At 39.0% G+C, this 233,487-nt stretch overlaps 6 protein-coding genes and 2 long non-coding RNA genes across 9 annotated transcripts; 2 read left to right on the forward strand and 6 right to left on the reverse strand.

Annotated features, from left to right (window-relative positions):
- The first annotated feature begins 1,805 nt into the window (after nucleotides 1-1,805).
- Nucleotides 1,806-5,167, forward strand: LOC124268997. The gene is made up of 2 exons (XR_006896397.1): nucleotides 1,806-3,496; nucleotides 5,061-5,167. It is a non-coding gene; the product is annotated as an uncharacterized LOC124268997 (long non-coding RNA).
- A 16,406-nt stretch (nucleotides 5,168-21,573) lies between these two features.
- LOC124269007 (interleukin 17-like protein) lies at nucleotides 21,574-24,074 on the reverse strand. The gene is made up of 2 exons (XM_046704036.1): nucleotides 23,998-24,074; nucleotides 21,574-22,341 (listed from the first exon to the last, which is right to left on the reverse strand). The coding sequence occupies exons 1-2, from the start codon at nucleotides 24,052-24,054 to the stop codon at nucleotides 21,865-21,867; spliced, it is 534 nt and encodes a 177-aa protein (XP_046559992.1). The 5' UTR covers nucleotides 24,055-24,074; the 3' UTR covers nucleotides 21,574-21,864.
- Nucleotides 24,075-36,234: 12,160 nt separating this feature from the next.
- On the reverse strand, nucleotides 36,235-38,956 carry LOC124268998 (interleukin 17-like protein). The gene is made up of 2 exons (XM_046704028.1): nucleotides 38,803-38,956; nucleotides 36,235-36,830 (listed from the first exon to the last, which is right to left on the reverse strand). The coding sequence occupies exons 1-2, from the start codon at nucleotides 38,842-38,844 to the stop codon at nucleotides 36,369-36,371; spliced, it is 504 nt and encodes a 167-aa protein (XP_046559984.1). The 5' UTR covers nucleotides 38,845-38,956; the 3' UTR covers nucleotides 36,235-36,368.
- Nucleotides 38,957-54,634: 15,678 nt separating this feature from the next.
- LOC124268999 (serum response factor-binding protein 1-like) lies at nucleotides 54,635-67,448 on the reverse strand. Of its 2 annotated transcripts, none has more exons than XM_046704030.1 (7): nucleotides 67,268-67,448; nucleotides 66,576-66,664; nucleotides 65,206-65,278; nucleotides 64,500-64,568; nucleotides 62,502-64,125; nucleotides 61,160-61,224; nucleotides 54,635-54,824 (listed from the first exon to the last, which is right to left on the reverse strand). In XM_046704030.1, the coding sequence occupies exons 1-6, from the start codon at nucleotides 67,340-67,342 to the stop codon at nucleotides 61,181-61,183; spliced, it is 1,974 nt and encodes a 657-aa protein (XP_046559986.1). In that variant the 5' UTR covers nucleotides 67,343-67,448; the 3' UTR covers nucleotides 54,635-54,824; nucleotides 61,160-61,180. The 2 variants fall into 2 exon arrangements, with proteins under 2 accessions (XP_046559986.1, XP_046559987.1); XM_046704031.1 differs by lacking the exon at nucleotides 54,635-54,824 and adding an exon at nucleotides 58,073-58,086 and having other exon boundaries at nucleotides 61,180-61,224.
- Nucleotides 67,449-69,109: 1,661 nt separating this feature from the next.
- LOC124269000 (HCLS1-associated protein X-1-like) lies at nucleotides 69,110-77,609 on the reverse strand. The gene is made up of 7 exons (XM_046704032.1): nucleotides 77,422-77,609; nucleotides 75,005-75,168; nucleotides 73,840-73,973; nucleotides 72,273-72,336; nucleotides 71,619-71,764; nucleotides 70,729-70,882; nucleotides 69,110-70,257 (listed from the first exon to the last, which is right to left on the reverse strand). The coding sequence occupies exons 1-7, from the start codon at nucleotides 77,502-77,504 to the stop codon at nucleotides 70,103-70,105; spliced, it is 900 nt and encodes a 299-aa protein (XP_046559988.1). The 5' UTR covers nucleotides 77,505-77,609; the 3' UTR covers nucleotides 69,110-70,102.
- Nucleotides 77,610-77,839: 230 nt separating this feature from the next.
- LOC124269002 (stAR-related lipid transfer protein 5-like) lies at nucleotides 77,840-176,242 on the forward strand. The gene is made up of 6 exons (XM_046704034.1): nucleotides 77,840-78,068; nucleotides 134,800-134,849; nucleotides 167,275-167,410; nucleotides 169,598-169,712; nucleotides 170,661-170,757; nucleotides 171,696-176,242. The coding sequence occupies exons 1-6, from the start codon at nucleotides 77,955-77,957 to the stop codon at nucleotides 171,850-171,852; spliced, it is 669 nt and encodes a 222-aa protein (XP_046559990.1). The 5' UTR covers nucleotides 77,840-77,954; the 3' UTR covers nucleotides 171,853-176,242.
- A 3,956-nt stretch (nucleotides 176,243-180,198) lies between these two features.
- On the reverse strand, nucleotides 180,199-184,076 carry LOC124269001. The gene is made up of 2 exons (XM_046704033.1): nucleotides 183,920-184,076; nucleotides 180,199-182,356 (listed from the first exon to the last, which is right to left on the reverse strand). Exon 2 carries the CDS (start codon nucleotides 182,313-182,315, stop codon nucleotides 181,275-181,277), a length of 1,041 nt encoding a protein of 346 aa, XP_046559989.1. The 5' UTR covers nucleotides 182,316-182,356; nucleotides 183,920-184,076; the 3' UTR covers nucleotides 180,199-181,274.
- A 45,242-nt stretch (nucleotides 184,077-229,318) lies between these two features.
- Nucleotides 229,319-230,156, reverse strand: LOC124269003. The gene is made up of 3 exons (XR_006896398.1): nucleotides 230,080-230,156; nucleotides 229,632-229,733; nucleotides 229,319-229,414 (listed from the first exon to the last, which is right to left on the reverse strand). It is a non-coding gene; the product is annotated as an uncharacterized LOC124269003 (long non-coding RNA).
- Between the last annotated feature and the right edge of the window lie 3,331 nt (nucleotides 230,157-233,487).

Raw genomic sequence — 233,487 nt, forward strand, 5'->3', positions numbered from 1 at the left:
AACCTGTTGTTTTTTGGTCAATGGACGGGTGCACAGACCATACACCTTGGGCATCAAGAGTATGTTGAAGGGAGGTGTGTGCGTGTGTGTGCATGTATGTGTGTGTGTGTGTGTGTGTGTGTTGGGGGGTGCAGAATGGCCATAACCTGAGTGTCTTTTGATAATTCCTTTCTCTCTCATTCATCAAGAAAGAATATTTCCAAATCATTTTTTAGATAACTAGCACTCATTACATCCAGGATGTACCTATTAGGTTCGCTATCAATACTTGCCGCCAATTATCGAGACACACGTTTATTTCTTGGTTATATGTATTGTTTGATATCTGTTGGAGATATTACAACTATATGATATGACAAAACATTATTTCATGAGGAATGATGAACAATATGTCACAAGGCAGCGTTATTATTGTCTGCACAACAATGTTTCGCCTGTTATGTTTTGTACCTGTACAGTCAGTGAGGGCAGTGTGTGCAATGGTCTGGAGAGCCAACTCTTGAAGCTCTGGAATTTTCTCCTTCTTTTTAGTGAGTGTATAAGGGGGGAGTTGTTGCTTCTCATCTCACATATCATGTTTCCGTCCAATTTTGATAAATAGCCTGGATCCACTGACTAATTTAATCAGCCCAGCGACAACAGCTGCAGTGGACTGTTCGGATAGTTATACATGGAACATTTTTACCACAGACACTGTATGATTTATGTATTATAATCAAAACCAGATAACCACTAGAAGTAAGGTAAGTAAGTAATTTATGTAGCCAATTATTATTGCATCTATTTACATTTCAAGTGACGATTAAGTTAATGTGCGCCAATCCAAATGCACTTGTACAAAAGAAAAAGAAATCTTATGATGCGCTACCTTCCACTTAACACGGCTTCTCAAAGTGCTAGCAGTACAAATATAACAACAGTAGGTCTGAGAAGTTAGATTGTCCCAAAAAATTGTTTTTAACAATCGACTCAACCTTAAAATAACTGGGATTACAACTGGAAAAGCATTTAATCTTGCAGCAGTTTCTACAGAGGTTCTGTGTGGCGTATGTATGCATTTGTTTCCTCCAGAACGCAAACCGTTCTCAAAGTATTGGGGAGAAATACCATCATCGTATGGGAAACTTACAAGTTCTGTAGTCGATATTGAACCCATAAAAAAAACTTAAGTATGAAATATGTTTTATCACTATCAGTGTCACAGCGTAACATTTTCCTTCAAAAGAGGTTGATTTGAGATAAATGGAGTTTAACAACATGCATGCCCGCGTGTGTCTCTGCTTGCACTAGCCCTGACGTAACCTAGGCTTTATAGTTTCTCTGTGAAATGAACTAATCTCTGAAGCAATAAATCCTAATAATGAAGTTATGTCTCTTTCATTCTGTTTAACATCGTACCCAGCACTTATCCGACACCGTGATGTCATTCTGTAAATGATCGAGTCTGGAACAGACAGTCCAGTGACTTACACCATGAGCATCCATCTACGCAGTTGGAATGCAATGGTATGCATCATCCCAATCAGCGAGGCTTACCACTCTCTCGGGGATGTCGACCCTTACAACAAGCATGGGTTGCTGAAGATCAGTTTAACATGTAGATTTTCGTAAACTTCCGAAAAAGGATGTTCCCGGATCCAAGGGGTCCGGCCTAGCAAAGTTTTACTGTACCCAGTAATCTAGGCGGTGGATGGCCTAGTGGTTAAAGTGTCTGCTCGTCATGCCGAAGACCCGGGTTCGATTCCCCACATTGGTACAATGGGTACAATGTGTGAAGCCCATTTCTCGTGTCCCCCGCTGTGATATTGCTGGAATATTGCTAAAAGCGACGTAAAACTGAACTCACTAACTGACTCACCCTGTACTCTGATGTGTTCATTTACGAGCCACTATCGGGTTAGTGCATTCATAACCAAGTTAGCGGACCTGACCCAGTGATCCATAACGTCGCTTCTTATACAACGAGCACTGGTTGTAGGAGACACTTTCTAGCTCGAGTGACATCGTGGTCGTGTTGCTTATATACAGCAGATATATGTGTGGAACGTTTAAGCCACAGATACTCACACAAACCAAGGTTTTTTTTAAAAACAAATGTTTTATTTAATGTGGCCTGACAATGAATGTTCATGGGTCCAGGGATACAGTCTCGGTCCCACGGGGCACTGGCTGAGAATGGTTCCCAGGAATCAACGCTGGTCGTAAGAGGCAGGTCAATTCATACTGTGATCATGGTCCGGTGACTGGTCTTAAAGTCTTCTATTTTCTATATTATCTTTAAATTTATTAATGTCGAATACAGCAAGGGTACAGTGGCGATACGGCAATACAGTATTGTATCGCGTCACGAAGCACACGGCACAATACATCGATTTACAACACTTGTATCGCAATACATCCAATACATTACACAGCAAATTATATTGATGTAGAAACATGGGAACAGTATCAGAAGCTGTTCAAGAACCAGTCTATGCCGATTCTCTAGTACTTCCTGGTTGGCTATTAATAGCAAATCTTCATACTGACCCAGGCTTATACGTATATCCATCCCTTCAATACCCCATCTTCGCTGTCTTAGATTTAAAATCAAATGAATCAGGACTGTGAGTATACCTGCAGAAAGGTTGATAATATGACTATTTGAAATATATCGTTGGGTTCTTCATACGACTAGTAGCAAAGATAAAGATAGAACTGAAACATGTTTGAGGAAAATTCGTGTTTGTGTCATTATTATGTGGGATTCTTGTATATACCTATATATACTCAACAAAACGTTAAGGACCACCCCAATATTCAATATTTAAGTATTATATGGATCATAACATGAACTATTTAATACTTTATATTGAAAATTGGGGTGGTCCTTAACTTTCTTTGCTGAGTATATATAAATCTATTGCTACCTGATTCAGAACAAATGTTTGATCTGTATGATCATCAAACTACTTGAAGCGTCATGATATCTCCTTCTTTGCACCTGTCACCGAATGGTGAAATCTGGCTAAGCGAGTCTGCTTGATGACGCTAAAATAGGGTAAGTGTACCAAAATCGAGCAGACGCTGTTAGTGTCTCGTCGACGGCCGCATCGTTATCGGAAGGACAGGTATTTTCAGACGGTGCGCAGTATTAATTATCAGGTGTCAGTTTACAATAATTATTTAGATGGTGCATCATGTATTATCAGGTGTAAAAACAATGTCAGTTTTAGCAGACCCCCACGGTCACCGAACAGGATATGGTAATCTGTTTGGCTCGATACGACATTTAAAGATAACGTTATACCGAGGATATTTCGTGTGTTTCTAATGCTGTTGTGTAGCACAGTGCATTTCCTCATCACGCTGAAGTACACATGTCATCACGATGTGGAGGGAATCCCTAATAGAACTTATGTTATAGGTTATGTAATAGGTTATGACGGCCCGGTTTATACAGATATGGTCTGGATTTATGACGTTGTGGATTTCATTTCATTCACGATATGACCAGGTCAGAGAAATGTTCAATGACCAGTGTGTTAATAATATTAGTGAAGTATGCTGCATGTGTGTATGATGTTTACATGTACAATCAATAAAGTACTATTACAACTTTATCATTAAACTAACCCAAATTGGGGAAAGGGAATCCGGATTTGCAAGACTTTACTTATAACGAATTACAACTTAGTTGATATGTGTTTATTTCGTAAAGGGGCCACAGGCCCATGATACAGATATTGTGGTACATATATGTGTTGTAGACAGAAAGCTTAAAAATGATGGCTCGCAATTATAATAGATGTATTTATACATGAGTAACAGCTTTTACAAAATAAATGCATTGAAATTGTTTATCTAAGAGGGACATCTTTAAAGAACATTTGTCTTTTCTTGGCTGCTAAAAAAAGAAATTTACAGAGATTTCTCAAGAGTACACCTTTTGAGAGAAATAATGCTGGCATCTTATCCGAAGTTGGATATTCCCAATAATATTTTGGAAGAAGTGTATATCTTAAGTTATGATAAAATGGGCACGTTAAACAAAAACGGTACTCGGATTCAATGTTTGGGACAATACAGAATGGACCTAATCTTTCTGATCTGGGAATATTCCACCTCCTGCCCAATTCAATTAATAACTCATGATTTGAACGACAAAATCTGATGAAATCTGCAATGATTACAACTTAGTAAAAACTGGGTCTTTAGTCCCAGACCGCATTGCCATTCTTTCATTCATTCTGGACTAGGGGCGGTGGGGTAGCCTAGTGGTTAAAGCGTTCGCTCGTCACGCCGAAGACCAGGGTTCGATTCCCCTCATGGGTACAATGTGTGAAACACATTTCCGGTGTCCCCCGCTGTGATATTACTGGAATATTGCTAAAAAGCGGTGTAAAACTAAACTCACTCACTCATTCTGGATTGATCTGTTTTTTGTGTTTTCGCAGATATCCCTGTGTTTTTCTTTAACGTCGCATATTCCACCTATGTATGTCGGCCTGTAGATTTAGGATTGGACGAACCTATGGAATTTGAGTGTGTATACCCAACCTGACCTACATAGCCATTTAGTCGCATCGTTCGACGTTATGGATGTAACCCGGAATTCTGGCCGGAGTTATTGTACACGTGTTTGTGAAAATAACTTTAAAATGGACAGGATATATTGGAGGGTATGGGGTACAAAACTGAACGTTTTTTGTGAAATATTATCAGACTTTTAGGTTATGGTAAATGTGATGACACCTAACATTTTAAGGACTATCAAGAGTAATAGATGCAATTCGACAAAAAAGAACATGCGATGGGTGTACTTGACAATGAAGAACGTAAGCTGTGTAGGGTCAGAAAGACATAGAAAGAAATATCAGATGCTGCAAACAATGTCCATACATACATGTCTACATATCAGAAACACTTTGAAATCGCAACATTTACCTGTAGATACTGAAACCACAAATATGTGATCCTTAAAATGTGATTTTTTAAAGTGTATATTTAAAGTTACAAGATCGCTTTGAGGTCATCAGTTACGAAGCACAAGGACTACTATCAGCTTCTTAATGTTCCAGGTTTGACAAAGGTAATCACAGAAATGTCTGTCAAAGAGCCCTGAACCAAAACAAATGACAACAGCTATATTGTATAAAGTATAAAATGTACAAATATCTCTATGTAACATACTGTGTTGTTTTGTGTCTACCATAGGGTTACTTTACTTTAGTGAGTGAGTGAGTTGAGTTTCACGCCACACTCAGCAATATTCTAGCTTTATGGCGGCGGTCTGTAAATAATCGAGTCTGCTCCAGACAATCCAGTGATCAACAGTATGAGCATCGATCTTCGCAATTGGGAACCGATGGCATGTGTCAACCAAGTCAGTGAGCCTGACCACCTGATCCCGTTAGTCGCCTCTTACGACAAGCAGGGGTCACTGAAGATCAATATTCTAACCCGGACCTTCACGGGTATACTTTACTTAAGACACGCATTGATGTTTTTCGCCACAGTTTATTCACTCACAGTATATTCAGTTCAGTGATGTTATTCTTGCTTCCAAATACTGCGGAAACTGTAACCTGTGCGTCTGAGTCAGCGCGTCACGGCCGTCCAGTTGAACGAACCAACCACACCTGACAAACTGATGGTCTTGATTCATCGCGCCCCTTTGTTCAAAATTGCCTTCAAGCTTAACTACGACAATTTATTTTCACTGGATCTTTCTGAACCAAGCCTATACCACATTCAACGCCCAGCCCCTAAAAGGGTCATTGAAACCCTTCAAAGTTTCTCGAGAGAATGATTCACTTGTAAAATAGTGTATGGGTGTAATTTATGCTCCTTGACAAAAGGATATGCATACCTAGCTTGCCTCGATACCCTTCTAGGATACGGAACAGTGCAGTTGAACCAAACGTGAAGTTTGTTAACGTGAAAAGAGGATGTAACACTTCTTTCATGAATGAAATCAAGTTCCCTTGTGTATACGTCATCACGATTTTTAAATTACCAAGTACGAGTCACAGCGAGGTGTTTTCAAGGTATTACCGTGTTGACGTCACGAACCCCTCACGTCATAGTGGACTGTTGAAACACGCGTTTCTATCCGGGAACCAAAACTATTTTTACTAAATTTCTTACAAATTTCATAATCTCCGAGTCAGGCATCTAATATCCTATTTTCCCAATATTTTGGTTGACATGGAATCACACTTTTCAGGGATTCCCCACACTGCGGCATAGATATGACTTACTATAACATCACTGCCGCAGGGTATTCGTTCGTTCGTTCATTTTTTCACGCTTGTTGTTCGATGACAGCATGTCAGGGCCGTAGTTAACTTTTCTTAATAGGGTGGAAGCAATTAACAAATTGGATAGACATTGAAACTGGCACACAATTAGAAGTGAACGTAAAACACATTTTTTGGAAATACAGAAAGAAGAAACAACGTCTCAAATATAAATTTTAATGTCCACAAAACAATTCATCTATGCAAACGGATGTTTAAAATCTATCCCAACCATTAACAGACTAAAGCGCCATCTACATACAGTATCTTATATGGGGTAACTGAATGTGCAGCATACTCAAGATGTCAATACACGAGTTTTGGGTCTTTTTGGTCTTCATGCCATAATCTCTTCATATGATAAATTTGAGCTACTCATCAATCCTTGGCTGCCATGTGAACTCCCCTTAACATTAAAGAAAATACTTAATATTCTGTTTTCATTCGACATTCGCCAAATGTACAAATGAAAATATATCATATACTTACTTAATACTACCCGAGAAGCTCCAGAAGATCTAGGGTGTCCGGGGGCAAGCTCCCCCAGGAAGAGTTTTAAATTAGATGCTCCCAGATACAATTTCCTGTTTTCTGAAGGCAAAATGACTCCATTTACGTAATCTCCAATTTTGTATAAAATATTATTTTTTCCTGCTACGTTTGACCAAAACTTTTCATGTTTTTAAAAAAAGTTTCTTTGTTCAAAATTGTAGCATCCGTACATAATGTTCAGAACTAAACCCCGCCGTGATGTTGCTGGAATATTGCTAAAAGCGGCGTAAACCCAAACTCAGTCAGTCAGAACTAAACTAAATATGCCTAGTTCTAAGATGCTTCGGTGAAAGATCAAAGGCGCCGACAGTACTTTATCAGACGATAATGTGCGCTTTTTGCAATACGTCACAATGTATTGGCGTCACTGCGCCATTCTAGTCTGCCCCCTCGTAATCGAACAATTTTGCATTACGTCACAATGTAAGCGACGTCACGATGCATGTCAGTTGTCATCGCCTCGTACAGCCCCCTACAGTAAACTACTCCGTTGCATCCCGTTTCTTGGTTTGCAGTTGCTTCTCACAGCTAACATTTGGTGGAAATATTACGTTTATGATTTACGACGGTTAACATGTCTCAATTCGACTCACAAGTTTTCAGCGACACGGTAACGTTTGCAATGTTTACATTCCCACAATGCAATCGTGGAATGTCGCTTGACAAGTCAGCTTTAATACTTTCTAACGATAACTACGAGTAATGATAAAGGACTGTCGGCGCCTTTGATCTTTCACCGAAGCATCTTAGAAGTATTAATATACAATAGTTGTATCATTAAATTCAGTTGACAGTCCAGAAATTGCATGTGGAATTTACATCATATACATGATGTCTTCAGGTTTGTTCAATATTTTGGAGACATGTGGATTGAATGCAATCCTATTCCTAATTAAGTCTTTTGTTCGTTAACATGTCTAGGTTCCGGGTAGTCTATGTCATTCACGCACTCACTCACTCATGTAAATCTAAAGAAAAGCGAAAAAGAGCGACCGATAATGAACGTTTTACATGAAAAGTAGGATTCTTTAAATTGATAGATGCCATGTTTGAGCTTATGATACAGAGATAATCAATTTTATGAAGTCCTCGCTTCATAGGTTGCTGTCAATCATCGGCATTTTCGTTTGGGTTTGTTTCGATTTACCTTCGTCTCGAACTTACAGTCCCGTTATATGAACTTCCAAATGTATTGAAGAATTATTTGCTCTCATTGTGCATCGGAGGGTAATGTTTAATTAGCAACAATTAAAGCAAGCGCCAGTTATACTCATAAAATGTAGAGGAGCATAAAATGTTTGTGACCCGTCGCCAGAAGACGGATCAACCGCGTATAATGAGGCAGAACAGTGTCGGATCCCTAGCTGAACTGAAACATATTTCACTCGGGCTACAAACTGTATCATAAGAGGTACATAAACAATGTTAACATTTATACAACATACAACCTAATCGTTATATACAAACGGTATGATAGGTGCAATGTACGTCTATCGTCACATAAGCTCCGCCCACTCATGTTTATTTATGATTAATGTGCACTTAAGACCATTGTAGGTTTTAGGGCACCACATACGTCGACCAAGTTACGTATTAAGGCATTGAGGTTATTTCTTAAGTAAAACCATAATTATTTTACAAAAATTGAAAGTTTTCTTAAAGTTCCTAGCTTATTGGTGTTAAATAGGATATTCATTTTGTACATATTTGGTCTAATCAATTCTTGTGAATATATTTTTCTCTTTCTAACTCTGATTTGGGACAGATAAATAAATACTGAGATTCGTCACCAGTATCATTTATCAAGGGTGCAATGTGCCGCATCTATGATTTGCACACCTAGAAATGTGGTTGAACTAAAGCTGATGCAATGTTCCATTTTGACACACTAACTCACTAAGCTTCACGGTCGACTACATGAACACGTTCCAACCAGACGCCAATTATTCGTTATTTGCAGCTACCCAGTACTGTGTTTGGAGAAGCATTGAATAATACGAGTAGCTTAACTCAAATGAGGCAGGCAGACAAAGGTTAACTGCGTTTACAGACAGGAACGACATAACCCTTTCGATTGTACAGTTCTGACCATATCATGAGTATTTGTTTGGTCGACGTCGCATTCAGCAGTTTTATAGCTGTACGACTGGACCAGACAATCCAGTAATTGACGCCATGCGATACGATGACAGAGCATGTGTAATGAATCACTATAAGAAAGTGATGGTACCAGGTTTTCGCGGAAATGGGAGTGTATCCCGCCTCAAGGACTAGTCAACTGTTCACTTGAACACAATCACGAACGTATGGTACAAGTCAAAATAGGGAATTGCATCGGACATCATTTTTGTCACCATGCATCAAATCTTGAAAAGTCTTCCACAAACAAATTTGGGAACTCAGGTCAGATGGTTCGCCAATCAGGAAGCAAACAAAATCAAACGTGGTTGTTACATAATATTGCACATATTTTCACGTTTTAAGAAAGTTAATTAATTTCCCTGAAAACTATTCGTTTTAATTAGGGTTTTTCATACCTGCTCTACCATTCTTGGACTGTTAGTTCTTCTCGTCAGTCGTAGGGAAGAAACATCACTATGTGCCAATTGTTGATGGTTAGCAAGCTACTGTAGTGAAGAATTGGTCTTCAGGAGTCCATGTTTCACTTGATTAATACATAACTTACTCCAACTGCGTAGATCGATACCTGTGATATCAGTCACGGGATTGTTTGGCTCAGATTCGGTTATTTACATGCCGCTGCCATATAGCTAGAATATTGCTGAGTGAAGCGTTGAACACAAACAAACAGCCGTGAAGGCCTGAGAAACCGTAGCAATCTATGTCCTGTAGCAATACAGTGTCTGACGGTTAATAGGTGTAGATAAAGAGATGTATGCCAAATACTCATACAGACTCATTGTAATATTAATTTACTGGTACATTTTATGATAATGTAAAATCGATCACATGAAATGAAAGTTAAGAAAAATGAAAATTACGCATTTAAAACGCCTTCTTCCCTATTTCAATAAAATGATTGTACTCAATATCTGTTTATCAATAACATTTAAAAACAGCGTTGTGGTATCTTGCTATATCGTCAGTTACTCGCTCTTGAGTTATCAGGTATCAGCTATCACCAGATAGAGGTTTGACAGAGGACATGTAAGCAATATGTGATGAGTCTTCAGAAAGCGTGCGTTATATCGCATACAGCTTCTCTGTTTAAAACAAACACTTATACAAACTACCTGGTATATTATAATGTAAAATGACAATTGTCAATACAGATTATCTTGTTTAATCGACCCGACCCGGACGCTTGACGCATGTTTACCACTTGCGATGTGCGGGTGACAGCTATACTGGACCAGGAAGGGCACTGTCTGGGTGCAATTGTGGATTGAGCATTCAGAATCAATCGAGGAAAAGCTTGCCGTCATAGTTCACCTTGCCTGATCTTGTCTCCACAATGCAAAATCTCATTTTGTCCTCTCCGCTAAATGCCGAATAAAACCTTTAGAAACGTAAAATACGGAAGTGTATGAGGAAAGGCGCACGTTTAATTACGCCCCGTTCCTTGCATCGATAAAATATGAGGTCAGATTTGTCATTGTGCCGAGACCTCCCTCACCCCCATGTGATTACACAGATCAAAATGGATTACTTTGGAGTTTGCCAATGCACGTACGATCGAACACAAATGCGAATAAATTTACGAAAAATACCCTATCCTTCTTTGAATATTTGTTCTAGGTGTAAATGAAGTACAGCAGGGCACATGCCCACTCCTCCTTAACTTGGGACTTGATACGCTAAAACCTCCACTACCACCCACTCCCACCCCCAATCCGGCTGTCCCACTGTCTAGTGCGTCCAGTTTCATGTCATACCGTTACTAGTACACTTGTTTACTCTGAGTATAAGCGTGTCCTACATGCCCAAGTCAATGAGCATCGAAACTATTCTACAAGAAAACAAAGCATATCTCCTCACGCTCAGGATCGTGTACAATAATAACTTCTCGCCGATGGAGGTATGTGACTACAACCTCTCCATCTTCACCGTCCGGTATTCTGGAGTACGTCATGGGCAGATTATCGGTCACATCCCTCTCATCAGATGCCTCAGTTGATGGACAGTAGAGTAGAGATGGGTTTATGCAAAATATAAATGACTGCGTTTAATTAAAGGACTTAACTTTGAACTACTAATTTCCAAAATGCGAAGCAGAATCAACCAGCAAAATATCATATGATCATTAAAATGTGATATGATATATCCTAATCGTTGCGTTGAATTGCAGAAGTGAAATTCCTGTCTAAAACAAGATAATTGCATGGTTTAAATAGAATGTATTTATGAGGGTTTTCAAAAGTGGGTAGTCCTTTGCACTGTCGTTTTATTTATTTAGTCATTGGCAGTTATCATTAGTCTTGTATTCGTAGGAGGTACTGTAAGATTGGGACATTTATATGAACAGATCAGAAGAGAACTGCGAATAGCATACAGAGAAACCATCCATCATTTCCTGACATGACGGCAAAATGCACAATAGTTGTTCTATTTAAATGTATAAAGCATTTGTTGGCAGACATATCCCAGTTTCCTCGCAGTAGGTATGTTTTACACTGATGTAACGCAGTCATTGTGAAAGGTTATGATCGCTTACTGTAATAAGGAAACACGAAGCTCTTCTTGTTTAATAGAAATACACACATTGAAGAAATATTAGTATTCAAGTTATTATTTGAGGGACATGATGCACATTTTCTTTCCTAAAAAAGGACTGGTCTGGCCTCTACCTGTGTCAGCGGCAGACGGTGACAAGAATGCATGAAAATAGTTTTATATCTATTTGAGATATTTTGTAGAAATTATAATTCAATGATATTATTTCATTAATAGTCTTGTACATACTGCTGTTGCAGGAAGTGCCTTGGTCAATGTCAGTGAGTTCAATGTTTGAATACATACGTCTGTACGAGTATTCATTATGTTCTGATGAACCAATTACTGTTTGACTATGACTCGATAGTGGAAATACTAGTATTGCCTGTGGTAAATGCAACATGAGAGCCTGCGCCCAGTCAACGGACTTGGCGCTACTCTGCATGAAGAATGGCAAGGAATAAACCAAGTTAACATTGGACGTTTAATTTGGAGTATGCCTCGTCTAATCCATCCGCGATTGTCTTGAGAGAGTATTGAATATCCGCAACGTTTTTGATCTTATTAATTGAATAATTCTGAAGCATTTACCTGTAATTTCACAATTATTTAACTTAGGTAACAATCATTGATTTATGAGAGACCTTACCCTTGGCCTTGGTGATTTAATGATGTTTGACCAATGGGGTTAAACCATATTATCCTCGTGTGTACACATCCTTCTCTGTACATATTCTCTACAAATACTAGGGGTATTCAGATCGTGCATGTACAGTTTTCACTTCGTGTGTACACATCACTCCTCTACAAAGTCGCTACAAATAGAGTTATTGTGATCGTGTATTTACAGGTATCAGGTACAAGGGTAATGAGGACATGTTCACACCACACTCGACAGAATTTCTGCTGCATCACGGCGTCCGAATCTGTGGTAGACAGGCCGGTTGTTGGCATTACGACTTGCATAACAAAGCTAACAGGTGTTAGTTTACGATAGATGTAAATATCATTGGCGGATCCAAGAGGGGAGTAGGGGGTTGGGGGCTTCAGCAGGGGGCTCGAACAAAAAAAACCACCCCCTTTGGAAAATTACTAAAGACCACATTGAGGCTAATGTTTTGCTTTGGGGATCCGCCTATGAATATCGTTCTGGTACACGGATGGTTGGAGTAAAAGGGTACATGATGATAATCTATACAATCTTCCAGTACAAGGATGGTTGGAGTACAAGTGGTACATGATATCGGCATATACAAGCTTTCAGTACAGGGATGGTTGGAGTACAAGTGGTACATGATATCGGCATATACATGCTTTCAGTACAAGGATGGTTGGAGTATAACTGGTACATGATATCGGCATATACAAGCTTTCAGTACAAGGACGGTTGGAGTACAAGTGGTACATGATATCGGCATGTACAAGCTTTCAGTACAAGGATGGTTGGAGTACAACTGGTACATGATATCGGCATATACAAGCTTCCAATAAAAGGATGGTTTGAGTATAACTGGTACATGATATCGGCATATACAAGCTTCCAATACAAGGATGGTTGGAGTACAACTGGTACATGATATCGGCATATACAAGCTTCCAATACAAGGATGGTTGGAGTACAACTGGTACATGATATCGGCATAAACAATCTTCCAATACAAGGATGGTTTGAGTACAAGTGGTACATGATATCGGCATATACAAGCTTCCAATGCAAGGATGGTTGGAGTACAACTGGTACATGATATCGGCATAAACAATCTTCCAATACAAGGATGGTTTGAGTACTACTGGTACATGATATCGGCATATACAAGCTTCCAATGCAAGGATGGTTTGAGTACAAGTGGTGCTTGATATCGGCATATACAAGCTTCCAATGCAAGGATGGTTTGAGTACAAGTGGTGCATGATATCGGCATATACAAGCTTCCAATGCAAGGATGGTTTGAGTACAAGTGGTGCATGATATCGGCATATACAAGCTTTCAGTACAAGGGCGGTTTGGGCACTTGGTTAAAATCTACACGGGCTTCTAATGCACAGGTTGATTGGTGGACAAGGGGTAGAGAATCTTGATCTACACCAGCTTCTGATCGAGTACAACTGCAGCAGAAGCATACTACTAGTATACACAAACTTCTAATACATTTGCGATTGGGGTATTTGATCAGTGTGAGAAATAGCCACTGGCCCGCTAGCCCGTGCCTAGTAAAAATCCAGTCGGGCCAGTAAATCTTCAAAGTCACTGGCCCAAATGGCCAGTGGAATTTCATGGGGTTATTTTGTAAATATACTCTCCAGAAAAAGAAACGCATCATGAAAATAGCAATTTCATGTAGCAATGAATTAAAACGTGATTCATTTTACAAAAGGTTTTGCTCTGTTTATGAGTCCTATGTAGTCCTATGGTGCCAGAAGACCTTATTTTGGCCCTGTCCTTCGACAACAACATCGTCGACATCGAGTTCAATGGTGCACCAACGTTCAGGCCTGGAACCTACCGAATTGGCGTAGAATCTGGTTCAGTGATGAATCACGATTTCTATTGGAACGACGCGATGGAAGAATGCGGGTGTACAGACGTCGACGTGAACGTTTCGTCGACGCTTGCGTTCCCCAGGTGGACAGATTCGGCCGGGACAGTGTTATGATGTGGGGGAGATCACCTGCCGTAGGAGAAGTGATTTGGTGATGATCCAGGGCAACCTGACAGCTCAACGGTACTGTGACGAATTCCTACGCCCACACCTCCTTCCAATCATTGATCGCCAGAGGGAGTTGTTTCAACAGGACAATGCCAGGCCCCACACAGCACGTCACACTAGAGACTTCCTCCAGAACCACAACTTCAATGTGCTCCCCTGGCCCTCAAGATCACCGGACTTAAACCCGATCGAACATCTGTGGGATGCCCTGGACAGACGGGTGCGACGCCGTAACCCTCGGCCCCAGACACTTCAGCAACTCGCACAGGCACTACAGGCAGAGTGGGCTGCGATTGGGCAACACGAGATTCTGAGTATTATTCGTTCGATGCCGAGGCGATGCCGTGCAGTTCTGGATGCCCATGGTGTTCACACGAGGTATTGACTTCCGCGCCACCACACGTATCCATGTGACACTCAAACTGAATTTCCTCGAGTTGGTGCCAAAGACGGATAAGTCTGCATTCCCAGTGTGCAATTTTGCTATATTTCATTGACTCATAAAGCCTACAAGATGTTTCAAAATAAATATAAAAATACAGTTGAAATTCCTATATGCGTTTCTTTTTTGATAGAGTATATATCACTCTATAACACACTTTTAAATCATGCAAGATTATGGCCTGATAAAAATGTTCATTATTTTAGCAACTTAATGATGAAATCGTGTCTACATTCAAATTTCGGCAAGCTAATTATTTTGTGGGCTAGTAACTTTCAGGCATAGCTATCCCTACTGGCTAGCAAAATTTGGAAACTATTTCGCACACTGTATTTGATACAGATTCATACCTGAATGTCCTCACCTCTGTATACCAGGGTATGGTTAGAGACACTGTGTCAGGAAACTGGACTCTCGTCAACTTCCAAGATGTAGTGGTGGCCCAGTGGGCACACACCACGCCACAGACCCGGGTTCGAGGCTCTACATTGATACATTATGTAAATCCTATTAACAGTAAAGCAATGTTGTAAATATAAAAAACAATAAATATTCTTTGGCTCAGTCAAACTGCTCACAAATAATAATTAGTTTTGTTTGTTTCTTAACAGCTGTATGGCGACACAAAGTGTAAAGTATTGTCTGTTTGTTTAATGCTGCACTCAGCAATATCCCATCTATATGGCGGCGGTCTGTAAATAATTGAGTCTGGACCAGACAATCAAGTGATCAACAGCATGAGCATCGATTTACGCAATGTGCCAACCAAGTCAGCGAGCCTGGCCACCCGACCCCGTTAGCATGGGATGCTGAAGACCAATTCTAACCCGGATCTCCACGGGTATTGATACGTATGTGGTTATATGCGAGGTTAACAGTGAATCCTCAGCACAGCAATCCCCTCCTAGCTTAGGAAATACTATTCAACCAATAAAATTCAAGAAGAGAATTGCTGCTCGTACAATGCAACCAATCAGCGACAAGGATGTGCTTTTCCAAATTGCAAAAGGGGAGACACCCGGCGTTACAATCCGACGTCGTGTATGTTTCAGGTGAAACGATACGTGAATGTCAGCGGAGACCTTACAAGGAAGATGAAATTTTGACCCACATAGATTCACAATGCGTCAAGGAAGTCACGTCCCCTCAATATATCATATGTCATGTCTGTCATTGAAAACCAGCAGAGGGAATACCCATTGTAAACAAAACACACAAGCGCCGCGAATTTACTTTTTATATTCAGTCAAAAATACTGGTTTAAATATCGTCAACAACTCTTAAGGGAACAGATATTTGCTGACAAACACTTTTCTCGATTCTCTCTTGAGAGAACATTGCTACGCCTTTCAGTATATCAAATCAAGGGTGTCAAACAATGCTCTAGTTAAACGTTATCAAACAGTTCTCTGGTTTGAAACGACATGTAACGGGTGGGTTTATTTCGTAGGAGCCCAGTATATAACGCGGTACTCTGAAATCAAAGGTGTCGAATGGTTGGGCAAAACTGTGGAAACCAATTATCTTGATGGAACAACGTATTGCTAAAAGTTCCCGATATGGTTCAAGAGTGTCAAATGGCTTTCTAGATAGAACCATGGCTGTCAAATAGTTTTCTGAAGAGAATCAATCAAACTGTTGCAGTGATAGAACCAGCACTTTCAAATGTTTCTCTGTGTGTCAAGCGATTCTCTTGACAGAACCAATCATTCCAAACATTTTTGTTTTCTAAATAGTCAAACAGTTAGAAATAATACGAGTATGCAGTTCAACAAAATGTCAAATAATGACTATGCATAACAAGTCCCATGATAGATAGGTAGGCAGGTAAGTCTAGTCTGGTAGGTAGGTATTAGGTTGGTAGGTACATAGGTATTAGGTTGGTAGGTAGGTAGGTAGGTAGATAGGGTAGGTAGGTAGGTGGGTGGTGGGTAGGTGGTGATGGGTGGTAGGTAGGTGGGTGTAGGTGATAGGCAGGTGGTGGGTTGGTAGGTGGAGTCTGGTAGGTAGGTAGGTAGATGGGTTGGTGGTAGGTTACAGGTTGGTGGAGGTAGGTCTGGTAGGTAGGTAGGTAGGTAGGATGGGTGGTGGTAGGTAGGTAGGTGGGTAAGTAGGTAGGCATCAAGTTTGGTAGGTCTGGTAGGTAGGTGGTAGGTTGGTAGGTAGGTAGGGTATGCAGCTATTAGGCTGGTGGTAGGTAAGTCTGAGAAAGGTATTTTTGGTTGGTAGGTAGGTATAAGTTGGTAGGTAGTGAAGGTGAATTAGGTTGGGGATAAGTAGGTAAGTAGGTAGGTAGAGTATTGGGTAGGTAGGCAGGTATAGGTAGTCTATTATAGGCAGGTGGTATGGGGTAGGCAGGTCTTGTAAGTAGGTATTAGTTGGTAGGAAGGCAGCTATTAGGTTGGTAGGTAGGTAGGGTGGTAAGGTTGGTTGGTAGGTAGGTAGGTATACGGTTGGTAGGTAGGTAGGCAGGCATTAGGTTGTTAGGTAAGTCGGTAGGTAGGTCTGGTAGGTAGGTAGGTAGGCATTAGGTAGGTAGGTAGGCAGTCATTTGGTTGGTAGGTAAGTAGGTAGGTAGGTCAGGTAGGTAGGTATTATGTTGGTACGTTGGTAGGCAGGTATTAGGTTGGTAGGTGGGCAGGCAGGCATTAGGTTGGTAGGTAAGTAGGTAGGTAGGTCAGGTAGGTAGGTAATATGTTGGTAGGTAAGTAGGCAGGTATTAGGTTGGCAGGTAGGTAGGAAGGTAGGTAGGTATTAGGTTGGTAGGTAGGTAGGTAGGGAGGTAGGTAGGCATTAGGGTGGTAGGTAAGTAGGTAGGTAGGTAGGTAGTAGGTTGGTAGGCAGGTATTAGGTTGGTAGGTAGGTAGGTATTAGGTTGGTAGGTAGGAAGGTTGATAGGTAGGTATTAGGTTGATAGGTATGTAGGTAGGTAGGTTGGTAGGTAGGGATGTAGGTAGGGGGTAGGTAGGCATTAGGTAGGTAGGTAGGCAGTCATTTGGTTGGTAGGTAAGTAGGTAGGTAGGTCAGGTAGGTAGGTATTATGTTGGTACGTTGGTAGGCAGGTATTAGGTTGGTAGGTGGGCAGGCAGGCATTAGGTTGGTAGGTAAGTAGGTAGGTAGGTCAGGTAGGTAGGTAATATGTTGGTAGGTAAGTAGGCAGGTATTAGGTGGGTAGGTAGGTAGGAATGGGTAGGAAAGGTAGGTAGGTAATGGGTTGGTAGGTAGGTAGGTAGGTAGGTAGGCATTAGGGTGGTAGGTAGTAGGTAGGTGAGTAGGTAGGTACGTGTAGGTTGGTAGGCAGGTATTGGGTTGGTAGGTAGGTAGGTAGTAGGTTGGTGGGTGTGAGTAGGTAGGAAAGGTTGATAGGTGGGTAGGTAGGTTGATAGGTGATGTAGGTAGGTAGGTTGGTGGAGGTAGGGATGTAGGTAGGGGTAGGTAGGCATTAGGTAGGTGGTCATTTGGTAGGCAGGTAGTTTGGTTGGTAGGTAGGTAGGAAAAGGTAGGTGTAGGTGGGTAGGCAGGTGGGTAGGTAGGGTAGGTGGGGTAGGCATTAGTAGTTGGTAGGTAGGTAGGTGGGTGGAAGGTAGGTTGGTAGGTAGAAAGGTAGGTAGGTAGGTAGGTTGGTAGGCAGGTATTAGGTTGGTAGGTAGGTAGGTAGGTAGGTTGGTAGGTAGGAAGGTTGAGGTAGGTAGGTAGGTAGGTTGATAGGTATGTAGGTAGGTAGGTTGGTAGGTAGGGATGTGGGTAGGGGGTGGTAGGCATTGGGGTTGGTAGGTAGGCAGGTATTAGGTTGGTAGGTAGGTAGGTATTAGGTTGGTAGGTAGGTATGTAGGTTGGGAGGTAGGTAAGGTGAGGTATTAGGTTGGTAGGTAGGTGGTAGGTAGGTAAGTAGGTAGGGGTAGGTAGGTATTAGGTTGGTAGGTAGGTGGGTAGGTATTAGGTTGGTAGGTAGGTAGGTAGTGTAGGTAGTAGGTAGGTAGGTAGGCATTAGGCTGGGTAGGTAGGTAGGTAGATGTGGGTTGGTAGGTAGGTAGGTAGGTATTACAGTAGGTAGGTAGGCAGGCATTACGTTGGGGAGGGAAAGTAGGTAGAAGTAGGGTCCTGGTAGGCAGGTATTAGGTTGGTAGGTAGGTAGGCGTAGGTCAGTAGGTAGGCAGTCATTTAGGTTGGTAGGTAAGTAGGTAGGTAAGGTCAGGTAGGCAGGTATTAGGTTGGTAGGTAAGAGTAAGCGTGGGTCAGTAGGTAGTTATATTCAGTCAAAAATACTGGTTTAAATATCGTCAACAACCCCATGGAACAGATATTTGCTGACAAACACCTTTCTCGATTCCTTGAGAGAACATTGCTACGCCTTCAGGCATATCAAACTCATGGGTGTCAAACAATGCTCTAGTTAAACGTTATCAAACAAAGTTCTGGTTTGAAACCACAACGGGTGGCTTTATTCTTGCAGGAGCCCAGTACATAACGCGGCACCTGGAAGCAAGCAGTCATTTGGTTGGCAGGTGGAAAGTAGGATGTATGGTAGGTAGGCAGGTAGGTTGGTAGGTAGGTAGGCGTTAGGTCAGGTAGGTAAGGCAGTCATTTGGTTTTGGTTGAGTAGGTAAGTAGGTAGGTAGGTCAAATGTTGGTAGGTAGGTGATCCTTGGTGATGAACCAATTATTATGTTGGTAGGTAGGCAGGCAGACAGTCAGGATGGTGAGTGGGCAGTCAGGCATTAGGTGAGTAGGTAGCAGCAGGCAGGCAGACAGGCAGGTAGGCAAGTCCAGGTAGGTAGGCAGGCAGGTCTGGACAGGTAGGTATTAGGTTGGTAGGCAGGCAGGCAGGTCCAGGTTGGTAGGCAGGCACAGGCATTGGCAGGTAGGTAGGAGGTAGGTAGGCAGGCACAGGTAGGTAGGTAGGTAGAAGCAGGTTGATAGGTAGGTAGGTGGCAAGCTTGGTAGGCAGGTGGGTAGGTTGGTAGGTAGACACAGTAGGTTGGTAGGTAGGTAGGTAGGCACACAAGCCCAAGCAAGGCACAAGGAGGTAGGCACACAGGTACACAGGTACAGCACACAGGCACAGGTAGGTACAGGCACAGGTAGGTGGTAGGTACATATATACATATATTGTTGTTTGTAGAAATAAGACAAGGTGTTTAGTGTTGAGCCTCGACGTCAACACTTAGCTACGATGACCCAGATATACAGGGAAGATTGAAATATAGAACGTAGGTCTTAGTTAAGTCTTAGGACGTTCAGCCCTCCTCCAATATTAGTAATGGGGTCTTCCGGGTGTGTCGGGGGTATCGCGTTTGTGGTATGGGGATGGAAACTTAAAACAGAGAGTAAGATTGATAATAAATGTTGTTGGACAAAGAGAACAACAACAAGTGCGCGAAACAAAACTTACAAATTCCGGAGCGATATGAGATTTCATATTCATAAGTGTTCTCAAACACATCGTTGTTCGTGTGTAAAATACGTAGAATAAACTAGCTGTGAAAAACGGGTTGATAGCAGAAATCTGACATTCAACATTTTGTACATTTGAAACCATTTATTAACAACAATGTGTGACATGAGTATTGTAACAAAACATTGGGCAACAAGATTCATAAGTTGAATGAGAATATTCATACATCACGAGAGAAAAATTCTCTAAACACTTCTGTGAATATCACATACATAGTTTATAGTGCCATGAGCACGCTCATTGGCTAACATTGGACCTTAAGCACAGATCACGACCGACATCAAAGTTGATGTAATCGTAATGTACTAACGATTAAGGCTAAGTGCATGGAATAAAAACGAGACAAACAAACCAAAAAAACACTCAATAAATACAATACCATCACGGCAATAGCGGGCGGTGGGGTAGCCTAGTGGTTAAAGCGTTCGCTCGTCACGCCGAAGACCCGGGTTCGATTCCCCATATGGTTACAATGTGTGAAGCCCATTTCTGGTGTCCCCCGCCGTGATATAGCTGGAATATGGTTAAAAGCGGCGTAAAACTGAACTCACTCACTCACTCACTCACTCTGATTATGTCTAAAGGTACGAGGTGCCAGGGTAGGGCAGTAGCTGAGTGTTCCGCCGTAGTCCGGTCTTCAGTGCCGTATTTTCGTACAATGACATTATGATAAGACCCGATATGACCTGAATATCGTTATAAGTTGTGTAAAACCATTTTCACTCACTAAGCTGAAGCCACACATCCACAGATCCACCCACTCAATCTCTCACTCACAGCCTCACCCGAAAACACCTACCCAAACATTTGTTTATCCACTCTCCACTTACTCACTTATACACTCAGTCCAACAAACACCCATCAACCCGATCACGCACTCTGGCGTCAATAGGCAACTACAACATATCGAGTTTCGCATTATAAACGAATATATAAATACAGAGTTGAATAAATAAATGCATACAATTTGCTTCTGAGTAATTTTTCACTTAAACAGTGGCAAAAACAAAATCTGACAGTGCTTAGAATAGCCTTATCCCGTAAACACAAACAGTTCCCATTGCAAATGAATAAAGTAAGAACCAGCTTATATATTTTGAAAGTACAAATCTCATTTGGTTCTACGTTTGTGTTAACGGAAAATGCTTTGCATAAAGTGGAACCCCGTTAAGCCAGTACCAAAAACTGGTGACGAAGATATGTATTGTATGATGACAGAAATCGCCCGGATAACGGGGTTTTACAATGTTACCAACTAAACAACAAAATATGTACACAAGCATTCAGAGACAAGTGTCCAAACACAATGCAAATATAAGGCAGTGTCGTTTGATATCAGTCGAATTCGACACTTTGGATCGACATCGCTATATAGTCAACCAAGACTATCAGTATCAGTCAACCAATACAATCAGTATCAGTCAACCAAGACTATCGGTATCAGTCAAGCAAGACTATCAGTCAACCAATACAATCAGTATCAGTCAACCAATACAATCAGTATCAGTCAACCAAGACTATCGGTATCAGTCAACCAAGACAATCAGTATCAGTCAACCAAGACAATCAGAATCAGTCAACCAAGACTATCAGTATCACAATAACTTAATATCACATTATACACATGATTTAAAAGTTCGTAAGGATTTTCAATAAAATATTACAAATGATTGCAGTTCATTTGGAGTTCAGCACCATACAAAGTGAAAGTTGGAAATAATGATATCATCTTAGTCTACAGACATGATCGCATCACCGGGGTGTTTTCGGAGAGTCTGGTTGTACGTTGTAACCAATACAATGACATCCCACGCTGAAGGCTTTCACTTTTCGAAAATAACATTCTTTTGCCTTATTGGTGTCTTTTTGAAGAACGTGCCTATAGTAATACACAGGCTTGCATTGACCCTTAGAACTGCCCGTCTCGGTTAGACATGTTTTGCAGCGACATCTAGCCTCGAACACCAGCTGAGGGATTCGGTTAGGGTCATAGTTCAAGACGGTATAGTGCGGGCACGTGCTCAGCGGAGGGGTACCGCCGAAACCGTTACCTGGACACCTTGAATCTTCCTGGGTGGAGGTAGTTTTCTCGGTGTCTGTTCTATTGAAGGGCATGGAGTGTTTGGGTGGTTGGAGCAGGAGGTTCATGGTTTCGTCAACTGAGAATTCCGGGGAATCTTTGCATATTGTTGGTTCACTTCGTTTTTTGCAGACGCCGACAGTGAACAGCTGGAAGAGAGAAGATCTGTGTTACGAATGTGTCTTGTGATATTGTTTCACTCGTTTTCTCAACAAAGTGTTTTCAATATTTCGTGCAGTCTTTGCGTATGTGTGGTAACAACATCCACACTCATGTCCAGGATTTATCAATATTTCTTGCAGTCATTGCGTAGATTTGACAATGTTTCTTGCTGTCTTTACATAGATTTGTCAATATTTCTTGCAGTCTTTGTGTGGATTTGTCAATATAACCAGCTGTCACTGCCTCTATTTGTCAATATGTCTTGCAGTCTTTGTGTGGATTTGTCAATATAACCAGCTGTCACTGCCTCTATTTGTCAATATGTCTTGCAGTCTTTGTGAGGATTTGTCAATATAACCAGCTGTCACTGCCTCTATTTGTCAATATGTCTTGCAGTCTTTGTGTGGATTTGTCAATATAACCAGCTGTCACTGCCTCTATTTGTCAATACCAGTATTTTGTGTGGAGTCTTTGTGAGGATTTGTATAACCAGCTGTCACTGCCTCTATTTGTCAATATGCCTTGCAGCTGTCTTTGTGTGGATTTGTCAATATAACCAGCTGTCACTGCCTCTATTTGTCAATATGTCTTGCAGTCTTTGTGAGGATTTGTCAATATAACCTGCTGTCACTGCCTCTATTTGTCAATATGTCTTGCAGTCTTTGTGTGGATTTGTCAATATAACCAGCTGTCACTGCCTCTATTTGTCAATATGTCTTGCAGTCTTTGTGAGGATTTGTCAATATAACCTGCTGTCACTGCCTCTATTTGTCAATATGTCTTGCAGTCTTTGTGAGGATTTGTCAATATAACCTGCTGGCACCGCCACCAGATACTGACAGGACCCGGATCTAGACCCAGTCTATGTCTAGAAGTTGTCTAATCATTACCAGGCATGGACAGACACATGTCTCTGTATCAATCACCGCTTTCAAACCAAACATGATACGACTGTCAAATTGTCCGAATCCATTCATATGGTATGCTTAAACTCATACTACCCATGAAGATCCGGGTCAGTATTGGTCTTCAGCAAAACATGCTTGTCATAAGAGGCGACTAACGGGATCGGATGGTCAGGCTCGCTGACTCGCCGCCATATTGCTGGAATACTGCTGAGCGAGGCGTTAAACATACAAACATACCGCGTTAAACACCAAACAATCAAAGCTTAAAGTCATACTGTCAGTTTACAGCAGTACTTAAAGCGTTACTTAAATCATATCATCACCTTCAGATAATGATGATATGGCAAATCAATAAAGATATCGAATGCATTGCAGGTAATGAATTTCTTAGCCTCATCAGTATTCTGTTTTCAATAATGTCTACAAATATATATTTATAATATATATAATAATAGCAACAACCCAAATAATCAAAACAAGTTATACATTTTAGGAATTATACAAATGATAAACGTTTTTGGCATTTTTGTTGTTGTTCTCTAAGAATCTAATTATAGTAATATTAAATAATTTGGTTATTTTAACTTTGTTTAAGCAATGTATATTACCCACACACTTTTATCATTACCTAAAACAGAAAATAAAAAATTGCTTCTTTTTCGAGTCCCAAAAATTACATTTGCATGATTCGACCTTGTGAAAAGGTTCAGATGAGTGTAAAGCTCAGATATTTACCATATACAAACAGAAACTCGCCAACATCAGCATTGGGTATCCAGGATGGTGACACATTCTCAGACCTATGTGATGAGTTGGAGGCTTTGACAGAAATGAGGCAGGAATGTGGCATTATCTCTATATATACACCAGAACACGGAACAGGGGTCATTCTTGTCAAGAACTTCCATTAACAAAGCTTCGGTTGATAATAATAAGTATTACGTCAAACTTCCTACTCTAAAATTTAACACGTTCTATTCAGTGTGAACAGGCTGAGAAATCACTTCGAGCGGGCCACGGTCGTTATAAGCAATTTGATTGGTTACATCCGATCTTCCTACGGTCTATTTTTAGATGCACCCGCTTCGTGACGGGAAATCCCCGTTTACCCCCGATACGATGGATATCTGAATACCGTTGCGTGTGCCTATTTTATCATTTACTGCCAGTAACCGCGATAATACGATCACACTCCCGCCCGCAACAGTTTAAAGATATGTAGGAAATTGCAATTGATTATATCCGTAAGGTGAGATCGTGATCATTTGAATACGTGCATCAAATTAAAATTATGCAGATTTCATATCACCCACGAAGAGCGAGATGGTATTTTAAATCCGGTTCTTTCAATACGATCAGCGCATCTACCCACTGTGAGCGTCCTACGTCAGAGTGTAGTTTGGCTCAGGCGTGTTGGACATTAATGATTTATCACCGGGCTGTATAGTAGGTGGGTCGGCTCTCAGTGAGTAACGCTGTAAATAGGTCCTGTCTAATTTTGTTAAATAATTGGCTGCTCCAAAGCAAGTATAGCAATAAAAACGTTCTGTATTTGAGCACGAAGAAATGTTCTCGACATTTTACAACTAACTAAAACTTCATTAAAAATTCAGAATAAACTACGAGGATAAGATGTCTGTTCACGTGAAAGGCATTATACACACATATTTGTTTGTGCTTGGTCGTGCACAACAAATAAAGTAAACTACGATTGTAACGAATTTAAAGGGACCACTAATTTCAGTTTCGTTATAACCGTAGATCGTTATATGCCTTTCGAGTAAAACATGAAGCAAGTGATCCAGACCAAAGACATTTCGTTATAACCGACAGTTCGTTATATGCCTTTCGAGTAAAACATGAAGCAAGTGACCCAGACCAAAGACATTTCGTTATAACCGACAGATCGTTATATGCCTTTCGAGTAAAACATGAAGCAAGTGACCCAGACCAAAGACATTTCGTTATAACCGACAGTTCGTTATAAACATAGTTTAGTCTATGTACAATTATATTTTACGATATAATTTTCTTAATAACCAGAGGAAGACCTGTTATGAATAATGTTTTGATTATATATCACGTTCTGGCTTGATACACATGCAGATAAGTGGGGATGAAAAGCACTGGTAGCCATCACCCTAAAACGTAATAATTCACAATATTTGTTTGCTTCAAACACTGTTGAAAAATTCACTAAAATCTTTCGATTTAAATTCAATGGTACAAACATCTATTTGCTATTTCGCACAGTAAAGGACAGTCGTGGAAGCTTTCTTACTGCAGTTAGGCCAGGATATGTGATACGCGAATACCAAATGGCATCACGGGTATGTAGTGATCTATTCATATCATTTTCACCACTTCGACGTTTAAGCATTTATGTAGAAATATTATTCACCTACATTTTCGATGAACTTATGTCGTATAATTGATTTTCCCATTTTTTTCATCGCTATATGGTCCATGCATATGGTCAACCATTTATGGGGGTATGTAAAAAAGAACATCTGAACTAATAAAAGTTTTATTCTTATCGAATACGAAATAAGATGGTTACACGATGTTATACTGTATGCATTCTTGAGTATACCTCGCATGGATGTTAACAATGACGTCATATTCATTTATTTTTTAAATAGAACTCTGCATCGTGGTCCTATTAGCCGATTGGTCATGAATATGTCATGTCAACCAACCGGGGTATTCACCCTGGTCATGTACACGTTGTCATCTCTCTAGGCTTATAATCTTCCGTAATCTACAGCCCTCCGTCACGTAGGAGAACTCTGGTGTGTTGCTTGACATCAAACTCCAGCGTGTATGATCCCATCACGTACATTCTGTCACGTAACTGTCTACGGGTATGGTGGTTGTCTTGTAGATAAGGGAAACTTGATGATATTAATAGTAACTGGACTTTCCATTGGAGTTATAGTTTCCTTTCACGACCACAAGATTCAGCTGCTCTGGAAAGTAGAATGAGTGTTTCATGAACATGGTGTTTTTTTCTCACACTTCACTCCTTTGCTCTCGGTGTTGTATTCATTACACATTGTGCATTGCTTTTATTCTTTGTATTTTACTGGTGATAATGGACACTGTTGTGTTCGCTACAAATTGTGAATGACTTTCATACTTTGTATTTTACTTTTCATTATGGACATTGGTGTTATCAATACAAATTGTGAATGGCTTTTATACTTTATATTTTACTGGTGAAGATGTGGGCACTTTTATTTTCGAAATACTAATAACATTAAAACTAATATCAAGATTCAACGCCCTTGGTGTTAATCTGTACTGCTGGTGAGCGGGACACAGGCTGTGCGGGGAAGTACATGTATCCGGTATGGAACACACACTGGCCTTAGTATAGCGTAGCTGGGGTGTACGGAGTTTGTAGTCTGTGTTGACCAGGCACTGACAGGACCACGAACAAATGTCTAGAAGAGATTGCCCTTGTGGCATTAATTTAATCAAACTACGGTTTACAGGGAGTGAATGCTAGGGTGAATGGAACATATTTCCTGTATGACATCTTTGTGCCAAATGTAGGTTGTGTGGACAACACAGCACTCTGATATTGATATAATAGAATTAGAATGGTGTGTATGACATCCATGTGTAGATAATTGTGTTGTAAGGAGAATATAGGTATGACATCACTACAAAAATTCTGGAAAATTAACTGTGTGAATGACAGCATGTGCGACATCACTATAACAATGCTGGGAGAATAAAAGTCTGTATGACATCCATGTGTAGAGAACTAGGCTGTACGGAGAATATTGCAGGTATGACAGCACTATAACAATGCTGGGAGAATGATAGTGTGTATGACATCCATGTGTAGAGAACTAGGTTGTACGGAGAATATAGCAGGTATGACATCAATATAACAATGCTGGGAGAATAATAGTGTGTATGACATGCATGTGTAGAGAACTAGGCTGTACGGAGAATATAACAGGTATGACATCACTGTAACAATGTTGGGAGAATGATAGTGTGTATGACATCCTTGTGTAGAGAGGTATTTTGTATGGAGAATATAGCAGGTATGACATCACTATAACAATGTTGGGAGAATAATAGTGTGTATGACATCCATGTGTAGAGAGCTAGGCTGTACGGAGATTATAGCAGGTATGACATCACTATAACAATGTTGGGAGCATGATAGTGTGTATGACATCAATGTTTAGAAAACAAGGTTGTACGGAGAATATTGCAGGTATGACAGCACTATAATAATGTTGGGCGAATGATAGTGTGTATGACATCCATGTGTAAAGAGCTAGGTTGTGCGGAGAATATAGCAGGTATGACATCACTATAACAATTCTGGGAAAATGTTAGTGTGTATGACATCTATGTGTAGAGAACTAGGTTCTACGGAGATTATAGCAGGTATGACATCACTATAACAATGTTGGGAGAATGATAGTGTGTATGACATCCATGTGTAGAGAGCTAGGCTGTACGGAGAATATAGCATGTATGACATCACTATAACAATGCTGGGAGAATGTTAGTGTGTATGACATCCATGTGTAGAGAGCTAGGCTGTACGGAGAATATAGCAGGTATGACATCACTATAACAATGTTTGGAGAATGATAGTGTGTATGACATCCATGTGTAGAGAGCTAGGTTGTACGGAGAATATAGCAGGTATGACATCACTATAACAATGATGGGAGAATGATAGTGTGTATGACATCCATGTGTAGAGAGCTAGGTTGTACAGAGAATATAGCAGGTATGACATCACTATAATAATGATTGGAAAATGATAGTGTGTATGACATCCATGTGTAGAGAGCTAGGTTGTACGGAGAATATAGCAGGTATGACATCACTATAACAATGATGGGAGAATGATAGTGTGTATGACATCCATGTGTAGAGCTAGGTTGTACGGAGAATATAGCAGGTATGACATCACTATAACAATGTTGGGAGAATGTTAGTGTGTATGACATCCATGTGTACATCTAGGTTGTACGGAGAATATAGCAGGTATGACATCACTGTAACAATGTTGGGAGCATGATAGTGTGTATGACATCCATGTGTAGAGAGCTAGGTTGTGAATATAGCAGGAGAATATAGCAGTGTATGACATCACTAGGTTGTACGGAGAATATAGCAGGTATGACATCACTGTAACAATGTTGGGAGCATGATAGTGTGTATGACATCCATGTGTAGAGAGCTAGGTTGTACGGAGAATATAGCAGGTATGACATCACTATAACAATGTTGGGAGCATGATAGTGTATGACATCCATGTGTAGAAACTAGGTTGTAGAGAACTAGCAGGTTGTAACGGAGAATATAGCAGGTATGACATCACTATAACAATGTTTGGAGAATGATAGTGTGTATGACATCCATGTGTAGAGAACTAGGCTGTACGGATAATATAGCAGGTATGACATCACATAACAATGTTTGGAGCATGATAGTGTGTATGACATCCATGTGTAGAGAACTAGGTTGTACGGAGAATATAGCAGGTATGACATCACTGTAACAATGTTGGGAGCATGATAGTGTGTATGACATCCATGTGTAGAGAGCTAGGTTGTACGGAGAATATAGCAGGTATGACATCACTGTAACAATGTTGGGAGCATGATAGTGTGTATGACATCCATGTGTAGAGAGCTAGGTTGTACGGAGAATATAGCAGGTATGACATCACTATAACAATGTTGGGAGACATGATAGTGTGTATGACATCCATGTGTGTGAGACCTAGGTTGTACGGAGAATATAGCAGGTATGACATCACTATAACAATGTTGGGAGAATGATAGTGTGTATGACATCCATGTGAGAACATCCACGGAGTTATAGCAGGTATGACATCACTATAACAATGTTGGGAGAATGAGAGTGTGTATGACATCCATGTTTAGAAAACAAGGTTGTACGGAGATAATAGTTATGACATCACTATAATAATGTTGGGCGAATGATAGTGTGTATGACATCCATGTGTAGAGAACTAGGTTGTACGGAGAATATAGCAGGTATGACATCACTATAACAATGCTGGGAAAATGTTAGTGTGTATGACATCTATGTGTAGAGAACTAGGTTGTACGGAGATTATAGCAGGTATGACATCACTATAACAATGTTGGGAGAATGATATGTGTGTATGACATCCATGTGTAGAGAACTAGGTTGTACGGAGAATATAGCAGGTATGACATCACTATAACAATGATGGGAGAATGATAGTGTATGACATCCATGTGTAGAGAGCTAGGTTGTACAGAGAATATAGCAGGTATGACATCACTATAACAATGATGGGAGAATGATAGTAGTGTATGACATCCATGTGTAGAAGACTAGGTTGTACGGAGAATATAGCAGGTATGACATCACTATAACAATGATGGGAGAATGATAGTGTGTATGACATCCATGTGTAGAGAGCTAGGTTGTACGGAGAATATAGCAGGTATGACATCACTATAACAATGTTTGGAGAATGATAGTGTGTATGACATCCATGTGTAGAGAACTAGGCTGTACGGAGAATATAGCAGGTATGACATCACTGTAACAATGTTGGGAGCATGATAGTGTGTGTATGACATCCATGTGTAGAGAGCTAGGTTGTACGGAGAATATAGCAGGTATGACATCACTGTAACAATGTTGGGAGCATGATAGTGTGTATGACATCCATGTGTAGAGAACTAGGTTGTACGGAGATTATAGCAGGTATGACATCACTGTAACAAATTGGGAGCATGATGGTGTGTATGACATCCATGTGTAGAGAGCTAGGTTGTACGGAGAATATAGCAGGTATGACATCACTATAACAATGTTTGGAGAATGATAGTGTGTATGACATCCATGTGTAGAGAACTAGGTTGTACGGAGATTATAGCAGGTATGACATCACTATAACAATGTTGGGAGAATGATAGTGTGTATGACATCCATGTTTAGAAAAAACAAGGTTGTACGGAGAATATAGCAGGTATGACATCACTATAATAATGTTGGGCGAATGATAGTGTGTATGACATCCATGTGTAGAGAACTAGGTTGTACGGAGAATATAGCAGGTATGACATCACTATAACAATGCTGGGAAAATGTTAGTGTGTATGACATCTATGTGTAGAGAACTAGGTTGTACGGAGATTATAGCAGGTATGACATCACTATAACAATGTTGGGAGAATGATAGTGTGTATGACATCCATGTGTAGAGAACTAGGTTGTACGGAGAATATAGCAGGTATGACATCACTATAACAATGATGGGAGAATGATAGTGTGTATGACATCCATGTGTAGAGAGCTAGGTTGTACGGAGAATATAGCAGGTATGACATCACTATAACAATGATGGGAGAATGATAGTGTGTATGACATCCATGTGTAGAGAGCTAGGTTGTACGGAGAATATAGCAGGTATGACATCACTATAACAATGTTTGGAGAATGATAGTGTGTATGACATCCATGTGTAGAGAACTAGGCTGTACGGAGAATATAGCAGGTATGACATCACTGTAACAATGTTGGGAGCATGATAGTGTGTATGGCATCCATGTGTAGAGAGCTAGGTTGTACGGAGAATATAGCAGGTATGACATCACTGTAACAATGTTGGGAGAATGATAGTGTGTATGACATCCATGTGTAGAGAGCTAGGTTGTACGGAGAATATAGCAGGTATGACATCACTGTAACAATGTTGGGAGCATGATAGTGTGTATGACATCCATGTGTAGAGAGCTAGGTTGTACGGAGATTATAGCAGGTATGACATCACTGTAACAAATTGGGAGCATGATAGTGTGTATGACATCCATGTGTAGAGAGCTAGGTTGTACGGAGAATATAGCAGGTATGACATCACTATAACAATGTTGGGAGAATGATAGTGTGTATGACATCCATGTGTAGAGAACTAGGTTGTTCGGAGATTATAGCAGGTATGACATCACTATAACAATGTTGGGAGAATGATAGTGTGTATGACATCCATGTTTAGAAAACAAGGTTGTACGGAGAATATAGCAGGTATGACATCACTATAATAATGTTGGGCGAATGATAGTGTGTATGACATCCATGTGTAGAGAACTAGGTTGTACGGAGAATATAGCAGGTATGACATCACTATAACAATGCTGGGAAAATGTTAGTGTGTATGACATCTATGTGTAGAGAACTAGGTTGTACGGAGATTATAGCAGGTATGACATCACTATAACAATGTTGGGAGAATGATAGTGTGTATGACATCCATGTGTAGAGAACTAGGTTGTACGGAGAATATAGCAGGTATGACATCACTATAACAATGATGGGAGAATGATAGTGTGTATGACATCCATGTGTAGAGAAGCTAGGTTGTACAGAGAATATAGCAGGTATGACATCACTATAACAATGATGGGAGAATGATAGTGTGTATGACATCCATGTGTAGAGAGCTAGGTTGTACGGAGAATATAGCAGGTATGACATCACTATAACAATGATGGGAGAATGATAGTGTGTATGACATCCATGTGTAGAGAGCTAGGTTGTACGGAGAATATAGCAGGTATGACATCACTATAACAATGTTTGGAGAATGATAGTGTGTATGACATCCATGTGTAGAGAACTAGGCTGTACGGAGAATATAGCAGGTATGACATCACTGTAACAATGTTGGGAGAATGATAGTGTGTATGACATCCATGTGTAGAGAGCTAGGTTGTACAGAGAATATAGCAGGTATGACATCACTATAACAATGATGGGAGAATGATAGTGTGTATGACATCCATGTGTAGAGAGCTAGGTTGTACGGAGAATATAGCAGGTATGACATCACTATAACAATGATGGGAGAATGATAGTGTGTATGACATCCATGTGTAGAGAGCTAGGTTGTACGGAGAATATAGCAGGTATGACATCACTATAACAATGCTGGGAAAATGTTAGTGTGTATGACATCTATGTGTAGAGAACTAGGTTGTACGGAGATTATAGCAGGTATGACATCACTATAACAATGTTGGGAGAATGATAGTGTGTATGACATCCATGTGTAGAGAACTAGGTTGTACGGAGAATATAGCAGGTATGACATCACTATAACAATGATGGGAGAATGATAGTGTGTATGACATCCATGTGTAGAGAGCTAGGTTGTACGGAGAATATAGCAGGTATGACATCACTATAACAATGATGGGAGAATGATAGTGTGTATGACATCCATGTGTAGAGAGCTAGGTTGTACGGAGAATATAGCAGGTATGACATCACTATAACAATGATGGGAGAATGATAGTGTGTATGACATCCATGTGTAGAGAGCTAGGTTGTACGGAGAATATAGCAGGTATGACATCACTATAACAATGATGGGAGAATAATAGTGTGTATGACATCCATGTGTAGAGAGCTAGGTTGTACGGAGAATATAGCAGGTGTGTGATCGATATGTATAAAGGTAGGGAGTATGGAGAACACAGTATGTGAAACATCAATATGTTAAAAGTAACGGTGTATGGACTGAGATACTTCAGATATATATTAGTTGAAGAATATTCCAATTTTATTCTTTTTAGCTGTGTCCCTTTAATTGTTACCGCACGCGTAATTATTGTCACGCGTTTCGGTCAGACTTTAGACACAACATATGTACCTACGATAGGCCTAAAGCATTTGTTTATCCTGGATATGAATTTTTATATGTAACACCGCGGCAATAGGTAAACAGAAGTAGATAAGTGGCCGCCATATACGTGGAATATTTCTGAGTACGGCGTTAAACAACCAAGAAACCAAGACTAGTATGATCGGCAGAGTACTCAAACACAAGTACGTTACTGGACACTCTTACAAAACATACTGACGACAGGTGTAATTATTGTAGATGTTAGTTTCACATTTGATATCATTCAGCTGAGGGTGTTCACCATTTCGTGTTCCCTTACATTGTATATGCGCTTATAGCAGAGAGTAAAGGTCATTACATTGTATATGCGCTTATAGCAGAAAGTAAAGTCATTACATTGTATATGCGCTTATAGCAGAGAGTAAAGTCATTACATTGTATATACGCTTATAGCAGAGAGCAAGATCATTACATTGTATATACGCTTATAGCAGACAGTAAAGTGATTACATTGTATATGCGCTTATAGCAGAGAGTAAAAGGTCATTACATTGTATATGCGCTTATAGCAGAGAGTAAAGTCATTACATTGTATATGCGCTTATAGCAGAGAGTAAAGTCATTACATTGTATATGCGCTTATAGCAGAGAGTAAAGTCATTACATTGTATATGCGCTTATAGCAGAGAGTAAAGTCATTACATTGTATATGCGCTTATAGCAGAGAGTAAAGTCATTACATTGTATATGCGCTTATAGCAGACAGTAAAGTGAGTACATTGTATATGCGCTTATAGCAGAGAGTAAAGTCATTACATTGTATATGCGCTTATAGCAGAGAGTAAAGTCATTACATTGTATATGCGCTTATAGCAGAGAGTAAAGTCATTACATTGTATATGCGCTTATAGCAGAGAGTAAAGTCATTACATTGTATATGCGCTTATAGCAGAGAGTAAAGTCATTACATTGTATATGCGCTTATAGCAGAGAGTAAAGTCATTACATTGTATATGCGCTTATAGCAGAGAGTAAAGTCATTACATTGTGTATGCGCTTATAGCAGAGGGTAAAGTCCAAGCAGGTTGATGACATTGTGTTTACATTTCCTGTAAATGTACCCGGATGTAGACTGTTACGTAAAGACAATAAATCATGTAACTTCAAAGATACACACACAGAGAGAAAACATTACAAAAATCCCAACAGGTTTGATGATGAATTCCAGGTAGGAAGAATGGAAGTTTTGGTCGAAGACTAAAATATAACATATCACGACACTGACACTCACGATGCTGAAAGATAAAGTTGTGAAACTCTCACACAAATATGCATGAACATGCATTTCAACAATGATTAGCTATATCCTAATTGACGGATGAACATATTTCCCGACAAATGTGTTCAAATAGTATCCGTGACTTCATGTGCATGCATGGGGGTAGGGGTGGAGGTTGTCTTGTGGGAGGGTTATTGGGGTGGGGGTGGGTGGGCTGCGGAGTGTTTTGTTTTGTTTGTTTTTATTTGTTTGTGTGTTGCCACCCAGCGTTGCTCCTGTCATTCCCCGGCAGATTGTAGATAACCAAATGTGGACCAGTAATCCCATAGATAAGGATCACAAGCAACAATCAACATCGTTGTGGTACCACGCCACGTTGTCATCGACGTCACCATGCGCATCAACGCCAGTGCCAGCATTTGTTCACTTCCAGAAAGGATCGGACATCTTGGGGATGACGGGGCAGATGAAGGCCCTCAGCATCATGTTCCTTCCATAAGAGCCAACAGTACGGGGATGTATATTACACTGAGCGATCTGCATGATTAATTGTATGTCCTCGTATTCCGATGCCGGAATCACTTGTTACCTATTCGATTATTTACAGGCAATTTATATAAATGTAACCCCGTTAATCTGTTGGGCAGTGTCGTTTATTTTCGATATACTATAATACTGTCGTATATTTTCGATATACTATAATACTGTTGTTTATATTCGATATACTATAATACTGTTGTTTATTTTCGATATACTATAATACTGTCGTTCATTTTCGATATACTATAATATGGTCGTTTATTTCGATATACTATAATACTGTCGTTTATTGTCCATATACAATTATACCAGTTAATCCCGAAGGTAGCCTTTCCAAAAGAAATCATCCACATCAGTAATAAAGATGTATGGCCCTTCCAAGGGTAATTAGTAGTGGATCGTGTGATTTCCGTACAGATGTGATCTAACCTGGGTTTCACGGCAACTGGAATATTGCTGACCCCGGCGTAAATTAAAATATTTATTCACTCACTCACCCGACCTGTGTGTGTACATAAAATATGCAACATATGTAATATTAGGGATTACACTGTCTTAGTAAAGTACAGATTCTAGTACTTTTTGGGGTTGGGTTTACTAAGAAAGTGTATTCCCAAATATAACATATGTTACCACGTTCTAAATGGCATTGTGTATTCATAAATGTGCATTTTGTCCAATGTAAACACTTCAGTCTTTCCCGAACTCCATATTAAGGACCGTTCATAAATTCTCTGTAGGCGTCAGACAAGGCAGTTTTCTCTGATGTCTACTGTTATACTGCATAACCATTCAGGGTACACATCAATAACTGCATGTATGCTTTATCATATCTGCAAACAGAATTAATACAAGCACGTTATTTGTGAAATTGTGGCTTTTAATCACCATCATAAATGTTGTTCTATGAATTAGCAGCACTATATATGTACACAGACTATAGACAGCGTTCCGCGTTACATGCATGCAGTCAACGCACATATTCAGTCTAATTTCCGCTGCTTCTTGCCTATCTGTTTACATTGTGTTTGAGTCTGATTGACGAATGTAAAGCATGATAAAGGCCTGAAATTAACCCCAACCAGGCAACAGCAAATATGTAGTTTTCAGAGTTACGCGAAAGAGAGTCATTGCTCTAAGAAATGCGTGCTATTTGAGGAATTGGACATTTTTATAAACACCTGTGGAGAATATCATTGTTCATCACTATTTTACAATTAAAAACAACCGTCTGTCTGTGTTTGCGTTTATGTTTATTTGTGTGTGTGCTTGTGCGTACCTGTGTGTCCGTGCGTGCGTCTATCTGTCTGTCTTTTGGGGTTTTCTGTTTTTGTTTATGTGATATGTATTTGTCTTTGATTTGGGGATTCTCGTCTTGTCTCTGTGTGTGTGTGTGTGTGTGTGTATGCGCGCGCGCGTGCGTGCGCGTGTGTGCGCATGTAATTCTGCCTGTGGGAACAAAACAAACACAGTTACAGTCAGAGAAAGTTCGATAGACATTTATTTCAAATTAAATCCACAACTTGTGTGGCAACCGTGACAATAAAGACTAGTTCATATAACCAACTATCGATATGACGAACTGGCGATACCAGAAGAATTCATGTAAGCATCTATTTACAAACGATTTGCTGAATAAGCCAACGAATGAGTATGACACTGACAACCCACCGCGAAAGCTTTGACTTTTCTCACATAACAGTCCGAAGTGGTGTCCTTTAGCAGAACATATCTGAAGTGGTACAAGGGAAGACACTTCTTGATGTGTGATTGCAAACAGTTCCTACATTTGCATCTGGCCTCGTAGACAATAGCTGGGATCCGGTTGTGGTCGTAGTTGAGCACGAAGTAGTGGGGACAGAGGACCGACGACGTCGTTAGACGTTTGGGACATTTCCAGTCAACCAAACTCAGAATTAAGGTTCTCTCTTCGCTGTCCCGGGTATACGTACTTGTGGCATTCTTAATGTCTGGAATCAACGTCCCTAACGTTAGCATGCTCTCGTCATACTTGTAAGAAGACGAGCCGTGGCACATCTTTGTCCTGCGTAGCTTGGCGCAGTGGGCTCCATATGGTAGCTGCAAAATAGAGGCATAAAGAGTCAATACACAGCTGACATATAATGCCTGGGCCCTTATTCTCGAAACGTTCGTAGCCCTAAGAATTCTTAACTTTGATCATAGCCAATGTGTTAAGAATGGGCTTAAGAAGTTCGTAGGGTTACGAACGTTTCGAGAATAGCTAGCCTGGACCCTGATCCACAGAAAGTTCGTAGCGCTACCACATTCGTAAGCCATTGATAAACTATAGAGTTACGACAGGTCGTAACTTTACGAACGCTTTGTGAATCGGGATCCTGGTTCCGAATAGGACAGATGTCACTCACAACACTCAAAGTGGCTGTCCAGATCGGGGGATCAGACTCACTGACATGCATGTTTTCACTCAGGTTTTCAGCGCTGGATTGCCTGGTCAAGATTCAACTACAGGCAACCGTCATCGAGCTGGAATTGTATCGCGCGCGGTTACAAACAAACAACAAACATTTGTGAATTCAGAAACTAATAGACAGGGCCCGTCTATTGTGTTCTATTAAATGAGGGCGGCAGGGTAGCCTAGTGGTTAAAGCGTTCGCTCGTTACGCCGAAAACCCGGGTTCGATTCCCGACATAGGTACAATGTGTGAAGCCCATTTATGGTGTCCCCTCCGTGATATTGCTGGAATATTGCTAAAAGCGTTGTAAAACCCAACTCACTCACTCACTATTATGTTAATGTGTCCGAGAATACCTTTTAACAATGACGCAATTAACAGCAACAATGGACCCCAAAACAAATACAAAATAGTTTAAATAGATAATGCATCGAGCGGATACAAAATGGAACATTTTGAAATAGAATGCAGAGAGCCAATTGTAAATCTATTTGTCGGAATTCCAATATGGCTAAAATAACAGCTTCAAACATAATTATTTTGTTTTCATGTTTCTTTATCCTGTTCGATAAAATCACAATCAGCCCCAGCATATTATCCACTCTTCACTAAAAGCATGACATGGTAGGCGAATGAAATCGAACTTAAACTGACAAATATTGTAAGCCAGATGGGAAAGCGTGATCTTTGTCATGACAGACACCATTAGTTTGTAAACATCGTGGTCATTTGGTTATAAGATCAGCCCTTTGCATGGTTAGAGGCAGAGCGAGAGTATGAAGAACGTTAAACAAAGAAAAAAACACGCCAAAAGATGGCCCTCATCTCGTAGGTTTCGATTGCTGTTTAAATGATCACAAATCGGCAACACGTAATATTTCAAAACTAATCCATATGTTTCTATATGCCACACATAGAACAAATGCTGTAAATCAAACTGGACAATGATATGTGAGTACTTAATGCCTACGCGGGGCGGTGGGGTAGCGTAGTGGTTAAAGCGTTCGTTCGTCACGCCGAAGACCCGGGTTCGATTCCCCACATGGGTACAATATGTAAAGCCCATTTCTGGTGTCCCCCGCCGTGATATAGCTGGAATATTGCTAAAAGCGGCGTAAAACCAAACTCACTCACTCACTTAATGCCTACGCGGTTAGGTCATGTGGAAGTTTTCAACATAGCTGTAAAGGCGACCATATTTAAAATTCACTTTATAAGGACGTCATTTTTTGGAAACATATAGACAGGAGCACGATGGACGAAAGACAGGCCTAAATTATCCCTAAATTCACAATAGTCTTTGAATTAATATATGATGTAGATCGAGACGCTTTGCTTCGGAAACAATTTACTGATAAAGATCGATAAAGGAAGGTCACGCTGACCTGGGTTATTTTGTGAATGTGCAATGATAAGAGTATATTTTCATCACTCCAGGGCATACATTTCCACATCTGCGGGGAAGACTGAAATAGGAAACCTTTCCAATATTTGACACAGGAATGAAATTCAGAACAGGCGGTTGATGGGAAACACAGAAAATATACAGACAGCCTTAAACGATAATGTGCGCAAGTTTAGAATACATGCAGATATAAACACAGAGTCCTACTTACGATTATAGACAAATAACACACTATGACGATGAAAGCGTTCATCTCGTTCCGTCGCAAGCGTGGTAGAAAGTTCCTCTGCACACTTCTGTCACACACTGGCTCGAGAAACGCTAAAGTGCGCTTAAATGCGTCAGGTTCTTTGTTCGACTACAAAATATTTTCCTGCTGAACACTTTTCCTCATTTTCGTTACCTGACAAAGTGACCTGATTCAAGTTTTTCCTCATATTGTATGCTGCAAATGGCTGGTGTTCCTTTCAAGAGGCGAGATCTCCCCAACACTTTCCTCGTCTGTTGTAATATTTAGTTGTTCATAGTTCAATCTAGCTCAGGTGCAAGAGATTATATGACTAGGTGTACTCGCTCGTCCAGGAACACAGGACAAGACGAAATACATTGCGCTTTATAATTATGAATGTGCCTGTCAATGATAATTAAGCGACAACCGATAACAAAATAATTCAAATTCATTGATATATGTGAATAAAAAGATCTTTCACAATCATAATTCATTTTAACATGTAATTTCATTTTAACAAAATGCGTATACTTTTATCTACGGCATTTTTGGAACCATATCTATATCTGAATCTATGGATTGTTTAATATGTGTACATATATGTAGCCATTTATTGGCTGGAACTACACTCTTAATTAGATCATGTTTTAATATTGTATACATACCGCGGCCGTAAAAATGAAAATATAAAAGAAAAAGGCACGGGCATGTTATGACATGTCACAAATGGAAAAAAATCGCCATAGTTTTTGCTTCTTTCGTGGTTTATCTGGACGTTATAAATGTAAGCTTGCATTTTCATTCGAAAATAATTTTATTTAAGTTGTAGTTGTATCAAGGGGAAGTAACTCGGTGGATATACTGTGGTTTCAGCAGTACGAACGTTTCACTATCCGAACGTTTTTTAAAAAAACCCAAAGTGTTCGTATTAACGAGGTCTGACTGTACTTGTCGAGTTGTTTGGTTTGACACACAAAGAACATTTCTTCCTCTTCTTCTTCTGTAACAAACACCTATGTATTAAATTTTAAAATGATTGACTAAGATCGTTTGCATGCTGTGGGTAGGGTCACCACGTAGTAGTCCAAATTACATCAAGCAACATCACGAATGAAGTTTAAATTAGTGTAAATATTCTCCAGTATAAATATCAGTCTGATCTGTTCCAGGAAGGTCTACTATCTCCCAATTAATTGAAATGTTCACTAATACAGCCCCATCAGTTGATAAGCATGAATATTATTGTATGGTATAATGTGATGTGTACAAAGAGTCCATAAAGGGTTATTTCATAAGCTAGCAAATACGGTATAACAGGTAAGGTATTATTGTGGTTAGAAGACTATGGAAGTCATCAGACACAAAACGTATTTGCAAATACCAGCTTGTCATCTTTGAAATTAACTAAAGCTGGTGGAACACAACGTCGTGCAAGATATGCGTTCGCTTGTGTAGAATTAATCGTCATGTAAATGGAAAACACCCTTTGTAAGCGTTTTAAATCCATTAAAATACCAGAAATCGCTGTAGTAACGTTCAGAAATATTTAAAAAATACTGACAAAAGCCTCCTGGATACTTAGTATTTACAGCAAAATATTTTGCTTTAACCACCGAAAAATTTGAGGCTTCAAACTAACCAATGGGTCTCATGTTGTTTTATTCAGAACCAGCGCATACGAAAAACTTCAAACAGCAACGTTAAAAGAGAGTATCTTCTATCTAATCCTCTATATCTGCATTGAAGTGACGTCACTACGTTAAATGAGCCCAAAATGCCCCTCTCTCTCTGTAAGTAATATTGTTCGTCTATTTATGTAACCGTCTCATGGGAATCTGGTGTTATTGTCTACATTAGATATATGTTTTGTCCATGACAGTTTGAAATGTTTACACACAGCTGACACGAGTGAATACACGAGTGACTGACTGAAACACGCAGCCTTATAATGACGTAAGGATATCACCCGATGCTTTGACCTGGGTCGATTCAACCTGTGTTGTTTATTCCTTGATAGCGGGAAAGCGATGGAGAATAAAGCTTCCTTACATTAAACGAATATTCACATTATCGTCAACAATTCTGATACTGTATGACAAGTTGTGTACATGTTTTTTCTGTCTCATACTAAGGTTGAACACGGTACAATCTCATTGAATTAACCACCGAAATAATTGCTAGTGCTGGCTATAACGTTACACAATTACCTGAAAAAACGTCAAATTTACATGACACGGATGATTGCCATTCTGTGGCGGAAATAGTGTTTGACTCATCTTGAAAGTTTCATTGGAATTTGAAGGAAATAATTCAAGTGTATTTAAGGTGTTTAGTGGTCTGATACCAATGTTTGTTTGCTTGCGCAATGTTGTTGTACGTCTGCATCGCAACACCTGTATGACGGCGGTCTGGAAATAATCAAGTTTGGACCAGACAAGCCTGTGATTGAACCAATGATTGGTTTGGTTTGTTGTTTAACGCCGTAATCAGCAATATTCCAGCTATATGACGGCGGTCTATAAATAAACGAGTCTTGGCCAGACGATTAAGTGATCAACAGCATGAGCATCTATCAACAGAAATAGAGAATGAATTGGATAGAACAAGTATATATGGATGACAACTTCTTTTATTCTAGAGCACGACGTTTCGATACAGGTTCTATTATCGTTTTCAAGTGAGAATGGTACAGGGAGAGAACAGGTGATATATATATACAACAAGACTAATTAACAAGGCAAGGCGGAATAACAATGTGATGATAACAAATAAAGGGATAACAGAGGATTACAGGGATAAACATAGAGGCCAGTGGAAGCCAATGATACACAGAGCTTAGAATGTATACAAGATTAACGATGTGATGATAGTGAATAAATGGTAGCAGAGAACAACAGGGATACACATAGAAGCCAGTAGAAGCCAGTAATGTTTATACAAGAGGCTAGGGTTGATTGATGAGCTCATCGTATACAGTAGGGATTAAAATGCCACTCAAAGGAGAGAATGAATTGAATGCACATTCTCAGAGCTCTTTTTGAAACAGTGTGTGTTATTGATTTGATCATTTGTTCAATTCAATTTGTTTTATTCAGGGTACTGAAGAGGCCACAAGTCTATAGGACAATTCAAGTTTGTACAGTCACATAATGTTTAAAACAGATTTTCTATTGTTCGAACCCATGATAGATGTACGTTGATAGACTTTTAACAGTTTGTACATTTGTTGCTTTCAGCAATAACTTTAATATATATTCACAATGATTGATGTGGTAAAATGGAGGGATATATAACATTCTTAAATTGTGAAAATACGGACAAACTAATATAAAATGATACTCATCTTCTATCAACCCAAAATCACATAACATACACAGTCTATTTTCTCGTGAAACATTATGATATCTGCCTTTTTCTATATTTAATTCATGGGATGTACATCGTAAAAGTGCAATTGCTGTCCTAAACATTTTAATGTTAACATCAAAGAGGTAATGCTCTGCTATAAGATCTGATTTAAAAGTGCTATATAATGAGGTTTTGGGTGATAGAGTTAGCGAGGCAGTCCAGAGTTGCAAGTACATATCTTTTAACCTTTGTGTTACAAATTCAACAAATACATTTGGGAAGCTAATACAGTCAAGTTTAAAAGCATATGATCTTTTGTGTTTGTGTATATTGTTGTAAAAATATCAGCATGTTAGTTAGTCAAAGTTAATAGGTTTACATATATTGCAAATTTTAGAATGAGTAGATGTGAAGTATAATTCAAAAATCGGTAGGCAGGTGGGCCGGTAACATGAAATGAACATATTTTACAGACAAAAAATAAAAAGGAGCCCAGAGGCTTTGTTCCTTTTCAGAAACTGTGGTAATCTACTAGTACATTTGCCACATAATCTAGACTTCCATGGGCTTTCTTGGATATGTTTTTTTTTCAGGGTGTGTATCGCGGACTAGTGGACCTGCAGCTGATGGTGGGTGGGTATATTGACCAACATCACGTGACCAGATGCCCACATCTGCTGCTGAAGCTAATGATTTATACAGATGTATGATACCAGCATCAATAGGTAACTCCCACTTGTCTCCCCATTCCCTGCTGCGTTCTGCTGCTGCCAGACACCCGGCATTATGGTATATATGCGGGACACAACTACACTGTACATTTTATACACAGATTCAGTATTAATAAAGAAATATACTCGTGTACGTGAAACTATGATATATCTACAGTTAAATAACTTCACATAGTACCCTTTTCTCTTTTTCTTTTGAGATTTGTGTTGTATTAGGTGTGAAGCAGTGAGCGTGAAAGACTTGGTGGTATTTAGGAGTCAGGAGAGATCGTGGTGTGTATCCTCACTGCTTTGGTTGGTTGGTTGGTTGTTTAACGCCGGACTCAGCAATGTCCCCGCTATATGACGGCTGTCTGCAAATAATCGAGTCTGGATCAGACAGTCCAGTGATCAACAGCATTAGCATCGATCTACAGTACGGATACGATGACATGTGTCAACCAAGTCAGCGAGCCTGACCACCCGATCCCGTTAGTCGCCTCTTACGACAAGCATGGGTTACTGAGGACCATTTCTAACTCGGATCTTCACGGGTCCCTCACTCCTTTGTTCTATATACAGTGTTACCTCTCCACATAAACTTTGATGACCATTAGAGACACAAGTTAGTACATGTATGTGTCGTAATATATCGAGATTATATTAAGGCTGTGGCAATCCTCAGCCGTATTATGATTATTATGTAAAACTGGATTCCAGGACCCTCATCAAACTTGTTTCGTCTTTCTCCCAAAGGATCATTCTATCATTTTTACGAACCCACCAACCTTTTCATGTGTTATATTCCTTATTGAAATGTAAATGTCATTGCTGAGAAAAATGGTTTGCTGGTTTATCGTATATGTAAACACAATGCTCTTTAGAATGTGGTCAAATGTAACATATGTTATATTTTGGGTCACACTCAGTCAGTAGGTTTGTACTAGAATCTGTACTTTACTGAGAAACGTTCATCCCAAGTATAACATATGTTACTTTTGACCACTTTCTAAAAGGCACTGTGTATTTATAGCTTTGGGTCATGGGAGCCGTGCCAAATTATACTTGTCAGAATGCATAACCAAGTACATGGTATGAAACTTCCATTGTTGAAGAAGATGCTATGGCGGAGTGGGTTAGATCGCTGACTTTGTGTGCTGGTGATTAGGTACCTCACTCTGGGTTTGTGGGTTCGAATCCCGGATGTGAATCAACCCGAAATGTACTAGAATCTGAACTTTATTTAGAAAGTATAATCCCAAATACAACGTGGCACAGATTGTGCTTGAACAGCACACAGTCCAAAACTCCAGCTGTCTGACGATAGCTTGTAAACAATCGAATGTGGGACAGGCAATGAAGTGATTGACGTCATACACAAATAGTATTGGAATTTTCTCCCTTGAACAATCTAAGATGACTGCTTGTAGCAGACGATGCATTTTGGGGAGCATTCTTGTGGTGGATATTTCATTCATGCAGCACCCAACACTTGAATAGGTGGGAACATCAAACAAAGTTCAACTGATTGAAGAAATAGGAAGATCATTGTCAAGCTGACGTTAGTCTATACCAATGTACCCCCATTGTTTTACCAAGACGGATCATTATGTGCCTCCTTTAAAAGGACCTTTTACTCAAGATGTACATTGTGTTAACACAATACTTGATCATGAGTGTGAGTGGTTGGAACACATGGAGGGACTACTGGGAAACAAGAGCTAGGCAATGATGTTTTTCTCTCATGGGCAGCATTCAATGCACTAACAGACCCTCCAACAACAATTGCGCTTATGCCATTGTTTCTAGAATGTGCACACTGTATGCAAATGCTACAACAATCCAGTGGAACTTTCCGGAATCATATGGTGAAGCCAGTTTCCTTATATCAGGTTTGGTGGATTGCGTATTGAAATAGCTGCGTTCAGGATCCTCGGAGTTGACGGACAACTGCAATTTGCGTAGCTGGGTTTGCCTCAATCGGGGTTGCCGATTCCTTCATCAAGTGTACCCACCTTGCTAGAACAAGACATGTTAATCAGGTCACATCCGCTACACTCTTCCTACAACACCAGGCATATGGTCACTATCATGAAACAGAACCAAACAAAGAAGGCCTTTTGACTTTTAGAAGCTGGTGTGATGCAAAGTCAGCATCTCAACCCCAGTTTCAGTATTTGTCCTTTGTTCAACTTGAACATTTGCATATTGTGCCTGGTGGGTGCAATTCGAAAAACATATTTCCCAAAGTATGTAGCATCACTTGTCAGAGTAATACCATGTGTCTTTATGTTAGATCATGTCATCTATGCACAATGACTTTCGGTTCACATCAGAAAGATGTCTTACTTATCAGTGGAACACTCTGCACTGTACCACAAAATTTGTTCGGGTGGATTTGTAGCACATTAAACTAAACGACCATTCCCTGCCATGGTACTAGATCAGGCTAATGAAGAAGTCAGTGCTCTTGTGAAAGGAGATGGAGGGGCAGTTGGACTGACAGAAAACCCATCAGGATGGGTGGTTGCAGGACCAGAATTGTAAGAAAAGAAACTATTTCTCTGTGTTTGCGGAAATTTCATCAGAAGAATATAATGCCTGTAAACTTCTCTTGTGATATGGTGATGGGTTAATAATACTTACTGAATCGTTTACTGAAAGGTGCATTTTGCATTTGTGAAATACTAACCGGAATACTTCTTAAATACCAACAGATCATACACAAGAGTGCACAAATACATACATTCATCTGTTGCTAATTAAAATGTCTTTTTCATAATAGTAAATATATCAAAATATCATCAACTTATCCAAAGCCAAAAGGTAATAACTTACAAATAATAGCAGTATAACAAGGCAATTTCTGTATATTTTGGCGGCCATCTTGGATTTTCATCACCACCATGTGGCGCTGCATAATAAATTGGGAATATGTACATCACTGTTCCAATTAATCCTTTATGAAATACGGAATATGACAAGATAATTATGATATATTGAGCATCGAGCATTTTAGTCAAAATGGCGGCCATCCTGGATTTTCTTCCAGCAGGGGACACTGCTGAGGTGGATCCATATCCAGAAATGTTCGGAATGGTTCAATATATAAGTGTGCCAAGTTTGGTGCTTTTAACCCAAAGTGCACAAGTTTTGCCTTACCCGCCCCACTATCTATCCATGATGACGTGGTAAATCTAGTTAACGGGCCGGACCAGTCATCCATTTAGTCAATCTGGGCCAGACAATGAAGTGATTGACGTCATACGCAACTGTCCACGATGACGTAATAAACCGATCCAACGAGCTTGAGCATCCATTTGTGTTACCTCTTACGTCAAGCATAGTCTGCAGGGGTCTAGTTAAGGATGCAATGTAGGTGGATGAGCGAGTGGGGCCATTGTGCTACAACCTACAACACACCGTCTCATCTGCACAACAAAGATGCAGGCTTGCTTTGAGAACGCCTCCATGACAAAATGATATTCATATCAATAGATACCAACCTGATATCTGTGTTGGCTACATCTCCCCATTTCCCAGGAGAGATACGCATACGTGTTTCAGTTGCAGTAAACGTCAGTTGACAGCCTGGGGAAATATCATGTTTTTGTTATGCTCTTTGGAAAGGTGTCGATAATTGATTGCCTGTTGTGTGGGAGAGTGGTGTTTAACTTTGTATTTAGCGTGACAATGAATGTGGCTAAACATGTAGCCGCGCTTCACACCTTGTTTTGGTACTGAGGCATCACAGGATCAGGAATAGACTAACGCTGAGCCCCCAGGAGATGGAAGGTGGAAGGTTGACATGTGGTTTCACACAGAATAAACATTTAGGGATTGGCAGAACATTAAACGGTATGGTATGACTGTGACTAGGATAGAGACATCTCGCCATTTTGACAACAGGAGAGTGTGAGCTATGATCTGATGCCAAAACGCAAGGCAAGGTCTATACGTATATAGTGCATTGGGTGTAACTAAATTATGGTGTTATTATGGTAAAAAGGATGATTTCAACTTTCTCTTCATGTCGTGCAATGTTCCAACACCTCAAAGGGCGGTGGGAGAGCCTAGTGGTTAAAGAGTTCGCTCGTCACGCCGAAAACCCGGGTTCGAGTCCCCACATGGGTACAATGTGTAAAGCCAGTTTCTGGTGTCCCCCGCAGTGATATTGCTAAAGTGAGTCTAGTTTTACGCCACACTCAGCAATATTCCAGCTATATGGCGGCGCTCTGTAGATAATTGAGCCTGGACCGGACAAACCAGTGATTCAACAGCATGAGCATCGATCTGCGCAATTGGGAACCGATGACATGTGTCAACCAAGCCAGCGAGCCTAACCACCCGATCCCTTGTACTGAAGAACTGACATATGCATATGATTATGACCGATGCCACCTATCCGCCTATAACACATAGCATCATCCCTATTTTAATAGTGATTCATAGTCACATCGTACAGCTATAAAACCGCTGAAAGAAATATAAACTCATGATATAGTCACACTTGTACAATCGACTCTGCTTTTAGCAGAGATTGCTTATGGATGTGGAAAGGGTTTTGTCGCCTTTTTATCAAGCAGAGAGCAGTGTAAAAACTTTCAGCAATGGAAGTGATGTCCTCAATGTACTGCCTCCTTGAGGAAATCCTGAGCAGAATGGATCGTCTGTCCCCGATGTAAGAGCCGAATAAACAAGGTTTGGGGGATATAATCAGCGAACTGGCGAAATGTTAATGTTGCAACCAGTGGCCGTATGTACATGTTGGGCGTAGCTAACGTCAGGCGTAACACACTACGTCGGGCTTAGCAGCGCCCTCCTCTTACACGTCATGCACAACGTCGGTTAGCCTAGGCGTTGCTACGCCCGGCTGAACGGATTTACGTCGAGGAGCAGTGAGCTTTTTTTTAGATTTTCGAACGTTTTTAAACCACCGGTAAAAGGCGCGAAACAACTTCGCGGTACATCCGTTTCAGCCGTAATCATGGAAAGCCAAAGAAAACCGAGAAAACCCAACTTTACCGATGGATCCTGATGGAGAAATAACATGGACTTTCAAAATGGGCTTCACCATAAATGTCGCCATTTTTTACACATTACGAAATCACGATTCACAGCGTTATTTGGTGCATGTTTTCAAATGTTCAAATCGGATAATTACTACTCAGATGTATTGAATTTCAAAAATAGCATATTAATGATCACTGATATCAGGTTTTCATGAAATCACTAATGATAATTCTGAAATTACACTTGTAAACACGAACGCCGAAGTGCGCTTTCCGTCATATGGGATTGTGTTTACAAAATCAAGTTTCGCGGAGGACGGTAATGAGACGCCAATTACATCACGTGTATATCACATTTACCTGCGACAAATGCATTACTGAATTCCCCATACATTTTAGAATCAAATTACTAATGGTCTTTGTCACCAATATCAACTGTCTGGATAAAATGAAACGAAAGATATTGAGTGTCAAAAGTCCAAACGAACGCTGTGCTCGAAAGGCTGCGCTTGTAAAGAAAGAAAAATTCCGATTTTATACTACGTAGCATTTTCTGAAATTTTCCGACATGCAGCCGTCTATTCATTGCTTGCAAAGGCTCAATAGCTTTAGAATATGCATGGAAAGAGTATCGTAGCAAGAAATGGGAAATTAAAAAAAGAAGCAATGCAATCATTTGATATTTCATAAGAAATTGTCGAAGTGTCCGTGCAGCGTGACGCCATGACTGACGCAGAACGACAAAGGTTTTTATCAGCATTTCTGGCTTCTTCTCGTACTTACAATGAAAACGATAAAACATATATCAAAACACACATAGTCAGAATCATTCTGATTACTTACATCTCATATTTATGTACAAACGATCCCTGAATCAAGGGAAGGGTCCTCGCAAAATCCTGTGTACCCTTGTCAGCGTGGCCGCCATTTTATAAGTAATCGGTCGGTGGTAGTGATGTCATACGTCAACATTGTTGTACATGTTAGACAATTTCTTTGAGGTGAAGGTCGGTTGAACAAGTGTAAACACAATCGCCCTATCCTTCCGATTACACTTTCAGTATTATGATGTATACTTTGCGTATCGTTCAGATATTTTTTTCATCAAACTATTTTCAGTATATACATTTAGCCTTGTTCAATACCATATTATACCTGGATATAGGGTAGGCGTTTTTTATTCTTTGAAAGTTTTTGATTGTTTGAATAATATTTACATAAGAAATTGGCACACGTAGCCATAACTGCAAAATATTTGGGTGTTGTGAAATATTATTTTTCATTTACGTTAAATTGATGCCAAACAGGTGCGCGTGTTGCTCACAATAAGAAACGCAGTCAAACCGTCTAATTATTGATATATTCAGGACACTATTTAATTGGTAAAATCATTCATTTTATGTTTGGTCTAAAGAGTGTTAAATTCAGACATAGAAGCCGAGACCTTTCATACAATTAATGGAATTTAGGTAAGATATATACTAATCAGCAAACCAATGTCGTCTTTTTCCGACGTCGCAAAATGCATATAACAAGCCATGACGTCAACTAAAATGTTGTATTATTATCAGTAATTTCAGTACATTTGAAGATATGGCTAGTACTCCGTTAATAATGATGCAAAATTAGTCAATATACATCTACACAAACAGGAGAATATGGGAATCTAAGAACTAACTTACATATCGGATAGGGCCATCCAAAGGGATACGGTGTGTAGACTGAACCAGTTCGTAGACGCGGTGGATTCGTAACCCAGACTGGTTCGTAGACGGTGATTTCGTAGACGTGTATCAATAATTGAATTATAGTATTTATTAAGTTTGATTTTTACCTAGAATGTGTATAACAAAGTTGTTATGCTTTGTTTTCAGTGATACGAAGCTAAGGGCAGATAAGGACAAGAAAGTGTAATTGAAGAATGATCTCTTCTTCACCTTCTTAAGGTTTATATACCATAAGTGTTTGTACAGGTAAACTTTGTCGGCGGATCAGACAAAATTAGTCTACTCATCATAATTTCCCGACTGTTTTCATTGTTGTGGGAGGATTAACAGGTTTCACTGAGTTGTTGTGAATGTTACTTAGGAAGTGGTGAGTTGTTTTGATTGCGAAATACTCTTTGTAGGAGATGTGTTTTCTTAAGAAGTGTTTTCTGCTACTTCTCTGCTGGTCAGCGTAGTTGAACGTTGAATGACGATACTTACCTAATACATATCTTTTAATTTTACACAACTGAATTTAATAAATTAGCGGCCTATGATTTGTCGGAATTTGTCGGACGTGGACCGCTGTGAAGCATATTTTATTATTTTAACCATATTTTCACCGCCGATCATACTTACCTGATATATTTTATTTATTTCACAAAATGCAAACACTTTTCGTCGATTTTCATCATCATTGAGGTTGAACTTTTCCCATTTTAATAACGTCTACGAATCCACCGCTCAATCCGTCTACGAATCCACTGGATTTCCACGTCTACGAACCAGTCTGGTCTACGAATTCACCTACAGCCCCTCCAAATCGCTATTCTGCTTTCTCAAGTAGTACAGTGCCATCTTTTCTTATAAACTGTGAAACTACCAAAACGTATCCGCTCACATTGGGGAACTTTGTAACGGAATAGGTTGGTTCACCGTGAACACAACATAACGAAAATATAGCGTAAGTATCCACAACAACTTTTCTCCAAGTGATCTGAGTAACATTGACCTAGTGTTAAGCATAACTCAGTTATGCCCCCTTATCTTTTATACGTGTATGACCCCTCTGTCGTCAGTTGACGTCATAGAAGAAAATCCATTTTTGACACTTATTGCGAGTCATTTTTAATGTTGAGCGTCTAACGTTATGCATTAGCACATAAACCCAATTCATATACACTTATGTCGTTCAGATATCAGGCTGTATTTTCTTCGCTCACACTTTCTGTAAAGATGCCAAATTAAAAAAATCGTAGCAGAGTGCTTTTATCGGTGCACGACAAAAAGCGGAGAAATTGACAGTTTCTTAACGCGTAACAAAATTTTAGACAACATTTAGCAGTGTCTATTTCTCAAACCGCCGAGGTAGTCGCACTTATATTCATACCAACGGATATGAAATGAAATATTCTACATTTCTGTGTAATTTTATAGCCGTACGCAGATCCAGGACCACGCGAGCGCAATTCTCGCACAACGTTCACTTTTAAAAACTTTTGAAAATGTGCGCCTGATAAAAAACTCGGCATCCAGTGCCGCCATTACAAGGCTACGCCTGGCTTACGCCTGCTGGGTAGGTGGCGTAAATATAGAGCGCTACGACTACGTCTACTATGTGCATACCGGTTAACGTTACGTCCGAGCGCACATTTTACTTACGCCCGGACTAGAATTTACGCCCGACATATGCATACGGCCACAGATGTTCGCCTGACCTCGACCAAAGTCTTTTGAACGCCGCATTCAGCCATATTGCAGCTTTGTGACGATGGGATGAAAATAATCGAATCTGGGCCAGACAATGCAAAGATATAATGTGTAACAACTTACACAGTCAGGATACGGCTACTCTACTAGCCAAGTCACCGAACCTGCCCACCGAACCAAATACATTGTATTTAGTCACACCTCAGGATGGACCAGTTCAAACACGGAATCCCCCCGTCATAACATTTCCACATCATCCCGTCACATCCATTTGAAGTCATCTATCAATGAGGAACACGTCGTCTGCTGACCTTCCTGCAACTCATGTGGTCTAAAGTCTCCTGAATATCCTCTTACCGACTGGCGGAAGACTAAGGTTCGACCTCGGCATCTTCCGGTAGTCGACCGCTGTCACCAACCAAAATCCACAAAATAACCTCAGGGAGCGGTTTTGCACACAGTGTTTCGCATGAGTGATGAATTTCGTAATCGAACGGCCCGAGCGAGTTCAAGTGAGTGACAGCCTCATGTTGGGAGAATTGATACAGTTCGTACACATTCACTACTCAATGTGTCATACACACCGACATGGTAGATGCGGTTCCCGCATACCCTCATCAGTTCCTGCTCAGGTTTGTATGTCTGTACTGTAGGGCCTGTATGGATGATCCTCTCCTAAAGCAGTACAAAAACGTACAATAACCTGGTGGAACGGGCCATGCATTGGCGAGCCCCTGGAAACCTCCCCCTCCCTTGAAAATTCCTGGATCCGCCTATGCCATGAGTAGTTGTAATCCCCTGGGCTCAAATCAGTTTGGACGATAATTTAAAAAAATAAAAATCTAGACTTTTGCAATCGTATATTGTTTTTATATATTATGATTAACCTATATTTCAAATTTGAACCAGATCGGTGAAGAAATGGATTTTTTAAAGAAAATGCCACCGCTCGGTCACTCAGCCAGGTATGACGACGGACCTTGACCTGGCATGAAATGCATGCGCTGCCTACTGGCACTAGGGGTCATCTCATTCGATATTTTGTGTTTTTCCATGTGTGTTGAATATGTCTCATCTATTGATGAACATCTTACCTGTCTTTCTTTCATAAAGTTTATGTTGAGATATGTAAAAGAGTATGATACCTGATACCCATAGAAAAGCATCGTATTAAATGTCTCAAAATCTATAGGTGGCATGACGACAGGACTGGATATTATTTGTAAATTGTTATGACATGCCATGTACTTCCAAAGTTTAATTCCCCTAAGGGGTTATCATATATTAGCTGAAATCTCTATCCCCCAGCCCGACTCCAATCATCGTCTGCTACACCCGTCCTGGTTTTGGGTTTGAGACGACCCCTCCTACATGTTTCTTTTTATAGTGATAGTGAGACTCCATGGTAGCTACATCCTAAATAGTTTCAGTATGAAAGTTATAATTTTTTACATCAGCTATCATTTATAATGAAGCTAAGTCTAATTTCAAAATGGGCATTTAAAAAGTGTTCTTTGCAATACAATATCATCGCACACTAACTTGCATAAAGCCATTGGTCTGTTCCAAATAAGCTGCTTTGGACAGGAAAAATCGCATTGCTCATTTCTGCACTAATCTCTCCTCAGTAAAGTCCATTTTTTAGTTTCCTATCTCCATACCACTGTATCTGTATTTAGGCCGAACTTAGTTTAACAGATACTTCACTCTTTCACATATCAACTACATAAATTGTAGAGATAAACGTGAAAAAACAGTTTTTTTCTATTTCCGACAGTACTATAGCACTACGTACCCTCATTCTTTGAACAAACGTCTGGCCTCTCTTCAGGAAACATTGACAGTTTCCGTAGATATTAATGTCATACTGTATTCATGGACGCATGCTGATGACGTGGTCAGGCTTTTTGGCATTTTTTGAAAATGTTAGGGTTTCTGATACACACTTCCCATGTGTATCAGAAAACATTTTGAAACTTTACTATGGCCCCGAAAGCTATAACTGAAATGAAGCAACTCTTGCGTAAGGGGTTGTATGCAACTCTTGGAAAATGCATGTTCGACTGTACCTAAAAATGTACCTTAAATGTAGACAGCAAGGGAGTGTCAACTGATGGAATGTTGACATCACCATTGCCACCATTTTGTGTTAGTCTTGGAAATAGTTTTTTGTCACCTAGAACTTTCACACACAGAACTAAATAAGAAACAGTTGCAGCTGTTCTTTGTTTCTAGTTCAGATTGGTATATCACGGCCTGGCAAAAATTGGTTTTATTGGAAGCTATATGAGGTTTCACATACAGTCTGTTTGAGTCAGAAACGGACCGATGAATTGCAAATTTTATCATTGTACAAAATTGCCACATAAATATAAATAGTACACATGTTTATCATTTACTAATACCCAACAGCTTTCATATATTTGAAAATTTCCGGACTCCACAAAAAAAGTTCTTTAAGAAACTATCATTAAAATTTTGACACAGTTCACTATTTGTTATGAGGGAGGAGTGCAGAGAAAGGGACAGCCAGGTGTTAGAGAAGCACGTGCACAAGTGCCCACCAAGTTATTGATTCATTAGCCTGTGCTGTGCCGTCTCCATCCTTTCTCGCACACCTGGCTGTCCCTTTCTCTGCACTCCTCCCTCGAGGAAAGAGAACTTTTTTGGTGGAGTCCGGAAAATTTTCAAATATAAGAAAGCTGTTGGGTATTAGTAAATGATAAACATGTGTACTATTTATATTTATGTGGCAATTTTGTACAATGATAAAATTTGCAATTCATCGGTCCGTTTCTGACTCAAACAGACTGTAGAAGTCCAGCATACTACATATTGTTTTGTCAGTGGTTGTTTGTTGCTTAATGCTGCACTCGGCAATACATCAAATACATCAAGTCCTGGTGTCAACATTACCTGTTGTCGAAGTGAGGTGTATATATGACATCTGTGACAGACCAGTCTCAGTTATTTGCCAAAACAGTGAGTGAATGAGTAAAGAGGGCAAAAGATTTGTTAAAGTGGATGACATCAGGTGTTTGTGGAAAAAGTAAGAATGTCATGCCCATAGTTCCTGTTATTCACATGCTTTGCATAAAAATGTTGCCCAACACAGCAAAAAACAGATTGCTGAAAGTCACATGGCCACTTCCTTCAAAGGTCAAAACAATTGGCAAAGGTTTTCCTTATGTGTGGTATTGCAAATCAACAAATGTCAAACACATCCGCTTTAGAGCCTTAGAAACTCAAGGTGCACCTATATAATATCTATACCTACAAATTAAAATGTTTTTTCTTCCAACAAAGCAGTTCCTAAACTAAGCACAAAGGTGATTGATAATCATTTTTATTATTGAACAGATGTTATAATGGTTTTTGAGCTGACAAAGCACACAATCAATCTTCAAACTTGATCTTCTTTCCTTTGAATGCCTGTATGCCGCTCTGTTCCTTCTTCCTCTTACTGGCCTCCCAGGATGGGTGGAGGGACGACTGACCCCCAGACTGCTGCTTCTTGGCTGAAATCAATACAGGAAGCATGTGACGGCCTGATCAGGAACAATTCAATACATTATTGCAGCATATGATGTGTCAAAAATCTGACTATATGATATTGGTTGCAGGGTGAGACACACCCTTGTTTTGAAACAACTCTTTTCTGAAAACACTGGTATGGAATACATTGCTTCCCTTTTTGAAAACAAAAATTGTTTGTTGGTCATACTAACTGTCTGAAAAAAGTCCAGATTCTGCTCCTCTATTCAGAGAACAAAACCTGGTTCCCCCAGAATAAAAAACGGTGGGTCCCCATGTGTATTGTTTTTGACAAACAGAACTTAAACAGGGTTTTACATGATGCATGATTCCTGTGTATTTGACGCAACAATTTTGTAAACAACTCTCAAAATATTATCATACGAGTCAAGCTTGACATAAGTTTTATGGCTGGCCCTCACAATTCAGTTCAATAAAATCGATTTGATAAGCAAAAAATGATATTGTTCGATGATAGTTTGACTTTTATAGAGCTGTCAGATTGTTCCAGAAAACTCAGAGGAGACAGTAATCCTGGCTGTTTGAATTGAACAATGCTGTAGTTTCATTTGGTGGTGTGACATACACAGTTATATACTGAGAATGATTAACACAAAGAAATATGTAATTTTCTGAATAAAATTGATATTTTATACTTATCGTGACTCATGCTCTTTTGCTTGTCTTCTTCTTCTTTCGAACATAGTGGAACACTTGTATCTCCCTAATTGAAGCTCCCTTCAATGTAAAATCACTAATTAGTACTCACCACGAGTTGCCTCCCTCTTCCTTAGCGCGGGAAAGGAGGCACCACCCTCTGGCCTCATGCTTCACTCTCTCCTGATATAGCGAGCCCAACACTTGAATTTACAGGGAAATCCAAAGTGTTATGTGGGGAGGATGGGAGGGCTTACCTCATGAGTCAGGATAAGTATAAAATATCAATTTTATTCAGAAAATTACATATTTACACTTTAATACAGTCCATACGTGAAGTTGGAATGCTTCTGGGTTTCCGTGCGCTTGTTTGGTGTGAGGATGTATTAGTAGATTCGAGGGCTTTGGTAGCTCTAGTGTTGGTTGTCCGATTCCTTGAATTAGAATGGGAACCACATTCTCACTGGCCAGTAGGGAGCGACCAAAATCAGTTGGAGACTCTGTGTTTGTTTGATTTTCTGTAACACTTGTGGGATTAAAGCTGGCCGGCGGAAGCGCTGCAGCGTTAGCGTTGAGGCCTTCCCAGTATATGCTTAGAGAGTCCGTTGCCCGCTTGTGGATCGGGACTGGTGATACGAATGTTGTTAGCTGATTGTTGAAGCGAAAGTGGCTTAATAGATCTACTAGCGAGCTCCTATTTTCTTGATAATCTGTGCAAAGATTTCTGTGTGGAGCATCCATTCTGTCGGTGACGGTAGATGTGGCCGAGAGAGTGCGTCTGCTAGTACATTCTTGGCTCCGGGAATGTGACATGCTCTGACATGTAAGTTGAGATCGTCGATTAGATCGAACAGTTGAAAGCATAAAGTCAATAGGTTCAGTGATCTCGTTGAGCCTTGTTTGTTTACATAAAACGCCACTGTTGAGTTGTCGGTGTGAATCATCAGATGCGCCTTCTGTAGAATGGTGCTCCAATGTAGTATGGCGTTGATTACAGCTTTCATCTCTAGCATGTTTATGTGGAGCTTGCTTTCTTGCTGATTCCATAACCCGGATGCCGTCCGGTTGGCGAGATGAGCTCCCCAACCTTGGAGCGACGCGTCTACATAGAGATGGGTTTTGAATTCCGGCTCTGTTAAATAAATGCCTTTGCAGACATTCGACCTCCTGGTCGACAAAAATGCCACAAGGTTGAATTGGCAGAACTTTGTATTTTGTACATGGCAATGATGTTCTGAAGCTTTCCTGAAAAATTCAGCTTTCTACTATTTTTTTCCAATGTTACCTATTGTTTGTGTCTAATGCTCCTGGGCTACATAGTAGATGAGGTCTGATGCGTTTCGGTAGACTGAATGGCTGTAGGTCGTCGAGATGAGCATTGATGAAGACCTGTAACGGACGTAACTGTAGTCTGCCTCTGACTGTCATGTCTTGGGCTGACGTGAGGAGACCCAACAGACTCTGCCATTGTCGTAGTGGTAGCGGAGAGAGTAAGGCTTGTGGGATGGTCTGTTGGATCTTGAGCCATCGGTCTTCTGGTATGACGATACGGTTCAGTGTCGTGATAAATCGAATGCCTAGAAACTGCAGATCTTGTGTTGGTACTAGGTCCGACTTGAGTAGATTTACTAACCATCCTAGGTGTGTTAGTAGCTTGATGATGAAGTTTAACTGTAGTTTGAGATGCTGTGGATCTTGATCTACTTGTATCCCGTCGTCGAGGTAAAACGCACTTGCGTAGCCCTAGACGATGTAGGTAAGTGACGATAGGTTTCGTTACTCTTGTGAATAACCAGGGGGCCGATGATATTCCAAATGGGAGTACTTTCCATTGATAATGCAGCCCGTCTAGTGTAAACCGCAGGTATTTCCTGGATTCGGGATGTATCGGGATGTGTGGGCATCCTGCAGATCTATGGGACGAATTAGGTGCCGTAATTGAGGTAGATGTATCATGCGAAATGTTGGCGGTTTGTGTAGATAATCCCTGTTGAATGTGCTCATGTTGTAAATGAGTCTGTATTTCTCCTACTGGGGAGTAGAAGCCTGGTTCAATGTTTACTTCATCTAGTACTTCTATGGCCTGCTTGGTTAGGAGAGATGTAACAGCCTCTCTTAACTTTGGTAGTTGTTGAGCCTGGAAGTCGAACTTGTGAGGGTTGACTGTCAGCGGAGGCGTGGCCTGTAGTGGGATACGATATCAGTGTTGAAGAATGTTGGAAACATATGGGTCTTGTAACATTCCCCAGTTCTCCCAGTGCAGTCGAAGGCGTCCACCCACTTGTGACGGTTGTACTGGAATGGCTTCGGGGTGGAAGACTCCAGTCGTTCCGAACCTGTCTTTCATCGTTTATAGCTGCGGGAACCTCTGGGTGCCCTGCCTTTTCCTGATCCTCCTCTGTAGTTGCCATATGGGAAATTTGAAAAGAATCTTTTTCCTCTGGAGCTGGCCATCTTCCTATCCCGTGCTTTCTGTAATCCAGTGAATTTAGATTTCCCTGAATACCTCTGTGAAGTCTGCCTGATGATGCTGGCTAGCGTGTCCATCGACTTTATCATAAGGACTTCTCTAGAATCCTTGGTGACTTCCTTAGAGACTTTGTCTATTCCTCAGTCGAAGATGGATGGCGTAGACCACGGGGCTGTGTAGAGTGGAGCTGTAAACTGCTCACCCCAGCTGCAGGAAACAAGGAGGCCTTGACGACGAGCCAGGGTTAGTGCTGCAGAGACTGATGTGAGATGATCCGTTAGAAACTGCTGGTCCTTCTTTTGCATAAGTAGGGCCGAGTAGACCATTTTGTCATCCCCAGATGTTGAATCTCGAAATCTGGATATAAGAGTCTCATTGATCGTTCTAGATCTATTAAGGCCGGAAAACATTCGGCTTGTCATGGTTTCTATCTGAACCAGCTTGCGATCGTCAATCTTATAGTTCTATTCTTGACATCGTTGATCACTTTGTAGTTGTCATCGATCTCTTGTGCCTTGAAAAAGGGTCCATATTATGAGTTGCAAACTTCTTAGCGTTGAACTGTGGTAAGTGTGCGCTTGGACTTTAGTGGCTTTATGGAAGGCTGTGTCCAGATTCTGTGGGACCATAGCAATCGGGTCGATCGGGGGTAGGGTGATGTTGTCTGCATCGTTCTCCCTCATCACGTAAGTGTGTGCCGGATTACCGTTCTTAGACGGTGAGGCTAGGTCTAGGTTATTCACCATCCAATAGCATATCTCAGCGTCTGAGAATATGATGCCTCCATCATCTTCTATAACGGGATGACTTATAAGAGGTTCATGCTCTTCCGATGGTGACCTGTATGGATCTATCTCTGTGCAGGACGACGACACCGGAGACCTGACTGGGACTTCCGTGAAGACTTATGCGGCGAACGGTGTGTTGACCTGCAAAGCGATCGGCAAGGTGGACGATGAGGTGATCGGCGTGGAGAACGGTGAGGAGATCGTCTTGGTGAACGAGCTGACGAGCTGTGTCTAAATGGTGACCTTCGCGGCGATCTATGTGGCGAACGTTGATAGCTCCGCGAAGCTCTTGGAGAATCCCTCGATGGCCTTCTAGACGAAGATGATTTGGAGCCTGTAACTGGTGCCCTTCGCGAAGCTTCGGGAGACTGGTCCGGGAAGCTTCATCTCAGTCCGGTCCTGAGGGGAGCGAGCGACTTGATGATCTTTTCTTCGTCCCTCGCGAAGACACGGTCGTTTCTTGTGGCGTAGATGGGTATGATGATCGGCTGATCATCATACAGGCCCAGTGACCGGGGTTCTCAGGCTTGGGCGGGAACAATCTCGGCTGAGAAGGTTCTAGACTTCGTTGATTTCCCCTTGGAGGTAGACGCTGCCCTGGGGGTACGGAGTCTGCGTTGAGATGATGTCGAAACCCTCTTAGACTTTGGCTGCGACGACGGGATGTCTGGGGATGCAGGACACTTCATTGAGACGGCGGACTGCGTCCCGCGCCTCTCCTCCGAGGGTAACTCTAGCGGAACACCAGATGGGAGGGGGTCATCTGACAGCAGCTGACTGGCTAGGGGTTCCGATGTATCGGCCATGGCTAAACCTTGTTTGCGTGACCTATCTGCTGCACGTCTCAAGACGCAAAGATAATATTTATTAAATGCAGAATTAGACAGATTAATACAATAACTGCAACGTGAAGAAAACGCACATGGCGTAGTACAGCTAGGGCATATTAAATGCGGGTCAGCAGCAGAAAAACGTAATCTACAAATAGTATAGATTTTCATCAACGTAAACTAGCTGAACAAACACGGCGTCCCGTGAATAAACAGCAGAAAATACGATAATTATCAATACATAATTGCAGAAGGATACAAGCTACACCTCTATAGAAGACTATAAGAGGTAATACACTAAGAATAATCAAAGGATATAGTGTGTAAGGAGACACAGGCGCTCTCACATCCTGCTCACTGGGCGAAGAAGGAGAGAGTGAAGCATGAGGCCAGAGGGTGGTGCCTCCTTTCCCTCGCTAAGGAAGAGGGAGGCAACTCGTGGTGAGTACTAATTAGTGATTTTACATTGAAGGGAGCTTCAATTAGGGAGATACAAGTGTTCCACTATGTTCGTAAGAAGAAGAAGACAAGCAAAAGAGCATGAGTCAGGATAAGGAAAAATATTAAAATTTTCATGACTCCCAAATATTGAAAATGACTCCCAAAAATAAATAGTCACCATGACTCCCATTTTTAAAAGTCTGTGTAAAACCCTGCTTAAAGTAGGCTTTTAATTGGTTCATTAACTGGATCAGTTGTAGATCCAAAAGTGTGCTGCCGACAAGGGCTAAGAGTTGGCTTATGACTTGTGGGTCCATCAGTGTTCTGCCTTGAACAAACAATATGCTTCTCGTTACTATTGCACATAAACTATCATAGTGCAAGGAATTTTGTACATCCACGGGTTTTAATTTCAAAATGAGTACCCTTATTATTTTGTTCACAATTGCTGTATGGAAGTTAGATTTGTCTTCAATTGTTAATATTGCATTCATATTATATTCACAACAATAATGTTAATGTAACCTCAAGCATTAAAGTCTACTCCTCTATTGGATCTCTCATCAATATTAACCCCAAACTAACATGCCTAAATACACTTGTCAGGCAAATTATGAAAAGAACTATATAATTATTCTGTTAAAAAATTTGGATGTTTAAAATTTCCCAAAATTCAGATATTATTATCAGATGTCATGGAATTATAAAATTACATTTTTATCCAATAACATGAAATCATCTATTACAGCTTCAGTGTTTATTGGTCATGCTTTTAATACAAGACTATGCTTACCTTTTTAATACACACTTTAAAATAATCCTAATTTCTAACCAAGTATATTTCTACCAGTTTGCCGAAAAGTGTAGCATGTTTGGAATCCAAGATAAAACCTTGTGAAGTATAAGGTGAGCTAGAAAGACTTGTTTTCCTGATGGCTGACTACAAATCAGCTGAGTGAGAGAGTGAGCATGTAAGGGTTACAGCAGAACAGCAAACTACAGGTGGTGATAGCGATCTATTGTAGTATGCCTTGAGCATCACTGAATGACAGTCCAGGGTTTATGGTGAATATCTGTCTGAAACCAAACCAATCACCATTGACACCAGGGCAGCAAGAACATGAACAACTCACCTTCTTGTTTTCCTGGCGACTTCAAGTCAGTGCTAGTGTATGAGTTACCTCCCCTGCCTCTAGAGCTGCAAATAAATTTGATAGAATAATAGCTCAAGCAAACATTAACAAAATCACAATGTTCACTTAAAATGCTTAGATTATAAACATCAGACATGTCAACAGAAAGCAACAAGTTGTTGTCCTGATACCAGACATCATTACACTGACAAATCATGAATATCTTCATCATGAACATAATGTACCAAGGATTTATCCAATATTTCAAACTTTTGCTGTAATTTGTCATGAAGGACAAGTCACTTTCACCATGTCTTTAAAGCCACATTATTAGTCATCACCTTGATTATCATACAACATGAATTAGCAAATTTGAAATTCCAATTTGGGAAATTTTACTGACATCTACAACACACATGAGGACTCAGAGTCTGAGCAGGTCTAGATAAATCCCTCAATGCCTACTGATAGAGATGATGACAATAGTTCCTTCAAATATGACCTAGTAATTATGTTCAGGTAGCACTACAAAATGTAATAAGGCGGAAATGAAATTGGCAAATTATCACTCATGACAATATGTTAAGCATGTTGCCTAGAAAATATTGTCCTTCCATAAAAAAAATATATCCCAATTAATTGCACCTTGTTTACTTTCTCCCCAACCTTCCCTACAAAAAACTATTCAAATATGTGATGTTTTGTTAAAAGTACCAATAAAACACTATGAATACAGCGGTGTACATCTGCACATGTAATTACAACACACTAGTACTACTAGTACTTCACCATCTGTCAACCGGTGAAGGTCCAGGTTAGAATGAGTCTTCAGTAACCCATGCTTGTCGTAAGAGGCAACTAACGGGATCGGGTTGTCAGACTCGCTGACTTATTTGACACGTCATCGGTTCCCAGTTGTGCAGATCGATGCTCATGCTGTTGATCACTGGATTGTCTGGTCCAGACTCGATTATTTACAGACAGCCACCATATAGCTGGAATATTGCTGAGTGTGGTGTAAAACTAAACTCACTCACTCACCATCTGTCACAGACTAGGATGGGCCTACTCAAGTCTGATCTCAGCATGTGATGAATAATATTCCATGAAAAAATCCACAATTATTGCAATAAGTCTTTTAAATAAAACCACTAGAGATTTCCTGATGATGCTTTGGGCACGGATGTTTTTTTTCTAATAATGGTAATGTGCATGATGATTAACATAATAAACAGGTTAAATATATATTTTACATATCAATGCCAACTAGCAAATATGGTCTGTGAAATAGATTAAATATCTTCAATGTATACCAATTACATGTAAGAATGAAATAAATTACCTCTGATTATCAAAGTTGTGTCTGTCTTTTTCTTGGTTAGATCCTTGACCTCTGAAACTTGACCCTGATCCCCTACTGCTACCCTTGAATTTTTGGAATTTGTCTCTCTGAAAGTCTGATCTGTCTTTATCACTATATCCTCCTCGGTAATTACCACCTCCTCTGTAATTACTGACTCCACCTCGAAAATCACCACGTCCACCTTGAATATTGCCACGTCCACCTCGAAAATCACCTCCTCCTCCTCGAAAATCACCATGTCCTCCCCGAAATTCACGTCCTTTGAAACTATGTCCCCTGACCCCAGACCCACGTCCACGACCTTGACCCCTGTCTGACCAACCCCCCTTTTCAACTGTTTTTTATGAGCCAGTGTACCAATAAATGTAGTTTCAAAAGCACTTGGACCTTCCCCTTCATCTTCACTACTGTTGTCCTGAGAAGATGCTTCATCCTGTTCCTCATCCTCACCATCAGATTCATCATCACTGCCAGCAAAGAAAGCATCTCGGGTTTTCTTTACTTCCGGAGACAAAAGAATCCCGGGAACATCTTCAGAGAACTTTTTCTCTTTCAAGTCCTCATCATTTTCTAAATCTTCTAGATTAATTTTTTTAACAACCATAATTTTATTTTTTCCTTTCTGTTTGGCATGTTTAGATGATTTGGTTTTTTTCTGTTTGTTTTCATTTTTCCTTTGATTTAAATCAGTGAGGATATCAGATTCATTAAGCTCTTCCTCTGTCATATCTTCCTCCAAGTCAGAATCATCACCACTGGAGTCTGCAGGTAACATTTCTTTTATGATTTTAGACTTTAATTTGGCATTCTTTGAAGATTTCCTTATGACTTCTTTCACTTCATCTCCACCAGATGACTGTCCAGAGTCAGACTCTGACTCACTGTCTCCATCCTTTGATGAAAACATCTGCTGCAGTATCTCAAGCTTTAGACCTCCTTTCTTCTTGTTCCCATCCTTTTCACTTCCTTCCTTCCTCTGATTCTCCCTGTCAAAAGAAGCATCTTGCAAGGAGGACTTCTTGGGAGACTGTCCCTGAGTAGTCCTCTGTTCAGTTTCATCACTGTCCCCACTATCACTGTCATCCCAAGTTTTCATCGGTTCCTTCTCTACACCACTAAACCTTTCCTTTTTCACACTGCCTCCTTGGGTCACCTTAGTCCTGTCAGCTTCTTCTCTGTCAAGTTCTTCACTATCACTTCCTTCACTGTTAATTTCGTCTTCACTATCACCATCTGATGATGTCATGTTCCCAGAACTACCATCACTTTCAGCCTCATTTTTCACAAGATTCTTTTTCTGTTTGCCCTTCCCCACCTGCCCAGATTTTTTAACTTTTTCAATGTCCACTTTCTTTTTCTCGAGCCTGTTATCTAGATAAGCCTCCATCATGGCCTCCCTGGCTTTGATGTTTGTGTCCACTTTTTCGGCAGTGGATCTATTCTTCTTCTTCTTGTATCGTCTGCCACTCTGCTTCATCAGGAGGAAGGCGGAAAGAGATTTCCAGTCAGGGTGGGAGTCTCTGAACCTGGTTACCTCTTTCTGTATGACTTCATTCTCTGAGACACGAGTCAGAGCTCGAGACTGGATGGATGAATTGTCCTGCTGGAGACAAGCATGAAATACTGGGTGAGTGTGCAGATGTATACTTGAAAGTTTCCTTTAAGACTACTGACAGATAACTACATTTGGAAACTTTCCTGTCAACAGATAACTGACATTCTTGTATCACTTTTAGAAAGTGTTAGAAATTGTGACGTTTAAAACATTTCTAAAAAAACTAATAAATTAATTTCATTGATTAAGCCAACAAGTAAATCTGTTCTGTTCCTATCAATAAAATTAAATTTCTTAAAATTGAAATAGTTTTACAGAGACTGAAAAATAGTACAGATATTAAAACAAACATATATAATCATTGTACATTTCTAATGTTCACACGTTTGACCTGATACAAGTTGCATGGAATATCAGACTACCTTGCAGAGTTCAACAAAAGATATGGTGTTGCCAATTGCAAACTTGGAGATCTTGTCAGCTTTCAGGTGCTGCAAAGAGAAATCCTACTTCCAAAATACTGTTATAACACAAAACCATGCCACATCTTATGCTTCACTGAACATCTGCTACTGTAGATAGGACTTAAATAACATCATGCAAATCTGTCCAATGGAATTTCAAGACGGTTGCCATGATAATTGAAGACTGTATAGAATCAAAAGTATCAGTTTAAAACTTGTCAAATGATTTTAAATGTTATAAAGTCATTAACTTCAATGTACAGGCACAAAAAGCAAACTACGGTGACACACACTGTATTCTAAAACACACATGATACACATTACTGTGTACATATCCCTCCAAAATTAAAAATAGAACATGTTTCATGAAATGTAAAAACTAATTTCAAACCTGTCAACCAAGCATTTTGGTATGCGTATTAGTTAGAATAATATATCCTACTGCTGTGTTTGTTGCACGGAGCAATATTCTACCCACAGCCTGAAAATATTCAAGTCTGGACCCAACAAACCTAGGACCAATTATAAGCTATGATCAACTCAGTTAGGATACATAGACATCAAGTCTGACCATCTATTCCCATAGTTGTTTCTTTAAACTAACATCGGTTGAAGCGTTTACTTGTCTAACCCAGAATACACACAACATGCTTTCCTATCTGACCTTAATGGCATGGATCTCCTCCACCAGACGCTCAGCTTTCCTCTTGTTCTTCTCCAGCATCACAGGAGTGCCCCTGACACACATCATACATCATATATCTCATATACATTAGATATGTACATATGCAGGAACACTTACAAATAATCTACAATACAAGACAAAGGGAGATAACTTTCAGTAAAGTTTGTGTAACAAGCTCAAGGGACAGAACTCATTATCATGAGCAGAATTACCTGTCTTATTGACTTGTCTAAATAACAATGTCATATTGAAAATAGTATTAATCCTTTATGGACAATTTTTTTAAGCACAAAATAGGTTGAATGAGTCAGAAAAGTGAGTGAGTGAGTGTGGTTTCATGCCGCTTTTAACAATATTCCAGTAACATCACGGCAGGGGACACCAGGAGTCAGAAAAGACAACACATGGGTAAACATGGTAAATATGGCATAAAACATTTCATTTTTGATGAAAATAGGTTTATTCATGATGACAAAATTAGCATGTATTATCCAAAAAATATATAATTCAACAGCTTTACTTTGGCAACCTTGGTACCCGTTGAGTGAATAATGGTAAAGAAGGTAATAAAAGACACTATCCTGGTGCCTCCATGCAGGTGTTAACAGGATAAAGAGCACCTACAACTGCTGTCTTAGTGTGTGAGTAGGCAAAGAGAAGGTGCACTTGTTCCTTCATGTTTGTTTCAAATAATTTAGTACCATTTAATACTGCTAAATCTGAGAGTGATATCACTTTTATGCCATGAATTTATCATGAGTATTGATTATTTTGGAGTATACATAGCCCATGTATTTTGAATTCCCACTGCAGTATTTGGCAATGGCATACAAATTATTTGTAATTGCAAATAACATTTTGAGTCTTGTGATAGGATTCATATAACAGATCTTTTTGATCCAAGTTCGGACACCTTGTCCACATAACCAGTGAGTGAGTTCAGTTTTACGCCACACTCAGCAATATTCCAATTTTCAGCTATATGGCGGCAGTCTGTAAATAATCAAGTCTGAACCAGACAATCCAGTGATCAACAGCATGAGCATCGATCTGTGCAATTGGGAACCAATGACATGTATCAAACAAGCCAGCGAGCCTGTCCACCCGATCCCATTAGTCACCTCTTACGAGAAGCATGGGTTACTGAAGGTCATTCTAACCCGGACCTTCACAGGTCCACATAACCAAAGAAACCTGTAAGCAATGTGCCAAGGTGCATCATCTGTGCATCATCTGTGTGACAACTCCAGGCCACACTACACCAGTAATACTGAGGAATCTACTGGGGAGAAGTTCCCTTATAGTAACATAACAATGAACAAGATAAAAAAGAATTTATTGAGTCCTACTTTTTCTTCTTGAGAGAATCGATACTGCGGACTAGTCTTCGGATGACACGAACCTTCGCTTGTTTGACACGTTTCCTCATCGTTACAATCTGAAACAAATAAAATATTTCAATGAAATTCAATGTAAGCATCACATTAACTTGTTTGGTTTAAAACATATACTCAAAATAATACAGGTCAAAGTGAGCACGGTGAATGACAAAAATATTGTTTTCTATTGATATTGTTTTGATGATTTTATTGAGCTTATTTCATAACTATCTCCACAATTCACTGGAACCTGACAACTTCTTAAAACATCCTGGCATCTTCATGATCAATATGATGACATACTCAAAACTACATGCAAATCTGAAAATATAACTGAAAACATAACATTTATTGACATTGTAAAACAGCACAAAATTTGTTTGCCAAGCTCATCTTCAAGCTGACATTCCTCATGTGATGTAAATTGACATCTGTACATTGATGCACATCATGCCACATGATCGTCTACACCTCTTAGCAATTAATAATGTTTACATGCAAATGTGCTTGTAATTATATCAGAAAACCACGTAAATAACAGGCCTGATCGGTGTCAAGTCCATTGTTGCTGTGATCATACTATATTATGAACATATAGGTGCGAAACTTCAAAGACATCCACGGGTACGGATGATCAGCTGTTAACACAACGTTCAACTCACGTTGTTGTTCAGAGCCATCAAGTCTATTGAGGCCGTTTTGGCCACATCTAAACTTCTTAATTTGTCGGTCGACATGATGACCTAGTTTTACCAACAGAAATCACGAAAACAGTTAATATTTCAGGCTCGTCTCATTCTGCTCAACATTTCTTGAGAGGACCCATGCTTTTGCCATAAACGAAACCTGAAGCCAACAACCGTTCGCTGATATTGCGACATCCCGCGGGACACAACTTAGTGATAATAAATACTACGAAATATTTTGAAGTGTGTTTACGTGAAACAATGACAGTATTTTAAAACTCACAACTATTACATATGGACTTGTAATTAATATTAAAAACAACGCGTAATCTATGTAGGGGAGACAACTCTTTTAGCTTTAGCGAATCTGTCGTTCGAAGCATTCGTTTGAGTGATCGGTTGGTACAACCGGATCCGTTTCTAACCAAAATCAAATTGAAAGGAAAAATCGTTTCAAACTGTTTTATTTGACAATGTTTCTTTTTTTCTCCCTGTGATAACTGTGATACTATTTATTCAGTATTTGTATCTGTGTAATATGTTCCTAATATTATTACCAAGGCCTCAGTTCGATTGTTGCCCTAAACAATCTTAGATTTAGGGTGTTGGAGGACAATAGTTCTGATCATATCGTCTCAGTGTTGAGATCGTTCTGTGGAAATGGAACCAGTATTCATTTGGTCAGTGTATGCTACCTCCTATAGTTTAACATTGGTTGTGACCCGTGAAGGTCCGGGTTAGAATGAGTCTTCAGTACCTCATGCTTGTCGTAAGAGGCGACTGACGGGATCGGGTGGTCAGGCTCGCTGGCTTGTTACAAGTCATCGATTCCCAATTGCACAGGACATTGCTCATGCTGTTGATCACTGGATTGTCTGGTCCAGACTCAACTATTTACAGACCGCCGCCATATAGCTGGAATATTGCTGAGTGCGGCGTAAAACTAAACTCCCTCACTCACTAACATTGGCTGATAAAAGTCTTAGCACTGAGATTGCTGTGTGCTATGGGGCCCTACTTATATTTGCCCGGTTGTTGGTGCAAAGATTAAGTGTAGATCTTGGTACAGCAAAGCTCTAAATGTAGCATGTCACTAATCATTTCTCTGTCCATGTTTGCTTTATCATCAGCATCAGCATCAGCACAATAATCTATTATCCACCTTGATTATGACATATACCAATAAGTTGGTATTAAATTCACCACACAAAAAAACATTTTTCATGGTAAATACTCAATGTGTATTATACTTTTTCCATCCCACAAGAATGTGGCCACAAATGTCTTTAGGGAACAGTAAGAGACCGCTGCATCAGGATCGCTGACAGTTGGTTGACATGTCATCGTATCCCAATTGCGTACATCAATGTTCATGCTGCTGATTACTGGATTGTCTGGTCCAGACTGAATTATTTACAAACTGTCGCCATATAGCTGGAATATTGCGGAGTAAAACTAAACTCACTCACTCTTAGGGGATCTGGTTGTTTTTAACATCTTGGCTCCAGGAGACCAAGTGTCTCCACTCCATCATTGTTGTTTGATGTCAGGATCTTTGAGATGGATCCTGACAACTCCCGGTCTGTATGCAATGACCTATTTAACTTTCATTTCTGGATAACTGACAGTACACTTGTAATACTTGGTGTGTGAAATCTGACATACATATAAGCAAACTTGTCTTTTAGAGAGAAAGAGTTCGAACGCATAGTTTCATGCTACTGTCAACACAAAACAGTAAACGACAAACATGTTTATGTTTACCACTAACACCTCTGTTGGCAACAAAATGCAAACAATAAAACAACATAGTCCCAGTACTTGTAAATATATATTTATTTACATAACAAAACATTCATTTTCCATCAACCAACATTCATTCAATATTTAACCACACAAAGTTAAAGAAATTGCCGTAAATAGCAGGGTGCAACACAATCACCAGTCAAGACTTGAGAAAAAATATAAATACTACTATTCATTTCTCAACTAGTAATGTGAAAACAAAGATTTAAAATGTACAACTCCAAGGTATTTCATATAAGACTTTCCCATAATTAACCCCTCAGTCTAACCTTGCTTCAAGATGACCAACAAATTCCTCCTCTACCCCTTGGTAGCAGCTGGCACCCCACAAGTGTGACTTTGAAGTCTTTACCACCTGAACTATTTGCCTGTCATCAATGTGTTTATTGTTTTAATTATGGTCTTCACTGTCAATGAGTAGTGCCAGGAATTAAGCAATGTAAGACTATTCCCCACACCGACAAAGAATTAATCTTGTAAATCAGATATCAGGAGTCAATGAAGGACTTGAGAATATAAACAACTTCTGCGTACAAGGAAAACACCTATAGGCGGCAGAGATGTAAAACTAAAGATACTGATGATACTCAATCGTTCATTTGATCACCAGTGACTTACATCTGTATAACATAGTTATCACACCAAGAAGTATCAGTACCACTGAATGTACTCTATTATACAAAGAACTTTCTGTACTGATCGATATCTTGATACTGTGTCCGTCTGCCTGTGTTTTCTGTTTGTGACTTTTTTAACATCGATCTCTGTACACTTTTGCAAATCCATGTAGTGTCTCAAATTCTGTATCACCATTTCATTCCCTGAGTAATGTTGAGGAACTATGAAACGTTATATCATCCCCGTCCCCGAACTTTTACATATTTCAGGCCAACAGTTCCTCTTTCTCTTTTGTTGAGTTAACTAAAAATCTTATTCCATGCACATTAATGACAAACGGCCAACGCATAATCTTTTAATCTTCTTGCTTCTAAACCAGTCTAAAAATCATTTTTCTTTTCCACTCCAGTCAAATCCAAACAGGTTCCTGAAAATAGATCCGGTTTCATTGTAGTCACTCTTTGGAATGATCATGGAATCCCTTGAATCTGTCGGTTGTCTCCCTTTCTTCTTCCACTGTGTATCAAACGATTTCAGATCATCTGTAAAAGAAAGTCATATGTTAGAGAATGTGGGTCTTTGCTGTCAGAGATATGAATCACGTCATATCACCTGTTTTCAGACAATGGTTATGTATTAGTCCATAATTTCCCTTTCATGTCTTAGAAGTGAAAACAGACTGCATTCACAACAGGTCCAGCTACTCAAAACAGGGTGTGCTCGTGTCCTTTTGGCTCAAAATGTTTGACAACGTAACTCAGCATAGTGACACCTATGTAACCCTCCCAAGACACAGTAGAGGGGATTAGGTATCACTATGAGAAGCTTCCCGACAGAACTTAGAAGAGGCATGATGTATTGACAGGCCTAAAACATCAATTTCATACCCACTACAGTCTGACTCTCACAGTCCCTGAACTACATTATTTTCCCCTGCCAAGCCCTCCCTGCAGTGCCAAAGCCCTAAATAAAGCAAGTCTAGACACAGGTTCACAACTTTCAATAATATTTACCATCATCCATATTTTTCATGGTCTGGTTCTCTTCAACAACACCAAATTCATCCTTCTTGGTCTGCATCGTGTGAGACTTGTCCCCAAGTTGCCGAGTGACAGTTGTTTCTTCATTCCCATCAGAGTCTATCACAGTCTTCCTTTGTTCAAGTTTCTAGAGGGTGTAAAATTGACACTAAGGTTACTCTGTAATATGATGCGCACAACAAGATCATGAACAGGTGGTAAAACAAATGTTGTGTACAGACTTTTCATTTGCCCAGAAATACAGTCCATTCACTTCAGTTTCATGATAATATTCTAATCTCTCTTGTCACTATACAGAAGCCTGAGGCACAGTTTACACAACACTGCTGGGTGCTGTTGTACAAACTACCTTAGTACTAAGACTGTCTTAAGTCTTTGTTAATGTATGGAATTTATGATCATTGGTTTAGTGGATAGAGTGTCTGCCAGGAGAGCAGAAGGCTGGTGATGCGTGGATGAGTCACTAAACAGTGGTACTTGATGTTACCCTGACACTTGACATTAGACTGACTGACTGAGTTTGGTTTTTACGCCGCTTTTAGCAATATTCCAGCAACATCCCGGCGGGGGACACCAGAAATGGGCATCACACATTGTGCCAATGTGGGGATTCGAACCCGGGTCTTTGGGCGTGACGAGCCAACGCTTTAACCACTAGACGACCCCACCGTCCCCTTCACATTAGAGATATAACATGGACTAGTCAGCTCGGCATGTATACTGTCTTCAGTGTTAAACTTAAACTACTGCAAGCAAGTCATCATGGGCCATTAGTAAAGTATCACTTCTGAGTAATCCTGTTAAAATGCTCTTTAAGACAGGTTCTTTGCACATTGAGAATATTGAGAAGATAAATGTCATACCCCATCAGCTCCTCTTATGGTTGTTATGGAAACACTACCATGGTGGGAGAACATTCCAGGGCCGTGGGGAAACATCTCTCTTCTTTCTGGTTGCATGGGTTTTAGGATTTTGGACAGGTCCTTGCCTTCTACCTCACTGTCCAGATCTAGACAAGACAACCACACACTGATAAACAGAACATTTAGTGCATGTAGTTGTTTAGGTGAAACTCAACTGAAATGCGAAGTAACCTAGCTGGTAGAGTTCTACAACATGTTAACAGCATGCTAAGGGACATCTACTTACATTCACTGATAGCAGAGCCAACAGAGAAGAATGGGCTATAATATTTGAAAATACATGTGAATACTAACTCACCCCTCCCAACCTCCCACAACTGCCCACCACAGAACTAGCTTCATAAACAAAGTTGAAAGCTATTAATGATAGTGTAAAACATGGAACAGAACCTGGGTATTCTGCATGATGAACCATTAACATTAACCATTATGACACCTTAAATTTAATATACATAGAGCTAGATTATTATTTGTCAATCTTCAGCTGTTGAAGATTACACATAGTGTATTTTCCAATAAAACCTCAATATCAATTGTTACTATTTTAATTTGAGTTAAAATGTTGAAAGCTGCCAAATACAAAGGATGGCAAACCTCTGTCCACTTTTTCCTCTTGCTGTATTTGACCAAATCGGGGGATGGTGAAAAATCTCCCAAACTGAAAACGAAAACATTTATGAGATTATACACAGACATTGACAACAGTTATCTAATCATACATGTAGATTATTGAAACAGATCACCTTTGTCTTGTATTTTTAGACACTCGGCAACATTCCAGCAATATCACAGCATCCCATACCTATACAAGTCTGACAAACCAGAGACAAAGTAGCTAGAACAATAGCCCCAGTCACTGAAACACAAGGATGCTGAATCACCGAAGTGACAATGCCTTACCTTATTTTTTAAAGACCAGCATATGATACTGAGGGCCTATTCTGACCTGGAATCTCCAAAGTGTTGATCATTCAAGCTTTAAATATATAACAAATGACTTTCTCTTCTTACAGTTATAAGGGCAGTGAGGTATAGTGTTTGGGAATTGGTTGAAATCTCACAATTGATGACTGCTTCATTACCAATGAACAATCATCGAAAAAAATTGGTTAGCGTCATTTTTCAGTTTTTCTGATCCAGGTTGTTATTGCAGAAAAGTATAACATGATGCAACTTGCTACTTTAAAGTGATGACTAATATATCATGAACATAAACTTCCTGAAGTCTTAGAGAAATATTCAGTCATGACTTTTCAGCAAGTGAAGTGAGTTTTCTAAGAATTAAACATGTTTTCAGGCCTTGACAACTTCTAAGATATGTTCCATTGTCAAGTGTTTCAAACACTAAAACAGTAATTCCAAAATCGATTATGAGAAAATGTGCTCGATTGCTTGGTCGTTTGGTCACTGCGATCAATCTTCGATTATTTCAATTAATCGGAACACCACTAGTGAGGTAGCCTCATGTTTAACGCATTTGCTCATCATGCATAAGGAACACGTTCGATTCCCCACGGGTACAATGTGGAAAGCCCATTTCTAGAGTCCCTGCCCTGATATTGCTGGAATATTGCTAAAAACAGTGAGAAATCCAATGAACTCACTCAGTTATAGGCATGATAGGATCAGTGAGTGACTGAGTTCTGTATTACACCACTTTTGTAACTTCAGTCTCATCATTGTATTTCAGCTTAATGTCGGGTTAGTGGATAGAATGTCTGCCAAGGGTTGTATGATGGAGGTTAAAAGATGGTAGTTGTCGTTACCCTGCCTGGAGCATTATTGGAAGAAAACAAGAACTGGTTTTCTTCAACACAGCATATTGTACATCCATCCACTCATGCACACACATCGCTAAGTACCGTAAGCAACATTTTTGAAAGTAACGTTAAAACCCTTTCCACCTCATTTCACCTTCATGTAGCCAGCAAGCTGGATATTAAGCAGGTGTTAAATGCTTTTCACAGTGATAAAAGCCAAAAGCACATGTATGGCGTTGATAAAAATGGAAACATAACCAGGATTTGCACCTACAATCATAAGTTCCTGGTACGCCTAAGGGACACAACTCTACTTATGACAGGGTCACCTGTGCATCCATAAACACAAGGAAGTAAGAGTGGACTGACCACGTTCAAGTTCAACTGGGAGAAGTACATACCAGAGATGGAACATCCTGCCTCGGTCGGCCTTCAGGAGATGGACTAACTGGGCTTCTCTCTGACTGGTCTGGCTTCAGCATCTTATCTCGTGGCTTCTCTGTCACAGCTGGGACACTGGGCTCACCTGGCACCACTAGTAGCAACAAATGGGGAAGGAAAGTTTAACTCAAGCTTTATTCTCACGCGGCATCTAAACTTACTTCAGCTCTACATGCACAAATATGTATGACACTCAAATAATGTTTTGGGTTATTTGTTTAAAAGATTTACCATTAGCAGCTAAAATGGCCAGTATAGATATTATTTACAAACCTGAGTCACTTTTATTAAACTCAATGAGAATATATGATAGGCCTATTTCACCTAAAATCTACTTCCAGATCGTAAAGTTGTTAGTAATATGCAAAATATCTAAAGGATATGTTTTTTCTTGCATTCAGACACTGCAATGAATGTGACTCAGCGTTTGAATACTGCAGACCAGGACCTTACAAGTATGAAATATATGCTGAACACAAACTCAATCTACCCTAGACGTATTTTGATTGGCATGATGAGTGAAGTACTGATGCCAAGAAAAATATGTCAGCACACTGACTGAAGCTTACATAAAATCTCAGTATCAGTCTAGCAACAAGCAATCAATATCCCTTCCTACATGCATCATGTTTATATGATTTCTATCAGTTTTCTGCTACCTGTGATAATAACTACTCATTTTAAATTAGGCTAGTTACAATTACTTTTCCTCAAAACTTCTTAGATAAAGGATTTTTGGAAGAAGGAATTACTTATGAACATCAACAGATGGTCAGTCACAGCAACTGAACCATGTCTGATTCGGAATGTCTGCTCTTATTTGTATTTTGCCACAGATCAATATTCAATATCAATATCAATATTGCAGTGACAGAGTGTTAACCTGTAAATAATCAACTACAGGCCATATAAACAGGTAGTTTAGAGCCTGATCCATGTCTCATGTCATCAAGGACATTGATTCTCAATCAGCCAATCACAATCACCCTGAACACTGGTTCCATTCAGCCTGAAGCCATCAATAGAAAGCAACTGTAATGGTAACTATAAAACTCAAAATCAGTCAACGTAGAAATCAATTTAATATGTTTATTGAAAACTAGGTGGCCTACAATTTCATGGTACCTGAAGGAAAGTCGACTGCTCCAAACTGTTTGAACATTTCCTCCATCTGCTGATGGAGGCTGTCCATCTGCTTCTGCATTTCGTCATGGAAGTGATGGAACATGTGGTCAGTGTCGCTACCATCATCATATTCACCAAATTCATCACCATCGTCATCGAAGAATCTGTACAAATAAATATGATTGACTATCAAATGATGTCACTTTTAACCTTCACTTTTAACTTTAAGGGAAGAGACTGTGAACATGGTGAAAGTCAAACAATCCAGTCAGATAAACTTGGGTCATAAGAAGGGCTAGCTATTGATCACAGAGATCAATAATCACCAACCAAATATCAATCAATCATCAATAAATATCAGTAGCTTTGAGCACAAATGCAAAGAAAACCCAATTCACTGGTCAGAGGTGAGCTGTTTTTGCATTGATTATGTAAAAACAGCGTTCTGAACATAATTTAGATTCAGCCTTATATAGAGTCCTAACTTTGTGTATTGTATGTGTAATAAAAAATATCATTTCATCACAATAGTTTATGTAACATTGATCAATGACATAAATTTCATACTGATAATCGTAAATAAATCTTCCCATATACAATATTTTCGATAACCAAATTTTTTAGTCAGCCCAATTTATAAGGCATCATAAGTTTTGTCTTCAGGTCCATCAAATGCTCTATTCTAAATGCCAATGAAAGTCATCTTTTCTGACTGTCTGATCCATCTGGTCACATTTAATGACCAGCATAGGTGAGGTGAGGTGAAATTGGGTTAACGTCGTGCTTGAGAATATTTCCCTCATATGACGACGTGCGTGCGTGTGTATGTGTATGTGCGGCTGCTTGTACTAGCCCAGACTGAAGCTGGTTTATGGTGCTAGCCCACTGAGATACCATGCCGCAGTGAAGCATGAATACCCCACTCAGACACATTATACTGACTCCGAGCTGACCAGTCCTTGTTGTACCTATTAATGCCGAGTGCCTTTTAACGTCTTTTGGTATGATGCGGTCGGGGATCGAACCCGCGTCCTTCCGCTATCCTGGCGGACGCTCTAACCACTACACCACGGAGGCGGTACCAGCATAGGTGGATGGGGGCCATTTTTAACATCAAGTGATAATAGTAATAGTCAAAATGGCCTTTTGCTGAACTGTGTCCACTCCATATACATGTCCTTGGTAATATTTGCTATTGTTGATTATGTACTGGTATATGTAAGGGGAAAAGGCTCTTATCTGAGATATTCAAAGATGACATTCATAACAATAAAACCCATGAAGATCAGGGTTAGAACTGATCTTCAGCAACCCATGCTTGTTGTAAGAGGTGACTAACAGGATCAAGTGGTCAGGTTTGCTGACTTGGTTGACAACTGTCATCATGTCCTCCTGTCATAGAGCTGGAATAGTGCTGAGTTCAGCGTTTAACAACAAACTAACAAACATAAGAATAACAATACTTAATCTGCTGCGATTTGATATAATATCACGGTAGGGAAGCCAGAAATGGGCTTCACACTTTACACCCATGTAGGAAAACAAGCCCACCTCTTCAATGTAATGAGCGAACGCTTTTACCACTCTGCTACCCCACCACCCCTCTGTCGATAATGAAAGTATGTACACAAAAGGTCAGAAAACTAGACAGAAATCATGTATGAGATTATATTTCAAGCATAAAGGAACAGGAGAGATTTAAATTATTGTTCTTGTTGAAAATGACATGATATATTTTGAAGAACATAACCTTGCACGGAGTGCTTTTTCTTATGCTTTTTCAAGTTGGCTCATGAAGTAACTGTACTACATGATTTCATTGTGTGTTGAAAAAGAAATTAAAAAATAAACTTAAAAACAATGTTTCAGCACATTTCCAGTTCTAAATTCAAGTTTCCATGAAATATTCTATGTTGAACCCCCTAAACACAAGCAAAGAAACTTGTTCTGATACTACACACTATCGGTACGCACACACCATAATCCCTAAGTCTTGGACAAGACAAACCAGTGATTGATAAAATGAGCAGTGTTTGGCATAGAAATGGAATAGGGTACAAGTTACCCCCAACTCTACACTTTATCTAATTTGGAGATTCTGCCAAATTATTACATTAGAATTCGAGGTTCGCATGTACACAGTTTGTTTGGGACAATATTTTGATTTTACCAAAGATCAAAGAAGCATACGGACTGGGGGGAACTGGTCAACGTGGGTATTTGCGAACTTTTAACCTATTCTTTGAAAGTTCGCATATATATAAATCATAATTCAGGACCTTTTAAGAAAGGTATGTGGCTAATGAAGCGGTGGCGTTTGTACACAGAGCCTAGACTACCGTCCCATCTGCCGATGTTTATTCGAGGTGTTATGAGATATGTATACATTTGATCTTCAAATCTTAACATAAATTCACCTGTCATTTCTGTTGCGCTCTGACCCATCAAATCGATGTCTGTTAAATCCAAATATTCCGCGAAAGAGATCTCTTGGGTCCATGGCTTCTAACTCTTAAAACAACACCCTACTACCTCAACTACGAGTTTGTCAGATATATCCTTGCATCAGCTAACACAGCCTCTGGATTGTTCCCATCGCCATCTTTGGCCAACCCGTCATTATTACAAACAAATTGATACTACAAAAATGCTTGAAACTAACACTTCAATCCTTTTCTGTCGAAATTAATACATAAAATAAACCTACAGATCTACAATCACATTTATTGATTGAGAAAGATGATCAAAATGGCATTGTTTTACTGCGTAGCTTTTACTCTAAATGATTTCTCCCTCACCTCCAACCTTTGACAGGTCATGTGGGGTCATATGTCACAAGCTAATGTCTGGTGTGTTATAACATTGCATTTACCGGCAGTGCGTGAACAGACGTTGTCAACTGCAGGAAGACGAGAGTCGCTTTACTGTAGGCTTCGTTCAGTCAGTAAACATGGGTGAGCAAAAACGTGATGACAACTACTACCACGACCTAGCCAAACAAACAGTAGCAACATGTCGAGGATATTACAACGATGACAGCGGTTGGGAGGTAGCAAAGAAGACGGTATGTCAGTGATTCGATGATATATTGATTATGTTTCATCGTGATATGAATATATGGAGCGTTATTACTTATATTGAACTAATGTGTGTTTGATAATGGCTTGATATCCATTCAACATTTTGTCGTATTAGGGTGAGAAGTGAAATTAAAAATTAACAAATTATCATAGGAAGGTCAAGTCGTTGGAAGGTAAATTAACATATAGATCTAGTAGTTAATGATAAATTTAATTTTTTTTAAATCTTTCAGTTGGCATTTTTTAACAACATTCTGTTGGTGGAAATTAGAGTTTTGATGGTAATTCATTATTATTGTTATTATCATTAATAATTTGGTAAGGATGACAGTCTTTTGAAAAATGCTGAAATATTCACACAGAACTGATATCATGAAAGAATTCATTTGATACCACAAATCCATTATACATGGTTTTACTTGTTTTATGTAAGTGGGAATTAGGCAAAAACTTATACCATATTAGTTTGTACAGCTTATCACTTGTCATAGTTTTATAATGTCCACTCAGGAGACCAAAAGCAATCTTTATCCTTACAAAAATAGCCAATCTCTTTTGTATGTGATCTATTAAGTAAGAAGTCTATGCAGGCTTTTACAAACTCGTGTTCTGGTATGCTTGGAGTTTGGAAGTAATGAGAGAGAATGTCTATTTTTTTACATCACAGACGTAGCGGGGTCATTACTCTCTCCTGTACATACATAACCCAGTCAAATAAGTCCTCATATTACACACTTCGCCAAACATGATGGCACCTTGACTGGAAATAACTTTCAAAAACTGACAACCTATCATTTCATATCAGTTATTTATGTTACCCAATGGATTGTTTTTTCATGAGCCTATGTTTATCTTAAAGTTTTAGCATGAGCTCTTAGTGTCTGTAAAATATTTTCTTTAAGGGAATAACACACTTATCTTGAGTTATGAATGAAAACTGTGTTACATGAATGTAAAAAGTTCTGATTTATTTCAGTTTTATCCTGTTTAGCTCTACCTCTGAATGATGTTACAATTGTCATCACCTTGCTGCAGAAACACATTTAGTTTCTCTTCATGTTTTTCTATTTAGTGGTTTGGTAATTTTTATTTTACATCATCACATGCATTATCATTTTGAAGTCTGTCATTTGAGATTCAGAATTTTAGTTATTTTCTGTTCATATTTGCCAGAACACCCCAAAAAAACTACAGTGACTCATTCAGTCTTTATCATGAAATGCTACTTTGTAATGGAACACATTCAAGATTGGATTTAGCGTATATATATATTTAACAATAAGGGAGTGGGAAAATTTAAGCTTTCGATTTTTTGTGGCCTTCCTCTAGTATTGCTTAAAGCGGGCTGTCACTACACAGCCTTGGTTTAGGGTCATAGTCAGTATGTATAATATCTTGAAGAAAATTACATTTAACTGGATCATGATGATATTTAAATGTTTTGTTTTCCAAAATAACTGAATTACATAATTTCAAGCCTCATTTTCTATGACAATGTAAGCCATTTTAACTCCACAGTGTGAGTCTTTTAGTCTTTTAAGTAATAACAGCTCTCAGGTTCAGGCAGAGGGAAAAAAAACTTTCTTGAACACATTCAGTTAAGAAAACTAAAGCTTTCCTCAGCTGTTACGTAGATATGTAGCGATGTAATTGACAACACGTCTAATATTCTTGGAGCCCCACATGTACAGGCAGCCTATGAGAAACATGTTTCCACTAAGTAGGCAGGATATGATGTGTGATCTATGAGAGCCATGACATTCTGTGCAAGGAAGTTGGGGAGAGAGGAGGAACCATTCATAAGACCTCACACTGTTTGCAGGGTTGGGTAATAGCGATTGACGTACACAGAATTCTTGGCCTTCCCAACGCCTTTAACTATACTAGTGTGATTGTGATTTATGAACTGCGTCTTTGAATGTTGGGTCATTAACTCAAATGCTTGAACTTGTCTTGCTTGAGTTGGCCGTCTTGGGGATTTTTTTTAATTAGCTACTTGTATAGTGAGTTTTGTTGACTTCAGGCCACTCCAGAAAGTTTGCAGTTGTCATTCAATGGGTTGTAGTTCCCAGTATGTGGAGATTGTCATTTAAATTTATAGGACTTAGCTTGGTATTGTTGGTCAATTACAAGGATTGGCTAACTTGAATTTCTTTTGACACTGATATGGAGTTATTTAATGTGTTTATTCAGGGGGATTAAAATAGGGCTGGGCAAATTTCCGTTTGAAACTCTGCTGTGTAACTTGATTTCTTTATTTTAACAAGTGGGGTACACCCTTTCCTTGGCATTTTAAAATTGAAACAAAATACTGGCAGTTAATTAGCTTGTATCTTCATTTACCTTAAGTTGGTATCAATGATAGATTTCGGAATGTACGACCTATCAGATGTCATTTTTTTATTGAAAAATTTGCTTTCCTTTCACCTGTTTAAATCGCCAGATATATCCAAGAGTTAAACAGGTTCTTTTCCAGTCTGTGTTGGGACTTCACTAATTCAGTGTAATAGAGGAGTCTGGCTTTAGTTTCAAGCCTGACTTGCTGAGCCTCAGTGGTGGTCGGGAGAACCCAGAATTGATCAAAATCTGTATTTAGCATCCTTATCAACCTGTTTCCTGCTCACTAAAACACAGATTCTGTCTGCTAGTGCCACTGTTCTGCTTGAGACTTTTCCCAAAGGTGTGTTATGTGTGCGTGAAGATTGTCAATATCTGAACTGACAAGACTCAAGTCTTAAGTGGTCCGTACTGATATCTTCATAACTAGTGTTTGCCTTCCGTTGTAGATTGATACAGTTTGGTATTAATAGGTGATGTTCAATTGGGTTCAAAAGATATGATGCTTAAATAGACATTTGTAGTGGTATTATCAATTTGATAAGATAACTGCATGATAAAAATTATTTTGTTTAAGAAGTTGACGATTAGGAATGTGAAGTTTAGACAGTCTCTCACAGTTCATGATGCCATAGAGATACCAATTAGGTCCCCATCCTATTCTTGTTGTTGGAGGTGATACATTAAGATTGGCTGGTTGGAAGGTGTGGCCTGGCTGCTTGGTTGTCACTGAACTTCAACAGTGGTCACCTATATGTTGATCATGCTATAAAACAGGTTTAGCTGGCCCAGCTGACTCACTCCACTCCGTTCCAGCTCTTCTCCACTCCACTCCACTCCTCTCCTCCTCCCCACGGCTCTCCGCTCTGCTCCACACCAGTCCAACTCACTCACTCACTCACCCCTCTCCTCTCCTTTCCAGTCCAACTCACTCACTCGGCTCCTCTCCACTCCTCCTGTCCTGTCCTGTCCTCTCCTCTCCTCACCTCTCCTCTCCTCTCCTCTCCTCTCCTCTCCTCTCCTCTCCCTCCCTCTCCTCCTCCTCCCTCCTCTCCTCTCCTCTCCTCCTCCTCTCCTCCTCTCTCCTCCCTCCTCCTCCACTCCACTCCACTCCACTCCACTCCACTCCACTCCACTCCACTCACTCTGCTCCTCTCCTCTCCTCCCATCTTCTCTCCACTCCACTCCACTCACTCACTCACTCAACCACTTACAATTGTTCATTGGAAGACAAATCATTCACATGTATTAAAGTATATATGTTGTGTTGTTGCATGCTTGCTTCATCACAGCCCTCATCTCAGGCCTGATCTGTATCATTATAATTTCATGACCTTGTATCTAAGCAGAAACTACTGTGTTAATGAGAATGTAATTAATGGTACGTGTATGTCTTGCCTATCTGATATCAGCTGATACAGGTAAACCTCCTCATCATTACCAAATTCATCAGTTGTGAAAAGGATTACTGTATGTTCAGGGTGAAAATTAATTTCAGATTAATTTATAAACCAAATGAACCAGCAAGTGATAAGCAAGAAACACAAACCTGATAACATAATTGTAGATCTAGCCTAATCGTATACGCACAGGATGACCTTGTTTGCAAGGGAAAAGCACCGACTTGACATGGTAATTGCATTGCTATGTGAACTTATGTGTACCTACACATTTGGCTAAAAAATAAAGTTAAAAACATACTTTTGCACCACAACAGAATCAGGCATTTACAGTAGACATCGGTTAAAGACGAAAGATTACAATGCTAATGACATGGTAACTCAATTTCTTTTATAAATAAAACAAGTTATCATTGTATTTTTTTTTTTCTACCAATGACTCAGATTTGTAAATACATACTGTCTACACATATAAATGAATAAAAATAATGATCTAATTTGAACCTGATCAAACAATATCCTATTCGAGGTTGAAGGGCTTATTCTTACAAATCATTGATATTTCCACACAGCTGATTTGTCAGTTATGTTACTACATATTTCTGGTTGATAACTAATCATTAACCCCTAAATCTTTTTGAAATAACATTACCTTCCCTATTGAAAGGCTGCAGTGTGTCTCTGCTCAACACTTACAACAGTCATTTTCTGGTGACATATACTACTCAAAATAAGTTAAACAATACCAGTGTAGGAAAGATAGCCCGTCCCAACGTCCGAGACGGGTGAATTTTGTGGAGGACGGGTTAAAAATAAATCTAGTCCGTCCTCATGTCGGGTCAGTTTTAGCAAACCAATGACATATATATAATGATTATAACCTTTTTGAATATTTACTGCCGAGGGATACTAGAATAATAAAACAGATAAATTGCGCATGTAAATGATATCTTACAATAAAACAAACCAGTTTTAAGTCTTGAAATGGTGTTTTATTTATATTTGGAGGACAGGCTAGATTTTGGCAGGACTGGTAAAAAATTTGACCAGCCAGTCCTGTGAACAGGCTAGATTTTCTACATCTTTCCTACACTGACAATACCCAGTTATTTCATATTACTATAGTTAATCTTCCATGACAGTATTATGAAAGAATCAAGTTTTCCTTAACTTCTGTGGAGTAGTATATGTGCTACTCCTCTGTTTCTCCCTATAAGTTATTCCCTATATAGTATACAATCCGTTCTCTACCATTCAAATTCTTCACATAGCACAGTGCCTATATCTGATTGGAGTACAGTCTCAACCGAAACCCACACCTTTACTTTCAGCTGTTACTACCTAATGAGGTTCTCAAAGGAACAATTTACACAACATGTTGTACATTACAATGAACATGGGGCTTTTTGACCTGGGGATAAGCATGCTGCAACACAAACAGACGAACCCGTACAATATGGCACGGACAATCGAGCCGGGCACTCTATGCATTAACATCCCTTCGTGAATCCCCAGCCTCCCTACCTTGGCTTCTCTGTTGAAGAACAGAGTGCAGCAGTGTTTGTCATAGTCAACAGTGTCGGGCCGGGAGGCAGATCCAGTACAAGCGAACTATATGAGGAATATGCCGACATGACAAAACTGTGTATATTTCAGAGTGTTTCAAAACAGGAAGGATATTCAGGGTTTTTAAGATTCAAATGCTGTGGCTGTTAGTTGAAAAATCATGGATTGAATCAATTTTGAACACTTTTTGACTTTGACCTCTTATATTTCGCCTATAATCAAGGTTTTAAATTTTTATACAGAATTTCTTGGTCTCTTCTAAGAAGAATAACACATGATGTTAGGGTTTATTTTAGCTTTTTACCTCTTGAAATAGGTTTTTGGAAAAATTAAAATAAAATGCTGATTTTTACATTATTTACTTCTCATACACCTTTATTCAAGAAAGGGACAATAACTTCTCCTGATAATGTGAAAAGATTAAAATGTAAAAAAAAGTCTCTGTAATAAGTTAAATGACAGACAATTAGTTGGGCTGGTCATAAAAAAGGATTAGCCATATAATTATTATCTCAAAAATATGTTAATTGAGGATTGCATAATTTCTGCCTGAACACATATAAATGACGAGTCAAGCCCAAATGTTTGGATATTATCATTACTGTGTACAGATAACAAACATGTTCTGTATGGAGTTTCACTCACTAGGCTGAGTTTCACAGATCTGAATTCAGCACTACAAACAAAACTATTTCAGTATCTTGTGAAACTGTTATTTATCTGGACACAATGGAGGGTAAATCTTGAAACACCATGATACAATCATTATCTTAAGTGCCATTTCCTGGTGTATCTGTATGTAACCTATTTACACTATTGTTGTTAAGGGTAGAGTTAATGTGAAGAAACTGTGATAAGGGAGAAATTATATTTACCATGAATGACCGTGGGAGTGTTTTTTAAACTTGCCTATTCGTGAGGCCAGCTCATTAAACTCAGGTTGGCAGTATGTAGGTCTAGATGCCATGAATGCCACTTTGCTATTGACACCTTTGTGTACCTGCTGATTAAGTTGATTAGTCTCTCACACCTGTTCCACTGAGGCATGATGGGACATACAACCGTTTAATTGACCTTTACACATGCTCCCACGATAAAACTTATTGACATCAGATTTTTTTTATTGAGTTAGCGTTTCATTGGTTAGGTCCCATACTGCCTACAGTTCCAAACTGCCAACAAAAATATTGTAGGCAGCGTGGGATATTGATTTTTTGCCCTGTAGAATAATGGAACAGCACAATTGTCAATGAAGAAAGGGTGTGTCGTTTGGAGTAAGGTAGTAGTAGTTATTTGCTTTATTTAATGTTGCACACACAACTAAGGTATTTCGGCGACGGGGTAGTACACTTTTAGGAAATGAAGGGAACGAAAAATAGAAATTTTGAAAGATTGGTGTTACTACCAAAAAAAACCCCCAACAACTGAGTATTAAGGGAAATTTGAATGGGATGCCGAATTAAAAAGGTTACAAAAATATGAAATAGGTAAAGAGTACATACAGGCTCTCAAAAATTACTCTACAACAAAAAAGACCAGATTTAATAAATAACATATATTCAGAAGAATACTATACCACCAAAACAAAAATAATCATGCAAATACATTTTATCCGGGTCCCGTCACATATCGGAGTCCATGGCAACGAAATGGACATTCTTGTCAGTTGTGAGTGAGTGAGTTTGGTTTTACGCCGCTTTTAGCAATATTCCAGCAATATCACGGCGGGGGACACCAGAAATGAGCTTCACGCATTGTACCCATGTGGGGAATCGAACCCGGGTCTTCGGCGTGACGAGCGAACGCTTTAACCATCAGGCTACCCCACCGCCCCTGTCAGTTGTGTGTAATTGTGAAACCAGTAAAAGACTGTAAAACTTATCAATTTTTCATGATATATCCATGTCTCCATGTAAAGACTGAGAATTTTCAGAATGAATAAAGATGTCTTACCAACCAACACTTGTCATTTTTTGAACTTCTGTAGGCAGAGTGGGAAGACACCCTAGAACAGGTCAGTTCATTAACCAACTAACTGGTCAAGTTCATTTTAGCAGGGGTAGAACAGGTCAGATCAGTGTATTACCATTAACTTCACTTTCTGATCACTGGACCGTATCATATTGTTTTAACCTGTAGGCAGTATGGAACTGTAGGCAGTATGGGAATACACCTTTCATTAGGGTTGGTTAATTATAGGAAAAAAACATTGATAGACAGAAATAATGGACAATTGATTAGAAAATGTATGCATTATTTATTTTAATTACTTCATGAAGACTAAATTTGGATGAAGTCTTTAAATAGCTCAGATCAATTAGTGTGTTCAACACGTTCACCATTTACTGGGGTAGCAAGTATTATATATTTGGTTTCAGTAATGAATTCAAATTTGTCTCAACTGAACAGAACATTCTTCTAAAGTAGGAAATATGTAATCATTAAAGAATGCCATTTCTTTTCAATGAGGAAGTGAAGAAAAACTATTTCCTCAAGTTTTCTAGGGACTCAGATATCAATAATGTTGCCCCCATTGGGGAATGCATTTTGGAATCAAGATGCGAATAACATTGCAGGTTGTGATGATGAATGGTTTTGCGACATAATGATGCCGTTGTATTGTGCGACATTTCGGACATGCAGGCCTGTCTGGTTGACATGGGAAGGAAGAACACGAACTTTCCGCAAGTGAAATCATTTCTATTTTTGTTTAACCTCTCATAAAAAGAATCTGTGTGCACAAGTGTGTTGTCTTATTTGACTAAGCTTGTGTAGGCAGCGAGGTCTGGCATTCTTTCAATTGAATGGTAAATTTCACCTGGTCAGCAATACAGGTCGCTTGTATGACCTGCACGCCTGACATTTCAACATGCACAGAACAATGCTGACTAGTGGTCTATTTAAGAGCGGCTGGACGTCCAGTCTAGACTTTGGGGAGGAATATTTCCCTATCAATATTAATTCTTATCTCTGCTGTATCCTGTTTAGGGTGAAGGAAATGAAGTGACTAATTATGATGTAATACATATATGTTTATAACCTATAATATATGATGAGGTAGACCTGCAGTATATATCATCTGCTAAAATTATTGCTCCTTAATGTATCTCGATCTAAGATTGTATTTGTTTCCCTTAAAGATAATTTACTATTCAATCACTACCACTGATGAAATAATGACAGCGAAGATGTGTTTTGCTCACTAATTTTATCCATTATGAAATGTTATCAAACTGTGTTGATTTCATTCAGTATTCGTCATCAAGACAACTCATAAACAGATCAGTCTGTATCCATGAAGGCGGTGGTGGGGTAGCCTTGCCTGTTAAAGCGTTTTTCGTCATGCCAAAGACCCAGGTTCGATTCCCCACATGGGTACAATGTGTGAAGCCCATTTCTTGTGTTGCCCGCCATGATATTGCTGTAATATTGCTCAAAGCAGCATAAAGCTATACTCACTCACTCATCATCCATGAAGATCCTGGTTAGAAGTGTTCAGTAACCCATGCTAGAGGTGACTGAACAGGACTGGGTGTTCAGTATCACTGACTTAGTGGATGCATGTTATGCCCAACCCGTAGATTGTCTTGTCTGTCAAGATTTGATTATTTGCAGACTGTTGTCACACAGTTGGAATGTTGCCGAGTGTGGCGTAAATCAACAATCAAACAGTCTTTTACTCCTGAAATTGGTGATCATTCTATCACTGTATTTGTTATGTAAAGTAGTTATATTTAGAATAGTATACTTGTACCTTCCATGCACATATTTTGACCACTGAGTGTGTGAGTGAGTTTAGTTTTACGCCGCAGGCAGCAATATTCCAGCTATAGGGCGTCGGTCTGTAAATAATCGAGTCTGCTCCAGACAATCCAGTGATCAACAGCATGAACATCGATCTACGCAATTGGGAACCGATGACGTGTTTCAACCAAGTCAGCGAGCCTGACCACACGATCCCGTTAGTCTTACGACATGCATGGGTTACTGAAGATCAATATTTTAACCCGGACCTTCACAGGTTTTGACCACTAAGATGCCTATGTAATGTGTTTGTTTGGTTGGTGAAGAATTGTGCCTATTTTGTCAGGTGAAGGTGTAGGGGGTCGGTAAGTAGGAATGTTGCTGGTTCCCACTCCCAAGATGTACAGTATCTCTTAGATATGGCATTGCATTCTTCTGAGGAGCCCATCCTGTAATTTTTTTTTCTAAAGATATTGCACTTAAATTTGGAAATTTTGCTGGAGTCTTCTCCACAAATATCTTTTACGACTGTTTTCATGTTATTATTTTGTATGTTATATGTTGATAAGAAAATGAAAGAATAAGTAAGCATCAATGGAACCCCTGTGTTAAAATGATTGTAAAATTTAACGTAGCCGTGGAAAGTTCAAAAGTATAACATCAGTGAAGATCTGGGTTAGAATTGCTCTCAGCAACCCATGCTTGTAGTAAGAGACGACTAACGGGATCGGGTGGTCAGGCTCGCTGACTTGGGTGATACATGATCTGTTGATGACTGGATTGTCTGGTCCAGACTCCATTGTTCACAGACCACCACCTTATATCTGGAATATTGTAGACTGCAACATTAAACAACAACAACATTAGAATGAGAATGATGTAATTTCTATATGAATATTCAGATATCAAAATACAAACCACATTTTCCCAAAAGATAACATGGCTTCAAATCACTGAATATGTTTTCCATGAATTTCATCTATGTAAAAAAGCCTTGAGGTGCCTATATATTTCATGTAAAAAAGCCTTGAGGTGTCTATAGGGTCATTGTTAGTATCTGTTGTAAATCGTGTTTGAAAAGGATGGGACAGAATTTCTTATCATTCTGCTTAGTGCTAATATTAGTAATAAATTGCCCTCTTTACAGTATTGGGCACTGAGAAGACGTTTCTTCGAAACACATTGCTGCTTTCTTCACTCTTTTCATATCAGCTTAAAAAAATGCTGGTGCAGCAGAAAAACACACCAACTGCCACTAGACCATGTAGTAGCAGTGCAGGTTGTTACTGAAGCTGCTACCGGTAGATTGTATCTCTTCTTGAGACATGGCATCCTTGTCCTTTTTCTGGCAGTAACTGATGTGGCACAGACTCACCTAATGGTTTCTGACAGCAAAACGCCACAATATGTCTCTCTCCTTTCATGTTTGTTCAGTTATGTTCATAAGTCTTTCAAGTTCTTTTTTTTTCACTGAAGGGCTAAATGTTATTATGGTTCCGATTACAAAGGTCTGGAAATAAGGTTCAGCGATGTTTTCTTCAATTCTGGAAGCTTAGCTCTTGCCTTTTTTTAAAGAGGTTGAATGTAAAATGATATTTATTTTCTGTTTGAAAGGAAGATTGCAAACATCTATTTGTAGTAAGTGTTAAATTTTTGATATTTGTTTTTTCTTGTCAAATAATGTGTTATTTATAAAGAATCCTGACACACTAGCTTCACAATGCATGAAAGGGTCAAGTTATTCAAGAGATGAACACTTTGGTACTTGTGCACTTTCTTGCTGATATTCTGGAACTTACTCTTAAAACCATACTGTTCTTGAAGTAGACAGAAGGTCATTCGTAAGGACGGGAAAGCCACACTAACTCGGTGCGCCTAGTGGCTGCAAGAGTTGTATGATCCCCAGGGAGTCAAAATTGATAATACGACGTGTCGTTGAGATTGACGTCCAGTGATCGAGGGAAAACAAAGCGCCTTTGAGCAGCTGAGCTGGATATCGCCGCTATACAAATGTTAGTATGTATGTGTGTGAGTGAGATGGGTATGTGTGCATGTGTGTGTGTGTGTGTGTTACTTAGGTAGGTAGGTAGGTATATTGTTTCCTCTCCAAATAATGTTAAATATATGACAAAAGTTGGTATATTGTTGTATACTGATAAAGTAAGATGAGGAGTTGAAGTTCAAAAAGTCATTGTAGATATAGCAGATTACTCTTTATAACATTAAGAAAAAGGTCAATGTGTTTGAAAGGGTTGTGGGTAATATCAAGGCAGTTTGATATCACATGTCACCAAGGCCTGATGATCTGATCCTAGTACTTGCCATTTTGCCCTCTTCCAGATCTGGCAATTCAAAGGTTCCACCCAATCAATATGGAAACTTGGATGGCTATACAGTACTGAGTAGTGGACACTGAGAGATTTCTCTAGATTGAAGCCAAGATGACATAGATATGCTGGCTGTGATAAATGGCTTGGCAAGAGTGTCATATTGGGCTGTATCACACAAAGAAATATGATTGAAGATGTTAGCTTGGTGTATAACTCTAGTATAACACCCCCTGGGAGGTTGAGAGAATCAATAAAAATGTCATACAGAACTAATATGTACACACATCAAGGGTTGGTGTAGCCAAGTGCTCACCCTGTTTACTGATGTTTTCCCTTCACCCTATATCCTCAGGCTATTTAGTTAAATGATGCCTTAAGGTAAAGTGTTTGCCTCAGATTTACACATGTATTTTCCTTCCAGATAAATGTGAATCATCCACAGTTGCTATATACAGTTGCTTGAATGTGGATGCCATTATCTGGTCATGATGATGTAATGTGGTATGCACTTCTCTAACATTGCAGTAAGAGGTCTAACGTTGTCTGTGTAGGTTGTAAAGCGATACTGGTGATACTGAATTAGATTTGATGTTTAGTATGAAATCCTTTAAGTTTAGATTTTGTGTTAGAGATAATTTCCATTTTAAAAGATAAGTCTAAGATATAATGCTTAAAAAAGGGTCCACCTGATTCATTCATATTTTCGTCACGCCGAAGACCCGGTTTTGATTCCCCACATGGGTACAATGTGTTAAGCCCATTCCTGGTGTCCCCCGCCGTGATATTGCTGGAATATTGCTAAAAGCGGCGTAAAACTAAACTCAGTCAGTCAGTCATTCATATTTCTTTTGTTAATGTGAGATGGAATGGCAGATTTACTATGAAAGCATGTAGGAATAAGGTAATCCTTAACTTATTTTGGTAGTATATTTCATGTTTCTGATGTGATAAAGTGTGATGCTTCTGTTAGGTCAACAAAATGGAAACGTGTGATCATATTATTCTGACTGATTGTGTTCAACTTTTGATGTTAAACCTGTAGCTTAGTTTGTTTTTGTCAGACGGTTTATTTAGTCCCAACTTTAACTAATTTAATGAACTGAATTTTGATCATGTGACTTACAAAGAGGCCCTTTTAGGGTGGGTATAAAAAAGTGGTGGTGGTGGTGTTGATCCAGAAGTGTCTTCAACATTTAATTCATTCTTAGCCCAGTGTATTGTTTTTAACTGGTTGAGCATAGCCTCATTCTGTGTGCACATATTCAGCTGAATTCTGAATATAAGTTTCACGTCATTAATCCCACAATCCCTGGCAGAAGTTAATGGATGTGTGTAGCAGTATGGTATCGTGATGTATTGCCTACACTGTGGAATCTGAAGTTGTAGGTATTTTATCATGAGTGATGTTGATCTTTTGCTATGCATTATGCACTCCTTGTGGATGTTATCTCTGAAAGAATATAATGCTCTGTAATATTTTGCATGATGATGATGTTATATTGTCAGAAGTAAACTGTTGGTTATGATGACATTGTTTTTCTGTGCACAACAAGGTGTATTCCCATACTGCCTACAGTTCCACACTGCCTACAGGTTAAAACAACATGATATGGTCCAGTGATCAGGAAGTGAATTCACCGATCTGACCTGTTCTACCCTTGCTAAAATGAACTTGACTAGTTAGCTGGTTAATTCTATGGTGTCTTTCCACTCTGCCTACAGAAGTTTAAAAAAATGACAAGTGTTGGTTGGTAGGACATCTTTATCATTCTGAGAATTCTCAGACTTTACATGGAGACATGGATTTATCATGAAAACCTGATAGGTTTTACAGTCTTTCAGTGGTTTTACAGTCTTTTCACACACAACACATGGATACATAACCCCATTCACCATACAGTGAATGACATACAGCTGGTCCCATAGGGCTGGTGCAACATAGAAAGTTACATCCTTATACCACTTGTCGGCACTGTGGAGCATGTTTAGCATGTCCTCTGAAGCAAAAGCTTCTTGTCGTCATCACCATCATCAATGCACAAGAATTGCTGTCCATCTTTTGTCTGAGTCCATGGTCCTTCGAGTTGAACATCAGCTAGAGACTTGGGTAGGTTTGGTAGAACTTTGCTTCTGTGCCGGTAGAGGGAGGACTTTACACTCGAGAACGATCGTACAGACGCTGGTTCAGCAACCTCGGACAACTCTTCATCGTACAGCTGCCGAATGGATGTGACACACTGACACAGTCTGCTAAGGAGTCGAATCTCATCTTCAGATTCCACTGGGACATGGTTGTGTGGTGTTGTTGATTTCACGAAGTCTCCAGTTGTAGAACAGCGGCCTTTGCATTCAGAATGTACACACTACCAATGTGTTGTGGTCTGTCGTCTGACGTTGAGGTGATATCGGTACCCAGCAAAGAAAACTTGCTGTCCTCCTACTTGAGAAGTGATGAATTAAATGCGTTGAACATTTGCCATTGTGCGATGGATACAGTTGGTACCCCTTCTAATTTATTAAGAGTTTAATTAACTGAGAAGATGAGATCTTCTCAACAATTTAGTCCTTACCATGTTTTTCGACATAATCTGACAAAGACTGACAAAGACAGACAAAGCCTGTAACAACATAGTTAAAACAAGCCTACCCAACTTGATCAAATAGGATTAAGTTAATCCTGCTTTGGAGGTTACAATATAAGCATGCTAACTGCTTCCCAAAACAAAATAAAACAATATCATTGTGCTTGTCTTGTAGTCTTTATTGGATGAGAAGACTCAAAACATACTCTACACAGAAGTAGATGCACAGATATATACTAATATAATCCCCCTAATTATCCCTTACTCCAACGAAGCACCCCTTCTTCATTGATACTCGGGCTGTTCCATTATTCTACAGGGCAAAAAATCTTTTCCCACGCTGCCTACAATGTTTTTGTTGTTTGCAGTTTGGGATGTAGGCAGTTTGGAACTGTAGGTAGTATGGGACCTAACCCACAACGAGGGGTGGAAGAATGGCTGGTGGATGCATGCATTGTTTCGACACTTTAGGCAAAGATACTCCAACTTTCACTTGTCTTGCCAGCCCAGATTTAATCAGCCTTTGTAATATCCAGTCGCCAATTGGTGCTGCACACAAGTCAATTCAGTTGGGATATGGGCCATAATCAGCAAATTTTGAATATGTGAAGAATATTAAAGCCGTCCATATTTTAATGCTTTTGAAGTGTTGTTGACCTTAAACAATGGATCAGTCAACCCTAAGTAATGACATGTTCCTATGCTTTATCATATGTCCCAACTCGAAGATGCGGGCTAGAACTGGTCCTCAGCAACCCATGCTTTTCGTAAGAGGCAACTAACTGGATCGGGTGGCTCGCTGACTTGGTTGACACCTGTCCTCTTATCCTAATTGCGTAGATCGATGCTCATGCTGTTGATCACTGGATTGTCTGGTCCAGAATCAATTTTTTACAATTCACCATCATATAGCTGGAATATTGTGGCATTAAACATCAAGCAACAAAACATCTCTTACCAGTAAGTTAGACACTGACATGTAAAGATGCAACACATGCTTTTGGTGCACACATTTTCAACCAATGACATCATAAACAAGAGGGATAAGCCACAATATTGTGTAAGTTAGACCCAGTTCTTGTTGTTCATTCTTAACAAAACTTGTTTTATGATTTAGGTTAATTTTGCTGTAAAAATGTCACAGGAAGTGATATTGATTTTGAGTGAACTTGCCCTTTATTGGTCAGGTTTGGATAAATACACAGATCACACTCTGCTGTTGGCACTTTGAGTGGTCTCAAGTTGCGGGGCAAAACATGGCTTGAAGAAAGTTTGCTAACAAAGCAGTAACAGGCGTGTAATACCCACCTGATGACGTTGCCATCATAGAATACACATTGTTGAAGCAGCCGTGTGTGTGAAGACACAGACAGACACAAGCTTTCAGAGACCTCAAGCGCTCTGGCATACCCATTTTGTTCATTATGGCATTTCGTGGCAGTGTAGCTGCTATTCTCAGTGTGCTCAACGATTGTCGTGTTTCTCTTCCTTGACAACTTGGCCACTGCAAACATGCCATCGAGTGGTTTTGTCCTCTGTTTTGAAGCTCGAGATTGAAATGGCAGTGTTTATTGTGGGTGAGAGTTTTAAATGTTTTCTTTGATTTTTTTTCTTTGACAAGGAAGTTCCGGACATGGACTTGTGTGTTTGACAGTGTTCCACAAAGAGCTGTATATCTTTAGCCTGTTTATTTCTAAACTTTCTAAATATTGTGTAGTGTGCAAAGTCTTAGAGCAGAGATGATCATGTTGTGTCAGTATACTATGAAACTTTTATAAGTGTGACTTTTTTCTTATCTTATTTATCGGAATTAAACATATTGTCAGTTATTGATTACTGGTCTTCTCTATAATCCACCTCACCCTTCTATACCCAAACATTCTTACCCCCACCAAGACACTTGTCTACCCTATAACCACCTCACTCTTTTACACCCAAATCTTTTGACCCGTAACAAGACTGGTCCACACTTTGATCCACCTCACTTTCTGTACCCAAACATTGCGACCCCCATCCCATACTTCTGTCTACCATCTATTTTTACCCCCCACATCTCGCCCCCCACCCAGACAGGGTCAGTGTGTTTACACCATGGCAGTAGGTTCTACACCAGGTCATGACCTGGCTGGCCCAGACATCGCTAAGCCAGACAGCTTCCTCCACAGAGAGGTCTACAGTCCCTCTCTTCTTACTGACAGGCAATTTACAGTCACAACAGGTGAAATTCCACATGGGTTGTACCTGTCTATGTAGATACCAAGAGAACACTTATGACGCATACATCCACTTTACTCTAATCAGGTTAATGCTAAACAAACTTTACCTGTAGGAGATGTTAATTGAAACAGAGTAAACTACTGTAATATTTGTGTAATAGTTTTTTAATGCAGTGTTTCACCTAAGAAACATGATACATAAGAATGACAGAAATCCACCTTGACTAATGCTTACCGGTAGTCCCTGAATATATATAATATTGATAGTAACAAATAAACCCATTTAGATTGAAAAGGAGCCCTAATGTGTTGGGAGATTCAGGGAAACCTGAGGAAATCTAGACTTGCTTCATCTAGGGCTTTAGCATCGCAGGGAGGGCTAGGCAGTAGGGAAACTGATGTGGTTCAGGCACTGTGAGAAAGTAACTAAAATCCACAGCACTCTTCGACCTGGATCAAAGACCCTGTAAGGAATCACCTTGTTGCTTGTGGTTTTACCTTATAAAAGAGTCAGGTAGTCTAGTAGTTCAAGTTGTCACTTGGTTTGCCATAGGTCCTGGGATCTATTCCCGACATCTGCTAAACACAATATTGTCCACGATAAGTTTCATTATATGTAACAATTATGTTATTGTTTACCAAGTTATTGTTGCACACCCATTCCTGTATTATAAGCATTCATTTGGAGTATGAAAACGTTTATTGATTATCAATGTGAAGTTTCAAAGCCCAAATGGCAACTTAATCATAATTTGACACTATTAATATAAGATGGTATTCGTTTACAGTTATAAGCCAACTACTCAGAAATGCTTTCAAGAACTGCACAAAATATAATGATATATAATATCTATATATTGCCTTTTAAACATGTTCAAGTATTTATTAACAAAATATATTACTCTTCTGTGATTAGTCAGAAATATGAATGGAATACATCATTTTATGATAAATATAAAGTGTACACCTGATTTGTTATTAGTAATAAACATATTTAGGTAGATAATTATGCAAATCAGTGTTTATAAACCAAATGGTAATATCTATCATCTGATAATTTCTATAATGTATTGCCTTGAAGGAAAACGTTTATCACCCCTTTTACATCAGACTAAATGAACCCAGGGACAACCCCCCAAAACGTTAATTTGGTGACCAGAAATATCTGTGATAAAACGGTTTTCTATTGTGTAACTTTTCAGTTTTTCATGACATGACCCAAATCCCAACACACCATGAAAATCTACATCGAAATCTTACAATAGCAAAACTCACCCCCCAGTGAGAAATTGAAATTCACTTCAGAATGAATTAGTTTGTCGCTCTTTGTTAAACCTATGAGAGTGCATGGAGTAGAGAGATGGGTTTTTTGTTTATCAAATATGCTAGTGTGTTTGAACATGTTCTCTTAGATATAATGTTAATAGTTTTAATATCTACAAAAAGGAATTCTTGTTGTGATATCATTGACATTTGACAAACATAGTAAGCCAGTCTTTGTAGTATGGCTGAGAAATGACTTACTTGCACAGGTTTCTCCAGTGAAATTTATTAATCCTATACGTAGAAGTATTAGAATGTTATTAATGTATTGTATATTCTCAAAGATTAGGCTGTAATGTCAGGAGTTCACTGGTGTATTTTTTAAATCCAAGGCCTACACTTTGTGATGCAGTGCTGCATTTACAAGGGTTTTTAAAAATGTGTTAAAAATAATTAAGTTGTTTTCATTTTGAATTGAAGGTATACCACACAGGTGTTAAAATTTGTGTTTATTGTGTTCTGTATGTTTGATTTTAATGTATATATGTGTCATATTTCAACCTTTCAAACAATACATAGACAGTTTAGCATCTTGCAGTCACTTAAACAATAATGAGGGTGCTAGACGTTTGCTGTAATAATGATTTAATCTGGAGACTTTTAAAGTAATCAGGGGCTCCTTTCACGAAGCAACCGTGCTAAGGTTAACCTTAACTCTCATGCTTTAACATTGCACTAAGGCTACCTTAGTGACTTATGATCACCTTAGTGCTTTGTGAAAGGATGCCCATGTCTCGACCAGACAATCCAGCGATAAACATCATGAGCATCGATCTACACGATTAGTATACGATGACATGTGTCAACCACGTTTATGAGCCTGGCCCCGATTTCTCGAAACAAAACTTAAGTCTGTTTTCAAATTTGAGCAAAATGCCTTTCTCAAACAAAACTTAACATTAGAAACGGAAGTTGATTTCCGCGCCATGGCCGCTTACACCACATATAAAAAATACACTCACATCGATCTCAAATTCTGAGTTACAAACTCAGCTGAGTTTTGACTGAGTTTGTTTTGAGAAACGCAACTGAGTTAGAAACTCAGCTGAGTCAAAATCTCACTCAGTTTGTAATTTGAGTAAAAACTTAAGTTTGTTTCGAGAAATCGGGGCCTGACCACCCAAACCTGTTAGTCACCTCTTAGGGCAAGCACAAGTTGCTGAGCATCAATTCTAACCTGCAACTTCTCAAATTAACTTTTCAGTAATCTAAATTGGCCAACCATTATACCATTATAGGCTATATATAATGTTTCAATATCCATATGACATACATCATAGGATGTCAGCAACCTTTCAAAGCAATTTCCTTCACCTCAGATGACTGGGCAACTTTTGGTGATCTGATCTCAAGCTGTTCAAGTTTTACAGCAGATGTCCAAGAATCTGAAAAACTGTCAGCAATTTGATTATATCTTGAATTGTAAATTGTATATTGTGCATCCTGATGACAAGGACATGCATCTGTGGACCATGTGTCAGATGTCCTCTAGTGTTGGAAGTAGTGTTGAATGTGTATAACCCACTCCCATTGACCAGCAGGACAACTTGTAGCATGACGTACATCCTGTCCTTGATATTACTCACACGCTTCCTCTACTTCAATTCGTATCATTCTGATATGCAGAAATCAAGACCGTGATTGAGTCATTGAAATGCTTCCTTGTATTACAACATTATAACAGTATGTAATTGTTAAACAATGGTGAGAACCATTTGTCCCGGACTGACCCAAGTCTTGTGATAACCTGGTACTGTTCGGACAAGCAATCTTAGTGATATGACTGTCAATAGTGTAAGTTAAGTATGGGAGGTGCCATTATCGTGCCAAGATCTGTGTGTGGAAGAGGATCTGGAGTTAAATCCATGTGGTGAATGATTTAATGATGTAATAAAGCTTGGATAATCCTGACGGGTAACTTCTTTGAGTGGCATTTAGAAGTTGGTGTGATGAATGACAGCGAGAATTCCACTTCTATATTATTGATACCAGCGACATTTTGGTGTAACTGCTAACACTGATGTCACTTGCTTTATAACAATGTTAGTAGCAACACCGGAACATCACTCATGTTAATGATAAATAAGTTGTATATCCATGGAACTCTCCCTGTAGTACTAATAGGTGCCTGGAAAGTTGAACTTGAAATCAATAAAGAGACGAGTACTTGAACTAGTTTCACTTTCTTCAAAAGGCATCTTATTCCTGCATAATGTAATACAAACATGGACCATCCCCATCAAACATGACATTTTTGGTCATCAGTTTTATCAGAAACTATGTTAATTGTCAATATAACTCAATATAATTGTTGAACTCTTGGAAATGAAAAAAAATATGACTAGCAAGGGATAGAAAAACCTTGAATAAATGTTTCAGTTTGAGTGCTGAAAGATCGCCCAACTCACTCAATCAGATCACAGATTACTCTTCTCCAATTTTAACAGCTATGGAAAAGAATGAAAACAGGTTTTTTCATCCTTCTGACATCAGGCAGTTCTTTCTAACCTTAATACTAGCCATGATCTGGACTTCACACAAATACATTTATCCCATTTGAAAAATACTTTCTGCAAAACATCGAAAAGCTCCAAATGGAGCTCAGAACAATGTTTTATTTCACAGATAAGGCAATCAGGATTTGCCATTTCAATTAAAAAAATTAATTCAGGACTTGAGTTGGATACATTTTTAAGTGTAATCTCTTGGGTGTGGGAGATGGAATAGGCCCTGCAAGCTTCATTGAGAGACCCTGCAAGCAGTAGAAGGTTAAGGAAAGTAAGACAGAGATAAGATGCCAGTGTCTTATCTACTGATTGCAACACCTGAATCTTTAATTGCTGATTCCGTGACAGTTTGGGCACTTTCCTATATCTTGCCTCCAACTGCAGTCTCATGACTGAATAAGTGTGTGATACAGGTTTTTAAAACTCTTAGCCCAGAAACAGCACAAGGAGAAACCATATTTAGTTGGCCAATGAAAATCTTTATTCTGATATTATTGAATATTGATTACAGTATTCATTATAAGTTTCCATGAAGTTATTGGTAATTTGTGCACGGTGCTAAGAGCCAAAGAAGCTGTGTACTTATTGTTTTTCCACTGCCAATATGACGAGATTATCGGAATTGATTCCACAACTTATCACTGACCTAGTGTGAAAGCTTTCTAATCTATATCAGCGACTTCACCTAGTAACCCTCGAATCTTTGACGTACATGACGGGGTACTCAAAAGTTCACAAAGTACAATGGCTGTGTCTTAAAGGGGTATTTACGGGTAGGGTATGGGTAGTTATCCTGGAATGCCCTCTCTATCTCTAAGTGTTAGCTTCAGCAAAAAGTAGGCAATCAAATGTGAGGGGATCTCTGTTTAGAACCTTCTTGTTTACATGTACCTGAAGTTTAACTGTTAAGTTGGGTCAAGATATGATACATATCCCCATACTATGAGTGCTAGATGAATCATATCCTGGGCCTAGATTTCCGAAGCTCTCTTAGCGCTAAGATAGTTGTAAGTTAATGTTAATGTATGGCACTTACGACTATCTTAGCGCTAAGAGAGCTTCGAAAATCTAGGCCCAGGTACTGTACTTGCATAAGTTCATGTCTTTTCTCTTTCCAGATTATTCACGACACTGAATTATTTGTTTATAAATTTCAGAGATCGAAGATGCAATATTGTATGGACAGAGAACACCATGAATGTTTTGTTTTGTACAGCCAATTTGAAAATACAAAAGAATGTTCATGAGCTAGTTGTTCAACAGCTATTAATCGCCTATGTAACTTGTAATGTACGTATTGTATGCATCGTGATACAAGAGTTGTCAATCAATGTGTTGTATTATTAGTTCCATATATTAATGCTATTCTGTATCGGTATATGACTTCAAGAAGTGAGTTTAATATTTTGGGGTGTGTTATTCAGTTCCTTTTGATATAGTGAAAATATCCTGAAGAGTTAATGGCAATATTATTGTTACGCATCCTCCACGTTAAAATGTTTCTGTGTGTTAAACAAAAGGGTACTCCTGGCCTGGGGAAACCTAGCAGTTAAACATTCACTTGTTACGATGAAGATCGGAGTTCGATTCCCCACGAGTACAGTCTACGAAGCCCAGTTCTGGTGTCCCGCCGCCATGATATTGCTGGAATATTGCTAAAAGTGACATAAAACCATACTCACTCACTCACTCACTCAGCCCAGTTTAAGCTAAAAATAGATTCATCTCTCTCAACACGGAGTAAGGCTGTAAAAGCACACAGAAAGACAGAAGCTGAAGGTATCTTGTGATTCTTGTAAACTTAATTTCAAAATAGTGATTATCACAACCCACTATGAATGTGACTAAAATAATACTTGCTGGGTTGAAGTTAAATATCAAACAACAGTCATGAGATGTAGCTTGTAGATAAGTGATGATTCAATGTATCTGCTTACATATATACTTACACTGATAAACCATAGGCCACAGTACCAACATTTATCTTAGTGTGATCATGCCCACAGTGATGAAACATTGCCAGCAAATTGGGAACATCTTAATCATAAAATAGATATCTGCTTTTCGATAATTCATAAACAAATCTGATAAAAAAAATCAATTTTATGCCCTTTCATACATATAAAATGCACATTTGCAACAGAGTTCGCAAATTTAATCTTTTAAACTCGACTACTTGTGTTAAAAATACCATATCAGTGTCTAAGATTTCACTTTGGTTCTGGCAATGCTTGTTTTTGTCATTAGCTTATGGGTTCAGAGGTGTTTAATGTTTCGTCTATCATATTAGAAGATAAATTATTATATACTGCTCACCCAGGAGTCTCAATTTAATGATAAGATGTCTCATTTCCTTTCAATTTCTTTTCATAAATAGAGTAATGAAGATGAAGTGTTTGCCAAGTACATGTATATTTATCTTTTGTCTTTATTATGCATGTTCTTGTTTCATAATTTAGTTGTTTTTTGTTTGCCACCTGCAAATATGGTTACTTAATATCAAACAAGTAGCATGCAACAGATTTTGTTTAAAGCCGCTTAGGACATAATATGCCTCACTATCAGCCATACTTAATGATATGTGATAACAGAGTAGGAAAGGAGGGGCAGAGAGATATGGATTCGATGGGGCCACTTTTCTACTTAATGTATTAAATGAGATATGACTTTGCAAAAAATGCCTACTTTTAAGCTACAGTCATGGAGTACATATTCTCATTATTCCGTTGACTGGAGACCGTTAGAAAGAAAACTTGTGTTAGCGCTATAAAGATCCAAGCAACAATGATTGTGTTGCTATGGGAAATACATTGCTGAAATTTTACATTCATCAGAAATAGTTTTGGATTCCCAGTCTGTTGTATGTGGAACACTGGAGCAGGTGAAGCATGGACAATGTACAATGAGTGGTTATTGGACTGCCTGCTGTAGGGACTTCCTGTATTGTGTGTAAGTACTGGCTGCAATAAACCCAGCTGTAATCCTGTAACAGTGGTTGTGGTGCTACTGACACTGTCGGCCATATGAACCACTAGTTTGAGAGTGCTTGAAATGTGTATGGTTAATCAGGGGAAATCTTCTCGAGTTACACACAACTTGTGGATATATAAAATATCTCCTCATACAAAAAATCAAATCTCCTCACACAAAATATCTCCTTATAGAAAGTATCTCCTAACATAAAAAATCTCCTCACAGAAAATATCTCCTACCACAAAATATCGCCTCATGCAAAATATCTCCTAACACAAATATCTCCTCATAGAAAATATCTCCTAACACAAAGTATCTCCTGATGCAAAATATCTCCTAACACAAATATCTCCTCATACAAAATATCTCCTACCACAAAATATCTCTTAAAAAGTAGAATAAGTTTCATTTGCTGTCAAAAATTACTGCTGTGTGTCACCAGTTGATGCAGGGACATCAATAAATATATATAATATGTGAGCCAATAATGCTTATGCTGTCAGTTTTAGGTGACTCGATCATACAGCATAGTAATACAGGAATAGTCAGCCAGATGTTTCATTATTGCCCCATTATTTCAGACTGTAGAGTCACAATGAGAGACAGTGTTCTGGGTAAACATGGATAAAGAGATTTCACTGAAGTTAGGTCAAGGGTGGCTGCATGTGTATGTTGTCTGCGATGTTGACAACTTCCTGATATGGGCCTTATGACATGGACGATAACCTTTGTGTCATCCCTAGCTTATTCCACACAGCATCATTAGATTATCAGCATCTTGACACGGGACCGCCTCCGTGGTGTAGTGGTTAGAGCGTCTGCCCGGAGAGCGGAAGGTCGCGGGTTCGATCCCCGACCGCGTCATACCAAAAGACGTTAAAATATGGTACTTGTTGGTCCCTGCCTGGCGCTTGGCATTAATGGGTACATCAAGGACGGGTCGGCTCGGAGTCAGTATAATGTGTCTGAGTGGGGTATTCATGCTTCACTGCGGCATGGTATCTCAGTGGCCTAGCACTATAAAACCAGCTTAAGTCTGGGCTAGTACAAGCAGCCGCACCTACACATACACACGCATGCACGTCGTCATATGAGCGAAATATTCTCAAGCACGACGTTAAACCCAATTTCACCTCACCTCACCTCTGGACGTGGATTATTTATTTGAAAATAAACTTTCATATCCTGATTTGTATTTTCATATACACCAGATTTTAAACAGCAAAATGTCATCTCAACAAATACTGATCAGATTTGCCTTGTATAAAATGAAAGTTTAAGAACCTATACTCAAATATTGCTGAAAGAATCTCTGTCATGATACCAGATGTACCTGCTGCAAGTTCCACGAACAATAACAAAGGCCTATGGCGAACTGTCTTTCTCCCACACAGCAGCAATCCAATGGAACCAACTGCCAGAAAATCTGAAATCATGTGACAATTTCTCAAGATTTAAAACTCTACTCAAGACCTATCTCTTTCGGGTGGCATACCTTTAAAACTCTTTCCTACCTATTTCAAAGCGCTTTGAGCATGTCATTCAACAGGGATATGGCGCTGCAGAAATTGACTTTATTATCATTATTATGTTGAAGTTGCACTGGGGGCAACATCCAAACATTAGCGTTCTGGGAAAGTGCAAAGAGTTGACACAAGTAGGGAATGGATAACAAAATGATTACAAAGCACTGATAACATTTCCAGACTTTGATTGATGATGTCATCATATTACCCTTGTCTTCGCAGGTGGCTGCCAAATCCTTCAAAACCAGATTTTTTTCTTTCCTTCTTGACATATTCCTTACAGAAGCATTCTGGTGCAGAAGGATCATGTTCTAGCAATAGCTCACATGGCGGATTTCAAGTTTTACACAAATAATCCTTCCAGGGAATAGTTTATTTTAAGCACTTACAAAAAGAAACTCACTATATGCATATATCCATCAAACTAATTAAGAGAAGGTTTTTTTCACATTTCAGATCTTTATTTCCAACATTACCTAAGGGAAAAATGTAGGCTATGGTGTTAATTTGTTGGTGAAATACTATGCAAAGTTGTAATCAACCCAACTCACTCACTTGCTAATGATTGGGGACACCAGATTCAACAATAAAAGATTGACAACCAAGAATATCTCCGAAAAGGGTGTATGTCTAAATGCCATTGAGTAAAAAGTCTTATCACCCGAGTCACCAAGCCTGACCACATAAACAGTGGTAGTGGTCTTGGTGGTGGTGGTGGTAGTAGTAGTTATAAAATGTATGCTGAAATGGGTTCCTACAGCCCCTCTGGATTGACAGAAGGCTTTTATGACTGTATTCGACCAATATATTGCCAGTTGTCAACAAAGACCACTAACTTCGTTTAGCTGTAGTCTGTCCAAGTCATGCACAGCTCAGTGTGTCCAAAATGTTTTATCTTCAATCTTCGCAACACCAGATAATGTTTTCACTTGCATGTTATTATTTACATTGGGCATTAATACTCTGTATCCAATATACACAATTTTAACAGTGAGTGAGTTTAGTTTTACGCCACACTCAGCAATATTCCAGCTATATGGCGGTGGTCTGTAAATAATTGAATCTGGACCAGACAATCCAGTGATCAACATCATGAGCATCGATCTACGCAACTGTGATACGATGCCATGTGTGAACCAATTCAACTGTCAGCGAGCATGACCACCTGATCCCGTTAGTCGACTCTTACGACAAGCATCACCGACATTACTGGGTTCAATTTTAACAGACTTAGGTCGGGCTGTTGGGTATTTTAAAAACAACAACAAATTTAAAAAATGATATATCACTAATTTTAAAGGTGACATTTGCGCATTATTCACTGCAGCAATGTGCCTGTGTTGGGTTGTTACACTTGATGTTGTTTTGGTGCCTACCATTGGGTTGTTACACATGATGTTGTTTTGGTGCCTACCATTGGGTTGTTACACATGATGTTGTTTTGGTGCCTACCATTGGGTTGTTACACATGATGTTGTTTTGCAGTTGGGTTTTAGTTCTCTTTGGTGTATTTGTATGCTGGCAACTCATAATTAAATGGTTAATGTTTATTAAATTTGTGTATTTTCAACTGATATGTAGCTAATCATACTTATCTGTAGCTCTGTATTTTCGTAACGATCTCCCGGTGAAGATGTGTGACAGTTTAGTGTCTGTATCAGGTATAATTTCCATCATCGTCATGCTCAAAGATGGTTTTATAGTGTCAGTGACATTTAGACGAAGATGTGATCAGAAAGAGCAACCGAGGCATCGATGACTCTAGACAACTATATCTGTTACCATGGCAATGCATATTGTGAAAGGCCATTAGGCCTAATGTTAGAAAGTTTTTGTTTATTTGAAAATACTTGTGCAACAATTTCACAGTGTTTGTGATTTGGTCACGTGTGGTGCAGGTTTGTATAAATATAATCCTTAAAAGGACTGCCTGAAATAAGATACATAAATGATCAGAGCCTTCAAGAAATACTGAAGAAGGTGTTCAAGTCAGATGCTTCAAGCTACAGTGTTTTGACCTGGCTTCTGAGCCTATGAAATATAAATATGTGTATTTATGGTCCTTATTGTGTTATATATTTGATAGGTCCTGTGTCTGATCATTCACAATAAGTAATTATTAACTATTTTCTTATTGCATTCGGAAATATATGTTTCGATTTAATTGTGGTATGCGGGATTCAGATATTAATCAATGTTGAACCATGGTTTTTTTTCATAAAATGGAATTAAAGTATCCATGTGGATTTAAATTACTACCGGTACTTTGTTGGGGACATCACTATTTATTTGCCATTTGACTGGAACCCACCAGATTCATGACAAAATCCTTACAAATTCAATGTATGTGAGACTGTGCGAGACCTCCCTCGTCACAACAGTGTTGAGTCGAAGTGCAAATGTCCTGACTGTATGTGTGTGGGTGAGAAATGTATATGTAACATGAGCTGATCAGTGGGTGTGGAGCCTTGCCCCTGGGGGACTATGACAGGGTGACACGAGATGGAGGCTCCCCACCGTGGAGCAGGATAATAGCTGCAAGCTGTTGGCGCACCGAAGGCAACACACATTACACACATTTGTGTTGGAATAAAAACACACATGATGTTAAAGGTTGAAGACAGGGTCACAAATATGTTCTGTGAAGGAAGCTATGTTTCATTTCTGGTGATAAAAGCAAATTCAAAGATATGCTTAAAACTCAATGTTTCATGCTTGGTAAGCTGATATTGACAACTGAAAAAATGATTTGTCAGAATGTAAAGGAATTAAATATTAATCATTACCTTTTAAAAGTAATTATTGAGGCAATTTAACATTACATTAACATTAAAGTGTCTCTTTCTCTATTGGTTGTTATCAACCATATTAAAATTACCTCTAAAAGCCCTAATATTTGTTATGGTTATGTTAACATATAATGGGAAATTAATAATTCAAGATTGGGAATTTGTATTGACATTTGCGGCAGACTTGGGGACAAATTTTGGCCTCTGCATTGCCATGGTGCCTTCTTCCTCTCCAGTTCGGATATTAGTGCCTTGAGTGAAGTTAAGACATTGTTTCTGTGGAAACAAGGTCTGGCTGAACTGTAAGTCATATTAACATGTAAAAGGATTAGCTAAGTCCTGGGTCATTAATCCTATTAAACTCTAACAGCAACAGGTGGGGTTTTGTGAGTCTAAACCTTGTGTATTTTTCAACATTCTTCAGTGTATTTGGCTTAAAACATGGTTATTTCAATCATTATGTGTTAGGGACTGAATTGTCATCAGACAGTATCGCAGATGTTTAACAGGGTTATTCAAACCGTTTGTGTTATAAGGACTGAATTGTCGGTAGGGGTGCAGGGTTACAATAATATTAATTTACTAGTATCGACATTCATTTAACATGGTGATTCAAACAGATATTTGTACCAAATGTAAGAGACCTATGAGTGATGTAGACTTTGGAGTTGTGTGATGTTGTTTGGTAGGTCGTCGTTGTTGTGACGGGGTTCTGATAGCCAGGGAGGCTACATTCCGAGGCTGTGCAGTGGGGAAACAAACAGCACTTATTGAAATAACATGGCCAGTTTAGCAAGTCAATATTGAGTTGTTAGATAAACATACAGGCACCACTGTTTACATGTTGTCTTGGGTCTCAATTTAACAATTGCATTGACTAGATGTGTTTGAGGTTTTGGGACAGTCTACCTGGCAAGCAACAGCCTTGGCTGTCGGAGGTATTGTTGGGGAAGCAGACGATTGTAACTAATTAACACCTGAATGTGAAGGGACAAGTCTCACAACTCACAGACATTTACTTGGAGGAAACAAATGGATAACAAGCAAGGAGCACATTTTTTATGTATCAGAATCTTGGGCCATCGATTTTCTTGATACTGAAATGTGAGGAGTCTTGGGCCATTTTAATCATCTTTCTCTTTATATTGAAATGTAAGAATGTAAAAGGTTTTGGTTCCATTTATCATGATGATGATTCTATAACTATGGGAATTTCAGTGAAATCTTTGGTTGGATGTCTTTCATGTACTCACTATACTGAAAGTAAAACTTGGAATCAAAGTCTTGTGGATGATATATTAGTACAAGTATTATAGGTTAAGAATCACTCAGTTCTTTCATATTACTGTAGTTAATCTGAAAGGTTCTTAACATTTTTTGTGGTATATGTTATGGATAAAGTGTATGAAATCCATTTTCCATTTTCTGTAATTTTGTTATGACACCTTAATTAGTTTAGTCATCAGTCTTTAAGAACTTAGCACTGGGTGTCTTGTTTTGTTTTTAACGACTTTAACTCTTATAGATAAAGATGTCAGCAATAAAGACTCCACACATAGACTGTTTTGATCAAAACAAAAACACTGAAGACAATGATACAAAATAATGCAATAATGCTGAATAAACCATGCCCACTCAACCAGCCAATCAGTAGTCTGAAAATATGGTCTTATTGGCCAAAAACATTAACAGAATCACCTGCAACATATTTTTGCCATCGTACAGTGTATTTAGTTTTGTTAAGTAAGACAGTTTATCTTTTTTAAGTATAGAATATTTTGACTGTAGATTGACAGACTTTCAAAATAGTAAAAAACGTACTGGTTTTTGCCTTAAATACATTGTGGATGACTTTGTCCAAAATAAATGGTTTGCAACTTTTCAATAAAACCATGTGCTGGAAGTATTCAAGCTGAATGTTAAAGGGATGTTTTCCAGAACAGGAAAGACATACTTTGGGTCATATTTCAAACATCCGGCTGCAGACTGAACTCTAAACTATTCAGAAGTCATGATTGTTTCATAATTTACAGTGTTGGGTGCATTGGTGGCCTGGTGACATTGATTTCAACAGAGTTACATCCCTTTGGTGTATCAGGATGGTTTGAATCCCAGATTTGCAATGAGAATGCTCATTGGTCTGTTGCACCACACACAGGTTTAGTGGTAATTTAGAATAATTTGCTATAACAGCATAACATCCAATGATAAATAATTTAAATGATGCATAGCATTAAACTAACTCATTTTCAGACATGTGTTTTTAAAATACAGACTAACAAGAAAGGGTGATGGTTCACTGGCCTATAATTGTGTGGTTCACCAGTATTTCTCACAATTCAGTTTTTTCTTATCAGAATGGGTTGTGTAGGTCATGTATGTATCGTCTGGACCTGCTCTCAGGACTAACCTGAATTCTTGTTTTATCACCTGAATAGACACTGATCCTTGTCAGTGACTGTACTTTAGACATACCATAACTGATTATAACATGATCACTAGCATATCTACAATGCCTCAGAATTATCAACTTAGGGTCATGACCAATATGCCCCTCATCCCCACACAACCCCACCTCCAAACAGCACCCACTTCAAATAGCCTCTGCCCCCAGTCTCCACCAAAACAGCCCCCACCCTAAAGAGCTCCCATTGCCAAACAGCCTTGACCACCCAACAGTACCCCCTCCAGTACCCCCTCCACCAGAAACAGCCCACAGCCCCAAACAGCCTCCACCCCAAAACACCCCAAACAGCCCCTACCACCAACAAACAACCCCCAAACAGCAGCAACCCATTAATCAGCTCAACCCCCAAACAGGACCCACTTCAAACAGACCGCACCCCAAACAGCACCCTCCCCAAACACCCCCCACCCTCTGCTGCAGCATTGCTGGCTCGACTGCTTACCATACATTCTGTATTCCTCCGTCTGAACGACCAACATTTCTTTCAACCTGCTCCGACATTTAAAGCTGTATTAAATAAATACATTTGACCTTTTTGGTAACAGATAATAAGCATGGTCAGCTTAATATTTGTTTATAGAAAAATATCACAAATTAAACAATCCAACTGTATTCCAACTTTCTGAGGTAAACATGCAAACTTCACTCCTGTGAGATAAGCAGGGTCACACATATTTTATGTCTTTCTCTATGGCCATGGGCTGTTTTGCAGACGAGAGTGTCATCACACCATGATTTATGATTAAGCAAATATCCCAAAACATCTTTGTCCCACAATGGTATTTTTATATCCTTGTATCTGTTGTTATGACGGTCACATTGATTAAAAATACATATTTCCCTTGTTTCTTTCTAGACCTTTGGAACCTTTGTTAGACGCAAAAGAGGGGATATAAATTTCATGACTTCCATTTTTCATTTTTGGTTGTAAACTTCAGAAAGAAGGGGTTTTATTATCCATACATAAAGTCAAACGCATTCTTAAGCTGTCATTGTTATGTTTTAAGTACTGTTGTAAGTATTAAAGAGCATATTATCCAAAGGATACTGTCTGCATCACGTTACAGCTGTGAGACCAGATTCATGTATGTGTTTTGCTAAATAAATGGATAAATACAAAACTGTTGGTGGAAAAATATTACAGAAGTAATCAGTTGGTGGATAGATAGAACAGTGGATAAAAAATGCAGTTGTTTCTTGATAAATGGAAAAGTGGTTAGTGGATAAACAGAACAGTGATTAGTGGATAAATAGAACAGTGGTTAGTGGCTAAATAGAACAGTGGTTTGTGGATAAACAGAACAGTGATTAGTGGATAAATAGAACATTTGTTTCTGGATAAATAGAACAGTGGTTAGTGGATAAATAAAACGGTTGTTTCTGGATAAATAGAACAGTGGTTGGTGGCTAAATAGAACAGTGGTTTGTGGATAAACAGAACAGTGGTTAGTGGATAAATAGAACAGTTGTTTCTGGATAAATAGAACAGTGGTTAGTGGATAAATAGAACAGTGGTTTCTGGATAAATAGAACAGTGGTTAGTGGATAAATAGAACAGTGGTTTGTGGATAAACAGAACAGTGGTTAGTGGATAAATAGAACAGTGGGTTTTGGATAAACAGAACAGTGGTTAGTGGATAAATAGAACAGTTGTTTCTGGATAAATAGAACAGTGGTTAGTGGATAAATAGAACAGTGGTTAGTAGATAAATAGAACAGTGGGTTTTGGATAAATAGAACAGTGTTTTTTGGATAAATAGAACAGTGGTTAGTGGATAAATAGAACAGTGGTTAAGGGATTTAATAGAACAGCGGTTAGTGGACAAAAGAACAGTGATTAGTGGATGAATGGAACAGTCATTAGTGAATAAGTGAGTTTAGTTTTACGCCGCTTTTAGCAATATTCCAGCAATATCACGGCAGGGGACACCAGAAATGGGCTTCACACATTGTACCCATGTGGGGAATCGAACCTGGGACCACCTTAACCACTAAGCTACCACACCGCTCCGATTAGTGAATAAACAGAACAGAGTTTAGTGGATAAATCAATAACATGGAACAGTGGTTAGTGGATAAATGAAAAGTGGTCAGTGGATAAATAGAACAGTGGTTAATGGACAAATGGAACAGTGGTTTGTGGATAAACAGAATGTTTTTAGTGGATAAATAGAACAGCGGTTAGTGGATAAATAGAACACTGATTAGTGGATAAATAGAACAGTGGTTAGTGGATAAAGATTAATGTGTTTCGTGGGTAATTAAAACACAGTGGTTGGTGGATGAAGTGAACCATAGTTAAAAAGAACACTCTGATTAGTGGATAAATATGCACAGAATAGTGTTTTTTAGTGGATAAATAGAAAGTGGTTTGTGGATAAATAAAGGAAATTGTTGTGTATATATAGGTAAACAAGTAGGTGAGATAGGTGCAGCCCACTTTAAACAACATTCCAGTTGCATCATGATCTGTCAGATCTGGGAGGAAAGTCTAAGTGATACTTGTCTCGGACAAAACATTAGTGGATTCAGAGACTGGTGGGGGATAAGAGCAATAAGAAGACATTACAACTGGTATCACAGATGTATTCTAGGAAAATGTTTGTAATTTGACAGAATTATAATGACTGCGATAAAGCCATGCATTTACTAATGCCTGCTAACATGAACAAGTGCTTGTTCCTCACTCTGTCCGTTAACTAATGTCATTATATAACTGAGACATACTTAGATGAGTAGAGCTCCTTGGGCCAAAGTATTCAATACACAAGACAACACATTAGCCACTTAAAACTATTAAACTTGAAAGTAAAGGAAAAAATAACTACTTGATGTGAACGTCCTCATCATAACGAGTCCATTAGATGACGGCTTCAGATTCCCAAGAGTAATGGACAGATTCAGACTCTAGGTATTTTCTCACAGAACATGATGCCTGAAGGAAATGACTTTGTTCTGCATCAGCATAATGGTATCTTATTATTGCCAGGAATCTGTTCACATTCTTTCGGCAGCAGCCAAGTTTGATAAAAGTGTCAGTTTCAGTGAGACAACAAAGCTGAAAATATGGCCTTGTTGATGTATCTGAAGGATCAACCATTTCATCTTTGGGTGAACCAAGGTCACTGCACAGGATTGGGATGTTGATTCAGTAGATGAACAAGACTAATGCTTATTCTCTGAATATATATAATTCTAATAGTAACAAGTAATCCCACTTATATTGAAAAGGAGCCCCAATGAGATGGGAGATTCACCTGTTGAAATCTAGACTTGGTTCATTTAGTGCTTTAGCATTGTAGAGAGGGCAAGGCAATAGGGAAAATAATGCGGTTCAGGGACTGCGAGACAGACTAGACATGAACCTATTGTTTTGAAATTTACATTGGCCTAACTGTTGAGTAAGTCTTTCACTGACATTTAGATGTCTGAAGGTTATGGTGTGACACTTTTAACGACTACGACCAAGTGAGAAGCCATTGGTATTAACAGGAGAGAGCACAGTGAAAGTACCAGTATTGTAATTGGATGTGATGCAATAAGAGATCTTATATTTGTATCTAGAACCCAGCAGAAGAATATAGATTCGACCAGTAGCTTTTCTTCGGTTATTTACAGGCTTGTATAATGGCAAGAATACTGATCACATAATTGTACAATGATAATAGTAGTCAGTTTACATGAAAAACAAACAGGGAAAATTAATCTACGTAAATGGAAAGATGGAACAAAGAGAGGGTTTTACTGGCATTAATGTCCCATCAAGGTAAGTTAATCCACAATAGTCTTGCCATGTTGTAAGCCAGAGGTGTGCCAATAGATTATGTGATTCTATTACTGATCTTGCCCTGTTCTAAGCCAGAAGTGTGCAAATAGATTGTGTGATTCTAGGACTGATCTTGCCCTGTTGTAAGTCAGAGGTGTGCCAATAGATTATGTGATTCTATTACTGATCTTGCCCTGTTCTAAGCCAGAAGTGTGCAAATAGATTATGTGACCATGCTAAGACCTGACCATGATGAGCAGAAATGTGCTCTGCTTGCTGCGTGAGATGTGTTTACACACAAGAGATTGAGAAACTTGCATGTCAGATGTCCATTATCCCGCATTGCAGATCTCTGCAGTAGTCCAGTGTCACTCAACTGGAAAGGAAATTGTGCAAATTTTGGACATGGTGTAAATTGATCCTAATTCCAGACAAAAGTCAACGGATCTTTGTCAAAATCTTCAGGCTAACAATTTTATGCTTTGGATCAAGATATCATCATTCTGCAACTGACAGCAATATACAAGTTACAAAACTAAACAAGGAAAACCACATTGATCAAAACTTGTGAAAGATGTTTGCATTAGTATTAATGATGCACTGTATAGTAACTGAGGGAAACATTATGTGAGAGCCTCTTTAAGTTGTTCTACTATCCATAAAAATAGTCCTCATTATTCAACTACCCAACTTCTAGAATGCCAACCAAAGAATCCGCTTAAAGTTGGTTAAATGGTAATCATATGTAATAGCATTATATCTGTAAATCATGCACTTTGTTCAGGTGAAAGTGCATGAGTTGTTTTGTAGCAGATGGGGGCGGTGGGGTAGCCTAGTGGTTAACGCGTTCACTTGTCACGCCGAAGACCCGGGTTCGATTCCCCACATGGGTACAATGTGTGAAACCCATTTCTGGAGTCCCCTGCTGTGATATTGCTGGAATATTGCTAAAAGCGGCATAAAGCTAAACTGGTTGTAGCTGATGCTGATTAATGTAGTTATGTGCTGGAAAACCTATTGAGACAACATCTTCAATAATTTTAATTTTCACCTGTGTTTTAGTTAATGTCCAGTTTTCAAGATCAGTACAGAGACTGGACATTTTTCTGCATAACCAAAATAGGTGTTCAATAGTTTCTATAAAATCTCAACAGAGGCTATATAAGTTATAAGTATTACATCCTGTTCAATTTGTTGTTTGTCGGTAAAATGAGATGCACCGTTTGGTATTTAAACCACATGAGTTTCAATGTATGCATTAATACTGGATCATTTTCTCCTTTGAAATTGGTTTGGGTTTTTTTGACGAGTGGAAGATAACAGTTTGAGTTTGCATGGCGTGTTAGCTAAGGGCATATTCTGTAACTTTGACCTCAACATATTCAGAATTAACGTTTGTGTAAGTGCATGACTAAAGAGCTTGGCCTTGACTGCGACACGGAGCACACCTTGTTGTACTGCTTCAAGCAGTGGGGTTTCCATGCTTCGTCTGTCACATGGTTTCAAGTCATGTAGTTTTTACCATCCTCACATATTGGCCATTGTCATCAAGATCAACTGTCTGTACATTGTTTAATACATGCACTGACAGAGGCTGTCATACAAGTGTGTTTTGGGATGGTATATATCCTGTTTCATGTATAAACATTGTATTCAACAAATCATGGTGAGCAAAGTACATATTTGTGTATTCTGATGGACTATAAGTATATTTACTTTCCAAAAACTCACAAGTGTTAAAACCTCTTAATTGTATAACCACATTCTTCAGTCTTCACAAGAATACTTTGAAAGTGTATTTTTGTGAAACATTTTTTGGACAAATTTTGGTCAAAGTGTTTTTCCAATGTGTAGTTAGTTTTGCTTTAGTTGTATGCAAAGTTATCAGTTGTAGAACTATTACATTGATAGTACATATGCAAAAGCACAAAAAGAAGAAGAGCTCCAGCTCAAGTTATTATTCATAGTTGAGAAAACATTCATTTTTCTCATTTCACAACTATGTACAGTTGTAGGTAAGGTCAGTGATTATTTAACACTTTGAACAGAATTTCATGAGTACTGTAATATTACTGTTATGTTACGACGATACCAAAACATTGTCAGTTTTACTGGAATGCTCATTACAGTCTGTTTGAGACAAAATGATACCGATGAATTGCAATCTAACACAAAAATAAATAGACATAAAAGAATCAAACCAATGCAGAGTGCAATAAAAACAACAGACTAACTCTAGAAAACAATTGCAGAAGTTTTATCACAAAGGTAACAAAGTTATGTAAGAAACTGTCATAATTTATTTGTGCGTTTTCCCAGTTTGTGACGAGGGCATAGTGGCAACTAAAGGAACAGCTCGAAAAGCGAGATGCACGTGCATTAGTGACGTCAGAGACATGTGATTACTGCTGATTGACAAAGTGAGAGAAAATGAAATTTGCTCCCGATGTAAAGTCTATAATTTACAAAGTCTGTGATTTTTTGTTTTAAATGATATTTATTATTCAATAGAGCATGTGCATATAATAAAGTAATGAAATGGAGTGGATTGGCAAACAAGCCTGTGGCTTTAATAATGCCTTTCCACATGGTGCAGAATATACAATGAGGGTACACTACATATTACAATATATACTAGGCACATAAAGAAACTGTGCATACAAAAATTTAAAATAAAAATTTATCAACCCTGTGTAGACACATAAGGATTTAAACTCAGAGATTAGTGACATGTATCCAACATGCATGCACGTGCCATGTTCCGTGACGTCAGTGGGTTCGTCCTTGAGACGTGCAATACGTTGTTGCACGTGCATTCCGGGAAAGAGAAACAGAGCAAATGAATGCCACACAATACTGTCACTTTGGAAAGCTCAACCCCTTGCCCTTGCGATCGTTCAAAAAATTAACCGGCTATTGAAATGCATAGCATGCCACGGCTCACGTCTGCACAACGTCATGAGGCCATTGGGATGGTCCGTGGGGGAATGTCTCAACGACAAGTGGCTGCACATGTCCACTGCCACCGGAACACCATTTCTGCACTGGTAAGACGCTACCAGAACACAAATGACATCATCGATCCGCCACGTTCTGGATGTCCACGTGTAACAACGCCAAGACAGGACATATGGATAAGGGTGACCCATCTTCGCCACAGGTTTCAGACTGCAGTGATGACTGCCTGAACCATCCCAGGACTTCTCCGTATCCACCCCAACACAGTTCGACAACGTTTACGTCATCACGGGATCAGACCATGACGTCCCGCCATACGGCCTATCCTGACACAACGTCATCGACAAGCTCGCCGAATGGGGTGCCGAAATCATGTCCGCAGACCCTTATTTTTGTGGAGAAATGTTGTTTTTACAGATGAGTCCAGGTTTAACATTTCCCACAGTGATGGACGTCAACGTGCCTATAGACGCGTGGGAGAACGTTATGCACAGGCCTGCGTCATGGAGAGGAATCGCTTTGGTGGTGGTTCCGTGATGATTTGGGGTGAAATAACAGCACGCCAAAGAACTCCTTTGGTGATTGTTCAGGGCAACAAAACTGGTGTGGGCTACAGGGATCAGATTCTTCGACCTGTGGCAATTCCTTTTCTGCAACGTCATGGCCCTGGGTTAACATTCTAACATGACAATGCCCGCCCTCATACAGCAAGGGTTGTTTGGATGTCTTGCAACACCACAACGTTGACTTACTGCCTTGGCCTGCAAATTCACCGGATCTCTCCCCGATAGAGCATGTTTGGGGCGAGATGGATCGACGTCTACGCCGTCTTCTTCATCCGCCAGATAACGTCCTTGACCTTGCAACAAAACTTGAGAGAATCTGGCGTGACATCCCACAAGCCTTCCTTGCACGTTTGATAGGCTCTATGCGTCGTCGATGCACTGCTGTTCTCCATGCCGATGGTGGACATACCCGTTATTGAGCTTGTGACATGGTCGTTGGACCCCTATTACAAATTTTTAACATGCACTTATTTTGGTACAGTGATAACTTAGGTGGTGGACAAGGAAAAGCGTCTTCTTATTCAGTTTTAAAGATTAAAGGTTAATCATCGCAACAGGAAAGAATAAAACTTGGAAAGAAACGTGTCAACCAGAATAAAATGGTTCTTGTCATTCAGGAAATCGCTCAGTTTTTGTAATATATTGAATAACAGAGTCAATCATTTTTAGAGCGTCTTGTTCAGGTACACCTCTCCCATGTAGGATATCTATTATACTTATGTTATCTGTGAAGAAATATATATCTTTGCGTATGTGTTGGTATACTGGACAGACGAATAAGTAATGATAGACATCTTCGGTTGGATGGCCACATTGGCAAGAAGGATTTTCAACTAAGAATCTTCTGTGCATATCTGCCTTTAGGTTACTGCATTCTAATCTTAATCTACACATAATTATTTGTAAGTGGAGTGAACCATAGGTTACATAATGTTTAAAGTATTGTGTAAGAGGTCTATCCTGATTGATAAGAAGGTTAAAGTATTTCACAGTTTGTGCATTTTTAATTGTGCTGTGCTGACAGACACTTGGACAGTCAAACAGAAGTAATTCTTAGCATTCTACATTTCCATGAATAAGATTCTTTTCCCATTGAAAGTTTCCCTCTAGCCATACCACTCCACGCACTCCCAACATGATATTTCAATTATCGTTTTCCGTACAAATTATCCGCAAGATAAGAAAAGCTTTGGTCATGAAAAAATGCAACAGTCTTTATAAAGTTTCTTTGATAAATGAGGCGTGTCATGTGGTGTGAAGCAAATGGTAGGAGAGACCCTTGATAACACAGTGAATGTTATTGAGCGTACTCCGCCTTTCCGCTTTGATGACCCAGGACAATAACAGAAGCTTGACAACATACGGAGAGGTAAGAACTACAGACACAGGGAGTATCGCTTGTATTGTCCCGCTGTCAATCATCACGACTAACGATATGTTGGAAGCCTCAGATTGGCATTCAAACCATGTGCTATTTCCTCGTGTTGCAAAGACCCGGCCAGTTTCATGTAAGATTTGGGAACGTGGGGTCATTGTGTCATGGAAAATCAGAAAATCAGAAAGTCATCTGCTTTCCTGGCCATTCACTGTGATTACACTGTTATTAATGTGAGTGCTGGATATATCGTAATATATTAAATATTAGATTTCATCCCCTCTGCATGGACGCAACAACCATTACTGGTCATACTATTACCCTGAAGGATATCTACATGTGAAGAAAACCTCTATGTGTCCGGGCTTCTTTTGTTACTTGATGAAATGCACCATATACTTAGGCCTAGCATACAGTCCTGCTTCATGTGAACCTCGTCTGTTGTCAGTGTGCACAGATGCTTTGAATATTTTATATGCACGCGCTCACGCACGCACTCAAATCTCAAGCCTCACAGTTGAAACAAATTTCATGATAATCTAATAATCATGATGTCCCTATCTTTCTGTTCCAATAAACTTGTGATGATCAGTATTACCTGACCAGCCCCTGCTGCTGACATAGCTAAACATGGAACAAAGTAAGTAATGAAACATTACAGGAAGCTGACTGTGTTTGTGATTACATGAAAAATAATGTTTGTCACGAGCATGGATCACCAGCATGGATGCGGAAAAAACTTGAGGATGCAATATTTTTCACAGCTGACTTAGCTGGATGCAATTAAATCATACTAGCTGGTGAGCTTCAACAGGATTGATTCTAAAGCATAATTTCATGAAACGTCATGCTGTCATTTTTATGGGCATGATGAATTTGCTTTGCTTTTTCTAACAGTAGGCATCTGTCGAGTGTGTAATACAACAGAACATCTGTCGATATTGCAGTTACATTTGAAAGGTAGAACCGCATGGCGACCATAGACAATGACTCAGTCGTCGATTTTATTGCTTACATTGGATGTTATAATTTGTTCGCAGTATAGATTATTAATAATGTTGGCCTCTGTGGGCGACCGGCTTGCAATACAAATCAGTTATTATGCTCATGGAAACGAATAAGGAAACACATGAAAGTACAAGTGTTTCTTTATTCTTTTCCAGGTTTCTTCACAAGGTATGCATTGCAATGTGAGTGAAATTCTGGAAATATAGGAACACTTGCACTTTATTGTGTTCCCTTATTCGTTTCTATGAGTTTATGTTGGACATTATTGCAAAGTTATGACTCAGGTTTGCAATAAAATCAGTTATTATGTTGGACGCTGTGGCAAAGTTATGACTGGCTTGCAATACAAATCAGTTATTATGTTGGCCGCTATGGTCAAAGTTACTGTTGGCATGCAATACAAATCAGTTATTATGTTGGCAATTATAGGCAAAGTTATTGTTGGCTTGTGAACATTGGATGTTATAATTTGTTCACAGTATTGATTATTAATAATGTTGGCCTCTGTTGGCTAAGTTATGACATACAAATCAGTTATTATGTTGGCAATAATGGGCAAAGTTATTGTTGGCTTGCCAAAAAAAATCAGTTATTATGTTGGTCATGATGGTTGAAGTTAGGATTTGCTTGCAATACAAGGCATTTAGTTATGCATGTTCTTAGTGGTGTTTAGCAAATCTGTTCTCTTCATGTCACGTAAAACCTTTGAGTTTCACTTCACTTGCAACCAAAAAATCAAACATAATTAAAACCCAATTATCACTTATTCATGACATATAATATACATTGCTGATTATGTAAAAACATATAAACAAAATTTAAGCGTACAATCGCAAATCAAAAGTGCAATACTTTGTACTTGGGTTCACTTCCCTAGAAACGAAGCAGCCGGGATAACGAACCCAGTCAGAGTGGCGGGTGTGCTATTATGATAAGGGTCTTGGGTCCAAGTGAAGGTTCTGTTGAAACCCCTATTCTAACTGGCGTGCTGGTCTGCTTGGGGGAATTAGCTCAGCAAAGAGTCTGAAGTCACAAGAAGCTAATTACAATTTTATAAACAGGAACAAAAATAACATGGGTTGGCCACACAGAATCGGTACAACCCTCTGGGCTGAGGGTTAGAGATGACCTGTGTTGGGAGTCTAAACCCTACTGATGAACAAATGGAGTTGATGACTATTTATCTAGAATTGAAACAAGGAAGAGATTATGATTCGTTGACTGATGCAAAAATGGGTGTAACCTACAATAACCAATGAAATACAGAAGATACAAAATGGGGTGTGTCCTACAAATGAAATGACCAGACAGGGGGATTACTTAATCCTGCTAATCCTATTTCAACTGGCACTAATTGTGTTGACATGTTGCTTGGATGGTTATGGTGTTACAATAGATGGCTTAATGACCCTAATTTGAAGTGCTTGCACATTATATTACAATGTAGGTGATGACATGTTTACTTTATCAAAGCAGTTCATTAAATCGTCTAGTCATAACGTTTGTCTTTTGAGTCCTTGATACCTTAGGCTAGGATTTATCTTGAACATCTGTGAAATTGTATAGTCTTAACATATACCTTTTTCAATAATGTCTGTGAGATGAGTTTTACTACTTTTGACTTTAGTCTTTCTCTAGGCTATTACTGATACATGATGAAACTAATATTCTATATTTATATTTTCCTAATATCTGAATACTGATATATCGCTTGTAGTGGTTATAATTAATAATGAATTTTTGTATGAATTATTATTCCATCATAGTGCACTCAAGTGTAACGGCTGGTTCATTTGCCGATTCCCTCACGGCTCATTGTGTGTGTATATATAAAGATGTTGGGTTTTGTAAATACATGCTCATTTTTTGTGTATAACATATTGCAATCAACAGACATCATAAGATGTCATGTGTACAAGTATCACACCTGCCTGTCTGTGTAATTACATAATGTGACAGAGACCGAACTCAGGCCATAAATCAATGCTTTTTGTTTATGGTGTATAGCCTGATAGGTGTTAAGTTCAAATTACATGTGGTCAGTGATCGAAGTTGTGTATTGAATATTGTCATTAGCAGACAGGCAGGCAGACACATAGGTGTCAATAAAACAGACATTGAGTTTTGTCTGTGACAACGACATATCTATATCACAGTTATAAATTCTGTCAATGCTAAATAATGACATTGCTTTTAAGTATCGAACTGAGAAAGTGACTCGGTAAGAAGAACGTGTGGTGAAATAGACAAATGAAATTATATAAACAGTTAAATCAGTAATCTACTGTCATAACATATAAAAAGCTCGCCTGTGAAATATCAACAAAACATTAGAAAAATAGCTCACACCAAAGCCTTCACCGAGTATTCACTGTCAGCGAAGGTTTTCCATCTTGAAATGTCGAACACCTCACTGGTTGACACATAGCTGAGTAGATCTAGATCCTAACAAGGTTCTTTTATGTAATGAGTAGATTATTTACTATTTGTTTTGATTAGGCTACTCCTGCTCATGACCTTATAATCCGGACAACCAGCTTCCAAGCTGCACGAACCTGTTTCATGTGCTATGAGTGCAGCCCATGAGTGCAGCCCAGCTGTTGAAACCACTTTTCCCCCAAGCGCTGGGGGAAAATTAGTGAATCGTTTGAACTCCAATTTCGCACGGTTTTTTTTCATCGCGTTATTTTTCCACTTTATAAGTTGAATTTGCATTTTTGATGATTTGTTTGGGTAAGTCCATACCGAAAGGTATCAGGATCTGCAAAGTTGTGTTTTACGTTGCATGTGACCTTAAACTCATTAAGGCAGAGAGACACATATATGGGGCAAATTAATCAGCTCCTCACAGCGAGTGACGTGTTTATGGGGCAGGTAATTAGCAGTTTCTCACAGCGAGAGCCACATACAGTCGTCAACAGAAAGCACCTCTTATTCAGCGAGAGACGCACATGTGTGTTGTACTTTTAAAAATCGCACTGTACCTATTATTTCAACCAATTTCGCAGTACTGAGCAAATGTTAGCTTTTCTTATGAGAGATCCCACCTTTAGTATCAATCAGAAGAAGTATTTAAAGTGTTTTGATAACAATTGCTAATCATTATCATAGGCTTGTACAGCGTTTAGCAAATGAACGCATGTCGGGTGATAAAGGGATTATGTTTTACAGAGGTAAGTGCCTGGTACTCTTCCTTGGGAATGGATACTAAAATACTTCATTATGCACCTTGATTGAATTAGATGTTAAGGTTTAGAGGTTACTAAAATTATATTTCCTTCAACTACAGAATAAATAGGAAACAATATACCGAAATTTCAAGGACATACAAAGAATTCAAACACAATAGAATAGTTTGAATTTACTTTTAGGCATCATTACGTTGTCATGTTTCATATACTGAAACATAATGTATAAACATAAGTAATTATACATCCAAGCTCTAATAGATTAAACATAATTGAACTTACTAATTTGAAGTTTACTGAATTGTAACTAGTTGTTTTCCATAATCTAAAGTTAAGTAATGTTACCTAAGCGAATATAAAGTGATAAGTCGCCTTTGCATCGAATACATATATAAATGTCAGTGTTATTACAACAATGAAATGTTTTACTACGTTTGTTACAAAAAGACAGTAAGTTAGTAATTCAAAACATTGTCACACATGGACAGAAGTAATATCATAAGTTATTACATGTAAGCCATACAAAGGTATTTCAAGCATTTTTGTTCAAGCTGTTGAAATTTTCATGTTGATTTGAATTGTCAGTTTTCTATGCAATTTACATGATCATTCTGTAAAACGTTTGTATTTGATCTGTGTAATTATCAAATCCGATTGCAATTATCACGTGTATCAATCAACTCAGTCTCTATTGATCCATCGTCAATAAAAGCTGGATAGTATATCAGTTATGGTATCGATACACATGCGTATAATCATTCAAGCAGATTACAGTAATGAGATAATTGAACGCCTCTTTCGACCTTGAAATAACAGCCTCCGGTAGAATGAATATGTAGTTACGTCCTTGTTGAAAGGTTTGTCCCGTGACAAGTGTAAAATAAACAGATGCGCTGTTATATCATTGGACATCTTGCTTTATGGAGTCACGCCCCTCTCTGTGATGTTTATACATGCATGCACATCTGTAATCTTATGAACCTCGTTTGCATTCAGTAAAGATATAGGCACCTTCATAAATATTGGGGGTGGGGGTGTCAACTGCAAGTTTATACACTATAATAATTCAGTATAGTGTCACCTCGTGAATTCTGTAATGCGTTGACTCTAGTTTGGATAGTCATTCGTATCAAGGTGAAGATTATATTTACATGTACAGCAAACCATTATGTTTTATGAACTAGTTGTGTGCATAAAATGTGTATGAAAATAAATACTTCCTCTACTCAGTGGTTGGATTTCAATCGCTTTGTTTTACTTATCGAAAAACACTAAAATGAGGACAAATAAACTCGCCAAAGTGACTATCTACTCCTATTTGTCTTATGTGTATATTTCATACATCGTTACCAGTGTGTATGTTTACAATACACAAACTGTTACATGATAGCTTGAGTTGATAAAGCCGAAACCAGCATATCGACTGGTCAAGGATATAGCCAATAACCAATCTCTATCAAGCTGCTGAGTGACCAAACATGCTCTTCAGAAATTTCGCCCATGCCCCATCACCTGTCCTTTCCTCTGTGACAGGTATCTCATGATACGATTGGTCACAGATAACATATGACCAGCCACTATACTGAACAGTTGAGATACCAGAGTGTATGTTTACAATACACAAACTGTTACATGATAGCTTGAGTTGATAAAGCCTTAAAACCCAGCATATCGACTGGTTAAGGATATAGCCAATAACCAATCTCTATCCAAGCTGCTGAGTGACCAAAGCGTGCTCTTCAGAAATTTCAGCCACGCCCCATCACCTGTCCTTTCCTCTGTGACAGGTATCTCATGATCATGATTGGTGCGCAGATAACATATGACCAGCCACTACATTGAACAGTTGAGATACCGAACGCTCTATTCGAAATTTGATGACAGCCCTATCACGTGACTCTTTGTTTTATGTCTATGCAAGGAATATGTAGTATACATTTTGTATATGTATGTTTGTATGGTCGCATTATGTTTTCTGCATTAAATCTGTATGAAATAAAGTGCAATGCTATGAATGTGCTTTGTGCTAGTCACAGACTAGCGTTATAGTACTTTCATTAAAATAATAAAGTAAAAACACTAGAAATGTATCGTCAAAACCGCTATTTTCGTGAAGATTATAAAGTATATGAAAGTAAATTCTTCTTTACAGTATGTCATTGTCATAGATGTTTTGTAAATTTAAACCTCACACAATGATATAAAGAGAGAATTTGTTAACGTGTGTCTCATCTGTTACATACAAAGAATACATGTGTATGCATATTGTGATAAAAATATAAATGTACAAGCCGATAAAAGGTCTACAAGAGAAACTTGCAATAAAATTACATAAAGCTTGCAATACACAACATGTATTCACACCTGATTTCTTTCAACATATATCTTTACGACACAATTAAACAATCAGGACTTGTTTGTATGACTAGACAGTTTCCTGTGATCCCGAAACCTGCCAGGGAAATCAGGTGTGACTAGCATTAAACAATATATTTTAACCTTTATAACTTTTATTGGGTCAGTTAGGCCAGACTAATTTTATTTCTTGTTTTTTGGATCAGTATGTTTTCAAGAATAAGAAAGAAAAAAAATAATAATTTTCCCCGCTCCAAAAATACAATCCTAATATTTTTATTGGCCCAAAATGTAAACTTACAAGAAAATCTTTTTAAGATTTTAAGTCTTTTGCCCCATATATACTTCATAACTTTGCCAAAAGTAAAATACTTTTAGCATTTAGAAGGAATATTACTTTGACTGGTGATTTTTTTTTTCTCCTCCTGCCTTTAAGATTTTCTAAGGATAAAAATCCATAAAACAAGAAATATAATTGGTCTGACCTTTTTAAAAAAAAAGAAGATAGATCTTTTGTGTTCACTGTTGGTAATGAGTCTGTCTCTCTTGTGGTCAGCCTCAATAGTGGATGTGTGGTGCATATATACATCTGAAATGAAATATGGTGTTGCATGGGATTTTGGTTTAACATGTGGTGTAATTATGAAGACAGTGGACAGTGACTCAAGTCATAGGGAATGTCTCAGTTATTACTTAGCTGAAACTAATGAGGATGTTTTGTGTGTCAAGGATCGGGATGAGGACAAATCAGGGATGTGAACCAAAGACAGGGATTTCTGGCCCAAGCTTTTCATAGAAAAAAACTGCACCAGTATGATCATGCTTGTGGAGACATTGAAATACATACAATTACATAACATTAAATACCCGCTTTATGAAACATGCTAAGTCGTTACGAAGATATATTACCTACATCATAGAGAGAGGTTCTGTGGTGTCATGAGAATATGAATACTATTCACTTTTGATGAAGATACTGAGAAATGTATTTGTCAGGAGATTCTATTGAAACATGAAAGTATTCGTTTGATATTTTTGTGTATCTTGTAACTGCCTCACACTGTGTGATCATGTTGTTGTCCGAGCTGTTATCACGAACCAGTAGTGAAAAGCCAGTTAAAAATAACATGTTAAAAGTGGAGCGTCAAATGAAAGCAAAATGTTGAATGAGCTCACCTTGAAAGCACTAGCATTATGTAACGTGAGGGGAATATTAAAGACCAAATTGAATTAGAAACATGCCCTGAATATTTGGAAGAAAATTAATTATATGCATTTTTATGTCTTCATTTTAGACATTTGTGGCTGAATCAAAATGGGCCGTAGATGGAGTCTGTTGGACTGGTTTGGGTAGAGAAAAAGACGCAGTGATTTATTCATTTCAGCTTTATGTCTGCATATTCTACTTGTTAGCCTACTTTGAAAAAGTCCTGTGTTTTAAAGGTCTCTTTGACTGGTTTTATGTCATAGGGTTGAATGTTTTGAACTTGATGCCCACCTTGATAGTGCAGTATAAATCTTAAAATCATAGAAGATGTCAGAGTTTGTTGGGGAAAAGAGGATAGGTAAAAGAAGAAGGAGTGAGGTTGGGAGGAATATGGGGTTAGAGGAGGTTTTGTGTGGAGGAGGAAAGAGGAGAAGGAGTAGGGTTGGAAGGAAGTAGGAGAATAGGTTCGGGTGGGGAGGATTGTGGGGCTAGAGGAGGTTTGATGTAGAGGAGGTAAGAGGAGGAGTGGGGTTGGAAGGATTTGGTGTGGAAGAGGCAAGAGGAGAATAGGTTCGGGCTGGGAGGATTGTTGGGTTGGGAGAAATGAGGGGTTAGAGGAGGTTTGATGCTTATGAGGGTAGAGGAGAATGGGTGTCACTGGGGAGGAGTGTGGGGTTGGAGGAGGTTTGGTGTGGAAAAAGTTGTAAGACAGGTTGTTTACACAATAAATAAGTGCAGAATGGATTTGTTAAAAAAATGTAGTCGTGTAAACAGTAATTTACAATTTGTTTTGACATTAGGCATCTGTGTGCTTGTTTATGTAATGTTTAGTTTATAGGTACCGGTATCTGTGTTTTAGTTCAGAAATTGTTTATCAAGTTATTGTTTGACCTGTTTAAGGATATGTGTATTTTTGGTATTTTATATATTTCCACCTTCAAATCAAAATTATTGTAGGATTAGAATGGTTATTATATGAAGATAGATGTGTTTTATTGTCTTTTTTGTTGTATCTAAATATAATCCAGGAAATCTTAAGAGATCAAAGTTTTAAATTACTGTAATTTCCCTGCGAGTATTGATCTTGTGAACGTTAACTGTAAATATAATGTTTCACAGAGTTGATACCTTCAGCAAGCATTGAAATACCAGAACATAGACGCTGAATTGATAACAAAACATAAAGCTGTGCAGATAATGTTTGGGGGCTGGGGTGGGGGAGGCAAATATTTATTCCTAAAGGTTAAAGCAAATACATCCTATAAATAAACTATCTTGATACTTAGACCACCTCAAGATTCCTATAGTCTAAAGTAAAGAATGGAAATTGATTTTATGCTGTCAGAAGCCTGACAGACTGAAATTGCATGTAGGTGGGTGGTATGTTGGAGGCCCAATGCGAGGCCCACTCTGCTGGTCTTCTTTGTCGCAAATCCTTCAGCTGAAAAACTCGAATTTCCGACTTCCTTTCCATGTGTAAAGGTTGAAAAATGCATGTGGTGTGCCTCCAGCAGACAGCAAATTCTCTTCCCCAAAAAAGGCATGTTCCCATGACAACAGAGAAGCATACTAGCCATCTTGCTTTTGTGAGACTTGAGTGACATTGATATGATCAATGAGTTCTCTTGTGCCAAACAGCAAACCACCTTGCTACAAACATATGGAGTTATGAAAGCAGTGTATCAAAGGAGGGGAGTCTATCCATGTTGTCTAAGGGAGCGAAGACATAAGGGTTTGGAAGAGAGTCTGGGTGGGGTGTTGAAGAGTGTATGGAGGTAGGGGTGGGGAAAGAGGAGTCTGTAGGGTGTCTGTGGAGGTGAAGGTGGGTGTCTGTGGAGAGGTGAAGATGGGGTGGGGAAGAGGAGTCTGGGTGGGGTGTTGAAGAGTGTATGGAGGTAGGGGTGGGGAAGAGGAGTCTGGGTTTGGTGTTGAAGGGTTTGTACAGGTTTGGAAGAGGAGCCAGGGTAGGGTGTCTGTGGAGGTGAAGAGATAGGGTGGGGAAGAGGAGTCTGGGTGGAGCATCTGTGGAGGTGAAGAGATAGGGGTTTGGAAGAGGAGCCTGGGTGGAGTGTCTGTGGAGGTGAAGAGGTAGGGGTTTGGAAGAGGAGTCTGGGTGGAGTGGTATTGTATGATGGGATGAGCCAGATGAGTTGAAGTGGTATTGTATGATGGGATGAGCAAGATGAGTTGAAGTGGTATTGTAGGATGGGGTGGGTTGGTGGAGGATGGGACAGAGTGTTTTGGAGTTGGAGAGGTATTGTAGGATGGGGTGGGTGGAGGATGGGACAGAGTGTTTTGGAGTTGGAGAGGTATTGTAGGATGGGGTGGGTGGAGGATGGGACAGAGTGTTTTTGAGTTGGAGAGGTATTGTAGGATGGGGTGGGTGGAGGATGGGACAGAGTGTTTTGGAGTTGGAAAGGTATTGTAGGATGGGGTAGGTGGAGGATGGGACAGAGTGTGTTGGAGTTGAAGAGGTATTGTAGGATGGGGTAGGTGGAGGATGGGACAGAGTGTTTTGGAGTTGGAGAGGTATTGTAGGATGGGGTAGGTGGAGGATGGGACAGAGTGTTTTTGAGCTGGAGAGGTATTGTAGGATGGGGTGGGTGGAGGATGGGACATAGTGTGTTTTGAGTTGGAGAGGTATTGTAGGATGGGGTGAGTGGAGGATGGGACAGAGTATTTTGAGCTAGAGAGGTATTGTAGGATGGGGTGGTGGAGGATGGGACAGAGTGTTTTGGAGTTGGAGAGGTATTGCAGGATGGGGTGAGTGGGGGATGGGACCAGCAGGTAGAGTTAAGTGGGTACCATAATGAGGTCTGAATATGTGTTGCAGGATGGAACTCTGTGGCAGGTAATGTCTTTCATGAAAGAAAGTGTTAAATCTTATGAAGTTACCTCCGCCTTTTTCACCAGTTGTGATCATGCATATATTCCATTCATTAAGGAATGTGCTTTTGGGTGTGCACACTGCATACTTTGATTACAGATCATGTGGAGCAGGTGTTACGAAAAGTTATTTCTAAACTGTTTCAGTAAAAGATCTAATTTCCAACTGTGCCATATCCTGCGATAAAGTAAAACTTCATAATGGACAGACATACCGACATTGGTCAGATTACCTCCCCAGTGAACTGAGGCGGTGGGTTAGCCTCGCGTTTCAAGCATTCACTCATCATGCCAAAGACCTGGCTTCAATTACCCACATGGGTACAATGTGTGAACCCATCTGTCTGTGAGGCACCAGAAGGTCAACATTCACATTACCATCTCTTCCTACCGGGTACCCATTTACTGCTGAAGAACAGAGATTTATTACCGACATTGTCATACCTAAGTTAATGCTAAACATGCTAAATGTTTCAGTATGTCTTTGCCTAGATATGTGAACAGCACACATAATTATATAGACCAGACGGAATCATAATACCAATAGACTCAAACTCAAAGAAGTGACCATACCTGCTGACAGACATACCCATGAATTCATATTGATGAAAACAATAAGATTTATTTTCAGTACCATCTTGTAATTGTTCTTCAAACTATTTGTATCAAGACCAAATCTGTAACGTATAAGGACATTTGAGACTGAGCATCTGCGGAGACAGTGCCTGGTTATGTTTAACGGTTGTTACACAAGAAGAGCTCCAGATACGTTAGCACAGAGTCCACAAAGCAGTGGTAGTATTTCCCTGAGACTGATCTCAACAGCCATGTTTAAAGTCGTGTTTTCAGACAACATTACACAACCTGCACAAGTAGGTGAGATTGCTGTGGCCAGTCTCCCGTTTGATCTTCCTTGCTGAGTTGACAAACCTGTGTATTTGTGATTCTCCCAGATCATGTCAAATGACAGTGTGAAATAGTGTTCATCCTTCTTTCTGCTGAGGTAGCTCAGGTGCAGATTGCATGTCTCAGACTGAGCCCTGAAGCTGTCTAAGTGGAAAACGATGGTTAAATTTTTAAACAAAATCTTACCAGACTTTTACTTTGAACTTTGTAAGACAGAAATAAGGGGACCTGTGAAGGTCCGGGTTAGAATATTGGCCTTCAGTAACCCATGCTTGTCTAGGACTAAACTCACTCACTCACTCACAGAAATAAGGGAATGGAAAGATTGATGTTCAATCACATAAATTGTCAGATATTTCCATTTTTTATTTTAGAGACTTTTACATGCGATGTTAATGTGTTTTGAGAAACCAAATTCTATATTTTCAGTAAAGATCAATATTTATTATGGTTGTTTTTTGTTTAAACATATTATGGAATTTTAGCCATTATACATGAAATCCAAACAGAAAATGAAATTGCATGTGTTTAACTGATGTTTGGGTCAAATGAAAACACAGAAGTGATAAAGTTTATTTGGGTTAAGTCCTTTTTGCTATCTTCTTTAAGTAGATGAATGTAAAAAGTATGAATGAAAAGATAGCAAACTAACCATATTTTTAACAAGAAATGAGAAAACAACTTTGCCTGGCCTAGATGGACGAAGTATTACATGAGATTTAGAATGGGTGAGGTGATATGAGGTGAAATTGGGTTTAACGTCGTGCTTGAGAATATTTTGCTCATATGACGACGTGCATGCGTGTGTATGTGTATGTGCAGCTGCTTGTACTAGCCCATACTTAAGCTGGTTTTATAGTGCTAGGCCACTGAGATACCACGCCGCAGTGAAGCGTGAATACCCCACTCAGACACATTATACTGACTCTGAGCCGACCAGTCATTGTTGTACCCATTAATGGTGACTGCCAGGCAGGGACCAACAAGTACCATATGTTAACGTCTTTTGGTATGAAGCGGTCGGGGATCGAACCCGCGACCTTCCGCTCTCTGGGCGGACGCTCTAACCACTACACCACGGAGGCGGTATTTAGAATGGGGATTCTGTGTGTTAGTCGTGTTTTTGTTTTTTCTGGAGCATAATTCCTGAATTGATTTGTCTTCACATCAGAATGCATTGAACTTTGGCTCATTGTTATTCAGAAACACACACATATATATTGTTTACAGGGCAACAGATTGAAGAAAGACACCAGATATATTAATTTAAAACACATTAGCCAAGTGCTGAACTATTGGCTTTTGTTTATCAAGAATATTTGTTGTTTATATTTTGGGTGACCAAGGCAACAAGTACGACTTGTAGTTACAGTGTCTGGGACACAACTAAATATACAGTGTGTCTAAATATACAGTGAGCTGAACTGATGCTTTTGCTCCTCAGATGTGTGATTATATTTGCAATTCAAAGGCATTAATTACTTCAAACGAGGGTTATAATTTGCTGAGAATAACTTATGAACTATTCCATATTTCATGGAGAGACTTGGTTGACACATGTCATTGTATCCCAGTTGTGTAGATCGATGCTGGGGCGGTGGGGTAGCCTAGTGGTTAAAGCGTTCGCTCGTCACGCTGAAGGCCCGGGTTCAATTCCCCACATGGGTACAACTTGTGAAGCCCATTGCTGGTGTTCCCCGCCGTGATATTGCTGGAATATTGCTAAAAACGGCGTAAAACCATACTCAGTCAGTCAGTCAGTAGATCGATGCTCATGATGCTGATCGTCTGGGCCAAACTCGATTGTTTACAGACCACCTGAATATTGCTGGAATATTGCTGGAATATTGCTGAGTGTGACATTAAACAACCAACAAAACAAACTGATATGTTGCCAGTACATTGCTTCACATTAAAATTCTCACATTCATTTCTCCTCAGTTTTCACTGATTACACTGTTACAAGAGTTTATGTCCCCCAGTACAAAGACTAGCTACCATTCACTGGCATGTCATGGATTTACAAGTGAAAAACAGGTTGATATCAGAGAACCTACCCTCTGATGTTATCTTTATTGCATTTCTGTCACAATAGATTTGTAATGCCATATCAGGTGAAATTCCTTAGATGCACTCGTGACTCATGCTTGAAAATTGTGACAAATGAACATAAAAACAATGTAATAAAATTTCATTTAATTATTCAAACAAGGCAAATTCCATTCTAATGATGTGAAGTTGGACATTTATTATAGAGGGGCAGCAGTGATGTCCTTAGGATATGACTTGTAAAGATCCAGGTTAGAATTGGTCTTCAGCAACCCATGCTTGTCATCAGAGACGACTAACAGGATCGAGTGGTCAGGCTTGCTTAGTTAGTTGACACATACCATTGTATCCCAATTGCTGATGTTGATCACTGGATTGTCTGGTCCAGACTGACTGCCTCCGTGGTGTAGTGGTTAGAGCGTCCGCCCAGAGAGCGGAAGGTCGCGGGTTTGATCCCCGACCGCGTCATACCAAAAGACGTTAAAATATGGTACTTGTTGGTCCCTGCCTGGCGCTCGCCATTAATGGGTACAACAAGGACTGGTCGACTCGGAGTCAGTATAATGTGTCTGAGTGGGGTATTCATGCTTCACTGTGGCATGATATCTCAGTGGCCTAGCACTATAAAACCAGCTTAAGTATGGGCTAGTACAAGCAGCCGCACATATACATACACATGCATGCACGTCGTCATATGAGAGAAATATTCTCGAGCACGACGTAAAACCCAATTTCACCTCACCTCTGGTCCAGACTTGAGTGTTTTGTAGACTGCTGCCACAACAAGCAAGCAAAATGTTAGGTAATATCCAGTGAGTGAGTGAGTGAGTATGGTTTTACGCCGCTTTTAGCAATATTTCAGCAATATCACGGCGGGGGACACCAGAAATGGAGGTAATATCCAGTACATATTAGAGGCGGTAGGATAGCCTAGTGGTTAAAGTGTTAGCTTGCTAAACACCTGGGTGTGAAGTCCATTTCTGGCATTCCCCGGTGTGATATTGCTGGAATATTGCTAAAAGCAGGATAAAACCATACTCACTCACACATTCCAGTACATATTGCCATTCAAATAATAATAATAATAAGTCACTTGCAAATTCAAAGACATGGTAGACTGGGTAACAACGCCATGAATTCGGTTATCAGCCACATGAATTGTGTTACTCCTCATGTATAGTGTAATCTGTCCAAACGGTGCGGAGAAAATGGTGTAAAAATAATAAGGAAACACATATGCTCATCTTTTTCTATTTCAGAAATAATTTATGGGTATGAAATTTACTTTGTAAGAAAAATTGCCAGAGATAAGTCCTAATTTTGTACCTAACAACTGTTGGTGTATGTACAGTTTTTCATTTTCTTGAAAAAAGGTTAAACTGAATACTGTTGCACTGGTGCAGATTAGCATTTCACGGCAGCATTGCTGAACTTTGTGTTGATGCAGTCATATGGTTTTCATGGAGAAGGTTGCAGGGTTGCACATATCTTTCTAAGCAGTAAAATGCCATACACTGAGTTGTACTCAGAAGGGGGTCTCCAGTGACTGCACCCTCTAACTTTATCATATATGTTTGGTAAGGGGCAGTGGGATAGCCCTGTGGTCCTTGTGTTGCATAGCATTGGGCTGGGTTTGAATCCCCACATGGGTAGTTTGTGAAGCTGTTCTTGGTACCTCGTGTTCCACATATGTCTGTGGCAGATATATCACCAATTTTTTCCAATTATATATTTATATTATTATTTTAATGTCATGCATAAATTGTCCATGGAGACATTTATTATACGTTATTGAATGTCATTGTTTATACAGGCTTTCTGAATAGCAATGAAAAGAGACATACTGCCAATATCCTGTAATATTATCAACAAAGACGAACTTCTAGTGAAGTGGTGGGTTAATAGAATTAACAACATGGATAATATGCATGTGTTTTCGTACATGTTCCTTAAGAATAATTTCTGACTGGACATGCTAGGATAACAATGTTGTTTCGATAATCGATTGTCTTTGAACCCTTGGTTCAAATTGTAAATATCCTCATATAGAAATTGTTGTATATTCCCTTGTCATGTTGTAATAACATTTCCCCTAATACAAATACTTAATGTATCAAAAAGAGGATGGCAAATTATAGTATTTTTGTATCAAAAGCAGTTTTTGTAAACCTACGGTTTATAAGCATATAAGATACTGCTTAAAAGTAATTCTCCTTTAGTCCCACATCTTCAAAGTATTAGTAAATCAATAATAGATTAATTATTAGATTATCTTCTCTGATTGCCTCACTATCAAACATACCACCTTATCTCATTGTGACCCCAACTATTTACAAATGAAAAAATTGCCTATGATGCACTTATTACTTTCTGAAAAACACCATAGAAACTGTCCGACCAGTAACGTCTGTGCTTAATCTGAAGTACATGCTGGCAACAGTTTGTTTAAAAAATATATAAAGGTAAACTGCCTCTGATCTCACATTTATAGAAATTCTGTTTTAAAATTTTATTTACTTTAACTGATATACATTTTGGAGATTTAATTTATCAATTAAAAAGAGAAGAATCAGGTTGTGGAGGACACTGTGATGGGCTCACTCGCCCATTTTAGTACATGTATACCATTACACGCCTACAGGAAACTCTTGTAAATGCAAGTTTGCATATATAGAAATGTTACAAGTATAAGCTATCCGTAAGGCAGTATGGCATTTGTTGCAGCAGCCCACGTTTGTTGTTCAACCTCATTTTCATTTTTGACATTTAGTATGTTCTGTTATACAACCCAATCACATCAAAGCATGTGCATCTGAAGGACTTTCATAAATTCTTTCGGACAAAACACATAAAAAGATTTACAGCTGTTTTGTCTGACTTGATTTCAACATTCAATGCTATTACGGGTCTGTAAATGTTTAAGTTTAGATTTATATGACATTCATGCAAATTTGTCAGGCTGAAGTGTTCACAAACACAATGAAATCATGTGTGATTGGATATCCATGGTGTATTCTCAAACAACAGGTTGTTCTAACTGAGCACTTTTAATGCAGTGATATGTATGAAATTGCTTAATAATAACTGAATTGTTAACTGAACTGGTGCAGTAGATTTGTCCAATAAACAACTGAAAAAGTGAACTTGGTTTTGTAAGTAACCTCACCAAATATGAAGTTGGAGGTTCAGTTGAGTGAAAACTGTCAGGGCTCTGTTGAATGATGGCTGTTGGGGTTTCAGTTGAGTGAAAACTGTCAGGGTTCTGTTGAATGATGGCTGTTGGGGTTTCAGTTGAGTGAAGACTGTCAGGGTTCTGTTCAATGACGACTGTTGGGGTTTCAATTCGGTGAAAACTGTCAGGGTTCTGTTGAATGATGGCTGTTGGGGTTTCAGTTGAGTGAAAACTGTCAGGGTTCTGTTGAATGACGACTGTTGGGGTTTCAGTTGAGTGAAAACTGTCAGGGTTCTGTTGAATGATGGCTGTTGGGGTTTCAGTTGAGTGAAAACTGTCAGGGTTCTGTTGAAAACTGTCAGGGTTCTGTTGAATGATGACTGTTGGGGTTTCAGTTGAGTGAAAACTGTCAGGGTTCTGTTGAATGATGGCTGTTGATGGTTCAGTTGAGTGAAGACTGTCAGGATTCTGTTGAATGATGGCTGTTGATGGTTCAGTTGAGTGAAGACTATCAGGGTTCTGTTGAATGATGGACGTTTGGGTTTCAGTTGAGTGAAGACTATCAGGGTTCTGTTGAATGTTGGCTGTTGATGGTTTCAGTTGAGTGAAAACTGTCAGGGTTCTGTTGAATGAAGGCTGTTTGGGTTTCAGTTGAGTGAAAACTGTCAGGGTTCTGTTGAATGATGGCTGTTGGGGTTTCTGTGGAGTGAAAACTGTCAGGGTTCTGTTGAATGATGGCTGTTGATGGTTCAGTTGAGTGAAGACTGTCAGGGTTCTGTTGAATGAAGTCTGTTTGGGTTTCAGTTGAGTGAAAACTGTCAGGGTTCTGTTGAATGATGGCTGTTGGGGTTTCAGTTGAGTGAAGACTGTCAGGGTTCTGTTGAATGATGGCTGTTGGGGTTTCAGTGGAGTGAAAACTGTCAGGGTTCTGTTGAATGAAGGCTGTTGATGGTTCAGTTGAGTGAAGACTGTCAGGGTTCTGTTTAGGAGAAAAACATCATGTGTTGGCCAATTTCCAGCCAATTTCGTTTGAAAAAAGGCTCTTGGGGGTTCAGTTGAGTAAAAACTGTAGGGACATCAGTTAAATGAATGATCTTGGTACTTAAGTTCAATTAGGGTTCAGTAAAGGTTCAACTGAAGGTTCAGCTCTGATTTTTATGTTGCCACTGTTGTCTTCATGGAGGCCATTGTCGAGGACACAGTTGGCAGTGTGATGGTGAGCCTAAAGTAATTAATGTCTTGCTATCCAGAAACCTTTGTCTGTTAGATCACACCAACTAGTTTCATCAGTGAGCCTTTGTTGCCTTATGTAAGAAACCCTTGAATGGATAGATAATGTCATCTGCTGCATTAAGTAAATGTCAGACTCAGTACCAGGTTCAATCTTGGAGGAAGTTTACATAATAATGGACATAAAGCTGCTACTGAAATGTTTGTATCTTGTGACAGATGCATGTTGGACTGAATCTTGTATGAGATTGGATTGTTAGTTACATGATGGTTTTCTTTTCTTTTTCAGAAAGACATCCTTATTGAGTACAAGAATTCTAAGGAGTTTAGTGGCCATTTGTAAGTATGATTCAAGAGTGATTTGTTTTCCTTTATTATCCCCCAAGCATGTAATGCCGGGGGATATAGTCGATGCCTCGTCCATCTGTCCGTCTGTAATCATCTTGTTTCCGTAGCATAACTCAAAAACCTTTCAATACTTTTCAACAAAAATTGGTAGATATATGAAACAGAACCTAAGGTGGTGCCTTTTGCTATTTACAGATTTTTGTCAATTATTGTCTTCTTGGTTTCCATGGAAACAATTCGGACATAGTCTCAAAAGGGAGGCGTGGGCTACGTTTCCGGAGCATAACTCGAAAACGGTTCAATATTTTTCAGCAAAAAGTGGTAGATACATCAAGCAGAACCTACAGTGGTGCCTTCTGCTATTTACATATTGTTTTAATTGTTATTTTTCTCAGTTTCCATGGAACAATTCGGACTTAGCCTAAAAAAGGCAGAGGTGGGCTTTGAAAACCTTTCAATATCTTTCAGCAAAACTTGGCAGATATATGAGGCAGATCTTGAAGTTGTGATTTTTGCAATTTACAGATTTTTTGCATTTATATTTTTCATGATTTCCATGGAAACGATTTGGACTTAGTCTAAAAAAAATCAAGTTGGACTTTAAGTTACTGTCAGATGATTTGTTCTTTCAAATATGTGGGGGCGGGGGGATATGTCATCTTCTGATGACTCTTGTTAGAAAACACAGGTAGATTTGTTTTGAATCTGAATGTCAAAAGTTCATTATCTTGTGGGGTAGCCTAAAACACAGGTTTGATTCCCCACATGGGCACAATGTGTTAAGCCCATTTCTGGTGTCCCCCGCCGTGATATTGCTGGAATATTGCTAAAAGCGGCGTAAAACTAAACTCAGTCAGTCAGTCAGTCAGTCAGTCATTATCTTCCACTTTGTGATCAGATCTTTACAGTTACAAAATAACCAAGACGAGATCTTTAGAGTTATCTATTTCTGAACACTGAAGACCAAAGTTTATCAAGCATGCAACTACTATTCACAGAGTCTAATTAAACCCCAGATTCTTTTCCCATTAGTGTCTTAATCATATCATATACAGTCTTGGTCAGAGGGAATCAATTCAGATTTAGAACAAGTAATTGGTTCCTGGTAATAGATCTGTCTCCGGTCGTCCCCTGGCTATACATGTATCTACAACACCCAGAGAGGGAACAGACATCAATAGTCACATACTGGACATCACACTGGGCAACTGACCATGATAGCAGTCCATGTTCTTTCCCAATGAGAGGCGATGGGGTAGCCTTGTGGTTAAAGTGTTCACTCATCACACTTAAGACCCAGGTTCGATTCCCCACCTTGTTTCAAAGTGTGAAGCCCATTTCTGGTGTCTCCCAGTGTGATATTGCTGGAATATTGCTAAAGGTGGCATAAAACAACTCACTCACTCACTCTTTCCCAATGGCTCTTCTCTTATCCTTTGTCAGTCAAGGATAAAGGCGGTCCCTTAAATTACTGCCTATGCTATGAAATTGTGGATGTAACTGTGATGCTTGTGTCTCACATCAGCCAGTGATGGGGACTGTTGCCCATGTTATCAGCCCCTTGTTGGGATTCTGGGTTTCAGTTGGTCTCCCGAAATCTCTGCTGATTGTAAGAGGTAGATGAATGGATTTTATGCTCAGATTTGGTGACTTGGTATGTCATTATACCCTGATGGGGTTGATCATCCTCATGATATGAATCATTGGCCATGGACTTTATTACTTACAGACTGCATAATTTTCCGGAATATTTAGTTACAGACTGCATCATTTTGTTGGAATATTTAGTTACAGACTGCATAATTTTTTCCGAATATTAAGTTACAGACTGCATAATTTTCTGGAATATTTAGTTACAGACTGCATCATTTTCCAGAATATTTAGTTACAGACTGCATCATCTTCCCGAATATATTTAGTTACAGACTGCATCATTTTCCTGGAATATATTTAGTTACAGACTGCATCATTTTCCGGAATATATTTAGTTACAGACTGCATCATTTTCCGGAATATTTAGTTACAGACTGCATCATTTTCCAGAATATTTAGTTACAGACTGCATCATTTTCCAGAATATTTAGGTACAGACAGCATCATTTTCCTGGAATATATTTAGTTACATACTGCATCATTTTCCGGAATATTTAGTTACAGACTGCATCATTTTCTAGAATATTTAGTTACAGACTGCATCATTTCCCAGAATATTTAGTTACAGACTGCATCATTTTGCTGGAATATTTAGTTACAGACTGCATCATTTTGCTGGAATATTTAGTTAGAGACTGCATTATTTTGCTGGAATATTTAGTTACAGATTGCATCATTTTGCTGGAATATTGCTGAGTGCAGCATCTAACTATCTTGTCAACCGCAGCACTGTGGTGGATGCCAGAGAGGGTCTTCACATATTGTGGGAAGTCAAACTTGGCTTTTGTTTGTGACAATCGAATGCTTTAACCACTAGACTTCCTCACATCTGCGTCTTTACCCTAAGAGATACGTAAGAGGCCACTAACGGGATCGGGTGGTCAGGCTCACTGGCTTGGTTCACACATGTCATCGTATCCCAATTGCGCAGATCGATGCTCATGATGTTGATCACTGGATCATCTGGTCCAGACTCGATTATTTACAGACCACCGCCATATAGCTGGAATATTGCTGAGTGCGGCGTAAAACTAAACTCACTCACCGCTAAGAGATACAGGACTTGGAGACAATATTTTGCTGACAACTTAAACTCACTTCCAGCTTCCAGTGGTTTAGAGTATTGGTTACCTGTGCCATGTGACTGATTGTATCTCATCTCACCATGAGAACATGAATTCTTTAATTTCGAAGGCGGTGCTGTGTATGCGATAGTTTGCAAGGAGTCACACCATTGCTGGAATGTTGCTCAACACAACATTAAAAAAATATTTAAAATTCATTCTGCAAACTGAAACTGTTGAAGCACTCACTGACTCACTCCACTCAACACTCGTGAACAAACTCATAAATGTACTGAAACAAGGTTTGTGCACCCTGCCATCCTAGCTGGGTGACCACAACCTGACATAAATAACATATCACTGTAGCTACTTCAAGACAGATTTATGACATTTATCAATGTCATGTCCTGTAATAAAAAAATATTGGCATTCAGTGTGTATTCCTGTAAATTATGAACGAAGTTAATGTACGTTTTCAAAGCTAACATGCTTTACATCTGTCCAAAGATTTTTAACAGTGATAATTTTATGTGTTGTTTATCGTCACAGCCATGCATAAATTGTCATAAAACAACAGTTTATCCGATTTGCCGAGGATGTAGTCCATGTAAGTATTCCAGGTCAGTGGTGGTCCAGCATGTTTACATGATATAGCTAGAAACTTGCTAACAGCAAGCACCACCAACTGCTGGGCAGATTGGCCACCAGTGTTAAATGCAGCATTACCCGTGAAGATCTGAGCCCCGTTCCTCAAAGCGATCGTAGCGCTACGACTGTCGTAAGTCTATGTTAAAGTATGGGAGTTACGATCATCTTAGCGCTACGATCGCTTTGAGGAACAGGGACCTGGGTTAGAACTGACCTTCAGTAACCCATGCACGTTGTAAGAGATCACTAACAGGATCGGGTGGTCAGGCTCGCTGACTTGGTTGACACATGTCGCAGTATCCCAATTGAGAAGACCGATGCTCATGCTGTTGATCACTGGATTGTTTGGTCCAGACTCGATTATTTACAGACCCCTGCCATATACCTGGAATATTGCTGACTGTGGCGTAAAACTAAACTCACTCACAAAATGCAGCATACTATGGGACCCTTGTCTGATGAATTCTGGTTTAAAATCAAGGAATCTTTCTTGTTTTTATGATGGAGATATTTTCAGCAGATACTCATGATCCTTGTTCATACCAAAGTTTCAAATGGCCTGTATTGCTGTGAGCTTTCCAATGTTAATGTCCCGCTGTGATAAAACTGAAATGCTGTTCTGCGTGGTGTTGAACCCAACTAACACCCTGACACTTAACGCAAGATGCATCATTTATACATGATTCATTTCACTCTGCTCAGATATGTCTGTTTCTATATTGTCCACAGCCTATTTATAGACAAGCTGTATTTTCTTTGCAATGCTTTAAAATCTTTCCCCAAAGAATCTTACACCTTCAATCTCAATTTTCTACATGTTCCTACTTAGGTGTGAATAGTGTCAACAATTTTAAAACAGGGCCAACAAAATTTTCCCTCTGCTTTGCCGAAATTAAATTAACATTTTTCTCAAATCAAATTGTTGAACTGAAATTGATGTTCCAGCAAAGGAGGTCGTGCATCTTTAATTTCTCAGCCCTGTATGATTAGAACCAGAAAATACAGTTAGAACATCTAATGGAAAAAGGTACTGGGTCAGTTCAAGAAAATTTGATCGGAGGGAAATGGGTCTCCTGTGCCCGGTGTAGTCATCAGAAGGTGGTACTTGTTGGTGTAGTTGTCAGAAGCTGCTTCTTGTCGGTGTAGTCGTCAGAAGCTGGTTCTTGTCGGTGTAGTCGTCAGAAGCTGGTTCTTGTCGGTGTAGTCTCGTCAGAAGCTGGTTCTTGTTGGTGTAGTCGTCAGAAGCTGGTTCTTGTCGGTGTAGTCATCAGAAGCTGGTTCTTGTTGGTGTATAACTTATCAGAAGCTGGTTCTTGTTGGTGTAGTCATCAGAAGCTGGTTCTTGTCGATGTAGTCATCAGAAGCTCGTTCTTGTCAGTGTAGTCATCAGAAGCTGGTTCTTGTTGGTGTATAAGCTGTCAGAAGCTGGTTCTTGTTGGTGTAGTCATCAGAAGCTGGTTCTTGTTGGTGTATAACTTGTCAGGAGCTGGTTCTTGTTGGTGTAGTCATCAGAAGCTGGTTCTTGTCGGTGTAGTCGTCAGAAGCTGGTTCTTGTTGGTGTAGTCATCGGAAGCTGGTTCTTGTCGGTGTAGTCATCAGAAGCTGGTTCTTGTCGGTGTAGTCATCAGAAGCTGGTTCTTGTTGGTGTAGTCATCAGAAGCCGGTTCTTGTTGGTGTAGTCATCAGAAGCTGGTTCTTGTCGGTGTAGTCGTCAGAAGCTGAAAGGGTGAGATTCTTTTGGGAAAGATTTCAAAGCATTGCAAAGAAAATACAGCCTGTCTATAAATAGGCTGTGGACAATATAGAAACTGCATATCTGAGCAGAGTGAAACGAATCTTGTATAAATGATGCATCTTGCGTTAAGTGTCAGTGTGTAAGTTGGGTTCAACACCATGCAGAACAGTATTTCAGTTTTATCACAGCGGGACATTAACATTGAAAAGCTCACAGCAACACAGGCCATTTGAAACTTTGGTAAGCACAAGGATCATGAGTATCTGCTGTAGACAACCAGCATCACAGTAATGAAGCTGACTTTATACCTGAAGTGTAGGACACAATGTCAGCAGGTTCATATACATGTCTATAATATGCGGCATCTTCACACACATTACATACATAGCTGGGGTAATACGGGGACTGCTAGAGTTACACCACGATGAAGAACTGATATGACTTAATCACAGGGATGTAAGTAAATAAAACACTTAACGCTGATTTTCAAAGTCATTGCCCTGTAATTCAGAAACATCTGAAGGGTGTTATTTGATAAATTTATTTGATGAATTTGATACAGTCATATGAGTGAGTGAGTGAGTTAATAAGGTTTTACGCCGCTTTTAGCAATATTCCAGCAGTATCACGACGGGGACACCAGGAATGGGCTTCACTCATTATACCCATGTGCCACATGGGGAATCGAACCTGGATCTTCAGTGTGACGAGCAAACGCTTTAAGCACTAGACTACCCCACCGCCCTGATACGGTCATGTGGTAACATGTATAGGGTCATGTGGTAACATGTATAATGTCACATGGTAACATGTATAAGGTCATGTGGTAACATGTATACGGTCTTGTGCATAATTTACTTGAACAAGGACATGTGTTTACATGAACAAGGTGAGGTGAGGTGAAATTGGGTTTTACGTCGTGCTTGAGAATATTTCGCTCATATGACGACGTGCATGCGTGTGTATGTGTATGTGCGGCTGCTTGTACTAGCCCAGACTTAAGCTGGTGTTATAGTGCTAGCCCACTGAGATACCATGCCGCAGTGAAGCATGAATACCCCACTCAGACACATTATACTGACTCTGAGCCGACCAGTCCTTGCTGTACCCATTAATGCCGAGAGCCAGGCAGGGACCAACAAGTACCATATTTTAATGTCTTTTGGTATGACGCGGTCGGGGATCAATCCCTCGACCTTCCGCTCTCCGGGCAGACGCTCTAACCACTACACCACGGAGGCGGTCACATGAACAAGGACATGTGTTTACATGAATATGGTCAATTTCACATTGCTATATTTATGTGTTCACATTTAGAAGATTAGGTGATCAGACATAGAACAACGTAGATCAGAGCAATGTTTAATTTCAACATTATATCAAGACTTAATCATTTTTGACTTGAGTTATTTTTCATTTATTCTGTAGGGTCTGGGAGATTGACTATAGGAGATCATCCTTCGGATATACTGCAGTTATCTACGTAATTTTTTTTTAAATTATGGAAAGGGTGGGGGTGGGGCCATTGAATTTGTACATAACATTCAATGAGGTCACTTAAATTACTTCTTACATAAATTTTAGGTGGGGTCATTCACATTGTACATGCGTCTCCATAGAAATCATCATGTGACCCCCTATCCATAAATTACGAACGGTCCCTAATGAAGGCCTTTCTGTAGCAACGTATTCTTCATACATAATTAATGAATTCATGATATATATAGTGATATTTTATGTTTGAGTGTAATATATACTGCTGTGGAAGCAGATTTATTGACCCTTCCACAGGATGTGGTGGCCAGGTCCATATTTCTTCTTTAGTGATGTAAATATGTTATGACAGAAGGCATGATTGGCAGTAACTGTTTGTGCAGCTGTGTTGTAGACTGCTGGGCACATGTTATGACATGCATTATGGCAGTGTAGGAAAGATAGCCCGTCCCAACGTCCGAGACGGGTGAATTTTGTGGAGGACGGGTTAAAAAAATATCTAGTCCGTCCTCATGTCGGGTCAATTTTAGCAAACCAATGACATATATATAATGATTATAACCTTTTTGAATATTTACTGCCGAAGGTGTTTTATTTATATTTGGAGGACAGGCTAGATTTTGGCAGGACTGGTAAAAAATTTGACCTGCCAGTCCTGTGGACAGGCTAGATTTTCTACATCTTTCTTACACTGATTATGGCATCAGTATTCTACAGTGGTTTTGATAAGGTCAATACATTATGCAATGGAGGAGATAGGATTTATATAGCTGGAATCAGGGAGTCTGAGCACAAGCAATATGACAGAGCATGCTAACGAGAGAATGGTCGATGTGTAGGACATTATAGAAGATGACTATCTGGGGGAGGTGGAGAGGGGGCTTTGGATATTGCAGAATCAGATGTCAATTCCTGAGAATGATTAGTCTCAATTTTGCAGAATCTCTTGTGCATTTATAGGAAAATATTTGAACACTGAAACTCATAGATGAGACAAACTGTTTGTAAAATCAGTAAACATTTTTCTGCACTCACACCACAGTCGCACCACCCACACATTTTTCATGTAAATGTAAGTTCAAATACAATGAATCTTTTCTATGAACAAAAATATTAAATTTGTTGATTTACTTTAAAAATGTATATTGTCTGACAATCAGACATTTTTTATTTTCCATTGTGTACAGATCAGTGTAAATGATGTTTTTGTTTATCTGTTTTCTGAAGAGGAAGAGCCGTTTTATGTCATTCCACCACAGGCCTGTGGAACAATTTAGTCCAATCAGAGTCTGATGCAGGCCAGTGATACACATAAGGAGATGAGGAGGAGGTTTTAGACAGGCAATCTGGGAGAACAGTCTGATGGGTATAACACATGACAGGCTAATGGCTGAATAACTTCTATCATTTGTGGCAGGTAAAAACACTGGAAGGTGTGGAAAGAATTAAAAAAGATGAAATACACTGTAATCCCAGTCCACCTTGTCCAGTCACATTAAGAGACCTGTCATCAACAGGAATTGATTTACTAATTAACTGTGTAATATGACATCCTGTGTCTTCAGTGGTATTCGGCTTGTCAGTTATTGTTGACGTAGTGGTTTCAAATTAGTGATATGTGCTGACAGTTGAAGTCCTATGTTACAGACAACCCAAAACTAGAAAGCTGCCAGTCTATCTCACTGTCCCAGGACCACATTATTTTTTTCCGTCTGCTCAACCCTTTCTGCAAAGCCCTAAATGAAGCAAGTCTAGATTTCCTCAGGTACAGGACCTCTGAGCTCACTGTGGCTCCTGTTCAATTTAAATGGAGTTATTTGCATATATCCAAATTTTATGTTTACAGGGCCACATTCCTCAAATCAATCGTAAAAATAAGATAGGCATAACTCCCATACTTTAACACAGACTTACAACAGTCGTTGCGATAAGATCGCTTTGTGGAATGAGGCCCAGAGACTTAGCATTAGTCCTATGTGCTTCTGTAGTGAAGTTACCAACTGAAAACTGTGATCATATTTGAAGGTCAAGGGATCCTTGTTATAACACTGAGGCTTGAAGTTGAAGATATTGCAGGTTCTCTTGATTCAAGCAGCAGATATCAATGACCCCCAGAATCCTCTTTAACTTTCAGCACTGTGGAAACTGACTGCTCCAGGGGGAATTTGTAGCAGAATTTAGGGCAGAATAGACCTTAGGTAACCATGTATGTTATGAAACTGAGATCCTTTGGATGGAGGTGTCACTAAACACCAATGATGTTGATTGTTGCCCGCTACTGCCCAGACCCATAGCAATGTGAAGGATTCAGTCATTCTTTAACATGTTTGATGAGTATATGTAGATTTGGCATGTTCAGAAGCCAACCAGAGTGGGTGAGTTAGTAAGTGCGTGAGTGATGGTAATGCAATTAGGGATAATTATAACGTAAACATTCTAAAAAACAACACATCAATGACATCTTCTAAGGATAAATTCGTGGGGAGGACACAGGTTGTGAACTACTCCCTATAATCCAGAGGTAAGTTTACTAACAATTACTAACAATACATGTAATTGTTCCTAATAATAACGTAAACATACCCTCTGGATTATGGTATCCTGAATCTCAAGTAAGGAGGGTTACCCCTGGAAGATACTACCCTCTATACCACTAACTGAGAGTTGATTACTCAACCTCCTAAGAATAACTATGACTTAGTCAGAGATAAATAATTTATCTCCAGTTTGGTCAGTAGCAGTGAGGGAATACATTCCCAGAGATGGAGAGTCTTCTAACTTCCTATAGTTATGGTTGATATGATAGATATCATGATTATCCTAATCCGTATTAGTAGGAATTATATAATTCCTGACTCCTTAAATCCGGATTATGCTAGATTCCTATGAACATATCATGATTCTATTCGAATCCCGAATTGTGTCATTAAACCTAATGTTCCTTAAACTTATGACGTCACTTCCAGTAATTATGACATCACTTCTTGTTTGATGACCTCACTTCCGGTCTAATGACGTCACTTCCGGTTCCTAGAGACAATCTCTATGATGTAATACTAATTAGCTTGGGTGACGTCACTTCCGGTCTTAAGTGATGATGAATGACAGCCTGGGCATCCGTTCCGGGGGAAGGCAACCTGATAATCCGAATTCCACGGGAATATCTATGTCCTGTTCGTCTGACGGTGGTGGTAGAGTATTAGGATAAAGTCTGTACAAAAGTTCCAGCTTTTCTTTAAATGACCAACCCGGCTTAAAATCCTGTGCTGATATGTCCATAGGTTGTACCGTCAACAAGCCTTCTTTCATGGAAAACTCCGGTTGTGAAAAAGGATACACTGATGAATCTTCCTGATCCGTAACATCAGACACTAACGGAATTAAGGGCGGATTGTCCGTGTCAAAATAACCTTGCGGGTCCGTAGCTGTGTCCTCTGAACCACTAGGCCCATGCAAATCAGACTGCTGGGTTGATACACCGTTATCCATAGCAGCCGACCCAGTGGCCTGGCTTGAGCCGGGGCGGAAATCACGTGCCGTCTGAGCCGGGGCGGGAATCACGTGCCGTCTGAGCCGAGTCAGACCCGTGAAACCCTAGACGCCCGGTCTCCCCGTGGGAGAAGGTAGCAGGCTGTATGCGACAGGGGCAGCCACGGATGACTGGCTCCCGGGGACAAAGGACGCGGTGTGTGTGGCCTGAGCCACGGTCACCCCGATCCGGAGCCGGCTGGGCCGACTCCATCCCCGTTGGTTGAAGCCCGAGGCTTCTCCCCCTGAGGGGATCGGCCTCCTACGTACGCCAAGGCGTGATAAACGGCTTGCCCAGTCATTGCACCCCTGGTTTCCGTAGGAAGGGACTTTGGCTCCCGGCTCTTACCATTGACCACCAAGCCTTGCCTGGTAATACAGGATCTTCCAAATGTTTTTCGTCATTCCTAATCTCCATATCCCGTACAGATTTATCCATGGCCGCCTGGATATCGGATTTAAATCCCGCCAAAACTTCTGAGAACGCAGCTATATCCAACTTGGGAGAGGTTTTTGATTTAGATCTAGAACGAGACTTCGGTTCAGATTTTATAGATAAAGGCGGAGATCCCTGAACTTTCTTCGACTTAGAGCATTCTAATGATGATGAATGTTTACGCTTCCAAACTAAGGAACGAGATTTGTCCATCAACAACCAATCTTCTTCCGACATTTCCTGACACAATAAGCATCGATCCGATATTGAGCAAGGTAAGCCTTTATAACAGGAAGCACACAGAGAGTGGGGATCGGCATCCGCCATGAATTTCTGACATTGTAAACATTTGCTCTGCGACATACTTGTCAATCAAAAAGGGCGGGAAAACTTCAGATCCTAAATACGTTGGAAATATATATGATATAAATGCAATACAGCAATGCGATTGAATATTAAATGGAATGCGATTTGTAACTGACCTATATATGAAGAATTGAAGACTTAATTTGAAATGAAAATTTCACTCGATTATCTGCACGTCATGCGTGTGGACCATACAGAAAAATTATGATTGGTTCTAGGAGAACAATACAGTGACGTCAGGATCAAGGGAGATAACTCAGGGGTAGATTAGGTATACCACTAGGAATAGCTATGACTTAGTGTTAAAATTTCTTTTGATTTTCTGTATGTATTCTGTGAATCCACAGGAATAAGGCTACCATAATCCAGAGGTAATTTTACAAACAATTACTAACAATACATGTAATTGTTCCTATTTCAATTATTGTTTAAGGAGATTTAAACATGGCCCATGTCTAAGGTATTGCCCAGAAGTCAACCAGAGTGAGTGAGTGATGATAAACCACATGGGGAAAATTGAACATGGTCCATGTTGAATGTTGCCCGAAACAGATACTTTATAATAGCTGGATAGAACAAAGTCTGACCGAAGAATTTAAGACTCTATTTCAGGACAATAATGACAAGTTATGTGCCTAAACAATCTTTATGGATTAAATATACAATATATTGGATGACTAACAAGAATCAGTCCAGATAATATCCCTTATAACATGGTTGATTTAGTTACAAGGAGCTTAAATAGCTCACGTAATATCTGAGTTACATTCCATTCTCTTCAAAATCAGTTAAATCAATGTACTATTGGTATCTCATTTCCATCTGTTGGATTGCTGTAGTTATTAGCCCATCAAGGTAATTGGCCAATTTAAAGTGATTGTCGGATGACAGGAATCTCTTTTGATTTGTGGATATGGTAATTGTGATTGTTTTCCGGTTAGGACATTATCAAATTTGCCGATTTATGTCATAGCTGGGGTGTAAATGCCGGGGCAGTCTAGGGCATGTCAAAACAATAATGTCCGCACGAAGAGGAAGTATATATTGGGGGAGGGCTGAAGTCAGTCAGGATGAGAAGTCCCGCAGGGCAGATCCCTGTATGAGGAATAGTAGTCTGTCTTGCAGCCCTATATTCACGCTTAGTCCTTAAATATATATATTTTGATAGTAACAAATATACGCATTTAGACTGAAAAGGAGCCCCAGTGAGATGAGCTAGACTTGCTTCATTTTGGGCATAAGCATTGCAGGGATTCGGTCTCCCCTGAACCGCATTTTCCCTTCCGCCCAGCAATTTCTGCAATGCTAAAGCCCAATATGAAGCAAGTCTAGATTTCCTCTTGTTCAGAATCTCCCATCTCACAAGGGCTCCTTTTCAGTTTAAAATTTAGTGTCAGTCTAGAAGAATAGATATATCCCCAGTACCTTCTGCTTGTAAAACTTACTAAAGGGGATTAGTGTGACAATGTGTGTTGGTCGTGTCATTGTATTAATGGCTTGGCTTAGTGTTCATGCTGTCGACCACTGGTTGGACTGACAGACACTGATATATATCTGATAAACTGATATAATGGTAAATCAGCATTAGACCGGAAGTGAGGTCATCAAACAAGAAGTGGCGTCATAATTACTGGAAGTGACATCATAAGTTTAAGGAATATTAGGTTTAATGACACAATTCGGGATTCGAATAGAATCATGATATGTTCATAGGAATCTAGCATAACTGATTTAAGGAGTCAGGAATTATATAATTCCTACTAATAATGGATTAGGATAATCATGATATCTATCATATCAACCATAACTATAGGAAGTTAGAAGACTCTCCATCTCTGGGAATGTATTCCCTCACTCCTACTGACCAATCTGGAGATAAATTATTTATCTCTGACTAAGTCATAGTTATTCTTAGGAGGTTGAGTAATCAACTCTCAGTTAGTGGTATAGAGGTAGTATCTTCAAAGGGTAACCCTCCTTCCTTACTTGAGATTCAGGCTACCATAATCCAGAGGGAATGTTTACGTTATAATTAGGAACAGTTACATGTATTGTTAGTAAACTTTACCTCTGGATTATGGAGTAGTTCACACACCCTGTGTCCTCCCACCTAATTTATCCTTAGAACATGTCATTGATGTGTTGTTTTAGAAAAATTATGATTGGTTCTAGGAGAACAATACAGTGACGTCAGGATCAAGGGAGATAACTCAAGGGTAGATTAGGTATACCACTAGGAATAGCTATGACTTAGTGTTAAAATTTCTTTTGATTTTCTGTATGTATTCTGTGAATCCACAGGAATAAGGCTACCATAATCCAGAGGTAATTTTACTAACAATTACTAACAATACATGTAATTGTTCCTATTTCAATTTTTTTTAAGGAGATTTAAACATTGCCCATGTCTAAGGTATTGCCCAGAGGTCAACCAGAGTGAGTGAGTGATGATAAACCACATAGGGGGAAAATTGAACATGGTCCATGTTGAATGTTGCCCGAAACAGATACTTTATAATAGCTGGATAGAACAAAGTCTGACCGAAGAATTTAAGACTCTATTTCAGGACAATAATGACAAGTTATGTGCCTAAACAATCTTTATGGATTAAATATACAATATATTGGATGACTAACAAGAATCAGTCCAGATAATATCCCTTATAACATGGTTGATTTAGTTACAAGGAGCTTAAATAGCTCACGTAATATCTGAGTTACATTCCATTCTCTTCAAAATCAGTTAAATCAATGTACTATTGGTATCTCATTTCCATCTGTTGGATTGCTGTAGTTATTAGCCCATCAAGGTAATTGGCCAATTTAAAGTGATTGTCGGATGACAGGAATCTCTTTTGATTTGTGGATATGGTAATTGTGATTGTTTTCCGTTAGGACATTATCAAATTTGCCGATTTATGTCATAGCTGGGGTGTAAATGCAGGGGCAGTCTAGGGCATGTCAAAACAATAATGTCCGCACGAAGAGGAAGTATATATTGGGGGAGGGCTGAAGTCAGTCAGAATGAGAAGTCCCGCAGGGCAGATCCCTGTATGAGGAATAGTAGTCTGTCTTGCAGCCCTATACTAACGCTTAGTCCTTAAATATATATATTTTGATAGTAACAAATATACGCATTTAGACTGAAAAGGAGCCCCAGTGAGATGAGCTAGACTTGCTTCATTTTGGGCATAAGCATTGCAGGGATTCGGTCTCCCCTGAACCGCATTTTCCCTTCCGCCCAGCAATTTCTGCAATGCTAAAGCCCTATATGAAGCAAGTCTAGATTTCCTCTTGTTCAGAATCTCTCATCTCACAAGGGCTCCTTTTCAGTTTAAAATTTAGTGTCAGTCTAGGAGAATAGATATATCCCCAGTACCTTCTGCTTGTAAAACTTACTAAATGGGGATTAGTGTTACAATGTGTGTTGGTCGTGTCATTGTATTAATGGCTTGGCTTAGTGTTCATGCTGTCGACCACTGATTGGACTGACAGACACTGATATATATCTGATAAACTGATATAATGGTACATCATTACAGTCATGTCATGCGAGCCAACAGTTTATCATGTTAAATAAAGACAGCCCTGAGTGTGCCACAAATAAAGTTTCAGCTTTGTTCTGGATCCAGTTTACTTAGATACTGTTTACCAAACCCAATTACCTTACTTATTGTGCTTTCTGATATTAGGCAAAAATAATTTGGTTCCAATTCATCCCTCAAACAAAACAAATTATATATTGAAGATGTTGACAACCTTTGGCAGTTCTCATGAGCAAGGGCTTAGTGTTGACAAACATGGCAAATCTGGTATTCGAAACCTTAAAATATCTGTTCCTGGTACACCTATGGGACATAACTCATGGTCGTCTCCCATACGTTCAGGTGGGTTAGAATTGGTCTTCAGCAACCTATGCTTGTTGTCAGAGGCGACTGACAGGATTGGGTGGTGAGGCTCGCTGAACACATGTCATCGTATCCCAATTGCGTAGATCAATGTTCATGCTGTTGATCACTGGATTTTCTGGTCCAGACCTGATTATTTACAGACCACCACAATGTAGCTACGATATTGCTGAGTGCAGCATTAAACAACAACCAAACCAAACTGAGCCCACACATTCAGGTAAATTTATTCCAATGTTCTTACCTTGGGTCGGTTTGTAATATAAGCCCCTACCATATCAGAACCGTTATAAAGAATACACGTTAATGCTATATTCCAACCAATCATTGGGGATAAAGTAAGGTGGCTATGAAGAATGGTGCACAGCTGGAAGGATGTATTTGTCCACTTTCAAAATTATACAGGTTTTATTGATTGTCATAATTCTCCAGTATGTATTTAAAAATATATCTTGACATTTTAATGATTTTAAGGTTTTTGCTATGCAAGGCTTCAAATTAAGTTTAGACAGTGCTGAGACATTGATCACTGGAAATTTAAAACCACCGAGACTAATGTCCTACAATAATACTGTGAGAAATTATATATATCTAAACTGAAGAAGGCATATTGTATATATATGTGTGCTGTGTTAAGTGCATGATATATCATTTTGACATTGAATATGAAATATGATCATGATTATTCATAGGCACTTAGAGACTACACCCAATAAGATTATAAGCTCATACATATTTATGAATTCCTTGAACTGATTTTTATTTTAGAGCATTTATTTGAGGCTTACTATGGTATTAATGAAATAAAGAATATATCATTTGTTTTTGTTTTACAAATTTCCAGACATTTGTCAACAACAAAAACAAAACTCCAAGTGAAGTTAATATGAAAATTCAGTAAATCAACTCTGAATACTGGTAGTCAGACTATCTATGACATTTTCTGTTTTTAAATAACAATGTAATGAATACATATGCTTTTGAAATAAGAACTCATTTTGGATTTTGGATTTCAAATGTTTGTGAATTCAGACTTGATCTCATCACTATATATATGGCTGGAATATTGCTGATGTGACGTAAAACCCAACTCAACTCAACTTTGATTTACGTACCTCTACCGAGAGTTAATTTAACATGTAGCTAACCAAATCCTCTTCAATCATAAGTATATATTGCAAACTTGTTTGTAGGCCCTCAAGTAAAACATATTGAATGATTGAAAAAATAACATATTTTTATCAATTTCTTAGTATTGTTTGTGGGATCTTGAAAACTTCACTTGAGCTCACTGTTAAATTTTGTTTATAAACATGTGTAAAATATCTATTCTTTTTAGGCAATGCATGTTGAACATGGGGTTCCACCAAGTACGTTAAGTACATCTTCCTTCCTGGAGTCATGGCATATTTCCTGAAGTGATCCCCAATTTAGGCTCCACAAAGATTACACAAATTTTGTTAAACCTAAACTCAAAATGTCGGTGAACACTCCAGAATATAATTGGTTAAATGAATATAAATGTTGAGGTAATAAAGCCAGCGTGGAGATGCTAGAGTGGCTGGTGATCACATGACGAGGCTTTGTCAGTCCAGGAAATGCTTAATGGAAGACTAGGACAATTAGCCTATGGCAAGGAGACTGCAGAAAACGTTATCTGGTCTCCTTTAGAATAATTACCTCCCCTTGGGACATCAGAATGCTCTCACGACAAAGCCAGACACAGAATAAACGTCAGCTAAGTGCATGGGTAACACCAAGCTGGGTATCTGTTTTTCTTCTGTTTCTCATTCAGGAAGCCCTTTGGTAGACAGGCTTTCAATGTGCTCTTATTATTATGAGCAACGGGTTGAAGTATTTGAGATAACACACTTTGATACTGTCAACCTACCCAATTATACATGTTGATGTATAGGTGGAGAAATGTTCCACCTTGTGAGTGAGTTTTAATGCCAGTCAGAACAGTATATCCGATATGTCACTTAGGGTCAGTCTGAGGTGGGAAGAGCTCAAAGATTTTCACCAGTTCGAGTTTTAACGCCACTTTCTACAGCATATCCAATATAACAAAGAGGGTCGTCTTGATGTGGGGTGAGTTCACTGTAACAGGCAGTTTGATATATCGTGGCGATAGTGTTTATAGACCTTAGGATCATAATCAGGACAAAAGTGGGATTCAATCCCTTGTTTAGAGTGAGTGAGTTTAGTTTTAAGCCGCTTAATTATAGCAATATTCCAGCAATATCATGGTGGGGGAAATAAACCCCTACCGTGATATTGTGGAAATAGGCTGCACACGTTGTACCAACCCGTGAAGGTCCAGGTTAGAATATTGATCTTCAGTAACCCATGCTTGTCGTAGGAGGCTACAAATCAGATCGGGTGGTCAGGCTCGCTGACTTGGTTGACCACATGTCATCAGTTCCCAATTGCGCAGAACGATGCTCATGCTGCTGATCACTGGATTGTCTGGTCCAGACTTGATTATTTACAGACCGCCACCATATAGGTGGAATATTGCTGAGTGCGGCGTAAAACTAAACTAACTCACTCACTCACTCACATGTTGTACCCATGTGGAGAATCGAACCCGGGTCCTAGGCGTGACGAGTGGACGCTTTAACCACTAGGCTACCCCACCACTCCCCCATGTTTAGAGGATCCTAGCATGGCTGAATGTCATCCTGTTAGATACTCTATCTCTATAGTACAGTGGGTGAGTAGGTGTGGTGTTTTTCCACTTACCAAATATCCAGCAATATTATGGTACTGACACCAAGAAATGGGTCTCACACAGGACACAAGATACATAATTTTACATTGAACACGTTAACCAGTAGCCACCCCACCACCCTATATTACGTCTGGATGTCATACTAGACAACATGGCACGTCTCATATTGAAAAGCTGAATTCGTTCATCAAAGAAATTATTTGAGTCGCAACCCAAGTATATTACACCGACCTGACTCAGTCAGTGTGACAAAGAGGACATATGAGATGCAAGATAAGATGACAAACAAAGGTATCAGATGATCTCAGTTGCAGCAGAGGTTCTGAGTCAGCCTACTAGGTGATTTATCTGTGCAATCAGACACGGACAAATATACCTGCAGGAGATACATTCTGTTTTAGGTCAAGTCTTGATAGCTGTGTGTGATATTCATTATCAGAAGCATTGCCAACATACATTCAGGCCCCAGGACAAATGTGGATGAAGTCAGTGCAAGAGATTCCCATCAGACTTGGTTACTTCCTGTTTAAATAACATCATGTACCTGTACCCAGATCTAGTTCATATGGCACACTGGGTCGGTGATAGGCTACACATTGCAACCATATGTGGAGTCGAACCCGTTCCGCGTGTAGGACAAATGAATGAACCACTGGGCCAACTTGACTCCATCTTTCATTGAACCAGTGCCCTGTGGTATTCCCAAACCTACAAGGTAAATATCAGGAGGGTGGTGCTGATTGAACCCAAGCACAAGCTTCCAGCTTGACTGCTACCACATGTTAACACTTCTTCTTGTGTAGACATAACAAGTTTGTGCGACACGGATATAGCATTCCTGTGTGTGATGTCATAATACACACAGTGTTAAACAAACACACAGGCAGATTAATGGACCTGAGGTCTAATTTGGCAAGGTGATATCAAACAACATATGCAAACTTGGGCTGGACAAGTTATTCTACATACGAGTCTACCTTGCATATTATCTCAAAATTACTGAATGTTTTTCTTTAGACTAACTACTACTCTCTGAAATGAACATATTTTACAGTTCATAATAAAAAATAAAAAATATAATGAAAAGGAGCCCTGAGACTTTCTTCATTTTCAGAAACTGTGGAAATCTAGACTTGCCACATAATCTAGACTTGCAAGGGCTTCTCTTGGATATGTTTGTTTTATGGTCTGTATGACCGGCTAGATTTTCTTGTTCTCTGTGTTTTTTGTACACATATTGTTGTCTGTTTGAGTGAGCTAACATCATCTTTCTGATTCCTGATTTTCATTTAATTTGAGTCTCATTTGGTCATGCCCAAGCATCCTGATTACTAGTTAACATCTGTCTCTTAAACCTGACAGGATTTACTCTGGGAAGACAGTATGTCAGTCATAGATGAAGACATGGAGAACACTTCCTTGCTCATAAATGGCTGTATTTATAGTTAAACTGCAGAAAAACTTAAAAACTATATGTCAGAAATATTTTACTTACACCAGTATATTCTTTTATTTTGAATCTGGATTCTAAATGCAATGTTATTTCTGTTCCACATACCACATTGCTGCACTTCTATTTCCTTCTAAACAGAACCCTGTATCCTCCGTACTAAACGGAGATTGGAGACGTTATTTGTAAACCCTGTGTTTTATGAGATATTTCTAGGAAATTCACTTAAATCAACCCTGGCAAAAGTATGTATTGATTTTGGTTGTAACAAATAAACCCATTTAAATTGAAAAGGAGCCCCAGGGAGACCAGAGATTCACCTGAAGAAATCTAGACTTGCTTCATGTAGGGCTTCTGCACTGCAGGGAAGACTAGGCTGTACGGAAAATAATATGGTGTAGGGACTGTGAGACAGACTACGATATCATGTACTCATATGTTCAAACAAAATAGACTAAAATCATGACCAACTTCACATTGTACCTCGTCATGTGCTGCGTGTACTGAAATATAGTCACACAGCATAAAGCACTGCCGATTTTCCCAGGAGTGAAGAGATCACATGATGCTTGATACTACTTGCATTGAATACGTAGCCATATATGGACAGGTATCCAATAACATAATTAATACCATTCTACATGCAAATGTCAATTGCAGTTTAAATAAAGGTCAGGGGATTAACCTTGAAATTATGTCTTTCTGTACCTATGATACCCATCTCCTCTGCTGGGAACATCTCTGTGTCCTAGAGCTTGAATCTAATTTACTGTATTCTGTTTGGATCAGTGATGGTAGCTCTGTATCCAGGGATTCATATACAATCCAAAGTTCCTAGACTGACATTTAATAAAAACATTTGTTTTATTATTTGAGTATGAGGAAACAAAAGACACTTATTATACTATTATTTCACCTCTTATTTTTCAAATAAAAAAAAGAAAAGAAAAAAGTGAATGTTAATGAAATAACCTGATTTGAAAACCTCAAAGATTCCATGATATATTAATTGTTGAACTAAAGAGTGTGTGTTTTAAGTTTTAACTGGAACTAGTATATAAATATGTTTCATGTTGAGTCAGTGTTGTGTGGCATACTTGTAAGGGAAAGTGTGCAGTTCTGGATCATAAATTAACCCAAGGCCCGTTCCTCAAGCACTGTTCTGACAATCATAACAGATTTACACTGACCCACAGACACAATGCTCCATAGATATATACATGGAATAGACACCCATACACCCAGCACCAAGACAAAAGTGTGTCTCTGTGAACGTCAGCCATTCCCCCATTACTCCCCAATCACCCAAAACAATAATGTTATGAAAATGAAAATCACCCTAAAACCTGATCATAGGTCTTTGGGTCCTCAAGGGAGTTCCATGGACGCCCCTCCCTCTGAAGATACTCTGTGTGACCACAATGGCAGCCTTTCACAGACAGTGGATCATAGATGTCACCTGCAGTACACTGGGCATCTACCTCAACTTTCAATGGATGGTGGGATAGCCTAGTGGTTAAAGTGTTTGCTAGTCATGTCAAAGAATTTGTTTTCATTCACTCACTCACTCACTCACTCACTCACTCACCCACTCACTCCACAACTTTCATGTTTCCCTTGTCCTGTGTACTCAACATCAACAAACCCACGTAAACTAGAAGATGAGGACAGGCTACCCAGACCTTAATGTTGCCTCATTTGTGTACTGCCAACTCCTGTTCATCACTGTTAACATCTAATTGCTAGTTTTAAATGGATATCTGTGATACACTAGTAGTTTTACTGTTCTTCGACAACAGTTTTTTTTAATGTCCTTCTTTATTGATCTATAATATAATTAAAAAACTGTTCTCGTCACGATATGGCTGAAATATTGCCGATGTGACGATAAATATTAACTCACTCACTCACTCACTCACTCACTCACTCACTCACTGTTACCATCTCACTGACATTCCAAGATGTCTTTTAACATGTTCAAGGTCACTCAGGTTGGAAACTGTTGTCAGGATGATATTCTTGAAATGGGGAATCAATTCCTGGAGGGACTTCAAAACTGTCTTTTTGCTGGTCTAATGCACCTGTAATCAAGTTACAACATTTCTTTAAGTACCTTTTCTCCCATACTAAATGCTCTCATAAATAATAAATTGTGAGGTGTCTGTAAGATACAACATGCAAACATTACCTCTTCCTGAAAGTAATGGCCTTTACATCATCTGAAAGAAAAAGTAATGTTTTGTATCAGCATACCGGTAGGTGACTATGAGATATAACTGTTATAACATCTTTTGGAACATCTCGTTCATGACATGATACAGGGTGGTGGGGTAGCCTAGTGGTTAAAGCGTTCGCTTGTCACACGCCGAAGACATGGGTTCGATTCCCCACATGGGTATGTGAAGCCCATTTCAGGTGTCCCCGCTGTGATATTGCTGGAATATTCCTAATAGCGGCGTAAAATGATACTCACTCACTCATGGCATGATACATGATCATCTTTGAGCTAAGACATCTTTGTGGAACTGGGTGCAAGACCCCTGGTTGTCAGTCCTCATGCTAAAGGATATAAATGTTATAACATCACAGGAATATTACCGTCATCCATATGTATTCAGACAGTACTTGTGGCTATGAAAATACAACTGTTATAACATGGGCTGTGACTCTGCTGGTTGGGTAATAATACAATGTGGAGGACATGTGATACGTAGACACTGACACTGATGGAGTAGTGTATGTACACTACATGTAATACAGACATGTAGGTATCATGGCGTTTAAATCATAGAATGGAGTGTCAAGATTCATTATCAAGCAGTTTTAATTTAATCAACCTTGACATATCGTAAAACTGTAATGAGGAATATGTTTTGTTTTGATAATTATAGAGACACCTTTTTCAATAAAAGATATGTAATGTGTTGTTTTGATCTACATTCCAATTAAATGTCTCCAGGATAAACTTGTCATGTGAATAAATGAATGAATGAATGAATTAATTAATTAATCATATTATTGGGAAATATATAACAAACATTGAAATATAGAAATCTTGTGTTGAGTCTAAATGATAGGATATATGGACAATAATTTACACGTGATGAAGAGCGTATTCAAATTTGTAAGAATAATTTTAGTTTTATTTATCAGCATTAAGTATTTGTAAGTAAATGATCCGGAATATCTGATAAGTAGTCATACATGTGCAGTTTACTTCAGACAATCCACCAGCCAGTTTAGCCATTGTCATTGTGCCACTGATCAAGTTTACGTCTTTACACAGTGAAAATGCTGAAAATCTAGAAATTGTAACGTCAGCTCCATTAATGTCATAAAATGATCCTACAAGTGATGATTTTTCAACTAGCAATATATATTATGGCAACAAATGTTTTTAACAACATTCAGTTTTTAAATATAAACCATGACCCTGACTTTGATTTGATCAGAGTCCATGAAACACAAAAGTTATGGAACAAACTGCAATTTACTTTTCACGAATCTTAGAAAACGATCAGTGCTCATAAAATGAATTACAATGGTGTACTTTTATTGCAAATCAGATGATATTTCTTGGATACATGGAAGGAGTCTTGCTCATCGGCAGACAGGACAGACTTGCAAATGTGTATTTTGAATATGCTGCTGTAAATTGACCTCAGAAAGAGAGTGTGTATCATATATGCAGAGATGCCAACCCTTACGCTTTGGGCGTAATTATTACGATTTTGACCATTAAATTACGCAATTACACTTAATCTGTGAAAATTACGCTTTTCTTCCCGTTTTGCGAAAATCAATAAAGTGGATAAAATTTCACTGGGAATATTTTTCGTAATGCACTAGTGCAGGGGTTCAGAAACGACCTTACACCGATAGGAATCGCTTACTCTTAGCATTGCGCTCATTCCAATTAACTTGTAAGGAATTAAAGTATTTTGTGTCACCTGACCAACAATTTTTGATGTATGGAACTGCATAATGATTGGTCACATGTATTTCTGTCTAGAATATTTCCTATTCATGTGAATAAACCTTCTTACAAGTAATTTTTATAAAGTTATCACCTTTCACTAAGTATTTTTTTTTTAAGTATTACACTTTTTAGGTCCAAATTACACTTTTTGACCTCCAGTATTACACTTAGGCCCAAAATAGGGTTGGCATCTCTGTATATGCATCAATGTTTTGTGAATTGGATGACATAACCATGTCATGTGTTTGTACCAGTGAACACAGACGGATGCCACATTCAGGTTAGAAGTGGCAGCAGAGAGTGCGGTCATAAAAAAACGTCTGTTGTTTATCCCGAAGGACCTGTATAAAGCAAATTTCTATTCAAAAACTGATTAGTCTAATTTTTAAATAATGAGAATGAAATGAAATAACTATTGTGTATGAGGGAGTTATTAACCTGCTGTCCCTAGCGGAAATAATAAAATAAACCCATTGACCATGTTATTATGAGCAAGACAGCCTGTTTTGAATAGACCTTATCACTGGATAATGGGGTCTCAAATTTGAACATTGAATGCACTATAGAGTAATATAGCAGCTGATCTCCATATGGATTGTAGCCGTGTATTCTGAAAGGAAGCAGTGTTCAATTAGGGTGCTTGTGTTGCCCTTAATGTACTGGCCATGTATCCCTATCAGGCAAATTGTACGAGGGCCAACACAAAACGTTTTATGAAGTAATGGTTGAGAATGATGTGTTAATGATTCTGTTAATCATAATTTAATGCCGTTTTATAGGCTTTATTGTAATTTTTATGTCAACTCCTTTGGTAAAGACAACCCTAGATTGATGAATGGGGATTTCAGATGAATTCCTTCATGGAATGTGATTACACTTGGCAAAGTGAATGTGAACCATTTTGTACTTCGTGCCTCATAGTGCATTAAACTTTCTTGGTTACGTTCAAGGATCAAAGTCTTTATGAAAACATAATTTTTTTAATTTTAAGGATTATCTTTGTCGTAATAACAAGAATGAGTGAGTGAGGTTTGACCAATAGGCTACCCCACTGCCCCCTAATAACAAGAGGCAAAGGGGAAATGTAAATGTTATAATCATTTGTTGTAATAAACGTCCTGTAAAAGGAAATTAAGGATTTTTGCTACATACAAATACAAGGTCATTGAAAAGCTTCATGAAAATCAGAGAATCATGTTTCTAACTTCTTTTTCCCTCTGTACTTTAACAAGGATTTAGCATATTTAAAAAAAATAATAAATACAATTGTCTGGTATAAAAACATTAAGTTCAAGAATCATTGCAAGTTTTTTCAACATTTTTACTTTTGATATAGACCAAGTCTTGGTTAGGGACCGTACATAATTTGTGGCTAGATGGGTGATGATGATTTTTATGGAGAAGCATGTACAATGTGGATGAGACCCCGCCCTAAAACTTATGCACAAAATAAGTGACCCCCCGCATGTCATGCACAAAATTAATGACCCCCCCTCCCCTTCCCTTGATTTCTAAGCATAATTTTAAACATATTTATATGTACAAAATTGCTGATCCCCTCCTAGCTCCCCATAAAATCATCATCACCCCCCCAGCCATGAATTATGAACGGTCCCTTATGATATTTGTATATGATTCTACTTCATAATTATGTAACAAACTTTGGAGGAGATAACACAAGACCCATTTTACCCAACTTGAATAATGAATTATCATATTTAGTAGGCCTGAAAGTAGCAAAAAGGATGATTTTTAAAAAAAAACTTTACGCATAAATCTTAGCATGATCTTAGATCTTCAGTAAAAATCAACTTGGGTCAAGCAATCATTGTCTTCATATGTTGGAAAGAAGAATGTTCACAACAAAATTGTTGACATGAATTAAATCTTGATCATATTTATTTGAAAACATCCGATAACTTTCAAAACAATTTTGAAACGTTTGGCTCAATTTTTCAATTATGCGATCCTGTCGGCCAAGAAGAGCCCTTGTCTGACCTCGGCGTTTTCAGTGTTATGTATTTCAAAGTATTTGTCCCAAACAAGAAATACACCCCCAAGTGGAAACATGGAAGAGAGAAATAATCACTTCCTCTAAACAACTTCTGAAAGAAAACAATTCATGTCACATTTGGAATAAATTGAAAACTTGAAACATTTTTTGTATTGAAATATCAAAGTTCAGTGCACGTGGTATTCGAACAATGTGTTTTGCTGAGACTATATACAGCCACTACTTCTTGAACTGGGTCCTAGCAAGAGTTCGACCAAGCGCTCTTGTAGTGAAACACATTTGTTAGGTAGAGTTGCATGATTCACTGGTATTGAGTTTCACCTACATCAATATAAGAACTCCTGCTATTGAAGATGTACTGTCTACCTGAGGCCCATACTAGTTGTTGAGGCCACCACGGAATGCCATTTCCTTGTGCAAACAAAGTTTAATACTTGTCACAAAAGGCCACTTCAAATATCACAAATTAGACAAGCAAATGTTAAAGGTGTTTGCTCTTCAGTCTAGCTTTGGGATGTAAGTTTTGTCGGAAACTTAAGACATTATACTTCCCTGGGTAGAAATGTGTGTCTTGTGATCTGGTTGTTCAATATGACTGACAGTTTGAACCCATTTTCAAGAGTGAGTGAGTGAGTGATTGTGGTTTTACCCACCTTTAAATAATTATTTAACACTATATTACAAAGGTACACCAGGAATGGGCTTTACGGATTCCATGCATATCATTATTTTGGCGAACTAACACTTTAGCAAGTGGACCCCAAATTTTCCAGATGCACATTAACTTAAATTAAAAAATCCAAACAATTGTGTTGAAAAGAGGTCTGTTTTGAATGGGATTATGCCCAAGGTTGCTTTGCTTATGAGACTGCTTGTATTTTCATATGTTGAAGTGAGTAGTCATGCACCCATGTTAATATATCTTTAAATCAAATTCTCAGAATGTGCAAGGTGATTAAAAAAACAGGAAAGACTGGTGTTCTGGGTAAAAAATATTTAATTTCTTCCTTGCGTGTTTATCCTTACCATCTTTAAATGATTCTTTGAAATGTTTCTTCAAGACACATAAATAGTTCCAAACATTATACCTTGCCATTTCAAATTATAGCAAGACTTGGCACGTTATCAAAACACCATACATGCTCACAGCAAAGACAGTTATTATCATTTGTATCTGTAATAAAATTCAAGATAATGTTTTGTTTGAAAACATCATTAAAGATATTAGGGTAGCAAAATTTAAATTACAAGTTTAATTAACTATTCTGCAGATTCAAATACAATGAAGATGTGGACTTAGTAAGGACAATAATATTTGTCTGTGAAAACAAACATGGCCTCCACCTGATGACTGATTTCAGTTGTTAGGATAGCCCTATATCATGCATTGTGTCAACAGGTTTTAAAGCTGTCAATTCAATTTATAATATAAGTCTCAAAGGGCCTAGGAACAAATTACCTAGACTGTGAATGTGGAGAGTGTGAGAGTGTTTGATGAGTGGTGAAGTTAGAATGGGAAAGCACAACAGTGAGGGTAGACTACTGGAATGTCTGTTGTGCCAGTTCCAGTCTGGGATGAAATAGGGTTTAATTAAAGAAAATATTGACATTTAAGGGCCATGTCTGGATAGGTAGACGGTGAGGGAAGGATGGTATTTCTCCTGGTGGTTGAGGAATGTTCTTTTTTGTATTAGTTCCTAGAGCTTAAGATGAAAGGGTGTAATGAAATGGGTGTGCTTGTATAAGTATATTTTACATTATATGAACAAATGGGACGGTGGGGTAGCCTAGTGGTTAAAGTGTTCGCTTGTCATGCTCAAGACCCGGGTTCTATTCCCCACATGGGTACAATGTGTGAAGCCCATTTCTGGTGTCCCCTGCCTTGGTATTGCAGGAATATTGCTATAAGTGGCATAAAACTAAACTCACTCACTCACTCTGACACACACACACACACTCACTCACTCACTCTGAAAACAAACACAACCAAATAGTCTTATGTTTTCTTATAGCCTTTTTGGGTCATTCTAATGCCATATTTAACTTTGGGACAGTATTTACCACTTCATCCTTTTGGATGTTTTTTATTTCTGTTGTTATTTCTTACGTGTTCAGCCCCAGAATACATCAGCGCAGTAGTCTGGGTTCAGCCCGTCACTCCATGTCTCCATGTTTGCCTAGACACGTGAATGATTACACAGTCAACAAAAAGAACCAGTGTGAAGTTGTTAAAATCTAAAATTGGCTGTAATAACATGTGTTGCTTTCCGTCTTTATCACATAACATCACGATTGATAATGTTACTTCTTTTCAACTCAGCATTCAACATTTTCCATCATTCCACACATGCATAGTGATGTTTCGAGATGCATTCTGGGAATTCAGTGGTCCTGCAGTACAAGATGCTTTCAGTTCAACTACCTCAGAGGCATCAACTTGTCCTGTCTAGGGTTACATAATGAGGAGCTAACCCACTAATTACTACAGGCTTGTGTTACATGTTCTCAACATAACATGCGAGATTATAACTGAGTTACAGACGACATTTGCCTAGAAAAACTCTCCTAGTTATGGTCTTTCTAGAAGCTAAGATTCATCCGGTATCTAGGCTTAGCAAATTTTTGTGTCAAATTTGTAAATTAATCAGTAATACTCCAATGATAGTTACTTTCATTCCAATTACTTTCACCCTATATTTTTCACTAAACCTGAGACTGCCATGAACTAGATATGGCAAAAGCAACTTTTTGCAACTTTTACTTTGAAGCCCAGAACGAAAGCACTATAAACAAACTCTCAATCCCAGTAGTGATAAGTAACTTGAGAAAGGGCAGACTTTCTCTTCTTGTTTTATGGGTTTTCTTGGACAATATTTCTGAGTTGCTGGCGGTAAAATATGTAAAACTAGTGTTGGCAATGATGTTTGAGATAAATTTCCACTGGAACAATCTACCATCCGAAATCAGAGACTCCGATTCATATGACTCTTTCAAAAAGGGCGTCAAAACCCATCTATATAAAAATGCTTATTCTTCGTGGCAATGGACTTTCAACCTTGTACACTGTTAAGTGCCTAAGAGTGGTTAATGGTATATGTTAAGCCATATAGGGCGCTATACAAATTTTTCATATCATTATTTATTGAAAGCCCTTTAAATATTAAATTAGGAAACCCCAATGTCTTCAGTCAAAACATATATTTTGGTAAGATAAATTTTTCATAGATGTGTGAAAATTTAAGACAAGAATGATAAGAAGCAAGGTAATGGATATGTTTCTAGCCATAGATAAAATAATGCAAGCTGACCTGATATCTCTGATTTCATAAAGAAAACATTTCCCTCCCTCAAGTAACCCACATTGTATTTTACACACATTTACACACAGACAGGCACGCACATACACTCATGACTGGCTTGCACAAGTACTGGGGCGTATAGTAGCCTAGTGGTTGAAGCATTCACTCATCATGGTGAAGATGCAGGTTCGATCCTCTACATGGATACAATCTCTAAAGTCCATTTCTGGTGTCCCCAGCCTTGATATTACTGGCATATTGCTGAAAGCAGCGTAAAACTAAACAAACTCACTCACAAGTTACTATTATCTCCTCCCATCAGCTGAAAAACAAACCAAAGTCCAGACATATATTTTCTGGAGACTCCAGTATTTCTGGAACCATGGCTAGCCCTCTTTGTTCATGTTGAGTGATGTGAACTTTTACCACAGTAATCAATGTTTGCCATTACATCTGCCACAGCAGGTCCCTTGTTAAATGGTAATGTTCCATTATTGAAGGGAGATACACTTACTGATGATCAGCCAGAACCACGCTTTGAAAGTTAATTAAAGTTATCCTTTGTATAGGAACAACGAAGAGTAGCATAATTACAGGCAGTAATAATCTGTGGCAACGTTATATTTGATAAAAGGTACAGGTGTAGATAAAATGACTCTTGTTGGTAATGGGAATATGATATAAACTGACCAGTTATTCATTGCAAGACCATAGGCGGGATGTGTTTTTGTGTGTGTAGTGTTTTGTAGGGTCCTAATTCCTTGGTATGCTGCTGTAATATACACTGAAAAGCTAAAATTAATAGAAACACAAAACCACTGAAATTGATTTTATAAAAACTGAAAACATTTTAAACATTCCTGTGAAAATTATTTTTTCAAGATCAGTATTCAAATAAATATTTACATTTTGTGTAATTTGTGTATGTGACTACAGTATATTTCAAATTACCTTTGCCCATCCTATGACAGTTATCTACATTTGCCCTGTCTGGCAGAGAGTTAGTCTATCGTACAGACCCTGAAGCAAATATATCCAAGAAAGCCCATGCAAGTCTAGAAAATGTGGCAAGTCTAGATTTCCTCAGCTTGAAGAAAGTCTCAGGGCTCCTTTTCATTATATATATATTTTTTTACTATGAACATTTTTTTCAGTAAAATATGTTCATTTCAGAGACTAGTTGTTAGTCTAGCAGAGAGTTACCTACCATGGCACTGACTGTGAGAGTAGCCAAGTTTGTGAGTTACCTACAGTTGACTAGCCAGTAAGAGTTGCCTGCCTTTGCTCAATCTGGTAGAGTTACTTCCCTTAGCTCACCCTGGGAGAGTTGCCCACCTTTGCTCAGTAGAATACTGCCATGAAGGAATTAACGTAAAAGTTATTGATATATGGGGTAGTTTTTCCTTCATCCCTTTTCAAAATAATCACATAATGATAGAACTAGAATTCCGACTATTATTTAGTATTGTTTTTCTCATAGGCTGGGTCACCAACAGTCTCTGGGTTATCTCTGAATTTTGCTAGAGTTGACTTAAACATACTTGATCATGCTAGCTACTTGAAGAGCATGCTATCCACTTTGACCGAAAACATTTTCATTTGGGAGAGTAATTGTTCCTTTGTGTCTATCTTTATTGTCCAGTGTTAGTTCAGTAAATGATTTAAGTGTGACATAGCTCCCCACAAACATGATTAACTGTACACATCCTGGAGGCAGAGAAATGCATTTCAATAATAAGGGTTTGTACTTTGAAAACATCCAGATCCCATAACAGACCATGTAGAAAGCAGTCATCACAATCTTTTGTGTTGAGGCAGTTGCCCGATGTTTCTGGAAATGTTCAGCTGAGTCCTGGGGCTGTTCTGACCAAAAGACTGCACCAAAGAACACTTATTTATCACTGTTTTGTGACTGTGCTTGATGTCAGCATGTAGGAAACTGAGTTTGTAGCATGAAGCTGACAAAACTTAAGTTCAACAGAGGATTTCAAATGAACCAAATGATTAACTTTCAACATGTCAACTAATAACATACCACCATTTAAGCTACTCAAAACATATTAAAGTTGAACACCTGCAATTTGAAGGTTGTACAATATTGACAAACATTATTGGTAACATCTTCTTTTATTTCGTGAGTGCGATATTACAATACATATTTTTGTACCGCTTAACAACAGTACAAGAATCTATATCGAAACATTATATGCATAATTTTTATCCATTAATTAAGTCTGTCAATATTGTACTACCCAACTTCTAAACTGCCACTCAATGGAAGACTGTAGGTTACACTACCCATAACCCATGACAGATTAACTTTGATCGTATAAGAAAAATGGTGATCTTTAACTTCCTTTGTGTAGTTTACTTGACTGAGAATTATCGATACAAACTGCTTGACGCCATCTTGTCCTCTCCCACAAAACAGGGTGTAGCCTAGTGTGTCTCTGTTTAACAGAAAGTTGATACTCTGTTCTGACATCCTTGTTTTATCATTCTGGAGCGTTATCTTGTTTTTGTAGCTGCTGTCATGGTGTCGTCTATCCTCTGTACTTTGAGAAGTCAACTTTCCTGATATTCACTTGATGAAAGGGCAAGAAGTAGCCAAGAAATGTCACAAATAATAAAAAAGTTGTTTTCCATAAAAGTTTCATGTCCTTACAAACTTTCTTAACAAGTAAACATTCCCTGCTGAACAGCATACATAAGTTGATATTGAATTAAACCAATTGCATAATATTGAGATATTATGATGTGATTTAATCAAATATCTGTGGAGATCTGTATAGGTCTTGTAAGTCTTGTACACAGCATTGTAATACTATAAGTGTGATAACAAATGTTGTTTTAAAACTTGATAATGTTTTCTGACTGCTTGGCTCAAATAATTTAGAGTAAGTGAGTGAGTTTAGTTTTACACCACTCTTAGGCATGAACACTTTAACCATTGGGCTACCCCACCACCCCTAATGGCATATGGTATAATGTTTGTCGGAATAGTTTTTGCACCAGATTGGATGAAACATCATTGATATGATGTTTTTAAAATAGAGACAGAGAGATGAATAACTAATTAAATATCTGTATCAAGGGTGCTGTATCACGGATGCCGTATTATGTATGGTATCATCAGGTGCAAATTTACATCAGTACATTGGTAACTCGGTGACCCTACTGCTAATCTGAGATTAGTAGAATAGGTCTTCAGCAACCCATGCTTGCCACAAAAGGCGACTATGCTTGTCGTAAGAGGCGACTAACGGGATTGGGTGGTCAGGCTCGCTGACTTGGTTGACACATGTCATCGGTTCCCAACTGCACAGATCGATGCTCGAGGTGTTGATCACTGGATTGTCTGGTCCAGACTCGATTAATTACAGACCGCCACTATATAGGTGGAATATTGCTCAACTCAACTCAACTCACTCATTCACTCACTAATTTGAGATTGGAGCAAATTCAGTGTTGTACACCCAAGGACAGGACAGTCATCTAACCTTGTGGTTATTCCAATTCAGAATCCGTCTCAAACAATCGAAAAGTCACACAGAGCAACTTAATGGATACAGATGCCAGGCATGGATTTCTGCTCATAATATCAATCACTGGTTTCTGTGGTCAGACTCAACTATTTACAACCCGTGAAGATCCGGGTTAGAATTGATCTTCAGTAACCCATGCTTGTCATAAGAAGCAACTAACGGGATCGGGTGGTCAGGCTCGCTGACTTGGTTGACACATGTCATTGTATCCCAATTGTGTAGATCGGTGCTCATGCTGTTAATCACTAAATTGTCTGGTCAAAATTCGATTATTTACAGACCACAGACATATAGCTGGAATATTGCTGAGTGTGGTGTAAAACTAAAATCACTCACTTAACTATTTACAAGCAGCTGTACTATATCTGGAATATTCAGGACTGGAACATTAAAATATATTAATATCAACTGACCATTACCAAACCTATCAGTACATAATGTGCATAAATATAGGAATTGGTCAGGAACTATTAACCTAAACATGCATGGTTTTACGAAAACATGAAAAAAACATTGATTCTTAAAATGTTTGACTGATGTTGTATTAATCTGTGTTTTTCCAGATACCGTGGTCAGAGCGAGTTCAACTGCCCGCCAGATGTGGTGTTTCAGTACGTTGACCCATTGCCAGGCAACTCATTCAGAATGAAGTGGGACAAGGCTATGAAAAAGATCGAGACAATCAGGGAAATTAACGAGGTGAGTATACGCAACATGGCTGATTATGTGTCAGAAATGTTGATGACACATGTTCCAATTATTGAGAAAACAGTGAAAGTATTTGTGACTAGCACCATTATTCATCCCAATCAAGTTTATCTTTAGGGCTCTAATCAATAACGCAATTGTAGACTATCTGCTTAACTCCTGTTACTCAATGTATTTACATAACTGACTGGTCAATCAATGGTTTCAGATGACGCAGGTTGTTGCATAAGATTAGATTCAGTAGCAACAATGTCGACTGTATTTTCTGCTTGACTGGTAGAAACTAACCTTTTTTCAAAGTGTCATAACATATAATTTCTTGAGTTGGTTCGGGAACCTGTCTGTTCAGAACTCCCAAAAATCGTAAACACTGCGGCTAAAATCATTGGGCTTCCTATCAAAAGTATTCGGCAGTTATTATGAGCAGCAAATTTCCGAAAAGGCAAACTTAAATGATCCATACATTTTTCGGAATATTCTTCACTACCTTCTGGCTTCAAATGCCGACTTTTAGAACAAACAGGGTAAACCACTCATTTGTTCCACTTAGTATTGGATGTATCAATATCAAATTCAATGAATGACTTCCAAATGTGCAATATAGAATTTCTAGTCAATATCAATGTTTGTGTACTAAATTGTTGTATCTATATCCTGATTATTTTATACAAATAGTTTTATTATTATCATTTGCAATGATGTATAGATGCTTTATGAATGTAAAACCTGGAGAACTGTACATGATGCAAACCAAATTTCCCTTGGGATAATAAAGAAATTATCTTACCTTATCTTATGACAGAAGATATGTGCAAACTCACTGCTGCCAACAAGTAATATAAACCTTTATATCCTGTCAGAGGACCTACATATACTGTTCTGTTTCCAATAAGGTTAGGGCGGTGGGGTAGCCTAGTGGTTAAAGCGTTGGCTCGTCACGCCGAAGACCCGGGTTCGATTCCCCACATGGGCACAATGTGTTTAGCCCATTTCTGGTGTCCCCCGCCGTGATATTGCTGGAATATTGCTAAAATATTGCTAAAAGCGGCGTAAAACTAAACTCAGTCAGTCAGTCAGTCAGTCCAATAAGGTTAATATACAGTCAAATCCCAATGAGTTGAATCGCTGGGGACCAAGTAGGTATATATATATCTTTATTCCAAATCACCTGACAGAGAGTATATATTGAAATGCTGTGCTTCCAATTGATAATAAACCTTTTTATCATACAATGGATAGTGTTCTCGGCAGGATAAAGCCAACAGATATTTTCGGTATCCGTTGGGGTCATATATGGATATCAATGCAAATTAGAGAGGTCATATGCAAATTTTAGGGACTACTTTCACAGTGTAAACAAACATGCCGTCAATGGTCAGCGGGCGTGTCCGGATTGGCGGCCGTGGTTACGGTACTGTCAGTGCTTTGATCCCAGAAAATTCATGTCTGGTTATGATAGATGGAGTAGATTACAAAGCGAAGATAGAAATTCATAGGTTTATGAAGATACCAACATCGACCGCATGTCAGTGTTAGCGAGAGAACGGCACTAGGAACCCAGATGCACAATGTCACGAGAACATTAAAGTGCATTTTTTGTTTAAAAGGTTTACTCAAGGTTTCTGAAGTTCCACGCGAGTTTGTTGTTATTTTCAAACATAAGCTAAGATTTGTTGACAACAATACATACTTTAACATAACAACTGACAGGAACTAGATGACATAACGCAGTCAAATGAGTGATCAGTAGAACATTGCGTCGCAGAGCTTGTGACGTCAAGTATTACTACGCCCATATTTGTGACGTCATAGATATGTGGACACATTCCACGAAGTTTAGTTTCATGATTTGTGGCAAATGAAATCGCATTTTTTTTAAATTATAAAGTAAGAATGACATTGTATGATAAAAGGTTGTCATCACACTCGTGTGTTTTGGGATGGTTAATATCCTGCATCATGAATAAACACTATGTATACAGCTCGCCAAGGCTCGCTAAATACAATGTTTATTCCTAATGCAGGATATTAACCATCCCAAAACACACTCGCGGTGATAACCTATATATATCTTCTGACAGGCATACACATCATGCTTCCAGTGGGTATGCCTCTGTATCCCATACTGAAGGTCTATGTAAATGTTCAGACTCCTCTATGAAGTGTTCTTTTTTTCAGGATCTAAGAATCAACAGAACATGTACAGACAGTGCCTGCATGGGTTTGATATCCCCACGTGACTTTGTGGATTGTATTCTGACAGTACGAGAAGACACCTTCATATCTACTAATGGTAACTGAGGTTCAGTTTTAGGCAGTTTGGTGTATCAGCATCTCTTCTCATCCATGTAAACCTGCTACAAATAATTCAGCATAAAATAGAGTAGATTATCTGTTAGAGTTCTACGTGTGCTTGTGGGTTTCCTGAAGTGAGTGAGTGAGTTTGGTTTTCATGAAGTGAGTGAGTTTGGGTTTTCGCCGCTTTTTGCAATATTCCAGCAATATCATGGCAGGGGACACCAGAAATCGGACCCAGGTCTTCAGCATGACAAGCGAACACTTTAACCACTAGGCTACACCACCACCCAGGGTTTCATGAAAGTTAAACATCGAAAATATTAGAATTCCTTTAGCTTTCCACCTCGACCATGAGCATAGCAGACCAGGAATAGTCAGGGCAATTGGGCAAACCGTGAAACAGGCATCTAAAGGACGAAACTCGGCATGTGCCTTAGACTATAGGGCCGCCTCCGTGGTGTAGTGGTTAGAGCGTCCGCCCGGAGAGCGGAAGGTCGCGGGTTTGATCCCCGACCGCGTCATACCAAAAGACGTTAAAATATGGTACTTGTTGGTCCCTGCCTGGCGCTCGGCATTAATGGGTACAACAATGACTGGTCGGCTCAGAGTCAGTATACTGTGTCTGAGTGGGATATTCATGCTTCACTGCGGCATGGTATCTCAGTGAGCTAGCACTATAAAACCAGCTTAAGTCTGGGCTAGTACAGGCAGCCGCACATACACATACACACGCATGCACGTCGTCATATGAGTGAAATATTCTCAAGCACGACGTTAAATCCAATTTCACCTCACCTCACCTTAGACTATAGGCCAGTAGTCCTCCTTACACCTTATAAGATGCACAACTGTGAAGTATCCAGTAGATTGTTCCAGAATGTCTTAGGTGTAGTATTCCGATATGTACTACCCAAACCCCTAAGGTTGTGATGCAATGTTCCAGGTGTAAGCGTTTCCTGTGATGACGAGTGTCCGCCCCAGGACAAGTATGTCCGAGGATGGAACTACTCCTGTGGAATGCTGTGCCAGAAGTTTCCAGAGTAAGATCTTTTCTTTACATCAATAGCTTCTTCATGTAGTCATTTACATTGTTCCCAGAGTTAACACATAGCATGCACTTTTATTGAGTTGGGAATATATCGACTGAGCTTTTGAGATATTCTTATTCTTTGGCAGCCAGTTTATCACTTTGGGGGAATAGGTTAATTTCGACTATAGGCATAGCTGTCATTCCCTGAGAGTTCCAATGAGTGAGAAGCTCCAGGATGACACCCTGGAGGGGTGGAGGGTGGGGGGTGGGAAGACAAGAGCCCCACTCACTCACCCCAAATAAATTGGTTTTTAGGTTATTTTAAGATGCTGATTTATAACTCCCCACCCCCAAATACTTTTAAACAATTTTCAATAACGCATGAGTTTAGAGAGATAATGCGAGAGTGTGTGACATTAAGGTAAAATGCAGGAGTCTCACACAGGCCTTAAGAATTTTCTCTTCAGTCAAAGGGAGACAACTTGTTGGATTTGTCCTGTCACCACTACCCTTTGATATGATCAGATAAATCAGTCTGAAAATAAATGTCAGGGTAGACCAATTCTGAAACAGCAAGAATCTGGGGGATTAAAATTCTGTGTTTGATTGAAATAAGTAATAAAACTGGTGTTGCTTTAGCTTATGACAGGATAACTTCAGTACTGTACTATCATTATATAAGACACTGTCAATGTAAAGTGACAACTGAAATATATATAACTTTCTTAACAATTTTTTTATTCAAATCATTTTTTAAACCAAAAATAACAGTGCTTGCCTATCAGAAATCATCATGGTAACCATATTCGGTAATTGGCGCCAGTTTTCATTGAAAAATACAACCATTGTTCTTGATGCATTTACAACATGTTCCACTGCCATATTACCTGAGAATGATTGTATTTATATCCAGTCCTGTTTTAGCTATTTATTCTTGTTTGCCAACAGTAAACCAAATCATACAAAACTGGTGACCTTGATACAGCCGGATATAAAAGGGATGCTACCCAAGAAGCTAGTGGATTCCGCCATCCCCGGTTCTATGGTCGACTTCTTCGCGAACCTCCGAGCTTGTCTGAAGGAAGATGGGAAGTTGGTGGGATGAGTGTCAGTTCACTGGGGCACTGAAGACTTATGTCAGATATACAAGTATGAGAAACTAGGTTGATCCACGTGCATTTTATCGTCAGCCATACTTTCACACAATGTTGGTGTGAATCAAGTGTTTTGTTATTTTAACTGCTGGAAAATTATTTTTTCAATTATTGTTGAATGCAGGTACAAATTTATGTTTTAAAGTTTTGGGGTATCTTTGTTGGCTTAAATATCTTGAAGTCATTCTGTTGGGTATGGCATCTTGAATACACATTTCAACTAAGTGCTGTGCACTTTAGTAGTGTGGAGTTTGGGAATTACACAATGTATTTAGTGAGTCAAGTTTGTCAAAATATCTAAAGATTCAGTGTTACAATGTTGACCAGAAACTATTCATCCAGAACCCCTGAATTATTAAAAAAACAACTTTGTCTGAAAACCCCAGATATGCATAGAATACAGGGTTTATGAATCTTGAAAATTATTATACATGTGTAGTTGAAGATTTCACTTTTAAGTGTTGTCCTGATTAGCAAGGTTTCACTGTGTGAAGAGGAACTTAAGTGGCACTAAAGGTTTTTGCAAGAAAAGATTATTAGAAGCCATTGAAGTCTAGTCTGTTGAGTAATAATTCCTTTCATGAAACTGTTGTCATCGTAGAGTTACCTCCCTTTTATCACAGATTACCAAATGTATTGATGCCAAATAAATCAATAGCCAAAACCAAGTGGACCAAAAACATCTGGGTAACAACAGACACTTACTGTGATATGTCTTATAACATTAATTCCAGTTTCTTGAATTCAAGATGGGAAGTCATATCAACATGAGTTGAACCGTTGTGTTTAGACGATCAGTATACTTATATGATCACCTCATGAAAGTCACACAATATTCAGTCATTTTGCCAAGTTTATATGATTGCAAAGTATATTTTTGAAATGGCTAGATTATATGTACCTTCAGTGCTATGAGACCCATGAATATATTGTCTATCTGGCATATTCTTCTGCAAATCCCCATGTAAAAACTAATATTGGTACACATGAACCTTAGACATACAATTTACCATCAAGCATATTTAGAAAAATATACTTTGGAGAAATAATATTGTTGAAATATCATCAAAGCAATTTATGAAGCATCTAAGCTTTCAAAAGCATTATTATATGCGTTGATGGTGTGTTGTATGTCAAATGAGGGTTGAACAACTAGTCCATTTCGTATCTGTCCACTTTGTGCTGTTTTTATGTATACATGTAAGTCTTAATGTAATGTTCGGAATATTGGTTAATTATGGGAATTATTTATCTTACAATTGAAATATCTACAAGTTGAAGCCTTACCTGAAAGAGAATGTGTGGGAGCTTGAAAACCCACACACATACATGTCTTCTACAACATGCCTGGTTGTAGGTGATTACTGTAAGTGATGCTCGGGACAGTGGGGTAGTCTAGTGGTTAAAGTGTTTACTCGTCATGCCAAAGACCCAGGTTTAATTCCCCACATGGGTACAATGTGTGAAGCCCATTTCTGGTGGCCCCCACCGTGATATTGCTGGAATAATGCTAAAAGCGGTTCATCCAGTCAGTCATGGGACTTGAATGTCTGAGACATTGTCCTAAACAACTTGTGGTATGTGATTTCATCTGTCATATTTTCAAATACCATACCAATTCTCCTTGGTTACAATGTAAATGTTTAGTGCTGTCATTTGGTAAATTCTTCATGGACCTAGGTACACATCCTTCATACTGGAATGGAGTGTATACAAGCCCTTGAAGCAATATTGATCAACTCCTCCTGGCTGAACTAATAACCATGAAACGGAATATTAATATACAGAAATGTAATTGTAGATTTCCGATATACTTTAAATTAAAGTGTGTTTACATATATTTCTGTAATTGTACATAAATATCATTTTGTAGTGTTTGTAGATGTAGGAGTAGGTCTCTCAAGTCAGTCTTGTATGTATTACCTAGTCTTTGTTCAAGTAACTAGTTTGCTGCAAAGAGTTACCACCCTTACTATGCCAGGATCCTCTATCATGTATCCAAACCTAGATTCACTCCAGTTATGATCCTTTAAGTCTGTCAGCATGCTCATGGGTTTCGTGAAAATGTTTAGAGTTGAATATTAAATATTTGATTCTTTTGGATATCTTATACTAAAGGACACAGAGGTGGTCCAGTCATCTTGTGCTTTGAGTTGGCTCCCTCAGTCTTGCCAGGATCTGCTGGTCCACCTTGATTCTGATCTTTGCTTTCAGCACCACACCTATGTTGCTTGGTGATATATCCTTCATTACATCAGACCTTATTGCAAATATGCAGCCAAAATATATAGAAAATTTCTTCTCCAAGTCACATCACACTGTTTGACTTCTCCTATATGAAGATTCCAAGGGATCCCAGTGTCACAGAGATTGGTCATACCTTGACAGCTCACATTGCTGTCATTTCTCATGATATTCTGTAAGTTTACTACATGTAAAGCTTTCATTGTGAGGCTTCCTGTAAGTAATTTTAATGCATTAAAAACTTTACAATCATGAAGTCAAAGTTCTATGAAGTCTATGGAATATGTACCTATTCAGTATATTGTAGATAGATCCTTAACTTATGTACATCAAGCACAACCTTGTACCATAGAAATATTTCAACCATATTTTTAGATGCTCAGAAGTAATATTTATTTTGAGTATTTATCAATTCAAATATAAGTGGCAAATGTGCATATCTGTAAATTAATCAAACTGTAAGTACTTCATAGTGTATGGATAAGAAGGTGTTGCTTTAAATCTTTATGCTTTCCAAACTGGCACACTTTACTTGTTACAGTCACGCCACTGTTTCAGTGTTGGAAGTTACACATCAAAGCTTAGGGGTTGCAGCCTTAACTCTGTGTTGAGAAGTACAGATTTAGTGGTTCCCTAGTTACCAAAACTATTTTGTGAGGGACCAGTTCAAAGGTTACATGCTGGATTAAAAACTTAATCATCTAGAAATCAGTTATCTTGTTGGATAGAAAACCATTAATGGGCCAAATTCACCAACCCTTAATTTAGGGAATCAACATTTATCTGACCTCAACTTTTGATCTAGTCCCTTAAGTATTTCAGTTGCTCAATTATACATTATAAAATAATTCAGCTTTAAGGTACCTTAAGACTTTGGGATCAAGGCTTATTTTTATATACTGTCATGCTATGTCAATGGCACAGCCTTAACCAAATATACAAGGACAATTATGAGGGAGAAAGAGGTAGTAAGGGATTTTAAGAAGTGAAACATTACCCCCCAAAACGTATCTTTTCAAAAGGATGGAATTAAAAAATAGTAAATTAATGTGACCACTATTTACATAATGTTAGCACCTTCTGTGTTTAGAGGCGCTTGAACTGCAGCTGAACTTCCGTGAATATAGTGAAACTGCTTTCTCTCTCATGTACTAGTATGTGGTATGCATTCGGACGGTCTTGTATTATTCTTCAACTGGAAGGAAGTAACTCTGGTATCAAAGTATGTCAGCTACCACAGCTCAAATGATTTACACAAGATGTCTGAAGTAACAAGAAAATTTTAGGAATAGTGATTACAAATCGTATTCCTTATATCATTAGTTACATATTGATGAACATGTGGAATTTGAAATACACGAAATTGCAAAATTGTTTTCTTTTTAAATGTTCGCTTGCAATTTGTTTTATTTTCAGACAGTGCTAGTTTTCATTCCTTATGGTATTCACATTTTCAGTAGTTTTCAATTAAATACTGAAACACTGTATAGATTTTGTTACCATTCAAATACTGTATGTGGCATTGCTTGATGAGACATCAGGGCATCCCATGGGTATCCCATGGCATACCCATCCCTGGCATACTTCACTACTTGATCTAGTGAGTTATTTGTGCTACGGTCTGTAGTGCGCAGTCTGTTCAGGTACTTTTGTCACAGGCTGTAGAGTGTCGTCACCATTCACAAGCCCAGAGGACCACTGTCGAACTTATTCAATGTTAAACATTGTCAAATATTGGGGATGAAACGATACATCAGTGTACATCTACATCATGATGTTTAATGCATTCATACAATACACTACTCAAATAAACCACAAGCTACTCTATATATGATCCCCAGCAATTTTGTCAGTCAGATATCGAAACATGTTTAGTAATTAGCATTCATAATTTAAAAATAGCTGCGACTAACAAGTTTCTTCGTGTAGTTTTTCCAGTTGTACCCGATTTAAAATAATTGTAATCCTGAAGTTTCCACACCATTAGATGTGAAGATGTGTATCGATCATGGTGTTATGGTACATATCGTATCATGATTTTGCTGTATCGTTTCAACCCTATCAAATATGGAACAATAAATGTGGCTGTGAAACAAACTGTGCCTGTGTTTTCATTACTTTGTTTGTTGTCTAACACTGAGTCAGCGACGTTCACGTAATGTTATGAGAAACTGTGAATAATCCACACTGACAGCTGGGAATGACACATCAAGCCATGTACATGTATTATGCTGTTGGTGTACGTTGAACCACCGATGATCCCGTTAGTCACTCCTTACGACATGGATCGATTGCTGAAGACCAATTCTAACCCAGATCTTTACAGGTCGATACAAATACAAACACTTTTATACAATGAAGAATAGTGCCTCTTAACCAAAGAAACAAAGAAATTGAACGCCACATACCCGCAGTACAACCGTGTCTTAAATAGGGCTTGCCAATCCATAATACACCTTCTGAAAATATGTTTATCCTGGACTCTCTACATTTTCCAATACTTCAAATATTTGAGGAAATGGTAACTGATGCACCCATAAAATCACAACATACTAATGTACAGTAAGACACTCCTTCCTCACATGAGCACAACATGGCTCGGTATAGAACAGTTACCTCTAGGTCTGTCATCTGTTGAGATCATGACGCAACCCCTAGGCTGTAGTTAGTCTGGCAATCTAACCACCCTTATATCATTTAACATGGAGGGGTAGTGGGGTTGCCTTGTACCAGTAGTGAAAGTGTTTGCTAAACAATATTCAGCTTATCAGAATACATCCTAATTTACAACAAATCAACATCAAAACTTTAGTAAAACATTTGCCTACCAAGTAAATGGCATGTCTGTTTAAGTTTAGAATGGTTTACACAACATGAGATATCCAGTACACTTGAAGCACTTCCTAAAGAAGAACTGGCAGCACAACTTTGACACTTTCATGCAGAACTGATTTACTGATTAACAAGCGGCAGCAGTGAGTGGATAGGATTTTATGCCACCTCTAGCAATTTTCGAGCAATATCGCGGCAAGGGACACCAGAAATGGGCTTCACACATTGTACCCATGGTGACGAGGGAACACTTTAACCACTAGGCTACCCCATGCCCCTCAAGAGGCATCACATATGAAACCTCATGTCTACTGTGCAGAAACTGACTAGCACAAGTCTCTGTGTTAGGTTTGTTTAACATGGCAATCTGCAATATTCCAGCCATAAGGCAGCTGAAACAAAAATACACTGCAAATATGTATACATTTTAGACTGGGTATTTTAACATGAAACTCTAGGCAAATCCTGTATAGGACAACCTTCAAGGTTTGACAAATGTCTTCGTGGTTTAGTCCCCTGATGATTAAGAAGATACCTTTGTGGTCGAAACTTTCAATGAATAAAGAAATGCCTATTGGACTGGCCAAGCCACATGCTAAACACAATATGGCCCTGAAGATAAGACTTTATCATCTCAAATTCATATTGCACAGTTAATAAGTACTAAAATATGGAGAAATTCTCCACATATGAAATATAAACATAAAAAATGAGACATTTACTACTACAAGCAAAGATACAAACATATAGAAAATTGGACATTTCACAATGCTGACACCCTTGTATTATCTTGGTTAGAACTGGTCTTCAGAAACCTATGCTTGTTGTAAGAAGCAATTAACAGGATCAGGTGGTCAGACTTGCTGACTTGCAATGTGTGAAATTTGTGCTGGTCCTGTGGTCCCTGACTAGTAAAAATTCATCAGGACCACTAAATGATATGTTTGCAGTGGTACTGGTGGCCAGTGAAGTTTGTAGTGATAGTTAAGTAAATCTATAAGTGTTATTTTGGTCCAGTGAGGTACAAACAGGACCACTAATAACTGTCCATTCACACTGGTCCTGTGTCTAGTGTGAAGGTTTCTTTCCCTAACTTGGTTGACATGTCATATCCCAATTCACTGGAATTGTCTGGTCCAGACTGATAAATTTACAGACCGGTGCCATATAGCTGGAATACTGAACAATATTTGAAAGTGTATACATATATATAAAACTTTTACAACATGTAGCACATCTACAGCAAACTTTTATAAATAGGATGATAGCTAAATAATATTTGTAAATAGCGATCTGCTGTAAACATACTCATTTAAATGACAAACACAACCTAATTTTCTGGGTCCATTTCCTCGTTTGTTGTCAGCAACGGCATGAAGAGTTGGTAACCAGGGGCTAGAAACTGATATTATGAACGATATGACTAATTTCATTTTGGCCACCATTTTCTAATAACTTGGATTACGGACCAGCTTACCATCAATTTCTGGAAATTACGTAGAAGAAAAAAATAATGGAAATTGCCGTTTTATTTCCCGTCGACTGGACAAATTATTGCTGATTATTTTGCAAACATGGGCAAACACTAATCGGGATAAAAAAATATAAAATTAAGACAGATTATTTTTTTTATTTGTTTGCAGGTTCTATCCAGTTTATGATTACTTTCGCGATCGCTCTCGTAGTTGTGGTAAACTAATAAGAGTTATGCGCCCCTGACTGTACAGTGTTAGCGTCGTCTGCAAATGGCAGGTACGAAACACGATGGAAATCTGACAGGTTTTGATATTGATACACGTTTGACATTGACGACATGTCAGAAACATTTTGCTTTTGTATAGACTGCGGTCGAAAAATGGGAAATACTAAGGAATTACATGTAGTAGACAACTTTTTAACAGGCAACCTCTTGAACGAAAAAACATCATTCATGATTCGGATGTCATTTCGTTCGTTAGCTGAGACCTCATCGCGGCTCGATCTTCGGGTCTTCAAGTGAAAATTCAAAAAGAAGACCTATCCATCTACGTGCAATTTCAAATCACGTATTGACTTTGGCAATAGGCGTTACATACACATACACTGCAAACATCACAACCGACGATAATGAAAAGTCTACACTCATTCGGACTACAGATCGTCTGGCCACGTCTGAGAAACCAGCGAAAATGTATTTGATCTCCTCCAAAACTTAACAAGAGGATATGATTGACTGCCGAAATGAGGTACGAGATTTTCCTGAATTTCTTTACAAAAAATTGCATAATTGTCTTTGTTTAAAATTGTATATTTCTTAATTTAACGTGAAGTTTTACTTAATTATTTCGTCTGCAACCGAACTTCCGGTGATAGAGTTAGTTCCCTTTGCTCCCAATATGTTTTCATTTACTAGATCTATATAGAATTTGACTTCTAAATTGAACTACACTCTCCTTGTTTATTCATAACTCCCGAATGTTACAGAAAAACAATTCTGAATTACTTTTGTTTTAGTATATGCCTAGATTTATTAAATAATTTTTTATTTTTTTTATCATCCATTCAGGGAGTAGGGATTTTTGACAAAAATATCAAATACTTTTATTTAATCTATGTTCAAGTATTGACACGTCTACAATCAGGAAAACAAACTGCAACAATATCTGCTGTCAAAATTGGAGTACCAACAGCTGAATTATTCGCCATCACAATACGACAATGAGATGATAAGTTTCAATACCTGGTACCAGAAACTGTACTTTCAAGCTGAATAAAAAACATTTTGGCCGACTTTATAGTGTTTTCTTTTCCCCTCCTACTATTCATTTTGATATGTCAGGTCGAAGCACCCACCAACAAAAATTGAAGTAGTTTTTTTTCCCAATTTTCTAATTCTGCATTTCAGTTGAAAAATCAGTAATCCAAGTTATTTAAAAAGGGTGGGCTTAGTATTTACAAGCTTTTTGACATTTTGCTGCTTATAAACATCATGAATATCTTTGCTTGGTGTGTTTACAAATATGTAATTTAGAATCAATTTGGAACAGTGAGACTCCAATACCAGTAATGGGTGCTGAACACTAAAACGCTTTGAATAACTGTTTTGTAAACAAAGAGTATTGCATTATCAAGTTTAAAAATACCTCAGTAAAACAATGGCTCGTGGTATGTAAATAAGCTCCTTGTTTACACTGATGAACTAAATCAATATTGGTCTTAATAACAACGGCAGGACTTTGGACATCTTTTAACATTTTAGAGTATGAAATTTATTCTTACACCATTTGAAAATAAATACATTTTTGAGCTATAAACAAATACTGATTGAGTTTTTTAACCAGTTGATGGGGTTTTTTTTAAGTCTTTCCAAATTCATACTCATAGCTGTAAAATTAGCAGCTTCTAATCCAGTGACATCAACACTTAATACATAGAAAAGGTAGACTATATATCCGTTCCATATATACATCAGGTATGAAGTTTGACAACAAACACAAATAAAGATTGGTGCAGCAAAATGTGTTTCTACATTTTTCAGCAACTGCCATGTTGTTTTCTTGAGATGAAAACATCAGGTATTCTTTAAGGCACTCATAGTCTCACGCAGGTGCTACCTGTCACCTTCACAAGGACAATTCCATCTCTTCCTCTTCCTGACAGCGAATTCTGTTTGAACCAAATCAATCTTAAAGATCTTTGATTATCCATTGTTTAATGCCTCCATTGTATGAAGCTAGATTATCAGGAAACATTCGTCACTCCATTCTCCCACTCACTGCCCGACTTCTTTTTTTCATTGTACTGTATGTTACCAACCAATCAAACAATCCTTCAGCATAGGTCAACATTTGAAATTATGATGGAATTCTCTACATGCATTATTGAATCAGAATACCTCCATACAGGATGAGAGGGTTGCCCCTGTGCTATGAAATGTTCCCAAATACATTTGAATCAACACCACCCTTGTTTGTAGGGATTCTGGGTAACACTGGTCCAAAGTTACAACCTATGACTCATGTAAGAATCCACTTAAGAGCTTCACATATCAAGCACTGTACTGTGTCGTCCTGACTTCTTCTTTTACAGCCTGCTGTCATATGGCTGTAAACTTGTTACGTATCATACTGGAAAACAATCAGTCAGTATGTTATAAATATGGTAATTCAAGTATTGTTATACATGAATTGCTGCCTTTCCAACCATAACATGGTGGGTCAGATGTTTATACACGTGTCTGAAAATTAACTTTCGGTGACAAATGGACAGGGATTGATATTTATCTGGGTAGTGCAGATGAAAGGAAGACATCTGCTTGTTATTTCATACTCTTTGCCTTTTTCATTCGTTCTTGGCCTTTAGCTTTCTGTTTGGATTCAACCTCTGATAGCAATACTTTTTTCATCGTTAGTGACAATGTTTGTTCAGAACTTTTTGGCATCTTGTTATCTGCACCCTTTGCCTCTTTCATTCTTTTTTGGCCTTCAGTGTTCTGTTTGGATGCAACCACTGATGGCGATGTTATCTTCTTCATTGCTGACAATGTTTGTTCAGAACATATACATGCATGTGGCCCTTTGTCCCCTGTTGACAATTTATTAGTCTTAATTTGTTCTTCAAGGTTAGTGTCATTTACAAAATTCATTTCCAAATGCAAATGGTCAAATGCTGAATGTTTTTTCATGGTATGAACTTTTGAAATGCTAAATATTTGCACTATATCAGAGCTCACGATGAACATATCTATAGACGAGTCATCTGGCGTGTTTAGCATCAGACTGCCATTCGAAGGGAGTCTTCTCTCCACAGCAGATGCTGGCATGTTGAAGTCACCCCCAAGCAAGAGTGGAATATTCTCCTCTTCCACTTTCAGTTTCAGAAGAAACTTGACCAACGTATCAAGAGCCTTTTTCTTTTTCTCCATAGACACCCTATGAGGACCATGCCAACTGGCACAGAGGATCTCAAAATGAGGAGCCCCTTTGCTCTGTATTTTAAAGACGCAAAGTCTTGGCAGCTCAAAGTAGTCTGAGACCATGTCACTTCTCTTCACCATGTTGTCATACATGTTTCGCACTGATGTTTTGTTGTCAATCCTCGAGTATGTGATTTCCCTTGCATCAAATATGAAACCTGCTTCTTTGTGGCCTTCATACTGAAAATGGTCGGGAACATCAAACTCTTTCCATCCCCTCGAATGAATACCCACCCAGACAAATTCTTGTAGGCAAACCACCAGGGGGCTTTTTGACATTAACACATCTGCAATGTGATGCTTTCTTTTCTCTCTCATCCCTGCTTTGGAGTCCCCATTAGCATTCATATCAAGTATCACATACTCAGCGGGGGCTGTCGCCATGGCTTGAATGTGCGCAGACTGATAGGATCACAGGACAGTCACTGAAACAGAAATTGTGTCAGCATTACTGAATATTTTTTCAAGTCAAGACACCTCTCTGAAAAAATAACTTTGAAGAGCATTGCTTCTATCAGCCACTAAACAAGCATGAACTGTATGTCAGGTACCCATCCTTGGGGTGGGGATGTGATCTGAAAAGGTCAAGTGACCTACAATTATTGTGTTTCACAGCAATTTTCAGTAAAACATTGTTTTAGGCAAGAGGTGGTTCTGTTATTTCAATACTTTTGTTTGCTGTTTAACACCGCTGGCACACTTCACAATATTACAGCTATATGATGTCAGTCTGTAAATTACTGGCGTTAAACAACAAAAGAACAACAAATCATACATGGTTAACATTGGTGCCTAGTAACATATGAAGGTCACACAAGGTTAGAATTGGAGCCTAGTACTATGGTGGTCACACAAGGGTAGAATTGGAGCCTAGTAACCAATGGTGGTCACACAAGGTTAGAATTGGTGCTTAGTAACATATGGTGGTCACACAAGGTTAGAATTGGAGCCTAGTAACCAGTGGTGGTCACACAAGGGTAGAATTGGAGCCCGGTGAACTATGGTGGTCACACAAGGGTAGAATTAGTGCCTAGTAACCAGTGGTGGTCACACAAGGGTAGAATTGGTGCGTAGTAACCTATGGGGGTCTCACAAGTCTAGAATTGAAGCACAGTAAGTTTGATGGTCACACAAGGTTAGAATTGGAGCCCGGTGAACTATGGTGGTCACACAAGGGTAGAATTGGTGCGTAGTAACATATGGTGGTCACACAAGAATAGAATTGGAGCCTAGTAACCTATGGGGGTCTCACAAGTCTAGAATTGAAGCACAGTAAGTTTGATGGTCACACAAGGTTAGAATTGGAGTAAACTATGGTGGTCACACAAGGTTAGAATTGGAGCCCGGTGAACTATGGTGGTCACACAAGGGTAGAATTAGTGCCTAGTAACCTGTGGTGTTCAACATACTGGGCAGAAATGCATGGAAATGTCTGCCTTAGAGGCACCTAGATACATTAAAGAATCAAGTTATCTTGAGATCACTATACCTAACCTGTGAACATCCGGCTTAGAAATTGTCTCTCACAACCAATGTTTGCCAGAAGACGCAAGGGGACTGAGTGGTCTGACTTGCTGACTTGGTTGATGCATGTTGCCTAATAGCATAGACTGAGGTGCATAATGTCAGTCACTGGAGTGTCTGGTCCAGACATTATTGTTTACAGAACACCATCATATGGCTAGAATGATGCCCTTGTTGTGTAGACATTCTGTGTATTGAACCATAAACTATCCCTTTATTGTAAAACATGTACTGGAAAAAGAAATAAAGTTACAAAAAATTTGATTTTCAGATAGTTTCGGCATAATCACTGAAAATAGGAAAGTTGCACATACATATAATGTTCTGAACAAACTGTGATGTCCTCATAAGTTTGAAACACTCACACACATACACTGAATCTTCTTATGATAATGGTTTACTTCCTTGTCTAATCGACCTCATATCTAGACTGTTTCAGCTTACAGAATAAACTCCATACTTACATGGAAATCCAAGGCGATGATTAGTTATGTAAAAGACCATAGAAAGAGTAACAATCCCATGTCAAGCAATCTCCTCTCTAACAGAAAATAGAAAGCTTCTCTCTCAGATCAAGTGTTTACGTTATGATCTATAAATAGCCGTGGGCAAGTCCTGACCTGAATGTTGAACAATGCGTACACATCCTCATAGCTTGCCGCCTGCATTCCAATTTTAGACATCAGCAAAATTGTAAAAGGTCAACTTTTGACTGGAAGATGCATAGAAATCTCATTTGTATCAAATATTTTATTAAATTTGAGGGGTGTGTAGAACTGGATGTTTGACATACCACACTCCGTCATATCCGAAACTGATTTTTTGTTCTTTGATAATTTTGTTATAACCTTTTATCGTATATACTTATATTACGAATGTTCTAAATAACAGCAGAAATCATAGCGAGCAGCCTTTGGAACTTTGGTTTATTGGGAGTATTTTGTCAACGTTCATAATTTCAACACTGCAGTGTCGCCTATTGCACGTCCAGTTTTGATAGGCATGTTCACTGAAAACCAGCGTTGTGTGTGTTGAGTGCTTACAAAACCTGTGTCTCACATTTCGCAGCTTAATGAACCACACCATCCTATTTATTACTTTATCAACTCTTACTTGGTTCAAACTCTCATAATGAAGTCACAAGAAGTCACTAGTTAAAAGATTAAAAAGTGAAGAGGTAGAGCTGATATGGCAGAGATGCTTATATTGAACTGTTAAAATCAATATCAGTTGCTTTATCTGTACAGTATCGGGTTATATTCAAAACGGGAAACATTGGGTTTGAATGTCAGTCATCTCACCTTGATGGTATGGATCGGTGCTGATAATATCAATCACTGGATTATCCGATCTGACCTCATTATATACTGATTATATACTGGTTATTAAACATCTAGGGCATTCCTGAGTGTTAAACAACACATTGATGGGCGCTACACTTTCCCGAAGAGTTTAGCAGTATTCCAGACCTAACACAGAGAGGGACACATCACCTGAGATGGGCTTCACACATTTTCTCCATGTATGTTGTTTTACGAGTGAATGGTTTAACCACATAATCACGTTCATTCGGTTGTATGGTTCGGGTGCTGGCATATGACGTTTTTGCAATGATGAAAAGAACAATATACTTTGGTAGGACAGCTTTTTGAATCAAAAGTGTCCCTTCGGAAATCCATGGTAGAATGGGTCCCAGGCACACATTGCTAGCTGTCAAGGCGAATACATTCTGCAACAGTCGATTGTGCCTCCTGTCGTTGGAGGACAGGAATCTGGTGCTTTGGGGAACTGGGAACAAGGTAACTTTCGGTCCAACACTCAACCTCGACCCTTATTATATATTGCAAGCACGGGTAGTAGAACTGGAAAGGTTCAATTATGCCGCTGGTTATGTCGTTCCTTATCATGGAATACAAGACTTTCGAATTTTTTTCTTAAATATAATAAACTGAGATATATAAACTAATGACATTTGTAATTCAAAATCAAAACAATCGTAAGGAAACAAGATTGAGAATATATTTTAAAGAACACTTGCATTTTGTGTAAAGATATCTCTAAGACAGCCTGCATCCGTTGCAGTTGAACTAAGAGTGAGAGTTAACGTTTAGAATCTCATCGGCAATATTTCAGCCATATCGTAACTAAAACAAGTCATCTATTGATCATCAATAAAGTTATCTAACCACAATCTGACGACAAAATACAGTAAAATAACTAGATTATCACACAGAGAGAATTAGCACTAGCAAGGAACTGTAAAATAAACCTCTGTTATGGACAATGCAACATAAAAACTGACTGAAAATACCAGCAATTGAAGCTACACCACGATACTAGGGGCTAGATTTACATAATTCTTTCAAGTTTTGGTGATATTTTGCACAAATTAGCCATAAATTAATAGAACACATATTTTACGATTAAAATCACGGACGGAACTCACGGAGAATAACGCTCGTCGGGAAGATAGAAGCAGTTAAGTGCGCAAATTGCAGAGGGACTCAAAAACCTACTTTCGAACTTTTTTACTAAACTATATCAAACACAAACAACAATTCTTAGTCCGCAAGTCCTGTTTCCCAAGTTACTACTGACTCGAAGCTGTACCAAACAGTTCTCTAGTCCCGTGAAGATCAGGGCCCCTTTCCTCAAAGCGATCGTAGCGCTAAGATGATCGTAACTCCCATACTTTGACTTATGACTGTCGTAGCATTTCGATTGCTTTGAGGAACGGGGCCCTGGGTCGTAAATGGCCTTCAGCATAGCTTGATGTTAAGAGGTGATGGGGTAGTTAGACACGTTGATTCCTGCATCTTTTCGTACCCTCATTGCGATGCATTAACATGAGCGTCTGGCCCGGACTCGTTTATTAACAGACCACCGCCATTTAGCAACCAGCGTTGAACAACAAACAAACTTTTCACTTTTGGGTGAAAGATCAGCAGATGCTGGATGCAACCGCAGGACACCATAATATAATATGCAGACCCTTATAATTGTGTTGATGCTGTGTACGAATTGTTATGGTTCATGTAAGCAAACTAGCCATGATAAAGTTACATAATGTTAGCACCTTTTGGGTTTAGATGTGCTTGAACTTGGTGAATATAGTGAAACTGCTTTCTCTCTGATGATGAGGTACATGTATGTGGTATGCATCTGGAAGCTCTTGTATTATTCTTCAATTGGAAGGAAGTAGCTCTGGTATCAAAGCATGTCAGATACAGATAATGTCTCAGATAGGATCTGTCTGAGGTTTGTACCTATCTGAGAAGGACATGTTATAGAGAATAACATTCAAACAATTACTGATTGAAATTAGTAGATGCAGACATAATTTAGTATAGGTATTGCAACTCAAATCAAATATCGGAAGTATATAAAGGATACCATAATGGAACATGTCACATCCCTTTTCGCTGTGTCTTACGAGGGAGGACCACTTGCTGGTAGAACAGCCAGGTGTGCGAGTTGTAGGTGTGAAACTGAAATTTCACTGGACGCGCTTGTTGATTATCTGGTTGTTCTACCAGCAAGTGGTCCTCCTCATAAGACATAGCGAAAAGTGACAACAAAATGATGATCGTTTGTTAAACAATTTTTTTAATCGGGTGAGACAAATCAAGAAAGTTGGTCTGTCGATTTCACTTGACTCTGCAAAATTTGATTTTGTTGCAATTATTATATTTTGTGTTAGTGAGTAATTCATCGGTCTAAAATGAAGTCAAACGGACTACAGACATGATCAATTTGGACCGAAAAATGCGTCTGATTTTATGACCGCTTCACTATACAACACTGCCCCAGTACTTCCTCTTGACCACCAACATGGCTGATGTCTGAACTGAAGTGAACTTTATTTACTCTAATAACACAACAGACGTGATGGAAATAGTAATAATAAAACATTTATTAAAACTCGAAAAATACAAGTAAATAACTGTTTCCTCCTCGCACCCCGCTGTCATTTTAAATTTTATATTTAAGAATATTCAAACTCAATTACAATGTACAGACCCAACCATAAACAAACAACATTTCACTTCCCTATTTATACAAAATTAACAGCTAAATGTTAGTAAAACATTTGCCTCCAGGTAAACGGTATGTCTGTTTCCATTTAGAATTGTTTACACAACATGAGATATCCAGTCAGTTTGAAGCACTTTCTAAAGAAGAACTGGCAGCACAACTTCGACACTTTAATGCAGAACTGATTTACTTATTAACAAGAGGCATCGGAGAGTGAGTATCGTTTTATGCCAGTTTTAGCAATATCAGGGCGGGGGACACCTGAAAATCGGCTTCACACAATGTACACATATGGGGAATCGAACCCGGGTCCTCGGCGTGACGGGCGAACACTTAAACCACTAGGCTACCCCATGCCCCTCAAGAGGCATCACATATAACCTCATGTCTACTGTGGTGAAGAAACAGACTACAAGCTGTGACAAGCAAAAGTCTCAGTGTCAGGTTTGTTTAACATGGCAATCTGCAGTATTCCAGCTCTATGGCAACTGAAACAAAAATAAACATCTCAGGTTGATCTGTAAATATACATTTTAGAACGGTACCTTAACATGAAACTCCAGGCAAATCTTGTTATGGATAACGTTCAAAGTTTGACAAGAAAATGATTTTGTGGTCCATTCTTTTAATGATTAAGAAGATGCCTTTAAGGCCGAAAATCTCAATGAATAAAGAAATGCCTAGTGGGCATGCCACATGAAAAACACAATATGCCCCTGAAGATAATATTTAATAATTTCAAAGGAAACTCAGATTGCACAGTTGATAAGCACTAAACTATGGAGAAAAAGAATTTATGACATTGAAATATAAACATAAAACTAAGACATTTACAAGCACAAGCAAGGATACAAACGTATAGAAAATTGGACATTATCAAAGTGCTGACTAGGAACGATAATTGAAATTGCACATATATTGTATATGTTTATATATATATATATATATATATATGTGTGTGTATATATATGTATATATATATATATATATATATATATATATATACATTACATGTATCACATCTATAGCAAACCGCATTAAAGCATAATATGTCTCTTCATGAGAGGATTTTATTGTGAACTTTTGCATATTTATTTATCGGATGATCATCTGGTGATGCATGTCAAGCAAGGCGTGCCAAAGGTTGTTGGACAGAATCTGAAATTTGAGGTTGATTTTGTTGATGGCGATGTGCTGCCTTCTGTGATGGGCCAGATGTTTATACATTTGTGTATAAATAAAATGAAGCTTCGGTGACAAATGGATGGTGTATTTGTCAAGGTAATACAGATGACAGGAAGACATCTGCTTGGCATCTTATCTTTTTTTCACAATTTGCCTCTTTCATTCGTTCTCATCCTTTAGCTTTCTGTTTGGCGATGCCTTCTTCTTTGTTAGTGACAATGTTTGTTCAGAACTCTTAGGCATCTTATTTTCTGCACCCTTTGCCTCTTTCATTCCTTCTTGGCCTTTAGTTTTCTATTTGGATTCATCCTCTGATGGCGATGTTTGTTCAGAACTCTGTGACAACTGATTTTCTGCAAAGGCAAATGGTCAAATGCTGAAATTTGTCCATGGTGTAAACATGCGAAATGTGAAATGTTTGCTCTATATCGGGGCTCATGATAAACATATCTTCAGACGAGTCATCTGGCGTGAGTAGCATCAGACAGCCATCAGATGGGAGTTTCCAGATGCAGGCATGTTGAAGTCACCCCCAAGCATGAGTGGAAGATTCTTCTCATCCACTTTCAATTGCAGAAGAAACTTTACCAACGTGTCAAGAGCCTTTTCCTTTTTCTCCTTAGAAAACATATTATGAGGGTCATGCCAACTGGCACAGAGGAACCTAAAATCACGAATCCCTTTGCGAATTATTCTATAGACGCAAAGTCTTGTCTGATCAAAGTAGTCTGAGTCCATGCCACTTCTTCTCATCATACTGTTATACGTGTCTCTCACCGATGTTTTGTTGTCAATTCTCCAGTACGTGATTTCCCTTGTATCAAATATGAAACCTGCTTCATCGTGGCCTTCATGCCGAAATGGTCTGGAATGTCAAGGCCTTTCCATGTTGTCGACTGAAAACCCTTCCAGCCAATTTTTGTACGAAAACCACCAGAGGGCTTTCTGACTTTAACACGTGTGCAATGTGATGCTTTCATTTCCCTGCCATCCCTGCTGTGGACTCCCCTTTTGGTGATTTTCCCATAGCATCCATATCAAGAATCACGTACTTAGCAGGGCCCTGAGGAGCTGTCGCCATGGCTTGACTGTGGGCAGGCTGATAGGATCACTTGACAGTCACTGAAACAGAAATTGTGTCAACATTACAGAATAGTTTTTCAAGCCAATACGCCTCTCGGAGCACCTTTAGAATACAGCACAACAACTTCTCGTGAGGACGATCTCTGCGGTAGGTCACGTGTCATTAAGACAAGTTTGTGAGAACCCGTTTGACGCGAACCCGCGACCTTCGGATTGTTAGCTCGACAGCTAACCGACTGAGCTACGTCCACACTGTTGCACAATGTGCAAATTTATCGAGTCATTCCTGTGATGTGACGGAAATGAACGGAAAGAGTCGAATAGGTCACGGACAATTACGAATGCTACGGGTAGACTTGGTGTCTCGTGATTTTATTCTACGGACAATTGCCGAATGGATCCGATGCCATTTGGCACACTCGTCCCATTCCGTAATCTACAAATTAACGTGTGGCGTGGAATGAGCCGATATGCCTCAAACTGAAAAGGGTTGTTGACGTCAGACGTCAGACGTAGATTTCACGGTGCATGCATGAATGACGCGATTTTATATAAATCGGTGATTTTGTGACAGAAAAGTGATGTAGGGAACACTGTAAGGATAATGTGGATCGCACTAAGGAACGAGGGAGACATGAGCATGTGTAGTGACGGCACGAGGGTGAGTTAGCCTTCGAATCATTAATTTACAAATTTCTGTTGCGTGTGAAAGAGGCTTGAGTGCAAATTCCAGGCCAATTTCCATTAGCCCAAAATTTCTACATTAACCCATTTCATAATGTACTTTCGACGTTTTTGGTTTCCCGTTTTTGTGTGAAAACAAAGTATTAAAATGCAAAAAGGAAAAACAAATGGTACTCACGTATTACACCGGACATGTACCTGCTATATTGGATTAGGTCCCTAACCCTAACCCTAAACCCTAAACCCTCAGCCCTAACCCTAACCCCTTGAATTAATCCTAATAAATAGAATGCATTGACCGAACCACCGGACGTAACTATATTGCATTAGGGCAGCCCTAAACCCGACAGCCCTAACCCTAGTCCTGATCCCTTGAATTAATCCTAATAAATAGAATGCATTGACCGAACCGGCACAAACACGACTGACGTGTCTAGTGTAATGCATTATTACCGCTTCGAAAAATAAAATACTAATGAAACACATTTCTATGTAATGGTGCAAATTACTGAATGACAAAATTTCGAGAACGTGCTTTCGAACAAAATCACATTACATTACGTAAAAGGGTATTATGACGTATTTTTAAAGTTTGTGGTGCTGTATTCTAAACGTAGGCCCGCCTCTGTACACTTAAAAATATTCCGGTACGTAAGTCCCTTTTCAGTCAAAGTATTTTTCTTTCTCCGAATTTTAAAAGTATCATAGCTGTTCTTTTAATGTATGGCTATTTTACTAAACAATCGCCAACACCTGAAGGTATGATGTAAATCCAGCTAGGGTGCATGCAGGTAGCAAACGTAATGTAAGTCCCTAGTATGGTGATCTACCTTCAATTGCTGGTGATCCATAGCCCGTTTTATATTGTATTGTTTTCTATAATAATATCGTTTTATGATTACATGCTAGTTTACTTTCTTTGTGATATTCTAGTATTTATTGTTCATCGTCAACAGGTTTTTAATTTCTAAATTTTTTTATGTTTACTATAATAATTGATTGTTCTCGTCACGGTATGACTGAAATATTGCCGATGTGGCGATAAATATTAAATCACTCACTCACTCAAAATATTCCAGCTATATGACGTGAGTCTGTGAATTTCATTGTCAGGAGTTAAACCACAAAAGAACAACAAATTATACACGGCTACAATTGATGCCTAGTAACAAATGGTTGTCACACAAGGATAAAATTGGAGCCTAAAACCTAAGGTGATCACAGAAGGGTAGGATTGGTACCTAGAAACTAATGGTGGCATGACTTGGTGCCTAGTATCCTATGGTGGTAACACAAGGTTAGAATTGCTGCCTAAAATTCAGAGGTTTTACAGTTACTTAAATAACAAATATCACTTCAAGAAACATCTACCTAATGTAGACTGAGGGAATAAATTTTTGAGACATGCTCTAAAAATGAGTTTTACTGATGAAAATACCAAAAACTTAGAAAAATAAGGGGTAGTTGGACGTTATTTGAAACAAATATTAACTGCCTGTGTTACGTCATCAGCATGCACGGTATCGACAGGTGAAATTGACACCTGAGCACACGCTCGGGCGAGGGGTCATCTCAACAGATGTTTTCTGCAAAATGTTGAATATGTGTACGTATAGTATACGTATCGGTTATGTAAGGGATCATTTGTGTATGTGTGTTTGTTTTGAAATAAACATACGAATTACTGTACATTGGAAAGAATCCTATCACTTGTGTTATCTTATCGACTGCTTGTAGAAATGTGCAACGTTTTAATAAATGTTTTGCATGTCAACAGTATATTTCATTGAAAAAAATATGGATTTAATTCGGTCAGTTTAATCTAGTTGTGAACATTGGCCAAAGATTTAACAGAAGTCACTGGTGTAGCTTCTTTAGGAATATATATATATTTTTCTTCTCATAAAGTTTGTAGACCGCCCGTCTAAGCACTCCCTTGTCAAAGTTGTCAAGGATGGTTTTACGTCCCAGTTTTGCATTTGAGACGGTCCCTGTCTTGTCTGATTTGTTTACAATATTTAAAACTTGTTGGTAAGACATGCCAACAGCTCTACGAGTTCTGTAATAAACCCTTTCTAAACTAATGAAAGGTTTACCTGTCTTTTTAGGCAAAAAAACTATAAACCTTTGCAACAATCGACTGCAAATCGTTGGCCATAGTGGACGCTGTGATAAAGATGTGCATGCATGACGGGAAACTTATTTATCAAGACTTAACATTTATATTAATATTTCTTCAATAAGAAAACGATACTTTAGTAAAAGTAACACAAACATTCAACATTTATTTGTTTAGGATAAACGTTAATTCATATTTTTACACCACCTGTATTATTAGCATAAATGTAAAGACTATTTCAGATTTCTGTTGTTGAACTCTGAAAAATCGGTGAAAAAACAGGAATCGGTTGCCTAGTAAACATAATGGTGGTCACACAAGATTAAATTTCTGCCTTGTAGCCCTATCTTAAGTTGCTGTTTTGGTACCCAAATTCTCTCCTGTAAACTGCCCTTTTAAATGCATGGGAATATTAAATCGATTGGAATAAAAATTAGATTGTAGACAATAGGCGAGTTGATATATTGACAACATAGTACATTTATTACCTTTATAAAGATATTAAGGCTAAAAGCATTTTCTAGCATTTCCGGCAGTATCTAGTAACATATGGTGGTCACACAATGTAAGAATTGGTGCCTAGTAACATGTGGTGGTCACACAAGATTAGAATTTCTGCCTTGTAACCTATGGTGGTCACACAAGGTTAGATTTGGTGCAGTAACCTATGGTGGTCACACAATATCAGAATTGGTGCCTGGTAATATATGCTTGTCACACAATGTTAGAATCGGTACCTAGTAGCCCAGTCACTCAAGGAAAGTTGATGGATCTCAGATTTAGGTGTGGAGCAAGAAGCACCCGAAGTTGTTTTGTTCATAATATCTTTCACTGGTTGTTTATGGTTTGAGGCAGAAATGCATGGAATTGTCAGAACATTAAGTTTTTATGTGTGAATCCCATTTCTGGTGTCCCTTGCTGTGATATTGCTCGAATATTGCTTGAAGCGGCATAAGATCATACTCACTCACTGTTTGCCTCTTGTTAATCAGTAAATCAGTTCTGCGTAAAAGTGTCCAAGTTCTGCCGCCAGTTCTTCTTTAGGAAGTGCTTCAAACTTACTGGATATCTCATGTTGTGGAAACAACATACCGATTACCAAGAGGCAAATATTTTAGTAACATTTTGTTGTTATTTGGTATAATTAAGGATGCATTTTGATAGATAATTTAAGTATTTCACGGTCTGGGTGAAACGACAGGAGAAACATGACCACAGGAAAAAGTCCGTGCTTTCATGACCGACATGCTTTGCATGGGCAGCAAGGAGGTTAACAATATTGTGATCGTGAGAGCTCATAGACTGAACCCACGGTAACGCGGCTCACCGGTTATAGTCATTTTTTTTAAACCGGCGATAAAAGTGCAGTCTTTGTAAAAGCAAGAGAGCACATTCCAAAATCATCAAATCACTGAGCGAGTGAGAGAGTTAAGGCGTCAACTTGCGCCCTGGTTCCAACAGGCTAGTAAAGATGCGTCAAAATCGGCTTATTGTTGATGGTGCCATATTTATGTATGACAGAGACAACCGAGACATTGTTCAGATAGCTGGAAAGCCCTCTGAATTCCCCAGATCGCCAGTGAGTACAGTGACTCGCACAAATCATATGTCAACAAACGCACGTGGTTCTTTGTTGACACGGGAAGCAGGAAGCAACACTGCGGGCAGGGGAGGCAACTCTGGACACTATAGTGCATAAGACGGAGGCCACGGCTACGACGACGTAAAGAGTTCCGCCCGTTCTCTTTCTTTGCACGTATTCATGTTGCCACCATCTAGTCATATACCAGGATTGTGTACTGTACACTAGGGATTGTGAAAACCCTGAAGGAGTCTGCACACAAAGTTGTCTCCAAGGTTTTTACACCCGGTCACAGGTGGGCTCGACCCCGACACCTCAAGCTCGCTGGATCACTGGAAATGGCGCCTTTGCCAGCTCGCCCACCATACCCTATGCACCAATGACTAATGCAAGAATTCACTTGAAAGGATAACATATCAACCACTGACCTCCCGATTTGTTCTTTTACAGACTGCTGTCATATGGCTGGAATATTGCTGTTATATTGGAACATAATCAGTCAGTATATTATAAGTATGGTAATTCGGGTATTGTTCTACATGTATTGCTGCCTTTCCAATCATAACACCGCCGTGATGTTGCTGGAATATTGCTAAAAGCAGCGTAAAACTAAACTCAGTCAGTCCAATCATAACATGGTGGGTCAGATGTTATACATATGTGACTAAAAATGAAGTTTCGGTGACAAATGGATTGGAATTGATATCTATCAGGGTAATGCAGATGAAAAGATGACATCTGCTTGTTATTTCATATCCTTTGCCTCTTTCATTCTTTATTGACCTTCAGTTTTTTTGTTTGGATTCAACCACCGATGGCGATGTTTTCTTCTTCCTTGGTGACAATGTTTGTTCAGAACATATATGAGTCATTTCCAAAAACGAATGAGTGGAGGCAGATGACATTGTGAGAATTGAGAAATTGGGTCTGCAACAACGGTTGAACTGGACGCAAAGTATATGATGGTTGAGTAGGTCTGAACAAACGATTAAAGTGGAAGCAGAGGATTATGATGGTTGAGTGTTGAAGAGTTGGGTGTTAACAAACGGAAATGGAGGCAGAGGATATGATGGTTGAGTGGGGAAGAATTGGGTCTGAACAAACGGTGGTAATGGAGGCAGAGGATATGATGGTTGAAAATTGATGAATTGGGTCTGAACAAACGGTGGAACTGGAGGCAGAAGTTGAGGGTTAGTGTCATTAACAGTTTTGAAATATATTTTCAAGTGCGAATGATCAAATGCTGAATTTCCTTTCATATTGTGAAATTTGAAATGCTAAATATTTGCCCTATATCGAAGCTCATGATGAATATATCTTTAGACAAGTCATCTGGCGTAAGTAGCATCAGGGAGTCTTCAGATTGGAGTTTCCAGATGCTTCCATGTTGAAGTCACCCCCAAGCAAGAGCGGAACATCCTCCTCTTCCACTTTCAATTTCAGAAGATACTTGACCAACGTGTCAAGGGCCTTTTTCTTTTCTCCATAGACACCCTATGAGGTCCATGCCAACTGGCACAGAGGATCTCAAAATGAGGAGCCCCTTTGCTCTTTATTTTACAGACGCAAAGTCTTGGCAGCTCAAAGTAGTCTGAGCCCATGTCACTTCTCCACACCATGTTGTCATACATGTTTCGCACTGATGTTTTGTTGTCAGTCTTTGAGTATGTGATTTCAAATATGAAACCTGCTTCTTTGTGGCCTTCATACTGATAATGGTCTGGAACATCAAACTTTCCATTCCCTGGAATGAATACCCGTCCAGACAAATTCTTGTAGGCAAACCACCAGAGGGCTTTCTAACTGTAATACATCTGCAATGTGACGCTTTCTTTTCCCTCTCATCCCTGCTGTGGTGTCCCCATTAGCATTTATATCCAGAATCACATACTCAACAGGGGCTGTCGCCATGGCTTGAATGTACGCAGACTGATAGGATCACAGGACAGTCACTGAAACAGAAATTGTGTCAACATTACAGAATAGTTTTTCAAGTCAAAACACCTCCCTGAAAAAGATAACTTTCAAGACCATTGATTTTATTTGCCACTATACAAGCATGAACTGTTTGTCAGGTACCCATCCTTAGGGTGAGGATGGGATCTGAAAAGGTCAAGTGTCCTACAATTATGGTGATTCACAGCAGTTTCAATAAAACATAATTTTAGGCAAGATATGGTTCTGTTATTTTAATACTTCCGTTTGCTGTGTGACTCCACACTTCAAAATATTCCAGCTATGTCAGTCCGTAAATTACATCGTCAGGCGTTAAACAACTAAAGAGCAACAAATCATACACACACAAATCATTAGCATTGGAACATAGTAACCTATGGTGGTCACACAAGGTTAGAATTGCTGGCTAGTAGCCTATGGTGGTCACATATGGTTAGAATTACTGCTTAGTAACCCACGGTGGTCACACAAGGCACATTGATGGATCTGAGCTCCACAGACCGGTATGAAGCAGCATGCGCCCTATGTGTTTTTCCTCATAATATCACTGGTTGTTTTTGGTTTATCATTTACTCACTTTCAGAATATTGTTGGAATATTAAGTGAGGTGTCGAACATACTGGGCAGAAATACATTGAAATGTCAGAGTTAGAGGCACCTAGATATCCTAATTAAATGAAGAATCGTGTTATGTTGGGACCACTATACATAACCTTTGAACATCGATCAGACTTAGAAACTCTTCTCCCACAACCAATGTTGTCAAAAGATGCAAGGGGACTGAGTGGTCTGACTTGCTGACTTGGTCGATGCATGTTGCCCAGTAGCATAGATTGAGGTGCAGAATGTCAGTCACTGGAGTATCTGGTCCAGACTCGATTATTTACATAATACCACCATGTATTATAGCTAGGATGTTGCAGTATTAAACAACAAGGAACTTTGTTACATGTTAGAATCACAATGGTCTTTGGGAGCACATACAAGAGGTCCTTTGTTTTTGTCAAAGTGATGGAACTGACTGTTGATACTTCAGTCTTTCCATTACATATTTTGTTTATGTCACAGTCTCTTAGTCAGGCATTCTCCAGTATCATTGAACCTGAATCTGTATGTGATTGTCCCAACAAATCCTATACCCTAAATTATTTCAGATTTTCAACATGTCCACCACATAAGCATTTTTAAAACCTTTTTGTCGTCATTCGTCAGCCATTTTTGTCTAAATGAAATTAGTGAGTGAGTTAGTTTGGTTTAATGCTGCTTTGAACAGAATACACTAGTGTGTCAGGGTAATATTGGAGTGAATGAGTGAGTTTAGTTTTACGCCGCACTCAACAATATTCCAGCTATATGGCGGCGGTCTGCTAATAATAGGGTCTGGACCAGACAATCCAATGATCAACAGCATGATCATCGATCTGCGAAATTGGGAACCGATGATATGTGTCAACCAAGCCAGCGAGCTTAGGTTTAATGCTGTTCTGAACAGCATACCACAGTGTGTCAGGTCAATATTGGAAGAAAGCCTGAAGTGATGAAGGTCACAAGTGTTTACCATATGATGAAACCCAGTAAGCAATGGTATTGTGCTGACAAATTTAGAAATACATCATAAGTCAGTCATTAGACTAGCTTCGGATGACCCTGTAGCCAACTCTGGCACCGGTGTGCACCTCCCTTATTGTATGTTATAGATGAGGTGTGGGGTCAGGTCCAAGTGAAGGACTGTGGCGTACCTTGCTGACAACCCTCCGCCTCTGTAACATGTTTCCAAGATCACTCATCCCTACCCCTCAGTGGTGCCAGTACTTGGAGACCCCCTCCCCACATACATACATAAAGCTAATTACTCCTTGGCCAATGTAGAGATAGCATGAAAATCAGGTAATATGGTCTATGAACATGTGGACACTGTTTCATCATCAGTGGGTAAACATTTTTTTGTTTTAGTAATCTGAAACATTCTGTGGCTAGTTCCACATCAACAAGAATCTAGGAGTGTGGAAGGTGTCATACTAATTACTGGGTAACACTTTAACTGCTGCAGAGAGATCCTAAAAGACAGGGACTATAGTGCTACATCAAGGAATTCACTTAGATAGCTTAGATAGGCAACATCTTCTATGTCAGCTTGGATAGACATTTACAAAATCTGATTTTCAATGTTATCGTCATGATCACTGAAAATGAAAAATTAACACACACATAGAATGTTCTGAACAAAATACAATGTCCTCATAAATCCGAAACACACACACACACACACACACACTGAATCTTCATATGATAGGTCTCATAAGAGTGAAGTACACACACACACACACACACACAAACATTAATCTTCATTTACCAGTAATAGCTCTCTTCCTGTTACTTCCTTGTCTAATCGACCTCATATCTAAACTGTTTCAGTTTACACAATATACTCCATACTTACATGCAACTCCAAGAAGATTATTCGTTATGTAAAATATCATAGAAGCAGTAACCATCCCGTTTCAAACAATCTCTTCTCAAACCGAAAATTGAACGCTTCTCTCTCAAGATCAAGTGTTGACGTTATGATCTATAAATAGTGCTGACCTGAACGTTGAACAATGCGTACACATCCTTATAGCTTGACGTCAGCATTCCAATTTCAGACATGACAGCAAAATTTTAAAACGTTAGCTTTTGACTGTCAGATGCATAGAAATCATTATTAAATATTTAATTACTTTTGAGGGGTGTGCTGAACTGGCCATTTGCCATAAACCCTCTTTTATATCCTTAACTGATTTATTTGTTCTTTAATAATTTTATTAGAACCTTTATTCATATGTCTTTACATTACAAATGTTACAACAATGGTATTTTGTACACTTTTATTGCATTAATCATTTGTTGCAGTGCATCTTTTAGTTCTTGAATCGTTTTATGAAAAAAATGAAATATAATTCCTTTGTTTAACGCCGTCAGTGTAGTCAGGACCAGACAATCCGGTGATTGACATGAGCAGTTGGTAAACGATAACATGCATGAGTCAGATCCCGTCAGTCAAGCAAATTTATAGTTTCATATAACTACCTGTAGACGGTTGTGAGGGGTAGGGAGAGAGGTGTCGCGGGAATTTCACTTGGATCAAGCAGGAAACAACGAGCAGATTTTGGAACTTGGTCTGTTTGGAGTATTTTGTCTACGTTCATAGTTTCAACACTCCATTGTCGCCCATTGACTTCCATTTTGAGCACAAATTCTCTGTATTTGATAAACATGTTCACTGAAAACCAGTTTCTGTGTTTGGAGTGCTTACAAAAGTTCCGCCTCACATTTCGCATATTATCCGATCTGACCTCATCATATGCTAGTTATTAACCATCTAGGGCATTCCTGAGTGTTAAACAACAACTGATGGGCGAGTACACTTTTCCGAAGAGTTGAGCAGTATTCCAGAAGTAACACAGTGAGGGACACCTGAGATGGGCGCTGGGGCAGACATACTTTGTTGGAGAGCTATTTTCATGGTTACGTCAATCGAGACCGTCCTGTTGGAAATGATCTCAGTCACACCCAAATGATTGCTAGCTGTCAAGGCGGATACATTCTGCAACAGTCGATTGTGCCTCCTGTCGTTGGAGGACAGGAGTCTGGTGCCTTGGGGAACTGGGAACAAGGTAACTTTCGTCCCAACACTCAACCTCGACCCTTAATGCAAGAACGGGTGGTAGAACTGGAAAGGTTCAATTGGGCCGCTGGTAATGTCGTGCCTTAGCATGGTATACATGCCTTTCGACAAAGTTTCCATAGATAGAATTAACAGGCACAATATTTTTATTTTTACAATGACAATTGTAATGTAATATTTTTTATGTTACATTTTGAGTTTGCCCAGAGTCTAAAGGCAGAAAGCTGGAACCAGCCGGACACTTTTTGTTGTGGATCATATCGCTGTTCAAAAGCAGCACTTGCTGGAGTATAAGGACTCTCTTTGCCTTTTGTTGCAGGTTTGCACATTATCCTTGTCGACATTCAGTGAATTGTTTGAGTACAGGTTTCTGTATATCATGTTTCAGACGGAGTGGTTCATTCTTAAGTTAAATATCCTTGGCCTTTGTTCACTAAAATAGCATTTCACTAAAATAGCATTTTCTGATGTATTATTAAATGTAATCCAAAATCATTTCATTTCAGAGAGTGGAATATGTAAACCGCTTTCAAACTTGTTTGATCTTAGTGGAATGTGCAGGGAGGCGTAATCTGTCTGTCTGCTGGGTATTTTGTCTCTGACGCTGAAGTGGTGTCGTAGACAACCCAGTGATCAACAACATGAGCATCGATCTGCAGTTGGGATACGATGACATATTTCAACATAGTCAGCGAGGCTGACCACCCGATCGGTTAGTCGCCTTTTACGACAAGCATGGGTTACTGAAGATCAATTCTAACCCGAATCTTCACTGGTCGTGACGTGATATTGTCAGAGACAGAGCTCATTGTCTCTCACATATGGGGATGAAATCATCTTGCTCTGCTAAACACTGCCAAGCATGTCACAAGTAACACAAGATTGAGATTATTGTTTTTAAAACAAACACCTACCTTTACTTTTTTTTGCTTCAAACTCTATCTTAATGTATGAAATCTGGATATTTCAACATCGTTGTGGAGGTGTAACACACTCCAGTGTTACAAATGCTAACAATTTGCCTATTGTGTAAAGATACCTGTAAGACAACCTGCGTCCGCTACAGTGGAACTCAAGAGTGAGTGAGTTAAAATTCATAATCACATCGGCAATATTTCAGCCATATCGTGACTAAAACAAGTAACCTATTGATCATTTTTGAAGTTTTATTATTCAGTCTGTCGTCAAACACAGTAAAATAACTAAATTATCACACACAGAGAATGTAAACTAGCATGGAACTTAGCTTAATTAGACCTCTGTACAATAAAGTATCAAAACGGACTGAAAATACCAGCAACTGAAGTTAGATCACCATACTAGGTGCTGGTGATATTTTGCACAAATTGGTCATCGATTATAAAAACACATATTCAAACAGTATGTTTTCTTGAAGGAAAAATATTGGTCCAGCTCCAGTTTCTTACTTCTTTCACAAAGTCCACAACACTCTCGTCTTGGAGTCCTGTTCGAGTTACTACAGTCTCGAAATTTTGCCAAACAGTTCCTTAGCGTCGTGAAAATATGGGTCGTAAATGGCCTTCATCAGCAAACTTTGCTTGTTGTAAGAGGTGATGGGGTAGTTAGACTCGTTGACTTGATTCCTGCATCTTTTGCATCACCATTGCGATGCATTAACAGGAGTGTCTGGTTATTAACAGACCACCGTCATCTAGCAACCAGCGTTGATCATCAAACAAACCTTTCACTCCTGGGTAATGCTGGATGCTGGATGCAACCAAATGACACATTAATATTAATCTTCATTCACATGCAGACCTTTATAATTGTGGTGCTGTGTATGAATTGTTATGGTTCAGTCCCGTGATGATCCGGATTAGAATTGATTTTCAGTAACTATTGGTGGTCAGGCTCGTTGACTTGGTTGATACATGTCATCGTATGTCAATTGCGTAGATCGATGTTCTGCTGTTGATCACTGGATTGTCTGGTCCAGACTCGACCTCTTACAGACCAGCGCTATATAGCTGGAAAATTGCTGAGTGCTGCGTAAAACCATTTGTGTTTAGATGCGTTTGAACTGCAACTTAACCTTGGTGAATATAGTGAAAGTGCTTTCTCTCTCATGAATGTGTATGCATCTGGAAGATCTTGTATTATTCTTCAATTGGAAGGAAGTAACTCTGGTATCAACGCATGTCAGCTACCACAGCTCAAATGATTTACACAAAATGTCTGAAGTAACATTCCACACTGGGACAAGTTTCAGGTAATAGGGGTTGTGGGGTAGCCTAGTGGTTAAAGCGTTCGCTCGTCATGCGGAGGACCCGGTTCGATTCCCCACATAAGTACAATGTGTGAAGTCCATTTCTGGGGTCCCCTGCAGTGATATTGATGGAATATTGCTAAAAGTGGCATAAAACCATACTTACTAACCGAGCATGTTTCTGTTCTCACTCACTCACTCACTCAACATTGGCCTGTGGGGCAGAACCAGTGTTTTTCTGTATGTTACCTTCGGGTGTCTGGGTTTTATACCCTTCTCCCCAGTCACTCTAGATCTCAGTCTGACCCTTCTTCTGGTCTGGGGATGATGTAGCTGAAATAATTTCAACAAATCTGGTGTGCTGTTCAATTCTTTTATTTTGGAATAGTTATGGCACAATAGTCCTCAGATATTACTTGATCTATACAACTACACAGATTCACTGAATTCCTGGAAGACGACGTAAAACATCTAAATCGAACGTCGATTCTCTTATAAAACTCGTAATTTTTCTACTTCATCTGAACTAAAATTCTCTCAATATACAGAGAAAACCCCTTCAGTCAACGTTGGGTTTATTGTCCGCACCACTCACCGGACAACTAACAAAATAGTACTGATGACAATTTTGGCTCCTCCCCCCGAAATTATGTCCTATCTCATACAAATATGAGTCATATCCCAACTAATAACAAGAAAATCCCATTATGACATTTACAGGAATTAATCGATATAATAAAATTCTCCCAGGTATGAAATTGCTTAATTAAATAGTTTAAGTCAATGGTCAAGCATTCAAAACCAAACATTACTCCAGACAGGTAGGCGCCAGATGATACTTCTTCAACTCAATCCAACCCCTCAGGGTACTTTTACAATTTCTAGCATCCTCGCTGACCATTAATTTCCTAAAGGGTATATGAGTCGGTTAGGTCTCTTAATGCCTACAGTGACAAATGCCTACAGGCAATAATAGCTACGGAGTGTGTTGTTTTAGCTGAGCAGCAGTGATACGCTTCCCTGCACACAAGTGGTCACTTCCACCCTAATGAGTTTAACCTGTTTACACTATGAAAACTTCCTAGAGATTATCTGATCATATCAGCACAAGCACTGCCTTATGTATCCTTTTTGCTTGTTTACAATACAATTTGTCTATCTTTCTCAACAGGAAGGTCCAGTGGCACGACTACATCACCAACACCTGGGTTGACGACCATGCCTTCTACAGAGTCGGAATCAGGAACCAGCATGACAACCTAGGACCTCGCACGAACAACCATCTCGAGGGGTGGCATTCCCATCTGAACAAGGTCGTCATGAGAGCTCATCCAAACACCTTTGCGTTGGTGAAGGTTCTTCAGAAGCTGGAGAAGACCGAACGGTACAAGCTTGTTCAGTTCATCCATGGAGCTAAACCACCGCCACGACGTCGTGTGTACAAGGAGATTGACAGCAGGCTTGATAGACTAAAGGATCAGCTACGAGCTGGTGTGAAGGTTCCCTTGGACTTTCTCAGTGCTGTTGGTCGACTAGTGAAGATGGAGTAAAACAAATTCTCAGACTTTTTTGCCAGTCAAAATATGCATAAGATGATGTAAAGATATTTGACCCTGTCAGATGTAAAGATATGAATTCAATTATTGTTCCATTTCACAAATATATGAAAACCCCCAGCATTTTTTCATTGTGTAGGCATTTGTTCACCTTGTCTGTTGGAATGTTCCATTTATGTAATGGGGAGAAGATAATGCTGCTTGAAATCACTGGTGCATTACTTTGTTTATTCTACACTGTAGGCATTTGTCACTGTAGGCATTTGGAGACCACGCCTATGAGTCACCCGATCCAATCTATCCACTCATTTCCAATATTATATTGTTATTTGCAAGAGAAATGAGTTGATATGAATTTCTTTACTCTGGTCAATGCACTTTCCAAGTACATTGACCCCTCTTAACTTGACTGCAGATTTTCATAAAATGTTTATCAAATTTGTATTAAGTTTTTTTGTAATAAATATCCTGGTTATACATGCCCCTCCTGTTGTAGAGCATGTCGTCCCTTGCGACTGACCAATGACTTAAACTCAAGCCTATACATAAGTATGTCAAGTCTATAACGATTATTCAAATAGGTAAAAAACATCAATAATTCAACAATACAACATCAATGAGGGATAATAATTGAGTATATATATGTGTATCTGATGACCAGAAAACACAAGATTAGAAATACAGGTAACTGTATCAAATAGGATCTGTCTCGGGTTGTACCAATCTGAGAAGTGAAACAGACGTCATAGAGAATAACCTAATTGAAAATACTGATTGAAATTAGTAGATGCAGATATGATTTAGTATATGTATTACAACTCAAATCAAACATCGGAAGTATACAATGGATACTTATACATCCAAAATATAAAAGCACAAAGTATGCAACATTTGAAGACAATATGGAATCAAATTATTTATACATGAGGACACTAGTATGTCACATTACAAGAGAGAATGCAATGAATGTAATCCTACATTCTACCATGGCTACGTGAAATACTCAACTTGGACAATAAACAAATTAGACACGATCAATTTGGACTGGAAAATGCGCCGGATTTTATGACCGCTTCACTATACAACACTGCCGCACTACAGGCTTCCTCTTGGCCACCAACATGGCTGATATCTGAACAGACGTGACGGAATGGTAATAATAAAACATTCATTAAAACTCGAAAAATACGATCAAATCAATTTTCCTCCACATTTTTTAGAGAACCTCCCTATCATTTTAGCTTAAAAGTGAGTGAGTGAGTTAATATTTAACGTCACATCGGCAATATTTCAGCCATATCGTGACGAGAACATTTGATATTGAAATGAAATATATGTATATTATAAAAACCTGCCGACGAAGGACAGTAAAACAACTAGAATATCACAGATATGTATGTAAAACTAGTAATTAAATCTAAAACGTTATAACTATAGGGAAAACAATACAGTATAAAATGGACTAAAATCGCCAATAACTGAAGGTAGATCACCAGACCAGGGACCATGGGGACTTACATTACTTTTGCTACCTGCATGGACCCTAGTTGGATTTACACCATCCCTTCAGCCATTGGCGACAGAAGAGAAATCTAGCCATAAATTAAAAGCACACATATTCTACGATTAAAACCTGGTACACTTAAATTGACTAAATGTTTTGGGACTTACGTACCCTCTCAGGAGGACAATAATTTTACAATACTTCAACCCCCTTTGAGGGTACAGCCACTAACAATCTCAGTTACTAATTTAAATTACCAATAATAAAATATTTATCTATTTACAAATCAGTTAACAAATCTAATTCTCTTAAAAATGCAATAATTAAATGAGAACTAACATTATTAAAAGATCCTTCATAGTCTTTACTTTGAAATAGTTATCCCTTGTGATGGAATATTCGATGCAGTCAAGCAAGACATGCTTGACTGTGATTCTTTCATCACAAAGGGATGCAAAACTGGAGGATCTTCGCCTTTAAGCAAATATTCATGGGTATACCTTGTATGGCCAATGCGACATCGCCGCATAATGACCTCTTCAAATCTGGACTGACAACCCAAGTAAGTGTAACCGATATAGGGTTTTATTGCATGTAATTTATTGATACCTACTTGGGTGTCCCACTTCTTTTGCATCAGATCACGGATGTAAGATCTAATGCAAGCTTTGTAATCAGAGTATGGGAGCAGAAGTGGTGTCACAGATTTGTTGAGTGCTGCCTTAGCAGCAATATCAGCCATTGTGTTCCCAGAAATGCCAACGTGGCTGGGTAACCAACAAAAAGACGATGTCGCATTGGCCAGTAGCAAGCTCATTATACAATTCAATAATTTCTAATAAAAGTGGATGTTTGCAAGAAAGATTTTTAATAGCCTGAAGACACGAAAGAGAATCTGAAAAGATGATATATTGTTTATATTTACGGTGTTTATTAATATATTTAAGAGCTGTTAGTATTGCGTTTGCTTCTGCTGTGAAAATTGAACTGTCATTGGGTAGTCTGGAAGATATTGTTTTGGACCCAATGACAGTGGCACAAGCAACCGCGCCACCATCCTTGGATCCATCTGTATATAAGGATTTATAGGTATTATATTTATTTCTTAATTGACTAAATTCTTGTTTATACTGTAAATCATTAGTTTCGGATTTTTAAATGTGGTTAATGTTAAGTCAACGTCTGGCCTCACCAATTGCCAAGGAGGAGAAGAAAAAGACGAGAAGGAGATATATTCTCCAGCTCAATGCCGGCAGCAGAAAGGAATGGTTTAATTCTGTGCCCAAGAGGCGGAACAAGAGAAGGCTTTTTGTTATACAAATCCTCATAAAGAGGAGTGAAGATGCAGTGAAACGCAGGATTAGACTCGTTAGAATATAGCTTCGTAATATACTGTAATGATAATTTTATACGGCGTTGGGTAAGAGAAGGCTCATCTGCCTCGACGTAGAGACTGTCAACAGGAGATGTTCTGAAGGACCCAAGACAAAGTCTCAGACCTTGATGGTGGACTGAATCTAAGAGTTTTAGGTTGCTTTTGCAGGCTCCACCATAAACGATGGAGCCATAATCAAGCTTCGAGCGGACAAGTGATCTGTAAAGGTGTAGGAGCGTAGCTTGATCCCTCCCACCTTGAATTAGACACGACTTTCAATAAATCAAGTGCCTTCAGGCATTTAGTTTTGAGAGATTTGATATGCGGAAGAAAAGTTAAATGGGAGTCGAAAATGAGACCTAAGAACTTGGCCTCTTTCACAACCTTGATGGGAGTGCCATTTAAAAACAGTTCTGGGTCTTTATGTGGTTTATATTTACGGCAGAAATGTATGCAATTAGTTTTGGATTTAGAAAATTTAAAGCCGTTTTCAAGACACCATTTATTTATTTTGTTTAAACACAGCTGCAATTGACGTTCAATAGTATGCATATTTTTACCACGACAAGAAATATTAAAATCATCCACAAAAAGTGATCCATCAATGGAGTCGTTTAAAACTTTAGCTAAACTGTTAATCTTTATGCTAAATAAAGTGACAGACAAAATACTGCCCTGTGGGACACCCTGATCCTGATTGTAATGATCAGACAGGGTTGAACCCACGCGGACTTGAAATTGCCTGTCAGATAAAAACTCGGCTATAAACTGAGGCAAACGGCCCCGTAAACCAAAATCATGTAAATCTTTTAAGATGCCGTACTTCCATGTCGTGTCATAAGCTTTTCTAGGTCGAAAAAGATTGACACTGCATGTTAACTTATTAATAATGGCATTCTTAACAAATGATTCCAGTCGAACTAAATGGTCAATGGTACTGCGATTTTTACGAAAACCACATTGAATATTTGTGATTAAATTATTAGATTCTAGGTACCAAGTTAATCTGTTATTGATCATGCGTTCCATGGTCTTGCAAACGCAGCTAGTCAAGGAAATGGGCCTATAATTAGATGGATCGGTATGATCACGTCCAGGTTTGGGTATGGGTACAACGATGGCATCACGCCAGGATGAAGGAAAGTTACCAGTTGTCCAAATTTCGTCAAAATATTCAAAAGTGTCTCTAGACATGATTCAGGTAAATGTTTTAGGAGTTGATAATGAATACCATCAGCTCCTGTAGCAGTATTATGAGCTTGTTCAAGAGCATTATGAAGCTCATGAATAGAAAAGATTTCGTTGTAATCTTCCCCGTTATCTGAATGAAAATTTATATTTTTCTTCTCCTGCTGTTGTTGGTATTTTTGAAAGTTAGGAACATAGTTAGACGAGGATGAATGTTTCGCAAGTGTTTCACCCAGTTTATTTGCAATATCAGATTTATTAGTTACCAATTGATCTCCAGATTTTAGATGGTGTATGCTGGATTTATTACCCTTACCTTTAATTTTCTGGATCATGTTCCAAACCTTTGACATCGGCGTTCGTGAATTAATCTTTGAAACATAATTTCGCCAAGATTGGCGTTTATTTTGTTTAAAAGTACGCCAAGCTTTAGCATTTAAAATTTTAAACTTATTTAAATTATGGACCATTGGATGGCGACGGAAATACTGTTCAGCTTTCTTCCGTGCCTTCCTAGCTTGTTTGCAATCAGCTGTAAACCATGGTTTACGTATGTGAGGATTTGCAGAGGACTTCGGAATACACTCATCCGCTATCTCATGAAGGTAGTCGGAGAAACGTTTAATAGGGTCAGGGGACATCAATAAACATATCAGGATTTAGTTGATTACTGCAAAGAGTTTCATAAAGAACCCAGTCAGCTTTAGCAAAATTCCATCTTGCTGACGGAGGAACATCAGATGGTGTCACAGATGTTAATATGGTAGGAAAATGGTCACTACCGCATAGGTCATCATGAACTGACCATTCGAATTCACTCAGCAGATTAGAGTCAACCACCGACAAATCTAGGCAAGAGTAAGATCCTGTCGCAGGATGTAGATATGTATGAGAACCATCATTTAAAAGGCATAAATCATTATTAAGGAACATTTCCTCAAGCAATTTTCCTCTGGTATTGATGGCAGTACTACCCCAGAGAGGGTTATGGCCATTTAAATCTCCCGTGATAACACAGGGCTTAGGGAGCTGGTCATAAAGTGCTTGAAGATCAGACTGTTGAAGAGAATAAGATGGTGGTATATATATAGAACATAATGTGAAAACAATATTTAACGTTATGCGTATAGCAACAGCCTGGAGAGGAGTATTTAGCGGAACAGGACTGTGAATGATACCCTGCCTCACCATAACAGACGATCCTCCAGAGGACTTGTCCCCCGGAGGAGAAAAACAATGATATGAATCATATTGTCGTAGGTCAAAATTATCATTGTGTTTAAGGAAGGTTTCCTGTAAACAAAATACTGAGGGTTTAAAATCCTGAATTAATAGTTGGAGATCATTCATGTTTTCCGAAGTCCTCTACAATTCCATTGTATTATATCAGCAGAGTAGCTCATGGAGGTTCAACTGGAGGTCGTGAGCCGTGCGAATGTCCTTTACGCTGCACTGGTAGCGATGGGGAGACATCCATAGCAAAGAGGTTCAAAGGTGTTGTGAACCTCCGCAGGAACTAACAATGGGAAGGCACCTCAATATGTTTAAGGGCCCTGGATTCTTTTTTTCTTTGTTTTTCTCTTTTCTCGTAGGTGAAACGTTGGTTTCAATCCACTGATCGGTTCAGGTCGTGATTCCAATACGGGCAAAGTGACTGAAAGAGCTGTATTTTGCAGCTGAGGTTCAGTTTGCGAAGCTGATGAAACGAATTTAGATGGTGTGTTGTTGTCTTCAGCGTCAACTGGATACAAGTGTGTCTGTCCATTTGACAGCCAGCTATTAGGTGTTTGACATCCTGTATCAACTTTTGTAATAGATGAGACAGCGGCAGAGTATGTCAGTGTAGAAGTGGATAGAGACGACTCGTTTGCAACCAATCTCTTTGCTTCAGTGAATGATATATCATTACTATATTTCAATTTGAGAATTTTTAGTCTGCGTAAGAAAAGCAGGACATGACTTTGAAGAGGACATGTGTTCACCACTGCAGTTAGCACATCTGATGGTATCAGTGCAGTCAGTGCTGACATGCTTCTTACTGCAGCGGGCGCAAACTGGTGAGCTACGACAGGATTTAGCCCCATGGCCAAACTGCTGACATTGAAAACAACGTAGTGGATGAGGTATATAAACGTCTACCCCTAAGTTGAAGTATCCAGCTTTGATAGAAGATGGAATCTTTGAAAGCCCAAAGTGAACAGATACGTATTGGTCTGAATAATATTGTCACCATCTTTCCTACTAAACCGTTTCACAGATGTGACACATTGTGACTTCAGTTCAGATAGGATCTCATCTTCAGACATATCGGAGAGGCATTTTGCACGATCACGTACGATACCTCTACACGAATTGAGCGTTTTGTGGATCGAGACAGCAATCTCAGTGGTAGCAAAGTGATGAGCTTTAAGAAGATTCAGAGATTGGTGTCTCTTTGCACATTCCACAAGCAGGGAACCAGAGCGGAGACGAGTTACATTTTTGACTGTTCCACATATGCCTTCGATGGATTTTGAAATAACGAATGGATTAAGTTTGAGGGGGCGCACCATCCATTCCATTCACGACCAGAAATCGTGGCCAAGAATCAACAGTGTACAAAGATTCTTCATCAGAAGACGTTCCAGCGTCAGTGTCAACGTGCCGTCTTTTAGTTTTGGATCGTGAACCAGTGAGTAATTGGGTAGCCATGATAATAAAGGAAATTCAACACCCCTGCTCCCCACCCGCCATGGAGTGTCAACAAGGACGGAGTTGCAGTGGAAACCGACTGCAACACCAGGGCTACAAGGATGCTATACTCCAGCAAAAAGGACACAGGTAGCTATAATAGTCAAACAGTGTAAAAAGGTCAGGCTGGTCCGGCCCTAGACAATTACCTGATGACAAATAGAACCCGGAGGTCATTAAAACCAGATTGGCCCATGAGCCACCGCCTTCTGGCATAGGACTCTAGGCAATAAATTTAACAATAATTTGTATACTATACAATCAAAATTACCAATACCCAATAAGTCAAATGTGCAAAAATACTTTCTATGCACAGGGCATGGCGTGACCAGCCGATTGATAGAACCGGGCCAGTTCTACCACCCGTCTAGGTGAAGTAAGGGTCAAAGTGGTGTGTTGGGCAAAAGGAACACGGTTCCAGGAACCTATTGCCCTCAACCACCAGAATCCCGTCCTCCACCGACACAGGGGCGCAACCCACGGCAAACGGGTTGGTGGACCAAATATGCCCCCGGGTCCACAACGGGGGTGAAGGGCGCTTAGCGTGACCCAGCACCCACCACGAGGAGGTGGCCCTTCATGGGTGCCGTTTTAACGTTTAGAGTATGAAAGCTATTCTTACATCTTTTGAAAAAGATCATATTTGGGAGCAATAAACAATAACCGACTCACTAGTTGATGGTTTTTTCTGAGTCTTTCCAAATTCATACTCATAGCTGTAAAATTAGCAGCTTCTAATCCACTGACATCAACACTTAATAAACATAAAATACCTAAAAAAGATAGACTTTTGCCGTTCCATATACATATCAGGTATGACGTTTAACAGCAATCATTTTAACAAACACAAATATAGATATGTGTTTCTACATTTTTCATCAACTGCCATGTTGTTTTCTTGATATGAAAACATCAGGTATTCTTTAAGGCACTTAGAGTCTCACAATGTGTGAAGCCCATTTCTGGTGTTACACGCCGTGATATTGCTTGAATATTGCTAAAAGCGGCGTAAACCCATACTCACTCACTCACTTATTGTCTCACGCAGACGCTACCTGTCACCTTCACAAGGACAGTATCCATCTCTTCCTCTTCCTGACAGCGAATCTTGTTTGAACCACACCAGTCTTAAATATCTTTCACTATCCATTGTTTAATGCCTCCATTGCATGAGGCTAGATTCTCAGGAATCTGCTCTATTCTACAACTCATTGGCGACTTCTCTTTTTCACTGTACTGTAAGTTACCGATAAATCAACCAACAATCCTTCATCATTGATCAACATTCAAAATTAAGGACATGTATGATAGAGTCCTCTGCAGGCATTATTGATTTAGAATACCTCCAGATTGGAGAGGGATGTCCCTATTCTATGAAATGTTCAAAAATACATCTGAATCAACACCACCCTTGTAACTAGAGATTCCGGGTCATAATTAGCCAATTATTATTATAGGATATTTATATAGCGCACATATCCACGCAACTAGTACATGCTTAAGGCGCTGGTATTTTACCCCTCGATCATTGGAAATCTCAACGGCACATCGTATTATCAATCTCAACTCCTCTGGGATCAGACACTGTTGCAGCCACCATGCGCACCGAGTTATTGCGGCTTTCTCTTCCTTACGAGGTACCCATTCACAGCTGTGTGGACTGGGACACATAGCCACAGTACTTTGTCCAGGTTTACTGCACGTTGCTGTACCTGCAACTAGGAGTTGGCACGTATTCATGTGGCCACCATCTGGCCATATACCAGGATTGTGTACTGTACACTAGGGATTATGACAACCCTGAAAGAGTCTGCACACAAAGTTGACTCCAAGGTTTTTACACCCGGTCACAGGTGGGCTCGATCCCGACACCTCAAGCTCGCTGGATCACTGGAAATGGCGCCTTCGCCAGCTCGCCCACAATACCCCATGCACCAATGACTAATGCAAGAATTCACTGGAATGGATAACATATCAACCACTGACCTCCCGATTTGTTCTTTTACAGACTGCTGTCATATGGCTGGAATATTGCTGTTATATTGGAACATCATCAGTCAGTATGTTATAAGTATGGTAATTCGGGTATTGTTCTACATGTATTGCTGCCTTTCCAATCATAACATGGTGGGTCAGATGTTATACATATGTGACTAAAAATGAAGTTTCGGTGACAAATGGATTGGGATTGATATCTATCAGGGTAATGCAGATGAAAAGACGACATCTGCTTGTTATTTCATACCCTTTGCCTCTTTCATTCTTTATTGAAGACATATATGAGTCGTTTGCAAAAATGAGTGAATGGAGGTAGCTGACATTGTGGTTACGGTTGAAATGGAGGCTGAGTATTGTAGAATCGGGGCTGAAAAAACGGTTGAAATTGAGGCAGCTGATATGATGGTTGAGTGTTGAATTGGGTCTGAACATTCGGTGGAAATGTAGGCAGAGGTTGAGGGTTAGTGCATTCTATTTTCAGATGCAAATGGTCAAAAGCTGCATTTTCCTCCATGGTGTAAACTTTCGAAAAGCTAAATAGTTGCATTATATCGGGGCTCATAATGAACATATCTATAGATGAGTCATTTGGCGTGTTTAGGATCAGACTGCCATTCGAAGGGAGTATACTCTTCACTGCAGATGCTGGCATGTTGAAGTCACCCCCAAGCAAGAGCGGCATATTCCCCTCTTCCACTTTCAATTTCAGAAGAAACTTGACCAACGTATCAAGGGCCTTTTTCTTGTTCTCCAGATTTACCCCATTATGAGGACCATGCCAACTGGCACAGAGGATCTCAAAATGAGGAGCCCCTTTGCTCTGTATTTTATAGACGCAAAGTCTTGACAGCTCAAAGTAGTCTGAGCCCATGCCACTTCTCCTCTCCATGCTGTCATACATGTTTCGAACTGATGTTTTGTTGTCAATCCTTGAGTATGTGATTTCCCTTGTATCAAATATGAAACCTGCTTCCTTGTGGCCTCCATACTGATAATAGTCTGGAACATTAAACTCTTGCCATACCCTCGAATGAAGACCCACCCAGACAAATTCTTGTACGTAAACCACCAGAGGGTTTTCTGACCTTAACACATCTGCAATGTGACGCTTTCTTTCCTCCCTCATCCCTGCCATAGTGTCCCCATTAGCATTCATACCAAGAATCGCGTACTTAGCGGGGACTCTCGCCATGGCTTGAATGTGCGCAGACTGATAGGATCACTGGACAGTCACTGAAACAGAAATTGTGTCAACATTACCGAATATTTTTTCAAGTCAATACACCTCTCTGAAAAAATACCTTTGAAGATCATTGCTTCTATCAGCCACTAAACAAGGATGAACTGTATGTCAGGTACTCATCCTTGGGGTGGGGATGTGATCTGAAAACTTCTAGTGCTCTACAATTAAGGTGATTCACAGCACTTTTCAGTAAAACACTGTTTTAGGCAAGAGGTAGTTCTGTTATTTCAAAACTTTTGTTTGCTGTTTAACACCGCTGGCACACTTCACTATATTACAGCTATATGATGTCAATTATGTCTGTAAATTACATTGTCAGGCTAAAACTAAAGAACAACAAATCATACACGGTTAGAATTTGTGTCTAGTAACCTATGGTGGTCACACAAGGGTAGAATTGGAGCCTAGTAACCTATGGTGGTCACACAAGGGTAGAATTGGAGCCTAGTAACCTATTGTGGTCACACAAGGGTAGAATTGGAGCCTTGTAACCTATGCTGGTCACACAAGAGTTGAATGGGTGTCTAGTAGCCTACGGTGGTCACATAATGTTCGAATTTGTGCCTAAAGTAAGGCCAGAAATGATTGGAAAATGCTTTTTGGCTTCAATATCAATATGATGAATTTGACACAAGATTAAAGCACATATATGATACATGTACGACTCTACCTAGTTGGATATTAAAGCTCAGATGAAAAGATGCACTTGAGGGGTGACTTCACAGGAGGAAAGTTTGACGTTTTAACAACATTCGTAAATATTCCAAGTACAAACTGTAGATTTGAAATACAGCCTATATTTATTCATATAGCCTCAATTAATTAAATTACATAAATGATTGTATTAATTACGTAAAAAGACTTAATTCAAATCGCATAGATAATCTTGTTGACCCATAGAAGTTTCACTTCGTGTATGAGCATTGAACTGGCAACATGCGACTTGATATCTCTGCGGAACAATTAATTTCAAATTTATACCAGTATAACATACTGGAGAAACAAGAAGACAAAGTCATCAATATCCCCCGCAATGGCAAAATACTCTTCATGATTATGTCTACGAATTATGATTATGTCAAATATTTAGGTGTGTATATAGAAAAGTGGAAGGAGAGTATTGAAAGGTTTTTAAAGTTCTGCTCCAGAAAATAGCACTATCACCAATTTCAGTCAAAGTGAAACTTGTTGCCATGGAAATGCCAAAAATATTTTATTCAGAGTTCCAAAACTACCAAAAGGCACCAGTACACCACTAGATCTATCTATGTGCCAAGTTTGGTGAAGAAATAGTGAACGGTTTTAGAGTTCTGCTCCGGAAAAGACAAAAGTGCACGGACGGACGCACGCATGCACGCACGCACGGACGGAGTCCATTTTAATACCCCCCGTAAAACGCGTTGCGGGGAAAATAAATGTCTCGAAAACAACACTTATTGTAGCTCTGGTAGAAATGGGGTTCAAGTACACCAAAAGGGGAGCTGTGTTTAGAGAAAAGTACTCAATCCTGTCCATGCGATCAGCTTATCTCAGAGTGAGTTAGTGAGTGAGTTAAGATTTAAAGTCACATCGGCAATATTTCAGCCATATCGTGACTAAAGCAAGTTATAAATATATCAACAATTTAAGTGAAATTATAAAATTCTGCCTACGAAGGACAGTAAAATAACTAGATAATCACAGATATATATGTAAAACTAGTAATTGAATCTAAAACATTTTAACTATAGGGGACAACACAATATAAAAATGGGCTATAGATCGCCAACAACTGAAGGTAGATCACCATGCTAGGAGCCATGGGGACTTACATTACTTTTGCTACCTGCATGGATCCTAGCTGGATTTACACCATCCCTTCAGCCATTGGCGATTGTAGGAAAATTTAGCCAACAGTTAAAATAACAAAAATACTACGTTTAAAAATGTGATAATTTATATTTTACTTTGAAAGTTTTGGGACTTACGTACCCTCCTCAGGAGGACAATAATTTTACGCTACGTCAACCCCTTTGAGGGTACAGCCACTAACAATCTCAGTGACTAATTTAAATTACCAATAATAAAATATTTATCTATTTACAAATCAGTTAATAAATCTAATTCTTTTAAAAAATTCAACTATTAAATGATAATTAGCATTATTAAAGATCCTTCAATGTTTTGACATTAAATACCTTATCCCTTGTGATGGAATATTCAACACAGTCAAGCAGGACATGCTTGACCGTGATTCTTTCATCACAAGGGATACAAAACGGAGGATCCTCACCTTTCAATAGGTACTCATGAGTATATCTAGTGTGGCCAATACGACATCGTCGCATGATGACCTCTTCAAATCTGGACTGACAACCCAAGTAGGTGTAACCAATATAGGGTTTTATTGCATGTAATTTATTTATACTCTACTTGGGTGTCCCACTTCTTCTGCATCAGATCACGGATGTAGGTTCGAATGCTTGCTTTGTAATCAGAGTAAGGAATAAGAAGTGGTGTCACAGATTTGTTGAGTGCTGCCTTTGCAGCAAGATCGGCCATTGTATTCCCAGAAATACCAACGTGACTGGGTAACCAACAGAGGACGATGTCGCATTGGCCAGTTGCAAGATCATTATATAATTCTATAATTTCTATTAAAAGTGGATGTTTACAAGAAATATTTTTAATCGCCTGAAGGCAAGACAGAGAGTCAGAAAAAGATTATGTATTGTTTATATTTAGGTGTCTATTTATATATTTGAGAGCTGTTAGGATTGCGTTTGCTTCAGCTGTGAAAATTGAACTGTCATTGGGTAATCTGGAAGATATTGTTTTCGGGACCCAATGACAGTGGCACAAGCAACCGTGCCACCATCCTTGGACCCATCTGTAAATAAGGATTTATATGTATTATATTTACTTTTTAATTGATTATATTCTTGTTTATATTGTAAGTCATTAGTTTCTGATTTTTAAATTTAGTGAGTGTTAGGTCGACTTGTGGCCTAACCAATTGCCAAGGAGGAGATGAAAGAAGACGAGAAGGAGATATATTCTCCAACTCAATGTCAGCAGCAGAAATATATTGTTGGATTCTTATCCCAAGAGGTGGGACAAAAGTGAAGGTTTTTATTATACAAATCCTCATAAAGAGGATTAAAAACGCAAGTGTGAGCAGGATTGGATTCATTAGAATATAACTTTGTGATATATTGTAGGGACAATTTGATACGGCGAAGTTTTAAAGATGGCTCATCGGCCTCAACGTAGAGACTGTCAATGGGAGGTTCTGAAAGACCCAAGACAAAGTCTTAGACCCTGGTGATGGATAGAATCAAGTAGTTTGAGGTTGCTTTTACAGGCCCCACCATATACGATAGAGCCGTAATCAAGCTTCGAGCGGACAAGTGATCTGTAAGGTGTAGGAGCGTAGCTTGATCCCTCCCCCACCTTGAATTAGACACGACTTTCAATAAATCGAGTGCCTTCAGGCATTTAGTTTTGAGGATTTAATATGCGGAAGAAAGGTTAAATGAGAGTCGAAAATCAGACCCAAGAATTTGGCCTCTTTACAACTTTGATGGGAGTGCCATTTAAAAACAGTTCTGGGTCTTTATGAGGCTTATATTTTCTACAGAAGTGTAGGCAATTTGTTTTGATTTAGAAAATTTAAAGCCGTTTCAAGACACCATTTATTTATTTTTATTTAAACACAACTGCAGTTGCCGTTCAATAGTATGCATATTCTTACCGCGACAAGAAATGTTAAAATCATCCACAAAAAGTGATCCATCAATGGAATCGTTTAAGACCTTGATAAACTGTTGATCTTAATGCTAAATAAAGTGACAGACAAAATACTGCCTTGTGGGACACCCTGATCCTGATTGTAATGGTCAGACAGGGTAGAACCCACTCGCACCTGAAATTGCCTGTCTTTTAAAAAACTGTGATATAAAAAGAGGTAATCGACCCTTTAAACCAAAATCATGTAAAATCCTTTAAAATGCCATGCTTCCAAGTGGTATCGTACGCTTTCTCGAGATCAAAGAATAGCGATACTGCATGTTGGTTATTAACTATTGCATTTTTGACAAAGGATTCTAATCGTACCAAATGATCAATGGTACTACGATTTTTTCTGAAACCACATTGAATATTTGTTATTAGGTTGTTGGTTTCAAGATACCATGTTAATCGATTATTTACTATTCGTTCCATGGTTTTACAGACACAACTCGTTAAAGAAATTGGTCTGTAATTAGACGGATCAGTATGATCCCGGCCAGGCTTTGGTATAGGGACTACAATGGCATTACGCCACGAAGGGGGGAAATTCCCTGAAGTCCATATTGTGTCAAAAATATTTAGAAGAGTTTCCAAACATGATTCCGGTAAATGTTTCAAGAGCTGATAGTGTATATTATCAGCCCCTGTGGCTGTATCATGAGCTTGCTCAAGGGCAGTACGTAACTCATGCATTGAAAATAATTCATTGTAGTCTTCTCCATTGTCTGATGTAAAATTTATTCTTTCTCTTCTCCTGTTGTTTCTGATGTTTCTGAAACTCAGGGACATAATTGGACGAAGACGAATGTTTGGCGAGAGTTTCACCAAGCTTATTGGCAATGTCAGCCTTATCAGTTAACAAATTATCACCGTCCTTTAAATGATGAACGGTAGATTTGGAACCTTTGCCCTTTATTCTTTGTATCATGTTCCACACCTTGACATCGGTGTTCGAGAATTTATTTTGGAAACATAGTTTCGCCAAGACTGACGCTTATTCTGTTTAAAACTGCGTCGCGCCTTGGCATTTAACATTTTAAATTTATCTAAATTATGGACAGTAGGATGTCGGCGAAAATATTTTTCTGCTTTCTTCCTACACTTTCTGGCCTGTTTACATTCGTTATTGAACCATGGTTTACGAATATGTGGAACCGCAGAGGACTGAGGAATTGTTTTGTCAGCAATGCCATTAAGGATATCAGAAAACGACTGAATAGGATCTTCACTGTTCCTAAACCGATCATGAGTTAATTGTTCAGCACACAGAGTCTCAGAGTATGACCAGTCAGCCCTGGCAAAGTTTCTTCTCGATAAAGGTGGATCATCACCAGGGTTGACTGTTTTGAGAATGGTGGGGAGTGATCACTCCCACATAGGTCATCATGGACCACCCATTGAAATTCATTATACAAGCTGGAGTCGGCAATTGACAGATCCAGGGAAGAATATGTTCCCGTAGCTGGATGTAGATAAGTGGGAGAACCATCGTTATATATACACAGGTGATTATCGGAAATAAATTCCTCAAGGATTTTACCTTTAGTATTAATATGGTCACTTCCCCAAAGCGGGTTGTGACTGTTCAGATCGCCCATGATGAGACATGGCTTCGAAGTTGATCAAACAGATTTTGAAGATCGGATTGTTGAATATGTGAAGAAGGAGGTATATACAAGCTGCACAATGTCAGAGCAATGTGCAGAGTGAGACGCACAGCAACAGTTTGAAGATCCGTATGTAAAGTGACAGGACTATGAATGACACTCTGGTGTACCAAAATGGAGGCACCTCCAGTAGCTTTATCGCCTGGAGGGGAGAAGGAGTGATAGTCACTAAACCGTCTTAAATTAAAGGTATCAGTGTTTTAAAGGTATGTCTCTTTGAAGACATAATGCTGATGGTTGAAGATCTTGAATGAGTAATTGTATTTCATTGAAGTTATTCTTCAGTCCTCTGCAATTCCACTGAATTATATTAGACAATTGAGTCATTATGGTGGCTCAATTGGAGATCTCACTCGTGAATTGGAGGAGGAGCTATTCCTCCGCTTGTCCTGTGAGGACAGTGTGACCCTCCATGTCAAGAGGTCCAAAGGGGTTCTCTAGAGGAAGCTCTGAAGGTGAAGGGACGGAAGGTGTCTCTTTTTCTGTTTAATTTTTCCCTTTTCCTTTTGATGTATTGCCTGAGGCTGGCTGTTTGTTTACAGTTTTAGATTGTATCTCAGGCTGTTTCTCAGTCTGAGAGGCAGACGTAGCCTGAGTGACTGGAGTAGTAGGTTTTATTACTGAGGTTGAAGCATTAGGTTGTCCAGACTTGACCCATGTCAAGTCTGTCTGACATGCAACAGAGGACGTTGCCACAGAGCGAGTGACTGCTGCAGAATATGAAACATTCAACGGAGCTGAGCTCTGATTTTGGAAAAGTTTCTTGGCATCAAGGTAGTGAGTGAGTGAGTGAGTTATTATTTAACGTCACATCGGCAATATTTCAGCCATATAGTGACGAGAACATTTGATATTGGAATGAAATATATGTAAATTATAAAAATCTGCCGACGAAGGGCAGTAAAACAACTAGAACATCACAGATATACATGTAAAACTAGTAATAGAGTCTAAAACATTTTAACCACAGGGGACAACACAATATAAAAATGGTCTATAGATCACCAACAACTGAAGGTAGGTCACCATACTAGGGTCCATGGGGACCTACAGTACCTTTGCTACCTGCATGGACCCTAGTTGGATTTACACTATCCCTTCAGCCGCTGGTGATTGTAGGATAATTTAGCCGAAATCTAAATGAACAAAAATACTACGTTTAAAAACTTGGTATGTGAAAATTTACTTTGAAAGTTTTGGGACTTACGTACCCTCCTCAGGAGGACAATAATTTTACACTACTTCAACCCCTTTGAGGGTACAGCCACTAACAATCTCAGTTACTAATCTAAACTACCAATCATTAAAATACATCTATATACAGAACATGTTAATCAGAATTCATCAATGAAGTCAATTTCTTTTAAAACCAATAATTAAATGAGAATTAACAGAAGTAAAAAGATCCTTAAGTGTTTTACACTGAATATCTACCCCTTTATGATGGAGAATTCCGACACAGTCAAGCAAGATATGCTTGACCGTAACTCTCTCATCACAAGGGATACAAACGGAGGATCTTCACCTTTAGCAAGTATTTATGAGTATAACGCGTATGGCCAATGCGACATCGTCGCATAATGACCTCTTCAAATCTGGACTGACAACCCAAGTAGGTATAACCGATGGTTGGTTTAATTGCATGTAATTTATTGATACTTACTTGGGCATCCCACTTCTTCTGCATAAGATCACGGATGTAAGTTCTAATGCTAGCTTTGTAATCAGAGTAAGGAATAAGAAGTGGTGTCACAGATTTGTTGAGTGCTGCCTTAGCAGCAAGATCAGCCATTGTGTTCCCAGAAATGCCAACGTGGCTGGGTAACCAACAAAAGATGATGTCGCATTGGCCAGTAGCAAGTTCATTATATAATTCAATAATTTCTAATAAAAGTGGATGCTTACAAGAAATATTTTTAATAGCCTGAAGACAAGAAAGAGAGTCAGAAAAGATAATATATTGTTTATGTTTGGGATGTCGTTGAATATATTTAAGAGCTGTTAATATGGCGTTTGCTTCTGCTGTAAAAATGGAGCTGTTATCTGGTATTCTAGAAGATATTGTTCTGGATCCAATGACCGTGGCACATGACACCGCGCCACCGTCCTTGGACCCATCTGTAAATAAGGATTTGTGTGTATTATATTTAGATTTTTAGTTGATTATATTCTTGTTTATATTGTAATTCATTAGTTTCAGATTTCTTAAACTGTGTCAAAGTAAGGTCAACTTCAGGCCTAACCAGTTGCCAAGGAGGAGAAGAAAGAAGACGGGAAGGAGCTATATTTCCCAGCTCAATGCCGGCAGCGGACAGGAATGGCTTAATTCTGTGCCCAAGAGGCGAACAAGAGAAGGTTTTTTATTGTATAAATCCTCATAGAGGGATTAAAGACACAGTTAAATGCAGGGTTAGACTCGCTAGAATATAGTTTAGTAATGTATTGTAAGGATAATTTTATCCGACGTTGTGTAAGAGAAGGCTCATCTGCTTCAACATATAGACTATCAATAGGAGAGGTTCTAAAGGAACCAAGACAAAGTCTTAGGCCTTGGTGGTGACAGAATCAAGAAGTTTTAAGTTAAAGCGCAGGCTCCACCATATACGATGGAGCCATAATCAAGCTTCGAGCGAACCAATGATCGATATAGGTGGAGCAGGGTAGCTTGATCCCCTCCCCACTTTGAGTTGGAAACAACTTTCAATAAATCAAGTGCCTTCAGGCATTTAGCTTTAAGGGATTTAATATGCGGTAAAAAGGTTAAATGAGAGTCAAAGATTAGACCCAAGAACTTGGCCTCCTTCACAACTTTGATGGGAGTGCCATTTAAAGATAGTTCAGGGTCTTTATGCGGCTTATATTTTCTACAAAAGTGTAGACAATTAGTTTTGGACTTGGAAAATTTAAAGCCGTTTTCAAGACACCATTTATTTATTTTGTTTAAACACAACTGTAGTTGCCGTTCAATAGTATGCATATTTTTACCGCGACAAGAAATGTTAAAATCATCCACAAAAAGTGAGCCATCGATTGAATCATTTAAAACCTTGGATAAACTGTTGATCTTAATACTAAAACAATGTTACAGACAAAATACTGCCTTTGCGGGACACCTTGATCCTGATTATAATGGTCAGACAGGGTTGAACCCACTCGGACTTGAAATTGCCTGTCTTTTAAAAACTGTGATATAAAAAGAGGTAAACGACCCCTTAAACCAAAATCATGTAAATCCTTTAAAATGCCATGCTTCCAGGTGGTATCGTATGCTTTCTCAAGATCAAAGAAAATTGATACTGCATGTTGTTTATTAACTATTGCATTTTTTACAAAGGATTCTAATCGTACCAAATGATCAATGGTACTACGATTTTTCCTGAAACCACATTGAATGTTAGTTATAAGGTTATTGGTTTCAAGATACCATGTTAATCTATTATTGACTATTCGTTCCATGGTTTTACAGACACAACTCGTTAAAGAGATTGGTCTGTAATTAGACGGATCAGTATGATCCCGCCAGGCTTTGAATAGGAACAACAATGGCATCACGCCACGAAGTTGGGAAATTCCCCTGAAGTCCATATTTGATCAAAAATGTCTAAAAGGATTTCTAAACATGATTCGGGTAAATGCTTCAAGAGCTGATAGTGAATATTATCAGCTCCTGTTGCTGTATCATGAGCTTGCTCATGGGCAGTATGGAGCCTCATGTAACGAAAATAGTTCGTTATAATCTTCACCATTGTCTGAGTTAAAATTTATTCTTTTCTTCTCCTGTTGTTTCTGATACTTTGAAACTCAGGGACATAATTAGATGAAGATGAATGCTTTGCAAGAGTTTCACCAAGTTTATTTGCAATATCAGGTTTATTAGTCAATAAATTATCACCGTCCTTCAAATGATGAACGGTAGATTTGGAACCTTTGCCCTTTATTCTTTGTATCATGTTCCATACCTTCGAAATTGGTGTACGGGAATTTATCTTAGAAACATACTTCCTCCAAGACTGACGCTTGTTCTGCTTAAATGTGCGGCCGAGCCTTAGCATTGAAAATTTTACTTTATCTAAATTATGTACAGTAGGATGTCGCCGGAAATATTTTTCTGCTTTCTTCCTACTTTTCTGGCCAGTTTACAGTCATTATTAAACCATGGTTTACGAATATGGGGAATTGCAGAGGACTTGGGTATACTTTGATCAGCAATGTCATTTAGTATATCGGAAAACAACTGTATAGGATCTTTGCTGTTCGCAAAAACATCATGTTTTAAGTTATCATTACATAGTGAATTATATAATGACCAATCAGCCCTGGCAAAGTTCCTTCTGGATAAAGGTGGATCATCTTCAGGGCGTATTGTTTTAAGAATGGTGGGGAAGTGATCACTCCCACATAGGTCATCATGGACCATCCATTCAAATTCATTATATAAAATGGAGTCAACAAGTGATAGATCCAGGGAAGAGTATGTTCCCGTAGCTGGATGTAAATAAGTGGCTGAATCATCATTGCAGATACATAAATCATTATCAGAAAGGAATTCCTCGATGATTTTACCTTTACTATTAGTATGGGCACTTCCCCAAAGCCGGTTGTGTCCTGTTCAGATCACCCATGATGATACATGGTTTTGGAAGCTGATCATACAGTTTTTGCAGATCTGACAGTCTGATATCAGAAGACGGTGGATATACAAGCTGCACAGCGTCAACGCAATGTGTAAAGTGAGACCTAACAGCTACAGCTTGCAGATTGAGATTAAGAGGACAGGGCTATGTATAATACCCTGTCGCACTAAAATAGAAACACCCCCAGTTGCTCTATCTCCTGGAGGGAAAAGAAATGATATTCACTGTATTGTCTTAAGTTTAACGTATCTGTATTTTTAAGAAAAGTTTCTTGAAAACAAAATGCTGATGGATGAAAGTCCTGTATCAATAATTGTATTTCATTAAAGTTATTTTAAGACCTCTGCAATTCCATTGAATTAGATTGGGCAATTGAGTCATGGTGGCTCAATTGGTGATCGCCTCGTGAATGTGAGGAGGAACTGTTCCTCCGCCGTCCTGTGAGGGACGGAGTGACCTCCATATCGAGAGGTCCAAAGGGTTCTCCAGAGGAAGCTCTGAAGATAAAGGAACGTCAGTTGTTTGTTTCCGATGGTATTTTTTCCTTTCATTTTACTGGTTGACCGGAACTTTGCTGTTTGTCCGATGTTTTAGTTGATGTCTCAGGCTCATTTTGAGGCTGGTTCTGGCTGATTCTCAGTCTGAGATCCAGAGGGAAAACTGTGTTACTGGGAGAGGGCTTGATACAGCTGAAGTTGATGTGGTGGGTTTCTCCGACTTGACCCATGTCAAATCTGTCTGGCATGTAACTGATGATGTTGCTACGGGACGAGTGACAGCAGCAGAGTATGTCATATTAACTGGACTTGAAACCTCATTTGCAAGAAGTTTTTGCATCAAGATACGAAATGTTCTTTCTCACATTTTAATTTCATTATCTTTGACTCCTTTGCCACACAGGGCAGGATTTAGATGAGGCATCATGTGGGCCTTGGCAGTTCGTGCACTTAAAACTCTTGTCACAGTCTGTGTTGTCGTGGCTCTCACCACATCTATGACATACCACAGAGCCACGACAAGAGTTTGACCCATGACTAAACTTTTGGCATTTGTGTAACACCGAGTGGACTGGGACATACACGCCCAATTCGATATTAAAATATCCAGCTTTAATTGACTGTGGCAGTGAAGCACGAGCAAACGTCAAGAGATAAGTGTTCGTTTTTACAGTGGTACCTTCTTTCCTGATAGTGAAACGTTTGACTGCTGTCACACCCTGATCGTGAAGCTCTGCAGCAATGTCCTCCTCAGACATGTCAAACAGACAGCGAGCCCTGTCGCGAATGATACCACGACAGGAATTTAAAGTTCTGTGCACGGACACAGTAACCTCTATATTGGCGAAGGTTTTAATCGATAAGAGATTGAGAGATTGCTGTTTCCGTGCGCATTCCACCAGAAGGGAACCACTACGGAGACGGGTGAGGCATCAAGGTAAGAAATGTTTTTCTCGCATTTCAATCTCATTATTGAGGTCTCTTTTTGCCACGCAGGGCATGATTTTGAGGAAGCGCCATGTGGGCCATGACAGTTAGCACATTTAAACTCCTTGTCACAGTCTGTGCTGTCGTGGCTCTCACCACATCGATGACATATCACAGAGCCACGACAAGAGTTTGACCCATGACCAAACTTCTGGCACTTATAACACCGGAGCGGACTGGGGATATACGAGTCCACTCCGATATTAAAGTATCCTGCTTTAATGGATTGAGGTAAGGATGATCGAGAAAACGTCAAAAGATATGTGTTTGTTTTCACTATGATGCCTTCTTTCTTGACAGTGAAACGTTTTACAGCCGTCACAGCCTGATCATGAAGCTCGGCTGCAATGTCCTCTTCTGACATGTCTGACAGACAACGCCTGTCACGGATGATGCCACGGCAGGAATTCAATGTTCTGTGCACGGACACAGCAACGTCAATATTGGCAAATGTTTTGATAGATAACAATTGAGTGATTGCTGTTTCGTGGCACATTCGATCAGAAGTGAACCACTACGGAGACGAGTGACGTTCTTAACTTCACCACAAATGCCGGATACAGCCTTAGAAATGGCAAAAGGATTTAATTTTATCGGGAGAAAGTCAACAGCCTCGATAACAAGGAAACGAGACCAGGACTCATCATTGGGGAAATAGTTCTTGAAGATTCGTCCACAGTTTCATAACGCTTCTTTTTTCATTTCTAGATGAACCAGGTAGTTGTTGAGACATGGTGAAAGGAATTTGTTTCAGCACCCTGCTCCCCACCCACCACGGAGTGTCTACAAGGACGATGTCAATATGCAATCGGATCTCCAAGATGCTGACACCAGGGATACAGGGGTGTTATAATTCAGAGAATATGACGTGAACAGCTGTATTTGTCTACCAATTCAATGCCAAACTGGTTCAGAAAGTGAACAAGAAATTGAAGACATACATTATTCAGAGGTCAACATCACCAGATTGGCCCATGAGCCACCGCCTTCTGGCATAGGACTCTAGGCAATTTCATATAAATAATTTTGTACATTGAAAATCAAAAATGTCCAAGGCCCTATAATAACAACGCAAATAAAATAACCATGCACAGGGCTTGGCGCGACCAGCCGATTGATAGAACCGGGCCAGTTCTACCACCCGTCTAGGTGAAGTTAGGGCCGGAGTGGTGTGTTGGGCAAAAGGAACACGGTTCTAGGCTCCCAGTGCCCTCAACCACCAGACTACCTTCCTCCACCGACACAGGGGCGCAACCCACGGCAAACGGGTTGGTGGACCAAAATATGCCCCCCGGGTCCACAACGGGGGGTTGAAAGGCGCTTAGCGTTACCCAGCACCCACCACGAGGAGGTGGCCTTTCATGGGTGCCGCTTATCTCAGAACAGTTGAAGAATACCGCAATTTGGGTTTTCAAATCATATACCTTGATGAAACCTGGTGTAATAAAAATCACTCAACCGATCGGATGTGGCTTCCCTCAGATTGTAAGGCACTAGTGTTACCATCAGGCAAGGTAGGCGCCTGATCATCTTGCATGATGGTACCCGTAGCAAGGGAATGATTGGGGGTTGTGACTTTGTTTTTGAGGCCAAGAAATCTGATGGTGATTACCATAGCGAAATGAATGGGCAGGTATATTTGGATTGGTTCGACATCAGCTTTTACCGCCGCAGGGCGAACCAAGCGCTATCATATTCGATAACGCCAGTTACCATAACCTGCGCGTCCATGGTACCATCACACCCACCATGAGTAATCTCAAGGCTCAGTTGCAGGATTTTCACTTCCTGTAACGTGCCTTACAGCAATCAGAAACAAAGCCCCAGTTCATGGAAAACGTCCGGCAGCACAAAAAGCCAATCCAGTACATCACTGAGCTGATCTGGGGTAACTGTAAGAATTTATTTGCTAGCAATAATACCACATTCAAGCTTTCAGACTTTAAAGAGCTTGTGTATGCTTCTTTTGCGAGAATTACCCCAGAAGTGTGACAAAAGGCTGAAGACACTTGTTCTCAAAATCGAGGACGAATACCGTCTGCGGGACGGCGTTAACGTCAGCCGAGTTGCACCTGTTGTAATTCCGCTAGAGTCCTCGACCAGCAGTGATACTGACACTTGATATTTTGAGACGGTCCCTGACTGCCCGAGAGTTACATAACGCTGTTATCCTGTCTGCCTGCCAGGTGGGTCACAGTATAGTTTGTTTCTTTGAAGAGTTTCTCCCTTGATTTTTTTCTAAGTTTTTTTAATATTTTACGAATAATCATTATGATTAGGGAATGGTACATCGTGATTACTCATATGCCATATTAGGTCGAGGTAGTATGAATGATTATATATGAGTTTTGAAGCTGAAATATCAACCATTATCACATAATTGCCAAAAAAAAGCATTTTCCAAGCATTTCTGGTCTTACTTTAGTAACCTGTGGTAGTAACTCAAGGCAAGTTGATGAATCTCAGATTCAGGTGTGGAGCAACAAGCACCCTGAGTGGTTTTGTTCATATTATCTTTGACTGGTTGTTTATGGTTTAGAGGCAGTTACATACTTTTAGAATATTGTTGGAATATTAAGTGAGGTGTTAAACATACTGTGCAGAAATGCACGGAGCTAGAGGCATACTCTAGACACACTAAAGAATCGAGTTATATTGAGATCACAGTACCTAACCTGCGAACATCCGGCTTAGAAATTGTCTTAGACAACCAATGTTTGTCAAAGTATGCAAGGGGACTGATTTTCATCACATTGATGAACCCCACAAGCAATTGTATCGTGCTGACAAACTTAGAAATACATCATTAGTCAGACATTGGACTAGCTTTCGGATGAACCTGAGGGACACAACTCTGACAAGCCAACTGTGGAACCTGTGGAGCTCTCTCTCCAGATTTAGTAATCTGATACATTCTGTGGCTAGTTCCATATCAACAAGAATTTGGGAGGGTGGAGGGTGTCATACTAATTACTGGATAACACATTAACTGCTTCATAGAGATACTAAAAGATAAAGACCTTTCTAGCATTTGGCTAGGACTATAGAGCGTCATCAAGGTATTCTCCTTGGTAGGCAACATGTTCTAATGTCATCTCGGATAGCCATTTAAGATAGTTGCCAAAAAGTCTGATTTTCAAATAATTTCGGCATGACCACTGAAAATGAAAAAAATAACACATACATCTAATGTTCTGAACAAAATATGATGTCCTCGTCAGCGTGAAAACACACACACACACACACAGAGAGAGGGAATTTTCATATAATAGGCCACTTTACCCTCATAAGTGCGAAACACACACACATACACACACATTGTTGATTGTCAAGAAGATGTAACTACAATTCACAGATGCACTTTCACCATACCTTCTTGGACGTTGACGGTATCTTGGTTTGCATCGGAAAGCTACTTTAGGTGGGAGATGGTGGGTGGGGACTATTTTCGAGACAAAAAAGTATAAATATCCACAATTATATGTGAAAAAAACCGACGTAAGAGAATGGTCCCGTATATTGTCTATTTTCGTCATATCTTCCTTTATTTCTGTGCATAGAAGAAAATACTAAGGAAATACGTTTGGTATACCTAGATTGCATGCATATAGATAGTAGCATGCTTGTTTCCATTAGTTTTCTAAATCACATAATCATCATTCACAGATGCACTTTCACCATACCTTCTTAGACGTTGACGGTATCTTGGTTTGTTAAGTGTCTCTGAAGACATATTTTTATTAACTTAAGCCAAATATCACACCTTGACAAGCACTATTTCATGGAATATACATGTCTGATGCTTTTAGAGATGATATAGACATTACGTCCCTTGAACAATATTTCGGTCATTCTAGATGTGTCATCCAATAGTGAGTGGGCTGACCATTTTGATTGACATAGAAAAAAAAGACAAGTACAGCAAGAGAAAGACAGTGGGATTATGAAAGATCCCTATCTAGTCTGGATTTTAGTCTACCATTTGACCAATGAGAATGGTAGGCACATACCTTACCATTTGAACAGCTGCCGTGGTTTAAAGTTCAACATGGTGGCTTCTGTGAGGTTCTGAGCATTTTACCACAAAGAATATAAAATAATATTTTATCAAATGTTTTTGTGAAAGAAATGATTTTTAAAATTGTGAATTTCTGAAAACTCACACTTACACGAAATGTCTTTTTCTTCCCTCTTTCTAATGTCTTCCTGAATGTACACAATGTAAGTTCTGCCTTCTGCCTGATGCGCCCACAGTAGGCAAAGTGCCGACACTGCAAGTCAATATGCCATCTTTATTACTTTATTATTGACGCTTGAAATAAAACGGTTCATTAGCTCGAAAGCTTTTGCAATTGATCAACAAATATCGAACAGTTTGTTACTCACACAAGTAATATTTAGTGAACAATTATCTTTTTGATCAACACATAACAATGAGAAACACAAAACAGTCTAAAACACGTTGCTTTGTATAATAATTATACGTACCTTCTTCACAGTTGATATAATTTCAGGATACTTTCTTAGTGCTGCTCCATGCACAGCCAGGGTTCCAAACTTTGATATAGCTTTCAAACACTGTGGCAAGTTCTGTAATGAAAGACTTCTCCTTGCGCTAATCCGTTTAAACATTTACGCAATGATGAAGTAGATCTATCACCATTTTAAAACATGGTTTAAGAAAAATAGGTGAAATACAAACTTGCGTGAATAACAAGATATTTCAAAACTAAATTATGATAGCTCAACGCAAAACTATTCTTTAATGCAAAACGTCATAGTATGATGCTTGAGGCCACTGCGTCTTGAACAAAGGAAACCTGGCGTAACTATTAAGATGGTTTTTTTTATCGAACTATGTTTAGTTATTATCATTTAGTTATTAGCTCATTATCATCAAAATGTTGCTGAAAAAAAACTAAGATCACAATCAAACCTGTTTTCCCAATTGAAGAGAATTCCTAATTTCTTTGTCAATACAGCTTAGCTTGATAACCGTTTTGTGCACTGAAATAAATATTTATCCATAATTATAAAAAGTGTGTTAGCGGAGGTTCTCAGATTTCTTTGTCATAAATATGTTTGCATATAGACACTATGTATAGATCAAAGCTGACTTTCACTGAGCAGTGTAAATGCATGGAGATACAATCACGTCCGGGTAAATATGTGTAGATATTTGGGATATAACCTATGAATACATATATTTTACAGTACCTTCCAAAATGAGGAGCACAATCATATTATGTGCTGAGATTATCAAGCAACTGCATGTATTTTCTCTTGCTGTTAAACTTACTTGTTTGACGTTGATATATAGCCTAGCAACTAAACTAACATTCAAAATTACGACTGAACATGTTCAATTATAATGGTATATCTTCTTTAAACTACTTGACACATTTCTTTATCAGCGGGTAATTTTCCGCCAGCAAGTTATCAGAGTGGGCACGTCATAGCGTATCAAATTACAACACTGCCTTCGCGATTTTTCCATACTGCACTAAAAACAAGGGACTAAACTGAACGTATTACTTGATATTGTAGCCTACAATCATTTTTAATATAAACCTGAAGGCTGCTTCTCACTATATATTAGACATGGCTTCTTTTCCCGGAATTACCGCATTTGAGGTTTTTGTTTGCTCCCAGGTTTACTTTTCGTTAATAAGACCTATTTCCCGGTTTTCCTTTTTGTAAGTAAGACCTCTTCCCAGGTTTTACTTTTTCCCAACTCTATATTAACATCAACATTCAAATTCAGATGATATGTAAGGGTTTGAAATCAATTGGAAAATATCGTCAAACATCAACTTAAATGAGCAAATGTTTTCCCTAGCAGGTTTGGAACCGTATATTTCAAAATCATAAGCGGTCGCTCTACCTCACAGCCACCGGGCCGACAAAGAATGAGGGTTGAATTATCTATTTATAGTTAGGCCTACTGTCATTCAATTGATTTTGCTAGCGCTTCAGTTACTGTTATGTAGCTTCATTACATGATCATCCAATTATCCATCATTGACGGTTTATATGTATAATAAAGCACTCCTCCTCGGTTATGGTTGGGAAAGTAAGCCCTCGACCATCGGGTGGAGAGTCTTACTTCTCCCCACCCTCCGGTCTCGGGTTATGGTTGGGAAAGTAAGCCCTCGACCATCGGGTGGAGGGTCTTACTTCTCCCCACCCCCCGGTCTCGGGTCTTACTTTCCCAACCATAACCTCGGAGTTGTGCTTTATTCTACTCATAATGTATTGTTGATTGTCAAGAAGATGTAAATACAATGTGATAATACAATGTAATAGCCTAATTAGGGCTCCTTCCCACAAGGGCAGGAGACCCATTGGAATCGTTAATATTTTTATTGTTATTTATTACTCCGTCGTATTTTATACCACTCGTACAAAAAGCACCGCTGGACAGAATCGCTTGACCAAAATCACCAAGGTGCCGACAGTGCTGAAGTTGTTTCTGCAAAAATCTCAAGGCTCTAGGCCCAATAGTAAAGGGGAGATAATTCAAAATTAATTTTAAAAATTCAATTTCCAAAGCAATAATCTCCGAAACTACAAGTCCAATGGCTACCATATTTCTGGAGCAGCTCTGGAATCCGATTACCTTTAATTGCAACTGCAGGATCTATGGGGCTACGAGGCACCGTTTGGCCGCCATATTGGATTTAAGGAAATTTCATGTTTTTGACGGGTAGGCATTTCCGCAATCCATAACTCTGAATGTTTAATGTCAAGAACTTTGCACATTTGCACATATAGAATATATACATCCGATATGAATATCCTCGAGCTATGTTGCGATATCTTGATTAGTTACGGATATCTAGATTTTTGGTCTTGTTGTTTATTTTTTATTAAAATGTATCTTTAAAGAATCGCAGCGTCATTACTATTTCAACTAAGCAGCTAGAATCTGGCAGCATGCAGTGACTTGATGCGCTGAACATTTGTCACATGTCATGTGTCTGTGCATCTGATAGCTGAAGTCCTGGCGATTCCAGAACGCTAATTGTTTTAACTGTAGACCCAAGGACAACGGAGCTACAGCATGTCAAAGAGGGAACTATTTCTTCTCCGGATCTTCTTAAAAGGTACATCACCCCCGGCGACCAGGGGTCAATTTTCCAGTTCTCAGAGCTCATGTTCTCCAGCTTTAAACACCCGTAACTATGAAACAACCATCCGATTATGACCAAAATGTGGATATGCATTTATGCTGCCAGTGCAAGTTGTTTTTACCAGTTGCAGCAATATAGCTTCAAAGACAACGGAGGGGCAAATAATATTCTGTTTTGCTCACCACAACTGCTAATCATGATTGGTTCTCTACTGTGGGCTATGAAAATTGTCAGTGTATATGTATATGGTTTGCTGATCATTTTTTATTCTAAGGTACATGTTAAAAGCATTACCGTTTGTGGGTTAGATACATATGTATTTGTGGGTGTTTGCGGTAGTTGCGTTATGCTAGCTGAAGGAAGCGCGAGTAAAATCTTTCAATACCACCCACTCGCCGGCTTTACCCAAAGAGTAATGCGCTTTCAGTAACATTTGGGTTTTCTGCAGTTTGCATGGATTTTAAAACTTCATAGGGCCTAAAAAAAAAGAAGCTTGTGGTTCCGATTTCCCGACCGACCCTAAATATTCCCGCCGAGCCTAACAATTTTACTCACCACATAATAAATTAAATTTATTTTCTGACCCATGAGTAATGTAAAAATATTTTGCAAAAAAACCCCCAAAACCCACCTACCTACCCTAGTTCTGAAATGTAGGAAATCGGAAACATAACATTTATTTTTTTTGGGCCTAGGTGACCTGTATCGAGGTGTTACGTGTATTTCCAGTATATATACCTGCTCTCAATTCACAAAATCAGTTGCAACAGTCCGAGTGTAACAGTGTGATGGATACTGATACAAACTACTGAAGTACCTTAACTGCTGTGAAATCACAAGTTCACTTGCGTGAGAGTGAGTGAGTGAGTTTAGTTTTACGCCGTACTCAGCAATACTCATGCTGTATGGTGGCGGTTTGTAAATAATCGAGTCTGGACCAGACAATCCAATGATTATCAGCATGCCTATTGATCTGCGCAATTGGGAACCGATGACATGTGTCAACAAAGCTCAGTGTGAGAGAAACAGCGTTGTGGATATTGGTACATGCTACACAAATACAGAGTACAGGCACTTCGTGTCACATTTCAACTTGGCTGTTGTTTATATTTAAATGGAAATGGTCTCTACAATAATGAAAATAAACACCATAAACAACCACATAAACACTAACTACCTTTCCCACACCCACATCTACACAGACGCATCCA

Source organism: Haliotis rubra, unplaced genomic scaffold (genome assembly GCF_003918875.1).
Source record: "Haliotis rubra isolate DU_JTF1 unplaced genomic scaffold, ASM391887v1 Scf141, whole genome shotgun sequence".
Taxonomy (NCBI): domain Eukaryota; kingdom Metazoa; phylum Mollusca; class Gastropoda; order Lepetellida; family Haliotidae; genus Haliotis; species Haliotis rubra.

Excerpts from the sequence above, each read along its gene's own strand:
- LOC124269007 (XM_046704036.1), bottom strand. The coding sequence starts at position 24,054 with ATGTGTCACCATCCTGGATACCCAATGCTGATGTTGGCGAGTTTCTGT. Across the intron at positions 22,342-23,997 it reads CGAGTTTCTGTTTGTATATG|CTGTTCACTGTCGGCGTCTG; the intron begins GTAAATATCTGA and ends TCTCTCTTCCAG.
- LOC124268998 (XM_046704028.1), bottom strand. The coding sequence starts at position 38,844 with ATGAACGCTTTCATCGTCATAGTGTGTTATTTGTCTATAATC. Across the intron at positions 36,831-38,802 it reads TGTGTTATTTGTCTATAATC|CTACCATATGGAGCCCACTG; the intron begins GTAAGTAGGACT and ends TCTATTTTGCAG.
- LOC124268999 (XM_046704030.1), bottom strand. The coding sequence starts at position 67,342 with ATGTCGACCGACAAATTAAGAAGTTTAGATGTGGCCAAAACGGCCTCA. Across the intron at positions 64,569-65,205 it reads AGGAGATCCATGCCATTAAG|CACCTGAAAGCTGACAAGAT; the intron begins GTCAGATAGGAA and ends TTCTCTTTGCAG. Across the intron at positions 64,126-64,499 it reads CTTTTGTTGAACTCTGCAAG|CAGGACAATTCATCCATCCA; the intron begins GTAGTCTGATAT and ends GCTTGTCTCCAG.
- LOC124269000 (XM_046704032.1), bottom strand. The coding sequence starts at position 77,504 with ATGGACCCAAGAGATCTCTTTCGCGGAATATTTGGATTTAACAGACAT. Across the intron at positions 72,337-73,839 it reads GGCAGGATGTTCCATCTCTG|TTTGGGAGATTTTTCACCAT; the intron begins GTATGTACTTCT and ends TTTCGTTTTCAG. Across the intron at positions 70,258-70,728 it reads CATGAAAAATATGGATGATG|ATGATCTGAAATCGTTTGAT; the intron begins GTAAATATTATT and ends TTTCTTTTACAG.
- LOC124269002 (XM_046704034.1), top strand. The coding sequence starts at position 77,955 with ATGGGTGAGCAAAAACGTGATGACAACTACTACCACGACCTAGCCAAA. Across the intron at positions 78,069-134,799 it reads GGGAGGTAGCAAAGAAGACG|AAAGACATCCTTATTGAGTA; the intron begins GTATGTCAGTGA and ends TTTCTTTTTCAG. Across the intron at positions 170,758-171,695 it reads CTGTGCCAGAAGTTTCCAGA|TAAACCAAATCATACAAAAC; the intron begins GTAAGATCTTTT and ends GTTTGCCAACAG.
- LOC124269001 (XM_046704033.1), bottom strand. The coding sequence starts at position 182,315 with ATGGCGACAGCCCCCGCTGAGTATGTGATACTTGATATGAATGCTAAT.